The 288,358-nt window shown below is 40.0% G+C and overlaps 3 protein-coding genes and 1 long non-coding RNA gene across 9 annotated transcripts in view; 1 reads left to right on the top strand and 3 right to left on the bottom strand.

Annotated features, from left to right (window-relative positions):
• The window catches only part of LOC133638605 (synaptotagmin-7-like), a 452,289-nt gene extending 390,688 nt beyond the window's left edge, over positions 1 to 61,601 (bottom strand). For all 4 annotated transcript variants that reach the window (XM_062031397.1, XM_062031416.1, XM_062031405.1 and 1 more), the window contains exon 1: positions 61,079 to 61,601. In XM_062031397.1, the coding sequence (XP_061887381.1) occupies positions 61,079 to 61,112 (34 nt within the window). In that variant the 5' untranslated portion in view covers positions 61,113 to 61,601. The remainder of the gene's footprint in view (positions 1 to 61,078) is intronic.
• A 14,882-nt stretch (positions 61,602 to 76,483) lies between these two features.
• Positions 76,484 to 249,208, top strand: LOC133638567 (amyloid-beta A4 precursor protein-binding family A member 2-like). Of its 3 annotated transcripts, none has more exons than XM_062031328.1 (15): positions 76,484 to 76,599; positions 104,663 to 104,719; positions 174,682 to 175,175; positions 193,672 to 194,711; positions 200,778 to 200,858; positions 202,983 to 203,022; positions 204,739 to 204,884; positions 219,686 to 219,721; positions 222,491 to 222,577; positions 226,895 to 227,080; positions 234,951 to 235,130; positions 238,511 to 238,723; positions 238,793 to 238,912; positions 243,294 to 243,434; positions 247,043 to 249,208. In XM_062031328.1, the coding sequence occupies exons 3-15, from the start codon at positions 174,701 to 174,703 to the stop codon at positions 247,112 to 247,114; spliced, it is 2,817 nt and encodes a 938-aa protein (XP_061887312.1). In that variant the 5' UTR covers positions 76,484 to 76,599; positions 104,663 to 104,719; positions 174,682 to 174,700; the 3' UTR covers positions 247,115 to 249,208. The 3 variants fall into 3 exon arrangements, with proteins under 3 accessions (XP_061887312.1, XP_061887319.1, XP_061887328.1); XM_062031335.1 differs by having other exon boundaries at positions 104,663 to 104,723; XM_062031344.1 differs by lacking the exons at positions 76,484 to 76,599; positions 104,663 to 104,719 and adding an exon at positions 170,578 to 170,675.
• Positions 238,276 to 243,709, bottom strand: LOC133638580 (uncharacterized). Its single transcript, XR_009823656.1, has 3 exons — positions 243,566 to 243,709; positions 243,274 to 243,442; positions 238,276 to 238,704 (listed from the first exon to the last, which is right to left on the bottom strand). It is a non-coding gene; the product is annotated as an uncharacterized LOC133638580 (long non-coding RNA).
• A 14,031-nt stretch (positions 249,209 to 263,239) lies between the features above and the next one.
• Positions 263,240 to 287,515, bottom strand: LOC133664364 (sorbitol dehydrogenase-like). The gene is made up of 9 exons (XM_062068911.1): positions 287,195 to 287,515; positions 287,068 to 287,101; positions 285,730 to 285,894; positions 285,494 to 285,653; positions 285,278 to 285,396; positions 267,258 to 267,323; positions 266,989 to 267,167; positions 265,160 to 265,281; positions 263,240 to 265,005 (listed from the first exon to the last, which is right to left on the bottom strand). The coding sequence occupies exons 1-9, from the start codon at positions 287,402 to 287,404 to the stop codon at positions 264,840 to 264,842; spliced, it is 1,221 nt and encodes a 406-aa protein (XP_061924895.1). The 5' UTR covers positions 287,405 to 287,515; the 3' UTR covers positions 263,240 to 264,839.
• Between the last annotated feature and the right edge of the window lie 843 nt (positions 287,516 to 288,358).

Genomic DNA, 288,358 nt, shown 5'->3' with positions numbered 1-288,358 from the left:
AAGTCGCTCCGGAGTATAAATCGCACCCACGGCCAAACTATGAAAAAAACTGTGACTTATAGTCAGAAAAATACGGTAGTGCTGTTTTAAATCAATTACTGTCGTCACACACTTCAGATCTGTCATGATCCGTGGTCCGGATCATGTTTTTGTTATGTTCTGTTAGTTTTGGACTCCCTTAGTTCCTGTTTTTGTGCGCCCTTTGTAAGTTGCCATGGTTACGTATTGTTTCCACCTGCCTCTGATTGGTGTTCGGCACGTTCACCTGCTGCCGAGCACTAGTCAGAGAGCTATTTATTCACGTTGCTCGCCACACTCGGTCTGGCTTCATTGTTTGCGGTATGCAACAGTCACGCAGGTTGATTTCTTGTTTCTTGGCTTCTAGTTCATGATTCCAGTGCTAAGTTTTGGTTCTTTAGCTTCTCGTGAAAACGGCACGCTTTCCTTTTGCTTGTTTCCTGTTTTTGGTTTAAAGGCCTACTGAAATGATTTTTTTTTTATTTAAACGGGGATAGCAGATCCATTCTATGTGTCATACTTGATCATTTCGCGATATTGCCATATTTTTGCTGAAAGGATTTAGTAGAGAACATCGACGATAAAGTTCGCAACTTTTGGTCGCTGATAAAAAAAAGCCTTGCCTGTACCGGAAGTAGCGTGACGTCACAGGTTGAAAGGCTCCTCACATTTCCCCATTGTTTACAATGCAGCGAGAGCGATTCGGACCGAGAAATCGACGATTACCCCATTCATTTGAGCCAGGATGAAAGATTTGTGGATGAGGAACGTGAGAGTGAAGGACTAGAGTGCAGTGCAGGACGTATCTTTTTTCGCTCTGACCGTAACTTAGGTACAAGGGTTCATTGAATTCCACACTTTCTCCTTTTTCTATTGTGGATCACGGATTTGTATTTTAAACCACCTCGGATACTATATCCTCTTGAAAATGAGAGTCGAGAACGCGAAATGGACATTCACAGTGACTTTTATCTCCACGACAATACATCGGCGAAGCTCTTTAGCTACGGAGCTAACGTGATAGCACATCGGGCTTAAATGCAGATAGAAACAAAAGAAATAAACCCCTGACTGGAAGGATAGACAGAAAATCAAAAATACTATTAAACCATGGACCTGTAACTACACGGTTAATGTTTTCCAGGCTGGCGAAGTTTAACAATGCTGTTGCTAACGACGCCATTGAAGCTAACTTAGCAACGGGACCTCACAGAGCTATGCTAAAAACATTAGCTATCCACGTACGCCAGCCCTCATCTGCTCATCAACACCCGTGCTCACCTGCGTCCCAGCGATCGACGGAGCGACGATCATAGATGTGGTCGGCGGCCCGGAGACGGAGGAAGTCAAGATGAGGTCGCCGGCTAGCGCGTCTGCTATCCATCTCAAAGTCCTCCTGGTTGTGTTGCTGTAGTCCGCCGCTAATACACCGATCCCACCTACAACTTTCTTCTTTGCAGTCTTCATTGTTCATTAAACAAATTGCAAAAGATTCACCAACACAGATGTCCAGAATACTGTGGAATTTTAAAATGAAAACAGAGCTTTTTGTATTGGATTCAATGGGGTCCGAATACTTCCGTTTCAACGATTGACGTCACGCGCATACGTCATCATACATAGACGTTTTCAGCCGGAAGTTTAGCGAGAAATTTAAAATTGCACTTTATAAGTTAACCCGGCCGTATTGGCATGTGTTGCAACGTTAAGATTTCATCATTGATATATAAACTATCAGACTGCGTGGTCGGTAGTAGTGGGTTTCAGTAGGCCTTTAAGCTATGATTTATGACCATAAATCATACTCCTACTTTCCCGCTTTGTCCGCAGTTGTCCGTTCTGCATCCCGGGAGAACGACCCCGCAGTGAGCTGCGACCCTCCACGTGACAAGATCGGAATTTTCACCCACTTTTTAATGGTGAATTGTAACCACGCGACAAAGCATTTCAATCGCTTGATAAATAATCATTTTCACTAATTGATTTGGGGACAGCGTGGCGCAGTTGGGAGCGTGGCCGTGCCAGCAACCTGAGGGTTCCTGGTACGATCCCCAGCTTCTACCAACCTAGTCACATCTGTTGTGTCCTTGAGCAAAACACTTCACCCTTGCTCCTGATGGGTCGTGGTTAGCGCCTTGCATGGCAGCTCCCGCCATCAGTGTGTAAATGTGTGTGTGAAGGTGTGTGTGAATGGGTGAATGTGGAAATAGTGTCAAAGCGCTTTGAGTACCTTGAAGGTAGAAAAGCCCTATACAAGTGTATATATAATTTTAAAATAATTACATATAATTGTGTTCATACTTTTTCTTGCTTGTACCCCCTGCTTGGAATGTGGCAGAGATTACACTGTCACTTTTTATTTGGCAGTTCCTCCTTTCTACTACGGCACATAGCCAAGATGGCGACTATTCAGGGTGATAGGTGTCCACCACTACGCACTTACTTTGCCTTTTTGACCTTTTTTGATACAACGTCCTGCATTCTACCATGCTTGTCAGTGTAAAACGCACTTACAGAATGCACTCAAAAGATGCAAATTGAGACACAGCCAATGTCTACCATGCTGACATATTTGTGCTGTGACATATTCCTCCAGACCTCTTTTTACTCCGCTATGCACCAGCAATCCAATTGCCTGTTAGCAATGACAATGACAGAAATGTCTGGCACAACTGAAATAAATGCAAAGTGAGAAGATGGAGGCTGAGGAGTTTTTCCAAACTAATTAAATGTTTCTGCAACAGCTTGTCCAAGTTACTGCTTGGTGGGGTTGAGCTATGAGATTTGTTTCTTCCTGACGTCCCCCGGAAGAAGACTTTGAATTACACAATTACCAAGGGCTGAAGGCAGTGTCATTTGGGCAGGCTTTCATTCAACCTAAGCCTTACTTCTAAACCAAAATGACCAAAAACTGAGGTTGCCTTGGATGAAGGACAAAGTGGCTGCAGAATGGTTGTTGATAATGGTAATGGTCTTATTTGTTTCGGTCATACTGCAATATCACATGCATAATTCATCATGTTTGTTTATTTATCTACCTCGCAGTCGAATTGTTGGACGTTAAACTCCCTCCTGCCTCTATAGGGGAGAGAGGATACAGCCGGTGTGTTGGGAAGATAGGATGTTACTAGATGAGGAACGCGGAACTTGTCTGGACGCGCCGCCAACATTAACAGAGCTCGCCGTGCCACCTTGCGCCAATGGCAGGCAAAAGCCTGGGACTCGCCTGAAGTGCTTTTCGTGTCTTTCTCGCCAGTTCCAGGTCCTAAATGGCTGTCATAGTGTCCCAAATTCTCGGAACATATCCTCAGCCATCTACTTTTCAGGTGAGAGGCATGATTTATGATCTACAATAAACTTACAGGGAGCAGGGAAGCAAGGAAACAGCAGACCAATCGCTGATGTAAACATAGGGACACAGAAGTGATCACGTCGCCGCTATAAATAGTTTGTCTACTTTACCGATTATGATAACAATATCACCAATGCTTGGTTAATATTCAAGTCACAAAATGTGAATGGAGTATTTTTGCCGCTTTTGGAATGGTTGTTCACCAGATTGTATGGCCGCAATAGTGGAGCTGCCATTGGCTCCGCTGTAAGCAGACTTTTATTTACGTTTATTTAAGTGATCACAATCGTGTGTGCCTATGTTTACATCATCGAGTGGTCTGCTGCGTTCTCATTTCCTTTCTCCCTGTAAGTTTATTGTAGATCATAAATCATGCATCTCACCTGCACAGAAGACCCCTGAGTAGGTATTCCGAAAAGTTGGTACATTTTGACAGCCATTTAGGACCCGGAACTGGCGAGGACGACACAAAGAGACACTTGTTCCCCCCGTGACCCCACCCCGTTTCTTTGTAAGGTTTATGAGTCATTCTTCACAAAAATGGCAATATACGAACATCCCAGCAGTCTGCATCCTAATGACAGCAGACATTGTACTGTAAGTGATGTTTTATTATATTTGTTGGCTCTTTAAGTTGACTTTGGGTAAGCTTGTCATATATATCCGCATAGCTTGTCTCCAAGTTCCAGATTTATACCCGCAAGTCACGCCAACCTCACTCTCTTGGCTTCCGTCTTTTCCAACATTTCACCTTCTCTTTGTGTTCGCTTCTATAAGCAGTAGTTCATCCTCGGTATATTCAGGTTCAAAAAGATAAGGTTGTGAATCCTCATTTGTCCAAAAATAGTAGTCTTTCTTGTTTATTACCAAGTGTGCAATGATTACATCACACTTGCATTAGTTTCTGAAAGTAGGAAGATATTTGAAAGATATGGAAACGAAATTAAATGTGTCGAGGAAAGAAGTTCTGGTAATGCATAAAATGACCAAAATACGGTAAATATTGTACATATTACATATTGTTATGAATGTGTCTGTTACTACATTATATATAGACTTCCAGTATGTATATAAAACGTTGCTGGAGGGTTTTGCAGTTGTTTTAGAGGGCTTTAAAGGTTACAACGATGGCACCCATTAGCCGCATTTTCCATCCCTTTTTTTTTATTATCTTCACGATCATAAAAAAAAAATACACACGTGTTCTTGTCTCTCATAATGGTTGTAAACGATAGGCAAAATTACAAATAAAAAGAGCAGTTTGATGTTCTCAGAGCTGACGACCTCATTAAACCATACAATCTCTACCATGTTTATTTGTGGTTCTAGGTGTTTTTGCTTCGAGGTGGAAATATTTTTAAATGAGATTTGTGTTTTGCTCTCTTCAATTTAATGCCTGTATTCATTTTTATATAATAACTTTGTAAGTACTGTTGTGGCTTTTTTTCTACATCTGAGTGATGTTGCTGATAGCACTATATACTATCTGTGTATTTCTCTCTTTAATAAAAAAACAATGCCATGGATTTGAGCGCTGATTTGAGTGTAAAAATCATTATCCGAAAACAGCCAGAAAACAGAATGTTGTGATACAGAGAAAGGGTGAGATTGAATAATCATTGTTTTTTCCTACTCCTTCTCGGACATGTTGATTTAAGCAAATGTGAACATGAGATATGATCTAGTTATGGTTGTGCAATATGGATGCTATAAATAATATAATTTTGACTTACGACAGGGCTTTTAATTGCTTGGATTTACATGATGTTACAGCCGGCTCATTAAATATGTGTGCTGGTCAAGCCAGCGTCTGTTCTGAAAAGTGTTGTTCATCTTACTTTGAAAAAGTAATTAGTTACAGTTACAAATTACTTCTCCCAAAAAGTAATAGAGTTACTAACTCAGTTACCTCCTTGTAAGAGTAATTAGTTACTCAGCAAAGTAACTGTGACATAATTTTTTTTTCCGTTATTTTTTACTCTACAACGTTTGATAACATCTTTAACATTAAAGATGTTAACTGATTGAAGAATAAAAACACCATAAACAGTATTTTAGAAGATTTGACATTTATCTGAACTCAATAGATTGCAGTGTATCATTGATATGCATATAAATAAATAAATAAATAAATAAATACAAATATTCCTTAAAGTAACAACATTAAATCAATCAATCAATGATTATTTATACAGCCCAAAATCACAAGTGTCTCAAAGGGCTGCACGAGCCACAACAACATCCTCGGTTCAGATCCCACATCAGGGCAAGGAAAAACTCAACCCAGGGGAATGACAATGAGAAACCTTGGAGAGGACCGCAGATGTAAAAAGACACAAGAAAACATTTGGCTTTTAAGTATTGCAATTATCTGTACCTGTATTCAGAAATACAGCCTGAAAAACCTTAAGATGTAACTGTTAGCAAATTTGGTGCAAATAAATGACATGCATTCAAGTAAAACGTTTAAAAATTAAATTATATTTTTGTACAAATATTGGAATCTTTTCTTAAGCAAATTTTAAATACGCAATCAAGCAATCCTGTGTGATTAATCATGATTAATCCAAATTCCACAATGTGCTGAATCTGATTTAAAGAATAGGCTGCATTTGGGGCTGGTGTTGGGTTAGCAGCGGCAACAAGTGTCATGTTTGCATGTGTTGTTGTAAGGTGTGATTCAAATTGCTTGAGGCAGACGTAGATAAACACGTTTTTCTTGGACATAGCGTGCATGTTACATAAACATATGTGCCTTTTTTGCAATGAGCGAAAAGTCGTGCCGGTACTTGCAGTTTGAGAACGCTACTTTTGAATCGCCCCGCTTCCCTTCTCTCTGCATGTAGCTGATGTGTGGCCGAAACCTGACATCTTGTGCTTTATTTAACCAAACTGTCGTAACGTAAAGTTCTCAGTAACGGTAACGGCGTTGCAACGATGGCAACAGTAATTTATTAGATTACTCACCATGAACAAATTAACGCCGTTAGTAACGCCATTATACTCTACCGCAGTTATCACCAACACTGGTTGTCACTTGCCACGTGTACATGCACAACATTTATTCAATCCGATCATCATTCGGACTATAATGTTACTGTGTTACTTTGTTTTTGCTAGTCTTGTCTTAAAGCAAAAAAACTCAACAGCATATAATGCTACTTCTGTACATGCAGTATGGGGGAGACAGCAGCAAGACAATCACTTATTTCTAAGACTATCAAATTTAGTCCCCGCTCCACCACCAAAGTATAGCTGACATCAAAGACATGCACAGTAAGGATAATTCTAACCCAAATTGCTAAACATTCTACTCTACACGCCGTAGGCCATAGGCCATAAGCTACAGGAGGATACAAAAAAAGCCATGCTAAGTGCTAAGATAGAGTTCTTGAATGTAAACAGGGTTGGGGGCGATCGATACAAGTATGGGCAGTAACTATACCAAATATAGAATCAGTAAATGGTTGATAGATTCATATTTTTTACTATAACAAAATCATTTTTGCAGAAATTAAGCTCCAAAAGTAGTTTTTGCTTTTGCTTAATTATTTTACACATTTAACTTTATTATTATTTTTCCATGCAATAAAAGGGAATAGAGAAATACTTCAAATATTATTTGATATTGTCGGATTACAGTTGCGATCAAACATTTTATCATTTAATGATCCTGAAAATGTTAAGTATCAGTTTCTACATTGGTATGGCCAATACTGCCCCGTAATCAATGCCCAAATTTGTAGTAGCGCCCAAAACTAATGCCAAGTATCCAAACAACAGGAGAATAAGTGCTAGTACATTTTAACAGAAGTGTGTGTATATTTAACAAGTACATTAATAATAATTTTGAGAAAAGAATACAACTTGAACTGACACAATATTTTACTGCATAGGGGAGGAGTGGAAGAGTTCAAGTACCTCGGAGTCTTGTTCACGAGTGAGGGAAGAGTGGATCATGAGATCGACAGACGGATAGGTGCGGCATCTTCAGTAATGCGGACACTGTATCGATCCGTTGTGGTGAAGAAGGAGCTGAGCCGGAAGGCAAAGCTCTCAATTTACCGGTCGATCTACGTTCCCATCCTCACCTATGGTCACGAGCTTTGGGTTATGGCCGAAAGGACAAGATCACGGGTACAAGCGGCCGAAATGAGTTTCCTCTGCCGGGTGGCGGGGCTCTCCCTTAGAGATAGGGTGGAAAGCTCCGTCATCCGAGGGGAGCTGCTCCTCCACATCGAGAGGAGCCAGATGAGGTGGTTCGGGCATTTGGTCAGGAACGCCCTAGGGAGGTGTTTCGGTAGGAGGCCACGGACCCAGGACACGTTGGGAAGACTATGTCTCCCGGCTGGCCTGGGAACGCCTCGGGATCCCCCGGGAGGAGCTGGATGAAGTGGCTGGGGAGAGGGAAGTCTGGGCTTCTCTGCTTAGGCTGCTGCCCCCACAACTCGACCTCGGATAAGCGGAAGAAGATGGATGGATGGATGGATGTTACTGCATATTTTAGAAGCCATTTAGAGCCTTTGCAACCTATTTTGAATTGTTTTTATTGTCATGTATATGCCAAATAATATAATTATGAAGCCTCTAATATGTATTGCAATATAGATTTTAGGCCACATCGCCCATCCCCAGATCCAGTGTAACCTGATATGCATGTTCAAAATAAACTGTAATTCAGTTTGCATGTGTAATCAGGTTTGTTTTTTTCAGGTATTCCTCCGACATCCCAAAAACATGCATGTTAAGTTAATTACAGACTCTAATTTGTCCATCAGTGAGAATGTGAGTGTGAATGGCTGTGTGTTCATATACAGCATGTCCACAGTCAGCTGGGATTGTCTCCTAATGAAGACAAGTGGTATAGAAAATGGATGAATGGAGGGATGGCTTTTTTAAATCTTCAACGGAGACATTTATTTGCAGGCTGTGCCTACAATGTTGTGGACTTGAGATTTGGGGAGGATTGCTGTCATAAAACATCAGCTATAAAGTTCACGGTAAAGTCATTGAAACACAACTTTGCATCTTTGTAGTACTTAACTAGAGGGCGAGAGGCAGAGATGTCAAAGGCAGCTAATGAGAATTTTTTTTTTGGAAAATATCGACTCTCGGTAACCTCAAACTGCTCAACTAATCAAAGCATGTTCCTGCGAGACCTATATCTCACCCCAGATTACTCAGAAAATAACTTCCATATTGGAAAGTTGACCTGTTATGACTGCAGAAGCAAATATCTTTCACAGCCCAGTAAACATTATATCAATCCATTCAAGCATGTTAATGTGGCTTTTCATTTAAAGAAGAATGCTCGTCAATCATTCCTTGTCACTCTACCTGAAAAACTGCCATTTTCCAAAGCAACTGTTTACTCAGTCACAGGAGAGAGTGCAGTCACAGGAGAGAGTGAATGAAGGTTGGCAGGGGAACATGGAGGTTTGTCTGGTGCCAGTTCGGGCCGGTAGGATGATGGGTGCTTGTCCATCAAGGTAGGAGGCAGCAGCTGCACACGCGAGGGCTCTCTGTAAGGTTGGCGTCTCCTGACTGTGACAAGGCCCCCCAGGTAACCTGTGACTCCTAATAATAGTAATGTGCATCAGACTAAAGTTAATTAACTATGAAGTAAACATTTGTGCTACGTTTAATAGTCCCTAAGAGCTTCTTATTTGATTGCCTCCCTATCACCTGTAATGAATAATTTACCTGTCAGGAATGAATGTGCTTGCTGGGAAAAGGACCGCCTTCAAATCAAGAATCAAATCAAAGGGAAGTATACTGAGCAGTTTTTTTTGTTGTCATCATTCAGAAGCAAGCAAAGACAAAATCATCCATCAAGTCAAAAACATTGCACTTTATAAAGGCAAGTCAGCAAAACAGTCAATGAAATAATGTTTCTCCTGCAAACTGATGAGTGATAACCAGGCCGAGCTGGTACTATTGCCCTGGCTGCAGCATGAGTCCTTGATACAGCTTGTTAAGTCGAATATAAAAATAACGTTATTTAGTTTACAACTAATTTTCATTCAGAAACACACGACTCGCTTTAGAATTACCGTATTTTCCTGACTATAGAACTACAACCACTACATTTTTGCTGATGTCAGGTGGGGGTCGCAGCTTGCTGCGGGGTTGTTCTTCCAACGCAAAAACGGCTACGGACGACAGCGTGAAGGTAGGCTTGGATTTATTTAACATAAATAACTCACTACCATAACCACAAAAATACAACTAAAAAAGGCAAGCGTGCCTAAAACACAAATGAAGCTGCTGGTTAGCAGAAGCTATGGCATGGACTATGAAACTTACTTGGTCAGAAAGAGACATGAACCGGTGTGACATAAAGACAATGCAGGCAGAACGAGTGATGAACAAAGGTGGGCTTATATAACAGTGACATGATTGGTGACAGGTGTGTGTGAGTCTAAACGTGAAACAGGTGCGTGACATGGCAGGTGAAAACTAATGGGTGACCATGGAAACCAAAACAAAACAAGGAAGTGAAACCAGGAACTAAAAAAAGAGTCCAAAATCCAAGCAAAACATGGCCAAACAAAAACATGATTAACACAGACATGACAGCTGAAAAAATATTGTTCCATCTATCAGCCGCATCGGACTATAAGCCACAGATATTTTGTGAAATAAGTTATTAACACAAAAAGATTTTGCAAATGTTTATTTACATACCTTGGCGTGAATCCCTTAGGGGTGATGGACGGCTGGGCAGCGCCTGAAGAGCTGCAGCCTGCCACCGTAGCCCCCACTCCCTCCCCTCTGTTGCAAGTCTCAAGATGTATGTTGTAATATGTATATGTGCTTTGCTATGGAGGTTTTTTCCCACTCCAGACTGGGCCCCCTTAGGAGCCTAGCCTATTTGTATTTTTTTACTCATCCTCCCCCAGCGTTTACCTTTTTCCCATCTTTTACGGGGCGCCTTGTGGCGACCCATCAGCATTCCTGTTCTGTAACCCTGTACACTGTTTGTCAAATCTTGAACGGGTTTGCGCTGAAAACAAAGTTTTGTTGTACTTGTGCAATGACAATAAAGACCTACCTAACTACCTACTTTAATTGTTTCCAAACGGTGCCTGTGACATGGCAGTCAAACAAAACAGAAGTCATCATCATGGACCCATTAGCTGTGGAGGCTAGCTCTCCAATCAGCTAAACAGACTCAATAACTCCACGGTGACGTTTTGGTGAATTTACTGAGGAATTTGTAAAACTGAAACAATACAAAAAGAATGCCATTGTAAGTAAATAATACTAACACTGACGCTTGTAAATGTGTTAGCATATTAGCTAATGCTAACGACGCCAGCTTGATTACATTAAGATACTCGTACAAGTATGCATGAAAAAACTACTATCATCAAACATGTGACGGTTTAGTACCTGTAAGTACAAACCCCGTTTCCATATGAGTTGGCAAATTGTGTTAGATGTAAATATAAACGGAATACAATGATTTGCAAATCATTTTCAACCCATATTCAGTTGAATATGCTACAAAGACAACATATTTGATGTTCAAACTGATAAACTTTTTTTTTTGCAAATAATCATTAACTTTTGAATTTGATGCCAGCAACACGTGACAAAGAAGTTGGGAAAGGTGGCAATAAATACTGATAAAGTTGAGGAATGCTCATCAAACACTTATTTGGAACATCCCACAGGTGAACAGGCAAATTGGGAACAGGTGGGTGCCATGATTGGGTATAAAAGTAGATTCCATGAAATGCTCAGTCATTCACAAACAAGGATGGGGCGAGGGTCACCACTTTGTCAACAAATGCGTGAGCAAATTGTTGAACAGTTTAAGAAAAACCTTTCTCAACCAGCTATTGCAAGGAATTTAGGGATTTCACCATCTACGGTCCGTGATATCATCAAAGGGTTCAGAGAATCTGGAGAAATCACTGCACGTAAGCAGCTAAGCCTGTGACCTTCGATCCCTCAGGCTGTATTGCATCAACAAGCGACATCAGTGTGTAAAGGATATCACCACATGGGCTCAGGAACACTTCAGAAACCCACTGTCAGTAACTACAGTCGGTCGCTACATCTGTAAGTGCAAGTTAAAACTCTCCTATGCAAGGCGAAAACCATTTATCAACAACACCCAGAAACGCAGTCGGCTTCGCTGGGCCTGAGCTCATCTAAGATGGACTGATACAAAGTGGAAAAGTGCTCTGTGGTCTGACGAGTCCACATTTCAAATTGTTTTTGGAAACTGTGGACGTCATGTCCTCCGGACCAAAGAGGAAAAGAACCATCCGGATTGTTATAGGCGCAAAGTTGAAAAGCCAGCATCTGTGATGGTATGGGGGTGTATTAGTGCCCAAGACATGGGTAACTTACACATCTGTGAAGGCGCCATTAATGCTGAAAGGTACATACAGGTTTTGGAGCAACATATGTTGCCATCCAAGCAACGTTACCATGGACGCCCCTGCTTATTTCAGCAAGACAATGCCAAGCCACGTGTTACATCAACGTGGCTTCATAGTAAAAGAGTGCGGGTACTAGACTGGCCTGCCTGTAGTCCAGACCTGTCTCCCATTGAAAATGTGTGGCGCATTATGAAGCCTAAAATACCACAACGGAGACCCCCGGACTGTTGAACAACTTAAGCTGTACATCAAGCAAGAATGGGAAAGAATTCCACCTGAGAAGCTTAAAAAATGTGTCTCCTCAGTTCCCAAACGTTTACTGAGTGTTGTTAAAAGGAAAGGCCATGTAACACAGTGGTGAACATGCCCTTTCCTAACTACTTTGGCACGTGTTGCAGCCATGAAATTCTAAGTTAATTATTATTTGCCAAAAAAAATAAAGTTTATGTGTTTGAACTTTAAGTAGATAGATAGATAGATAGATAGATAGATAGATAGATAGATAGATAGATAGATAGATAGATAGATAGATAGATAGTACTTTATCTTGTCTTTGTAGTGCATTCAATTGAATATGGGTTGAAAAGGATTTGAAAATCATTGTATTCCGTTTATATTTACATCTAACACAATTTCCCAACTCATATGGAAACGGGGTTTGTACGAATCGTTTTAGTTATCGTGTAAAACTTACAAACATTGCTTGAAATGATGAATGAAGAAACCATACGAGTAGAAACACTATCATTATAATTGAAACGGGCCCAACTGTGGATAAAGGTGATGAAGGTTGATCTCAATTTTTTTTTATTACAAATTAATTTAAGTATTATATGGGTTTGCTAGCTCCGGTTGACTTAATTGACTTGATTGTTGATTTAGGCATGAGTTCCGATTCAAACTACTTACTCGACATGCAACAAGTCTTAGGAACGCAACCTGTTCGTAACCCAAGGACCATCTGTTAGTGTGACTCTTCGATTTTTTTTTTTTTTGCACAGTCCGACCTAGGAGAGAAGCAACAAGGAGAAATATAATAAAAAATGTGACAAGAAATGAAAGATCAGGTGATGGCGACAGCAATGCAATCTCTTGAAATCCCTCATCATGACTATAACAAGTCCAGGGCTGCTATTGAATGCGTCTGTCACGTCTGTCTGGCTCCCCTGTATTGGCAGGAGGATCATGTCTGTGCATAACTCCATCTCACCATCTGTTCCTGGCCAGACTGCTAACATCTATTCTAACAGCATCTTGGTCACTTCTCTTAGTCTGATCTTGGGTGCCTCCATTTATATACGAACCAATTTTACCCTTTGTCACCCTGCCAACCAAACAACAGTGGGCCACTTAACAAGCTGCACTTGAAAAGTAATTCCTGTAACCTGTTCAATAGGATTATCAAAGCTCAGTTGGTCTCTTTGAAAGTGACACTGCATGCAGCTTCTCCTATCCTCCACCCGGGCTTAATAAGAAGCCACAAGTAGCCTCATCATGAGAACTATTCTCTCTAAACACAACAAACATCTGTCTCATTAATTGTTTATTTCTCTCTATTCTACAAGTTCGAAATGGGTAATTGAATAAAGTGCATTTTATGATTAAATGTATGCTAAATATGTAAATATTATCTTGACTATATGACCCCTGGTTAAAAAAGAGGAGAGGATGCTCATTCAGTTGTTTAATTTTTCGAGACAAAAAGCAGATAACATACCTGCCACCAAACTACAGACATTTTAAATGGCAACTTTCTGGCTTTAAGAAACACTAAAATAAATCAAGAAAATAAATTGCGGTAGTCAGTAACAGTTTAATTTTTAGATCAAGAAGAGTGAAATAATGATGGACCCCAGGCTATGTCTACACTAAGCCGGATAACCGCATAATTATTTAGCCTAAGCCTCATTTCAGCCACACTAAATCAGGGTTTAATGTCCCCCTCCTCGAAAAAATGTTTACACAGGTAAGTGCGCCGTGTATTTCTTGAATCTCCGGCTCTTACCTTTGTATGGACTCATTGATCGTTTACAAACTGAGTTCGGAGAGGAAGTGACACTAGAAAGACCGCGCCCCACACAGGAAGTGACGTCAGAAAGATGGAGGCAAGTCATCCAGACATGCCCGTGTGGAAATCACACATCAATCCGGGGTGGACCGCTAGCCTGTTCATCGGATGGGGACATCTCTACGCTGCTGACCCGTCTCCGCTCGGGATGGTTCCTGCTGGCCCCACCATGGACTGGACTTTCGCTGATGTGTTGGACTTTCACAATATTATGTCAGACCCACTCGACATCCATTGCTTTCGGTCTCCCCTAGAGGGGGGGGGTTACCCACATATGCGGTCCTCTCCAAGGTTTCTCATAGTCATTCACATTGACGTCCCACTGGGGTGAGTTTTCCTGGCCCGTATGTGGGCTCTGTACCGAGGATGTCGTTGTGGCTTGTACAGCCCTTTGAGACACTTGTGATTTAGGGCTATATAAATAAACATTGATTGATTGATTGATTGATCAATACCTTAAGAGAAGGAAACGGGCGATTGCAGCTATTTGGGATACAACACATCTCAAACGGCAACATAGACGGTTGAACGTCGGTTTTGGATAAGGCCTGGAAGAACGGCAGCCTGGTGGGATATGTTTGTCAACGAGTGTGTTGTGCCGGCTGAGCGGCAAGAGAACTTTCGAATGTCCAGGTCAGCTGTGATTCTACTTAGTGAAAAACTTTGTCCATTTGTCGAAGGGGAGACAACGACAGACTACAAAAAACAGCGAATGCATTTGGACTGGCAAAGCAGACTATCATTTATTGTCCGCGATGTATGTCGAGCGATTACTCAACGTCTAGTTGCGTATTCCATAACTATTGTGAAGCCATAAAGTGGTTGCGGCCGTCAAGTACGACCGCCAATTTCAGCCTACAAGCACAGTGTCCTGTTGTTGGTTGTTTTAAAATGTTCTTTATCACATTGTTTACTTTCACACATCCATTAAAGATATGATCCATGTATGATGGCTCAGGTGTGATTCACTACAATAGTCTAACAGCTACTGATGGTGAGGCAAGCAAGGTGTACCGTTAAAAGAAATGTGGCAATAGACTACATTGAAACACAGGGTAAGGATACACTTCTAGGTCAGAGGTAACTATTACGTGCACATTTTTTTTCCCGCGCATGCATACTAGGTCGCGTTGTGGCGGCGGACGGAGGGGGGAGGGGATCTTAAACGGTGGCCTTGTGGGGTGTGTGGACAAGGATAAGGTTAGGTGGGATATAGCCTGGATAACCTTAGACTTCTACTAGTATAGAAGGGGCCTAAGACATGGACTGAACGAGTGCCAAACTACTCTTAATCAATCTTACTCCAACTTTCTCTGATTGCTGTTGTCAACACAGCCTTGCAGGTTGGAGACTTTTCAGGGACTGTTTTCTTTGGTTTCAACCACAGATTTTCAATTAGATTGAGATCCAAATTATTTGCAGGCCATGCCATTGACCTTATGTATCTATCTTCAAGGAGTTTTGCAGTTTTTACTCTATGCAAAATGCATTATTGTCTTGAAAAATGATGTCCTCATCCCCAAACTTCCTTTCAATTGATGGAATGTATAATGACAGCCATCTCCCCAGCGCAATTAGCTGAAATGCAGCCGCATATCATCGATGATTGTTGAAATTTGCATGTTTTTTTCAGGCAATCGTCTTCATAAATCTCATTGGAACGGCACCAAACACAAGTGTCAGCAATATCACCTTACCCAATGCAGAGTCGCAATTCATCACTGAATATGACTTTTATCCAGTCATCCATAGTCCATTTGCCATTGAAAATGACTATAGTCTTGTGTCTTGTCTGTTATCTACTTTGTTTCGACAAAATTAAACAACTGAAGGAACATCCTCTAAGTCTGGCGATTTCAAATTTTTTTCCAGGGGTTGTATGATGAGTGATCTACTGTGTCTCTGAAGTCCTCTGTCAATGACACGGTCATATTCAGCAGAATAATGCTGACACAGGAGTTTGGCAGACACACACACACTTACACAGCATTTCACAATTGAGTATCTACTTTGTATTAAGTAGAGCATGCAAAGAGCACTCTGCATTAATATAGCCTACAAATTAGAACGAAATAATAACTACATAATTACTATCCCCTTGTTTACCACGTTGTCATTGAGTTGTAAACATTATGCCAAAGACATGGTCTAAACCAACTACCAAGGCTGCATGGTTTCCTCAGCAGTCATTGTGACAATGAGGAGCTACCGTAAATTAAAATCATAAGTGATGTATTATTATTCCATACATTATTTTCCTTTCAGATGTATATTAGCATTTCGCATTTTCCTGTTTGTATCAGACTCATATTAGTTATACTACAGCAAAGCCACCAGTGCTATTTGAAGCTTCATATTTGTGAGTCTGCCATGCTCTCTATTACTGTCGAACGCAGGGTTGTAGTTTGTGGAGAACACAGGCATGGGAAAGGTCATTTGCTGACATGCAACAACTGCACTTACTCAGCTTTTCTCAATTATGTGAACGTAAAAGATTGAGGTCATGTCCGCAGGTACAATGATATTTTCAAAAAGCCATATTTTCCCCGCTCCGTCATTAAAACATTTTCGAGGGCTGTCTTTGACGAGAGATAGTCGAATCTGATTCAATAGATTCTGCCCATCGTCGTCGATCTAGGTAAATAAACAGACTGGTCACTCACTAGGTGTCGTTAACGTCACATGGATGTGCATTAGCACAGGGGTTTTCAAACTAAAGCAGCCTGCCGAGGTGTTTTAATTTAGCCCGCGAGAGGGCACAAGTTCAAAAAGCACTTAATTCGGGGGTGGTGTTTTCATAATACCTGTTGTGATGCCATTGTGAGTAACTAAAGTTGGTGGCCATTCATTACAGAACTCCAGCACAGCTATTAATTATATCTCATAATCCAAGCAACCTTCCCTAGTCATGGTGCAGGGAAAAAAAATCAACATGGTCACAGATGACACAACCTGCTCACTGAACTTTGTGTATAATATAAAAAACGTCCTATCACCTTAAAAAATTTAACAAAATTACACTCGTTTAAATCTATTACAAGGGATGATGGGGAAAATGCAAAACACTCTCAACACTTATCAATGTTTGGCACATTTTAGCTGCTTGATATTTTTTAATGATTTAGGAAGGTTGTCACGCAAGTAAACAAGGTAGGAGTTGAATGTTCACATAGTATTAATAACCAATTATATAAATATGTAAATATATATATATATATATATATATATATATATATATATATATATATATATATATATATATATATATATATATACATATATATATATACATATAAATATGTAAATATATATATATATATATATATATATATATATATATATATATATATATATATATATATATATATATGTATATATATATATACTGTATATATATATATATATATATATATATATATATATATATATATATATATATATATATACATACATATATATATATATATACTGTATATATATATATATATATATATATATATATATATATATATATATATATATATATATATACATATATATATATATATATATATATATATATATATATATATATATATATATATATGTATGTATATATATATATATATATATATATATATATATATATATATATATATATATATATATATATATATATATATATATATATATATATATATATATATATATATACTACTGTTCAAAAGTTTGGGGTCACATTGAAATGTCCTTATTTTTTAAGGAAAAGCACTGTACTTTTCAATGAAGATAACTTTAAACTAGTCTTAACTTTAAAGACATACACTCTATACATTGCTAATGTGGTAAATGACTATTCTAGCTGCAAATGTCTGGTTTTTAGTGCAATATCTACATAGGTGTATAGAGGCCCATTTCCAGCAACTATCACTCCAGTGTTCTAATGGTACAATGTGTTTGCTCATTGACTCAGAAGGCTAATTGATGATTAGAAAACCCTTGTGCAATCATGTTCACACATCTGAAAACAGTTTAGCTCGTTACAGAAGCTACAAAACTGACCTTCCTTTGAGCAGATTGAGTTTCTGGAGCATCACATTTGTGGGGTCAATTAAACGCTCAAAATGGCCAAAAAAAGAGAACTTTCATCTGAAACTCGACAGTCTATTCTTGTTCTTAGAAATGAAGGCTATTCCACAAAATTGTTTGGGTGACCCCAAACTTTTGAACGGTAGTGTATATATATATATTCTACACATATATAATTTGTTATTTATACATATATATATAAATATAAGAACTAAATTAAGATCTTCCTCTCGGAAGCAACACTTCTGTCTTGAATAAAATACTTTTGCTAACAAAAAAGTAGCAATGCACATTTGCTTGGGGGAGCCCAGGCAAGGATGATTTTGACATCTGGGAAAAATAACGTTGATTAACTTAAAAGATGAAAGTTAACCATGTGTGGGTAAATAGCACAAAGACAGACAATGTAGGGATTTATTTACAGTCATCCATGTCCATTTGTTTGGACCAAACAGGTCCTAAATTAAGTCTAATTTATGTCTAATACACATTACAGTACAGTATTTGTCTTTTTTTCTATTATCATCAATCAATTAATCAATGTTTATTTATATAGCCCTAAATCACAAGTGTCTCAAAGGGCTGCACAAGCCACAACGACATCCACGGTACAGAGCCCACATAAGGGCAAGGAAAAACTCACCCCAGTGGGACGTCCCCCTAGGGGAAACCGAAAGCAATGGATGTCGAGTGGGTCTGATTATTACCAAATTCAAATTATTACTTTGTGTTGATCAAAATAAATAGTCAGCAAGCAAGACTTCTGTCAACAACAGGTCAACAATAACTTCCTGGTCATGGAGATGAGGCCATTTATTGCTTTCATGTTTCATGTCAGCTGAGAGTACTGCTCTTTTTTTCTTTTTAACATGTCCTGTCTAAATAATTGTTTTGTACAATTCTATGGTTGTGTAGACTAATCTGTGTCATGATCCCACCGCAAATGCCGTGCCTTTGCGCTGCAAAACCAGGTGAGTGAATGATAGCCACTCTATTTTAAAGTTAAAGTCCCAACGATAGTCACTCACACACACACTAGATGGTGGTGAAATGATTCTCTGCATTTGACCCATCCCCATGTTCACACCCTGGGAGGTGAGGGGAGCAGTGAGCAGTGAGCAGCAGCGGTAGCCGAGCTCGGGAATCATTTGGTGATTTAACCCCCAATTCCAACTATTGATGCTGAGTGCCAAGCAGGGAGGTAATCGGTCCCATTTTTATAGTCTTTGGTATGACTCGGCCGGGGTTTGAACTCACAACCTTCCAGTCTCAGGGCGGACACTCTAACCACAAGGCCACTGAGCTATCTCTGATTTTTACAGGACAATAAAAGCAACATTGCCTTCGGTATGCCATAGATAGCCATACCCATTAGGCAGGGGTGTCCAAACTTTTTTCACTGAGGGCCGCACACTGAAAAATCAAAGCAAGCAGGGGCCATTTTGATATTTTTTATTTAAAAAACCAATACAATATATGTATAAAAAATATACATTTAGGCCTCCACTCAGGCTTGATCCCGGGTACCCCAAAGGGTTTTGGTCAAAAAAATATAAAAAATGTGTCATTATTCAGTATTATTATTTGTATTATTATTCAAGTTTTAAATCTCTAGATAAATATTAGGTCTATCTGTCAATATAACGTTTTTAAAGATTTAAGTTGTATGCTCTTTTTGTCAAAGAAAACCCATTTTTTTATGGAAAAAACACAAAATATGCAATATTTTCACCCAATAAAATTTGTAAGTGGAATATTTGACATTATATAATAATTGGAGCCTTAAAAAGGTCAATAACTCATAACACCATTGATTTTAATTCATTATTATTTTTTGAGCAATGACACTTAAAAACAAAATCACACTAACATTATTGGGGATCCAAAAGGGTCCTACTCATTAAAGTGTTAAAAAATAAAAATAATAACATTTTACTGTTTACTTTTAACACAATAATCTCAATAATCTCAATTTCAGATCCAGCCTCCAATTATACATTCTATTGTTGTTTATGTTTTTTGTTTGTTCGTTTGACGCCCTTCTTTAAAAAAAAAAACAGCTCAGTTTTTTATATGGCAAATACAAAATATGCAACAGACACTTGTGATTTAGGGCTATATAAATAAACATTGATTGATTGATTGATTGATTGATTGATTGATTGATTGATTGATTGATTGATTTGCCCCAAAAAATATCTCAAAGTGTAATATTTAATGTGACGTAATTGGAGCCTTGAATAGGTCAATAATTCATAATGACATTGATTTTGATTCATTATTATTTTGTAAAGAAAGAAACTTTGTGTTATTAGAGTAAACATTGCAACATTTTCTTGTTACATTTCACCTGTTTGCTCTTTTATACCATTTTTTATGTTTTTCATTTTTTCCTATCGTATTTTTAATATGTGCCGTGGGGCCGTTAAAAAATGACCTGCGGGCCGCAAATGGCCCCCGGGCCGCTCTTTGTACACACCTGCCATTAGGTATTTGTGGGTACCCAACCTGTTGCAGGCCTCAATACTGAATTCAAGAACATTAGGTGGGCTAAGTGGAAACCCTGTGGACTGCCAGTTGACGTTGACTGATGTAAACTTCCACAAACTCCTCTTGTTTTTAAACACTAAGTGTTAGAAATAAAGGGCAGCCGGCTTGTACTTGTCCACTTTTTTCTACGTCTCATCTTTGTGCATTCTCTGGAGACCCAAGTTGCTTCAATTAAATTAAAAAAGCAGAGTGTGTCTCCTTCTCCCTTTTGCCTCCTCTTCAAAAGAACTGCATTTTGGGAAACAGAACAAAAGTTTTTTTTTCCTCAAAATCTACACTCTTCTCTCTTCTTCTGTACCGCCTCAGTCTCCAGCTTTCTATTTTGGTCCCTGTATTTGTCAGTAATGCTTTCATCCCACACTCTTAGTGTGTAGGCTACTTCCTTGATGCAACCTCATCCCGATTGCAGAACGTTCTCATCCCCTTGCTTGTTACCATTTATCGGTAATTGAAAAGCAGACATGCTGGCAAATGGGGTCAAGTGAGAGGAGGCAAAACAAAGGTAAAATAATGAGGACTGAATTTAGTGTGGTCATACTTGTACTGATGTAATGGAGTTATGTAAGAGCACGGGCTGTTTCAAACCATCATATCTACACCGAAAATAGCATTTGAAATCTTCAGTAAAGTTTAAACCTAATCAATATTTTATGTTCCGATTACAATTATGGGCCAGCATTATTATACCTCATTTATATAACAGGGACATGCTTGCAATGCTATTTTTTTAACATCATATCTTATTCTGCCGTGACTAATTCTAGACAAACCCACGTTATATCATTGGATAGGTGGAGGAAGGTGTGCTCTTTACATTTGGTTACATTCGGTGTAACCACGTCCATGTCAATTCATACTAGAGATGTAACAATACATGGTATTATTGATAATTGCGGTTAGGATGACCATTTTCAATTAAAATTTTCAAAAAAAACGTAACTGATAGCCGCATTTTGATTAACTCACAGACCGACTAGAGAAGGGCTCTCTAACTCATTTTAGCTCAGGGCCACATGGAGGAACATCTATTCCCGAGCGGTCCGGACTGGTAAAATCATGGCATTTTAACTTAAAAATAAAGATAACTTCAGATTGTTTTTTTGTTTAATATTAGACCAATCACATTGTGAAAATGTACAAATCATAATGGTTTTTTTACACTTACATGTTGCAGTTAATTGTATTCTATCTTCATTAGTTGTTATTTATACTTTCTGAATAAATGATGTGATAATGTTCATTGGTCAAATAGGTGGAATTGAGTCTGGCAGTGTTTTAAAGTGCTCCCATTGGTGTTATATTTGTAATCTATCAAAAGATGACATTTATAAATGGTTGATTTATATGGACTAGTAAGGTAAAGTTTTTTTACCTGACAAGTTTCGGCTACCTTGCTTCTGCAGCCTTCATCAAAAGGCTGCATAAGTTTAAAAAGTTTTGTACCTTGTCAGGTACAAAACTTTACCTTACTAGCCTATATAGATCAACCATTTATAAATACACATCAGTAGGCTAAATGAACCTCTACAACATAAAAGATGAAATTAATGTAATTTACTAATTTTCCTCAACTGATGTACTAACATCATGCGGTTTATTCTGTACATATGTACAAACGTAGCATCGTCCACAACAAAACTTGTGAATTTGGACTCATTTCATTTATCACACGTGACGTAAGAAGGGGATTCATATTATTTCAGAATATTTATGTGCGCCCAGAAAATGTGTCTCCAGTCATAAGTACAACACGAAATGCAGAGATTGTCAATTTGTATACTATCACTAATAAGCAGCGTACTCAGTGGCCTAGTGGTTAGAGTGTCCGCACTGAGATCAGTAGGTCGTGAGTTCAAACCCCGGCCGAGTCATACCAAAGACTATAAAAATGGGACCCATTACCTCCCTGCTTGACACTCAGCATCAAGGGTTAGAATTGGGGGTTAAATCACCAAAATGATTCCCGGGCGCGGCCACCGCTGCTGCTCACTGCTCTCCTCACCTCCCAGGGGGTGAACAAGGGTGAATGCAGAGAATAATTTCGCCACACCTAGTGTGTGTGTGACAATCATGGGTACTTTAACTTTAACTTAAGTAAGTAGGTAGTGTCCAAACACAGAAGTGTTGCCTCTATCCTAACATAGCTCTGACCCCTCTGAAGTCATGCGTGTGGTAGGGGACACGAATAATTGCTCTCCGGAAAGTAAATGTAACGGAGTTAATGTAGCGTGTAACTTAAATGTTATTTTATCTATTTAATTATTTTAATTCAATGTGTTTCGTGTTATAATTATTGGCTGTCTGGAGCAGATTAATTGCATTTATCAAATCAAACTTTATTAATAAAGCACTTTTCATACACAGGCAAGTGGCAAACACAAAGTGCTGTACAACACAAAACAAAACAAACAAACAAAAAAAACTTGCACACACGCATTCAGATACACACACACACAAACACATATGCACACACACACACGCACACACATACACAGGACTATTGACAATAACAAAAGCAAAAACAAAACATGGCATGGCACTGATGATTTGAGGAAAAACACCAACTTTGAGGTGTCTACACCAGAGAATAACTAAAATTAACGCCATTCAAAAATAATTAATAGTATAAAACATATGATAAAATATATGTACAAATTAAAATATAAAGAATATACATATTACATTAATAAGTCAATAAAAGATAACATTGAGAGCATAATAGTAAAAATACTAATGATTGAGATAGAAAACAACACAACACAACTTTACAAAAATACTCAAGTAAAAGTAAAAAGTAGGTTGCTTAAAACTACTCGTTGAGACTTTATTTTATTAGTAGGTTGCACAGTGAAGTACATATTCCGTACAATTGACCACTAAATGGTAACACCCGAATAAGTTTTTCAACTTGTTTAAGTCGGGGTCCACTTAAATTGATTCATGATACAGATATATACTATCATATACAGGGTTTCCCACACATTCATTTATTTGTAGCGGCCCGCCACGAAAGAATTACGTCCGCCACAAATAAAAATTAAAATTAAAATTAAATAAAAAAATTAAATTAAAAAAAAAAGATTTTTTTTTTTTTTTTTTTTTGTCCTCTCCAGCTTCTCAGTCAAATCATATAGTTGATGTAGATGCCCACATCGGCTGTTCAGATTTACTTTACAAAAGAGAAGTGTAGGATACTTCTCTTGTTGCCTTATTTGTATTTGACTTTATTAAATGTATTTATATTAGAAACACAACATGTGTATATAACAAAGGGTGCAGAGTCTGCAGGCAGTAGGAAACACATGGTTAAGGGTAGGGAGTAAAACTGATGGCAGTCTAAAGTTCAAGATTTTTGGAGCTCTTTGTTCAGTGGATCAGATGATGTTTGATGAAGCTCTGTGTCTATCTACCACCACTACTGTTTTCTGTTTATTTGTTACTGACTGTGGCAGGACACCTCTGCCTCTGTTTCACTTTATGTTGCTGGTAAATAATATGGTTGTAGTAGTAGGCCAAAGTTAAATTATTTAGTATGCACTAATTAAAGGGCAGAGCTTTGAGACATTTTAGCTTTTATATTTTATAAGATATATTTTTTGTAAGAACCACAATTAATAAATATATTTCAGTGAATAACTTATTGTTCAAATGTGTATATAAATATGTACATAAAGTGTTGTAATTATATTGTAAAATGGATGGATGGACGTTTAAAACAAAACTGTTATTATTAATTAGTAAGTATACATTTTTTGAGCCTTTTTAGAGAAAATCAAATAATTGTAGTAAATTATGCAAATTACTTGATGATGTCACAGTGACCACGCCCATAGATACACCCATAGTCACGCCCCCACCGCCACAGGTATCTTGGCAGTTTATGGGAAACACTGATATATACTATCATCATAATACAGTCATCACACAAGATAATCACATTGAATTATTTACATTATTTACAATCAGGGGTGTGGAGGGGTAGGATATGGACAGCAAGTAGTGGACATAGAGAGAGAGTGAGAGAGAGAAGCTAACGTGATAGCATCGTGCTTAACTGCGGATAGAAACAGAAGAAACATGCCCCTGACTGGAAGGATAGACCGAAGATCAACAATACTACTATTACTTCTACTCTCAGGAGACACTGAACTAAACCCTGGACCTGTAACCACACGGTTAATGCTGTCCCGCCTGGCGAAGCCTAGCAGCTGTTGCTAACGACACCATTGAAGCTAACTTAGCTACGGGACCTCGACAGAGCTATGCTAAAAACATTAGCTCTCCACCTACGCCAGCCCTCATCTGCTCATCACCACCCATGCTCACCTGCGTTCCAGCGATCGACGGCGCGACGCAGGACTTCACCACGATCATCGGTGCGGTCGGCGGCCCGGAGACGGAGGAAGTCAACCCATTGGTCATTAAGTCTTCATTGTTCATTAAACAAATTGCAAAAGATTCACCAACACAGATGTCCAGAATACTGTGGAATTTTGCGATCAAAACAGTCAACTTAAGCTGGCCACCGTGCTGTTCCAAAATGTGTGCTACAATCCATGACGTCACGCGCAAACGTCATCATACCGAGATGTTTTCAGCCGGATATTTCCCGGGAAATTTAAAATTGCACTTTATAAGTTAACTTGGCCGTATTGGCATGTGTTGCAATGTTAAGATTTCATCATTGATATATAAACTATCAGACTGCGCGGTCGGTAGTAGTGGGTTTCAGTAGGCCTTTAAATGTTATTTTATTAATTTAATTATTTTAATTCAATGTGTTTTGTGTTGTAATTTTTGGCTGTCTGCAGCAGATTAATAGCATTTATCAAATCAAACTTTATTTATAAAGCACTTTTCATACACAGGCAAGTGGCAAACACAAAGTGCTATACAAAACAAAACAAATCAAATTTAAAAAAATAATAGAAGAAGAGAAGAAAACATGCACGCACACACACACACATACACTCACACACACACACACACACACACACACACACGCACATTATGGTATGTGTTACCTTCTTGAGACCTCCGAAAAATGCCTACCTCTTTAGGACCACCCTTTCTAGATATACACAGATTTGTATTTACAACATCAATAATATATACATACTATGCAAATATAAAAAAGCTTGTTGTGAAAAATTTGTTGGAATTTCACAAGAAAAATGTCACACTTTTACAAGAGAAGCGTGGAATTTTGGCAGTATTATAATAAAAGTCGTCATTTTACTCAATGCAAGTCAACATTTTAAAAGAAAAACTGAACATTTGTGTAATATTATAATACAAGTTTGAATTTTACTCAATAACAGTCGCAATTTTACAAGAAAAGCTTAAAATCTTGGCAATTTTATGAAAAGGGTCGTAATTTTACTTGACAAAAGTCGCAATTTTATAAGAAAACTTTAAAATGTTGGCAATATTATAATAATAATCGGAATTTTGCTCGGCAAATTTAAAACAAAAGTCACCTTTTTACTCAAAAAATGTCATTATTTTACAAGAACAACACAATCAAATGGAAATATTGTGATACAAGTCAGAATTTTATATGACAAATGTCACCATTTTGCATTAAAAAGTAACAATTTTACATAAAAAAGTAATAATTTTACGAGAATATCTTGCAATATTACAGAAACAGAAAGAATATGAGATATTGCTCCCAATTTTAAAAGAAAAAAGTCGACACATTGTGAGAAAAAGACTGCTTTTAGTTCTTTTTTTTTTTTGCCCCCCAATTTTGATAGATTTCACCACCAGGGGTGCAAATGAGACATTCTCTATTACAGTGGTTCTCAACCTTTTTTCAGTGATGTACCCCCTGTGAACATTTTTTTAATTTAAGTACCCCCTAATCAGAGCAAAGCATTTTTGGTTGAAAAAAGAGATAAAGAAGTAAAATACTATGTCATCAGTTTCTGATTTATTAAATTGTATAACAGTGCACAATATTGATCATTTGTTGTGGTCTTTTTTGAACTATTTGGAAAAAAAGATGTAAAAATAACTAAAAAATAAAAAAATAAACAAGTGATTCAATTATAAATAAAGATTTCTACACATAGAAGTAATCATCAACTTAAAGTGCCCTCTTTAGGGATTGTAATAGAGATCCATCTGGATTCATGAACGTAATTTTAAACATTTCTTCACAAAAAAAGAAATCTTTAACATCAATATTTATGGAACATGTCCACAAAAAATCTAGCTGTCACTACTGAATATTGCATTGTTGCATTTCTTTTCACAGTTCAATCAATCAATCAATCAATGTTTATTTATATAGCCCTAAATCACAAGTGTCTCAAAGGGCTGTACAAGCCACAACGACATCCTCGGTACAGAGCCCACATACGGGCAAGGAAAAACTCACCCCAGTGGGACGTCGGTGAATGACTATGAGAAACCTTGGAGAGGACCGCATATGTGGGTAACCCCCCCCCTCTAGGGGAGACCGAAAGCAACGGATGTCGAGTGGGTCTGACATAACATTGTGAAAGTCCAGTCCACAGTGGATCCAACACATCAGCGGGAGTCCAGTCCACAGCGGGGCCAACAGGAAACCATCCCGAGCGGAGACGGGTCAGCAGCGCAGAGATGTCCCCAACCGATGCACAGGCTAGTGGTCCACCCGGGGTCCCGGCTCTGGACAGCCAGCACTTCATCCATGGCCACCGGACCTATGCGACTCCCCCTCGCAAGGGACAGGGGAGAAGAGGAGAGAAGAAAAGAAACGGCAGATCAACTGGTCTAAAAAAAAGGGGGGGTCTATTTAAAGGCTAGATTATACAAATGAGTTTTAAGATGGGACTTAAATGCTTCTACTGAGGTAGCATCTCTAACTGTTACCGGGAGGGCATTCCAGAGTACTGGAGCCCGAATAGAAAACGCTCTATAGCCCGCAGACTTTTTTTTGGCTCTGGGAATCACTAATAAGCCGGAGTTCTTTGAACGCAGATTTCTTGTCGGGACATATGGTACAATACAATCGGCGAGATAGGCTGGAGCTAAACCGTGTAATATTTTATACGTAAGTAGTAAAACCTTAAAGTCGCATCTTAAGTGCACAGGAAGCCAGTGCAAGTGAGCCAGTATAGGCGTAATATGATCAAACTTTCTTGTTTTTGTCAAAAGCCTTGCAGCCGCATTTTGTACCAACTGTAATCTTTTAATGCTAGACATAGGGAGGCCCGAAAATAATACGTTACAGTAATCGAGACGAGACGTAACGAACGCATGAATAATGATCTCAGCGTCGCTAGTGGACAAGATGGAACGAATTTTAGCGATATTACGGAGATGAAAGAAGGCCGTTTTAGTAACACTCTTAATGTGTGACTCAAACGAGAGAGTTGGGTCGAAGATAATACCCAGATTCTTTACCGAGTCTCCTTGTTTAATTGTTTGGTTGTCAAATGTTAAGGTGGTATTATTAAATAGATGTTGGTGTCTAGCAGGACCGATAATCAGCATTTCCGTTTTCTTAGCGTTGAGTTGCAAAAAGTTAGCGGACATCCATTGTTTAATTTCATTAAGACACGCCTCCAGCTGACTACAGTCCGGCGTGTTGGTCAGCTTTAGGGGCATGTAGAGTTGAGTGTCATCAGCATAACAGTGAAAGCTAACACCGTACTTGCGTATGATGTCACCCAGCGGCAGCATGTAAATACTAAAGAGTGCAGGGCCAAGAACCGAACCCTGGGGAACTCCGCACGTTACCTTGACATAGTCCGAGGTCACATTGTTATGGGAGACGCACTGCATCCTGTCAGTAAGATAAGAGTTAAACCAAGACAAGGCTAAGTCTGACATACCAATACGTGTTTTGATACGCTCTAATAAAATATTATGATCGACGGTATCGAAAGCGGCGCTAAGATCAAGAAGCAGCAACATAGATGACGCATCAGAATCCATCGTTAGCAATAGATCATTAGTCATTTTTGCGAGGGCTGTCTCCGTAGAGTGATTTGCCCTGAAACCGGATTGAAAAGGTTCACAGAGATTGTTAGTCACTAAGTGTTCATTTAGCTGCTGTGCAACAGTTTTTTCGAGAATTTTGGAAATAAACGGAAGGTGGGAGACCGGTCGGTAGTTTACCATGAGGTCAGGATCGAGGTTAGGTCTTTTGAGCAGAGGATGAATAACCGCTTTTTTGAATGCTAGGGGAACAGTGCCGGAGGAAAGTGATAAGTTTATAATATTTAACACTGATGGACCTAATAATACAAACAGTTCCTTGATAAGTTTCCCAGGAAGTGGGTCAAGTAAACATGTTGTTTGTTTTATCCCACTTACACGCTATAATAATTCCTCTAATGTTATTTCATCAAAAATAGAGAGACTATTTTGGAGGGCAGTGTCCGTCGTATATACAGTCGTATTTGTGTTAATAGAGCCCAGTTGTAGCTGGGATGCGTTGTCTTTAATCTCCTTTCTAATGAGTTCAATTTTCTTATTAAAGAAATTCATAAAATCATCTGCCGAGTGGGTGGAGCTACTGGGAGGAGTCCCTTGTTGGGTTAGCGATGCTACTGTACTAAACAGAAATTTAGGATCGTTTTTGTTGAGGCGGATGAGATTTGAGTAGTATTTAGCTTTAGCTAAGGTAAGCATGCGTTTATAAGTTATTAAACTATCACTCCATGCTTGATGGAAAACCTCAAGTTTAGTCGCGCGCCATTTGCGTTCCAGTTTTCTACATGATAATTTATGAGCTCTAATTTCTTCTGTAAACCATGGGGTGCGCCTTTTAGGGGCCCTTTTTTGCTTTAGCGGTGCTATACTATCAATAATTTCGCGCAAGGCATCGTCAAAGTTGTTAGTGAGTTTATCAATAGAGCCGACATAATTTGGGAATGGTGCTATTACCGAAGGCAGTAGGTCAGCAAGAGTCATCGTTGTGGCAGCATTAATGTTGCGGCCGCTATAGCAGTTATTATTATTATTAGCTTGTTGACAAAGAGTCAAAACTTCAAATTTTATAAGGTAATGATCGGACATTACTTTAGTATATGGAAGTATCATAACTTTGGAGGTGGTGACACCCCTGACAAGCACTAGATCTATTGTATTACCGTTGCGATGCGTGGGTTCATGTATTATTTGTGTAAGACCACAGCTATCAATTATGGTTTGGAGCGCCACGCACTGAGGGTCCGATGGGGTATTCATATGGATATTAAAGTCCCCCATTATGATTATATTGTCGGCGTGCGTCACTAGATCAGCAACGAACTCTGAGAATTCACTGATAAAGTCCGAATAGGGCCCAGGGGGGCGGTAGATAACAGCCAGGTCGAGAGGTAGCGGTGTGACGGACCTCATAGTAAGCACCTCAAACGATTTATATTTATTATTTAGGTTAGGGGTAAGGTTGAAATTTTCATTGTATATTAGTGCGACACCCCCTCCCCTTTTAAGAGGGCGGGCAACATGCGCATTCGTATAGTTAGGAGGAGATGCCTCATTGAGCGCAAAAAATTCGTCCGGTTTGAGCCAGGTTTCGCTAAGACCAATGACGTTAAGATTGTTGTCTCTAATGACCTCATTAACCAATAACGCCTTGGGAGACAATGATCTTATGTTTAAAAAGCCCATATTATAGGTATTGGGCTGTTTTGACGAGTTTTTGTTAAGATTATCCGTAGTGGCAATATTAACAATGTTGCGTTTATTATGCGTAGTGCACTTTAAATAGTTTCGACCATATCTAGGAATTGATATGACGGGAATTTTCCGATTGTTTGCTTGGTGCTGCAATAGACTGGACATATCATAATTTGCCACCTCAGTAGAATGCATGTCCACCTCTGACACAGACACAACAGAAAAAACATTATGTGAATTGTGTATTATTCTAAGAGAATTGCTATGCGTACATGGATTATCCAGCCTGGCGCTGGCTAGTTCTAGCTTAACTGACTCCTCACCCGGACTAACAGACATTGTAATTGCCTGTGACCGGGCTTGCTCTAGTGTAGTCAGTCAAGTGAGACTTAAATAGTAGTCTATGTTTCTAGACAGGATGATGGCGCCTTCCTGGTTAGGGTGAAGGCCGTCTCTCATCAGCAAGCCTGGTTTGCCCCAGAAAGAGGGCCAGTTATCAATAAACGTTAGTCCCTGCGTCCTACAGTAGCTAGCCAACCACTTGTTAAGCGAGACTAATCTGCTATATCTCTCATCATTGCCTCTCGCAGGCAGGGGGCCAGAGACAATTACTCGATGCCTGGACATCTTTCTGGCGAGATCACAAGTCCTGGCTATGTTTCTCTTTGTAATCTCTGACTGTCTCATTCTAGTGTCATTGGAGCCAACGTGTACAACTATATTCGCATAATTAGTGGTGCGATTAGCCTGTCGTACGTGTTTACTAGGCCTGTTGCGAGTTAGCTCCCTAAGATTAGCTTCAATGTCAGGTGCTCTGGCCCCGGGGATACACTTTATTGTGGCTGGTTTGCTAAGCTTTATGTTTCGGGTGATGGAGTCCCCTATAACTAAGGTGTGGTGCCCGGTAGACTGGGGTGTAGGACTAGCTAAAGAGCTAAATCTATTATGCGTCTCAACCGGTACACCGTAGCTTGTAGGCCGCTTAGGACTGCTACAAGCTGGGCTAGTTAGCTCGCTACAGCTAACGCTAGCAGATGTGTCCGCAACATCTAAAGTTACGACATTACTCTGCTCTAACTGGCGGACACGGCCCTCTAGCAGAGCCAACCTCTCCGTGAGTATGGTGCAAGACGCGCAGGAAGCCATTACTCACAGTGTTTTCTGTCACCGAGTGAAGTTCCTGCTGTCCTCAGGGAAGTGGTCGCGGTCTGTAGGAGTAGCTTCTTACTGACCGGCGCTGCCTTTCTCCGCGCTAGCTTAGCAGCTGGCTAGCTGAGGAAAGGGTGGTGGGACAGAGATCGGGTGATTTGCAAGTTAAATAGTACCACTAAAAATGTTTGAGAAGTGATAAAGAAAGCTGTAGAACAATTAAAAGCACACAGATAGAGCGCTACTTAGCTTTTTCGCAACAGCGAACAGACGGCGAGCAGTCACGCACGGTGAACCGGAACCGGAAGTGTTCTTTTTGACAGACATTTAAAAAAAAATCTCACATACCCCTTGGCATACCTTCATGTACCCCCAGGGGTACGCGTACCCCCATTTGAGAACCACTGCTCTATTAGCTGCAATGGTATTCCTTATTGGGACCATGATTTCGGTCCTAACTTGTTCACCGGTCCTCATATGGAAGGTACTTTTCTTTGTTGGTGTCGCAAGAAGGGTAGAAATACAAGAACACACACACACACACACACACACACACACTTACACAACATTATTGACTATAACAAAACAAAAACAAAACATGGCATGGCACTGAGGACTTAAAGAAAAACACCAACTTTGAGGCGTCTCCACCAGAGAATAACTAAAATTAACGCCATTAAAAAAGAATTAATAGTATAAAACATATGATAAAATATATGTACACATTGTAATATAAATATTACATTAATAAGTCAATAAAACATAACTTTGAGAGCATAATAGTATAAATACTAATGATTAAGATAGAAAACAACACAATAAAATAATATAAAACAGATGATTATTAAAAAGCCTGATTAAAAAGGGTGTGTCTTTTGCACGTATTTACATTCTGCCTTATGGGAAATATTCCACTTGATTTGGTTCTCCTCAATTTTTTTAGAAGAGATTACTAAACAAAACCAAGGTACCACAGTATTGGCTCTGTATGTGCTTAAATTCACACCAACATGTTCAGCCCGAGTGACCAGTCCAAGATGTTTGCGTCTGCAGGCTGCAGGGTTTCACCGCGCTGCACAGGATGAGTAGATTAGATAACAAGTGCTGGCTTTTTAACCAATAAGCCTCAACATGTAAAGTTGCAGCATCCATCTATCTTTTCTAAGCAACACTGGCGGGCCAAGCTGTGCAGTTTATGACTGTAAATATAAGGTGCGCTGTTGTATTGTTTTCAAGTCCTTGTTGCTGTTTGCAGTATACTACTACTTACACTGCTATACTACCCACGGAGCTCAATGAGGTCTACTGTGGGTTTATATGGCTTTTTTATGTTGATGGCCTTTTGATGATGCTACAAGAAGATCAGAACAGCACTGGCATACATGCACAGTGCTTATCTCAGATTGTGTGGGTTATTGTATTCTCACTGTATGCACTCATTAGCCACACAGCAGACTAATGGCTCAGTGCACCCAAGGGGTATGGTGAAGTATTTTCACGGCATTATTGCGATGCAAATATGAATAAGAAATGTTCTTAATAACGTTCCCTGCCGTGTTTTTATATAATTCATATGATGATAATAAATACAGCTATTTCATGCTGATAAAGTCTGAAAGGGCGCACGTAGATATTGATATTTTCCACAAATAGACTGACAAATCTGAGAATACATTAGGATGTGACTGCGCGTACACCTCAGGGTCCCTTTGTGTCTTTTTATTGGCTCCATCTTTTCTGACTTGTCTTCGCTGCCATCATGTCGAGGGCATCTTTTATCATATTGAGCTTTGGTTGTAAATGTACGCCTCGCAAAGTAGAACAAGGCAGTATTTTACTTTGCAGAGCTGCACTGCTTTTGTTCCTTTTGTCAGTAAATCTACTGTGTGAGTCCAGCCCACTAATATTGTGGTTCAGCGTTATGGATTCTGTTAATTATAGCTCAGTCTTCCCTCAAACCTTTTTGTAACTTTTAATGATTTTCTTGTACCAGTAACATATTAATATACCCTACATTTTGGAAAAATACTGCCTTAGGTTTTTTTCTTTTTTAATTACACTATACAGTTTATCTTATTACAACTGTAAAGAACAAAACTATAAACGCAACACTTTTGTTTTCGCTCCCATTTTTCATGAGTTGAACTCAAAGATTTTGCTCTCCAAGTAAAAATAAGCAATCCTGTCCACTCGGCAATACTCAGGGTGCACAAAGTTGCATGTTGGGTAATCCAATCAAATCAACAACCCGAGCGAGATGGACGGACAGGAAGACGACAGATTTGGCTCTCCATGTAAAAATAAGCAATCGCTTTAAACTTTGTTTAAATATCTTGACAAATAGGAGATTTATTGTCTTTACCGAAAGAAAAGAAGGCAGCTCAGACAGCCTCACGTTTTCTGCAAAATCGAGGAAGAAACAACGGAAGCTTCCGTATAACAGAGTTATATAACATACACAGCTTTTCCACTTTAGTCATAATTTTTGCGCTTAAGAAACCTCCAGACTTCTTCTGTTTGTTTGATATTGTCATTACTGTGGTGGAAAAGTGTATTACCACTATTTCCTCTAGGGGGCGCTCAAAGTACTTCAGTAGGAGTAAGTATCCAGTGAAAAAATAACTCAAGTACTGAGTAACTGGCAGAGGTGTGGACTCGAGTCACATGACTTGGACTCGAGTCAGACTCGAGTCATGAATTTGATGACTTTAGACTCGACTTGACAAAATGTAAAGAGACTTGCAACTCGACTTCGACTTTAACATCAATGACTTGTGACTTCACTTGGACTTGAGGCTTTTGACTTGACATGACTTGCTACTTTCCCCAAAACCCAAACCTTAAAAAGTTATTTGGGAGCGCTCCGTATCTTTCATTTTATACGTCTGTGTCTATAAGCGTGTGTGCTGCTTGTCAGCGTGTGTGCTGTCAGTACAACAGCCAATCAAATTAGATCTACGTTGTTTTCATCCCACAGCTCTCATCCAATCAAATTGCAGGACAACCACCGAACATGAGTTGTCAAACAATGCGCCAGTGAGAAACAATTATGTCAAAGTTGGTTTCGTTCGGGTATAACAACTACGACTTGGTCAACAAAAAACGAATTGCGTATGCAAATCACGCAGTTCGAATATTACAGACGGAGACGCAACAACTTCCAACTTCGTTCGACATTTGAAGTTGCACAAAGAAGGGTAAGTTTTGAATGTAAAATAACGTTTATTGGCTAAGTAACATGACTTTTATTTGCTGTGTAGTTAAACCAGTGAGGCTGTAAACTCACTGCTAACGTTATAACCATAGACATCTTATAAGGGTACGCAGCATTGAGCGCTACTGCCTACTGGCGCAGACGAGACGCGGAGCCGCCATCTTGGAGTGGTGATCCGCTCCACTCAGTGCAATTCATTTGGCAGGAGCAATGAACTGTCAGCAAATTTAATTCATCTTACCTCACTGAATACCACTGATTTTCACGCGTTTTTTTTGTCATACGTGTAGCTATGATAACGGACACATGTTTTGGCGTTTTTATTATTCATAGTTTGCTTAACAGTAATATAATATTCTTATACGCTATAAATGACCAGTCGTCCGAGATCAAAACTGGGAATATAATCCCAGAGAAGGGGGAAAAAAACGGTCAGCTATTTTTAAATTGAAGAAACAATATGATTAGATTATATATACATGCGTATATCCTACATAAACAATGTATGAATACATTAGATATCTATATATTTTAGGGACCTATAGACTGTAACTCTGTTGCTGCAGCAGCAGAGAGTTTATTCTGTCGTGACACTTTGTATTGATATTTTGTATTACATTCTTCCCTTAAATGATAATGTTTACAGTGATTGTTTTATATCTATTTTTTATGTATGTCGCTTTGGATAAAAGCGTCTGCCAAATACTTAAACATATATAAACACCTGAAAGTCTTTATATCAGCTAAAACCACCAATCTGTTTCACTGGATTCAGAATAAAACCAAATGCTGTCTTACCCAACAATGTTAGTATTTGAATATTGTTACTTGAAGACTTATTCCTGGTTACAATTATACTGTTAAGAAAGTATTGTCTTATACTTTGCCTAAAATGAGAATGCATCATAATCACTAGCGGCTGGTGAATTTTGTTTTAGGTGGGGCTGAAAGTTTGTAAACCAAACCCCTGTAGGGGCGTCATCCTCCCCCAGAAGATTTATTTGTGATTCTCACATACAAATATTGAAGATCTTTGCTCCTTCTCAACTTTGTGGTAATGTTATTTTCATAAAATACAACCAATAGTATGTTAATGTTTGTTTTTGCAAATGTGTTTATTCTGTAAAGGAATGAGTTAAATGTTTAAAATTGTTTAAACTATTAAAATGACTGGTTAATAGTGCTATTATGAATTGCAATGTCAGCACCATTTTTTTTCCTGCAATTTCAAATGCACTTGTTTTAATAAATAAATACAGCGTTTTAAAAGCATACACAATCTGTGTAAAAATATTAGTCTGTGGTTAAAAGGACTTGAAAGGACTCGAAACTCAAAATGCAGGACTTGGGACTTGACTTGAGACTTTCTAGTCTTGACTTTGGACTTGACTCGGGACTTGCCTGTCTTGACTCGGGACTTGACTCGAGACTTGAGGGCAAAGACTTGAGACTTACTTGTGACTTGCAAAGCAATGACTTGGTCCCACCTCTGGTAACTGGTAAATAACTTCTAATTTATTCATTTTTCATGAGTTGAACTCAAAGATCTAAAACTTTTACTGCATACACAAAAGACCTATTCCTCTCAAATATCATTCACAAATCTGTCTAAATCTGTGTTAGTGAGCACTTCTTCTTTGCCAAAATGGGACGGCGTGGCGAAGTTGGTAGAGTGGCCGTGCCAGCAATCGGAGAGTTGCTGGTTACTGGGGTTCAATCCCCACCTTCTACCATCCTAGTCACGTCTGTTGTGTCCTTGGGCAAGACACTTCACCCTTGCTCCTGATGGCTGCAGGTTAGCGCCTTGCATGGCAGCTCCCGCCATCAGTGTGTGAATGTGTGTGTGAATGGGTGAATGTGGAAATACTGTCAAAGCGCTTTGAGTACCTTGAAGGTAGAAAAGCGCTATACAAGTATAACCCATTTATCATTTATTTATTATTTAAAATAATCCATCCCACCTCACAGGTGTGGCATATCAGGATGCTGTTGAACAGGGTGATTATTGCACAGGTGTGCCTTAGGCTGACCACAATAAAAGGTCACTCTGAAATGTGCAGTTTTGCTTTATTGGGGTTCTGGGGGGGGGTCAGAAAAGCAGATTTGCCTCACACAGTGCAACACATTTCCTTCGCATAGAGTTGATCAGGTTGTTGATTGTGGCCTGTGGAATGTTGCTGCATATTGGCGGAAACTGGAACACGCCGATCCACAGCACCCCAAACATGCTCAGTGGGTGTCCTGCCCTGTGAGTATGCTGGCCATGAAACAACTGGGATATTTTCAGCTTCCAGGAATTGTGTACAGATCCTTGCAACATGGGGCTGTGCATTGTCATGATGCAACATGAGCTGATGGTCTCGGGTGAGTGGCACAACAATGGGCCTCAGGATCTCGTCGCATGCCATTAATAAAATGCACTTGCGTTCGTTGTCCATAACATACGCCTGCCCATACCATAATCTCACCCCCACCATGGGCCACTCGGTTCACAAAGTTGACATCAGCAAACTGCTCTCCCACACGACGCCACACACGCTGTCTGCCATCTGACCTGAACAGTGAAAACCGGGATTCATCAGGGAAGAGAACGTCTCTCCAATGTGCCAGATGCCATCGAAGGTTAGCATTTGCCTACTCAAGTCGGTTATGATGACGAACTGTCAGATTGAGACCCCGATGAGGACGATGTGCAGAAATTATTATTATATGGATGTGGAGGTCCTGGGCTGGTGTGGTAAGGTTTTGAGGCCGGTTAGATGTACTGCCAAATTCTCTGAAACTCCTTTGAAGACGGCTTATGGTAAAGAAATGAACATTCAATTCACGGCCAACAGCTCTTTTGGACATTCCTGCAGTCAGCATGCCAAATGCACACTACCTCAAAGCTTGCGTCATCTGTGGCATTGTGCTGTGTGATAAAACTGCACATTTCAGCATGGCCTTTTATTGTTTGCAGCCTAAGGCACACCTGTGCAATAAGTATGCCGTTTAATTAACATCTTGATATGCCACAACTGTGGGAGGGATGGATTGTCTTCGCACAGAAGAAATACTTACTATATGTAAATGTGTTATACTTGTGTAGTGTTTTTCTACCTTTTTTTAAGGAACTCAAAGCACTTTGACACTATTTCCACATTCACCCATTCACACACACATTCACACACTGATGGCGGGAGCTGCCATGCAAGGCGCTAACCAGGCCCATCAGGAGCAAGGGTGAAGTGTCTTGCTCAAGGACACAACGGACGTGACTAGGATGGTAGAAGGTGGGGATTGAACCAGTAACCCTCAGATTGCTGGCACGGCCACTCTCCCAACTTCGCCACAGATTTAGACAGATTTGTGAGCAATATTTGAGAGAAATATCTCTTTTGTGTGTATAGTAAAAGTTTTAGATCTTTTGAGTTCAACTCATGAAAAATGGAAGCAAAAACAGAAGTGTTGCATGTTTTTGTTCAGTATTTTTAATGATTGACATTTAATACATGATTTTGTATAAAATGTAATGGTACACAAACATTTCGGTTCGGTACATACCTCGGTACAGTAGATCGCGGTTCAGAGATCACGGTTCGGTTCATTTTCGGTACAGTAAGAAAACAACAAAACTTGTAAACAATGGCTTAATCCTTTTAACATTGGGAACACTATAATAATTCTGCCCACGTTAATCAACATTAAACTGCCTCAAGTTGTTGCTCAGATTAAATAAAATGATAAAACTTTTCTTCTACATATAAAAAATGCAACATTAAACAGTTTCAAGTCAACTCATCATGCTTAATTTATTACAGCATTTGGGAAGCCTGTAGTTGATTTTTATCACACACACAACACACACATGCACACACACACCGCACGATGAGCTATCACACACACACACACACCGCAAAATGAGCTAACGCTACGCTAAAAGCTAATTAGCCTTCAACTCAAGCCAGGACTGCGAGCGAGCTGAGCTGCAGTTTGTTTCTAGAACGTCAACGGGCTCATAGTGATGTTACTAGTAGTTGACTGGGAGGTGTTTATTTTAATTTGGGGAGAGTCCGCTGCCTGATGCTCATCTGCTAACTCCACCGCAGAAGCACTGAATCCATGCGCTCTGAATACGCACTGCTGATTGGCTGTTACCGCTATAGTTCTAACCAATCAGATGGTTGTGTGGGTGGGACAATGCTGGGTGCTGTGTAGAGGACTGACAGAGAAGAGGCAGAAGGAAGCGGAGCAGCTTGTTAAGACTTTAGCTTAGGCGGCTACTTCATATGTTCGTGTGGAAACTCGTTCGGTACACCTCCGAACCGAACCGGAACCCCCGTACCGAAACGGTTCAATACAAAACACGTACCGTTACACCCCTTGTAAAAACATTTTCAAAACAAGTTAGAGGTTACAAAAACTGCTCTTGGCTGCTGAAGTATGACGTATTGGTGCAGTAAGTAATCACGGAAATCTTTTTCTATTCTATTTTAATTTTATTTTGATATATTTTTTGACAATAGTGAATCGATTTAGAATCAAAATAAATAAGAATTTCGATTTGGATACGAACCAATTTTTTCCCGCACCCCTAATTATTTACATCTGTATTGTGTAGATTAAACAGTCCCTCCAGGATTTGGCAAAGCGTCAACTCATGCAAACTCAACTAATCTCTGTGTATTATGCACGGACTCGCAATTTTGTCCAATGCCCGCAACTTCCAATTAACACTTGATTGTTGTGCAGACTTGTGTCTCTTGTGCTGTTTAATGTTGGAACAGCATTTACATGACACAGATGTTGATGTGTGATGATAATCTCTCATCATCTCTCACTTGCCAACATAAATTACCACTATAGATTGCTCTCAACAGTTCACAAATACTCTTAATGTGTGGGGTTAAATTTGTTGGAACATATATTAATGTTTAAAATGGGACAAAAACTTTTTGAGTGCAAAACAAATGGAGAGTGTCTAAAGTTGTCTAAATCCACAAGTTGAAATTTATTTCTGTAATTATAAATGATTATTACTATTATTCATTTGTTATTAAAACAGTACAGTAATTTGCTGATGGATATATGGTTTTACTGCTACTTAGTGTCTACTTTATAAGACTGTGTTGTATAAAATGAGTAAAACATCAACACAGTATTTGTTTTCCAATTGTTGTCCCAATCCTGTGCTTTATATAGTTGGGGTTAAATGGAATACTTAAAACATTGATCATAAAATCACAAGCTGATTCAATGTTTTAGGGGGGAAAAAAAGCATTTTGCGGCAACTTGAAAAAATAAAAAAAACAGCTGCCATAACAAAACATTCCCTGAAAATCCTCGAGAGACTGATTGTATACAATTTTTTTTTAAGTAGAATTGATAGAGCAAGTGTTAAGTATTTGGACGCTTTAAACTGGACTGCTCTAGTTGAGTTAGTCGTACAAAAGTAGGGCAATACTGTTGCACTGTCCAAAAATGCTGAAGGTGTTTACATTTTCTTTAAACTTATTCATGCTTTTTCTTTTTTTTCTAATTTAAAATCTGCCCCGCAAGCAGAACAACTGTCCCCAGCCTGGGAGTGGTTCCAACAGAGATTAGAACCCTTGATCTCCTGAGAGGTTAGACTTCATTATCAGTTTCCTTAGTATCTGTGTTATTTGCTGTCCAGCGCTCTTATTTTTGTTTCCACTTCCTTTTTGCCTCCCCAACTCTTGTCTGAGCCCTGCCTTCCTCACCTGATTGACAATCAGGACACACCTGTCCCTGGTTGCCAATAATGATTCTCTTTTTTAACCAATAAGACTCAATTGGCTGCTGCACAGCTTTCCCTATGCTTCCTGTGCACTTCCCTGCTGCACTTGTTCAGTTTTGTAAAATACAAGGGTTTTTACTTGCACTTTGACTGCTGTCTCTGCATCCTAGGGTCCAGACTAACAACACCGTGCAAATTACTAAGTCACTGCGCTGACCTTCCATTTAAGTGACAAGGTTTTCCATGAATGAATTTTGCATGGCACAACTACATTTGGACTGCCACAAATATATTTGCCATTACCTGTTCACCCTTGCTCGTTTGCTCGTAAACACTTTATAATGGGACTGTCTGTGGATGGGCAGCACGGTGAAACAGGGGTGAGTGCGCGTGCCTCACAATTTAAATGGGTCCTGGGTTTAATCCCCGGACTCTGGGTCTTTCTGTGTGGAGTTTGCATGTTCTCTCTGTGACTGCGTGGGTTCCCTCCGGGTAATCCGGCTTCCTCCCACCTCCAAAGACATGCACCTGGGGATAGGCTGATTGGCAATACTAAATTGGCCCTAATGTGTGAATATGTTGTATGCCTATCTGTGTTGGCCCTGCGGTGATGTGGCGACTCGTCCAGGATGTACCCCGCTTTCCGCCCAAATGCAGCTGTGATTGTTGATAATAAAGGTAAAGTATTGGTATTGTTCATTATCAATAGCGCTATTTCTATTGGTATTTGTATTGCTCCATTTTTAGTGTAATAATGCTCATTGTCATTTCTGTATTATTTTTTATTTTCGCTAACTGCTTATTTACTATTACTTTTACCATCATATTTGTACATGTCGTATTTGCTGATGTTGCTCTATTGTTGTTGTTGTTGTTGTTGTGTTTGCTGTTGTTGTTTTTGTCTCTCTGTCTAATCCCCCTCTTGTCCCCACAATTCCCCCCTCTGTCTTCCTTTTTTTCTCTTTCTATCCCTTCCTGCTCCGGCCCGGCTGCACCAAATGATAATATAAATACATTTAATAAAGTCAAATACAAATAAGGCAACAAGAGAAGTATCCTACAATTCTCTTTTGTAAAGTTAATCTGAACAGCCGATATGGGCATCTACATCAACTATATGATTTGCCTGAGAAGCTGGACAGGACAAAAAAAACAACAACAAAAAAACAAATGCAGCTGGGCTAGGCTCCAGCACCCCTGCAACCCTGAGAGGGACAAGCAGTAAAAAATGGATGGATGGATGTCTGTAGATGTAGCTTAACTTCGTACAGTAATGGCATCAAAACTGCCAGAGAGTAAGAAGACGTAGCAGTAGGGATCAGTGTTGCCAACTTAGCGACTTTGTCGCTCTGCATAGTGAATATCTAGACCCCTGGTGACTAACGACAAATCTAGAACCTTTTTTGGTCGTACCGAACAACTTTGGAGACCAACATTAAAGCGCATATTGCTCTTCTCAATGAGCAGCAGGTCCTGCTGTGCTTCTACTCCCAACTAAACACATTAACCGACAAAATAAAAGCTACCGTAAATTATGAGCCGCTACTTTTTTTCCTACACTTTGAACCCTACGGCTTATAAGAGGGAGCAGTTGTGGATTTTTCTTTGCTGGCGGCTATTATAAAATAATTTTACAAAAAAAAACAAGCAAAAACACTGAAAGGGTGTTTTTAATGGTTTGCTGCTGTGTCCTTCCATTTACCCGTAATGCTTTTTTTTAACCGAAGTGTGGTTCGGTCTTCTAGCCATCCATAGCGTTCCCACTCATATGGATTCTTCATTCATTACTCCAAGCAACGTTTGTAAGTTTTACAGTATAAACAGCACTGTGTATACCTACTAAACGGTCCCATGTGTGATGTCTGTAGGAGTGTTTTCATGCATATTTGTACGTGCTATCATAATGAAATGACGCTAGCGTCGTTAGCATTAGCTAATATGCTAACACGTTTACAGGTGTCTGTGCTAGTATTATTAACTTACAATGGCATTCTTTTTGTATTGTTTCGGACTATAAGCCGCTGCTTTTTTCTTATGCTTTGAACCGTGTGGCTTATAAAACAATGCGGCTAATTGATGGATTTTTTCGGCCATAATGTTTTGTATTCAACAAATAGTTTTCATAAAACACCCACTGAAAAGGTGTGCTATTGTTTATGCCGTGGTGCCATCTTTTTGATGAATTGGCCCACTGCAGGTGATGCGAATTGAACGTCTAGTTAAAGTTCAAGTTAAAGTACCAATGATTGTCACACACACACTAGGTGTGGTGAAATTTGTCCTCTGCATTTGACCCATTCCCTTGTTCACCCCCTGAGAGGTGAGGGGAGCAGTGAGCAGCAGCAGTGGCCGGGCTCAGGAATCATTTTTGGTGATTTAAACCCCTATCTCAACCCTTGATGCTGAGTGCCAAGCAGGGAGGTAATGGGTCCCATTTTTATAGTCTTTGGTATGACTCGGCCAGGGTTTGAACTCATAACCTACCGATCTCAGGGCGGACACTCTAACCACTAGGCCACTGAGTAGGTGTCTACAGCAGGGATTTATCTTAATTTATTTTACCCGTTTTTAAATCCTTACGTGGTCTTGGCCCACCGTACCTCTCTGAGATGCTCCACCTCTAGGCCCCCACCCGGTCCCTCAGGTCAGCTGATCAGCTGATCCTGGAGGTACCCAAAACAAAGCGCAAGCTCAAAGGGGACAGAGCCTTCTCTGTTGCGGGTCCCAAACTCTGGAACGATCTCCCTCTCCATGTGAGACAGGCCTCTTCTTTGGCTATTTTTAAGACCCTTCTTAAAACCCATTTTTATTCACTGGCTTTTAACCCAGCATGAGACTTTAAATTGTTTTTAGCTTTTAACTTTTTTAACTGTTTTTAACTTTTTAAACTGCTTTTTATCTAACAAATTGTTCTTAGGGTCATTTTGCATTTGCTTTTTCAATGTGTATTTTTATTTCTGTTTTAAATGTTATTTTTTAGTCTGTCCTTTGCCTCTATTTCTTTGTGGTGTACAGCCCTTTGTTCTTCAACTGTGCTTGTTTTTAAAGGGCTTCATAAATAAATTTGGTATGGTATGGATGTCAAACATGGGGCCCGAACGGGTTCAATTCGGCCCGCAAGATGAGTTTGCTAAGTGCCAAGTGAGCTGCATTTTTAAATGAAAGAAACTGCTGGATGTCTCCATAGCAATTCTGTTAGGCAAGCAAATACTTTATACCGGGGCGAGCAAGTATACCAAGCATGAGTTACAAGGTAAAGCGGGGCTGCGACTCCTCCCCCTCAACCCAACGTAAAACAAACAGGAGTACAATAAACAATTGGTAGCCACACTTAAAATGCTGCATGAGACACTGCACATTGATATAGTTCTGTAAACAATATTGTCTTCTGTGCAAACCTAAAGAAAGTGAACAGTGGAAATGACAAATGAAGTAATTGATACATAGAAGCATTTTTATTTATGCTTTATTTTGTTTTTTGTTCAATTATAGATGGGCTGTGACTTAAAGTTTAAAAGCCTACTGAAACCCACTACTACTGACCACGCAGTCTGATAGTTTATATATCAATGATGAAATCTTAACATTGCAACACATGCCAATACGGCCGGGTTAACTTATAAAGTGCAATTTGAAATTTCCCGGGAAACTTCCGGCTGAAAACGTCTTGGTATGATGACGTTTGCGCGTGACGTCACGGGTTGAAGCAGACATTTTGGAATAGCACGGTGGCCAGCTTAATGTCGTCTGTTTTCACCACATAATTCCACAGTATTCTGGACATCTGTGTTGGTGAATCTTTTGCAATTTGTTCAATTAACAATGGAGACTGCAAAGAAGAAAGCTGTAGGTGGGATCGGTGTATTAGCGGCTGGCTGCAGCAACACAACCAGGAGGACTTTGAGTTGGATAGCAGACGCGCTACAGTGAGTACAGCTTTGGCTTCCAAACATTTGATCGCTTGTCCGTACGTGCGTGCCGCTATGTGCATGTCATGTACGTAACTTTGGGGAAATATATGTTTGTTGCCGACTGATGGCGGCCGGGGTGTCGTCGAAAGCTACAACGCCGTCCGCCGCCGCGCCGCTGTCCTCAACTGTCTGGGTTGACTTCCTCCATCTCCGGGCCGCCGACCGCACCGATCATCGTGGTGAAGTCCTTCGTCGCGCCGTCGATCGCTGGAACGCAGGTGAGCATGGGTGTTGATGAGCAGATGAGGGCTGGCGTAGGTGGAGAGCTAATGTTTTTAGCATAGCTCTGTCGAGGTCCCGTAGCTAAGTTAGCTTCAATGGCGTCGTTAGCAACAGCATTGCTAAGCTTCGCCAGTCGGCACAGCATTAACCGTGTGGTTACAGGTCCGGGGTTTGGTAGTATTGTTGATCTTCGGTCTATCCTTCCAATCAGGGGCTTGTTTCTTCTGTTTCTGTCTGCAGTTAAGCACGATGCTATCACATTAGCTCCGTAGCTAAAGTGCTTCGCCGATGTATTGTCGTGGAGATAAAAGTCACTGTGAATGTCCATTTTGCGTTCTCGACTCTCATTTTCAAGAGGATATAGTATCCGAGGTGGTTTAAAATACAAATCCGTGATCCACAATAGAAAAAGGAGAGAGTGTGGAATCTAATGAGCCAGCTTGTACCTAAGTTACGGTCAGAGCGAAAAAAGATACGTCCTGCACTGCACTCTAATCCTTCACTCTCACTTTACTCATCCACGAATCTTTCATCCTGGTTAAAATTTTTGGGGTAATCGTCGCTTTCTCGGTCCGAATCGCTCTCGCTGCTGGTGTAAACAATGTGCAAATATGAGGAGCCCTTCAACCTGTGATGTCACGCCACTTCCGGTACAGGCAAGGCTTTTTTATCAGCGATCAAAAGTTGCGAACTTTATCGTCGATGTTCTCTACTAAATCCTTTCAGCAAAAATATGGCAATATCGCGAAATGATCAAGTATGACACATAGAATGGATCTGCTATCCCCGTTTGAATAAGAAAATTTCATTTCAGTAGGCCTTTAATTGCTTTGTAGATACACTGAGATTTAGTCAAAGTTCATTGTGTAATTCATGGTGTTTTTAAACTGCACCAATTTTTTCCTCAACATTTTCAACTAACTTGAAGTGTTTTGTCAAGAGGTTTATTTGTGATATGTACATTTTCAATGTGCTCGTTGTATTTCGAGCCGAAGTAAAAAATAAAACAAAAGTATTCGTAGTTGTATTTTTAAGTTATTATGTCATGATAGTAACCGTCCGATTTTCCTCCATGCGGCCCCTGAGCTAAAATGAGTTTGAGGACCCCTGGTCTACAGTATTACATTATGTTTAGTGCAGTGAACCGGAAGTACAAATGCCGTTACGTCTTTTAGTCGTCCATTGTGTTTCTACTCGTATAGTTTCTTCATTCATCGCTCCAAGCAAGGTTTGTAAGTTATATAGTATAACTAAAACGATTCATACTTACGGATACTAAACCGTCACATGTTTGATAGTAGTGTTTTCATGCATATACGTGCTATCGTAATGTAATAAACCTAGCATCATTAGCGTTAGCTAATATGCTAACACATTTACAAGTGTCTGTGTCAGTAATATTAACTTACAATGGCGTTATTTTTGTATTATTTCAGCTTCACAAATTTGTCAGTAAATTCACCAAAACCTCACCGTGGAGTTATTGAGTCTGTTTAGCTGATTGGAGAGATAGCTTCCGCAGCTAGTGGGTCCATGACGAAGACTTCTGTTTTGTTTGATCAGTGTTGCAGGCACCATTTGGAAACAATTAAGGTATGTAAATAAACCTTTAACGAATCTTATTGTGTTTTCGCAACAGATATATTTGCGGCGTATAGCCTGGTGCAGCTAATGTAAGAAAAAAAAAAATTTTCTTCTAAAATTTAGCGGGTGTTGCTTATATCACGGTGCGCTCTATAGTCCGGAAAACACGGTAATTTTTTTTTTACTTCATCTTTTTTTTTCTATTTTTGTCCCTGACAGTGTCCATAACATTTTACTTGCACATGCGTCACAGCCAATTATGCAAATTAGACCATGACATCAACACGTCGCCCACATGCAGTCCGAGTCTACAAGGTACATTCAGGTACTTCAGTGGCCACCTTAAAAGGTGATGTTGAACAAAGGGGCCCTGCTCACAATTCCTGTTAAAGTGAATCATGAAGGTGTTGAGGTCAGGGCTGTCAAGTTCTTCCACACTGAATTCATCCAACCTTGTCTTCATGGATTTTGCCTTGTATGACAACTGATAACAGCAAACGGCCCTCCAGCAAGTCATTAGAAATGCAATCTGCAATTTAAAGAAATACATCCAGAGGAAACTGGATATTAACTGTGTATAAAGGGGGGATTCAAAAAGTTTATACTTCTTTCCATTACCCTTTTGAGATACGTTTAATTTAATTTAATTTAATTTTCTTAATACAATTTTATTTTATTTTTTGTGAAATAACAATATTGCCATTGAGCACAAGACTGTTCAATGGAGATATGAATGTACAGTCGTCGTCAAAAGTTTACATACACTTGTAAAGAACATAATGTCATGGCGTGTCTTGAGTTTCCAATAATTTCTACAACTCTTATTTTTTTGTGATAGAGTGATTGGAGCACATACTTGTTGGTCACAAAAAACATTCATGAAGTTTGGTTCTTTTATGAATTTATTACGGGTCTACTGAAAATGTGACCAAATCTGCTGGGTCAAAAGTATACATACAGCAATGTTAATATTTGCTTACATGTCCCTTGGAAAGTTTCACTGCAATAAGGCGCTTTTGGTAGCCATCCACAAGCTTCTGGCAAGCTTCTGGTTGAATTTTTGACGACTCCTCCTGACAAAATTGGTGCAGTTCAGCTACATTTGTTGGTTTTCTGACATGGGCTTGTTTCTTTAGCATGGTCCACACTTTTAAGTCAGGACTTTGGGAAGGCCATTCTAAAACCTTAATTCTAGCCTGATTTAGTCATTCCTTTACCACTTTTGACATGTGTTTGGGGTCATTGTCCTGTTGAAACACCCAACTGCGCCCAAGACCCAACCTCCGGGCTGATAATTTTAGGTTGTCCTGAAGAATTTGGAGGTAATCCTCCTTTTTCATTGTCCCATTTAAAGCATCAGTTCCATTGGCAGCATAAGGTGTTCAGGTGTTCCTGTTATTGGAAACTCAAGACAGCATGACATTATGTTCTTTACAAGTGTATGTCAACTTTTGATCGCGACTGTATATTATGTACTACATGTATGATGTGGAGCTGACTATGACATACTCAATAAACAACGTACAACGTAAAAAATATAAACATACTTAGCACTGACCTCATAATGTGATGTTTATAACCATAACGATAGCTCGATACTACTAAAGAAGCACAAGAAATGTGATCTGATGATAGCCCACATATGACCTTATTTAGCACTACTTGGCCACCTGTATCATGAATTTAACAGTTGGAATGGTTGGATGACTTTTTTGTGCTTTTTTCTGTTCAAGTGATGCTTTTTTTTTTAAACCGTAACTTTTTAGCAATCACCACTTTAGAGAAGAAACAAGTCCCCGGAGAACCCTTATAAATCCATATGCTTTAATGAGTCACTTCAGACTACTGATCCGGGGAATATGCCTCAATCATCACAGCTGGCAATGTTCTTTTTTTTTGTCAGCTGCTAAATAAAAAAAGCTATAATATCCATACACTTGGGTGTTAACAATGCTTCTTCAGGGCAGGCCCAGGCAAGGCTGCACTTTACACACAGGCTACTTAACGCACTTTGCTGGACTCCAGTATTGCAGAGCTCAAGTAGCCATCGCATATAATAGCTCAATCCCTGACTCTCTCATCTGAGATGCAGTATATATGAACCTCATATTGCAATGCAATATAATTGTAACTTTGAGATATTCCACATGTAACTAATGTCGTATAATATGTCAAGTGCGTTTAATTGCTAGTATTTAGTCGCATGTATTCTATTATACTTAGTCTTTTAAAATCAAGGACTGCCTTTTGTCGTGCAGTTGAACACTTCCTTTCTGTCTTACAACCGGGACTCTATCATTATCCACATTTGGTGACTCATCTTTAGTCCTACTGTGGCCATATTTATAGAGTATAAGACGAGGCACTAAGGAGTGGGCTCGCCGCAGGGGAAAGTTCTCAGCATTTTTTTGCAGCATCAAAAACCAAGATATCAGCTGCCTCTAAAGCTTGCGGTTTCACACAAGAATTAAAGAAAATTAAACAATAATCCCTTGCTGAAGTCATAATAACCTAATGAGACAGCTGTTGAGACAGAGGTTTTTAGACCCTGACATTAATAGTTTAGTTCTACTATACCAGGGGTCGGCAACCCAAAATGTTGAAAGAGCCATATTGGACCAAAAATACAAAAACAAATCTGTCTGGAGCCGCAAAAAATTAAAAGCCATATTACATACAGATAGTGTGTCAAGAGATATACATTTAAAGGACTTAAAGGAAACTAAATGACCTCAAATATACCTACAAATGAGGCATAATGATGCAATATGTACATATAGCTAGCCTAAATAGCATGTTAGCATCGATTAGCTAGCATTAATGCAGTAACCAAATATGTCTGATTAGCACTCCACACAAGTCAATAACATCAACAAAACTCACCTTTGTGCCTTCACGCACCACGTTAACAGTTGGGTGGACAAAATGAGACAGAAAAAGAAGTGGCATAAAACACGTCCTAGAAAGTCGGAGAAAGTTATACATGGAAACAAACTAAGATGAGTTCAAGGACCGCCAAAATTAGTAGGACAAAACGGCGCTCGCCAAATACTCGAATCAGTGAAGCATGTTTAATATAAACACTGTGTTATAACACTTAGTGTCATGTTTGTCCTCCTACAGAAACCATATTAAAACAAAAAATATATTTTTTCCCCTCATCTTTTTCCATTTTTCATACATTTTTGAAAAAGCTCCAGAGAGCCACTAGGGCGGCGCTAAAGAGCCGCATGCGGCTCTAGAGCCGCGGGTTGCCGACCCCTGTACTATACACTACGAGTTCCGTTTATAGTTGGCCACAAGTCCACACTTTCCAGGTATCTGTTTTATTTACTCTACATGAAGGCTGTATTTTCCTGACTATAGAGCGCACCGGTATAAATGCCGCACCCATTTAAGTTTAGAAGAAAAAAAATAGATGGATATATAGATATAACTCATGTGAAATTAGTTATTTAAACAAAAATATTATGTAAATGTCTATTTACATACCTTAATTGATTCTAAACAGCGCATGTAACATGGCAGTAAAACGGTTGATCTTATAAAACAGAAGTCATTGTTATGGACCCACTAGCTGTGGATGATAGCTCACCAATCAGCTAGACAGACTCAATAACTCCACGGTGAAGGTGAATTGGTGAACCCAAAACGAATGCCATTTTAAAGGCCTACTGAAACCCTCTACCACGCAGTCTGATAACATTGCAACACATGCCAATACGGCCAGGTTAACTTATAAAGTGCAATTTTAAATTTCCTGCAAAACTTCCGGTTGAAAACGTCTATGTATGATGACGTATGCGCGTGATGTCAATCGTTGAAACGGAAGTATTCGGGTTGGGCTGGCTGGCGTAGGTGGATAGCTAATGTTTTTAGCATAACTCTGTGAGGTCCCGTAGCTAAGTTAGCTTCAATGGCGTCGTTAGCAACAGCATTGTTAAGCTTCGCCAGGCTGGAAGGCATTAACTGTGTAGTTACAGGTCCATGGTTTAATAGTATTGTTGATTTTCTGTCTATCCTTCCAGTGAGGGGTTTATTTCTTTTGTTTCTATCTGCATTTAAGCCCGAGGCTATCACGTTAGCTCTGTAGCTAAAGTGCTTCGCCGATGTATTGTCGTGGAGATAAAAGTCACTGTGAATGTCCATTTCGCGTTCTCGACTCTCATTTTCAAGAGGATATAGTATCCGAGGTGGTTTAAAATACAAATCCGTGATCCACAATAGAAAAAGGAGAAAGTGTGGAATCTAATGAGCCCTTGTACCTAAGTTACGGTCAGAGCGAAAAAAGATACGTCCTGCACTGCACTCTATTCCTTCACTCTCACGTTCCTCATCCACAAATCTTTCAAAGTTTGACTGACCTATCTGACTGTTTTTTTGACATTCCATTGAGAGTGGTATGAGTCTACCACTGTAAAAGTGCACTGTATTTTGCTGTACTTCTTTGTACGAACACATTTATAGTACCGTAATATTGATACTGTTGTTGATAATATTAATTTTTGTTTGACTACTTTTGGTTTGTTCTGTGTCGTGTTTGTGTCTCCTCTCAATTGCTCTGTTTATTGCAGTTTTGAGTGTTGCTGGGTCGGGTTTGGTTTTGGAATTGGATTGCATTGTTATGGTATTGCTGTATATTGTTTTGTTGGATTGCTTAATTAAAAAAATAAATAAATAAATACATTTAAAAAAAATTTGAATCGATTCTGAATCGCACAACGTGAGAATCGCGATTCGAATTCAAATCGATTTTTTCCCACACCCCTACTGTATATATATATATATATATATATATATATATATATATATATATATATATATATATATATATATATATATATATATATATATATACACATATATCTTTTTGATGATCACTAATTTTAAGTCTAATTTCTTTATTGCATGGCTGGCGATCGACTGACACCCTCTGCAATCGACCAGTAGCTCGCAATTGACCTAATGGGCACCCCTGCTGTAGACATTTACCCCACAGCACCTGCAGTCCGCAAACACGTCCAAAAGATGGCACCATAGCACAAACAATAGCACACGTTTTCAGTGTCTCTGCTTGTGTTCTATAAAAAACAGTTGTTGAATACAATACATTATGACCGTTAGCGAAGAAAAGCCATGAATTAGCCTCACCGTTTTATAAGCCGCAGGGTTCAGAAAATAGGAAAAAGTAGCGGCTTATAGTCCGGAAAATCCGGTAGTGCGTTGTAAACCAACACCCTTGTCTTTTCCTGCTGTTAGCTGATTGGCCATGAGCTCAAAAGGTTGTCTTGTACAGTTCCAAGAATGTATCCTGTGAGCTCAAAAGGTTGCCCAGGGTTCGGCAACCCAAAATGTTGAAAGAGCCATATTGGACTAAAAATACCCCAAAAAATCTGTCTGGAGCCGCAAAAAATTAAAAGCCTTATATAAGTGATATCATTAAGTCAACACATGATGTAAGTGGGGCAGCACGGTGGCAGAGGGGTTAGTGCGTCTGCCTCACAATACAAAGGTCCTGAGTAGTCGTGAGTTCAATCCCGGCCTCGGGATCTTTCTGTGTGGAGTTTGCATGTTCTCCCCGTGACTGCGTGGGTTCCCTCCGGGTACTCCGGCTTCCTCCCACCTCCAAAGACATGCACCTGGGGATAGGTTGATTGGCAACACTAAATTGGCCCTAGTGTAATGTGAGTGTGAATGTTGTCTGTCTATCTGTGTTGGCCCTGCGATGAGGTGGCGACTTGTCCAGGGTGTACCCCGCCTTTCGCCCGATTGTAGCTGAGATAGGCTCCAGCGCCCCCGAAGGGAATAAGCGGTAGAAAATGGATGGATGGATGGATGATGTAAGTGTCTATATTAGCTATATTAGCCTACTATCAAAATTACTACGTGTCGCAGGCTGAAGCAAATCGTTGTTGACAGAAAAAAATATATTTATTCTACACATTTTTACAAACATTTAAAACGGAGGCTTCTCAGAGGTTGAGATAACTCCTGGAAATTACTGGCTTTGAATGGCCAAAGGTATAGATGTGTGTGTTCAAGTTAAAGGAAATGGCAGGCTGTCTTCTTCTAATGCAGTGGTCCCCAACCTTTTTGTAGCTGCTTGCAAATGTGTCCCACGGACCGGTGGGGGGGAGGGGGGGTGTATTTAAAAAATATATATATATTTATTTATTTTTTTCCATAAAGAAATACAATCATTTGTGCTTACGGACTGTATACCTGCAGACTGTATTGATCTATATTGATATATAATGTATATATTGTGTTTTTTATGTTGATTTAATAAATAAAATAAAATATATATATATATATATTTATTTTTTTTTATTTATTTTTTTATTTCTTGTGCGGCCCGGTACCAATCGGTCCGATGGTTGGGGACCACTGTTCTAATGGATTTATTACAATCTATGCAAGCTGGGTAACGTTTGCTGCGGTCTGGAACAACGTGTCAAACAAACAACTATCAGACATGCAGCCAATATTACATACAGATAATATGTAATGAGAAATGCTGATATAAATTAAATACACAGAGGATATAGGAAAATAAATTAGCTCAAATATACCTACAGGTGAGCCATACTGATGCAAGATGTACATACAGCTAGCCTAAATAGCATGTTAGCATCGATTAGCTTGCAGTAACCAAATATGTCTGATTAGCACACCAACAAGTCAATAACATCAACAAAGTTCACCTTTGTACATTCACGCACAGTATACAACGTTTGGTGGACAAAATGAGACAAATAAGGAGTGGCATAAGATATGTCTTTCTTTGGCATCGTCGAAGAAATGTATACATGTAAACAAACTACGGTGAGTTCAAGGACCACCAAAATTAGGAGGACAAAACGGCGCTCGCCAAATACTGTCATCAGAGAATCATGTTTAATATAAACAGTGGGATTTCTAACAATTAGGAAGGTTTGTGTTATGTTGTCCTCCTACAGAAACCATATTTAAACAAAAATAGATTTTTTTGGCCGCAGGTTGCAGACCCCCGATATAGCCATACTATATTCTGCTCGTCATTCTGATCGTAGGGCAGAGGATGGCAATATGAAATAATTCATGTCATAGAGATTATATTACACAATTTACTCCAGCTCTGTGTGTTGAACAAATAAAACAGCATGGGGGTGTTAAATCACAAGTGTGCGTCTGAGTCATAAAGATGCAGACATCGCTTGTAAATGGATGGACGTTTGTTTTTACAGGGGATAAGTAAGTTAAGGTGGTTCCCAGTTGGATTGCTGATCACACCGTTGAGCAAGGTATAAACCCAGAATGACATGGGGCATAATCAATCGTACGCTTTCCTATTGTACAGGATCACAAGTGTGCATGTATCTAGCTGTGTATGCATTAGGGATGCAACGATATGAACATTTTGTATCACGTTTATCGTGACCAAAATTATCACTTTATTATTGCAATATGGTATATTATTTTTTAAATAACTAAGATAAATAGACCCACTGTTGGAAAGTTCACTACTTTGCATGTTTTGAGTTCCTTATGCTTCACTGATAAGAGTGGTCTGGCAGGCCTTGTGGCGTCCCACTTTTTGTAGCAGTACTTAAACACATCGTAAAGACACACTGTCATATTCTTTTGAGTATAGCTCGATCAGTCTGCATAGTAGCAATGTGCACAATACTGCAAGGGCATCTACGATGATCATACGCCATGTGCCTCCCGTACACTGGGGGGTAGTTATTTCATTTTAGTACAAATAACTGAATTACCTTTACGGTTGACCTATGACGCCACACTCAGTGTCGTAACTAGGATTTGACAAATACCGATGTCAAAAATTGGCTGTCCAAGAGGAACTTTGAAAGGCTGAAATCATGAGCGTCCCAGCACCATATGCATTATATTACCTTATAAATAAATAAATAATAACCTTGAGCAAGACAATTCATTTCCAGAATAACAAAAGCTGTAATTGACCTATATCAGGGGTGTCAAACTCATTTTAGCTCAAGGGCAGCATGGAGGAAATTCTGTGCACACATGGCATTAAAACTAAAAAATAAAGACAACTTCATATTGTTTTCTTGGTCTTACATTGGCCAAAAATAGAACAAACACATACTGAAAATATTACATTCAAAATATAGAAAAAAAAATACTGTCAGCGGTAAAGTTTAGATACATGAAGGAAAGAAGAAAGTGAATGAATGTTTATAACTGAATACATTTATACATGCATAAAAAGTGGGGGTTTTTTGTATTACTTTTTTTAATGAATTAAGTACTGTTTATGACAACCTTTTTCCAAAACACAATATAGAATGTGAGATATAACAGGATAATGCATACATTTATCATTTGTTTTCAAAACGCTTACAAAAAAGTGGGACCCCAAAAATGTACTGTGAGACCCCATTTTAATGACTTGATGGGGTCCCTGCAAAACAGCTGCAGGCGGCTGTGGCCTGCGGGCCGGTTCTAATACTAACCAAATATCATCCCGGGGGCCATAGATAATTCATTCACGGGCCGGATCTGGCCCGCGGGCCTTGACTTTGACACCACTGAACTAAAACTATCTATCACTCATCTAACATATTTGATAATCGGCATGATTTTATAACAGTCAACTTTTTAATTAATATCCTGAAGTTTAGCATATTAAATAATTTTAACATCATCCATCCAGCCATCCTTTTTTTTACCACTTGCCCCTTTCGGGGTAGCAGGGGGTGCTGGAGCCTATCTCAGCTGCACTCAGGCGGTGGGCAGGTTACACCCTGGACAAGTCGCCACACACTAGGGCCAATGTGTTTTGTTAGTGTTCTCCAGGGTTTAGTGCTTGTTCCTGTCCTGCGCTCTTATTTTGGTGGCACTTCCTGTTGTGTTGGTGTTTTTTTTCATAACCGCTTTAAGCATGCCTTAAAACACTTTTCCCGTCACCTGTTTTCTGTTTGTGATCAAGACTATTAATTTGATCTTTTTGCTACATTTGTTGTCGGGACATTATTCTCTGTTTAGTGGTGACTATTGGCGATCCTCTTGTACGCACGTACTTTGTGGACGCCGTCTGCTCCACAATTCCTGTGAGTGTTTTGCTGGGTTTCAGCAGTTTTGTTTTGTTTTCTTTCATAGTCTGCATGGGCAGAGCACTTTCCTGTTGCTCTCGATTTTTGTTTGTTTATTAATAAATACCCGTTTTTTAACCGCCTGCTGCTACCTCGTTTGTCTGCATCCTAAAACCACTACAAACTCTGGCGTCTTCCACGACGCACCGTTTGTCAACGCTTGACAATTTACTGCACATTCATATTATCATGCTCCTGCCTGTGGCATTTTACTATGTTTTAAAACATTCAGCAGACGTGTACCGCATTTTCTGGGCATTTCAGAAGCAAATACTGTGGTGCATCTACAATGGAACACACTTTTTTAGCGTGCTAATGATGCTGAAGATGCTGGCACTAACTGCGTTCATGTAGTTTATTTTCATACAGGAGATATGTTATCATATATTCTACATGGACAAAACGAATCCCATCAATTTTATATGTTTTAATCGGCCTCTTAAGTCATCAAACAGCTATACAATTATAAAATTGTATTGCTGAATAAACAAAATGTCTAGTATTTTAATTTTTGACAGTCTGTATTTATTGACAAGCATACGTAGGACCTCATCGCAGGGCCAACACAGATAGACAGACAACATTCACACTCACATTCACACACTAGGTCCAATGAAGTGTTGCCAATCAACCTATCCCCAGGTGCATGTCTTTGGAGGTGGGAGGAAGCCGGAGTACCCGGAGGGAACCCACGCAGTCACGGGGAGAACATTCAAACTCCACACAGCATTAAAACATACATTTAAAAAACACAAACTTTTCAACCACGACCAGAATTTGAACACCCATGATCTTCTGCTTTGCAATGCAAGTATTAATGACGTCACCGGAATTTCAGGAGGACCTTTTTTCTCATATTCTAATCAGTGACAGAGCATGACGTGGCCAGGGTAAAATATTGTATGTCATTCAATAATTTACATTTTAATGTGCTTCTTCATGCAAAATGCCCTCCCCCAGCTTTACCCTGATCGCAGAGCCCCACGAAGAGTGTGTTCTGCATTTAGGGCGGGGCGGCACCTGACTGACACGACAACGTTAATTATATCGACAGCGTTTCACATCAATTTCATTCAGGTGAAAGCAACATTAGTTACTTCAGTATGAATTAATTTTAACGTTATGTTGACAGCACATTTTGGCTCGGATTAAGATTAAAGTAAAAGTGCACTTCATTGCGTTACGTTGTTGGAGTTGTAGCAGGCTGTGCATGAGCAAAGATCGCATATTGAGAGAAGATGATCTACGTGGTGATGTACAGCGCAGGGTTGTACGGTATACCAGTATTGGTATAGTACCGCGATACTAAAGAATTATATTCGGTACTATATTAAACTATGTCATGGGTGGATCTACACTTGACATCTACTGTGATGATACGTATCTAGTCGATACTACTCTTGTGCAGCCTTTTGAGACACTCGTGATTTAGGGCTATATAAGTAAACATTGATTGATTGATTGATTGATGATCACGTTGATATTTTTTAGCATCACAAAATCTATTTTCTTTTTTTTTTTTTAAATGTAAATGATGTTTATAAACTCAGTAAATATGTCCCTGGACACATGAGGACTTTGATTTTGACCAATGTATGATCCTGTAACGACTTGGTATCGGATTGATACCTAAATTTGTGGTATCATCCAAAACTAATGTAAAGCATCCAAACAACAGAAGAATAAGTGATTATTAAATTTTAACCTAAGTGTAGATAGAACATGTTAAAAGAGAAAGTAAGCAGATATTAACAGTAAATGAACAAGTACATTAATAATCAATTTTCTACCACTTGTCTTTAATAATTTTGACAAAATAAAAAATGATAAATGACACAATATGTTACTGCATACGTCAGCAGACTAAATAAGAAGCCTCAGTTTGTTTACTTACTACTAAAAGACAAGTTCTTTTGAATGTTCACTTTTTTATTTAAGGACAAACTTGCAATAAGAAACATATGTTTAATGTACCGTAAGAAAAAATACAGAAGACATGACTTCGGTGGCCTCAATTGTACTTACGGCCATGGTCACACTAGGATTTGCGGCTCCTTAGAACTTGTTTTAAGTGATGTCCTCTGTAATATTGGCACAGATTACAAATATTGCATCTCTAATGGCTATGCTGATGGTAAATAGTAGACAGCATCAAAATAATTATCTTGGATTGCTCTACGAACATGACGCCAATACCAAAAATGTATCGGGTCAGATGCAAAGAAAGCCAGCGGAAGAGTTTTTTTCAAAGGAATTTTCGGGTGAAAATCAGTTGAAACAAAACTTTTGAGTGTCTCAAAGTTATTAATTCAAGAGGCTCTGCGGAAAGAGTTTTAAATCCGAAATATTTACATTTTTGACAGTCCGTATTTATTGACAAGCATACGTAGGACAAAGCTGCAGCACGATCGCCTGCGTCCTCACAGCCATATCTGCGCAACCGCCAGTTTGCACTTTCTTTCCAGAACTACTAAATAAAGTCGCAAAACAGCGGCTGCAACACAATTTCAGTCTTGATAGGTCACACTGCGTGTGTTAAATAATTATAATTGCATTTCCTCCTCCCGGTATTGTGGGCGTTTTGATGATCAGCATATATTCGCCATATTCATGAAGACAGAGACGCTAAATGGCTTACGCTCCTTATTTTGCTCATTTAAAGGGGCCCTATTATGCAAAACCAACTTGTCTTACCTATTGGTACCTGCTGTTGTGTATTTGGAATCTGCATAAGTCCCAAAAATGTTTAATTGAACCGTAGAGGCATTGCGTAAATATTTATAAAACAATCTTGCCTTGCGTCATTTTTCCACTAAACGAGCTGTTTGGAATTTTCTCTGTCCTGTGACGTTTTCTGACCTGTGACATCAGCGGATTATCCATATATGGTATAAATTAACCCAAATGCTTTGTGCGCGTCCGCCATTGCAGTCCTACTGTGACGATCTGTCACATTTACATCTGGTTATAATTCCTTTGTTTGTTTATTTCCTGTGTAGCGCTCTTATGTTTGGTTCCTTTTCCCGCACGTCTCCCTGAGCGCTTGTTTCCTCACCTGTCCCTGATTAGCAGCCTGGCACACCTGGTTGCAGTTGCCAATCAGGTTGCCATTTATTCCTGCTTCGCCCTCCAGTCAGGGCTCGAGGATTGTAAATGTCACTGACTTTCAGCTGCGTGCTGTGTGCATTGACTGCTCCTCCCTTGGTTGAATATAATTAAAGACGTGTCTTACCTGCACGTCATCCTCCTGTCTCCTGCATCTTGGGGTCACAACTACTACAGCAAAGCGAGTCTGTGACAGTCAAGAAGGTTATTCCTCTTCGCTATACACTTGTTGTGGGGCAAACTGGCCTGTACATGCACATGCATTCTTCACTGTTGCCATTTTCAATACAAAGTAGTGCATAATTCGAACTGAATCTGTCAGTAGACTCGCAAAGGAAGTGCTAAAAACTACAACAAAAATGACGGGGATAATACGGTGTCAAAGGTGGGAGCAGTCTGATGGCCACCAGAGTACCATTCCAATCTTGTAACATTGCAAACTTTTTTACGTATGCAATACCAATGGGGTGTATGGCTATTGAATGGTATCATCTGATGGCTACTGCACTGTATGTGGACTTTGATAAAAACTGCAGCACTTTATATACTTCTGCACTTTAAATGAAGCTGCTAAAATACTGTAACTTGAACCCCCACTGATTTGTAATTCACATACCCTCTATGTATAGTATTTGTGTTTTAAATTGTTTATTATTATGTATATTCAATATTGTTGTGTATTTTCAATCCTGTGTAATTTAATTGTGGATGTTAGATGCACCATACAAGGATTACAGATGGAAATTAGCATGGTGCTAAATCTGGTGCAGCCATCTTCTTAACGTAACTGCACATTGCCATCCATCCATTTTCTGGCGCTTGTCCCTTTCGGGGTCTCGAGGGGTGCTGGAGACTACCTCAGCTGCATTCGGGCGGTAGGCGGGGTACACCCTGGACAAGTCGTAACTGCACATTGTCCTTCAAATAAACATACAAATACAAATACAAGTGGAGCGACGTAAAAAGGACCCTCCACAAAACGGAGCGTCCTGAAGAGACGGTCAGAAAGCGGCTTGAAATCGGTCTGTAAAACATGATCTGTGCAAATTGTGACAACCAACCACCATTACATCTTATGTAGACCACTAAGAAGTGTTTTAAATGTAGAAAAATAATCATAATATTGTATTTATTAAATCACAATTATTGAAACTCAAAGACTTGGTGTTTCTGCAAACAGCTAAAAGTATGTATAAAGCAAACTATAACCTGCTACCCAAGAATGTACAACAATTCTTCTCAACAAAAGAGGAGAAATATAACCTTAGACGAAATCCTAATTTAAAACATGTGTATGCTCGTGCAACACTTAAAACCTTTAGCATATCTGTATGTGGAATTAAATTATGGAATGGATTAACCAAAGAAATCAAACAAAGCACCAATATGATTCAGTTCAAACTACAAGTGTTCACAAAGTACACAGAACAAGAATTATGATGAACATCTTGAACCTTTTTTTTTCTTTTTTTTTTTATTGAGACAAATATTATTTATGTATTTAATATGTGTTCGCTTACAATAGTATATTATTTATGTATTATGGATATGTTCACTGTTCTATTGCAGATAACAAGGAAATTGGATAACATTGCTATGGTATGAAAAGGGGTGGGATTAAATAAGCTCTGCTTCTTCCTACTCCTTTTCGGACGTGCTGTAAAGAAACAACTGGAATTGTGTGATGCATTACAATGCATCGTATGCATGTTCCAAATAAACTGAACTGAACTAATATGATCCCTCTCTAAGAGAGATCTGCGCGCACGTTTAGTAGATGCAAGTGTTTTAACACAGGCAAACTTCTAGTAGAAATTCATATCATTTGACTGTTCCGTCATGGGTCACATCTTTTGTTTTGGTAATGTTTCGATATGGTTTTAGAATAGAATAGAATAGAATAGAATACAATGCCTTTCATTGTCACTGTGCACAGGTACAATGAGATTAAAAGCAACTCCAGTATCAGTGCGAGAGTCTACAAATATGCAAAACGTAAGAAGAAAAGAAAGAAAAATAGTGCAAAAGGAGGTAAGGTGCACAGTCCAGTCCTAAGAACGAATGTTCAAAATGTGTTGTTTACAGGAATAAATAGTATACTATATACATATATACATAAGCATTCAGATTGTGGGTGGAAAGTAAAAATTGCACACAGAGAGGTGCTAAACTATAAAATCAGTGCCTATGAGAGTTCTTTAGGGAAAAAACTGTTCTTGAGTCTATTTGTCTTAGACCTAGGGGTTTTTAAGTCATTCTGCTCTGTAGATAGATTATTTGCATTCATGTATTAAATCATATTAATAATGGTAGCTTAACCCACATTAACCTGTATATTGTGACAGCCCTAGTTTAATGATTTTAAAAAAACTACTGAACTCAACGTGCTTGGCTTTTCTTCCTAAAACCACAATCAGCAGCAGGTGTTATGTGACCTTAACCTGGCGTGACACACAAAACACACATTCTATATAGTACTTGTTTCTCATGTGCACAAAAATGAACCCTCAGACAACAACAACATGGCACAACACACAGCGGAGAGAGATGCACACAGACATGCTGACTGCTCATTAATATGACCGGAGCCTGCATGACCTTGTGGTGTGTGCTTAGGCCACCACATTAGACACAACAAGTGCCTGGCTGACTTGGCACCTCGGGGTGTGTGCAGCATCCCATCTCACTGGTCGTGAGTGTGTGCGTGTGTGTGTGTGTGTTGGTTTTCTTTAGGGGAGTGGGCAAAGAGGCAGACTAGCAAAATATGACATGGCAGTTGGCAGCTTGTTGCAATGACCCCCCCCCCCCAGCATCCCCTGCTTGACATGACACACTCAAGGGCATCTGCCAACCAACGCGAGATCTGTGAACTATGAAAGAAAGCATGAGGAAAAAAATGTCACCCACCTTTGCTGCTCTCTTCCTCCCTGTTGAGATGCATGTCTCCTCTTTTTTTTTTTTTTTTTTTTTTTTTTTTTCAGACTGTTCTCTTCGCCAAAGAGTAAACTCTCATTCTTAGCTTCTCGATGTCCTTTAATTGTCTTGTCTCGGTTTGGAACGCATGAACGCGCTTTCCCGGCACTTGCGCGCGTCCCTGCAAGCCGTTGCCGAGCTGGAGCAGGTAGTCTAGGTGATGCGTGTATAGATGGGTGTCTGCGTGTATTTTTGGCTCGCTCACTTCGCACCCTCCGTCCCTTGTTTTCCCAGCCCGGAGTGGCTCTCAGGAATGATTGTGAGGGGTTTGAGGGAGGATCCGGCAGGCAGGCAGGCAGGCACAGACGGGCGGGGTGACGCCAAGAAAGTCGGGAGGAGGTCGATGGGCGCTCGTTTCATCACTCATCCTAATACATGCACCAACAAAAAGTCGTTTTTAATGCGTCCAATTGTTGCACGAACTGTTCTTTCAACGTCTGCAAAAGGAGGATGCTTGGATTCGTGGCTTAATCGCACAGTTCACGTCGTCTGTAGCTACTCATAATTCATTGAGGTGTATTCTTATTGTTTTTATTTTGCATTTGTTCTGTTGTTATTTAACCTTCACTGCTCACGTAAGTGTCAGTTTCATGAGGACCTCCATGTGCTGCCATTACGATCATCCTGTCGTTACAGCCAATAGGTCTGTCCTGTCGATACTACAGCACATTAACTCACCGTTCACGTTCTCTAGTGGCACGTCTGACGCAGCTCGCTGGTGACCTCTAGTGTCCAATTTGAGTCAGTGCCCCCTTAGTACAATTACAGATAGAACTCACATTCCGCCTTTACGAGAGAGATCCAATATTTTAGCAATATTTTTTTTTTTTATGCAGACGTCATACCGGTTTGTATTAATTTAAATGTGGATTTGACGTGGATTTTTTTGGGTGTGGTAATTTATTTATGAAAAAAATGAAAACCTATTTGGACATGTATTTGTTTGTAATGCAAAATCTTGTCCGCTAGGTGTCAGTGTTGACGGGTGAATCAAATATATTGTATTATTGAGTTTGAGTTTGAGTTTATTTCGAACATGCAAGCATACAACATGATACATCACAATTTCCAGTTTCTCTTTTCAACCTGTTCGAAAAGGAGTAGGAAGAAGCAGAGCTTATTTAATCCTACGCCTTTTCTTTTACATAACAGTTGCTAAAACTTTTGTTCACTTCCTGTTCTCAATTTATTCACAATATACTCCATAAGTAATCACAATAAAAAATAAATACATAAATAATACTCGGGGAAGTAAGTTACATTCCATAAGGTGAGATGAGTAAGATTATTTTGAAAAAATGAACGGATGAATATGGATATATGACTTTAATGTTTTACACACGCACGCTCTATACACTTTATTGCCAAAAGTATTTGGCCACCGGCCTTGACTCACATATGAACTTGAAGTGCCATCCCATTCCTAACCCATAGGGTTCATTAGGATGTCGGTTCACCTTTTGCAGCTATTACAGCTTCAACTCTTCTGGGAAGGCTGTCCACAAGGTTGCGGGGTGTGTTTATAGGAATTTTCCACCATTCTTCCAAAAGCGCTTTGGTGAGGTCACACACTGATGTTGGTCGAGAAGGCCTGGCTCTCAGTCTCCGTTCTAATTCATCCCAAATGTGTTCTATGGGGTTCAGGTCAGGACTCTGTGCAGGCCAGTCAAGTTCATCCACACCAGACTCTGCCATCCATGTCTTTATGGACCTTGTTTGGTGCAGTGGTGCACAGTCATGTTGGAAGAGGAAGGGGCCCGCTTCAAACTGTTCCCACAAGGTTGGGGGCATTGAATTGTCCAAAATGTTCCGGTATCCTGGAGCATTCAAAGTTCCTTTCACTGGAACTAAGGGGCCAAGCCCAACTCCTGAAAAACAACCCCACAGCATAATTCCTCCTCCACCAAATTTCACACGTGGCACAATGCAGTCCGAAATGTACCGTTCTCCTGGCAACCTCCAAACCCAGCTCTGTAGCAACTGACTGTGCAGAAGGTTGGCAACCTCCTTGCACTATGCGCTTCAGCATCCGCTGACCCCTCTCTGTCCGTTTATGTGGCCTACCACTTGGTGGCTGAGTTGCTGTTGTTTCCAAACTCTTCCATTTTCTTATAATAAAGTCAACAGTTGACTTTGGAATATTTAGGAGCGAGGAAATTTCACGACTGGATTTGTTGCACAGGTGGGATCTTATGACAGTTCCACGCTGGAAATCACTGAACTACTGAGAGTGGCCCATTCTTTCACAAATGTTTGTAGAAACAGTCTCCATGCCTAAGTGCTTGATTTTATACACCTGTGGCTGGGCCAAGTGATTAGGACACCTGATTCTCATCATTTGGATGGGTGGCCAAATAATATATATATAGTGTATGTATATGCGTGTGTGCGTGTGTGTGTGATTATAATTATGTATTTATGATTATAATTAGGTATTTATATTTTTATTTATTCAGGACAATGGGCATTGATGAACAATCTCATATACAGAATGTAAATGAGCCAGATTAGCTTTTATTTGCTCATTTACGTCTCTAGTCCCATAACACAAAAATAGTGGGACATTCTCCCATATTTATGACTTTGTTGGACTGTTTGTTCAAAGGTTGTTTTTCCTGCGGTGGATGTAAAGGTGTCCCTTGGAGGATATTCTGGTGACAAAACAGCCCTTCTTAAATGCAGGTGGAAAGTGGGGGTGGAGCTAGTCCATGAAGAACTTTATAAATCAAACAGATATTTTGAAAATCTAACATTTTAGAATGTACCAAAACGTTAAATATAAATAATTGTTATTGTTTTGCCTGGACATTAGGGACATTTCAAAGTTGCAGGGTAAATAAATACAAAGAATAAAAGCTTAACAAAAACACTTTAAAAAAAAAAAAATGTAGATTTTACATTAAAAAAAACAAACTTGACAGCTCAGTTGCAAAAATGTTACCATACAATTTGAAGTGGTTCTTACATCATATAAATGGAAAAGAAAAAACAATACCACTGTTTTTACAGTAAAATCTACGGTTGTAAAAAAGCAAAACAAAACAAAAAACATTCCACAGTTTTGTGTTTTTTACGGTAACACCCCGCGACCCCAAAAGGGATAAACGGTAGAAAATGGATGGATGGGATGGATTTTGGTGACCAAGCTACCAGTTTCTTACCGTATTATTTTATTTCAACAACAACAAAATGTTTGGAATGCATGATAATATATATATATATATATATGTGTTACAATATTAAATACAAAGATATGTAATTGCATGCAGTACGTGTATTTTTTTTCTGTCAAAATGGAAAGTTTAATACATTTAGTACAGAAAGACGGGTGTCAAATCCAGGTTTTTGCAGAGCCATTGGAGCTGTCCAGTGCTGATCCTCAGCCTGCACAATGGGAAGGTTGACATCTCAGGATGCGCATCCAGTGTAAAAATTGAGCCAAATCAAAACATGCTTCGACTCACTGTGATGAACCCTGATGGGACAAAGCTGAAAGAACACAAATATTTTATATTATTGAACAATTTTATATTGTTTGGTGTGTATTTGGCAAAAAGACAGATGTTTTAATGCAAATCCTTGATAGTTTTTGTGATGGTATTTTTATCTATGGGCACAGAAGATGACATTTGTGCCGTTGGATCAATAACGACTTGATATATGTACACATGTTGTTGTTCCTGTTTTGTCACTCGAGAAGCAAACATGTGCTTTGATAAGACCAGGCGTGTCAAATGTTCGGCCCAAGGGCCGGATCAGGCCCGCAAACAGGTTTTATCCGGCCTGCGGGATAAGTTTGCTAAGTATTGAAATGTAACCTGAAATTTTTGAATGAAAGAAACAGCTGTTCTAAATGTGTCCACTGGATGTCGCAATAGCAAGTCTTTGTATCTTTGCTACATATGTACAGCATAAACCACATAATGTTAGTACATCAGTCGAGGAAAATGATCAAACTACATAAATGACATACTGTAACTTAATTTTGATATAAAAAAATGTATCTTGATGGATTGAAAATTAACACCAATGAGTTGACTGATAAACCATCCATCCATCCATCCATCTTCTTCCGCTTATCCGAGGTCGGGTCGCGGGGACAGCAGCCTAAGCAGGGAAACCCAGACTTCCCTCTCCCCAGCCACTTCGTCCAGCTCGGGGGATCCCGAGACGTTCCCAGGCCAGCCGGGAGACATAGTCTTCCCAACGTGTCCTGGAACTTCCCCGTGGCCTCCTACCGGTTGGACGTGCCCGAAACACTTCCCTAGGGAGGCGTTCGGGTGGCATCCTGACCAGATGCCCGAACCACCTCATCTGGCTCCTCTCCATGTGGAGGAGCAGCGGCTTTACTTTGAGCTCCTCCCGGATAGCAGAGCTTCTCACCCTATCTCTAAGGGAGAGACCCTCCACCCGGCGGAGGAAACTCATTTCGGCCGCTTGTACCCGTGATCTTGTCCTTTCGGTCATAACCCAAAGCTCATGACCATAGGTGAGGATGGGAACGTAGATCGACCGGTAAATTGAGAGCTTTGCCTTCCGGCTCAGCTCCTTCTTCACCACAACGGATCGATACAGCGTCCGCATTACTGAAGACGCCGCACCGATCCGCCTGTCGATCTCACGATCCACTCTTCCCTCACTCGTGAACAAGACTCCGAGGTACTTGAACTCCTCCACTTGGGGCAAGATCTCCTCCCCAACCCAGAGATGGCACTCCACCCTTTTCCGGGCGAGAACCATGGACTCTGACTTGGAGGTGCTGATTCTCATCCCAGTCGCTTCACACTCAGCTGCGAACCGATCCAGTGAGAGCTGAAGATCCTGGCCAGATGAAGCCATCAGGACCACATCATCTGCAAAAAGCAGAGACCTAATCCTGCAGCCACCAAACCAGATCCCCTCAACGCCTTGACTGCGCCTAGAAATTCTGTCCATAAAAGTTATGAACAGAATCGGTGACAAAGGGCAGCCTTGGCGGAGTCCAACCCTCACTGGAAACGTGTCCGACTTACTGCCGGCAATGCGGACCAAACTCTGGCACTGATCATACAGGGAGCGGACCGCCACAATCAGACAGTCCGATACCCCATACTCTCTGAGCACTCCCCACAGGACTTCCCGAGGAACACGGTCGAATGCCTTCTCCAAGTCCACAAAACACATGTAGACTGGTTGGGCAAACTCCCATGCACCCTCGAGGACCCTGCTGAGAGTATAGAGCTGGTCCACAGTTCCACGACCAGGACGAAAACCACACTGTTCCTCCTGAATCCGAGGTTCGACTATCCGGCATAGCCTCCTCTCCAGCACACCTGAATAGACCTTACCGGGAAGGCTGAGGAGTGTGATCCCACGATAGTTAGAACACACCCTCCGGTTACCCTTCTTAAAGAGAGGAACCACCACCCCGGTCTGCCAATCCAGATGTACCGCCCCCGATGTCCACGCAATGCTGCAGAGTCTTGTCAACCAAGACAGCCCCACAGCATCCAGAGCCTTAAGGAACTCCAGGCGGATCTCGAGTGGCAAGTGACAAGTGACAAGCTCCTCGGTGGCCTTGCCACCGAGGAGCTTTTTAACTACCTCAGCAACCTCAGCCCCAGAAATAGGAGAGCCCACCACAGATTCCCCAGGCACTGCTTCCTCATAGGAAGACGTGTTGGTGGGATTGAGGAGGTCTTCGAAGTATTCCCTCCACCGATCCACAACATCCGCAGTCGAGGTCAGCAGAACACCATCCTCACCATACACGGTGTTGATAGTGCACTGCTTCCCCTTCCTGAGGCGGCGGATGGTGGTCCAGAATCGCCTCGAAGCCGTCCGGAAGTCGTTTTCCATGGCTTCCCCGAACTCCTCCCATGTCCGAGTTTTTGCCTCCGCGACCGCCGAAGCCGCACACCGCTTGGCCTGTCGGTACCTCAGGAGTCCTATTAGCCAAAAGAACCCGATAGGACTCCTTCTTCAGCTTGACGGCATCCCTCACCGCCGGTGTCCACCAACGGGTTATAGGATTACCGCCACGACAGGCACCAACTACCTTGCGGCCACAGCTCCAATCAGCCGCCTCGACAATAGAGGCGCGGAACATGGTCCATTCGGACTCAATGTCCAGCACCTCCCTTGTGACATGTTTAAAGTTCTTCCGGAGGTGGGAATTGAAACTCTCTCTGACAGGAGACTCTGCCAGACGTTCCCAGAAAACCCTCACAATGCGTTTGCCAGGTCTGTCCGGCATCCTCCCTCACCATCGCAGCCAACTCACCACCAGGTGATGATCGGTAGAAAGCTCCGCCCCTCTCTTCACCCGAGTGTCCAAAACATGAGGCCGCAAATTCGACGACACAACTACAACGTCGATCATTGAACTGTGGCCTAGGGTGTCCTGGTGCCAAGTGCACATATGGACACCCTTATGTTTGAACATGGTGTTCGTTATGGACAATCTATGACGGGCACAAAAGTCCAATAACAAAACACCGCTCGGGTTCAGATCCGGGCAGCCATTCTTCCCAATCACGCCTCTCCAGGTTTCACTGTCGCTGCCAACATGAGCGTTGAAGTCCCCCAGTAGAACGAGGGAATCACCCGGGGGAGCACTCTTAAGTACTCCCTCGAGTGAATCCAAAAAGGCTGGGTACTCTGAGCTGCGGTTTGGCGCGTAAGCGCAAACCACAGTCAGGACTCGTTCCCCCACCCGAAGACGGAGGGAAGCTACCCTCTCGTCCACCGGGTTGAACTCCAACATGCAGGCTCTGAGCCGGGGGGCAACAAGAATTGCCACCCCAGCCCGTCGCCTCTCACTGCCGGCAACGCCAGAGTGGAAGAGAGTCCATCCCCTCTCGAGAGAACTGGTTCCAGAGCCCTTGCTGTGCGTCGAAGTGAGTCCGACTATGTCTAGCCGGAACTTCTCCACCTCGCGCACTAGCTCAGGCTCCTTCCCCCCAGCGAGGTGACATTCCACGTCCCAAGAGCTAGCTTCTGTAGCCGAGGATCAGACAGCCAAGTGCCCTGCCTTCGGCTGCCGCCCAGCTCACATCGCACCCGACCTCTATGACCCCTGCTATGGGTGGTGAGCCCATTGGAGGGGGGACCCACGTTGCCTCTTCGGGCTGTGCCCGGCCGGGCCCCATGGGGAAAGGCCCGGCCACCAGGCGCTCGCCATCGTGCCCCACCTCCGGGCCTGGCTCCAGAGGGGGCCCCGGTGACCCGCGTCCGGGCGAGGGAAATCTGGGTCCATAGTTTTTATTTTTCATTGAGGTCTTCGAGCTGCTCTTTGTCTGATCCCTCACCTAGGACCAGTTTGTCTTGGGAGACCCTACCAGGCGGCATAAAGCCCCCGGACAACATAGCTCCTAGGATCATTGGGACACGCAAACTCCTCTACCACGGTAAGGTGGCAGCTCAGAGAGGAGACTGATGAACATTACCACATAATTTATTCAGAAAATATAAATAACGACAAATAAAGATAGAATACTATTAACAGCAACATGTAATAAAAAAAAATAAAAAAAATAAAAAAATATGATTTGTACTATTTCAGAATGTGCTTGTTCTATTTTTAAACAAAGAAACCAATCTGAAGTTGTCTTTATTTTTAAGTTACCGTGCAGTGATTTTACCAGTCCGGCCCACTTGGGAGTAGATTTTTCTCCATGTGGCCCCCGATCTAAAAGGAATTTGACACCCCTGGCATCCTCCCACCTCCAAAAACATGCACCTGGGGATTAGTTGATTGGCAACACTAAATTGGCCCTAGTGTGTGAATGTGAGTGTGAATGTTGTCTGTCTATCTGTGTTGGCCCTGCGACGAGGTGGCGATTTGTCCAGGGTGTACCCCGCCTTCCGCCCGAATGCAGCTGAGATAGGCTCCAGCAGGGCCGGCCCGTGGCAGAGGCCATATAGGCAAATGCTAAGGGCGCCGTCCATCAGGGGGCGCCACGCCAGTGCCACAAATGTTGAAGGGAAAAAAAAAAAAGAAAAAAAAAAGTTGGTACTATTATTTCTAAATACATAAAATAATCCCACGTTAATTAAAATGCAAAGTAAAGCCTATTTAATAGAAATATTATTTGTTACAACATTACGCCCCCCCCCCCCCCCCCCCTCCCCCGGCACGGTGCGCCCCTCCCTTCCCGTATCATGACTCTTTTTGGACGTCACCACATAAAAAAAATCAACACAAGATGTCAAAACGGCCAAAACTGTCAGGTGCCCAGGGGAGAAAAGAAGGGGAGAAACGAGAAAAAGACAGAGGTAGCAGTTAGCCTACATGAAATTATTTGTCTGTTACAGAATGTGATAGTATACTGTCTTTTTAGCATTAAGCTAATGTTACATGATTCGGCAATTGCTAATCAATAAATAGCTAGTTCTGTTTTAACGTCGGGTTAATATTGTGGAGGGGGCTAAATTGTTATGGAAAATAATAATGTAACGTTAGGTAATTACAGTACTCCCTGGTGTACAGTCATTTGTAAGTCATTCTAGTTCAGGGGTCACCAACCTTTTTGAAACCAAGGGCTACTTCTTGGGTACTGATTAATGCGAAGGGCTACCAGTTAAAAACACACTTAAATAGATTGCCAGAAATAGCCAATTTGCTCAATTTACCTTTAACTCTGTTATTATTAATAATTAATGATATTTATCTTTGTGGAAACACTGATCATCTTAATGATTTCTCACAATAAATATATATATAGAAACAGATAAATATCAATATGCAACACTTTATTTTTATATTTTCTCTAAGTGCACATTTTTCAAATTGAACATTTTCAAATGATCACTTCTAAGACAGTCTTGTGAAATCACAATATCCCATTTTAACTAGCTAGCCACTAACATTTTTTAACAAATCATGAATTACTTTGCACCATGTTTGTACAAATAATAACTCATGTAAAATACAAAAGTAAACTCTCAAATTTTTAAATCATGTCACACTTTGAACTGGACACCAAATATGTTTTCTGTTTCTTTGTCAGTTAGTGGGAAGCCTGGCATTGCATGCTGTTAATTAGTGTGTTGTACTCTGGTGTGTAACTTGACACTGCCACTCTGAGTGAGTCTTGCAGATGTGCATCAGTGAGGCGTGTTCTGTGTTTGTTCTTGATGAAGTTCATGTCAGAAAAGGCTGATTCACAAAGATAAGATTTTTCCTCATTGTTTGTGGAACCTTCTTAATCTTTTGGACATATTTTCACAGCAATCTGGCCTTAAGCTTAATTATGATAAATGTAAAATGTTAAGGATCGGAAATCTAAAGGGAACGTCCTTTCGAATGGAATGCAAAGTGCTGGTGTTGTTGGTGTTGTTGTCCCAGAAAATCTGGAAGATCTAGGCTCAGTAAATTATGATAATCGACTAAGAAAGCTGGACAAAATTATGCAATTATGGAAAGGGAAATCCCTAACCTTGTATGGTAAAATGTCCATTGCCAACTCGTTAATTATTCCTCAATTTATTTATTAGTTTTTGTCATTACCAGCTCCATCACAAAACTTTTTTAAGATTTATGAGCGGAGGGTCTTCGATTTTGTCTGGAACGGCAAACCAGAAAAGATTAAAAGAAAGGTTTTGTACAAAGAGTATGAATATGGGGGCCTGAAACTTCTCAACCTTGAAGCTATGTGTCTGTCTTTAAAAGCATCAATTGTTCCAAAGATGTATTTAAACACTGAGTGGTACACAAATGTCCTGTTGGACAAAAAACATGTACTGTATCAAAAGAAATTGTATCCTTTTTTACAAGTGATCCCCTCCCAGAGAGTCTGCTGGGAAACATAAAGGAAACAATCCACTCATAGTGGTGTTTTCAATTTTATGTGCCAGAAAAAAGAGACGATATTTTGCAGCAGTTAATATGGATGAACTCTAATATTGTAATAGATGGAAAGCCTTTCTTTTGGAAAAATATGTTTGAAAGAGGAATCATTTTTGTCAATGATATTATCAATGAGAATGGTAAAATTATGAAGTATGATGAATTTAGAGCTATGTATGGTGATGCTTGCTCAAGCTTTTCATTTTATCAACTAACTGGAGTAATTGGGAAAAGATGGAAACAAATAATTAATTATGGAACTACTAAATTATTAGTTTGTAAACCTCTAATAAGAAATTCTAGTTGGCAAAAAGGAACTAAAATAAATAGAAAAATATATAATTTTTATTTAATAAATAAATCTTTGAAGGCTGCCTCATACAACCCAAATGGAAAATGGGAGGACTTTTTTGACTGCCCGTTGCCATGGGATGCCATATTCAAACTAATCTATAAAACCACTATCGATGTGCAAAATCGTTATTTTCAAATTAAAATTATTTATAACTTCTTACCCACAGGGAAAATGTTAAAATTATGGAATATGACAGAGTCAGATGATTGCCGATTTTGTTGTCAGGAACCTGAATCCACCCTGCATTTGTTTTGGTATTGTCATATTGTGTCTTTGTTTTGGGTGGAAGTTGAAAAAATGTGTTTAAGGATTGGTTTGTTTATGAAGCTTAATGTGGTTTCTGTTATTTTAGGAGAGTTCATTGACAATCATGATTTAGTCAATTTAATTATAGTACTCGGTAAAATGTTTATTTTTAAGGCCAAAAACAGATATTCACTTAGTATTACTTTCTTTAAAACATTTATTCAGTATTTTCTAACTTTAGAAAGTTACATGGTTGAAAACGATAATGATGCCAAAAAACATTAAAAAAAAGATGAGAAGTCCTCAAAGGCTTATTTTGAAAGTATAATTATGTTTATAGATTATATGATATCTGTTGTTGTGTTCCCTAATTTGAGTGACCTGGACATAATCTGGACTGTACATAAATGCTTATTTTGAAAATGTAATTTTGTTTATAAATTATATGCAATCTGTTGTGTTCCCTAATTTTTTTCTGTGTACATGAATGAAGGTGTGTGTTGCTGAGTCCGACTTGGACATTATCTGGACTGGGCCTGGTTTAAAAAACCCTTTAAACAAATCTAATTTCATTGACAACCTGGGGCCGTACTTATCAAGCTTCTTAGAGTGCCATTTTACACTAAGTCCTGAGAATTTGCGAAATTTAGTCCTACTCTCAAACTTAAGAATAAAAGCTTTTTATCAACGTTCTTAAGTCTAAGAATCACTCCTACTCTCCACGATATTTAAGAGACCTTCAGAGGTGTCTTAAGTGGTTAGGAGTTGCCAGCAGGGGATGGCACTGAGGCGAGAGAGACGTGCGCGAACGTTCAGGGAACGGAACAATGTTTTTTGTTTTTTTTGATGACGAGCAGCTGATCAAACGGTATCGTTTAGACAGAGCGGATATTATTTTTGTCACAGATTTAATACTTTTCGATTCTTTGTTGATTTCTGCATGTGGCTGCAGTGGGCTAGTATATATAGAGCCACCCACACCAGTTTCAAATTAGTTGCCTAATTAATGAATTGGAAAGAAAATGTTATGACAGTAGCGTATGTGTGTGGCCGTGAGGTGAGTGACGTCAGTGAGTGTGTGGGCGATAGAAGAGAGGGAGCGGTAGCGCGAGTCCCGGCGGGGACTAGTTTGTTTTGTATTATTTTGTAGTTTATTGTCAAAATATACACTCCCATTGTCCACTTAAAGATTTCCAAGATATTTCTTTATTCTTAGACAACGGATTCCCTTCCGTGATTGGTCATTTCTGTGGATACAGAAATGACGTCACCTAAAATTCCGTTTACGGCACATAGTAATGTCGTAATTCAGCTCTGAGTGTGACACTTAAGATTCAGTCTTACACTTCACTGAAAGTGTGAGTAAGACGCTTGATAACTAACTTTTAAGTGCAGCTTTCAGCGAATAATTTATTTACTCTTAAGTCAACTCTTAGCAGACTTCTTAGGAGTAATTCTAAGAAGCTTGATAAGTACGGCCCCTGGTCTGTTGAAGATAAGGCCCTTTTTAAAAAAAATAAAATAAAATAAGATAAATAAATAAAAAACATTTTCTTGGATACAAAAGAAAGTAAAACAATATAAAAATAATTACATAAAAAATAGTAATTAATGAAAATGTTAGTGGACCAGCAGCCTATACAATCATGTGTGCTTCAGGGACTGTGTCCCTTGCAGATGTGTTGTCTATGTTGTGGGAACCAGAATATTGGTAGCAGAAAGAAATAACCCCTTTTGTGTGAGTGGGTGTGGATGAGTGTGCATGGGGGAGGTTGTTTGGGTTTATGCACTGATTGAAAGTGTATCTTGTGTTTTTTTCTATGTAGATTTCATTCTAAAAAAAAAAAAAAAAAAATTTTTTTTTCAATTTTTTTTTTTCAATTTTTTTCAATTTTTTTTTTTTTTTTTTTAGAACAGGCCCGCGGGCGACTCATCTGGTCCTTACGGGCGACCTGGTGCCCGCGGGCACCGCGTTGGTGACCCCTGTTCTAGTTAATGCAATATTAAAAAGCACAAATAGAGAACTCTGTAGGATCCCCTTTTTTTGTAATATAGTTGTTAAAGTCATACTGGTTTGATATCTTGTTTTGTGCAGTGCCTTATTTATATTGTATTTTTAATTTATTTTATGCAACTTGTTGACACGTTTTATTTTGTGTTTATGTATGTAAAAAATATTGTATTTCATATATTCATTTTTTATTTTTTGTATTCATTTATTTATCCATATTTTTTTTTATCTTGTTAGCTATTCTGATTGTTAATTTGCTTTCTTTAAGTAAAAAAAAAGGTCAAAGACAAAGCTATTCGGTTTCTTGTGAGTATATACACTTCACTGCCGATGTGGGGGGGCGCCACCTAAAATCTTGCCTAGGGCGCCAGATTGGTTAGGGCCGGGCCTGGGCTCCAGCACCCCCCGCAACCCTGAACGGGACAAGCGGTAGAAAATGGAAGGATGGATGGATGGATTAGACCAGAGGTGTCCAAACATTTTCCAGCGAGGGCCACATAGAGAAAAATTGAAGGATGCGAGGGCCACTTTTATACATTTTTTATATGAAAAATACTCAAACCAAAACAACGTAGGCGAACATATGCTAACATTTGAAAAACACTTCTACATTTGAGCTTTGTGTTATAGATAACAAAGCAATAAAATCATTCATGATTATTTTAATAATGATTTTATTTGTATTTATGTTAACTGTTCTCTAAAGTAAGCTTGTATTTACTAATATTGCTATTATACCGTCAACTGAAGCACTCTTGAGTTTGTACACTTTTTCATCATGACAGGACACACGGAAATCATCAAATACCTCATACAGTAAGACGCTCAGGTTGTCAGCCATTTTGGTTTTCAGGTACCATTTTTGGGGGATTTGGTCCCCTTGAATTTTTCATAGTTTTTTGTTCTAATTTGATTGATTGAACTTTTTGTTCTAATTTGGGACCTGTTTAGTTTGTCTATAGAATGTGTCGCGGGCCAATAAAAATCATGCTGCGGGCCGCAAATGGCCCCCGGGCCGCACCAGTGTTGTTTTCGTCAACGATGACGATGACGAAATCATTTCGTTGACGCCACTTTTTTTCATGATGATAACGAGACGGTGACGAGATAAACATGTCTCGCTGATGACGAAAACATGACGAGACGTGTGTGAGTTTTCGTTGACGAGACGAGAACGGACGAAAATGTTAGTGGGTAATCTGTCAGACGTTTAAAATGCATGACATTTCTGTTTATTGTGTGTGTCAATTAAAACCTACAAAGTATCTGCTGCTGCATTCTATTCTTGTTTGGTCACGCCCACCAACTGGCGTGCAGCGCACAACGTGCTCAACACGTCAGACTGTTGTTACTCATCAGGCAATGGATCGTGATGGCGGCGGCAGTTTCAACACGACATATGGGTGTATTTTAAATATAACCCAGCAGATAATAAAACAAGAGTGTATTGTGAAGGAAGACGGTGACAAATGTGGCCACAAAATATGCGGAAAAAATACGACCAACCTTAAGCGGCACCTTAAGGCTCGCCAAAAGGATATTTTTTCGAAGGTAAGTTACAAATGCTGTTAACATAATCGATAAATGTCGTAGTACGCTAATACATTAGTACGTTTTCCACATACTCCTGGCGCAAATGGGCTGCTAACTTCAGGCTAAAGTTAGCTTTTGTTACGCTAACGTCAATTCATTATGTGTGTGTTACTTTAGCAGCATGTTTAGCCATGTTTACATTCAGTGACGGTGTGGTTATCTCTTTGTGAGTACGTTCTGTCAGCACGTAACTTGATATGTTAAACAGGTCGAGTTACTGTTATACGTAGAGTCTGCTAGCTTTAGCCTAAAAGCCACAAGTGACGTTGTGCAGCCCCATTAAGGAATCAGGAATTCATTGATTATTTTATTACATGGTTTGCACAAATTAAAGAGAGTGGGGTTGTATATCTGTTGTAATTGCACTGGCAGACAGGGCCAAGTTGAGCATATGTGTTCCTCATCCATCACTCATATTTTGGGCATGTTTATGTTCATTGTACTTTAACAAATTCTGAGAAATAAAGCCACAATTGCTGAAGTAGAATGTTTTTGTTTTTTGGCTTTTTTGGAGTAATGAACTTTGATTCCGCTGTTACCACTTTATCTGTGTGTAATACACAATCCTTGGATCAGAAATTTGCTGTTGGGTGGAAACCTTATATGTCTAAAACCATTCCTTTATTGTTATTATTTGTGAAAATAGCAGATCTGCAAGCTTACAATGGGTTGAACTTATAGATCTGCTGCTATTTTCACAACTTATGTGTGACACTGCCCAACAGCAATCTCCGATACTTATTGACCTAAATTAATTTGTTAAAAGACTATACTTATATACTTATATTGTACTTTTTATTCTTTTTTTTTGGACTAAAACCTTTTTGACTTTTCATCGACTAAAACTAGACTAAAACCCTTTTGAGTTTTCGTCGACTAAAACTGGACTAAAACTGGACTAAAACTATCACATATCAAGGTGACTAAAATGTGACTAAAACTAATAAGCATTTTAGTCCAAAAGACTAAGACTAAATGTAAGATGGTTGTCAAAAACAACATTGGGCTGCACTTTGGACACCCCTGGATAAGACTGTTGACGCGCGCGTTTGAGATTGGCAAAAATGACATTAAAACCCCCCAAAAAACATTGTATGTAATAAAATGAAACACCGGCCTCGTTTTATTGTTTTAAAAACAAAATTAAAAAAATATATACAGGTATATTGGTGTCAGTATCGGTAGCGACAAAACTGGCCCTGTATCGACTTGCTACTAGATCGATACCAAAACCTGCAGTATCGTCCAACCCGCTCTGGCAGCCAGACAGCCGCAGTGAGCTGCTATAATGCTATGCTGGTTCCGGGGCGGCACTACAGTCGGCTCCGGTACGCTTTCTGTCGCCGCGACGAGAGACACTTTGAGCCCGCCTGCCAGCACCACCCCGCACCCTTCTCGAATGAATCGCTCCTTTCTCCCAGGTAAGACTTTTGAGGTTTTTAATCCCACATTATGACAGTGGAGTTATTCATCCGTAAACGTCGACCAGGGGGGGCGTCAGTGTAGCGTAACCTCCTCCAGGGCATCCCGGGGAGCAATGGATGCTGATCCGCTCACTCAGTCAGCGCTAACAATGGAGCGCGAACAGATGATGTGTGTCTGTTATCATAACACGCAGCCAGAGCTACCATGCCAACCAGAATCACCTTGTTTAGGTCCACAGTGGCTCTTAAGATTCATTTTCATATTGATGACTCCTTTATTTATTCTTAATCAATGCATCAGTGCTTGGGCTCCAGAGCTCATTGACTTGTCCAGCACACCCCCACACACACTTGTAAGATAGATGGATGCATAGTTGTCAGTGTCACATCGTGTCAGCCTCCACACACTAAGTCAGTCTTGTATCAAAGGTGCTTATACTGTCCTGCAGTGTTGTTTCCCCCCCTCTCTCATTGTCACTAGTACACCATTTTCGATGCAATTAGTTGTCATTTAGGTCCCATGTGAGCTGGAGTCTATCCCAGCTGACTTTGTGTGAGAGGTGTGTCATCCCAATCGATTGTGTTTTAGTGCAGTTGTAGTCAACAAAATTACATTACGTTTTAGCAATAGATGATATCTGTCTATGACCTGTGAAGTGAATTATATTTATGTAGCGCTTTTCTCTAGTGACTCAAAGTCCTTTTACATAGTGAAACCCAATATCTAAGTTACATTTAAGCCAGTGTGGGCGGCACTGGGAGCAGGTGGGTAAAGTGTCTTGCCCAAGGACACAACGGCAGTGACTAGGATGGTGGAAGCAGGGATCGAACCTGGAACCCTCGAGTTGCTGGCATGGCCACTCTACCAACGGAGCTATACCGCCCCCTGTACCTGACCGCTTGTTAGCTACCTCTCTTTGTTTATATTTTATATTTTCTGCTGGATCTACTCTGTATTTTCTGCTGCCCTTTTTTTTGCTACAACTGTTACATATACTGTAATATTGTACATTGTAGTTGGTAGTGATGTCCGATAATGGCTTTTTTGCCGATATCCGATATTCCGATATTGTTCAACTCTTAATTGCCGATACCGATATCAACTGATACCGACATATACAGTCGTGGAATTAACACATTATTATGCCTAATTTTGTTGTGATGCCCCGCTGCATGCATTAAACAATGTAACAAGGTTGTGTTTATGTAGCGTTACGGTGCGGATGTTCTCCCAAAATGTGTTTGTCATTGTTGTTTGGTGTGGGTTCACAGTGTGGCGCATATTTGTAACAGTGTTAAAGTTGTTTATACGGCTACCCTCAGTGTGACCTGTATGGCTGTTGATCAAGTATGCCTTGCATCCACTTGTGTGTGTGAAAAGCCGTAGATATTATGTGACTGGGCAGGCACGCAAAGGCAGTGCTTTTAAGGTTAATTGGCGCTCTGTACTTCCCCTACCTCCGTGTACACAGCGGCAAACCGAAACCGATAATTTCCGATATTACATTTAAAAATAATTTATCTCTAGTAATTGGGATTTGTTATATATTGTATATGTTATATAATCAATCAATCAATCAATCAATCATGTTTATTTATATAGCTGCACAAGCCACAACGACATCCTTGGTGGTTCAAATCCCACATTAGGGCAAGGAAAAACTCAACCCAATGGGACAATGAGAAACCTTGGAGAGGACCGCAGATGTGGGAACCCCCCCCCCCCCCCCCCCCCACCCCCCACCCCTCCCTCTAGAGCGACCGGTGCAATGGACGTCGAGTGGATCTAGCATAATATTGTGACAGTCCAATCCCTAGTGGATCTAACATAATAGTGAGAGTCCAGTCCATAGTGGGGCCAGCAGGAGACCATCCTGAGCGGAGACAGGCAGCAACGCAGAGATATCCCCAACCGATGCACAGACGAGCGGTCCACCCCGGGTCCTGACTTTGGACAGCCAGCACTTCATCCGTGGCCAGCGAACCTGTGCCCCACCTCCACAAGGGAGAGGGGGGCAGAGCAGAAAAGAAAAGAAACGGCAGATCAACTAGTCTAAAAGGGGGATCTATTTAAAGGCTAGAGTATACAAATGAGTTTTAAGATGGGACTTAAATGCTTCTACTGAGGAAGCATCTCTAACTGTTACCGGGAGGGCATTCCAGAGTACTGGAGCCCGAATAGAAAACGCTCTATAGCCCGCAGACTTTTTTTGGGCTCTTGGAATCACTAATAAGCCAGAGTTCTTTGAACGCAGATTTCTTGCCGGGACAAATGGTATAATACAATCAGCAAGATAGGATGGAGCTAGACCGTGTAGTATTTTATATGTAAGTAGTAAAACCTTAAAGTCACATCTTAAAGGCCTACTGAAACCCACTACTACCGACCACGCAGTCTGATAGTTTATATATCAATGATGAAATCTTAACATTGCAACACATGCCAATACGGCCGGGTTAACTTATAAAGTGACATTTTAAATTTCCCGGGAAATATCCGGCTGAAACGTCGCGGTATGATGACGTATGCGCGTGACGTAGTCAGTTAAATGGAAGTTATGGTACCCCATAGAATCCTATACAAAAAGCTCTGTTTTCATTTCATAAATCCACAGTATTCTGGACATCTTTTGCAATTTGTTTAATGAACAATGAAGGCTGCAAAGAAGACAGTTGTAGGTGGGATCGGTGTATTAGCAGCGGACTACAGCAACACAACCAGGAGGACTTTGTTGGAGAGCAGACGCGCTAGGCGCCGACCTCACCTTGACTTCCTACGTCTCCGGGCCGCCAAACGCATCGGGTGAAGTCCTTCGTCCTTCCGTCGATCGCTGGAACGCAGGTGAGCACGGGTGTTGATGAGCAGATGAAGGCTGGCTGGCATAGGTGGAGAGCTAATGTTTTTAGCATAGCTCTGTGAGGTCCGGTTGCTAAGTAGGCTTCAATGGCGTCGTTAGCACAGCATTGTTAACCTTCGCCAGCCTGGAAAGCATTAAAGGCCTACTGAAACCCACTAGTACCGACCACGCAGTCTGATAGTTTATATATCAATGATGAAATCTTAACATTGCAACACATGCCAATACGGCCGGGTTAACTTATAAAGTGACATTTAACATTTCCCGGGAAATATCCGGCTGAAACGTCGCGGTATGATGACGTATGCGTGTGACGAAGTCAGTTTAACGGAAGTTATGGTACCCCGTAGAATCCTATACAAAAAGCTCTGTTTTCATTTCATAATTAATGAGCACGGGTGTTGATGAGCAGATGAGGGCTGGCTGGCGTAGGTGGAGAGCTAATGTTTTTAGCATAGCTCTGTGCGGTCCGGTTGCTAAGTTGCTAAGTTAGCTTCAATGGCGTCGTTAGCACAGCATTGTTAACCTTCGCCGATGCTATCACGTTAGCCTCGTAGCTAAAGCATTTCGCCGATGTATTGTCGTGGAGATAAAAGGCACTGAATGTCCATTTCGCGTTCCCGACTCTCATTTTCAAGAGGATATAGTATCCGAGGTGGTTTAAAATACAAATCCGTGATCCACAATAGAAAAAGAAGAGTGTGGAATCCAATGAGCCAGCTTGTGCCTAAGTTACGGTCAGAGCGAAAAAAGATACGTCCATCACTGCCTCTCAAGTCCTTCACTGTAACGTTCTCCATCTACGAATCTTTCATCCTCGCTCAAATTAATGGGGTAATCGTCACTTTCTTGCTCCTAATATCTCTCGCTCCATTGTAAACAACGGGGAATTGTGAGCAGCACTACCGCTTGTGACGTCACGCTACTTACGGTAGGGGCAAGGTTTTTTTGATCAGCGAGCAAAAGTTGCGAACTTTATCGTCGATTTTCTCTACTAAATCCTTTCAGCAAAAATATGGCAATATCGCGAAATGATCAAGTATGACACATAGAATGGATCTGCTATTCCCGTTTAAATAAAAAAAAATCATTTCAGTAGGCCTTTAACCGTGTATTTACATGTCCACGGTTTAATAGTATTGTGGATTTTCTATCTATCCTTCCAATCAGGGGTTTAATTTTTTTGTTTCTATATGCAGTTAAAGCACGATGCTATCACGTTAGCTCGTAGCTAAAGCGTTTCGCCGATGTATTGTCGTGGAGATAAAAGGCACTGAATGTACATTTCGCGTTCTCGACTCTCATTTTCAAGAGGATATAGTATCCGAGGTCGTTTAAAATACAAATCCGTGATCCACAATAGAAAAAGGAGAGTGTGTGGAATCCAATTAGCCAGCTTGTACCTAAGTTACGGTCAGAGCGAAAAAAAATATGTATTTCACTGCATTCTAGTCCGTCACTCTAACGTTCCTCGTCCACAAATCTTTCATCCTCGCTCAAATTAATGGGGTAATGGTCCGAATAGCTCTAGCTGCGTTGAAAACAATAGGAAAATATGAGGGAGTGAACAACTGACAACGTCACGCTACTTCCGGTAGGGGCAAGGTTTTTTTTTATCAGAGACCAAAAGTTGCGAACTTTATCGACGTTGTTCTATACTAAATCCTTTCAGCAAAAATATGGCAATATCGCAAAATTATCAAGTATGACACATAGAATGGATCTGCTATTCCCGTTTGAATAAAAAAAAATCATTTCAGTAGGCCTTTAAGTGCACAGGAAGCCAGTGCAGGTGAGCCAGCATAGGCGTAATATGATCAAACTTTCTTCTTCTTGTCAAAAGTCTAGCAGCCGCATTTTGTACCAACTGTAATGTTTTAATGCTAGACATAGGGAGACCCGAAAATAATATGTTACAGTAATCTAGACGAGACGTAACGAACGCATGAATAATGATCTCAGCGTCGCTGGTGGACAAAATGGAACAAATTTTAGCGATATTACGCAGATGAAATTAATAGTAAATACAAATATAATATAATAATATAATATATCAGTATATATTAGGGGTGTAACGGTACGTGTATTTGTATTGAACCGTTTTGGTACGGGGGTTTCGGTTCGGTTCGGTGGTGTACTGAACGAGTTTCCATACGAACATATTAAGCTAAGCTAAAGTCTTAACAAGCTGCTCCGCTTCCTTCTGCCTGTCTCTGTCAGTACACAGCACCCAGCATTGTCCCACCCACACAACCATCTGATTGGTTACATACAGAGCGGTAACAGCCAATCAGCAGTGCATATTCAGAGGGGTAACAGCCAATCAGCAGTGCGTATTCAGAGCGCATGTAGTCAGTGCTTAACGTTTAGCAGGTAAGCATCAGGCGGCGGACTCTCCCCAAATTATAATAAACACCTCCCAGTCAACTACTAGTAACGTCACTATGAGCCCGTTGACCTTCTAGAAATATAAACTGCAGCTAAGCTCGCTCGCAGTCCTGGCTTGAGGTGAAGGCTAATTCGCTTTTAGCGTAACATTAGCTCATTTTGCGGTGTGTGCGTGTGTGCGTGTGTGTGTGTGTGTGCGTGTGTGTGTGAGTGTGTGTGTGTGTTACGGACAGCAAAGCCCTGTCTGTCTGTTATTTCACTTTACCTTTTTCTGTGTTGATTGAGCTGTGTTGAAGCAGCAAAAAAGGACATTATGTTAAATGAAGAGTTTCTGTCTCTGATAGTTGATGTAATAATGTAACTGCATCATTAAGCCTACATGAACTCCATGGTGTTAAGTATGAATAGTCTCTCCTATTGCTATTGTACTATTTTTTCAGCTATAGTTACATTAATCATTAGTAATGGAGCAGCCTAGTTTTGAATGGCAGGGTCCCTGCTATCACATGTTGATAAAAATATAACATTTACATAATAAAAATCAACTACAGGCTTCTCAAATGCTGTAATAAATTAAGCATGATGAGTTGACTTGAAACTGTTTAATGTTGCAGTTTTTATATGTAGAAGAAAAGTTTTGTCATTGTATTTAATCTGAGCAACAATTTGAGGCAGTTTAATGTGGATTAACGTGGGCAGAATTATTATAGTGTTCCCAATGTTAAAAGGATAAAGCCATTGTTTACAAATTTGGTAAATACATAACCAAAACATTTATATTTTTTTGTTTTCTTACTGTACTGAAAATGAACCGAACCGTGACTTCTAAACCGAGGTACGTACCGAAGCAAAAATGTTGTGTACCGTTACACCCCTAGTATATATACTGTATATATAATATGTAAATATTACATATATGTTGTATTTTATATTGCTACTACAGTACATTTGTAGTCTACTTTATAACTGCACTATCCTTTCCATCCTTACCCTTACAATCCTTTGAAACTGAGCTAATGTGTTGAACAATTTCCCTTGTGGATCAATAAAGTCTGTCTAAGTCTAAGTCTAAGTAAATTTAGGGCCTGATTTACTAAGAGCCAAATACCACCCACTAAACAGTGTGTGTAAACTATAAGATTGTGTGTACTACTAGTGAGCGTGTTGCATGTGATCTACTAACACTGCAGGTGCAATTGAAAAGTGGAGCAGACTGCCCTATCTAAATGAGGGTTTTGCGTGTACTATACGGGGGCATCACCACGGAGACACTCTAATTTACTGCACATTAGTATTGTCCCGATACCAGTATTTTAGTACCGGTAACAAAATTATTTCAATACTTTTCGGTACTTTTATAAATAAAGGGGACCATAAAAAATGGCATTACTGGCTTTATTTTAACAAAACATCTTAGGGTACATTAAACATATGCTTCTTATTGCAAGTTTGTCCTTAAATAAAATAGTGAACATACTAGACAACTTGTCTTTTAGTAGTAAGTAAGCAAACAAAGGTTCCTAATTTAGCTGCTGACATATGCAGTAACATATTGTGTCCTTTTCCCTTCAATTGTTTTGTCTAAATTATTAAGGACAAGTAGTAGAAAATGGATTATTAGTCTACTTGTTCATTTACTGTTAATATATGCTTACCTTCTTTTTTAACATGTTCTATCTACACTTCTATTAAAATGTAATAATCACTTATTATTTTGTTGTTTAATACTTTACATTAGTTTTGGATGATACCACAAATTTGGGTATCAATCCGATACCAAGTCATTACAGGATCATACATTGGTCATATTCAAAGTCCTCATGAGTCCAGGGACATATTTCCTGAGTTTATAAACATAATATGAATAAAAAAAAACTAAAGAAGATGTTGTGATGCCAAAAAATATCGACGTAATCATAGTAGTATCGACTAGATACGCTACTGTACTTGGTATCATTACAGTGGATGTTAGGAGTAGATCCACCAATGGCGTTTGTTTACATTTTGACACCGGTGAGCTACGGTGTGTAGTGAAACATGTTTAGCTACTCCTAGTCCCGCAGAGATGATACTTGTAAGAAACATACTTTATTTGTCACCATGGTGGAGGACCGGTACTTTTCAGAGGCAGTATAGTACCGAATATGATTCATTAGTATCGCGGTACTATACTAATACTGGTATACCGTACAACCCTACTGCACATTAATGTTATCATGCTCCTACCTTTCAAACATGCAGGAGACATCCACCACTTTTATGGGCATTTTAGAAGCAGACGTTTAGTGCACAATTAAACCACTTTTAATTAATCTATTTTTACCGCCAAGGGTGCGCTCATTGGGAAAAGGCTGCACTTGCTCGACTCAAGATGCAAAAAAAAATCCATATTTAAATAATTTTTTTTTCATTTAAGAAATATTCTAAGAATATATATTCTATGTGAAAAAAATGAACGTCATTAAATAAATCCTAAATGAAGCCCAAAACGTATCAATTGTATTTGTTTTAGACAGCCCCTTAAGTCCTCTAGCAGCTATAAAATTATAAAATGATCTTGCTGTATAGACCATATTTCTAATATTTTTGTATTTCTGATTCTCGTCTGTCCATTGTCTGTCTGTGCAGCGCGAGCACCGATCCTGCAGCCGTGTGTGGAACTGTCACTTTGCACGTCCTTCTGACACCTGCTAAATAAAACGCAAACTAGTGCTCGCAAAACAGTGATGAGTGTTGATAAATCACACTTTGCATGCTAATTAATTATATTTGCATCGTCTCCTGCCAGTATTGTGCATTTTAATGAACAATAGTCTGCATATTGACTAAGACAGACACGCAAAATGGTTTGCACAATTCTGCTCTCTTAACAGACGCAATACACTTTGCACACTAGAGTTAGGGGAAATCATCGATTTTTAAACGCATCGCAATTTCCGAAATGGACAATTTTAAAATCGATTAGTAAGCATCGATAATCGATATAAAAAAAGTAATGCAGACAGTTCTGAAATTTGGCTGACTACAGCGAACCACCTCATCGAGAGATCCGACCAGCTCCTTTATTTTAGGGCATTTATGTTACAGTTTTGCACACATTTCCATAATTTTTTTAATGTGATAGAAATGCACCTGGGATAGGTTGATTGGCAACACTGAATTGGCCCTAGTGTGTGAATGTGAGTGTGAATGTTGTCTGTCTATCTGTGTTGGCCCTGCGATGATGTGGCGACTTGTCCAGGGTGTACCCCGCCTTGCGCCCGATTGTAGCTGAGATAGGCTCCAGCGCCCCCCGCGACCCCGAAGGGAATAAGCGGTAGAAAATGGATGGATGGATGGATGGTGATAGAAATTAATTTAACTGTTTCTTATTACAAATGCACTGTTTTTAAGAGTTGCAAATAATAAACGCTTACTTAGTAAAATGAAAAAAAAAAAGTTGATTATTGATGTACACATCAATAATCAATCAATAATAAATAATAAATTTTTAATCGGATCGTAGCTCCTGAATCGTAATCGAATCATGAGGTGTCCAAAGATTCCCACCTCTACAATGCATGTGTTGAGTAGATCAGCTTTGCGTGTGCTATTAGGTTTGCAAGTGTTTTAGTATGTGCAAAGCTGTAGTAAATCAGGCCCTTTAACTTACAGTTGTGTAGATGTCACAATGACAAGCCTGCTGATGGCATCACATAGCGTTGGGAAAAAAAGTGTCCTCTTCATTTTCTCCCAGGTGTGCACATATTACGATGTGGTACACGTTAAATACACAGTTTTGTTTTGGCAGTGAGAAATCCAACTTTCTTATCTCACAAAAAAGCATCTTTGTTACTAACTTCTGGCCCCTCTTTCATATGTACGCTGTTACAGAGCTGCATGATTGGATATATTTCTAACTTGTCCCCCTTATCTATAAGACATAATTAAATATGATTGGATTTCTCATTTTTATTTATTGACTAAAATGTCAGTTAATTTTGTTGTCGTCTTAGTCAATGTGCATTTGTTTTGATTCGCTATCGTCTTATTTTCGTGAGGGGAAAATTGATAACTAAGATGGAAATTATTAGTCAACAAAAATAACGCTGGTGTCGGCAAACAATCACACTTGTGGACAGTTTTTAGATGCTTTGGTTTTGGCCTGTTTACAAAAAACAGTAAAATAAAAATATCAGAATGGTACACATGGGAAAAAAAGTGGTACAAAAAAAAGTTATTCATGGATGGCTGAAAAATTAGCCTGGTGCTTTAATCAAATTTTTAGTAGTTTAATGTTGATGAAAAATGTTACTTGGAAACAAAATACTGTCTTTAGCAAGATGATGACATCGCTAAGTATTTTGAGTAAAAATTTGTGATTTTATGAATCATTCTTGTATGTTCTCCTTTGTCATTACGGATGTAACGATATGAATATTTCATGTCATGGTTATTAATACCAAAATTACCATGGTTATCATTATTATCATGGTATTGTTAAATCAAGCTCAAAAAGTACTTATACACACATATTTTGGTTGATTTTATTAAATAACTAAAATAAATTGTACCACAGTTAGAAACCCCACTATTTTGCATGTTTTGTATTTTTATGTCTCACTGATAAGAGTGTTCTGGCGGGCTTTGTGGTATCCTATTCTGTTCAGCAGTCCTTGAACGCACCGTTAAAACACCTCTGTCTCTTTCCCCCTCGAGTATAGAATGATGTAACGGTAAACAGTATAATGATAAACTGCGATAAAATTCCAGACGGTTAGTAATACCGTTTAAATGTTTAATTAACGAAAAAACGTCATTTATTAATGCGTTTTAGGCAACACTGCTTACTTCCTGAAAACTGAAGCGCAGCAGCGCTTGCGCATGCGGACTTACGCATGCAGACTTGCGCATGCAGACTTACGTCGTTAGGCTCGAGAAAACATGGCGGCGGAGATTACACGGACTTTGCATTGAAAATGTTTCCTCTGAGTTAACGGAGCCGATCGCTTCGTTTCACTTCATTTCACTTCATTTCACTTCATTTCACTTCATTTCAATCGCTTCTACTTCCGTGGAGTCTCAGTGTGCATTTAAGAGTGCAATGCTGTTGGAGGAGAAACATATTTGATGTTGCGGTTTCATTTTGAAAGGGTTGCGTTAAAGCGAGCGCCAGTCTGTCCGTGAGTTTGTCAAAATGCAGTTATTAATCATGGTTTTTTTATACATTTAATTGAAAACGATAATACTAACAGTCAGGAGTTTCACAGCTGTTATCATTTATATTGTTTATCGTTACAACCCTATTTGACATTAAGGTTGCACCTATCGATTATTTTAGTAATTGAGTAATCTATTAGTTTGTTTGATTAACCGGATACAACTTACTTTATAGCCTTAATTTTATTTTAAGGAAAAAAAAAATTATATATTTTTTTTCTATTATTATTATTAGTATTATATTATTATTATTTTCTATTATATTAATGGATCTAATTGAATAACTGTTGAAGACCTAGTCGTGTTTTAAAATAGAATATTGCCTTCTGAGTTGAATGACTAATGTATTTATGCGAATAGTGGGCAGATATCAAAAGCTTATACTTTTATTTGCTCATTTTCAATCATTATTTATTTAAATTTTGTATACATTATTTTTACAGGGAACTTAGACAGCCATATTACAATATGTTTGTGAGTAAAGCCTTTTTAGTGGATTTATTAATATAAACAATGACTGCTAGTAGTGCATTTCAAGAAGATATTTAGTATAACATTGGGACAAGGTGGATAAAGACAGTGAAGAGCGAGGGGGTAAAGTGAGGAAGAAATTGATAGCCAAGACCAATAGAAAGTGAAGGGCCCACACTCATATACGTCAAAACCCACAAGGCTGCAGGGAACGTACACAACATGCTGACATGCTGAGAGTGGGTTGCCAGGTTGTATTCTCCACATTGTTCCCATTGGGACTCCTGTACATTAAGATTAATGACCAAATGATTGTCACACACACACTAGATGTGGTGAAATTTGTCCTCTGCATTTGACCCATCCCCTTGGGGAGCAGTGGGCAGCAGCGGCGCCGCGCCCGGGAATCATTTTGGTGATTTAACCCCCAACTCCAACCCTTGATGCTGAGTGCCAAGCAGGGAGGTAATGGGTCCCATTTTTATAGTCTTTGGTATGACTCGGCTGGCTTCCCACCTTTTCACTGCCATCTCTTCCTCTACATCATCCCTTTGTGAATGTCTCGCCCTCCTACTAAGTGGATGGTATACGGCACCTGCACTCAAGGACAAACACCTTCTCTGTAGGCTGCAGGAATTTTATTCATGCTGCGGCTGTAGGATACGAAATTGGACTCCAGGCGAGAAGGCAAAATAGTCTTAACATCCTCCAAACTCTGCCGTACAATTGAGACGTTGTGGACTATTTGTAAACACAATCAATAACCTTAACAGAACGCTGCTTAAACTGTACTCATTACCGGTGTGATAATGCAAATGTCTGCCACAGCCACAGGGAACCTATTTAGTCATTATGTATTAGGATGTGTGATGCATTCTTATAAGCTTAAGTGCTGAATTTTATATGGCACTGATTTTGTTTTCACTCTGCTTATAATGTTTTGTGGGTGTTGTATACACACCTTCCCTTTTTTCTGAATAGTCGGAAAACATTCCAGTATGGAAATCATAGTACCGTAAATTCTGGACTAGAAGGTGCTACTTTTTTCCTATACTTTGAACCCTGCGGCTTATGAACCGGTGCGGCTAATTTATGGATTTTGTTTCGCTTGTTGCCATAATGTTTTGAGTTCAAAAGTTTATTTTAAACCCAAGCAGAGGACTGAAATGGTTTGTTATTGTTTGTGCTTTGGCGCTATCTTTTGCCTCAAACCGAAAGTAAAATCGTCCATAGCGTTTCTGCTCGAAAGGATTCTTCATTCATCAATCCAAGCAACGTTTGTAAGTCTCACGATTTCACTAAAACAATTCCTACTTACTAATTTGTTCAATGTGTGATGTCTGTAGGAGTGTTTTCATGTATATTTGTCCGTGCTATTTCAATGTAATGTAGCTAGCGTCATTGGCATTAGCTAATATGCCAACACATCTATGAGTGTATGTGTTAGTATTATTAATTTACAATGGCATTCTTTTTGTATTTTTCAGTTTCACAAATTCCTCAGTAAATTCACCAAAATGTCACCGTGGAGTTATTGAGTCTCTTTAGCTGATTGATAAGCTAGTTTACGCAGCTAGTGGGTCCATGATGATGACTTCTATTCTGTTTGATCAGCCGTTTTACTGCTGTGTTACACACATCGTTTGGAAACAATTAAGGTATGCAAATGAACATTTACGAAATATTTCTGCATAAACAACATATTTCACAGCGTATATATCTGCGGCTTATATCTGCGGCTCGGTGCGGCTAATACATATAAAAATATGTTTTTTCTTCAAAAATTTAGTGGGTGCGGCTTATATCTCGATGCGTTCCATAGTCCGGAAAATACGGTATATTGAAATACTGCAATATTTAAAAAAATCCTTCTTTTGTATTGAATATTTGGGTTTGTCTATAGAGCAGACAAAATATAGAGCACAGGTGTCAAACTCAAGACCTGGGGGAAAATCTAGACCGCCACATGATTTAATGTGGCCCGCCGCATCATTTTACATGGTCCTGCCTAAATATTTTACATTGCTCGCGCATCATTTAAAGTGGCCCACCATATCATTTTATGTGGCCAGCTGCATCATTTTTTGTGATATGTCACCTTTATTTATGTGGCCCCGCCACTTCATTTTATGCAATATGTCGCATTAGTTTGTGTCCCGTCATGTCATTTGTGGCCTGCAAAAAAAGGCGGGACATAATAAAGCACTTTCTGACAAAATGTTAAATTTTGACAAAAAAAACAACTGCCTCCAATCTTATAGATTTATATATTGTATCATCTGATCCTGCAACAAGCAAGGCAAGTTATCCATCAATCTGTTACTAAAAATGTAAGTAATCAAAAAGTGTTCCATTGCAAATTGTGTAACGAGGCTATTATACACTTACGGTATTTTCCGGACCAAAGGGTGCACCGGATTATAAGGCGCACTGCCGATGAATGGTCTATTTTCGATCTTTTTTCCTATATGAAGCGCAACAGATTATATTTTACAGATCACCTTCAAGCCGCTTTCTGACAGTCGCTTCCGGATGCACTGTTTTGTATGCGGTCTTATTTACGTGGCTCACCTTCGGCAGCGTCTCCTCCCCGTCATCTTTGTTGTAGCGGTGTAGCGTGCAAGAATGGGAGTGGAAGAAGTGTCAAAAGATGGAGCTAACTGTCTTAATTTAAAGTTAAATGACATTCAGACGTTACTTAAATTAATAACGGAGCAGCATCTCCTCATCCGGAAACAACAACAACGCCGGAAATGTGTCGCGTGAAAAACCTCTCTAGTGACTAAAGTTCTTTGGATGAATAATGTAAACTCACCACACCGGTATGTTTTAGCGCTTTCATGGCAAGTTTACGGACAGATATAAGTAAGAATTTTACACTACTTTATATTAGAAATGGCAACAGCAGAGGATGAATGTCCCATAACAAGAAGATAGAGAAAAAGAAGAAGCTTATCGACTGCTGTGTTGGCATGGACTACAAAGGCGGTCACAAGCAATTTTTCAGGATTTATGCAGATCCTAAATACAGATCAGCAGGTACCAGAAGGTAAGAACATTTGCTTATGCATAATATTGCAAAACAAAACGCCAGATAATAATAATATGTCTTACCATAATAATACACGTATGTTGAAGCACAATAAAAGTCCATCAAGCGGTGCGGCTTCATAGCTTACCAAAGTCGTACTAAATCATTTTGATAGATTTTTGAGCAATGTGTGTAATGTTCTATATTTTCAATGGAACAGATAACATGTTGGTGTTGTTTACTTGAGTCATATTGCCATCATATTGCAGTCTACACATATCTCTTATGTTTGACTGCCATCTACTGGTCACACTTATCATTGCACCATGTACAAATAAAATTGCTTCCAGGTCAGCAAGCAAAACCAGAATTATTCCGTACATTAGGCGCACCGAGTTTTGAGAAAAAAAAAAGATTCTAAGTGTGCCTTATAGTCCAGAAAATATGGTATATTTATATGTGTTCACTGTTACATGTGGCCCTTTGAGGGCAGCCATAATTGTAATGTAGGCCTCAAAAAACGAGTTTGACACACCTGATCGAGAGTTTCAATCATTATTTATGCCTTGTTTATGCGTCTGTGTGGTCAGGGACGAAATTTGGATTTTACAAGTGGGGGGACACAACTGGCTTGAGTACAGGGGTTTGGAGTTTGGTTTGAAGGGAATTGCAAACACTTCAGCTGTAATTTGCCTTCTTATTCTTTGTGCAAGCCTTAGTCAGCAACTGAACTACCAACTCCTCATGTTTAAATGTTTTATTTAATCTTATTTGTTTGTGATTCATATTGCCGTGTGGAGTTCAACAGGCTTCTATGTAGCATCTGACCACCGCGTGCTGTCAATCAGTATCGCGTTGGCAAGAAGTCAACACCCCCAGAAAGCCAATGAATGAGTTTTGAGGCGGTCTAAACGACAAGCTTCAGCCTGAGCGACTGTTTTCCGTCTGGCGCCAATGTTTGATTTGTCTTCACTCAACATCATAACATTATTTAAAAGTGCAGGGGACATGTCGCCACTGTCTGTCCTATTTCATCCATGTGTGGGGTAACTTGGGCCTCCTTTGTCGTTGGTAACCAACGTAGTCAACAGTGACAATCAAAGGTTGGTGGAGAGTGGAACGATCTGGAATGTTCTGCAACTCACAACCGTCACTTTTATTGCAAAGTCGATTCAAAATCTGACTTTGTGAACAAGTCTATGCTTTGGACACATACCAATTTGAATATTGGTGCCTGTCTTATGTTCTGAGTAGACTACTAATAAAGAATATGCTAAAAAATCAGTCCAGACTATATTAATCAGTCAGGTACAAGGAAACATTTCTTTACCACCCTGTACCAACTAACTCTTGTGGGCTCTAAACTGTGAAACAGTGATGCTGTTGTTTTTTTCTCCTGAAATGTCTGTGACAGATAAGATACTGAAGCTATTGTTGTGCAAGTCAAAAAGACAGCAAGCCAAAGTACACACCCTGCATTATCTGCACATTGAAGTTGTTTGGTAAATGCAACTGATTTTGAAACAATAAGATACTTTTCCGCATTAAACAAAGGCAAACAGAGTGGAAGTTCTGTAATGTGACTCAGAAGGAGCCCTGGGCTGTTGCTAAAAAGATGCTTTGAAAATGTGCAGCTGTGAATTTGCATTTTTCAACTGAACTAAAAAATGCAGTCAATATTTGCACTTCATTATTAATAACATTTTCCAGTGTTGCCCTGGTCGTGCAGAAAATCAATGACAGTCAGAGAAGTCTCTCTAAAATGCTTCTATTGTATGTTAACAATGATACATTCCTGTTAATTAATAGCAAAGCTTTGCAGAGGTGTGTAGCATGCTGCAGGATAACATCTACCGTATTTTGCCGGACTATAAGGCGCACTTAAAATCCAATAAAAATCTGTCAAAATGTTTTAGTGCTACTTTGGTAAGCTACGAAGCCGCACCGCTTGATTGAACGTGAAACATTATGGCTACCGTAGTCAGACCTGCTGTGCTTTATCCATCCATCCATTTTCTACGGCTTGTCCCTCTTGGGTTCGCGGGTGGTACTGAAGCCTATCCCAGCTGCACTCGGGCAAAAGGCGGGCTACACCCTGGACAAAACATACAGTTATTATTATAGTGTGTGTGTGTATAAGGACCCCAAAATGGTACCTATTAGGAGATATGTTACCTGTATTTAGTTTCGCACTATTATGGTAAACAAAACTTTTTTGTCTGGCGTTTTGATTTGCAATATTGTGCAAAACCAACTTTTATCTATTGATACCTGCTGATGTGTATTTGGGATCTGCATAAGTCCCGAAAATGTGCGCGTGTCCCCCATTGTACAGTAATCCGCGCCAATGCCGCAGTCATTAACGTCTTTCTGTTTCTCTATCCTCTTGTTGTGGGGTATAATAATAATAATAATAATAATGAATTGCATTTGTTACGCACTTTACATTTGTTAAAATCTCAAAGTGCTACAAAGTATTAAAAAAAGAAATAGAAAGTAAGAATATATAATAAAATAACTAAAATAGAAATGAATCATGACACACACTAGATAAAACAGAAACATAGATAACGTAGAAATAAGAGCCTGAAAGCACTGGATAAAAAACAGATAAGCAAGCAGTGCATTTAAAAACAAGAAGGCAGAGAGATTAGATAAAAGCTGTGCTAAAAAGGTGGGTTTTTAGTCCCTTCTTAAAACGGTCGACCGACTGTGGTGCTCTAAGATGGTCGGGGAGAGCGTTCCAAAGTTCGGGAGCGGTCGAGCAGAAAGCCCGGCGGCCCATTGATTGTAGCTTTGTCCTGATGGGTTTGAGGAGGTTAGTGTTTGAGGAGCGGAGGCTGCGGGTAGGGGGTTGAGGGGAAACTATGTCCTTGAGGTAGGAGGGGGCGTTGCCGTAGATGCATTGGTGAGTGAGCAGGTTGATCTTAAATTGGGTCCGGGATGCAATAGGGAGCCAGTGGAGTGATTTGAGGATAGGTGTGATATGATCACGCTTGCGCACTCTCGTCAGGATCCTCGCTGCCCTGACGAGAAGTGCGTTGCAGTAATCAAGCCTGGAGGAGATGAAGGCATGGACGAGTCTTTCAGTGTCGGCTGGGGTGAGTGAGGGCGGAGTCTTGAGATGTTGCGGAGGTGAAAGAAAGAGGTTTTTCGCAGATAGTGGATGTGGGCTTCAAAGTTCAGGTGGGGGTCCATTTTCACTCCCAGGTTGGTGACAACTGGGGAGAGTGGCAGGTCCTGTCCAGAGAAGGTGATGCTGGTTATGGGGCATGTGTTGATCTGGTGTGGGGTGCCTATTTTCATAACCACTGTTTTTGAGCTATTGAGCTGCAGGAAGTTGATGCTCATCCATGCCTTTATCTCCTCCAGGCAGGTGGTGAGAATGGAGAGGGGCGTTGGAAATGAGGGTGAGGTTTGCATTGTTTGCAGGTAGAGCTGTGTATCATCAGCATAGCAATGGAAGGAAATTCCATGCCTGCTGATGATACGGCCAAGGGGTAGCAGATACAAGGTGAACAGGGTGGGGCCGAGGACAGATCCCTGGGGTACACCGCAGGTGACAGGCAGGGTGCGCGAATGTGAACCTCCCAGGGAGACATATTCTGACCGACCGGAGATGTAGGACTTGAACCACTGTAGTGCTGTTTTGTTGAGACCGATGGTGGATTGAAGGCGACTGATTAGGATGTTGTGGTCGACAGCGTCAAATGCGGCTGTAAGGTCCAATAGGATTAACAGAGAGGGGGAGCCGGCATCCGCCACCATCAGGAAGTCGTTAGTGACCCTGACCAGGGCGGTTTCTGTACTGTGGGCAGAACGGAAACCAGATTTAAATTTTTCGCTAATGTTGTTGAGTTTGAGATGAGTTTGAAGCTGTGAGGAGACTACTTTCTCCAGTATTTTAGAGAGGAATGGTAGGTTTGAGATGGGCCTGTAGTTGGAGAGGGTGTCTGGGTCGAGGGAGGGTTTTTTAAGAAGAGGGGTGAGGATGGCGGTCTTAAGAGTTAGTGGAATGTATCCGGTCTGAAAGGAGAGGTTGATGATGTTGGTGATCAGGGGGCTTATTGTACAGATGTTGGTTTTGACTAGGGTGGTGGGAAGAGGGTCCAGAGCACAGGTAGAGGGCTTCATTCCTCTGACAATGTCCTCAATCTCATGCTGTGTAGTGCTGGTGAAAGATGAGAGGGGGTTAGGGATCAGAGGCAGTGGGACGATGGTTGGGACAATTTGAGTGACGGGGCCAGAAAGGAGGGAGCGGATGTTGTCTACCTTAGTTCTGAAGAACTCAAGGTAAGTGTTGCATTGATCAGCTGTTGTGTTATGGTGTTTGGAGGACTGTGGTTGCAGAAAGTGGTTGACGGTGGAGAAGAGTGTTTTAGAGTTGCCAGGGTTTTTGTTGATTATGTTGGAGTAAAATTGTAACTGTGCCTCCCTGAGAGATCTTGCAAAGGCCTTTTGGTGTTCCCTAAAGGCCTGTCTGTGGACAGTTAGCCCAGTGGAGTTTCGCCGCCGCTCCAGAGCCCGCCCGGCCGTCTTCATTTTCCTCAGCTCGGGTGTGAACCAGGGGGCTGAGTGTGAGAAGGTGACTGTACGGGTTTTAACAGAGGTCGAGGAGGTTTTTCAGGTATTCATTCTCCGCTATTGCCATTGTCAATACAAAATAGTGTACAGTTCTAACTTATATCTGTCAGTAGACTTGCTATGGACGCACTAACAACTACCGGTACAACAAATATGATGGAGAGAAGACACTGTCGAAGTGGAGGCACGTAAATTAGACTGCCCACAAAACGGCGCATCCTGAAGAGACGGTCAAAAAGCAGCTTGAAGATGGTCTGTAAAACATAATATGTGCAATATTGGTGCAAATAACCACCATTACATGTTATGCAGACCACAAGGATTTGTTTTAAATGTGGAAAAAAATCATAATATGAGCCCTTTAATGCACCTTATAATTCGGTGCGCCTTTTGTATAAAAATAGACCTGAATAGACCCTCTCCTCTGCAGTGCGCCTCATAATCCTGTGCGCTCTATGGTCAGAAAAATACTTAATTGCTGCCAACCAAACAATGTGAGCCAACCTGTGTAAATGAAGACGCCTGTTTTAGTACTAAAGTAACCCAAGTTTCACTTTGACCAGATGCTTTTTGGCTGTATTTTTGACCACTCGTCTTCGCAATATTGGTTCGTTAAAAAGTTTGCTTTTCTGGCACGGACATGGTCTACAAATGTTTTATTAGGTTTGGAGCTTTGGGAAGAATATTCAAGCATATGAAATTTGTCAAAATATCACTTATGTTTTTTTTTAATGAAATATCCATAAAAATGCGACCTTAAAATAAGTTGTTGAATCATGGCCTCAACCGCAGGTCCTCGCTGTTCCTCTTGCCTACACGCCACACTGAGTTAGAGGACGAGGAGACGATCAGGAGCACCGAAACAAGCTCACTCAATTCTAGCTAACTACGTCTATTATTTTTCTGAACCACAGCGTGGATGGCTGTCCACTTTGTTGCTAATCATGTTTGGATGATTACAATCCGAACACTGTTAGTTCCGAACCAGTTGTAGTTCTAGAGTATTTATTAGTAGCCAGGGATATGTTTTTGACGTGAGTGATTGTATTTTACCCAAGGGGGCGTTGCTACAGGATGGAGTTGCCAAATGGGAAACACTTTCTAAGTTCTTTGCTCGCATGTTATAGAACTTTACATTACATTTTCAATTATAATATTGTTAGTAAATCATCTACTAAAAAAAGTATTCCTTTTTTCCTCTCAATTTTCCCCTTTTCTTCTCTCAAAGAATGCTCACATCCCTGGACATTTCAGAAGCTTAATTATTGCCTGCATTATCCATTCCAAACCCAGTTTTTATGTGTCTTTAGTAGAGCTGGGCGATATGGCTCAAAATTGTATGACAATAGTTAAAATAATGATATTTTTTTATAATCTATCAAAAATAAGGACCAGAAGAAAAGTATATTAGATGTAAATATTTTCATTTGAAATGTAACCTTCCTCTGATTATAATCCCCTCAGCGATCAAGGCAGAAAGCAAAGGAAATGTCAACACAACCATGGAAAAAACGTAATCAATGTAAACAAAATTCTAAAATCACATTGAACACTTAATAATAATCTCTTTTAAAAAGCTGCAAAAATAAGAAACACATAAGAAATGCTTAATAAAATGTAACAAAATAGTGCAAAGTGTAAAAATGTAAACAAAGAGAAACTTGAGAAGAACTATTTCTGGTATTACCGATATTGATGGGGACAAGAGCCTTGCATAATTAACAGACCACATTGGTCTGACTACGGTCCGCTTTCAAAAAATCCAAAAAACTGACACTGTCGTGGTGAATTTTCCTGTTTGATTGACAATTTTTCGCTCTCTGCAGCACTCATTTTTAGTTTCTCTTCTCACTTCTATGCAAAGAATCAACTACGAGACAACAAGTTAATACTGTTACCTGACTGGCTGTTAAAATGTCAGTCCCACTGATCAGAGATCACTTCCTGCATTGTTAAATTACCAGAGAGCGAGTGCTTTTGTTCATGCAACCAACCTTGCTTCACAAACTACGTTTTTTTCCGACAAAGAAAAAAACAAATATAACGCATTATTGAACACATTTTTCATTGATATCAAATATGTGTCTATCGCTATGATTTGAGGTGAAATTGGGGAATTTGGAGGTAATCTAGTGTCTACCACCATGCTTAATAATTGGTACAATGTTTTTAGATTTTAAATGTTTACCTCATGAGTACGTAGAAGAGGTGTTTTACATTTCAGTCCATGGCAGGTAAAACTGGCTTCACTGTGGACAGTAACATGGGTGATCCAGTAGTTTCCAGTTTATGGCAGGCTTGTGGTTCCTTGGTTGTTCTAGAACACTCGAACCAATGTCCTTTCATCTAAAGGGTGACAGTATGGGTCTTCTTGGCAGTTGAAGTGGCACACATCCACATAGGTTGGACTTAATTCTTTGAACTGATGTTCTTAGAAACTGCAGTTGTTAATAGATGGGTCCAATCGGAAACTAACTTTTACATTGTTGATTTTAAAATCCCCTTGGGTAGTGGTATTCCTTAGTAATGTAATATGTGCACATCCTTTTCGTTGCTTTAATTGCATTTTCATGTAAATGAGTGAGTCTAAATCAGTTTCACGCTGACAAATCACATTGGGAGTAGAGCGAACATACCTAAATGAAAGAAAGACCAAAGAGTTCCCTTGTGCAACAGAGCCTCGAGGAACACATTCATACCTGCATTAATTATGGACAACATTCAAGAAGAGAGGCATTGAAAAATAACCCTGTTTAAAATTAATCAATTTGTTTGATTTGGGTTAATGCAGAACATTTTGACCATTAAGTAAATTTTGAAGCAGGGGTGCACAATAATTATAACATCAGACAGATAAGTCCAAATAATAATAATTTTAAAAATGCTGCAATGAGGAAAGATAACCCCTTTTTGCGTGCTATTTGCACCGAATGTTCTGCAAACATTCCGCAAGGACGGGAAAACATTGAGCTTCAGCATATCAAACCTTCACATAAACTTGAAACATCAGCAGGGATACTACAGGGTTTTTAAAGCCTGGGAATATGCTTGCGCTGCTAAAAAATCTGCCCCAACGCCGGCTGCAAAAAAAGTTCCTTTTGCCGCAGCTGTCAAGAAAGAATATATTGTATCTGCTTTTTAAGCATTGTCTAAAAATCTTTTGCAATATTGAATATTTATAAAGTGCACTTCCATGCATTCCTGTACAGTTAACAATCTATAACTATGTGCACATGGACACATTTAATCGGATTGAAAGCCTAACCTAAATAAAATTGCTTCATGTAAACACGCCATTTGGAATGGTCTGACCCGATCAAAATCGGATCAAAATTTTATTCCGATCGAGACGGGTGGTTTATGCCGAAATTCCTTCGGATTGTAGAGCATGAAAACACAATTCGGGTTAGAATTATCCTTAATGCGCATGTCTTTGATGTTAGCTATGGTGGAGGGGGTGACCACATTTGATAGTCTCGGAATAAAGAGATTGGCTTGCTGCTGTCTCCCACATTCAACATGTACAGACATAGCGTTATATACTATTGAGTATGTTGATAGGTTGATTGGCAACACTAAATTGGCCCTAGTGTGTGAATATGAGTGTGAATGTTGTCTGTCTATCTGTGTTGGCCCTGCGATGAGGTGGCGACTTGTCCAGGGTGTACCCCGCCTTCCGCCCGATTGTAGCTGAGATAGGCTCCAGCGCCCCCCGCGACCCCGAAGGGAATAAGCGGTAGAAAATGGATGGATGGATGTTGCTTTAAAACGAGAGAGGCAAAAACAAAAGTATGGTATGGAGTGTCATGTGTCGATGTAACAATAAAAGAAGGTAGCCAGTTGTTGTCTTAACGAGCTGTTTTATTCACAACATTACAGCTACTCCAAGTGCTAATTGCTAGCCTCAAACACATACACAGAATGTTGAAACATGAAGACAGGCCGCAACCCGTACATAATCACAACATACAAAGCACAGAACAGCTACATTTCAAAAAGAGAGGTAAGACAAAAGTAGTGAACAGAAGGAAAAAATGATAAATAAATACTGTGACGTCAGACAAGCTGAATTGCACAAAGCCATGTTTGATAACAGTGGAAGTCACTGCTTCTTCAGCACCTGCAGTGAGCAAACATCTCCAAAAGATGGCGCCATAGCACAAATAATAACACACCTTTCCGTTTATCTTAGGTTCTGCGCATATCAAAGTAAAACATTCCGATCCATGGTGTGATGCATGAAAATGCACGTCCTAATCAGATACTTTTTTGCAGGCTCCATGTACACAGTAACATTCTAATCCAATTGATGATCAGAGTAAATAAATGTTGTCCATGTACACGTGGCTTCGGACTGGTATGTGTCTGAAGTTTTCTTGATGTTTGTTTAGGTCAGGGGTGTCCAAAGTGTGGCCTGCGGGCCATTTGCGGCTCACGGCTAATTTGTTTAACGTGGGCCGCACTGGCTACCTTCTTTTATTAATCTGCACATTCTAAAAATACTATTAATAAAGAGAGAAAAAAACATAAAAGAGCAAACAGGTGAAATGTAGCAAGAAAAAGTTTCAATTTTAACCTTTATAACACAAAGCTACCTTGCAGACTGTTTTTTAAGTCGTCATTTGTCAAAAAATAATAATGAATCAAAATCGATGTTTACAATAATTGAGCTATTCAAGGGTCCAATTACTTCAGGTCTAAAATTTGACTTTGAAATATTTTTTGGAGAACATGTTACATATTTTGTGTGTTTGTCGTATAAAAAACAATGTTTTCTTTGGCAAAAAGGGCATAAAACAAACAAACCAAAAAACATGAAACGTATAATTGGTGTACTGTTGCGCAACGGTACACCATGGCAAAAAAAGAACAATTCAACATTCGACGTCACTATGGGCAGTTTTGACGGAGCAGAAACGTGCAAACTTGTTGGGAGTTTCCTCCTCTCCCAGCTCGCTAGCCTCAACCTGAACCTTGGTATTTACCGTGATGACGGACTGGCAGTGTGTCGCGCCTCGCCAAGGAGCAGCGAGAATACCAAGAAGCGTATATGCCAAATCTTCAAAGAGAGCGGTCTACGGATCACGATTGAAGCCAACAAGCAAACCGTCAACTTCCTCGACGTCACTTTCAACCTGAGGAATAACAGCTACCAACCATTCACGAAACCCAACACAACACTTCAATACGTGCACCATAACAGCAACCACCCACCCACCACCACGAAAAGAATACCTACCGGAATTAATAAAAGACTATCGATGCTGTCATCTAGCAAAGCTGAATTCGACAAAGCAACCTCCCCGTACCAAAAAGCACTTGATGAATGCGGATACAACTTCACCCTCACCTACGAACCCACGCCAGGAAACCAACCAAAAAGGAGCAGAAAACGAAACAACATTATCTGGTACAACCGCCCATACAGCAAAAACGTCTCAACTAATATTGGCCACAAATTCCTCACCCTGATCGACAAACACTTCCCCAAAGGCAACACCCTAAGAAAAGTATTTAACAAGAACATCATTAAATTGAGCTACAGCTGCATGAACAACATGCGACAAATCATTTCAAACCACAATAAAGCAATTGAAAAGGAGCCGCCCACCACCAGGCAGAACGACTCCAAAACCGACAAAGACTGTAACTGCCGCAAGAAACCTGATTGCCCTCTCAACGGGGGGTGCTTACAATCATCAGTCGTTTACCAAGCAAAGGTAATACGCAAGGACATGAACACATCCGACACATACGTAGGATTAACTGAGGGAGAATTCAAAACCAGATGGAACAATCACAAGGCTTCTTTCAGATGCAAAAGACTCCGGAACACTACAGAACTCAGCAAACACATTTGGAATCTCAAAGACAATAATGTTGAATACTCAATAACATGGCAAATTCTTGCATCCAGCACACCTTACAACAGTGGTAACAAAAGATGCAACCTATGCTTAAAAGAGAAACTGTTTATCATATACCGTCCAGACTTGTCATCCCTCAACAAGCGCAGCGAAATTGTATCAGCATGCCGTCACAGAAGGAAACACCTCCTAGGTAACACATGAGTCAATCACCACGCCCCCACGCCTGCCTGTACCCACCCACTCTGTGCCCTACATAAACCATGGTATGTGAACGCTTCCATTAAAATCTCCTGAGGATTGAGGTAAACCCCTCATGAAACAGGCCTGTAGAGATGAAACAGTCTTGTGATTATATATATATATATATATATATATATATATATATATATATATATATATATATATATATATATATATATATATATATATATATATATATATATATATATATATATATATATATATATATATATGTATTTAAATTACTTTTTGAATAGCTTGATTTCAACATTTTTATTACTGAGACCCTTCCGACTCCCCGGGACCAAACTTGAGGGGAGCCTTAAATGTTTATAAAAAAAACCATATATTGTTTTGGTTTTGAAAGTATCAGAATGGCCCCCACATACTTTGATTTTTTTTAGTGTGCGGCCCTCCGTTGAAAAAGTTTGAACATCCCTGGCTTACAGTAGGAATGTTTGCCTCTTCCATTTGCAATTGACATTAGTTTGAAAAGTCATTTAGCTAGAGCAAACCAGACAAACTGGACAACAGCTGTGACAATACAATGATACCTCCGTGGTGATTCCTTCCTCTCTTGGTACTGTAAGTCATCCTTGTTGTTGATATTCAGCAATGCAGTCGATTAGTGTCTGCAGTTGTTTTGAAAGCAGGAAACATTAGCATTTAGATGTGCAGAGAAACTCACCTGCTGCTTTCATTGGTAGGCTGTGCAGGGAAATTGCCATTAAGTAAATGTCCCCTTTGGGGTGACACATTGTACTATACAGTATTGTCAATAGATGCATTAAGTAAATGTTTTTCCATTGATGGTTATTGTTCAAGCATGTCAAATGAGAAGTGGGCGGAATGCACAAGTGCTTTCCAGTACCTGTCTCTCAATCTATTGTATGCACAGCAAGGCATGTTTGTTGACTAACAACATAGATTATGAGTCATTATTTGTGTGATGTCAGGCGAGCATAATACAAGACTTGCTCAGTTACCGTGTAGAATATAAGATCAAGATGCTTTTTTTGGCTGTAAATGTCATGACAGATTTGGTTTAATTAAAATAAACAATGACGATGTTATGTTTTTATGTTATCTTATGTATTCAAATGAACATATTGGGGATGCATGGTGGTTTAGTGGTGAGCATATCAACCTCACTGTTAGGAGATTATGGGTTAAAAACTCATTTGGAGCATCTCTGTGTGGCGTTTGCAAGCTTGGGGGTTTTTCTCTAGATACTCCGGGCCCAACTTTTCCTGTACACACTAATATTAACACTGAATTTGTAATCTTATACCTTTGCTGTTTATCGTATTCAACAATTATATCTAACTTGATTACGGTTTAACAGGTCTAAACCATGTCAAATGATATAAAACCTTGATTATTATTTATTGAACACATAAACCTGTACAAACAACAACATTAATAGACCAGAATAAACTGCTTGTCATGCATCATTCATTCAGTGCTTTTCATATATAAGGCGCACCGGATAATAAGGCGCATTAAAGGGGTCATATTATGATTTATTATCTACATTTAAAACACTTCCTTGTGGTCTACATAACATGTAATGGTGGTTCTTTGGTCAACATTTTGCATAGATTAGGTTTTACAGACCGTTTTTAAGCCACTTTCTGACCGTCTCGTCAGCATGCGCCTTTTGGTGGGCGGTCTTGTTCATGTGTCTTCTACCCGTCAGCCATGTTGCAGTTTTTAGCGCTTCCATAGCGAGACTGCTGACAGATTAAGTTTGAACTATAAACTACTCTGTATTACTGGAGACATGTCATTAAGGAAGAATGAATGCCCCACAACAAGACGATAGAATAAAAAGGAGCTTATTGAATACGGCGTGGACTACACTGGCGAATGCGCGTAAATTCTTGGGACTTAAACAAATCCCAAATGCACAACAACCGGTACCAATAGGTAAAAAAAATTGGTTTTGCATCATAGGGCGAAACTAAACGCCAGATGATATGTCTCCTAATTTTGAGATAAGCATTTTGGGGTTATTATACACACCATAATAATGCCCATATGTTGAAGCACAGTACATCTGACTACGGTAGCCGTAATACTTGTGAAGCAGTGCGGCTTTGTACCTTACCAAAGTCATACTAAAACATTTTGACAGATTTTTGTGCGCTGTGTGTAATGTTCTATATTGTCAATGAAACATCAATGTTTTTCTCTTGCTTGCTAGTGTAATTTATTGAACAAGCGTCAATCTGCAGTCCACAAGTATCTCTTGTGTGACTGCAGTCTACTGGTCACACTTATCATTACACTATATACCACATAAAATTGATTTGAGGTCAGTAAACACAACCAGACTTAATACAAACGTAGGGTGCACCAGATTATAAGGCACACTGTTGAATTTTGAGAAAATTAAATAATTTTAAGTTAAATACAGTATATGTTTAGTTTCTCCAATTTGGCCATGTTTTAGAAAAAAATTAATTGAGTTTTTAACCCCATTGAAAAACTCCATCTACCGTAATTTCCGGACTAGACTACAAGCCACTACTATTTTCCCAAGCTTTCAACCCTGCGCTTAAACTATGTTACTGCTAATTTTTGGATTTTTCCTGGTTCACATGCCGCCAATACATTAATCTCGTCACATCCGACCAATGAAATTTCCGAACGGGTCACAGCTGGTAGTGTCTCATTGACTGCATGAAAAGATTAGTTTGACAGCATTTGTTGGATCGACCAACTTTTCAAATCATTGGAAAAGTCACAAGGAACTCAATGAATCTCTAAGAAAGAGCATTGTAGACTTGCATAAATTGGTCAATTGTAAACAACTGCTGATTTCAAGCAAACAATAGCGCGTTCGTATCCATAAATGATTTGAATATGACACAATTTTGCCAAGGTCTTGAAGAAAATTCAAGAGCGACGGTATGGATTTACACATAGCAGAGTCATAGAATGGGTTTAATGCATCTGCTCCTTGCTAGATATGTATGATTACCTTTATCTTTTATATTAAAACAAATATATCAATTAAGGTTCCATACAGATTCACTAAGACCAAGCCCCCTTCCAGTATAATGGTAAAGGTTAAGGTGAAAGAAGACCCTGTCCCGAAATTGACACAATGTTGGACATGCCAGATGCCTTCTGAGAAAACCTTTTATGTTCAGACGAAACACAAATTGAGTTGTTTGTCCACAATAACAAGAAGTAGCTTCTTATCTTTGTTTTTTGATTTGGTGATCCAAAACTCTGATGTACTCTGAAGCATTTTCTAAAGACCTAAAAGCATGAAAGGATAAATCCTCTAATTTAGGTTTATATTTGATGACCTACAAAAGGAATACAGGATACAAATGCATTCTTTGTTCTGTAGTGATCGTCTTTTTTGTTTGATGCTCACCTTAATTCTCTCTGGTTGTCTGTTTTAGGTCATTGCCTGGAGTGAAAAGTACAGCAGTTCCTCCCATCCAACCTGCAGATATACAGTATGTGAGTTCAGTACTCTCAGCTGACTGACTTTTACAGTGTTATTTTCAAGAATGTGATGTTTCCTGCAGCGAGGTGGTCTAAGGTGTGATATCGAGGACCAGCGTCCTCTGCAGTGGACGTTTGTGTTTTTCTGAAATTTGTAACTCCAACAAAACAGAACAAAAAGGGAGAGGATATGATACAGTGGAACCCATTTAGGTCGACCTCGTTAATGTTGACAACCCAGCTAAGTCAATACCTACTGTGCCCTAAAGCAGTGTTTCTTAACCATTGGGCTGTGGCCCATCGTGGTCCCTATGGGCCGCAGCTGTACTCAGTTGTAATAGACATTTCCACCACTTGTGGCAGTAATGACAATGTCAAACAAACAAGCAAAAAAAGTTTCCTTAGCGCAAAAATTATGACTAAAGTGGTGAAGCTGTATTTACATCTGCACTTAAATTTTAATGACAGTTTAAGAAACATATATATTATTATTTATTATTCATTTAGTTAGAATGTATTTATTTTAGTTTTTATGAGTCCCTTCTGGGGTGGTATATTTGATTAGTATTTATTTTGTAATCAGTCTGACCAAAGCCTTGATAATAATCTTTGGTTAAAGGCCTACTGAAATGATTTTTTTTTATTTAAACGGGAATAGCAGATCCATTCTATGTGTCATACTTGATCATTTCGCGATATTGCCATATTTTTGCTGAAAGGATTTAGTAGAGAAAATCGACGATAAAGTTCGCAACTTTTGCTCGCTGATAAAAAAAAAGCCTTGCCTGTACCGGAAGTAGCGTGACGTCACAGGAGCTAGTATTCCTCACAATTCCCCGTTGTTTACAATGGAGCGAGAGAGATTCGGACTGAGAAAGTGACGATTACCCCATTAATTTGAGCGAGGATGAAAGATTCGTAGATGAGGAACGTTACAGTGAACGACTTGAGAGGCAGTGATGGACGTATCTTTTTTCGCTCTGACCGTAACTTAGGTACAAGCTGGCTCATTGGATTCCACACTCTCCTTTTTATATTGTGGATCACGGATTTGTATTTTAAACCACCTCGGATACTATATCCTCTTCAAAATGAGAGTCGAGAACGCGAAATGGACATTCAGTGCCTTTTATCTCCACGACAATACATCGGCGAAATGCTTTAACTACAAGCTAACGTGAGAGCATCGTGCTTTAACTGCATATAGAAACAAAAAAAATAAACCCCTGACTGGAAGGATAGATAGAAAATCAACAATACTATTAAACCGTGGACATGTAAATACACGGTTAATGCTTTCCAGGCTGGCGAAGGTTAACAATGCTGTGCTAACGACGCCATTGAAGCTAACTTAGCAACTTAGCAACCAGACCTCACAGAACTATGTACTCTCTCCTTTTTCTATTGTGAATCACGGATTTGTATTTTAAACCACCTCGGATACTATATCCTCTTGAAAATGAGAGTCGAGCACGCGAAATGGACATTTAAAGTGACTTATCTCCAAGACAATACATCGGTGACACACTTAGCTACTGAGCTAGCGCGATAGCATCGTTCTCAAATGAAGATAGAAACAAAATAAATAAACCCCTGACTGGAAGGATAGATAGAAAATCAACAATACTATTAAACCGTGGACATGTAAATACACGGTTAATGCTTTCCAGGCTGGCGAAGGTTAACAATGCTGTGCTAACGACGCCATTGAAGCTAACTTAGCAACCAGACCTCACAGAACTATGTACTCTCTCCTTTTTCTATTGTGAATCACGGATTTGTATTTTAAACCACCTCGGATACTATATCCTCTTGAAAATGAGAGTCGAGCACGAGAAATGGACATTTAAAGTGACTTTTATCTCCAAGACAATACATCGGTGACACACTTAGCTACTGAGCTAGCGCGATAGCATCGTTCTCAAATGAAGATAGAAACAAAATAAATAAACCCCTGACTGGAAGGATAGATAGAAAATCAACAATACTATTAAACCGTGGACATATAAATACACGGTTAATGATTTCCAGGCTGGCGAAGGTTAACAATGCTGTGCTAACGACGCCATTGAAGCTAACTTAGCAACCAGACCTCACACAACTATGCACTCTCTCCTTTTTCTATTGTGAATCACGGATTTGTATTTTAAACCACCTCGGATACTATATCCTCTTGAAAATGAGAGTCGAGCATGCGAAATGGACATTTAAAGTGACTTATCTCCAAGACAATACATCGGTGACACACTTAGCTACTGAGCTGGCGCGTAGCATCGTTCTCAAATGAAGATAGAAACCCATCAACAGCCGTGCTCACCTGCATTCCAGCGATCAACGGAACGACGAAGGACTTCATCCGTGGGTTTGGCGGCAAGCATCGGCTAGGCGTAGTAAGTAGTCCTTGTTGTGTTGCTGTAAGTATTGTAATGCCCCGCAGTGGAGAAGGAGTCACACAGACGAGGAAGCGCTGCTCAATCGCTTTATTAAAAAGCGGTAACTGGTTGTAGTTCAAAAAGTAACGCACACACATACACGAGCTGCTGTTAGCCAAAACTCACGCTCACACACACAAGTTCTCCGCCAACTCACTCGCGCATGCGCGTTCCCCAAACCCTTAAAGACAGTACACTAATGCAAATATCACAGATATTACAGTATTGTACTTAGCTGCTAAGACACCGATCGATCCCACCTACAACGTTCTTCTTTGCAGTCTCCATTGTTCATTAAACAAATTGCAAAAGATTCACCAACACAGATGTCCAGAATAATGTGGAATTTTGTCGAAGAAAACAAGAGGCTTTTCTATCGGGTCCGATGGGGTCCAACCACTTCCGTTGCTTTTGTGACGTCACGCGCATAAATCATATCCAAAGGAGTTTTTCAACCGGAAGTGTGGCGAGAATTTTAAAATTGCACTTTATAAGTTAACCCGGCCGTATTGGCATGTGTTGCAATGTTAAGATTTCATCATTGATATATAAACTATCAGACTGCGTGGTTGGTAGTAGTGGGTTTCAGTAGGCCTTTAAGAACCCCTGCCCTAAAGTGCCTGCTTAAAGGGGCCCTATTATGCAAAACCAACTAATTTTACCTATTGGTACCTGATGTTGTGTATTTGGTTTAAATAGGCGGACATAGTTTCTGCATGGCTACACCAATAGAGTGCATATGACAGCGGTAAGTTGTGGGTACTGTGATCTGCGTGGCGGCGAACACAAGGTTATTTGATTAATGCACTACGGATGTAACGATATGAACATTTTATATCACGGTCATTGTGACCAAAATGATCATGGCTATCATTGTTATTGCGGTATTGTTAAAGACATGCACCTGGGGATAGGTTGATTGGCAACACTAAATGGTCCCTAGTGTGTGAATGTGAGTGTGAATGTTGTCTGTCTATCTGTGTTGGCCCTGCGATGAGGTGGCGACTTGTCCAGGGTGTACCACGCCTTCCGCCCGATTGTAGCTCAGAATCAGAATAGTTTTAGTTTTATTGCCATTGTTTGAGAACGGGTTCACAAACAAGGAATTTTTCTTGGTGCAAACGTGCGACATAAAACACATATAACACATATTTGATATAAAAAGAGCTGTGACTGAGCTATCAGATAGACTTAGAAGGGATTCAAGGAATTCAAGGAGCTGCTGTTAGGAGTTCTTGTTCATTTGCCTGATGGCCGAGGGGAAAAAACTGTTCAGGTGGCGGGAGGTGTGGGTCTGGATGGAGCGTAGTCTCCTGCCTGAGGGGAGAGGGGAGAATAGTGTGTGTCCAGGGTGAGAAGAGTCAGCTGTGATCCGACCCACACGCCTCCTGGTCCTGGAGGAGAACAAGTCCTGGAGGGATGGGAGCTTGCAGCCAATCACCTTCTCCGCAGCACGTACGATGCGTTGCAGTCTATTCTTATCCTGGACTGTGGCGCCGGGGAACCACACTGTGATGGAGGAGGTCAGGATGGACTCTATGATGGCTGAGTAAAACTGCACCAGCATCTCGGTCGGCACCTTAAGTTTCCTCAGCTGGGCCTTCTTGATGAGGGAGCTGATGGTCAGCTCCCACTTGAGGTCCTGGGTGATGGTGGTGCCCAAGAAACGGAAGGAGTCCACAATGGGGACGGGGGTGGGAGAGTCAATCAGGGTGAGGGGGGATGGTGGGGCTGTGACTTTCCTGAAGTCCATGATCATCTCCACTGTTTTCTGGGCGTTCAGCTCCAGGTTGTTGAGGCTGCACCAGGACGTCAGCCGGTCCACCTCTCTCCTGTAGGCGGACTCATCGCCATTCGAGATGAGCCCGATGAGGGTGGTGTCATCCGCAAACTTGAGCAGTTGAGATAGGCTCCAGCGCCCCTCGCGACCCCAAAGGGAATAAGCGTTAGAAAATGGATGGATGGATGTTAAATGTGCTCAAAAGGTACTTATACACACACTGGAATCTTTTGACCAAGCTATTAAAAAATAATAAAATAAATAGACACACTGTTAGAAAACCCACTATTTTGCATGTTTTTGGTTTTCTTATGCTTTCCTGATAATGTTTTAGTTTTAGTATTTTATCTGTTTTAATGACTAAGGTTTTAATATTTTATATATTGGTTTGTACTGTAGCATTTTAAGATGTATTTAAATGAAAAGTGTGTAACAAATAAAACATTTTTTATTTTTTTATTTCTGGCGTTGTGTCCTACTCTTTTCAGCGGTCCTTAAACGCACCATAAAAAACATCTCCGTCTCTTTTTTTCTGTATACCAGACAGATCACTCTGTTCTAAAAGAGCACAGCTTGTCGGTTCAATGTGCATAATTGAATCGTTTAGTTACTCAGACATCCATCCATTTTCTACCGCTTATTCACTACAGCAATGTGTTTAAATACATTTAGATTGGAGTATCTTGTTTGTTAATGTAACGTAGGGTAATGTAACACTAATGTCTCTTGTTTTCATGTTAGCATTTAAACTCGCGATCTGGCGCCAGTCAGTCCGTAAATTTATAAAAGTGCAAATAATCTTGGTTTTTCGAGAATTTTGTTGTTTTATCCAATTACTCGGATAAACTATTTCAGGGAAAATAGTAGATTTTTCTGCTTGACATAATATTCATTCTTTTTTCTAATAAAAGCACACCATTAACATTGAAATTACACTTTTAACATGATAAAAGGTAATAATGATAATTGTGGTAAAACTTCCGAAGGTTAGTATTACCAATTTAAATGATCCAAAAACCGAAATTGTGTGCATTATTAAAAACAAAAAAATACAACAAAACTCTTTGCTGTTTGCTGCCAAACAGATCAAGGCACCACAACACTCTTTTATGCGCTCTATATCTGCATGTTTAAAGTTCCAAGCACTACTTGTGATCCAACAAATGACTATTCGAAGCAACAGAATATAGATTTTTTTCTTGATTAAAACAATTGTTTTAATCGATATATCATTGCACTAATCTCAACAAACTACCCCAAATTCAAATTCTTTGTTTTGTTGTATTTTCTTATTCTCATTATTTCTATGGCGAAAGTCACATATAAATGGGCACGCACTGGCTATTTTTAGTTACGTCGACAACTTCTTACTTCGACAACCGCTTATGTCCATGTGCGTCAGCCAAACAGAGGAGTGTCCATTTCAACGTGTTCCAATGCACTATGGGAGGTAGTCCCTCGTGAAAGTATCTTTAAAGGGGGGGCTCTCTAAACCTATATTTAAAGGTGCCATGTGTAATAATGTGGCCAGAAATGGTACTGCAATCACGGTAAAAATTCTGTAGTCCCGTCCCACTCTCCATGACTGAGGTTGCCAGATACGCAGCCGAATCCGAATCCTTCTTCAAGGAACTACAAATGGCAATAGACGAGTCCTACGCTGTAGGTTTCTCTTGTTTATGCTCTAACTCTTCTTGCAAGATGGTTTATTATGCCACATTTTACTGATGTCGATTAGCCAAATGTATTTGTAAAGTTACGCAGCAATATTTACGTCGGCAGTCGGGACCGATTGTTGGCATTACCCTGCTAAAATGTGTAGTTTGACCGCACGGACCACCATCGAAATAATTATATATAATAATATATTATATATCGCAAAGGCCTCCTTTGATGGCAAGCCAAGGCCAACAGTAAAATTACCGGCACATTTTGTTCAGCATAACTCCAGGTTTCAACCAACCTGACGCACTGCATTGTCTTCCATGTACGCACATCACCATCTTTCAGTGTAGAGTGCAATTCTATGAGCCAACCCACATTACGCATAAACCACATTCGCATGAATCATATAGCCTACTCCCATGTCATTACACAAAGTAGAAAATAGTTACATGCAATGCATTATATTGTGCCAAGCAAATACCACCCCATATGTGTCTGATGCACATACAGTACCAGAAACTGCAATTAGCCGTGCTAATGTTGGAACGCATTTCCTCAGCGTATCAGCATATTGAGAACGAAATAGGCACTGACACTATATTTTGCCCTGTCAGTTGGATGACATACTGACATACAGGCTAACGGGCGTATATTTCCCCAGTTAGCCTATATGTCGATGTCGATGCTAGCATGCTAAGCTACACTAGTGTGATGGTGCTTCGCCCCTAAGCATTCATTGCACGAACATACTAGCTTTGTTAGACAAGGTCAGAGACGATACAAATCATTGTTTTGTTCCTGGCTCTGTCATTAATAAGTTGAGAATCGTAACGATGCCTTTTAGATTTACTAAGGTCTGATATGTTTAGTGACTTTACCAGTGGCAGTAGCTCGACGAAGGTGGCGGTGCGTAACTGGCATATTGAATGTGACACACTCACAGACATTCTAATTGGTCAAACGGTGGAGGGCAGGGCATTGAAATGAAAACAATAACAACATTTTGGGGCTGTAAATCTAATTTTGAAATGAGCATATCCCGGCTGAACTACTGTTATCAGTTATAAATGTATTAAACAAAAAATGATTTATTAATGTCTTTTGACATATCAGGGCCATTTAATGATGGCTTGACATGACATTATAACATTTGGCACCTTTAAAGGCCTACTGAAACCCACTACTACCGACCACGCAGTCTGATAGTATATATATCAATGATGAAATCTTAACATTGCAACACGTGCCAATACGGCCGGGTTAACTTATAAAGTGCAATTTTAAATTTCCCGTTAAACTTCCGGTTGAAAACGCCTTTGGAGGATGACGTATGCGCGTGACGTAGCCAGTAAAACAGAGGTATGGCTCCCCATTGAAGCCAATACAAAATAGCTCTGTTTTCATCTCATTATTCCACAGTATTCTGGACATCTGTGTTGGTGAATCTGTTGCAATTTCTTCATTGCATTATGGAGAAAGAAGCTGAGCAAGCAAGTTGTCGGTGCGAAGCGGAGTATTTTGTGAGGGAAGTCAGCAACACAACACAGCCGGTGTTTCATTGTTTACATTCCCGAAAGATGCAGTCAAGATCGAAGAACTCGAACAACAGAGACTCTTACCAGGAGGACTTTGATTTGGATACACAGACGCAGACGCGATACCGTGAGTACGCAGCTGCACTTCCAAACATTTGATCATTTGCTCGTACGTGCGTGTCACGTACGTAACTTTGGTTATATATATAAGCTTTATGAACCTTGGGTTAGGTGAACGGTCCTTTGGGCTGAGTGAGTGTGTGTGTTGTGCAGGTGTTTGAATTGTATTTGTGGGTTGTATGGACGGGATCCCGTCCATATAACCCGCTCGAGCTATAACTAGCTCGAGCTAGTAGCTAGGAGCTAGGAGCTAGCATAACAAACACCTAGGTGTTTTTATGCGGGATTAATTTGTGGCATATTAAATATAAGCCTGGTTGTGTTGTGGCTAATAGAGTATATATATGTCTTGTGTTTATTTACTGTTGTAGTCATTCCCAGCTGAATATCAGGTCACCCCCGGCTCTCACAGCATATTCCCTATCTGAATCGCTTCCACTCCCCACTAGTCCTTCACTTGCACTTTCCTCATCCACAAATTTTTCATCCTCGCTCAAATTAATGGGGAAATTGTCGCTTTCTCGGTCCGAATCGCTCTCACTTCTGGCGGCCATCATTGTAAACAATAGGGAACTTTGCGGAAATGTTCAATTGACTACGTCACGCTCCTTCCGGTAGGGGCAAGCCTTTTTTTTATCAGATACCAAAAGTTGCGATCTTTATCGTCGTTGTTCTATACTAAATCCTTTCAGCAAAAATATGGCAATATCGCGAAATGGTCAAGTATGACACATAGAATAGATCTGCTATCCCCGTTTAAATAAAAAAAAAAAATTTCAGTAGGCCTCTAATTATATACAGTATGCCTGTAAAAACAAGGGTTATTATTTATTTGCAAAATATGTGAAAGAAAATTGTTAAGACTTTATATCGCAATACATTATCATAGCCTATTGTGGCTCTGACAACGTCTGAAAGAAAGCTCGCTGTCAGGCTGTGTGCTGCTCGTTAAATTGAGTCCTGAGATCCTGAGGCAATAGAGGTGAGGTAGGCAGTTTTTATTGCAAACCTGTTCAGCCGTACAAAGCACGTGGCAAACTAAAGTAACGGTGCAACAAAAGGACAACAAAGGAAGCACCGAGCAAAAACAGTCCATACTAAAATGTAAAGGTAAAGGTAAAAATAAACAGTCAAAATTGGCTCGGCGGAGTTACGGTTCGTGCAGGCAGACAAAAAGGCACAGAAAATGGCCAGAGTTGGAGAAGCAAAAATACAAATGGGATAGAGGCTAACAAAGGGCAGCATGTCGTGAAGTATTCCAGGAAAATCAATAACCCGATGCAGGCCAGTAGAAACTGGGGAGGTTAAATTGACAAAGACTGATGAGGGACAGCTGCAACATGCTAAATTACTCCGCCCACAACAGGAAGGCTTGTATCTAGGTAACACAAAATGGATGTAGTAAACAAAATTAGAGGGACTAACAAGAACAAAGTAAAATGACCAAAGTAAATCTCGACAGTAACCAGTGAGGCGTGACATTAGCACTTGCATCTGTACACAATTTACCTTATTTACCTAGGTACTAAATTCATATGCTATACAAAATTAATCCTATTGGTATTGGGTAGATTAGAAAACGAGTGTGGGCAGATGAAGTCAGGAACAAAAAATACAGTATGTAGATTAGAGCGTGTGGAAAGTAACATCTTAGGTCCGACTCTGGATTGACAAGAAGTACATCTAGGGATGAGGCAAAACAACAGTAGAGCTTTTCAGAAGCACTGGGAGCGTCTCAACACTTCCTGCGCTCATCTTTTATTAATTCACAGGAACATTCTTCCTTCTTCTGAGGGAGAAATTAATACAGCTCTCTATCATCCTGACAATGCTATGCATTGTCAGGATGTCATCAACCGGCTTTTTTTGTCCAAGAAAAAAAAGTGAGGTATAATCGTGTTTTATTTGATCATTCAACATTTGATTAGAATACTTCACTATTCTGTCTTGCTCGTCTTGTTTAATTTCTTTTAGACCAGTGGTTCTAAACCTTTTAGCGCAGGGGTCGGCAAAACAAAATGTTGAAAGAGCCATATTGGACCAAAAATACCAAAAAAAAAATCTGTGTGGAGCAGCAAAAAATTAAAAGCCTTATATTAGTGTTATAATGAAGTCAACACATGATGTAAGTGTCTATATTGGCTATATTACCCTACTATCAAAGGCTGACACAAATCTTCGTTGACAGAAATGTTGTATTTAAATTTTTAATCTACCCATTTTTGAATCTTTGGAAATCATTAGTAAAATGGAGGCTTCTCACAGGACGAGATAACTCCTGGACATTACTGGCTTATAATGACCAAAGGTATAGATGTGTGTGTCCAAGTTTAAGGAAACAGCAGGCTGTCGTCTTCTAATATATTTATTACAATCTTTGCAAGCTGGGTAACGTTTGCTGTGGTCTGGAACAACATGGCACACAAACAACTATGATAAACGCAGCCAATATTACATACATATAATGAAACATCCATCCATCCATATTCTACCACATATCCCTTTCGGGGTCGCGGGGGATGCTGGAGCCTATTTCAGCTGCATTCGGGTGCAAGGCAGCGTGCATCCTGGACAAGTCGCCACCTCTTCGCTTAGCCAACACAGATAGACAGAAAAAATTCATGCACATATAAATTAAATACACAGAGGACATAAGTAAAGTAAATTAAATGAGCTCAAATATACCTACAAACGAGGCATAATGATGTACATACAACTAGCTTGCTGTTATGCACTGACCAAATATGCCAGATTAACACGCCAACAAGTCAATAAAATCAACAAAGCTCACCTTTGTGCATTCACGCACAACATAACACGTTTGGTGGACAAAATAAGACAAAGAAGGAGTGGCATAAAACACGCAGCATCGGAGAAAGTTGTACATATAAACAAACTACGATGAGTTCAAGGATCGCTGAAATTAGTAGGACAAAACGGTGCTTGCCAAATACTCGCATCAGTGAAGCATGTATAACATAAACAGTCGGATTTCCAACAATTAGGAAGGTTTTTGTCATGTTTGTTCTACGACAGAAAATATATTAAAATTAAAAATATATGTTTTTCTTCATCTTTTTCCATTTTCACACATCTCTGAAAGAGGTCCAGGGAGCCACTAGGGCGGCGTTAAAAAGCTGCATGCAGCTTAAGAGCCGCGGGTTGCTGACCCCCGTTTTAGGGTAAATACGAGATGTGTCAGCTCATGTAAAGCTGCTGGGGTTGAACAAAATTGGGCTGATATTGCGGATTTTAGGTGGTTAAAATAACAATTAAAAGGTAATAAACACATTTGTTTTTTCTTGTTGCACTCTAAGAAGGAATTACAATTGTATATATTACATATAGTCTTCCATGATTTAGGATTACAGTAGGTTAGAATAGAACAAAAAGCTTCATTGACGTTGTAATAAATGCTTCATTAATTATTGTTGCCACTCTTGGTCTGTGCTATGAGACGAATAACGTATTTTTCTAACTAGACGGCACACTTAAAATCCTTTAAATTTCTCAAAAATCGACACTGCGCCTTATAATGTGGTGCACCTAATGTACGGAATAATTTCTGGTTGTGCTTACCGACCTCAAAGCTATTTTATTTGGTACATAGTGTATAAGTGTGACCAGTAGATGACAGTCACACATAACAGATACATGTAGACTGCAGTATGACACCAGTAAACAACAGCAAAACTTTAAATGTTCCATTGAGAATATAAAACATTACACACAGCGCTCAAAAATCTGTCAAAATGGTTTAGTACAACTTTGGTAAGCTACGAAGCCGCACTGCTTGATGGAGTGTCAGAGCATAACAGCTACCGTAGTCAGATGTACTGTGCATCAACATATGGGTATTATTATGGTGTGTGTATAAGGACTGCAAAATGGCACCCGTTAGCAGACATATTACCTGGCGATTTGTTTCGCAATATTATGCAAAACCAACTTTTCTTACCTTCTGGTATCTGCTGATGTGTATTTGGGATCTGCACAGGTCCTGAAAATTTGCACGCGTCCGCCTTTGTAGTCCGCGCCGACCACGTAGTCGATAAGCTTCTTCTTTTTCTCTATGTTCTTGTTATGGGGCATTCATCCTCCACTGTTGCCATTTCTAATATAAAGTAGCGTAAAGTTTTAACTTATATCTGTCAGTAGACTCACTATGAAAGCGTTAAAAACTACCGGTGTAGTGGGTTTACATAATTCAGCCACTAAACTTTAGTTATTAGAGAGTTCCGGTCGGATGGTTTTTCACAGGACACATTTCCGGTGTTGTTGTTGCACTAGTGAGCCACGGACGAGGAGGTGCTGTTCTGTTATTGATTTAAGTAAAGTCTGAATGTTATTAAAACGCATGGTCAAGTGAGTGTGCTGGACTAGTGTAGTTTGTGTGGACTTTGCCTACACAAGGCTACTACTTTTTACAACAAGCTACCGAGCTGCTAAACTTTTGCTACAAACACTGCTAACGTGTTCCCTCGGGTGGCTTGTCTCTAAGCCAGTGTCCGAGTGGTAATCAACATGGGAACCAAGAAGAACAAGGAGGACATCGACGAAATTAGAAAGTCGCTTGACTTTCTGACGGAGAAGATGTCTGTTGTGAGTAAACAGCAGAAAACGATCATGGAGCTGGTTGCGGAAGTGAAGACGCTGCGGACCCAGAACGCCGAGAAGGACAAACGACTCGACTTTTTGGAGAGCAGGGTCCAAGCTTTGGAGCAATACAGCAGGATAAATGATGTGATTGTATCGGGTCTCCACATAAAACCCCGGTCATACGCGCGGGCGGTGACCGCCGGTAACAACGCGGGGGCGAGCGGGGGCGAGCGGTGTCGCCGACGGTGAGCTGGATATCTCAATGGAGCAACAAGTGGCTACCTTTCTACAGTCCAAAGGAATCACACTGGGCTGTAACACCATCGAGGCTTGCCATACCCTGCCCAGGAGAAACAACGACAGCAATGACAAACCAGCTGTCATCCTAAGGTTTGTAAACCGAAAGCACAAGACCGCACTACTGAGCCAGGGGAGAAAGTTAAAGGGCTCAAACATCTTTCTGAACGAGCACTTAACGAAGCACAACGCAGACATTGCAAAAAAGGCACGCCACCTCAGGAAGCAGGGGAAAATACAGAATACTTGGACCACAAGTTGCAAGATCTTTGTGAAGTTGAATGGAATGAATGCAAAAGTGGTACTCATCAGAAGCATGGAGGAGTTAGACAAGTACCAGTAGGGAAGAGCCAAAGGGACTGGCATTCTGGTCTAACTGAACTAAGGTAACAACACACCATGTCACACAACAATATGACTTTCGCTACAATGGGTGACGACAGTCATCTAAATCAGCGGATAATGGACTATGAACAATTTACTGAATTTAACACATTGGATCACTATGAGCACAACACACTGGACTTGGAACTGGACATTGACCCAGATATACATTTCTTTTCCAACATTAATAACTCTTGTAAATACTACACTACTGAACAGTATAATCACAACATCAAAGCAGATGGGAAGTTATCTATTATTCACATTAATAGTAGAAGTCTATATACAAACTTTAAATCCATTAAGAACTATTTGTACTCATTCTCACAACCATTCAATATCATAGCAATATCTGAAACTTGGTTCAACAAGGAAAGGGGAATGGACTTTGAGATGGATGGCTATGAACTTACTTATAAAAACAGAATTAACAAGGGTGGAGGAGGAGTAGCAATTTATGTGGATACAAATTTCAATTTCAAGATTGTAGAGGCTATGTCACAGGTGGTTGATAACCTTCTCGAATGCATTACAATTGAGATCTGCATGGAAAACAAAAAAAATATGCTAATCAGTTGTGTATACAGGGCGCCCGATTCAAGTATTGATACTTTTAAGGACTGGATGGGAGGCATGTTCTCAGGAATAGGTAATAAAAATATATTTATATGTGGAGATACTAACATATATATATTGAAACATAGCAATCATAAAAGCACAGAGGATTTTATAAATACAATACACAGTATGTGCCTACTTCCTTCAATCACTAGACCAAGTAGAATTACATCTCACAGTGCCACTCTCATAGACAACATATTTACCAATGTAATTGATAACAAAATAAGTGGGTTATTAGTCTGCGATATTACCGACCACCTGCCGGTATTTACGGTAATTGATTATGTTTATAAGAATAGGACAGGTAAACAAAAAATATTTAGGCGAATAAAGACAGACAAATCAATTAATATGTTAATACAGGATGTAGTATCACTGAACTGGGATATGATTTATAATGAAAAAGATGGGGACAGTGCTTATAATATATTTTTGGAAATATTTAAGTCAAAGTATGATAAACATTGTCCAATCAAAGAATACAACAAAACAAGAGCATATGATAACTGTCCATGGTTAACAAAAGGTTTGCAAAATGCTTGTAAAAAGAAAAATGCATTATACAGGAATTTTATTATACAGAGAACCAAAGAAGCTGAGGATAAATATAAAAAATATAAAAATAAGTTAATCAGTATTATAAGGATAAGTAAGAAAGAATACTACAAGAATAAACTAGAGCGTAATAAAGATAATATAAAAGGGATATGGAACATATTAAACAGTATAATAAGAGATGGTGTCAAACAAAACAGCTTACCTAAATATTTCAAAGAAGATGATATTGAAAATTACAATATGGAGGAGGTGGCAGATCGCTTCAATCACTTTTTTGTTAAAGTAGGCCCTGATCTAGAGAGTAAAATTAGGGATCGAGGGGTGGAAGGAGAGCATATGGGGGATCTGGTGAAGAGAAATCCATGCTCAATGTTACTGGAGAGAGTCGAAGAGAAGGAAATATTGGACATAGTAAAAAACTGTAAAAACAAACAATCAACAGATTTTAATGATATTGAAATGACATTGGTCAAACTGGTCATTGAGGGGATTTCTAAGCCACTTACTCACATTTGCAATTTATCGTTTCAAACCGGTTCATTTCCAAATCAAATGAAAATAGCAAAGGTCATTCCACTGTATAAAAATGGGAGCAAACACCTCTTCACAAACTACAGACCTGTCTCACTACTGCCTCAATTTTCAAAAATATTGGAGAAACTATTTAATAGCAGATTAGATTCATTCCTGGAAAAATATAATGTACTCTCAGAGAGTCAATATGGTTTTAGAACTAAAAGATCAACTTCTCAGGCATTGATGGAATCCATTGAAAGAATCACAGACACAATTGATAATCATCAATATGCAATTGGCATCTTCATTGACCTCAGAAAAGCTTTTGACATTATCAATCACAATATATTAATTAAAAAACTGGAGAAAATTGGTATAAGAGGTATGGCAATAGACTGGATAAAAAGCTATTTGGACAGACGGAAACAGTTTGTGAAGCTGGGAAACCATAGCTCAAATTGCTTGGACATTGCTTGTGGAGTCCCCCAGGGGTCAGTATTGGGACCAAAACTTTTTATACTGTACATAAATGATATTTGCCAAGTATCCAAGTTGCTGTCTATGGTACTTTTCACAGATGACACTAATGTATTTTGCTCTGGTGATGATCTAGATACATTACAAAAGAACATTAATGAAGAGTTGTATAAACTGAAATTATGGTTTGACTGGAACAAATTATCTTTGAATGTGAGCAAGACCAAGTTTATGTTCTTTGGCAGGTTCAGGTTAAACACACAGTTGAAGATAGAAATTGATGGGGTGGCTATTGAGCAAGTGCACAAAATCAAATTCCTTGGTGTAACAATTGACGACAAGCTCAGCTGGAAAGCACATATTACACATGTCAAATACAAAGTAGCAAGAAGTATAGCAGTCATAAACAAAGCAAAGCAGGTTCTGGATCATAAGTCACTCCACACTCTCTACTGTTCTTTAGTCTTGCCATACTTAAACTACTGTACTGAAGTCTGGGGTAACAATTACAAAAGTTCGTTACAGTCACTAATCATTTTACAAAAAAGAGCAGTAAGGACCATTCACAAGGCCGGCTATCTGGAACACACCAATGCACTATTTCTACAGTCTAAATTATTAAAATTCACCGACATTGTCTCATATCAAACAGCAATAACTATGTACAGGGCTAGGAACCATTTGTTACCACTGAACATTCAAAACATGTTTAGTGAACGTGAGGGGGGGCATAGTTTGAGGAGAGAACGTGGGCAGTGCCGGTTTGGACTCCGCTAATAATTGGCAAAAAGCCAAGCATCTGTGTGCATGTCTACATATCTGTATGTGCACAGCAGGGGAGCTAGTTAACTACAATATTACCTGTCACTCTTTATAACTCCTTGTGCAGATTTGAATGCTTGTTATTTAAATGTTTAAATGTTTGAAGCAAAGGTGGTAATACTAATCGCCACCTTTGGCAAGGCATGATTTAAAGCCGCACTTGCAGCGCAGCGCTTCCGTGTTTAAAACGGTACCTTCATCAATAGTTTTAGAGCCCGAATACCACCATATATATTCACGCACTCTTTATTAACTACCGTAGTAGAATCGCAGTTTTTTGTCATTCCTTCTCTGCATTGTGTTTCTGCTTATATGTGCTTTGTGTGTGCTTTTTGACACACTCAACAACATGCGCCTCGTCACTGCTGCACAGCAGCATACGGATGAAAAAAAAATTCCAGTATTTTTAAAGGGCAGTATAGTATCGTTTTTAATTCATTAATACCGCTGTACTTTATTAATATTGGTAAACCATACAGCGCTAGTAGGGATGCAACGGTACTCTTGCACAGAACAATCCGCCTTTATTGACCGTTGTCCTGTGTAAGTCTGTGAATGTGTGTGTGTGTTTGTGTACTTATGCATGTGTTTTTGTTCGTGTGTGTATGTTTATGTCAATATGTTTGTATCTGTGTCTGTGCATGATCATCCCTGTCATCCGTGGCAAAAGTCAGGCTCCTCACGACGTAATTAATGTTTAATCAACGTTGTGCCTTTTCCCCCTCACACAGCTGGAAGTGCAGCCCAAAGGAATAAAGTAAATAAATATGGCTAACACCAGCATAGTTGTTGAAACACAACACTAGCTGCATTTCCATTCTTTGCTAGATTTTTGCAAAATAAAAGCGATATTTCAATAATTTCGATAAAGTATATTTGAGACTTGTAGCGGTTTCCATTAAAGGGTGTTTTGAGTCATGAGCCGTAATTCTCGTAAAATCTCGTCCTGCGAGACTGCACTTTGAGGAAGATATTGCAGCCACCGCTGTCCTTACAGCCCCCTTGACATTGTTCGGGCATTTGGGTCTCTCCGAGCCTCTATTACGGAGAAGGAATCCGCGAAACGGCCCGGTGCAGCCAACAGATCGGAAGCGAGACCAAGACCAAGTCTGCCCTAGTTGTCCTGCGTTGGCGCCTCGCCGGTTTGGTGTTTAAATGATCTCTAAATGCGAAAAAATTGTTTACATCATGCTTTTGCAAAACACTTGAATATCCAAACGTCTCAAAACCCACCCCATGAGATCGCAAAAATGTTCCAGAGATATTTGAGAGGTTTTTTTCAAAATATGAGTGCTTCCATTACCACTTTATTATTGCAATATTTAGGTTTTGCACATTTTTAGGGTTAAGGGAAACACAGCTACTAAGAAGGAGCAGCGACTTCAGTGACAGACTTTAGTCTCTCTAGCCACGTGTTCATGGGCAAAATGTATTTAACATGATCTTTATTTGGATTAGAATGTTATTGTGTACATGGACCCTGAAAAAAATTATCCAACTATGACGTATGTTTTTATGCATCACACCACATCGGAATACTTTATTTTGACATGTGCAACACATACCGTAAACAGAAGTAGAAGAAGAAGCAGTGACTTCCGCAAACATAGCTCTGTGCATTTTTGCTTGTCCGACGTTGTCACGTTATTTATTTATCAATGTTCCTTCTGTTCGCTACTTTTGTTTTACCGCTCTTTTTGAAACAGTGCTGTTCTGTGCCTTCCATGTTTAAATATGTACAGGTTGCCGTAGTTTCTGTAGTCGCAGATGTGACGTCATTAGGGTGCGTCTTCATGTCACAATATTCTGTGAACGTGTGAGAGGCTAGCAGTTAGCACTTGGAGTAACTGTAAGGCCGTGAATAAACCAGTTTGTTGTGAATTGGATCCTTTTATTGTTACATTGACACATTGACTATTACATTTAGTCCCCCTTCCACCACCAAAGTATAGCTAACGTCACAGACATGCGCAGTAAAGATATTTTCGACCCAAACTTTGGAAGAAGTGTGTAAATGCACTACAATCTGAATGACTATTGGCATAAACCACCCATCTCGATCGGAAGGAAATTTTGATCTGAATGTGTGTGATCGGATCAGAATATTTTGATTGCCGTGTTTACATGACGCGTTTATATTCCGGTTAGGCTTTTATTCTAATTGATTGTGTCCATGTGCACACAGCTACTGACTGCTGCAGTTCACAGAATCGCAGGCAGGCACAGAATGTATTTATGACTGAACTACTGTATATATTTTTATATCTGAATATTTTTTAATTAGATTTTTTGTTTGTGTTTTCTCTGATTCAACTCTCTCAGATATAACATGTACTAAAACACCTTGCAGACACTTTTTGTTCAAATAATTTTTGTGTTTGTGGATAAAAAACATTTTGCTCCTGAAAAAATCATTAAACATGTTTTATGTCTTGGTACACATTATTTTACAGTACTTTCATTAAATCTAAGATACAGTGTTAGAGTTTTTTAAAAAGTCCACAATCTGGGTCGCCACTTGCCGTTTGCCAAACCACTGGTGAGGAGCACTGATTTATACATGTAATCAAAGAATCCAAATATCAATTTCCCATTTGAAATTGTTGTTTAGTAAAGTTACTTATCTTGAAAAAAGTCTTAAAGTATTCAGTATACCACTGATACTTTGTTTACTGCAGAATGAAGTTTGTGATGACAAGCAAAAAAGCAAAAGCATTTTGAGAGGAAAAAAAGTTGTTCTCTTTACCCCCAAAACGTTTTAAAAAAAGAAGCCAAACCATGGCCCTAAAACCGAGGTACGGACCATAGCGTGGGTTACCTGTACCTTTGCAACTCGAGTAAACACAATCGTAGATATGAACAAAATGACAATTGTCTACTGTGATGCTGTCGATCAAACATGGTGGTGGTGGTGGTATGTTACTAGATACTGCAGTAGTAAATAGTAGGGATGCAACAGTACTCAGTATAATCCTGCACGCGACAATCCGCTTTTAATAAAAACATTTAAATTGTGATATTATTCAAAATCGGATGATATGGAAAAATGGATCATGATAATTTTTTGGCCATATCGCCCAGCCCTACTTTCAAGTTATTCATCTTATAAGTATGTATATATCCTCTGTACTTAAAAAACATCTCCAATTGTCATTTTTCACAATGGCCTGGCAACACCCAGAAATAGTTTTGCCATGGGAAGGATCCATACCTTTAGGTGGAGAAAGGCTGTTTTAGACAAACTAATGTGGTTATTAGTGCGCTTTATTCCACTTCAGTTGTTCATTATTGACATTATGGATTCTCCCTGGTCTAAGATCCTCATTTTATTTGGGGTTTTATGCAATTTAACAACCAAACTGTGCACACCAAGCTGAGCCGTTACTACAAGAGATGAATTATGCAAAGGTCCATGGTGTGGCTTTAGAGCAGAGAGACAGGGATGTGATGTAAGGGGATTCCAATGACAGATGCAATAACCCAGATTTCTGTCATCATGGGATTGGTGCTGTTGTTGGCTCAGTTTGGTGTGACAGACCTCATGAGGCCTTTCATACCCTTATCCTCTGTCCTTTCTATCCGTCACGACCTCTAGCTCCATCCTTGGGGATTTTAAAATTAGTACTCAGCACACCATGATGACTGCGTATCTGCCAGCTCACATCTTTGTCTTTGATTTATTTCTCCTCACATCTGACCTTTGACAAAACAAATAAGGCACAACGTTTTTCTCGGTGGGCAATTTATTGGCAATTTACTAATGGAAGATGCGACACATTACTGAAAAAATTATGTCTACTTTTGGAACAAAAACTAACTTGATATGTAAACTGCAAACAATTTGGGACTGTTTTATGTACATTTAAAGTAGGGATGGAACTAGGGATGAGTACCTTTCACATTTGAACTGATAAGGTACCGAGAATCAGTACCAGGGAATCGATACTAGTACTCAGCTATATCAATTTTAGGTACTTTTCTGTGTGTTCATGTGTTAATATGTGTAAAGTTTAATTATATTTATACAGCCCTTCTAGTGACTCAAAGCACATTACATTGAGAAACCGAGTTATCTATATTTAAGCTACATTTGCACCAGGTGGGTGGCACTTGGCGCAAGGTGGGTGAAGTGTCTTGCTCAAGAACGCAAAGGCAAGATGGCAAAAGCTGTATTCAAACAGGGAACCCTCAAGTTTCTGGTCGACATCTGAGCCAAGGTGCCCCACAATACGTTGTTTATTTATAAAATCTCCTTATTTTAATTTAACACTTACCACTGAACTGATAATGATAACTATACTGTCCAAGTAGAAGAACCATGACGAACATTCTCAATTTATTTCATCAATCCATTCATTCATTCTTAAAGTAATCTTACTTATCTCATCATATGATATATGACTTACTTCACCAATTATTAGTATTAAATTGTTACTATTAATTATTTATTTATTTTTATTGTGATTACTTATGGAGTTTATTGTGAATAAATTGTGAACAGGAAGTGAACAAAACGTTTTAGCAACTGTTATGTAAAGAAAAAGGGTAGGATTAAATAAGCTCTGCTTCTTCCTACTCCTTTTCGAACATGTTGAAAAGAGGAACTGGAAATTGTGATGTATCATGTTGTATGCTTGCATGTTCGAAATAAACTCAAACTCAACTCAACTCCAGTTGTTATAATGAAGTCCAACTAGAAAGTGTTATGTAGTAGACTTTGCATGCAGTTAGATGGCAATAGTGTATAGGCAATGTTGTGTTGTCCAATCAGGAAATAGTATTTCTAATCTTTTGCTGAGCCTACAAAGTGTTTATACTGTAAGTATTGTACACACCAGCTGTGTGTTTTTAAAGGGAATTTTAGTTGTAGTTTACATTTCTTAATTTGAAGGAAATTGCCATGTAACATTTCTAATGCTAATCAGTAGCTCGTAGCTATTCAACTACATAATGAAGAGGGCTGCACTTTAAGGGGCCGGACATCAAAATGTGGATGATTCACCAGAAAGTGCCTTCGTAGGTTATATTTTTCTGAGACTGCGTTTACTTACATTGGCTTTCACACTGCACTGTCAATAAATTAATTGCTCTGCCTTCGCTAATCGTTTCCAGGGTGTGCAACTAGTTAAAAGCATGAGGAAACCGAAGCTCCAGTTTTTGTTGAGGATTGCTGTTCCTTCTTTTGAATTATTTTTCTTCCTTAGTTTATTACTTTAAACTTCTTCCTTCATTTAGTTTTGTAAGACTGAAAATATAAACATAAAATAAACATAACACAAGTATAACATACATTGTGTATTTTAAATAAAGAATGTCCATTGTGTAAAAAAGCAGGTTTAGTGTTAATGCAGTTAAACAATAAACTACAAATGTTTACACAACATTCACACACCAAACATTGCACACACAGTATGTGGCTTATCACAATTAAACCGTTGTCGCCCTCTGCTGGTCAAATTTAGTGCTACATATAGTAAATGAGCTCTGATCGCCCAGAGTTACTCTTAGACAAAAACATCACAGCTATGAATACAAAAGACAACACAAAGTCAGCAATTTCAATACAAAACAAACTAAATATCTTTATGCACGGTATCGACTTACAAATGTTTGACCAAGTTTCGTGATGAAGCCTACGCGCTGGGATTTCTACCATTGTTGCTGCCTGTCTAGATCAATGTGTCCGTCGCTTAAAATATCCGCCAGAAAACAATGACTCTAGCACTTGCTCGGGGAGAACATTTAATCTTTGGTGTTCAGTCTTTAAAAGTGTGATTTTTGCAATTTATTTAGATTTTTTTTTCCAGGGTTGAATTAGTAGTCTTCTTCTACTCACCCCACTGCTGCTTCCTCGTGACACATATGCCTTGCTGTTGCCCCATGCGGGGTTGCGGGAGTACTGCATACATGAGCAACCCAAGTTTTAATGGTTTCCATCCATCCATCCATTTTCTACCGCTTGTCCTTTTTGGGTTGCGGGGGGCGCTGGAGCCTATCATCAAGCCTATTTGGGCGATGTTTGGCGGACCAAATGGAAAGATTTGGTGGGCCGTATGTGGCCCGCGGGTTGCCAGTTTATTGGGCCTGCAGTAGCGTGTGTATATGGCGCAGCCAATATAAATTAGCATCAAGCTCGCTCATTTTTAAGAGTGGAGCCTTATTGTGTATCCGAGCATTTTCTATCAGGGATATTTTATTTTTTGGCATGGAAAATTGCAATATTACCGAGAGGCAGTCTGATTATTTGAGTGCACGTTTCTCAGCCAAGTGGTTGAGCAGAGTCTGCACCCGGATGTGACGTCACATGCAACAAAGGTATCGAAATATGATACCGTTTGATTTTATGTGAATCGATACCCAGTACTACCGATGGAATTCGGTAGAGATCCCTAGGTGAAATGGTTTGTGAAAAAAATCTGAACCGTTTGGTTGACCTGCCACGGTTTGTGTTGTTCGGATCATGTTTTTTCTTTTATATTTGTGTTACTAATAATTTTGGAAGGCCCCGTGCTGGGTGGTCCTGTGGCGGCTGACTTGGGTGGGGTGGCCGGGGGCTGGCCTCGCTGCGCTCTCCGGGGGTGGGGGGTGGGCTCATGGGGGCTCCGGGCCCCTCGGGCGGGGCGTCCCGCCTTTCTGCCCGTGTGGGGTGTGGTCTCTCGCTGGCTTGGGGTCTGGCTGTCCCCTGCTTTTCTCGTGCCTTGTCCTCTGCCGGGTTTGTCTGTCTGCGGCCTGCTGCTGGCCCTCGTGGGCAGCGCGGTGGGCCGGGCTCTGGGGTTCCTGTTGCTGTCCGGCTTGGCTGCGTGGGGGCGGTGGTCCCTGGTTCCCTGGGTACCACACCTACTGTTTGTGGGTTGGGCTCTCGGGGAGGCTGGGGCCGTACTCTGGCTCCCACACACACTGGGAGTCAAATGTATTGTACATGCAAATTCACATATACTCACATACATACATACACACATACATAGGTACCTACGCTCCCACGTACATATACAAATACAGTACATATTTACACACTCAAAGTTCGTACATCCACACGCACACTCATTATACAAACATACACATACACATACTGTACATATACATTCACTGTACAAACATACATGTTATGCCCCACAATGTTATTTTCTAAGACACCTAGTGGTGGAAATCAGTTTTGCAGTTTGTGTTCTATTTTGACCCTCCTGTTTTGCCGTAGTCAGCTTAGTGAGGGTGTGTTTCAGAGAGCAGTAGAGAACAGTTGAGAGCAGATGTCAAACAGGACGTACTGCAGGCTTTAAGCTTTCTTTTCGACGTTGAAGACTTTGAAGGTCTAAACCTGTAAGTTTATATGAATGTAACATGCATATGTATATTGTGACACATTATTTGTGCATTTTCAGTTTAAGACTGCTTTATAAGATATTTGTGCCCATTGTTGAAAGCTAATTACTGGCAGCATTTTGTTGGTTTGGATGCTACGTAAACATGTATGTTGTATATAGACGTATGCTGAATGTAAAATGTTTGTTTTTGTGTTTTTGTTCATAGTTTTACAAAATATACGATTGATCCTTCACTAAAAAGACCTAAACTACTCTAGACGCTTGGGACTCTTTTTTTCATCAAGGATTATATCATGTTTGCTATCTGCTAAGCTAACCAGCAAAAAGCAAGAGCAGAATAGTAAAAAGGTTTAACATTCAGTCTGCTTACAAAGGAAAGTGAGCCATTACAACTGCAGACCAGAAAGACATTCAACAACATATCATGGATGATCAAAACCCTAAACCTGAAGATCGAGGTGCACCTTCTGAACGCTCCAGTCGTACTAATCACTCTGGCAGCTCTAGTTATGGATCACACGGTTTGGCTGTCAGAGCAAGAGCCAGAGCCGAAGCTGCAAGAATCATGGCTACATTTGCGCAAAAACAAGCAAACATGCAAATCGAGCAGGCACGGATCGACGCTGAACAAACAAAGAAAAAAGCGGAGATTGAAGCGGAACAGCAATGTAGAGCAGCTGAAGTACAAGCTAGACTTGACGCGCTGGACTCATAAAGGACTCAAAAGACTCCAATGACTTCACAGGACTCCAAAAACATCATAAGACTGTAAAGACCCTCTCCATCAAAGAAGAGGATGTACGCCGGCAGTTCTTGAAGCTGAATACGCGGAAGGCCCCCGGGCCGGATGGTGTCTCCCCCTCCACTCTCAGACACTGTGCGGACCAGTTGGCTCCTGTCTTCACTGACATTTTTAACACCTCTCTGGAGCTATGCCGTGTGCCGTCCTGCTTTAAGACCTCTACCATTGTCCCTGTCCCCAAGAAAGCACGGATCACAGGACTAAATGACTACAGGCCGGTCGCGCTGACGTCTGTGGTCATGAAGTCCTTTGAGCGCTTGGTCCTGCCCCACCTCAAGGACATCACCGCCCCCCTCCTGGACCCACTGCAGTTCGCCTACAGAGCCAACAGGTCTGTGGATGATGCAGTGAACCTGGCCCTCCACATCATCCTGGAGCATCTGTACTCCCCAGGAACCTACGCTAGGATCCTGTTTGTGGACTTCAGCTCTGCCTTCAACACCATCCTCCCTGGACTGCTACGTGACAAGCTCTACCAGCTCAGCGTGCCCGACTCCCTCTGCAGTTGGATTAATGACTTCCTGACAGACCGAAGACAGCACGTACGGCTGGGGAAGATTGTCTCGGACAGTCGAACCACAAACACTGGTACTCCTCAGGGCTGTGTACTCTCCCCGTGGCTCTTCTCCCTGTATACAAACTGCTGCACCTCCAGTCACCAATCCGTAAAACTGCTCAAGTTTGCGGATGACACCACCCTCATCGGGCTCATCTCGAATGGCGATGAGTCCGCCTACTGGAGAGAGGTGGGCCGGCTGACGTCCTGGTGCAGCCTAAACAACCTGGAGCTGAACGCCCAGAAAACAGTGGAGATGATCATGGACTTCAGGAAAGTCACAGCCCCACCATCCCCCCGCACTCTGATTGACTCTCCCACCCCGTCCCAATTGTGGACTCCTTCCGTTTCTTGGGCACCATCATCACCCAGGACCTCAAGTGGGAGCTGACCATCAGCTCCCTCATCAAGAAGGCCCAGCAGAGGATGTACTTCCTGTGGCAGCTGAGGAAACTTAAGGTGCCGACCGAGATGCTGGTGCAGTTTTACTCAGCCATCATAGAGTCCATCCTGACCCCCTCCATCACAGTGTGGTTCCCCGGCGCCACAGTCCAGGATAAGAATAGACTGCAGTGCATCGTACGTGCTGCTGAGAAGGTGATTGGCTGCAAGCTCCCATCCCTCCAGGACTTGTTCTCCTCCAGGACCAGGAGGCGTGTGGGTCGTATCACAGCTGACTATTCTCACCCTGGACACACGCTATTCTCCCCTCTCCCCTCAGGCAGGAGACTACGCTCCATCCAGACCCACACCTCCCGCCACCTGAACAGTTTTTTCCCCTCGGCCATCAGGCAAATGAACAATAACTCCTAACAGCAGCTCCTTGAATTCCTTGAATTCCTTCTAAGTCTATCTGATAGCTCAGTTACAGCTCTTTTTATTACCAAATATGTGTTGTATGTTTTTTGTCGCACGTTTGCACCAACAAAAATTCCTAGTTGGCAATAAACAATGGCAATAAAACTATTCTGATTCTGATTCTGATTCTGAAGGTACGGACTGTTGCTGCAGCAGCATGCGCTGAGGCTGAAGTCTTGGAAGCCTATGAGGATGAAGTTGGAGAGCCTTCAAGGCAAAGTGTAACAGGTCTGGCTCCCTATTCCTCACAGCAACGCACTAGGGAATATGTGCAACAACATTCTGTGGATCATGGTCAGCAACAACTCCGGCGGCATCCAATACAAAAAGCCCTTCATTCACCAGAGCGCCAGCAGTACATGGACCACGGTGATTACGTCTTATCGCCAAAGTGCCAGCAATACATGGACAACGGTGATATGGAAATACACGGTATGGATGTAAGCAGTTGTTCAGAAAAAAGCAACTCTTTTCATTTTTTGCACAAATGGCAAGAGGAACGCCAGAGCAGACCCACCACCCACAGCCGACAACGCCGTGGAAGTCCTGTGAAATTCCCTCAAGAAAGATATTTCACACACCAACTTCACTTCGCACGCCACCGAGACCAGCAGCCTAGCCACCAAGGTGCATTTAACTACATGCCCCCATGTGATCAATCAAACTTAGAACAATACCTCATTCGCAAAGAAATAATTAGCACGGGTCTCCTGATGTTTGATGATAGACCTGAGAACTACTGGGCATGGAAGGCTTCCTTTATCAATGCCACTGGCAGCTTGAACCTCACCTACAGCCAGGAGTTAGATTTAATGTCCAAGTGGCTGGGACCAAAGTCTGCAGAGTTGGCCAAACAAATCTGTTCAGCCCACATCCATGAAGCTAAAGAAGGACTCTTTATGTTGTGGAAGAGGCTGGCGGAATGCTATGGGTCAGCTGAAATCATTGAAGATGCTATGTTGAAGAGGTTAGAGGAATTTCCAAGGATTGCAAATAAGGTCAACCAAAAATTACAGGAACTAGGAGATCTATTGCTAGAGCTGGAAGCAGCAAGAAGAGATGGATTCCTACCTGGACTTTCTTACCTCAACATTCCCCGGGGAGTCACTCCTATAGCGCAGAAGCTCCCGATATACCTTCAGGAGAAGTGGATCTCAGTTGGCTCGAAATATAAGGAAGACTTTCAAGTTCAATATCCTCCTTTTCACGTCTTTGTACAGTTTATTCAAGACCAAGCAAAGATACGAAATGACCCCAGCTTTTCTGAGCTTGGTGGTGGTTCAAACAGGACAGATAAACTACAGAAAGAAATCAAACAATCTGTGTTCACCAGGAAAACTGATGTGTCCAAAGCAGATGCAGGCAAGCAAAACAAGGAGGAGAAAAGGGTTGAAGATCCAGACAGAGTGTGTCCTTTACATAATAAGCCCCATCCCCTAAGAAAATGTTATGGCTTCCGCAACAAGAGTTTAGAGGAGCGGATAGCCTACCTCAAAGAGAAACACATCTGTTTCAAGTGTTGCGCCTCAACAAGACACTTTGCCAAGGACTGTGATAAAACTGTGCAGTGCAAAGAGTGTGACAGTAGTAGGCAGAGGTGGGACCAAGTCATTGTTTTGCAAGTCACAAGTAAGTCTCAAGTCTTTGCCCTCAAGTCTCGCGTCAAGTCCCGAGTCAAGACAGGCAAGTCCCAAGTCAAGTCCAAAGTCAAGACTGGAAAGTCTCAAGTCAAGTCCCAAGTCCAGCATTTTAAGTTTCGAGTCCTTTCAAGTCCTTTTAACCACAGACTAATATATTTACACAGATTGTGTATGCTTTTAAAACGCTGTATTTATTTATTAAAACAAGTGCATTTAAAATTGCAGGGACTGTATATCACTTGCAGACTGTATTGATATATATTGATATATAATGTAGGAACCAAAAATATTAATAACAGAAAGAAACAACCCCATTTGTGCGAATGAGTGTGAATGAGTGTAAATGGGGGAGGGCAGTTTTTTGGGTTGGTGCACTAATTGTAAGTGTATCTTGTGTTTTTTATGTTGATTTAATTTTTAAAAAAAATAGTAATAATAATTTTTTGTATTTTTTTATTTCTTGTGCGGCCCGGTACCAATCGATCCACGGACCGGTACCGGACCGCGGCCCGGTGGTTGGGGACCACTGTGTTAAAGTATTTGGCAGAGGCTTTTATCCAAAGCGACATACATAAAAAATACATATAAAACAATCACTGTAAACATGATCATTTAAGGGAAGAATGTAATACAAAATATCAATACAAAGTGTCAAGACAGAATAAACTCTCTGCTGCTGCAGCAACAGAGATACAGTCTATAGGTCCCTAAGATATATAGATATCTATACATTGTTTATGTAGAATATACGCATGTTTATATAACCTAATCATATTGTTTCTTGAATTTAAAAATAGATGACCGTTTTTCCCGCATCTCTGGGATTATACTCCCAGTTTTGATCTCGGACGTCTGGTCATTTATAGCATATAAGAATATTTTATTACTGTTAAACAAACTATTAATAATAAAACACCCCAAAACATGTGTCCTTTATCATAGCTACACGTATGACAAAAAAGCGCGTGAAAATGACTGGTATTCAGTGAGGTAAAATGAATTAAATGCGCTGACAGTTCATTGCTCCTGCCAAATGAATTGCACTGAGTGGAGCGGATCACCACTTCCAAGATGGTGGCCCGCGTCTCGTCTGCGCCAGTAGGCAGTAGCGCTCCATGCTGCCTCTACTTATAAGATGTCTATGGTTATAGTGTTAGCAGTGAGTTTACAGCCTCACTGATTTAACAACACAGCAAATAAAAGTCACGTTACTTAGCCAATAAACGTTAGCTTACATTCAAAACTTACCGTTCTGTTTGCAACTTCAAATGTCGAACGAAGTTGGAAGTTGTTGCAATTCGTTTTTTGTTGACCAAGTCGTAGTTTTAATACAAGAACGAAACTATCTTTGACGTAATTTTTCCTCACTGGCGCGTTGTTTGAGAGCTATTCTTCGTTGGTTGTTCTGCAATTTGATTGGATGAATGCCGTGGGATGAAAACAATGTGGATCTAATTTGATTGGCTGTTGTACTGACAGACACACACGCTGAGAGAGCGCACACTCCCTGACAGACACACACACCGACACACGTACACTTTGGAAAATACGGAGCGCTCCCGAATAACTTTTTAATCGTTGGGTTTTGGGGAAAGTAGCAAGTCATGTCAAGTCAAAAGGCTCAAGTCCAAGTGAAGTCACAAGTCATTGATGTTAAAGTCCAAGTCGAGTTGCAAGTCTCTTTACATTTTGTCAAGTCGAGTCTAAAGTCATCAAATTCATGACTCGAGTCTGACTCGAGTCCAAGTCATGTGACTCGAGTCCACACCTCTGGTAGTAGGCACCCAACTGCTTTACACCCTGGCCCAGCAGTAAGAAAACCAGAGAGCTCTGCTGTCATCAAAGATCAAGGCGGGGAGCGAGAAGAGAAAGAGCCTCCAGAGGTCAAGTCAAAATGCACGGAGGTGTGCGGGAAGGCAGTTGGCGCCCGATCATGCTCCAAAATATGCTTGGTCCGTGTATACCCTGCAAGTCAACGAGAGAAAGTTGTTAAAGCATATGCTGTCCTCGATGAGCAGAGTAACAGGTCGCTGGCCAAGAGTGAGCTATTTGACCTGTTTGGCATTGGATCAGGTGCCACTCCTTACACCCTTAAAACATGTGCAGGGGTTATGGAAACATCAGGAAGACGCGCAAATAATCTTATTGTAGAGTCAATAGATGGCAGTGTACAGACCCCACTGCCAACATTAATTGAGTGTGATATGATGCCCGATGACCGTGCAGAGATCCCGTCAGCAGAAATAGCACATCATTATCCGCACCTCAAGCCAGTGGTAGATAAAATACCAGCTATTGATCCTGACGCAGATATTGTCATGCTTCTCGGCAGAGACATCCTACGTGTACACAAAGTACGTAGACAGTACAATGGACCCAACAATGCACCATATGCTCAGAAATTGGACCTCGGCTGGGTCATTGTCGGAGACGTATGTCTAAAGGGAGTCCACAAGCCAAGCAGCATTAATGTCTATAGGACCAATGTCCTACCTAATGGACGGACGTCGTTCCTGAGTCCATGTACAAGTGTTATTCATGTGAAAGAAAAGTTTGACAAGAACACACCAAGGTCACGTAAAGAGACAGGTCTCCTGGAAGATGACACTGATGAACTTGGAAGCAACATATTTGAGAGGACAAAGGAGGATGAAAAAATAGCATGGTCTATTGATGACAAAGCCTTCCTTGAGATCATGGACAACAATGTCTACATGAATGATGCTAACACCTGGGTAGCACCCTTACCATTCCGTTTCCCAAGACAACGTCTGCCGAACAATAGAGAGCAAGCGGAAAAACGACTGTCATCTCTATGTCGCACACTGGTAAGAAAGCCAGTTATGAAAGAACAATACACAAGAGTTCATGCAGAAAATCTTTGAGTCAGGACAAGCAGAGCTAGCTCCACCATTGAAGGAGAAGCAAGAGTGCTGGTACTTACCAACCTTTGGTGTCTATCACCCTCAAAAGCTGGATCAAATACGCGTGGTGTTTGATTCTAGTGCTAAACACGGAGGCATTTCCCTCAACGATGTCCTCTTGAAAGGACCAGACCTGAATAATACCCTTCTTGGAGTCCTTATTCGCTTCCGCAGAGAGCCGGTTGCAGTGTCCACCGACATACAGCAGATGTTTTACTGTTTCACAGTCTGGAAAGAACACAGTGACTTTCTAAGATTCTTGTGGTTCGAAGACAACGACTTCACAAAACCAGTGACTGAATACCGAATGACGGTGCATGTGTTCGGTAACAGCCCTTCGCCAGCTGTGGCCATTTATGGCTTGAGAAGGGCAGCTGAAGAGGGAGAGAGAGAACATAGTACAGATGCCAAGCAGTTCATAATGAGGAACCTCTATGTAGATGATGGGCTTGCATCATTCTCCAATGCTGAGGAAACCATCACCGTACTGTCAAATGCAAGGGAGATGTTGGCAGAGTCAAGCATCAGGCTACATAAGATAGCATCTAACAGCAACACTGTTTTGGATGCTTTCCCCCCAGAAGACCTTGCCAAAGGCCTTAAGGATCTCAACCTGACATCTGATCCACTACCACTCCAACGCAGTTTAGGCCTCAGATGGGACCTTCAAACAGACAGTTTCTCCTTCTGTGTGTCTGACAAAGAAAAGCAATTTACAAGAAGGGGAATCCTTTCAGTGGTCAACAGTCTCTATGATCCCTTGGGGTTCGTGGCACCTGTCACAGTTCAGGGCAAGGCTCTCGTGAGAGATGTCTCCACAGAAGAGTATGATTGGGACACTCCGCTACCAGAAGACAAAGCAACCCAGTGGAATGACTGGAAAGATTCCCTGAAGGAACTTATGCAGCTCCAGATCCAGAGAACCTACATCTCTGTTTCTCTGCTCGCCACAGTATACAGAGAGATTTGTGTGTTCTCAGATGCATCAACTATGGCTATATCAGCTGTAGCATACCTCAGGGCAATCGATACAGAAGGACACAGCCATGTCGGGTTTATCATGGGGAAATCCAAGCTGGCTCCACGTCCTGCTCACACTGTCCCTCGTTTGGAATTGTGTGCAGACGTCTTGGCAGTGGAAATTGCAGAGACGATTATGAATGACATCGATGTAGAGATTCACAAAGTCAAGTTCTACAGACAGCAAGATCGTACTGGACTACATACATAATGCGTCCATAAACTTCTGTGTCTACGTGGCAAACAGAGTGACAAGAATAAGAAGGTCCTCTACCCCAGAGCAATGGCACTACATCAACACCAAACTTAATCCTGCAGATCACGGATCTAGGTCTGTCTCAGCGGCTCTCCTACCAGATACCAACTGGCTGACAGGTGCAGCTTTTCTAAGAAATCCAGAAGTAGATGAAGTTCCACAGCCAGAGGCATTTAACCTTCTGCATCCTGAGACTGATGTAGAAGTTCGCCCTCAAGTTTCAACCTATGCTACGAAAGCCACAAGTGGACTTATTGGCTCTCACCGGTTTGAAAGATTCTCCAGCTGGAAATCTCTTACTCGAGCAATAGCCAAGCTTGTCCAAAAGGCTAGAGTCTTCTGGAAAACTTCAGACGGTACCCAGAGAAAAGATGAACTCCGTCAAGCACGACTGGTCATATTGAAAACAACACAACAAGATGTGTACAAAGAGGAAATTAAAAGCCTAGCAAAGGGTGAAGAGTTGTCTCGACACAGTCCGCTCAAGAGTTTGGATCCCATCTTTGACGATGAAGGATTGCTGAGAGTCGGAGGTCGGAATTCAGCAGCAGACTTGACCTGGGAAGAAAAGCATCCGATCATTCTTCCAAAAGACCATCACATATCTACCTTGTTGGTACGATACTACCACGAACAAGTGGCCCATCAAGGCAGACACTTCACTGAAGGCGCAGTTCGGACAGCTGGACTGTGGATAACAGGAAGTAAGAGACTTGTGTCAAGTGTGATAAACAAATGTGTCACCTGCAAAAGAATGAGAGGAAAGCTCGAAGAACAGAAAATGTCTAACTTACCTGCGGATAGACTTACCTTGAATCCTCCTTTCACGAACGTAGGACTGGACGTCTTTGGGCCTTGGACCATCTCAGCGCGCAAGACAAGAGGTGGATATGCAGAGAATAAACGCTGGGCAGTCATGTTCACCTGTCTAAATACACGAGCAGTACACATCGAGCTCATAGAGACAATGTCAACCTCCAGTTTCATTAATGCCTTAAGGAGATTCACCACCATCAGAGGGCCTGTGAGACTCCTGCGTTCCGATCAAGGCACAAACTTTATTGGAGATTGCAGAGAACTGCAAATAAACTCTGAAGACCCGGAGTTGAAAGCTCACTTGCAGGACAAAGGCTGTACCTAGATATTCAATCCGCCACATTCCTCTCATTTGGGAGGTGTGTGGGAAAGGATGATCGGCATTGCACGCCGCATTTTGGATGCTATGTTGCTTAAGGACAACTGTCGCCTCTCCCACGAGGTACTTGTGACACTCATGAGTGAAATCATGGCAATCATGAATGCAAGGCCTCTAGTTCCAGTATCGTCTGATCCTAACATGCCAGCAGTTCTCACGCCCGCAATGTTGCTTACTCAAAAGACTGATCCAGTATCTGCTCCTCTAGGGAACATGGATCTGAAAGATCTCTATAACAAGCAATGAAGGCAAGTTCAAAGTCTAGCCGAAACTTTCTGGAAACGTTGGAGACAAGAGTACTTGGCGACCCTTCAGCCACGCAGGAAGTGGAAGTCAGAAAGACCAAACTTGCAAGTAGGCGATGTGGTACTCCTCAAAGACACTCAAGTAAAGAGGAATGAGTGGCCCACCGGCATCATTGAGGAAACCTTCCCCAGCCGTGACGGAATGATTCGAAAAGGGAATGTGAAGATCATCAAACAGGGTACCCCTAAGGTTTATTCCAGACCCGTTTCAGAGGTCGTACTGCTCCTCAGTAAAAAGACATAGTGGTATCTTAAAATACCAGACGGGGAGTGTTATGCCCCACAATGTTATTTTCTAAGACACCTAGTGGTGGAAATCAGTTTTGCAGTTTGTGTTCTATTTTGACCCTCCTTTTTTTCCGTAGTCAGCTTAGTGAGGGTGTGTTTCAGAGAGCAGTAGAGAACAGTTGAGAGCAGATGTCAAACAAACAGGACGTACTGCAGGCTTTAAGCTTTCTTTTCGACTTTGAAGACTTTGAAGGTCTAAACCTGTAAGTTTATATGAATTTAACATGCATATGTATATTGTGACACATTATTTGTGCATTTTTAGTTTAAGACTGCTTTAGTAAGATATTTGTGCCCATTGTTGAAAGCTAATTACTGGCAGCATTTTGTTGGTTTGGATGCTACGTAAACATGTATGTTGTATATAGACGTATGCTGAATGTAAAATGTTTGTTTATGTGTTTTTGTTCACAGTTTTACAAAATATACGATTGATCCTTCACTAAAAAGACCTAAACTACACTGGACGCTCGGGACTCTTTTTTCATCAAGGATTATATCATGTTAGTTATCTGCTAAGCTAACCAGCAAAAAGCAAGAGCAGAATAATACATATACACATACTGTACATATACACTCACTGTACAAACACATATACACATTCTGTACATATACATTCACTGTACAAACACACATACTGTATACACATCCTGTACATATACATTCACTGTACAAACACACACATACACATACTGTACATATACATTTACTGTACAAACACACATATACACATACTGTACATATACAAGTACATATGCACACATACATTCATGCACATAATCACGTTTCATCAAACATATATTAATGTTGTTGCCCTAGAGTAAACTGGGTATAACACATGACACTCTGACAAAGCTTAACCTATTGTTACTATAACAATCTACAAGGGTAATGTAGGTTGCTTCTCTTTCTTCCCCTCCATTTTTCTGCATTCTTTCGTATCACAAGCTATCACTACGTATATGTATTGTTGCATTTGAACAACTGTACTGTTGATAATAAAGGTAAAGTATTGGTATTGTTCATTATCAATAGCACTATTTCTATTGGTATTTGTATTGCTCCATTTTTAGTGTAATAATGCTCATTGTCATTTCTGTATTATTTTTTATTTTCACTCACTGCTTTTTTGCTATTACTTTTACCATCATATTTGTACATGTCGTATTTGCTGATGTTGCTCTATTGTTGTTGTTGTTGTTGTTGTGTTTGCTGTTGTTGTTTTTGTCTCTTTGTCTAATCCCCCTCTTGTCCCCACAATTCCCCCCTCTGTCTTCCTTTTTTTCTCTTTCCATCCCCTCCTGCTCTGGCCCGTCTGCACCAAATGATAATATAGATACATTTAATAAAGTCAAATACAAATAAGGCAACATGAGAAGTATCCTACACTTCTCTTTTGTAAAGTAAATCTGAACAGCCGATATGGGCATCTACATCAACTATATGATTTGACTGAGTAGCTAGACAGGACAAAAAAAATTTAAAAAAATTTGGAAGGCCCTATGACTTCCACGTTAACGTAATGGCTGATAGAATCACGAAATCGGCCGATGAAAACGGAATATCTATTAATTGCCGAAATTCGTGGAAATGTATGTAACGTGACTGAAATGCTGTCATCGAGAGGAGAAGGAACGTTTGTCTGGAGAAATTGTGTTTACGGCGACGCACGCACACACAACCACACTCAACTTTTCACTCACTTCACCAGCCTTTTAGCCCGCCGCCCTGCCCGCTTTTCGGGCGAGCTCCCTGTCTGCCTCTGGGACTCACTCAGACCTTGGGGCAGTCATCTCGATCACAAATGTGCAAAAAAACTACCAAACTCATCTCTTACTCCGAGGAGCCGAACAGTTTCCAAATACAAACATGTCCGGTGTAGGGATGTACAAAATAAAACATTTAACATCACGGTTATTGTGACCAAAATTACCACCAATATCATTATTATCACAGTACTGTTTAATGCGGTATGTTGGATTGCCAAAAGCAACATCTTTAAATGTTTTTTTTTTAATTATACGTTTTAGATTCTGTTAAACCACTATGATTAAAGGCGATACATTCATGTTAAAAACAAGATAACGTCAAGCGTTTGCCATGCTATTTGAGCCAGGGCAAATTCATGCAGATAGATTCTTTGTGTTGTTGTTTGATGTGCGAATGTATGTTTTTCTAACACAAAAATGGAACTATTATAATATCAACGCAGTTGGCGCCTACATGGTTTCTGCTTTGCACAACTTCCACAGAGCCTTGTGGAAGATATCCCTAAAGAACTCTTAAAATAGCTTTGAATCATGCATTATTACATTGCAGACTTGCCTCCCCTGTCAAACTGCACTTGCTGCAGTGATTATTGTTTCCTTGTTTTCTCCAAGCGCACATCAGAGAGAAAAAAATCCCCAACCTTATTAACATACCTTTTGTAGTTGAAATCATGTGGCTACCATCTGGATTTTCTGTCTTTCAAAAGTAAACACAATTGGGAAAATCTTGGCATATTCCACAACACGACACAAGACTTGAATCGATGCTACGATGGGATGAGGATTTCACTGCAATAGGCAGAAGTTAAATGGAATAATAGACAGTGTTTCGCACAGCTCTACAGTGGTACTTCCACTTAGGAGTGCCCAAACTTAAGTGTGTTTTGAGATAAGAACTGTCTCTTGGCTAACTATTATGCTTTACATTGCAAGCAAAATTAGAGTTACAAGCATCAATCAATCAATCAATCAATCAAAGATTATTTATATAGCCCTAAATCACGAGTGTCTCAAAGGGCTGCACAAGCCACAACGACAAAAAACTCAACCCAATGGACCCCCCTCACCCCCCCAGGTGATCGGTGCAATGGACGTTGAGTGGATCTAGATCATAGTGTGAGAGTCCAGTCCATAGTGGGGCCAGCCGGAGATTGTCTTGGGTGCATCCCCGCCATTTGTTGGTGTAGTAAAGTGAAGTGAACCCTGTAGGATCTTCCCAAAATATCTGGTCTTACTCGCTAGCATTAGCTTACAGCTACAGATTGACAAAGCTTTGTTTTCTAATCATGTGAAAGCTAAGTTGATTTGAGATACAAGCATTTTAAGTTAAAGGGAAACTGCACTTTTTGGGGGGAATTTAGCTTATCGTTCACAATCCTTATGAGTGTCAGGCTTGTCACTGACAGTTTTGGTTATGTTTTAGTTTTCCCTCTGTTTGTGTTTTATTTCCTGTCAGCGCTCTTATTTTTGTTTACTTTCCTGCTTGCCTCCCTTAGCGCTGTTCCCCTCAGCTGCGACTGATTGGCACCTGGCCACACCTGGTGTCAATCAGTCAGTTGCTATTTATACCTGCCTTGCCCTCCAGTCAGGGCTGGAGTATTGTTTGCTGTATGCTGTGGACTGCCTGTTTCTTGAATGCTGTGAGCTATTCCCTGGATCCTGACTCCTGTCCATGTTTGCTGTTTCCTGGTTTCTGGTTTGTGTTTTCCTTGTTTTTTTAAACATTAAAACCATGTTTTCTTGTACCAAGCCTGTCGTCTCTGCATCTTGGGGTACGTCACCACCACTTCATGACAATGAGAGACAAGAACAGAACTTTTTTTTTTGCATTCTCATTTGTAATAATGTGTTTGAGGTCGCTAACAATGCTGCTAATGGGCGCAATCCATTCTGCCTGTAAATAACTTTAAAAATGCTTCAGAAAAACTGCCAACAATACTTAATTTACGTTGCGTAACCTGTATAATAACCAGGCTGTAGCGACATTGTCATTGTAAGAACAAACACTAAGGGAGTTTTTTCTTAGCGTAGTAACACATTGCCTTGCGACGGCATGCAACAGCATTCGATGTAAGCTACCTTTTGCATCAGCAGCTCAATCGATTTTGAGTTTGTGATAGGACACCAATCTGTACTGACTGAAAAAATTCCATGTGTTATTTTTACACTGCTAACTCTACAGTGCATGTACTAACAAGCATGACGTGTTGCATGTAGTATGAACAAGTATATAGTGACTCACTCGTTGGACAATTGTCCGTTTAGTCAAGCTGGCTGGTGACGTTTCCAGGTGATTTTGGGTAAGCTTACCATTTCTGTTACGGTGGGGTCGCATGGTTATGCACAGGTCGTTTCCCCAAGATGCAAATGGACATCCGGAAGCAGTGTGCAGGTAAGAAAAATTATTTATTTTAATAAATAAATCAGGCAAGAATACAAAAACAGAACAAGCGTGCTGATAGCACGGGAAGCTATGGTAAAGCTAAAGGAAAAGCTTAGCACAAGAACAGGAACAAGAAGCTAGGATTTACCAACGTAACTGTTGCATGTGGCAAACAAAACAGCCAGATCGAGTGTGGCGAGAGGCAGGAATAAATAGCTCTCTAATTAGTGACCGGGAGCAGGTGAGCGTCCCGACCACTAATCAGAGGCAGGTGAACATAATCAGCACCCATGGCAACAAGGAACACAAAACTGGGGTGCTGAAACAGAACTAAGTGAATCCTAAAATTAGAAAACATGATCCGTGCAGCGGATCATCACAATTTTTGTCAACATAGTTTGGCTGCGAGTTGCACATTTACGCCGTCATGTCATGCCGGTCCTGACTCTCTAGGCTTCTGTCTGCTCTAACGTTTTACCTTCGCTTTGTGCTCGTTCAGCTTCTAAAACCAGCAGTTCATCCTGGAATATTCCTCATTTGTCCAAAAATAGCCATCTTTGTTGTCTATCACAAAGTCTGGAATGATTAGAAAACACACGTGTTTGTTTCTGGAAGTAGGAACACAAGTTTGTTGACGGAAGAAGAAAGTGCGTTTCCACGAGCACTGAAATAAATGCGCCAAGGAAATAATTTCTGGTAATGCATAAAATGACCAAAAATACGGTAAATATTATACACATTACATATTGTTATGAGCGTGTCTGTTACTACATTATACATAGACTTGCAGTGTGTATATAAAACATTGATGGAGGGTTTTGAAGTTGTTTTATAGGGCTTTGAAGGCAACTTTGGGAACTTTTTTAAATCTTTACAATCCTTAAAAAAAACGACATATGTGTTCTTGTCTCTCATAATGATTGTGAATGACAAGCAAAATTCCAAAAAAGTGCAGTTCTCCTTTAAGAACCCCGTCACAGAACCAATTAAGCTTGTAAGTTGAGGTACTACTGTATTATAAAGCTGAATATTAATCCAAACCATGGCAGCAGATATACTTGAATATAGTATGCACTAGATATGTCCGATAATGGCTTTTTTGCCGATATCCGATATTCCGATATTGTCCAACTCTTAATTACCGATATCAACCGATACCGATATGTACAGTCGTGGAATTAACACATTATTATGCCTAATTTTGTTGTGATGCCTGATGCCCCGCTGGATGCATTAAACAATGTAACAAGGTTTTCCAAAATAAATCAACTCAAGCTATGGAAAATAATGCCAACATGGCTTTGCCATATTTATTATTTAAGTCACAAGGTGCATTATTTTTTTTAACATGCCTCAAAACATCAGCTTGGAATTTTGGACATGCATGAGGAGGTTGGGGGGAGTTGAGGTGGGGGGTAGGGAGTAGCGGGGGGTGTATATTGTAGCGTCCCGGAAGAGTTAGTGCTGCAAGGGTTCTGGGTATTTGTTCTGTTGTGTTACGGTGTGGATCTTCTCCCGAAATGTTGTTTGGTGTGGGTTCACAGTGTGGCGCATATTTGTAATAAGTGTTAAAGGTGTTTATACGGCCACCCTCAGTGTGACCTGTATGGATGTTGACCAAGTATGACTTGCATTCACTTGTGTGTGTGAAAAGCCGTATATATTATGTGACTGGGCCGGCACGCATAGGAAGTGCCTTTAAAGTTTAATGGCGCTCTGTAACTCTCCCTACTTCCGTGTACACAGAGGCGTTTTAAAAAGTCCTAAATTGTACTTTTTGAAACCGATACCAATAATTTCCGATATTACATTTTAAAGCATTTATCGGCCGATAATATCGGCAGTCCGATATTATCAGACATCCCTAGTATGCACCAATTAAACTGCCAAAAAAATGTGCAGGTTAGCCATTGCAGCTAATTCGTTTAGCTATGAGATGCTATTTACTACTTAAACACAGCAGTCTTTTTGACTGTAATGATATCAGAAAATCAATAAAACACACCTCAGAGAAGCCATTAGTGCCTCAAATATATCTCTCAAACCGTCGAAAAATGGCGATCTTAAGGTTTTAAAAAATGAGTCACTGCACAAAAGTGCATAAATATGGATATTTTTTTAACAGGGTGTGGCAAATATATTTTTGATGGTCCAGATTTATCTGTGGCATGCATCATCTGCAATATGAATTGTGTTTGTGCAAGCGGTGGTACGCGGATTTCAATCTACACTTTGTTTCCTCCGAGTTCAATAAAGCATGAACGATGCTGGGAGGTGTTGCTTAACCCGCCACTGCTGCAGGAGGATTGATGTGACACATTCACACATAACCGCTGACACATTCGCTCGCGGTTCAATCGGATGCCACAGCTAGTGAGGCTGCTAGATATTAGCACACTGTCGAGCAGGTCTGAACCTTAAAGAGACGTGCAGGCATGCACACACAGATAAGGACACGTCGACAAAACACTGGACAGGACTGATAAACAAAACCAAGCCTTTGTGTCTGTCTGCCTGTCTTTTGTTCTTGTCAAGGGTGGTGCTGCCCTGTGCTGGAGCAATCGTTGCTGTCTGCACAATTAATCCTCCAGCACGTCAGCTGGATGGTGGCGATACAGACAGTAACAAAAACAACACTTGCGTCTTGTATGCACAGTTTTTCATGTCTAGTCACATTGTTGTGATTCAAATAGGACTAAAAGATTGAACCTAATCAAAGGCAAACGTAAAAAGCTGTTTTGAATTCTCAGATAGCCGTTTTTGTTTATTTGATATCAAGACATTCCTCGAAGCTTGTATAGGATTATTCCTATCCAAGCTGGTGATTCTGGCTTCCCAGCATGCTTTGTGGCACTTGTTTAGTAGATAGTTGCTAAAGTTGTTACAGTATGTGTTGAGAGTTAAAGTACCATATTTTGCCGCGCTCACTAAATTTTAAAAGAAAAAATATTGTTCCATATATTAGCCGAACCAGGCTATAAGCTGCAGCTATGTATGTTGTGAAATTAATTATTTACACAGAAAGATTTTGTAAGTGTTTATTTACATACCTTATTGTTTTTTTACAAATGGTGCCTGTAACACGGCAGTAAAACGGAAAAATCAAACAAAACATTTACCTCATTGTAAGAGTAATTAGTTACTCAGCAATGTAACAGTGACGTTGTTTTTAATTGTGTTATTCCATACGCTATTACGTTCAATAACACCTTTAACGTCAAATATGTTTATATTAACTAATTGAAGAATAAAAACACTATGTACGGTATTTTCGAAGATTTGGCATGTATCTGAACTCAATAGATTGCAATGTGCCATATAATATGCATAGCAATACAATTTTATAGAAAATAAATATTCCATAAAGTAACAACAATTAATATTGAAAGTACAAAATGCATTATGTTACCAAAAATGTAAACTTAAGTTAAAAGACACAAAGGGATATTTGGCCTTTAAGTAGTGCAACTCTCTGCACCTGTAGAGCAAAATACAGCCTGAAATAACTTTGGATAAAACTGGTAGCAAGTTTTGGGCAAATACCTAACATGTATTCAAGTAAAACGTTTAAAAACGTTCCTGAATGAAATTCTGACAATACAGATTGATTTTGTGTATAAAGCAAAGGGTTCAAAGCACAGGAAAAAAAAGTAGTGGCTTATTGTCCAGAAGTTATGGTAGTTGTTGTTTGTTATACCCCACAATAGTAATAGTTGCCTTGTGTGTATTTACTTAATTGTTCTGTTTGTGCTATCACGTTTGTGTTTGCACTACAATTCTAGTTAGTATTATGTTTAAAGGCCTACTGAAACCCACTACTACCGACCACGCAGTCTGATAGTTTATATATCAATGATGAAATCTTAACATTGCAACACATGCCAATACGGCCGGGTTAGATTAGTAAAGTGCAATTTTAAATTTCCAGCGAAATAAACGTAAATAAAAGTAAAACGTTTAAAAACGTTCCTTAATGAAATTCTGACAATACAGATTGTATTTGTGTATAAAGCAAAGGGTTCAAAGCACAGAAAAAAAAAGTAGTGGCTTATTGTCCAGAAGTTATGGTAGTTGTTGTTTGTTATACCCCACAATAGTAATAGTTGCCTTGTGTGTATTTACTTAATTGTTCTGTTTGTGCTATCACGTTTGTGTTTGCACTACAATTCTAGTTAGTATTATGTTTAAAGGCCTACTGAAACCCACTACTACCGACCACGCAGTCTGATAGTTTATATATCAATGATGAAATCTTAACATTGCAACACATGCCAATACGGCCGGGTTAGATTAGTAAAGTGCAATTTTAAATTTCCCGCGAAATATTCTGCTGAAAACGTCTCGGTATGATGACGTTTGCGCGTGACGTCACGGATTGTGCGGACATATCGGGACACCATTGTGGCCAGCTATTAAGTCGTCTGTATTCATCGCAAAATTCCACAGTATTCTGGACATCTGTGTTGGTGAATCTTTTGCAATTTGTTTAATGAACAATGAAGACAGCAAAGAAGAAAGCTGTAGGTGGGATCGGTGTATTAGCGGCTGGCTACAGCAACACAACCAGGAGGACTTTGAGTTGTATAGCAGACCCGCTACCGTGAGTACAGCTTTGGCTTCCAAACATTTGATCGCTTGCCCGTACGTGTGTGCCGCTATGTGCATGTCACATACGTAACTTTGGGGAAATATACAGGTATGTGCTGTATGAACTTTACGGAGGTGAACGGTACTTTGGGCTGTGGGATTGAGTCTGTTGTGCGGGTGTTTGAGTTGTATTGGTGGGTTATATGCTAGGAGCTAGCATAACAAACACCTAGGTGTTTGTTATGCGGATTAATTTGTGGCATATTAAATATAAGCCTGGATGTGTTGTGGCTAATAGAGTATATATATGTCTTGTGTTTATTTACTGTTTTAGTCATTCCCAGCTGAATATCAGGTCCCACCCGCCTCTCACAGCATCTTCCCTATCTGAATCGCTTCCACTGCCCTCTAGTCCTTCACTCTCACTTTCCTCATCTACGAATCTTTCATCCTCGCTCAAATTAATGGGGTAATTGTCGCTTTCTCGGTCCGAATCACTTTCACTGCTGCTGGCCATGATTGTAAACAATGTGCAGATGTGAGGAGCTCCACAACCTGTGACGTCACGCTACTTCCGGTACAGGCAAGGCTTTTTTATCAGCGACCAAAAGTTGAGAACTTTATCGTCGATGTTCTCTACTAAATCCTTTCAGCAAAAATATGGCAATATCGCAAAATGATCAAGTATGACACATAGAATGGACCTGCTATCCCCGTTTAAATAAGAACATTTCATTTCAGTAGGCCTTTAATAACCACAACATCTCACCACTAGATAAAAAATAAAGAAAACAATTTTGATATAGAGTGCATTTTCACAATTGTCTCAAAGTGCTTTACATTGGGAAACCCATACACCCAAGCTTGGTGGTGGTAAGCTTCATTTATACCAGTGTGCAAATGCTGGAATCAAACAAGGAACCCTCACGTTTTTGGAGGGCCGCTCTACACGCAGTGTTGTCTGTTGCTTGGCTGAAAAACGAGCAACTTCTATTAAAGAAAGCTGAAGAGCCTCTGAATGTCTCTTAGCAACTAAGGATGAGTATGGCTACCATTTCCTAAATCAATTAAAAGCCATTCAATAAATAATGAAAATGTCTCAACCAGGGTTGCACAGTATACCGGGACTAATAAAGTACCGCAATACTAATTAATTACCTTTAAAAAGTACCGTTTTTCATCCGAATGCTGCTGTGCGGTGGTGACTGCAGAGCCAAGGCGCATGATGTTGAGTGTGTTAAAAGGCACACACTAAGTGCATACAAGCAATAACATCTTGGAGAGGAAGAATGTCAAAAAACGACAATTCTACTGGTTAATAAAGCGGGTGCGTGAAGCGCAATATGCAGGTATTTGGGCTTCAAATCTAACAATAAAGGTGACGCTTTAAACAGGGAGGCGCTACACTGCAAGTGTTGCTTTAAAACATGCCTCGCCAAACGTGGCGATTAGTATTACCACCTTTGCGTCAAACTTAGGTAAACATTTAAATAATGAGCATTCAAATCTGCACAATGAGTTCTAAAGAGTGACAGGTAATGTAGTTATTACACCTGTCCAGCTGTTGCTCCCATGCAGACCGTAGTCGAGGAGCACAAGGCAGACGTTCCTTCCAGGGCGGATGTTTTCGTCGGTGGTAACACCCTTCACTTTACCCGACAATGGGTCTCCTAAGCTCCGCTTTCGGGTCAGAATGACGAGGTCGCCGATTCGTGACAATCTGGTTGCTTTATTATTAGTTTTGCAGGACACAACCGGACCAATTCATTACTCTACTGCGCAGTGCAGCGCTACCTCTCTCTCTCCCTTTACTCGCCCACTCACTCACTGACGTCACTTAGCCAACACATTGCCATTTTCACAAACACACACGCTACTCTCATGAGTTAATCAGCTCCCCTGCTGTGCACATGTAGATACATAGACACGCACACGGCTGCTTGGCTTGATGCCAAATATTAGCGGAGTTAAGGCCGCCCATCTAGCGTCAACTAATGTAAGTGAAATGACTGGATTTTGTAACAAATTGCTACTATATGTGTTTTATCTTTAATAAATGTGTGTTTTACCTATTACATGGCTTATCTGTGTACATTTATCCATATAATTTATTATATTAGTTTAGTACTTACAAATAATTGTATTTTTCTTAAAGCACAGACTAGGAGTGGCAACTATAAGTCATGAAGCTTTTAATATAATGTCAATACAGCGTTTTATTATATTCTAACCTAATACTTAATTATGGCAGACTATATGTAATATGGAAAATTGTAAATTGTTCTTTGAGTGCAACAATAAAAGCTTAATGTTTTAAATGCCCTTTAATTTATATTTTAACCTTGTAAAATTGTTATTTGAGTGCAATAAGAAACATATGTTTATTGTATTGTAATATTTTCTGTTAAAATAAATTCAGTATTGACATTTATCAAAGTTCCCTTTAATCGGAAAAGTATCTCAAAGTATCGATATACATTTTGGTGCCGGTACCAAATTATTGGTATCTGTTTCTCAATAAAATGTAAGTCATAAGTCATGAAGCTTTTAATATAATGTCAATACAGCGTTTTATTATATTCTAACCTAATACTTAATTATGGCAGACTATATGTAATATGGAAAATTGTAAATTGTTCTTTGAGTGCAACAATAAAAGCTTAATGTTTTAAATGCCCTTTAATTTATATTTTAACCTTGTAAAATTGTTATTTGAGTGCAATAAGAAACATGTGTTTATTGTATTGTAATATTTTCTGTTAAAATAAATTCAGTATTGACATTTATCAAAGTTCCCTTTAATCGGAAAATTATCTCAAAGTATCGATATACATTTTGGTGCCGGTACCAAATTATTGGTATCTGTTTCTCAATAAAATTTTGTACTTTTTAAGTGAAAACTTTGAACATTTACTTTAACTATAAACAAGACAGTCTTAAGTAGCAAACGTGCAATTTTGAATCGCAAATGTACGTATACTTGTACTTTAACATTCCATCACACCAAATTTGATTCAGGTATTGTTTCTTCAAGTACTGAATAATAACAACTGCAAATATGTCAGCTATTTTTTGAGACCCTTATTTTTTTTTTTTAATTTATTTATTTTTTTTTTTTTATTTTTTTTTTATTGACATCCAGCATCAGACATTCATATCCATTACATCATATTCACATAAATCATATATCTATTGTCTGCCCTAAATGTCAAAATATTTTTGTTTATATCCCACCCATACCACACAACCCCCCCACCCCCCCAAAAAAGGAAAGAAACAACACAAAAAACAAAGTAATATCTACAAATACATCGATTGAATAAACAGAAAAAAATACAAACTTTTTTTCAACACACTCAGGCAGGATGTAACACACGGAAATTGTATTATGAAAGCCTCAAAGTGTGTTCTTGCTTTTTTGGAACACTTGACAACAGCGCTGTGTGCGTCGGGATTTGCATACAAAAGTAATTTCCGAGTTACGGCTGCCGACCTTTCTTCATAGTGAGCTTGCACCACTTCAGCACTCATCTTCCATGACTAAATATGATCAATACAAAATTCAGTCAGATGTTGACGTTGCATTATCATAACATTCAAGGAGTAGCTGGAAGCCTGCAAGTGCGGGCGTACATTTTTGCCAATCAATGTTGCGACGGCTTCTATTACTGTATAATCATAGCCTGTGAAGAATATGGTGATGATACCTGTAAGTTTATTTTGTTTTGCCCCTGACAGCTTGTTGTTGTAAGCTACCGTTAGCATCGTGTCATACTGCTTCACTTTGTACAGAACTCAGGAGGTCCTCGGTTTATGAATGAGTTTCGTTCCTATACTGCACTGTAAGTAGATTTTGAGTGTAAGACGGAGCGTGTATCTTAAATATACGTCTAATTCTCCCACATTGTACACATATGAAGTACTACAAAAAATATTACATGCAAAATAAAATGAAGTAAAGATGCAATTTATTACTGTGGATTCTATCGGAGCAGATCATTTCACATGTTTGTTACAGGTTATGATCTTCATTCTGGGTAGTTTTGCGATGTAGGGTTTTACCTGCACAGTAGAGCCTTTCCTTTTCTTTGCCGCATGTCGATCGGGGGAGTCTGGTTTGACCCTGGGAGACATTTTCGTATTATGAACCAAACCGCTTAGGACAAAACTATGTTTTTATGTAATAAACAGGGGTGTGTCGTTACTATGAAACATGATGAACCAACGACAGCCTGTATCTTTTAACAACATAAAGGAATTATTGTTTACTTTTGTCCTGCCGTAAGTGTAGCATATTTTCCAGACTGTAAGCCACTACTTTTTTCCCAAACTTTGAACCCTGCAGCTTATACAAAGGTGCGGCTATCTATCCATCCATCCATCCATCTTCTTCCGCTTATCCGAGGTCGGGTCGCGGGGGCAGCAGCCTAAGCAGGGAAGCCCAGACTTCCCTCTCCCCAGCCACTTCGTCCAGCTCTTCCCGGGGAATCCCGAGGCGTTCCCAGGTCAGCCGGGAGACAGTCTTCCCAACGTAGGTAGGAGGCCACGGGAAGGACCCAGGTGCGACTAGTCTATGGATTATTTTTCGTTAATGGCTAAATTATGGAATGGATTAAGTAAAGATATCAAACATTATACTAAAATGATCCACATTAAGAAACTGTTCAAACTCAAAGTGTTTATAAAGTACAAGGATGAAGAATCCTGATAAACATCTTGAACCTTATTGAAAAAAGAGAAAATTGTATTCGTCTCATTAAGGGTAAATAAAGGCATTAATGACTTTTATGTTTGGTTTGATAAGTGTTTCTGCTGTATTACAGGCATCGTTTGGAAACATATAAGGTATGTAAATAAACATTTATAAAATGTTTTAATGTAAATATTTAATTTCACAATGTACCGGTATACAGTATATCTACGGTGCGGCTAATATATGGAAGAAAAAAAAATTCTCCTAAAGTAGTCATTTGTATACCAGCGGGCTCTATAGTCCAGAAATACAGTAGTCATTTTAACCAACGTCAAATATTGTTACTAGCAAATTTCTTGCAACATCAACATAAAAGACAGACTATGTAGTACATGCTGGATTCGCTGTGGTCAGATATTTGAAATGACACTTGGGAGATAAAGATGATACTAAAAATGAATCTTCCCGTCATTAACCAGAGGTCACCTGGCACTGCAGTTTCAAGCTGCTGCTATTATTCTAGTTTGAAAAAACCTGCGAGTGGTGGAATGGAGTGAAGGCAGTGCAGAATCATTTGAGCTTGATGAAAAGATGGCACACGTTGTGGATTAGAGTTCAGGGGAGAGATGTTTTTAAAGGGTCCATGCACAGTGCGAGTCACTTAGGAATTACTTCATGTATATTTTGGGTTTAGGATCCGACATACATCGCTGTCCAGGAACGAAACCCAAAGACCACCTGTATTCACCTGTCCCTCCAACAAGGAGGTAATGTACAAGTGAATATGTTTATCTCTGTAAATACAGTGCATCCGGATAGTATTCACCGTGCTTCACTTTTTCCACATTTTGTTATGTTACAGCCTTTTTCCAAAATGGAATAAATACATCTTTGTTCTCAACATTCTACAGACAATACCCCATAATAATAATGTGAAATGTTTTTTAAACAATGTACAAACCCCGTTTCCATATGAGTTGGGAAATTGTGTTAGATGTAAATATAAACGGAATACAATGATTTGCAAATCCTTTTCAACCCATATTCAATTGAATGCACTACAAAGACAAGATATTTTGCAAATAATTATTAACTTAGAATTTCATGGCTGCAACACGTGCCAAAGTAGTTGGGAAAGGGCATGTTCACCACTGTGTTACATGGCCTTTCCTTTTAACAACACTCAGCAAACGTTTGAGAACTGAGGAGACAAATTTTTTAAGCTTCTCAGGTGGAATTATTTCCCATTCTTGTTTGATGTACAGCTTAAGTTGTTCAACAGTCCGGGGGTCTCCGTTGTGGTATTTTAGGCTTCATAATGCGCCACACATTTTCAATGGGAGACAGGTCTGGACTACAGGCAGGCCAGTCTAGTACCCGCACTCTTTTACTATGAAGCCACGTTGATGTAACACGTGACTTGGCATTGTCTTGCTAAAATAAGCAGGGGCGTCCATGGTAGCGTTGCTTGGATGGCAACTTATGTTGCTCCAAAACCTGTATTTACCTTTCAGCATTAATGGCGCCTTCACAGATGTGTAAGTTACCCATGTCTTGGGCACTAATACACCCCCATACCATCACAGATGCTGACTTTTCAACTTTGCGCCTATAACAATCTAGATGGTTCTCTTCCTCTTTGGTCCGGAGGACACGACGTCCACAGTTTCCAAAAACAATTTGAAATGTGGACTCTTCAGACCACAGAACACTTTTCCACTTTGTATCAGTCCATCTTAGATGAGCTTAGGCCCAGCGAAGCCGACGGCGTTTCTGGGTGTTGTTGATAAACGGTTTTCCCCTTGCATAGGAGAGTTTTAACTTGCACTTACAGATGTAGAGACCAACTGTAATTACTGACAGTGGGTTTCTGAAGTGTTCCAGAGCCCATGTGCTGATATCCTTTACACACTGATGTCGCTTGTTGATGCAGTACAACCTGAGGGATCGAAGGTCACGGGCTTAGCTGCTTGCGTGCAGTGATTTCTCCAGATTCTCTGAACCCTTTGATGATATTACGGACCGTAAATGGTGAAATCCCTAAATGCCTTGCAATAGCTGGTTGAAAAAGGTTTTTCTTAAACTGTTCAACAATTTGCTCACGCATTTGTTGACAAAGTGGTGACCCTCGCCCCATCCTTGTTTGTGAATGACTGAGCATTTCATGGAATCTACTTTTATACCCAATCATGGCACCCACCTGTTCCCAATTTGCCTGTTCACCTGTGGGATGTTCCAAATCAGTGTTTGATGAGCATTCCTCAATTTTATCAGTATTTATTGCCACCTTTCCCAACTTCTTTGTCACGTGTTGCTGGCATCAAATTTTAAAGTTAATGATTATTTGCAAAAAAAAAAAAGTTTATCAGTTTGAACATCAAATATGTTGTCTTTGTAGCATATTCAACTGAATATGGGTTGAAAATGATTTGCAAATCATTGTATTCCGTTTATATTTACATCTAACACAATTTCCCAACTCATATGGAAACGGGGTTTGTATTAAAATAAAATAAAAAATAATCACATGTATATATGTATTCACAGCCTTTGTGCAATACTTTGTTGATGCACCTCTGGCAGCAATTAAAGGCCTACTGAAATGAAATGTTTTTATTTAAACGGGGATAGCAGATCCATTCTATGTGTCATACTTGATCATTTTGCGATATTGCCATATTTTTGTTGAAAGGATTTAGTAGAGAACAACCATGATAAAGTTCGCAACTTTTGGTCGCTGATAAAAAAAAGCCTAGCCCCTACCGGAAGTAGCGTGACGTCACAAGCTGGAGTGCTGCTCACATTTCCCTATTGTTTACACCAGCAGCGAGAGAGATTCGGACCGAGAAAGCGACGATTACCCTATTAATTTGAGCGAGGATGAAAGATTCGTGGATGAGGAAAGTGAGAGTGAAGGACTATAGTGTAGTGCAGGACGTATATTTTTTCGCTCTGACCGTAACTTAGGTACAAGGGTTCATTGGATTCCACACTTTCTCCTTTTTCTATTGTGGATCACGGATTTGTATTCTAAACCACCTCGGATACTATATCCTCTTGAAAATGAGAGTCGAGAACGCGAAATGGACATTCACAGTGACTTTTATCTCCACGACAATACATCGGCGAAACACTTTAGCTACGGAGCTAACGTGATAGCATCGGGCTTAAATGCAGATATAAACAAAATAAATAAACCCCTGACTGGAAGGATAGACAGAAAATCAACAATACTATTAAACCCTGGACATGTAAATACACGGTTAATGCTTTCCAGCTTGGCGAAGATTAACAATGCTGTTGCTAACGACGCCATTGAAGCTGACTTAGCAACGGGACCTCACAGAGCTATGATACAAACATTAGCGCTCCACCTACGCCAGCCAGCCCTCATCTGCTCATCAACACCCGTGCTCACCTGCGTTCCAGCGATCGACGGAAGGACGAAGGACTTCACCCGATCATCCATGCGGTCGGCGGCTAGCGGCGGCTAGCGTCGGCTAGCGCGTCTGCTATCCAAGTAAGTCCTCCTGGTTGTGTTGCTACAGCCAGCCGCTAATACACCGATCCCACCTACAACTTTCTTCTTTGCAGTCTCCATTGTTCATTAAACAAATTGCAAAAGATTCACCAACACAGATGTCCAGAATATTGTGGAATTTTGAGATGAAAACAGAGCTTTTTTGTATTGGATTCAAAGGTGTACCAATACTTCCGTTTATCTAGTGACGTCACTCGCATACGTCATCATACAAAGACGTTTTCAACCGGAAGTTTAGCGGGAAATTTAAAATTGCACTTTATAAGTTAACCCGGCCGTATTGGCATGTGTTGCAATGTTAAGATTTCATCATTGATATATAAACTATCAGACTGCGTGGTCGGTAGTAGTGGGTTTCAGTAGGCCTTTAAAGCCTCAAATCTTTTTGAAAACGATGCAACAATCTTAGCATATCTTTGGGCAGTTTCGCCCATTCCTCTTTGCAAGACCTTTCAAGCTCCATTAGGTTGGATGAGAAGCATAGTGTTTTATCCAGGATGTCTCTATATATTACTGCATTCATCTTTCCCTCAATCTTGACTAGTCTCCCAATTCCTGCTGATGAAAACATCCCCACAGCATGATGCTGCCACCACCGTGCTTCACTGTAGGAATGGTATTGACCTGGTTTCAGCAGTGCCTGGTTTCCTCCAAACGTGATGGCATTCATGCCAAAGACTTCAATCTTTGTCACATCAGACCAAATCATTTTGTAGCTCATGGTCTGAGAGTATTTCAGGTACATTTGGCAAACGTTTTACTCAGAAATGGTTTCCGTCTTGCCACTATACCATACAGGCCTGATTGGTGGATTGCTGCAGAGATGCTTGTCCTAAAAGCCTGGGATATACTCTCGCGTCACAGAGCTTGCATCCCCACCAACGGCGTCTTGTTTGATTTATAGTTCTTCCGTGGGGGGTGATGCCAAACTTGTCATTCTTTTCCAAAACACTAAGGGTAAGTGTCTCCAGAAAGAGCAACTTTCCTCCTGTGAAGTTACGACATCGATATCTGTGTCTACACTGGAACTAATCATTCACAATCATCAGAATACTTTTAATTGGCGTTTTACTTATAAACCAGAGGAAAATCCCTTTCGTGAAAATAGACTTCTGACCAAGTTGAGGCAGAGGACGCTATTACAACGCTGTTCGGGACACGGGACTAGGGAGCTATCATGTAAAAAAAAATAAAAAATTCATAACTATTTCAAGTAAACAACATTCTGGTGGTAATGTGTATGGTCATGTTAAGAGTTCACGTTTTTCGAAATATACCGTCCCTGAAGTGCAGGACAATGACTGTTGACGGAGAATGAGAAGTGTTGTGTGTGAGAGTAAAATATCTGTGTGCATGAGAGAGAAAATGTGTCGGAATTGAAACTGTTAGCACAATATTGACAATAAAAGTTAAGAATCCCGTACTTTGTGACACCTACGCAAGCTATCTGACGCAAGAGTATACAATATGCTTAACAAAGTGACCATCAGGTTTTTGGTCCCCCTCCCTAAATAGACTAAGATGAATGCAGCAATGACAGAGACATCCTGAATGAAAACTAACGCTTTACATCCAATCTAATGGAGCTCGAGAGGTGCTGCAAAAAGGAATGGGCGAAACTGCCCCAAAATAGGTGTGCCAAGCTTGTAGCATTGTATTAAAAAAGACTTGCGGCTGTGATTGATGCCAAAGGTGCATCAACCAATTATTGAGCAACATGTGATTTATTTTTATTTTTATTTATAATAATTTAGCACATTTTTAATTATGAGATAATGTCTGTAGAATTTTGAGGACACAAATGAATATACTCCATTTTGGAATGTAACACAATGTGGAAAAAAAGCAAAGCACTGTGAATGCTGTCCGGAGGCACTGTGATGGGTAGTTAATATACAATGCTAATCAAACATTAATAATAGTCAATCTAAACTCAGTTATTTGACTTCATTGTAAATACCATTTAAATATAGTTTCTGGGAAAATTATTATGTATATTGTCAGCGAAGGTTGGTCAAACTGCTGTCTTCAAAGTAGTTTGCACACACACAGAGACTTCCCCACAGTTACAGGTACATTGCCACGGAACACAACAAATACTTCTTCAGATGAGGTTGGCGGTAGGTGTGGTGACTGGTTAATAAAACAAATTACAGAGCATTTTAGGTGGTCGCTTCTCATTGTGGACATATTTTTGTTTGGACTGCTAACACACAATGAAAACGGTGAAGTCTCGCAAGCGTCACCCGACGTTAACAACAGCAACGTAAGTTAGCAAATCTTAAACAATTCATTTGTAACAACGCAAAAATAGTTTTATACAAATCTTCTTAATGCATCCATGGTTTTAATTTACTTACACAGTACACAAAAACAGGTAAAAACAGTGGGTTTTGCATGTTGTGCAGATCTTATCTCAAATCATTATGATAATCTATTTTGATAAACAGGTGTTTTTTTCCAGACAAATACTTTTAATAAATATTATCAATTTGTCAAAATATTTCAAATCAGGGGGTTTATTAGATGTCCCAAAACTGGTCCTGTAGCTAAGCAAACATTAGACTGTGTTGTTTTTGCTGTTACTATTAAATGTGCATGCTATGTCCATGTACTACTATTGAGTATACAAGCAATAACCAACAGCTTTGCTTGGATCTGTATGTCGGCTTGCATGTAGGCACCTTTTATTTAAGACAAAAATTAAATGTTTCAATGATGATGGAGTATTTTACCAATACAAAGGGGGTAGTTTACTCTCTTGAGTAGATAAAGCAAATACCGAAACTTGCTAATGCCGTGTATTTGCAACGTGACGCTATTATTTGAATCCTTTATGTTTGTGCTCCTGAAGGGTCTATTTGATGACTGGCTTATATCAGTCAGTCTGGCACGAAAACCTGAAGTTGCTGTGGAAACAGTCAAGGGTTTTAGTTGTGTTTGTGGTGCCAAGCTGGACATTGGCAAGCAGAAGGACTGTGGAGTGAAGGCTAAGCATTGGTTTGTGGTACTCTCCTGTCTCACACAATCCTCCCTTGTTGCCATCTTGAAGTGAGTGGGAGGCTTTAATGAGTACAAATGCTGAATCTCAATGAGACAGCTGAAGATAAAACCCTTCGGGCCGGATCTACTAAAGGTTTGGGTGTACTAAAACACGTACTAACTTGATAGCACTCGCAAAGCTGATCTACTGAACTTGTGCAAAGTGGATTGCGTCTATTAAGTGAGCAGAATAAGGAGCGCAATTCATTTAGTGTCTTTGTCTTAATGAATATGCGTAATATATGCTGATCATCAGAACATCCACAATACTCGGAGAAGATGTAAAAATATTTTACATCACATGCAATGTGATTTATCAACATTGATCACTGTTTTTGCGAGCACTATTCTGCAGTTACCCTCTGTAGGGCTGTTCCAATGAGGGATTTATGATGCGGATTTCCGATACTGATCATCCAACCATGAGTAGTGTTGTCCTGATACCAATATTTTGGTACCAGTACCAGTACCAAAAATATATCGATACTTTTCGGTATTTTTTGGTACTTTTCTAAATAAAGGGGACCACAAAAAATTGAATTACTGGTTTTATTTTAACAAAAAATCTTAGGGTACATCAAACATATGTTTCTTATTGCAGGTTTGTCCTTAAATAAAATAGTGAACATTCAAGACAACTTGTCTTTTATTAGTAAGTAAGCAAACAAAGGCTCCTAATTTAGCTACTGACGAATGCAGTAACATATTGTGTCATTTTCCATTCTATTATTTTGTCAAAATTATTAAGGACAAGTGGTAGAAAATGAATTACTAATCTACTTGTTCATTTACTGTTAATATATTTTAACATGTTCAATCTACACTTCTGTTAAAATGTTATAATCACCTATTCTTCTGTTGTTTGATACTTTACATTAGTTTTGGATGATACCACAAATTTTGGATATCAATCCGATACCAAGTTGTTACAGGATCATACATTGGTCATATTGAAAGTCCTCATGTGTGCTGGGACATATTTCCTGAGTTTATAAACATAATAAAAAACGTTTTAAAACAAAAGAAGATGCCAAAAAATATCGACGTAATCATAGTAGTATCGACTAGATACGCTCCTTTACTTGGTATCATTACAGTGGTATCAGGTGTAGATCCAGCAATGGCGCTTGTTTACATTTTGACGCCGGTGAGCTACGGTGTGTAGTGAAACATGTTTAGCTATTCCTCGTCCTGCAGGGCGGACCGGTACTTTTCAGAGGCAATATAGTACCGAAAATGATTCATTAGTATTGCAGTACTATACTAATACCGGTATACCGTACAACGCTATCCATGAGTGATATTGACGGATACAATAATCGATCACATGTATTAAAGCTGGGCAATAGGGCCAAAAAAATTATCACTATTCATTTTTTTATATTATCCGACTTCGATTAATATCACACTTTCCTATTTTTTAATGAATGCGGATTGTCCCCTGCAGGACTATACCGAGTACCACTGCATCCCTACTCTTTACTATCGCAGTATCTTGTAACAGACATTTTGCGCCATGTTTGATCGAGGTAATATATGCTAACAGCTGACAACTGTCATTTTGTTTGTATTTATGATCGTGTTTACGAGAGGTACAACCTTACAGGAAACCCACGCTACAGTCAGTGCCTCGGTTTTACGGCCACGGTTTTGCTTCTTTAAACTTTCTACATACATTACTGAATTATTTGTTTTACAGTTAAAAACTTCAGGCATCTTCTTACCTACTCAACAAATAGTCACATTGACCCTGATGGTTTAAACTAGCTCAGAAACTTCCCTGTCCCGCATGAAAAATCTGAGCAGTAGCCTACGGGCTCAGCTGAGTAGATTTTATAGACATTGACTGTCTGATAAAATGCCTGACAAGACTGGCCTTGAACTGTGCATGAAATAACTCTTTTCTTCCACTATTTATGTCCATCGTCTCAAACCTGCAGAGGTAACTTTACGGTCAGGAAGCCAAAGCTCCTTTACTAGAAATGGAACATCACACTCGTACATAATATTGACTCCTTACAAAGCCTGTGCACATGAGGATACTATTAGTGTTTTGTGGTATTTGTGTTGATGTCTCCTATGCTAAGGAAGGTCTCTTGGTTATTTTGACTGATTCATTGTGACCCCAGGCTACAGCAAAACTAGTGGACTGGGAAACCACAGTAAATACACACCCACAAACTAATTGAGTATTCCTGTTGACACCACAGTCTTTTATGCTTTACTGATTGAGGTCAGGAGTTTACAAAGTCTATCACAGTCTTTCCCCCGCCACATCGTGCTTTGAAGTTTGCGGCGTCACTCGATCACAGATTTTTGGGGGGTCAAAAATATACATTTTTAAGCATATTCTAGAGTACGGAAGCGATTCCTGGGTGGATCTCGCCTGAGAGGAATGGGGTGGGGGTACGGGGTTAATAATTTTGCAATGCATATTAAGCATTTTCAAGCATGAACAATGGCTAAGTAAACTGAAAATGTCAATCCTACGGTATTATTGGCCACTCGATGAGACCAAAGCAATCCGAATGCGCTAGCCAGTAACGTGGCCACTGATTGGTTCAGCGTCAGCTAGCATTACTTTGAGTGTAAAGGTGACTATGTGGTGTCTAAAGGGCTCATATATATATATATATATATATATATATATATATATATATATATATATATATATATATATATATATATATATATATATATATATTTTTTTTTTTTTTTAAAGGGTCTTAAACATTTTTTTTATGCTCTAGCTATACAAATGTTCAATTTATAATGAATAGTTCCCTAGTTTGAGAAAAAAAATGAGCACGGTCAGACACGGAACCAATTAACTGCGATATACAAGGGATTCTGCATCACAATGGGTGCGCTGCAGACGTTTGACTATATATTAGATTTGGGCTTTGATAAAACCCGATTATTTTGATTGATATTTAAGTCAAATAATAACACAAATATTTGTCAATTTGAAAACATAAGTATTTAGTGTATCACCAAAAATCTATTTTGAATAGAATTTAAAAGAAAAAGGATATACATTAGTAATGGATAAACCACAAAAAGCAAAATATTGATAATAGTAACAATACATTTGAGTAAGAATAATAATATAAAAAACAACAACGTTCTATTTTTCCGTTTACATTTTCTTGAATTACAATTTTTTACTTTTTAGATATTTTACCACCAAAAAGTCTGTGCTTTTTTGTAATGGAAAAAAATAAAAATAAAAATGTTTGTTAAATAAATGCAATAATTCTCTCATTTATTGGTGCAACACATCTTTGGAAAATGTTGACCAGTATTTTAGGTCAAAGCATAATAATTGTGTAAATGTATCAATAAGTGCATTAAGTATATTACGATTGTGTAAGGTACTTTTTTGAAACTTTTATTTTGTTAACGCAGTCAGACCAGATGTTGTGCACCGCGCTGTTATTTTGAAGTGGGGGAAGTGTGCTGCTGTTCTGAGCCGGACGTGTACAGACGATTTAAGGCTGTTAAAAAAAAGACCAAAAAAAGAGCGAGCCTCTCAAGTTGTGACTGCTGTCCTGTTTGTACATTGATCTTAACATCGATGATGTCGTTCACAACAACACAAGCAGATGAGATGTGATGTTGGTGTATGGATTGTTCTTGTTAGCTTTAGCTTTGTAGTTTAGTAACTGTTTCAAGTGGCCGTCTTGAAATTGTTTAGTTCAACAAGGGGAAGTTAAATGTTTCGAGGATGAATGAGCAGTCCAGGACACATTATTTCCCCACCAAATGTTCTTTTTCCTCACAAAGACAGCATTTCACTCACATTTAAGTAAATTCCCCTGATATCCTGCGTTTTTATTGACCAATTATGTGATCCCATCCGCAATTACATTACCGCGGCAATCAAATACCTTACTTTTTTTGTTGAGTTAAGAGATTATTGAATCGGCATTTCAGTGCTGCGTCAAATAAAAAGTATCAACCATGGTGAGAGTCTGTCATTCGTTCCCCATCTTTCTCATCGTTACAAGCTCAGAAATGTCCATGCATGTTGCCCATTGATCTTTTTTTTTTAAATTATAACATTTTTATGATTGTTGGAAGCCATATTCGAAATCAGAATTTGATGAATTGCCCGGCCCTACTATATATACATACAGTATATACAAAAAAGGAGCTTGGCCATTCAGCGTGACAGTCATCTTTGTACTTCTGCTAATATCTAATCTTGGAAGCCGTTTCCCTGCAATCATGTATGATTGCCTGATGTTGCCTCCCTTGTCCGTAATGGTACTGAGCTAGCTAGCGATCGATGCTCCATGCCAGCAAGCTTCAATGCTTCGATTGTGATCCAACACATTCACAGTGCATACCTGCTCAGTGGCCTAGTGGTTAGAGTGTCCGCCCTGAGATCGGTAGGTCGTGAGTTCAAACCCAGGCCGAGTCAAACCAAAGACTATAAAAATGGGACTCATTATCTCCCTGCTTAGCACTCAGCATCAAGGTTTGGAATTGGGGGTTAAATCACCAAAATGATTCCCGGGCGCAGCCACCGATGCTGCTTACTGCTCCCCTCACCTCCCAGGGGGTGAGAGTGATGGGTCAAATACAGAGGATAATCTCACCACACCTAGTGTGTGTGACAATTAGAGATGTCCGATAATGAATATTTTGCCGATATCCAATATTCCGTTATTGTCCAACTCTTAATTACCGATTCCGATATCAACCGATACCGATATATACAGTCGTGGAATCAACACATTATTATGCCTAATTTTGTTGTGATGCCCGGCTGGATGCATTAAACAATGTAACAAGGTTTTCCAAAAGAAATCAACTCAAGTTATGGAAAAAAATGCCAACATGGTACTGCCATATTTATTATTGAAGTCACAAGGTGCATTATTTTTTTTAACATGCCTCAAAACAGCAGCTTGGAATTTGGGACATGCTCTACCTGAGAGAGTATGAGGAGGGTGGGATCGGGGGTGGCGGGGTTGAGGTGGGGGGGGTTAGCGGGGGGTGTATATTGTAGTGTCCCGGAAGAGTTAGTGCTGCAAGGGGTTCTGGGTATTTGTTCTGTTGTGTTTATGTTGTGTTATGGTGCGGATGTTATTCCAAAATGTGTTTGTCGTTCTTGTTTGGTGTGGGTTCACAGTGTGGCGCATATTTGTAACAGTGTTAAAGTTCTTTATACGGTCACCCTCAGTGTGACCTGTATGGCTGTTGACCAAGTATGCCTTGCATTCACTTGTGTGTGTGAAAAGTCGTAGGTATTATGTGACTGGGCCGGCATGCAACGGCAGTGCCTTTAAGGTTTATTGGCACTCTGTACTTCTCCCTACGTCCGTGACACAGCTGCGTTTTAAAAAGTCATACATTTTACTTTTTGAAACCGATACTGATCATTTTGAAACCGATACCGATAATTTCCGATATTACATTTTAAAGCATTTATCGGCCAATAATATCGGCAGTCCGATTTTATCGGACATCTCTAGTGACAGTCATTGGTACTTCTTTAACTTTATTTTCTCTCGGTCTGTAACATGTTCAGCCTCATCCTCCAGTGATAATACCACATGATTATTATACTAAAAATGCAGTTTATTTGACATAATGGAGGTGATTATTATTAGTTTAGGAGCGCTGCGTTTATGATTGACAATAAAAGGTATTAATCGGCAAATGCCATTCACAGACTTTTTCACGGAAACCGTCCGATATTGGTTGGTGGCCGATCAATTGACACATCCCTAGGCGGTTAGAAAGTAAAGAAACTAACTTTTTGAGACATTTTTTGGCACATAAAGACTCATATCAATTTACAACCATGGATGACCCCATTCCAAAGACCAAAATTTGTGCTTGTTTCCACATCTTACCTCCTCTGTCCTCATTCTTTCTTGTTGTTCTCATCCAAACCACCTCACCCACTGGCTTGAACAGAGGTCATACCTTCAATTTCAAGGCAAAGACATTAGCATTCTCATGGTCCACAATCCAACTAAGCCATCTGCCGCTCTTGCACGGTTTCTCAGTATCTCCTACTCCCTCAGCCTTGCACACACGCCACACACACGTATCTGCCAAACAAGGGGAATGTCTGAGGATAATTTAAAGCTTCATCTCACTCTAGCTGAAGCATTTTGTGGCAGACACAAATAGGTTTGTCCGAGATGATAGCTTGGCTCAAGTGTTCCCCAGCTGCTGCTCAAAGAAGACAGGCAGGCAGGCTGGTATCGGGCTATTAGTAATGACCAAGTACGTAAGTGACATCCATTTTATTTATTTTTTTACTGATTAAAAAAACATTGTGATCCACTGTCAACATTTTAGGACTCTTCTGTTGGTAAGATGTAGAAACAAATGTTTACCTTTTTCACTTACAGCTTGACGTATACCTGAGAAATAAGGATTAAAAAAATAATAATTATTAAGCAAATTGTACATTTAAACTACCTTGAACACTGCCCGTATTTCCTAAAATTTTACTTTACCATGAAATATAATAATTTCAATCTTTCAGAAATGTTATATTCTGTACATATTTGTGGTACTCCTTATGCTAACAATACTTTTAGTTTAATTTCCTTAAAAAACAATACTAACTTACATAGAATTCACACTTTAGTTGTGTCCGTATTAGTGTTGTGGTACCGGTACCAAAATTATTTCGATACTTTTCGGTACTTTTCTAAATAAAGGAGACCACAAAAAACTGCATTATTGGCTTTATTTTAACAAAAAATCTTACGGTACATTAAACATATGTTTCTTATTGCAATTGTTGACCTTAAATAAAATAGTGAACATACAAGACAAATTGTCTTTTAGTAGTAAGTAAGCAAACAAAGGCTCCTAATTTAGCTGCTGACATATGCAGTAACATATTGTGTCATTTATCATTCTATTATTTTGTCAAAATTAATAAAGAAAAGTGGTAGAAAATGAATTATTAATCTACTTGTTCATTTACTGTTAATATCTGCTTACTTACTCTTTTAACATGTTCTATCTACACTTCTGTTGAAATGTAATAATCACCTATTCTTTTGTTGTGTGATACTTTACAGTAGTTTTGGATGATACCACAAATGTAGGTATCAATCCGATACCAAGTCATTACAATATCATACATTGGTCATATTCAAAGTCCTCATGTGTCCAGGGACATATATTGTGAGTTTATAAACATAATATACATTTAAAAAAAACGAAAGAAGATGTTGTGATGCCAAAAAATATTGACGTTTTCATAGTAGTTCGAGTATATACGCTACTGTACTTGGTATCATTACAGTGGATGTCAGGTATAGATGGCGTTTGTTTACATTTTGACGCCGGTGAGCTTCTGGTGTGTAGTGAAACATGCTTAGCTATTCCTAGTCCTGCAGGGATAATACTTGTAAGAAACTTACTTTATTTGTCACCATGGAGGAGGACCGGTACTTTTCAGAGGTGGAATAGTACCGAATATGATTCATTAGTATCGCGGTACTATACTAATACTGGTATACCGTACAACCCTACTGCCCATTAATGTTATCATGCTCCTACCTTTCAAACATACAGAAAACATCCACCACTTTTATGGGCATTTTAGAAGCAGTCGTTTAGTGCACAATTAAACCACTTTTGATTAATCTATTTTTACCGCTGAGGGTGGTTGTTTAGCTATTAGCTATTCCTCGTCCTGCAGGGATGATACTTGTAAGAAACTTACTTTATTTGTCGCCATGGAGTCGAGGATTACCGGACCAGTACTTTTCAGAGCCGGTATAGTACCAAACATGATTCATTAGTATTGCGGTACTATACTAATACCGGCATACCGTTCTACCCTAGTCCGTATGTTTTTACTAGGTCCTGTGACCTTAACACAGGAAGGTCAAACTAATTTTCATCGTAGGCCACATCGCAGTTACATACGACCTCAAACGACCACTTGTAACTGCCAAACCATATACTGTAATTGTATATGATGCCAAATGATATTAGTAAATAAGTGCCCCTTTCATTTGATTATTATCATATTGTGTACCAACAAACTGGTGGAAAAATGTATTTGCAATCATACCTTTAAGGCAGGAGTGTCCAAACTTTATGACTTGGGGGGCACCTTGGTCAAAAAAAATTTGGCCGGGGGCCCGAAAGCTGACTGTATGTAAAGTGTAACTATATATACCTATACATATACATGTACATATTTGGGTTGTCCCGATACCAATATTTTGCTGCCGGTACCAAATATATTTCGATACTTTTTAAAATAAAGGAGACCACAAAAAAAATATTATTGGCTTTATTTGAACAGAAAATCTAATAATAAGTTTCTTATAGCAATCAATGGAGAATTTTGTCATAAAATAAAATAGTGAAAATTCTAGACAACTTGTCTTTTAGTAGTAAGTAGGCAAAGGGGCTGCTAACGTATGCAGTAACAAAGGGGTCCCCAACCTTTTTTGCACCAGGGACCGGTTTAATGTTGGCATTATTTTCACAGACCGGCCTTCCACGTGTGGCAAATAAATATAACAAATAAGTGCATGCAAAATGAATACATGAAAAAACTCACCATAACGTTGAATTAGTGGGAGCCCCGGGCCTTTTCCCTTTGCAAAAAAGCTCTCCATAGACGTTTGGTTTTTTTTATAATTTTTGCTAGGAGTCAGCTTTTTTTGGCTTTAGTATCTGATGGGTTATAGGTGATACATCACAAGCATGGATATATAATAAAGCTAGAAATACTTGCCGTTAGTTCCAATAGATTTATAAAAGTTATGTATTCATATTTTGTGCAATATTTCATACGTAGATACACTAATGTTAGCTTTTTTTGGTCCAATTATCCATGCGTAAATACATCTGTTATTGCTAACTACTTGTGTAATAGGACTATGTGCAATAATAGCAGAACTTTAACATACTAGGCTAAAAGAGATGTGTATTTTTTTCCTTCAGCACAATTATTATATGCAACAATTTAGCACTTCTCCATCTGCCGTATGCATTTGAACTACTATGGTCACTTGGTTCCTGATCTGCCCTGGTCTTAGATCATCAACCTGCCGCGGACTGCAGATGGAACCTAGCTATTGGCTACGATTCGGCACCTTTACATTTTATATGTTTATTAATGTGCATTGTCCCATCTAACAAAGATGTAACAAATATAGCAAATGGCGACTTCCTATCAGGAGTTTTATAATACATCTATGAACACGCATATTGGTGTGTCTGGTGGGACTGGCAAAAGTTAAGTAGGAGAAAATGCGGTCGGTTATAAATTATTTAATGTCTCCGTGCGGCCGGGTAGAAAATTTGTCACGGACCGGTGCCGGTCCCGGAACAGTGGGTGGGGACAATTGCAGTAACCTTATTGTGTCATTTCCCTTTCTATTGTTTTGTCAAAACTATGAGGGACAATCTGTAGAACATGGATCTACTTGTTCATTTACTGTTAAAATCTGCTTACATGTTCTATCTACACTTCTGTTCAAATGTAATACACACTCATTCCTTTTTTTGGATACTTTACATGAGTTTTAGGTGATACTACACAGTTTGGTATCAATCCAACACCAAGTAGTTACAGGGTCATACATTGGTCATAATTAAAGGCCTACTGAATTGATTTTTTTTTATTTAAACGGGGATAGCAGATCCATTCTATGTGTAATACTTGATCATTTCGCGATATTGCCATATTTTTGCTGAAAGGATTTAGTAGAGAACAACGACGATAAAGTTTGCAACTTTTGGTCGCTGATAAAAAAAAAGCCTTGCCTGTACCGGAAGTAGCGTGACGTCAGAGGAGGAAGGGCTGCTCACATTTCCCCATTGTTTACAATGCAGCGAGAGCAATTCGGACCGAGAAAGCGACGATTACCCCATTAATTTGAGCGAGGATGAAAGATTCGTGGATGAGGAACGTTAGAGTGAAGGATTACAGTGCAGTGCAGGACGTATCTTTTTTCGCTCTGACCATAACTTAGATACAAGAGTTCATTGGATTCCACACTTTCTCCTTTTTCTATTGTGGACCACGGATTTGTATTTTAAACCACCTCGGATACTATATCCTCTTGAAAATGAGAGTCGAGAACGCGAAATGGACATTCACAGTGAAGGATAGACAGAAGATCAACAATACTACCAAACTCTGGACATGTAACTACACGGTTAATGCTTTCCAGCTTGGCGAAGCTTAGCAATGCTGTTGCTAACGACGCCATTGAAGCTAACTTAGCTACGGAACCTCGACAGAGCTATGCTAAAAACATTAGCTCTGCACCTACGCCAGCTCTCATCTGCTCATCACGACCCGTGCTCACCTGCGTTCCAGCGATCGACGGTACGACGAAGGACTTCACCCGATCACCGATGCAGTTGGCGGACCGGAGACGGAGGAAGTCAAGGTGAGTTCGGCGGCTAGCGCGTCTGCTATCCATCTCAAAGTCTTCCTGGTTGTGTTGCTGTAGTCCGCTGCTAATACACCGATCCCACCTACAACTTTCTTCTTTGCAGTCTCCATTGTTCATTAAACAAATTGCAAAAGATTCACCAACACAGATGTCCAGAATACTGTGGAATTTTGAGATGAAAACAGAGCTTTTTGTATTGGATTCAATGGGCTCCGAATACTTCCGTTTCAACGATTGACGTCACGCGCATACGTCATCATATCGAAACGTTTTCAGCCGGAAGTTTGCCGGGAAATTTAAAATTGCACTTTATAAGTTAACGCGGCCGTATTGGCATGTGTTGCAATGTTAAGATTTCATCATTGATTTATAAACTATCAGACTGCGTGGTCGGTAGTAGTGGGTTTCAGTAGGCCTTTAAAGTTATCTTGTGTCCAGGGACATTTTTCCAGACTTTATAAACCACAAAAAAATAACAAATGATTTTGTAATAGTAAAAATATCGATGTAATCATTCTAGTATCGACTAGATACGGCTCTTGTACTTGGTATTGTTACAGTCGATGATCCACCTATTTGTTTACACTGAGGAGCGCCAGCTTTCTGTTAGTGGTGAGTTATTGTATCCTCTTACGGTGTGGGGTGATGCATGTTTAGCTATTCCTCATCCTGCAGGGATGATACTTGTAAGAAACATACTTTATTTGTCGCCATGAAGGCGAGGATTAGTGATGTCAAAGTCTCTAAAACACTGCCGACTGCGGATGGATGTTAGCCGCTAGCTAGCTATAATTTAAAGCATGTCTTGTAGAATGGTGCTTCAGTGTTTATAGCTTCACATTTATTGTTGGTTTTAAATATATATATATATATATATATATATATATATATATATATATATATATATATATATATATATATATATATATATATATATATATATATTTCTACAACTCTTATGTTTTTGTGATAGTGATTGGAGCACATACTTGTTGGTCACAAAAAACATTCATGAAGTTTTATGAATTTATTATGGGTCTACTGAAAATGTGAGCAAATCTGCTGGGTCAAAAGTATACATACAGCAATGTTAATATTTGGTTACATGTCCCTTGGCAAGTTTCACAGCAATAAGGCGCTTTTGGTAGCCATCCACAAGCTTCTGGCAAGCTTCTGGTTGAATTTTTGACCACACCTCTTGACAAAATTGGTGCAGTTCAGCTAAATTTGTTGGTTTTCTGACATGGACTTGTTTCTTCAGCATTGTCCACACATTTAAGTCAGGACTTTGGGAAGGCCATTCTAACACCTTAATTCTAGCCTGATTTAACCATTCCTTTACCACTTTTGATGTGTGTTTGGGGTCATTGTCCAGTTGGAACACCCAACTGCGCCCAAAACCCAACCTCCGGGCTGATGATTTTAGGTTGTCCTGAAGAATTCATTGTCCCATTTACTCTCTGTAAAGCACCAGTTTCATTGGCAGCAAAACAGGCCCAGAGCCTAATACGGCCACCACCATGCTTGACGGTAGGTTTGGTGTTCCTGGGATTAAAGGTCTCACCTTTTCTCCTCCTAACATATTTCTGGGTATTGTGGCCAAACAGCTCAATTTTTGTTTCATCTGACGTCACATGGACAAAGATGAGACCTTCTGGTGGAAAGTTCTGTGGTCAGATGAAACAAAAATTTAGCTGTTTGGCCACAATAGTACTTTCTTGTCGAGAGAACAACTTGCCATGGCTTTGAACCTGATATTTCCATGAGGTTGACTCTCTTTTGTCCATTTCTGCTCGCTTGTGGCTCATCAGTAGCAAGTGAACTAAAGCCAAGTTCCCCCGTTACGGCACGGCACAAGGGTAAAAAAGGACACGTTCGCGCCCGCTAAAAAGAATGTGTGCCGTTATTGAAATTTATAGTTAACACGTTATTATCGCGTTGAATTTATATATATATATATATATATATATATACACACATTATTTTATATAATTTTGAGAGCGTTAACAAGCATTTGGACTGGCTCTGATACAAGTGTTGATATATTTGCATGACAAAATACAAGTGCAAAATACAGTACTTCACTATACACATACACGATACCACGCCTCTGTTAATGGTGGTAATAGTGCAGGAAAACATGCCTCATTATTTGTACATATGTAGATTTGGTGTATATTCAAACATGTAGCAGTCCTCTTTGCATCTGGTGTAATACAAGTACGTCAAAACACATGGAAATAAAACATCAAAAAATGCATCAGCGACGCAAAACCAAGAGCAATATTGGAGTCCAATAAAGAGGAGGTCTAAGGAGATACTGTACACACCCTGAGATGCAGTTACCCGTAGTTACCGATTATTACGCTCTGCTCAGGGAGGTCCGATGAGGAGGGGTTTCAACAAGCTGGAATATAATATGGAGAAATAGGGCGGGTGGAGTCAGAGAGGTGCATGCTGTGGAGCAGCTGGTGGGGGAAGGGAGGAGCAAGGAGAGACTGAAGGGAGAGAACACTGGGACCTTGTTAAGGATAGTGCCATTGAACGCCACATCACATTTCAGGACCTCAGGTAAGAGGTTCATTCAGTTCTTGTTTTCTTGATTTGAACACGCCGTGGGCATTCAGAATCATTTGATCATTAGAAAAAGATTGCTGGTTTATTCAGGTATTTGGTCATGCAGTAATTACAGTTCTTGTTCTTAATCATAGCACTTTTGACCTACCGGTTATTTGGTTTGGTCTTTTTCTGTATTTCTCTTTTACTGGGTAGTGTTTGAGTTGATGTATTCATCGCCAATAACTCTAATCTTCAATAATGATTCATATTGTAATGATGTATATATTGAATGCTCACTGACAAAACAAATGACAGGGCTCATAAGGGTGTACCTGACAGAAAATAAAACTACAAAATTATTGCTGGCAGTGCTAGCGCTTGCTTGTGTGGACCCATGCTGGTTTACATGCATGGATTTATTTTTAATATGAATAATGTATGGTATCCTCTTGACAACTTCCACGGTCGACTTGTTTTGATTGGATATATTAGTATGAGATCTGGGTCCTCTTCTGAATGATACAGAGACATGTGGCTGCATATTTACAATGATGACATTAACACTTTTATGCAGACTAATCCAACATTATTATCAATCTGATAATTTTTTTTTTGGAGTGCAGAATGACTCAAACTATCTGGAACGCTCAAGTAGTGTTAGCGTCTTGTAGTGTTGTCCCAATACCAATATTTTGGTACCGGTACCAGTACCAAAATTATTTCAGTACTTTTCTAAATAAAGGGGACCACAAAAAATTGCATTATTGGCTTTATTTTTAACAAAAAAATCTTACGGTGCATTAAACATATGTTTCTTATTACAAGTTTGTCCTTAAATAAATTTGTGAATATACAAGACAACTTGTCTTTTATTAGTAAGTAAGCCAACAAAGGCTCCCAATTTAGCTGCTGACGTATGCAGTAATTTTACATTCTATTATTTTGTCAACATTATTAAGGACAAGTGGTAGAGAATTAATTATTAATCTACTTGTTCATTTACTGTTAGTATCTGCTTACTTTCTCTTTTAACATGTTCTATCTACACTTCTGTTAAAATGTAATAATCACTTATTCTTCTGTTGTTTGATACTTTACATTAGTTTTGGATGATACCACAAATTTGGGTATCAATCCGATACCAAGTCGTTACAGGATCATACATTGGTCATATTCAAAGTCCTCATGAGTCCAGGGACATATTTCCTGAGTTAATAAACATCATATAAATAAAAAATTAAAAAGAAGATGTGATGCCAAAAAATATTGACGTAATTATAGTAGTAGCCACTAGATACGCTACTGTACTTGGTATCATTACATTGGATGTTAGGTGTAGATCCACCCATGGCGTTTGTTTACATTTTGACGTCAGTGAGCTACGGTGTGTAGTGAAGCATGTTTAGCTATTCCTCGTCCTGCAGGGATGATACTTGTAAGAAACATACTTTATTTGTTGCCATGGAGGCGAGGACTACTTTTCAGAGGCGGCATAGTACCAAATAGGGGTGTGGGAAAAAATTGTTTGGAATTCGAATCGCGATTCTGACGTTGTGCGATTCAGAATCGATTCTCATTTTTAAAAAATTGATTTTTTTATTTATTTATTTAAAATATATATATTTTTTATTTTTTTTAAATTAATCAATCCAACAAAACAATACACAGCAATACCATAACAATGCAATCCAATTCCAAAACCAAACCCGACCCAGCAACACTCACAACTGCAATAAACAGAGCAATTAAGAGGAGACACAAACACGACACAGAACAAACCAAAAGTAGTGAAACAAAAATGAATATTATCAACAACAGTATCAATATTAGTTACAATTTCAACATAGCAGTGATTAAAAATCCCTCATTGACATTATCATTAGACATTTATAAAAATAAAAATAAATGAACAATAGTGTCACAGTGGCTTACACTTGCATCGCATCTCATAAGCTTGTCAACACACTATGTCCAATGTTTTCACAAAGATAAAATAAGTCATATTTTTGGTTCATTTAATAGTTAAAACCACCAGGGTGGAAGAGCTATTTTTTCTTAGTACTGTATATTTTTGCAACATGATTCTGTGCAGAACATCAGTTTACATTCAGACCTCTGGAAGACGTATTATTCTTTTTCCCTGCACAACTTTTAAGGTCTTCTGGAGCACTGGTTCCCAAACTTATTCTGACAACCCACTTTATAAAAGTAGGAAACCACTGAAAAATAATAGAAGTGAGTAGAGTAAATCCCAGAAGACTATATTTTTGGTTCAACCACACACACATTTTACAAACATGGACACAGTGTTGATATAACCGGAAGTAAAACTAGCCTTTGCTTTGGTTAGAGAAATACAAATAGGTGATAATATAGGATTTTTGAACAGTTTGATGACGCCTGTTTTCCTCATTTTGTGCATATTTTTTATTTAAATTAAATGTTCTCATATAATATTTTACTTAATATATTGTATACCCTTATCTACCAAAGCTGCTGTGGTGGATTTGTTGAATGTCTTCGCTAAAATATACATGCACAAATCCTTCTTTCGGTGACTAACAATCTAAAAAGAACTAATAAAAAATACATGGATGCATTTTGTTATTTGCTGTGGTAGAATCCAGGTTAATACAATCATTGCCATTTGCACTGAACAGGAGGTCACTATTTGCAGGTTTAATGCTGTAGTTACAGTCTGTTGCTTTGCGATAATGATGAAGTTTAGAACAGAAGTCGACATTAACGGACCTACGATATTTTACAAACTATAAAGTTGCACCCACTACATTTTAAAATAAAAATACATAGTTCCATATATCTGCAACTTAAGTCGCAGATACTGTACATGAGTTGTGAAATGAGATATTTACAGAAAAATATATTGTAAATGTTTATTTACATACCTTACAGTAATTGTTTCCAACCGGTGCCTGTTACACGGCAGTAAAAAAATCAGAAAAGTGATTATCGTGGACCCACTAGCTAAGGAAGCTAGCGCTCCGATCAGCCAAATAGACTCAAAAACTCCACAGTGACGTTTTGGTGATTTTACTAAGGAATTAGTGAAACTGAAACAATACAAAAAAAATGCCATTGTAAGTTAAAAATATGTTAGTATATTAGCTAATGCTAATGACGCTAGCTCGATTACATCGCAATACCTTATGAAAACACTATTATCAAACACGTGACAGTTTAGTTAATAAGAATTGTTTTAGTTATGTTATAAAACTTGCAAACGTTGCCTGTAATGATACACTAAATGAAGAAACCGTACGAGTAGAAACGCTATGGACGACTAGTACACGGAACGCAACTTTTACGAACAGAAGGAAATACTGTAGACTTTCAAACCACAGTATCTGCAGTGAGCGAACTCGTACAAATAAATGGCGCCATAGCACAAACAATAACACCTCTTTAGCGTCTATGTTGGTGTTACTACTATGCAAGCTTGTTATATACAAAACATTATGGTCATTAGCGAAGAAAAAGGCATAGATTAGCCGCGCCTTTATGTAAGCCACAGTGTGCAAAACTTGGGAAAAAAGTAGCAACGTGTAGTCCGGAAAAGACGGTATGTATCATAGAGAATACCCTATTGGAACAATACATACATTGACATTTATTTATTTCAGTCCTTTTCCAACACAGTTGTTTAAATCTGTTACAAGGGACGGCGTGGCGAAGTTGGGAGAGTGGCCGTGCCAGCAATCTGAGGGTTACTGGTTCAATCCCCACCTTCTACCATCCTAGTCACGTCCGTTGTGTCCTTGAGCAAGACACTTCACCCTTGCTCCTGATGGGCCTGGTTAGCGCCTTGCATGGCAGCTCCCGCCATCAGTGTGTGAATGTGTGTGTGAATGGGTGAATGTGGAAAATAGTGTCAAAGCGCTTTGAGTTCCTTAAAAAAGGTAGAAAAGCGCTATACAAGTACGACCCATTTACCATTTACCACAAGAAATATTCTTGATGTGGGCTCTGCTCATTCATTGTGTGTTTCTTTGTTGCCTAGGAACCAACAATAACAATGCATGGCTTGTAAACCACCGAACATGGCTCAAAGGAAGAGGCCAGGGACCAGCGGAGCACACACCATGGCTCCTCCAGTCCCCACTCCCTGTCCCACACCTCATCATACAGAGTCATGTGATGTGAAAACCCTCTCTGGTCGGCAGCGCCCGACCCGCTACCCGAAGGAATCACATGTTCCAAAGCCCCTTCCCCGCACCTGTAAGGCACAATATTCCTCTCCCAAGTGTGAGGATGTGGTTCCGAGCTGTCCGGTAGAAGACACGATTGCAGATGTTGAACTGAAGCGATACAACAGTCAAACAGATGCAGAATCAGAGAACCAGCGACCACCAACCCCATCAGCGCCTGAACTTGATCCTGAGCGAGATGACCACAACCAGGTAGACGTCCATGATGGAGCTGACAGCCTGGATGATGACTCCAGCTCGGACTACATTAACAACACTTCAGAGGATGAAGAAGACTATGATGACGGTGAGTAAATAAACCAGTCGAAATAGTGACTCGCGTTATTTTAACCCCACTAAAGAGGTTGTGTTTTTCTTCACATCTCTTGTTGGTCATCAGGATTATTGGTTTAGCCAATAATCCTGATAGGTTTTGCATAATTTGTAGGGAGGGATGTTTCAGCTCGATGAAATAAAAAAGGGTTTACCCTTCAAGAAAACAAACTCAAATGATTGGGTGCGGGCAAAACTACAGCCCATAAAGCATGCAGATGTGTTTAAAGTGTCCAGGAAGAAGTAAAACTGGAACCTTTTGAACAATCATGAATCCAGACGGTGTTAGACTTAGACTTAGACCCAGACTTCCTTTTTATTGTCATTCAAATTTGAACTTTACAGTACAGATTAGAACAACATTTCGTTGCATTTGCTCATGGAAGTGCAGGATAAAATAGCAATACGGTGCAGATATAAATGAATAGATTACTGTACAGATAAATATATTGCACTTTTGCATATGCATCCACGTTTATGGATGTATGTTATATTGTCTTTATATTCCAGCAAGTTAATCCATTTTTGGGGGGAATTGAAGGGATTATTATGATGCGTTCAAGAGTCTTATGGCTTGAGGGAAGAAGCTGTTACACAACCTGGAGGTTCTGCCACGGAGGCTGCGGAACCTCTTTACGGATTACGGATCACCCCCAAAATCTAATCACTTGTTACTTACTTTAGGGAAGGGATTTATACCATTCCAGGGTGGATCTTGCGTGAAAAGAACGTGGAGGTTAATCATTTCGCAATGCAGTCTGCGAAAATGATGGAAAACGCCACTCTACATAGCAACTGACGCTGTGGTCAAACTTGGAATTGCCACAAAACACATTTTAAGATATTCAACACTGTGGTTTGGCCGCTTAAATGGATAGTGCACCACCCAATTCGTCACGTTTCATGTGTCAGGTGGACGACGACGAATGGGGCCTATTGAATCCTCTTCCTACTGTGTCCCATTTCAAAAATGTTCTGAAAGTTTGACAAAAAATCTGACTGTAGCTTTTTGATTAATGTTGGGAACTAACTAGCAGACAAACAAACCCCCAGCGATTGCATATATATTGTGCGATCATTTTATGGGAGTCACTCTGTCCTGTATGTCTATTACGTACACAGGTGGGTACCACGAAAATATTGCACAGGGGTTGGGAATCAAATGAGGTCCTTGGTCTATGAACAAGTTCCGTTCCATTGGCTGCGATGTAAATCAAGTTTTAGTGTAAGTCGGAACTTAAAACTAAATTATACATAATGAACACTTTGGTCACCCACACTGTACACAAAACATATGGAGAACTTAAAAAATACACTAATACAGATATAAACGACACAAATTACATGAAAGAGTAATCAAATAAGACAGAACATGTCTGTATTTGTCTTCCTATGGTTGTCAATGGAAGGAAGAGACAGGCTTATTGGGAGGATGAAGTCTCAATAATGACACCACTTCACTGCTTATTTATTTATCACTTTCCCTTTTACAGTAGTAGATCATGGCACATGTTCAAAGATACCATATTTAACCTTGATAATAGTTAACTGAGTGTTCCACGACGTCCACTTGACTTTCACATTGGCTTTCTTTATCGTTGACGCAAAATGAAAGTTAAAAAGTTAACTACAAAAAATGAAATTGATAATGTTTTTTCTCATAACTTGTTTTTCTTATTCGTTTTGTACAGTACTGATAATTAATGGGGGTGTAACACAAAACGTCGTCACACAGGGACCCCCTGGGTACTGTTTAAGAAGTTCTGCACAGTAATACTTTTATTATTTTGTAGTGTGGGATGTTAGAAAGGCTTGATCGGGTTAAATTATTTAAACAGCGAACATATAGGTATTGAAATACTAACCGATTTAATATTAAGCGTCTGGAATGGACTTATACTGTCTTTAAGTTGATGTGGAGTTTGGTTAGTTTATTTCGACCATGTGTTCAGTTTCAATATAATACATCACATATTTTACAAATTCTCGTTACAAAATGCCCAAAAAGGAGTAGGAAAAAGCAAAGCGTATGTAATCCTACACCTTTACCACTTACAAGAACATACAGTTGTGGTCAAAAGTTTACATACACTTGTAAAGAACATAATGTCTTGGCTGTCCTCAGTTTCCAATCATTTCTACAACTCTTATTTTTTTGTGATAGAGTGATTGGAGCACATACTTGTTGGTCACAAAAAACATTCATGAAGTTTGGTTCTTTTATGTATTTATTATGGGTCTACTGAAAATGTGACCAAATCTGTTGGGTCAAAAGTATACATACAGCAATGTTAATATTTGCTTACATGTCCCTTGGAAAGTTTCACTGCAATAAGGCGCTTTTGGTAGCCATCCACAAGCTTCTGGCAAGGTCCTGGTTGAATATTTGACCACTGCTCGTGACAAAATTGGTGCACTTCAGCTAAATTTGTTGGTTTTCTGACATGGACTTGTTTCTGCAGCATTGTCCACACGTTTAAGTCAGGACTTTGGGAAGGCCATTCTAAAACCTTAATTCTAGCCTGATTTAGCCATTCCTTTACAACTTTTGACGTGTGTTTGGGGTCATTGTCCTGTTGGAACACCCAACTGCACCCAAGACCCAACCTCCGGGCTGATGATTTTAGGTTGTCCTGAAGAATTTGGAGGTGATCCTCCTTTTTCATTGTCCCATTTAAAGCACCAGTTCCACTGGCAGCAAAACAGGCCCAGAGCATAATACTACCACCACCATGCTTCCTGGGATTAAAAGCCTCACCTTTTCTCCTCCAAACATATTGCTGGGTATTGTGGCCAAACCGCTCAATTTTTGTTTCATCTGACCACAGAACTTCCCTCCAGAAGGTCTTATCTTTTTGTCCATGTGATGCCCCAAAACTAAAGAGGAGACATTTTACCAAGTTATGCCTATAGGCTACTGTTTCAAACGTTTCAGATTGCCATATAACTTGGTACATGTAGTCCACAATATGCAAACACAAATGAGGAATTATTTCATCATGTGATTTGGCTGTCTCCATACGTTTCACATTCCCATGACAGCCGTGCTAATGCTGGAACACATTTCCTCAGCGTATCAGCATATTGAGAACGAAATAGGCACTGACACTGCTTATATCCACATCGGTTTTATTTGTCAAAAATATATTCTGCCCTGTCAGTTCGATTACACATCGACATACAGGCTAACGGGCATATATTTCCCCCGTATGTATGCTCCCATTGACCAGGCTAACATGCTAAGCGTATCATTGCAGAAACATACTAGCTTTGTTAGACAAGATCATAGACTGTATTGTACAATATAGTTTACATACAAAATGTCCATTTCCATTTATTACAAGTAATACGAAAACATAGATGCCTTACTTATCTATCAAGGAGGAAATTAGCAAGTTAGAGGGTTAGGGTTAGGGTTAGGGTTAGGTTCAAAGGCATCCGATACAAATCCTTGTTTTATTCCTGGCTTTGTCATGAATAAGTTGAGAATTGTAACAAGGCCTTTTAGATTTACTAAGGTCTGACATGTTTAGTAACTTTACCAGTGGCAGTAGCTAGACGAAGATGGCGGTGCGTAACTGGCAACCTGAACCAATTAGAAAGTCCTCCTGGACTTTCTAATTGGTTAAAACGGTGGAGGGCGGGACATCGAAGTGAAAACAATAGCAAGATTTCGGCGCTGTAAATCTAATTTTGAAATGACCATATCCCGGCTGAACTACTATTATCAGTTATATAGGTATTCGAAAAGAACACGATTTATTAATGCCTTTTGACATATCAGGGCCATGTAATGATGACTTGACATGCAATTCTTACAATGGCTCCTTTAAAAGCCTACTGAAATGAAATGTTCTTATTCAAACGAGGATAGCAGGTCCATTCTATGTGTCATACTTGATCATTTCGCGATATTGCCATATTTTTGCTGAAAGGATTTAGTAGAGAACATCGAAGGTAAAGTTCGCAACTTTTGGTCGCTGATAAAAAAGCCTTGCCTGTACCGGAAGTAGCGTGACGTCACAGGTTGTGGAGCGCCTCACATCTGCACATTGTTTACAATCATTCCCACCAGCAGGGAGAGCGATTCGGACCGAGAAAGCGACGATTACCCCATTAATTTGAGCGAGGATGAAAGATTCGTGGATGAGGAAAGTGAGAGTGAAGGATTAGAGTGCAGTGCAGGACGCCAGGATGTATTTTTTTTTTCGCTCTGACCGTAACTTAGGTACAAGGGCTCATAGGATTCCACACTTTCTCCTTTTTCTATTGTGGATCACGGATTTGTATTTTAAACCACTTCAGATACTATATCCGCTTGAAAATGAGAGTCGAGAACGCGAAATGGACATTCCCAGTGACTTTTGTCTCCACGACAATACATCAGCGAAACACTTTAGCTACGGAGCTAACGTAATAGCATTGTGCTTAACTGCGGTTAGAAACAGAAGAAACATGCCCCTGACTGGAGGGATAGACAGAAGATCAACAATACTATTATTACTTCTACTATCAGGAAACACCGAACCAAACCCTGGACCTGTAACCACACGGTTAATGCTGTCCCGCCTGGCGAAGCCTAGCAATGCTGTTGCTAACGACGCCATTGAAGTTAACTTAGCTACGGGACCTCGACAGACCTATGCTAAAAACATTAGCTCTCCACCTACGCCAGCCCTCATCTGCTCATCACCACCCGTGCTCACCTGCGTTCCAGCGATCGACGGCGCGACGGAGGACTTCACCACGATCATCGGTGCGGTCGGCGGCTAGCGTCGGATAGCGTGTCTGCTATCCAACTCAAAGTCCTCCTGGTCGTGTTGCTGTAGCCAGCCGCTTATACACCGATCCCACCTACAGCTTTCTTCTTTGCTGTCTCCATTGTTCATTAAACAAATTGCAAAAGATTCACCAACACAGATGTCCAGAATACTGTGGAATTTTGCGATGAAAACAGACGACTTAAGCTGGCCACCGTGCTGTTCCAAAATGTCTGCTACAATCCGTGACGTCACACGCAAACGTCATCATACCGAGACGTTTTCAGCCGGATATTTCCCGGGAAATTCAAAATTGCACTTTATAAGTTAACCAGGCCGTATTGGCATGTGTTGCAATGTTAAGATTTCATCATTGATATATAAACTTTCAGACTGCGTGGTCGGTAGTAGTGGGTTTCAGTAGGCCTTTAATTCGGTCCACAAACCTTTCAATGCTTGACCTAGGTGTTCTATATATACAGGTGATTGATACAGTTTTGCTACTTTCATTACATAATTCATTAGTTATACATTCTACAATGTTATCAATAGCAAATGACATTTTGTTCACCACTTTGTAATTCAAGTCCTTCTTCACATAAATTGGTACCATTCTTGTTGATTCTGTTAATGTAATATAGTTCATATCCTTCCAGTTCAAAATATATGCATTTTTCATTACTGATCCATGGTTCTCATTTTCACTTAAAGGTTTGTTGAATTGTTCCAAAAAAGTCTTTATATCATTGTAATTGGCATACATAGTTCTGCAATTCAGATGAATGATTGACAATTTGGTATCGGGTGGTATGTTGGTGTTATACTGACCATTTGTATAATATAGACAGTTATTGTTCATGTGGGAGAAAAAAGTGTGTGTCAGTATCTCTTTCGTTATCTAATTTCAGACTTAAGATCTATGCAGCAAAAGGTTTTTAGTTCTTTGTTTGATTGAATGTTTCCTCTGTGTGTCATGTTTGGGTCGTTTTTGTTTGTTATTATTGATATTTATCCAGCTCTTTAATTTTCCCTGACAAATATCACTTTTGGTGTCTCTGGTGTTCCGTTTAATGTAATAAATATCTTGCAGTTTTTTGTCCATGTTTGGTGAATTTTGCCTTGGTTTTTTTTTAAGTTGTGTGCCTTCCAGGCCATGTCAGCATTTGTTTTTGTCAAATGTTCATTTATATACACGTCCTTTTTAACTTTCTCCCTTGCCTTAATAGTGCGGTTTTGTTTTATCGGTTAGCAAACCTTATGATTATCGCTGGTGTGGCTCCATCTGTTTTGTCTTTGGAGTGAATGGCAGGCCTTAATGTCAGTAATATAGAAAACCCACAGGCAGGCAGTCAGGCAGGGAGACCCAGCAACAGTAGTTTGTGTGGATCTATCGAATATCTCTGAAATCCTGTGTATTTTTTGTATTCAAAGTTTTACCGGTGGTTAGGAAATTTTTTATTTAACTTGAAATGTATAACTTGTAGACTAACTGGATTTTAGGACTGAAAGTGGATTAAACTCAAGCTCATGCAAGCTGGGCTTAGCCTGGGCCCTAGCATGAGCCTGCCACCACCTGACCAGCAGAGGCCTGCTAACACATAGGTCCACCAGTTAATTGCATATGCACTTGAGTGCAGCAACTGAGCCCGCAATTCTAGGTCAGCAGCCACCAGGCTAGCCAGGTACAACCAGCCCAAGGAGCAATCAAACCACAATGCCTCATGACCAGCGCTACATCAACACCAACGCCAACAAAGATATGGTCTCTATACAGCAGGTTGCTTGAACAGCAAAGAATGCACCACACAGAATTAATGCAGCAACACGAAACCTGTTATAAAAACTTCACACAAATCATCATCAATACTGCAAACCAGCCAGTGGATGAACTCATAAAGGAAGTACATGAATTAATCCAGTTCCCTAAAAAGGGGGTGGATGAAATTAAATTGTCCTGTAAAAAGCTCTCCTCTGACTGTGAGTCTACTGAAACTGTCTGAAGTTTTATTGACGACAGAGTCTAAATCAGACTATCTTGAGAGCTTACTCAGACAAAACAACATTGTGGTGGATGGCATTCCAGAGTCTCCCAATGAAAAATGGTCAGACTCTGAAGAAAAAGTGAGACAGATGATTCAAGAGAAGCTGCATCTTGACCTGAGTAGCATCTGTCTGGAGCGGGTGCATCGGACTGGGAAACCCAAGGACACCAACACCAGACCACGCCCAATTGTGGTCAAATTCCTTAGGTTTAAGGACAGCGAGGCTGTACTGCAGATGGCTAAACACCTGAAAGGAACCAACATCTATCTAAATGAGGACTTTCCAGATGCTGTGCGGAAGAAACGGAAGGAACTGCTGCCAGGGGCACATAGCCTATCTTCGCTAGGACAAACTTATCTCTCACCCACCATCTCAGCCACAAAGAAATGGAGGTAACACAGTTCAAAAATAGGAAATAATTTTATGCATAGGTTTCTTAGTCTATGGCAGTGGTTCTTAACCTGGGTTCGATCGAACCGTAGGGGTTTGGTGAGTCGGCCTCAGGGGTTCGGCGGAGCCTCCGCCGCGGAGGTCAAAACACACCCGACTTATCGTGTAAATAAAAACTTCTCCCTATCGGCGAATTATGGCTACCCCCAGTCTTTGCGAGCAATCCTTTTCGAGGGTGCTGGACATAAAAACGAAGAAAAGGAACAGACCTTGCTGTAAAAATGACATGAGAGTGGCACTTGCCAAGGTAAAGCCACGCATATCTAAACTGGTCTCTCAAAGGCAACAGCAGAAGTCACACTGATTTGCAGGTGTGTAATTTGTTCTGAGTTCATGCTCTGTCTTGGTTTTGTTCTTTGAACAAGGTGATGTTCATGCACGGTTCATTTTCTGCACCAGTAAAAAAAAACCATATACATTTGTATTGGATTTGAAAGAAAAAAAACATTTTATTTTTCACTAAAGAAGGGTTCGGTGAATGCGCATATGAAACTGGTGGGGTTCGGTACCTCCAACAAGGTTAAGAACCACTGGTCTATGGTAACTTTAGAACATGCAATGATTCACAAAGTATTTGTTAATGACATCGAGCCACTTTAATTTTCCATCAAAAGGCCTAGTAATTGCTCATGTGAACATCTGTCGTACAAGGTACAAGTTACATGAACTGAAAAGCATTGTGCTTGATAACTCCATTCTTATATTGGCTGTGTCTGAGACACACGTAGACTCATTTGTTCAGAACTCTGAGTTATTGCTTAATAGTTTCTCCAGGAATTTGCATGGTGGGGGGGTGTTGCCATTTTTGTACAAAGTCACCTTCCTGCTAAATTACGTTCTGATCTCATGTTGGATGATGTAGGTTCAGGTATACTTACCCCACCTGAAACCTATTGTGATTGACTGTTGCTACAGACCTCGTGATGCTCATGCTGGTTATCTCACTCAACCGTGTGGGATGATGGACGGAGCATCTGATTTGAACATTGAAATGCATCTGCTTGGTGACATTAACATGGACTGGCTTGCCAGTAACTGTCCCAGAAAAAAAAAATCACTCTAGTGCATGTAATGTTTCTCAAATTGTGTCCTTACCCACCAGTTTTCACTAATCAAGCTGGTCACACTTCCTCTACATGTATTGACCACATATATACCAATGTCCCTGAGCTGTGTTCTAATACATTATCTGCATCAGTAGGTTTCAGTGACCACAATATAGTTGTGTTCACAAGAAAGGCTAACATTCCTAAAGCAAGGGACAGGATTGTTTATAGAAGGTTGTATAATAGATTTGATAATTATTATTTTTCGGGGGATGTTAAAAATGTTCACTGGATTGTTGTGTACAGTAGTGATGATCCAGAGGTCTCGCTCAATACTTTTATGAATATTTTTTATGGAAATTGTTGATAGATACGCACCTATGAAAAGCTTCACTGCTAAAACTAAAAGAGCTTTATGGATTGCTTTACCTCTAAATAATTTAATGAGACAGAGAGATGATGCCAAATTGGCTGCAGTAAAATCAGGCTTATTGGAAGACAAATTAAAATGCTGTAAGATAAGAAATCAAGTAACCAAATTAAATACAAGGATGAATAAACTCTATTATCAGCAGAGAATAAATAGTGTTAAACACAATAGTAAAAAACTTGGGAATACATTGAATGAAATCATGGGAAGAAAGAAAAATGCATGTGCCTCATTTGTGGAATCCGACTGTATTTTTCTTACAAAGCCCCAGGACATTGCTTACTATTTCAACATTTGTTTTTTTTATCAATAAGGTGAACCATTTAAAACATAATCTATGTGGCACAGATTACAATCATTGTGACCTGGTAAACATATTAAATATTAATGTGCCTGTACAGACAAACTTGATAGTAAGGTGTTAAACATCGCTGCTGATTACATTTCTTCTTCATTATGTCATATATTTAATAGATGTCTGCTGCGTGAGGTATTTCCTACATTGAGGAAAGAGGGAAAAATCATTCCACTTCTTAAAGACAATAAGTTACCTGTCTGTGGTCCAAATAGTCGACCTATAAGTATTCTTCCCATACTCCGCAAAGTTATAGATAGCATTATTCATGTCCAGGTCCAGGATTATTTTAGTCATAATAGTCTGACTAGCAAATACAGAAAGGGTCACTCAACTGCTACAGCTCTTATTAAAATGACTGATGATTGGTTGGCAAGGCAAGGCAAGGCAACTTTATTTGTATAGCGCTTTTCATACACAAGGCAGACTCAAAGTGCTTCACAGACAACAAAGTGAAATGAAAGAAAATAAAAGCAAAATTAAAATGCAGACAATAAAAATAAAAACAGTGCAGACGTTAAAAGTTAAAAGATTAAAAGATTTAGCTGAAAGCTAAGGTGAACATAAAAGTCTTCAGTCTAGTTTTAAAAGTAGTGAGAGTTGGGGAGAGTCTGACATCTTCAGGAAGTTTATTCCAGCTATGTGTTGCATAGTGACTGAATGATGCTCTCCCTTGATTTGAGTTTACTCTTGGAACCGCTAACAGATTGGTCTCAGAAGATCTTAGTGATCTAGAGGGCGTATATAGTGGGAGCATATCAGTGATATACTTGGGCCCTAGACCATGTAGTGATTTATATGTGAGCAGGAGGATTTTGAAATCTATTCTCTGATGTACAGGGAGCCAATGTAAGGATTTAAGAATTGGTGTAATGTGCTCACATTTTTTGGTCTTTGTTAGAACTCTAGCAGCAGCGTTCTGAACAAGCTGTAGCTGCCTGACAGTTTTTTTGGGAAGACCTGCAAGGAGACCATTACAATAGTCTAGCCTACTGGTAATAAAGGCATGTACAAGTTTTTCTAAGTCTTGAGCTGACATGAGCCCTCTAAGTCTTTTTACATTTTTGAGGTGATAGTAGGCCGATTTTGTTACTGATTTGATGTGACTGTCGAAATGTAAATCAGAATCTAAAATAACCCCAAGATTTCTGGCTTTATTTGAGGTTTTCAGGGACAGTGATTGAAGGTGTTGGATGACTTTAAACCTTTCTTTTTTAGCACCAAAAACAATTATCTCAGTTTTATCTTCATTTAGTTGTAGGAAATTTTGGCACATCCAGTGTTTGACTTGCTCAATGCACTGGCACAGAAGATCTATGGGGCGATAGTCATTTGGTGATAGCGCTACATAGATTTGGGTGTCATCGGCATAGCAATGATGGTCAATGTTATTATTTTGCATGATTTGTCCTAGTGGGAGCATATAGATGTTAAATAAAGTCGGCCCCAAGATTGAACCTTGGGGGACTCCACACGTTACGTTGGTTGGTTCTGATACAAAGTCACCAATGGAAACAAAATAGTTCCTATCTTGTAGATATGACTTGAACCAGCTTAAAACTGTGCCTGAGATCCCCACCCAGTTTTCCAACCTGTCCAAAAGTATTGAGTGGTCGACAGTGTCAAATGCAGCACTGAGGTCCAAAAGCATTAATACTGAAGTTTTGCCAGAGTCTGTGTTTAGACGGATGTCATTTATAACTTTAAGAAGGGCCGTCTCTGTGCTATGAAGAGGTCGAAATCCTGACTGGAAGTTGTTGTGGCAGCCAGTAGAAGCCAAGAAGTGATTTAGTTGTTGGAGGACAACTTTCTCAATTATTTTACTTATGAATGGTAGATTTGAAATTGGTCTGTAGTTGTTGATAACAGAGGCATCTAGGCTCTGCTTTTTTAGAAGAGGTTTAATGACTGCAGTTTTGAAAGCCTTCGGGAAATTGCCCGATTTAATAGAATTATTAACTATTTGCAAGATGTCTGTTGATAGGCAGTCAAAAACATTCTTAAAGAAGTTGGTAGGTAAAACATCAAGGCAGCAGGTGGATGACTTTAGAGCTGTCACCGTTTCCACTAGAGTTTTAGAGTCTATGGCATTAAAGCTTGCCATCATTGCTGTGTTACTTTTGCCTAAATGGGGTGGTGATCCAACTTTTTTACTTGAGATATTGATGGTGCGTCTGATGCCTTCAATTTTATCAGTATAAAAGAATGCAAAGTCATTGCATTTCTGCGTGGAATGGAGTTCGGCTGGTATTTGTGTTGGGGGTTTAGTCAGTCTGTCAACGATTGTGAATAGGGTTTTGGCCTTATTTGTGTTGCTGTTTATGATATTGGAGAAGAATGTTTCTCTAGCACTTTTTAAGACTAAATTGTAGGCCTGGAGGCTCTCTTTATAGATGTCATGGTGAATATGAAGTTTTGTATTCCGCCAGATTCGTTCAGCCTTCCTGCACTCTCTTCTCTGGGCTGTTACAGCAGCAGATTTTCTCCAGGGTGCCTTTTGCTTGCCAGAAATCGTTTTAACTGTAACAGGTGCAATGATATCTATGATATTCACAATTTTGGAATTAAAGTTGCTTACAAGATCATCAGCATGACATGGGTTTAGAGGTGGTAGTGAGGAGATGGCGTTTTTAAAGAGGACATTAGCATGTTCATTTATGTACCGCTTTTTGACATTCTTTGATTCTGTTTGTGTGTCCGGAATTACAGAAATATTAAAGAAAACACAGAAATGATCAGACAATGAAGGATCAATCACAAGAACATCAGAAACATTGAGACCTTTTGTGATAATCAGGTCCAGGGTGTGTCCCTTATAATGTGTAGCCTCTTTCACATGTTGAGACAGTTCAAATGTGTCTAAAATAGTAAAAAGTTATTTTGCGCCCTTGTCATTTAAATCGTCAATATGAAAATTAAAATCACCAGTTATAACCAGGCAGTCAAAGTCAGTGGAGATGCTAGACAATAGTTCAGTAAAATCATCAAAAAAATTTGCAGAATATTTAGGTGGCCTGTAGATAATTAACAAGAGAATTTTGGGAGAGCATTTCAACACAGCACATAGGTATTCAAATGATGTAAACTCACCGAGTGACATCTGTTTCCCCTGAAACATGTTTTTAAATATAGCAGCAACCCCTCCACCTCTTTTCCCCGATCTACATATATCAATGAAGTTATAGTTGGGGGGTGCTGTCTCGATCAGAATGCTTGCACTATTATTTTGTTCCAGCCATGTTTCAGTTAAAAACATAAAGTCAAGTTTAGAAGTGCTAATAAAATCATTGACTAAAAATGATTTGCTATTCAGAGACCGGACATTGAGCAGACCCATCCTGATGGTGTTATTGACAGGCTTCGATGTTGGCTTTGATTTGGAGATAATAGGAATGAGATTGTTTAGGTTAGCAGGGTGGCTAAGTTTCCCAATGTTTACTCTCTTGGTAGTCACAACAGGGATGTAGAAGGTGCCATGATTTGATGTAGGCAACCTTGGGCCCAGCTGATAATGTGGTCTACTGCTGAACCCTTTTCTGTATCAGAAATATTCAGGACTGCTGTCAGGGCGAGGCGGGGTTTGCCGTAAGGGGGAGGGGGAGTGAGCAGCGTCAGAGCTGGGACGAACTACTGAAGGTGGACGTTGAGGGCGTGTAAGGGGTTGGCGTGAGAAAGGTGAAGTATGGCTGGGGGGTTGTGGAGCACGCCTTCGTGGAGGGGGTGGTGGAGGTGAGCGATGATCTAGGGGGGTAAAAATCTGAGTAGGGTGGGGCGTGAGTGGGGGTAGCTCCCGGAACTCCAAGGGGGAGAAGGGGGGAGAAAGGTCTACTTGAGGGAGGGAGAAAGATGGAGACGTGGATGGCTTGGGGGATGTGGGGGAGGGATCTTCACATGCATTCAGAATGGAGGGAGGGGCGGTAGAGGAGGATAGACACCTCTCCTCTTTGCTCTGGTGTATCTCATGGTCGACGTTCTCCTTTTGCAGTGGCGGTCCTCCTTCGACGTTCCTGATAGGCTGTGTTGTGTCTTCCTTCCTCGGTGGCTCCTCTTGTCTCTTGTCCTTGGCAGTGATGATAGATGCAAGATGCAGGAAGTGAAACATGTTGTTCATGAATAGCTTTACTCCCATCTTATTCAGGCAAAGTCCGTCTGCCTTAAAAAGATGCCTGCGGTCCCAGAAAAAGCTAAAATTGTCAATAAAATGCATTGAACGAGCAAGAAGTGCACTTGATAGCCACTCATTCAGCGAGTAAAGTCTACTGAATCTCTCAGCTCCTCTCCTGATTGGGGGTAGAGGACCACTGATAAAAACGTCAGCATTCACAGCGCTGACTGTTTCAAAGAGTTTATTGAAGTGCTCTTTCAGCTCTCTTGATTGTTGTTTTACAATGTCATTAAAACCAATGTGCAGGATGATATTTTTCACATTTGGGTGTGCAGCGACAATTTCCAGGATTCTTTTTTCCATGTCAGATACCATATCCTTCGGAAAGCAGAGTACTTTGGTGTTATTATTGCTTTTCATATCTTTTACAGAAAAGTCCCCCACAATCAGATTTTCAGGAGCTCTCGTTAGCTTTCTCTGTGGTGTAAAGTTAGCAGGTCTTACCCTTCTGCGTGGTGATGGTGGGTTATTCAGGCAATCAGAGGGGGATCCATTGTCCATCAACAGTGGGGCAAACCTGTTCTTTAGTTGGACACTTGCTTGCTGGGGAGGTTTATTGGTAGTTCTCCTCTTCTCAGCTGTCCGCTGCTGTGTCCTACGTGGCAGTGGAGTTGATGACGCAGTATGCCTGGCTGAAGATGGTAGCGCAGGCCAGCCGGTCAGATCAGAGATATCGGGGCGCTGGGTCCTGCCAGATATCCATTCTCCCTTGTCGCAGGGAGGTGGTCTTCTCTTTGGCTTTGCACCAAGTGTGTTCCAGGGAGGATTTTCACTGGTAGATTTATTACCCTCTACAGGGACCTCCCGTTTCTTCGTAGCTTCATTGTTGCTAGTTAGCTGGGTTGTAGCATGGTGCTGTCCAGTGTTTTCAGTCGACAGGAGTGCTAGAGTGGTGTTGTAGCCACATTGTCCATTCACTTCTAAATTCACTTCCAACCGATTCATTTTTATTTCCAACAGTGAAATCTTCTTTAGCAGTTTGTGGTAATCTTCCGTAGAGAAAGGAGGCATCTTATGCTGATTACCTTTAGCACTGTAGCACAGGCTCGGGCTCAGGCTTATCTTGAATGGTAGGCCTCCTCGCGTAGTGTTGAGGACGTCGTAAAAATATTGAAAAATGCCTCTGTTATCTAAAAGAAAATATAGTCCCACTGGTTTGGTAAGTATCCAAGAGCTGTTGCTCTTTGTGTAAGAAAATAGCAGCAGATAGTAGCAAAAAATGCAAGCAGAAGCGAGAGCAAGCGAGAGCAAGCAGAAAAGCGTCCATCCAGCGCAGAGGACGGACCAAGCTATTGGTTGGGGACAATTAACACCTCAAAAATTGCCGGAGCAGTCATGTTAGATTTCAGCGCCACATTTGACGTAATTGATCATGATATTGTACTTGATAAGCTTAAATGTTAGGCATTCAGCCAACCAGCGACTATCGTACTCTGATGAGGAGCTATCTTTCTTCTAAAAAATAAATGATCTTTTATGACGGTAGTTTATCTCACCATAGTATGTTGGCGTGTGCGATTTCTCAAGGAGGTTGTTTGGGTTAGTTTTCAATTTTTACTAATGACTTACTTGCTGTGAATAGTGCCGTTATAACAATGTATGCAGATTATTTGACTGTACACTATACTGCAAGTCCATGCCATACTGCGGGTTGAAAATGTTTTACGATTGGATAAAAACAAACAAAAGAGTCTCAAATATATGCAAAACTAAGATATTTGTTTTTGGGTCACAACATAAATTGGTTTCTACACCTAAACTTAAAGGGGAACTGCACTCTTTTTGGAATTTTGCCTATTGTTCCCAATCATTATGAAAGACATGACGATAGATGGATTTTTTTAATGCATATTCCACAAATAAATTCAGATATATACCCATTCAAGAAGTGCCAACAATACTCCATTTACATTTCGTGACTTGAATATTAAGCAAGTTTTCAGTGTTGGCCCTGCGATGAGGTGGCGACTTGTCCAGGCTGTACCCCGCCTTCCGCCCGATTCAGTGAGATAGGCTCCAGCAGCCCCCGCGACCCCGAAAGGGACAAGTGGTAGAAAATGGATTGATGGATAGTGATATTTTTATTATAAGTGCTATCACAGACAAACTATTTATAGCAGCGACGTGATCACTTCTGTGTGTGCCTATGTTTACATCATCGAATGGTCTGCTGCTTCCTCGCTTCCTTGCTCCCTGTAAGTTTATTGTACCCTATTTTTCGGAGTATAAGTAGCTCCGGAGTAGAAGTCGCACCGGCCGAAAATGCATAATAAAGAAGGAAAAAAAACATACATAAGTCACATTTTTTGGGGAAATTTATTTGATAAAACCCAACACCAAGAATAGACATTTGAAAGGCAATTTAAAATAAATAAAGAATAGTGAACAACAGGCTGAATAAGTGTACGTTATATGACGCATAAATAACCAACTGAGAACGTGCCTGGTATGTTAACGTAACATATTATGGTAAGAGTCATTCAAATAACTATAACATATAGAACATGCTATACGTTTACCAAACAATCTGTCACTCCTAATCGCTAAATCCGATGAAATCGTATATGTCTAGTCTCTTACGTGAATGAGCTAAATAATATTAATTGACATTTTACGGTAATGTGTTAATAATTTCACACATAAGTCGCTCCTGAGTATAAGTCGCACCCCCGGCCAAACTATGAAAAAAACTGCGACTTATAGTCCGAAAAATACGGTAGATCATAAATCATGCCTCTCACCTGAAAAGTAGATGGCTAAGAATATAATCTGACAAGTTGGAACACTTTTGACAGCCATTTAGGACCTGGAACTGGCAAGAATGACAAAAAAAGCGCAACCTATAGAGGCATTGATTTTTCGTCTAATAAAAGTTTAACCAGCCTTTAGAAAAATAATATTAAGGTATTTACTGGAATGGAAAGGACCATAGCTGAGGCAATAACATTAAACTAAATTACAATTTGTTATTTCATGTGTTATTTTGTACTAGTGTTAATTTTTAATGTTTAACGTTGCAATTGAATCCTTTTTTTAAACATAATTTATACATATACTGATAGGGATGAAATTGTATTGTAAACTAATTTCCACTCCTTTTGACTGGAAAAATGCAGCTACTTGACGCTCCATGGAGCTGACATCTTGTTGCCACCGTTCGAGCGTGCGGTCGTGGTTTGACATTGATCCCGGTCACAATAACGTTTTGGCTTCAGAATACTGTTCCAGTTCAGTTACCCTGTCGGTTAGTTCTCACACTCTTTTTCGTCGTTTTGGAGGCGTAGAAGCTTCACCTCCTCCACCTGTTGGATGGTTTGTTGTTGTTTTACCCCTGACACTTCTGCTGTCAGAAACTCTAGTGCGTTTGTTATGTCCTCGCTCTCCTCGGCTATAAGTGCCTTCTTTAGCCCCGTGTTGGTTCTGGTGACGTTTCCGTTGGTTCTGGGTTTGTTCAGTGTCGTCAGTCCAGATGGTGGGTGTTGTCTTCTACCGTTCGAGGTCGTCGTCGATCCGGGGTAGATGTCGGCTGCTTACGAGGATGTTGTCTGGTGTCGATGGTGCCTCGCCGTGTCGCTCTTCTGCTCGCTCGCGGGGAGTGGTGTTGATGATCTGCTAGGTTGTGCTAGGGGGTCTTTTAGATGTTAGCTAGCTGTATAGCTTTGCACAAGTAAACGCCAAAGGACTTATTGTATTTGAGCGCTTATATCTCAGATTTTAGATACAAGCAGACATAATCCTATACTCGTTTTTTGCTGATATCGATATCCAATATCAATATCTGACAACCCGACATGTGACAGCAGTCTTGGAATTGTGTTCTCATTTGGCTGCCAGTGTTTGCAGTTCTGCAACCCTGCAGCGGTGTCATAGTGTAGAATGTGTTTTGTCAATGGGAATGTGTTTAAAGGAATGGAATAGAACTTTATTTTCATTGCACTTATCAAACGAAATACATTTTTTAGTACAAACCCATTCAACATCATACAGGGTAGACAGAACAGGAATACAAGGGTGGCGCCCCGTAAAGGTGGGACAAAGGTAAAACATTCGGTGAGGAGGAGGAGGAGGGGAAGGAAAAAGCAAGTTCCAAACTAAACTCCTGTGTGGGCAGAGAGGGCTCAGTTTGAGACCAAGAAAAACGGGACCTATAATGATACAAATCTACATTTGATATGTATATACTTTGGTGTAAATTTTGCTCTACAGCCACATTTATTATTTTGAGTCTCTCAGCATTCCCAGATTGTGAATGGAACCACGCCCCACCCTCTCCAAATGTATCATAATGTATCTGTTGGAAATGTGCACTGTTTAAAAATATATTTTGAAACCGTCTCCGCTATTTTTTTCCCAGACACTGGTGGCCATGGTCTGATGACCTCCTGGTGCAGATGGCTCCTGTGATAGTGTTTACTCACATGTCTCCTCTGTACTCAGCCATGCAATCATGTGACCCTATAGTTGCATATGTGTGTATGGTGTATGTGTGTGTGTTTGTGTTTCGTATCTGTGTCGTGCGTACGCTATGTGATAATGGGGGATATGGGTCACCGGGGTATTGTTTTTAAATTTGTAAAGAACTTTGCGTTGAATTTCTTTTATGTATGAAAAGCACTATATAAATAAAGTTTGATTGATTGATTAAAAATAAACTTCTTAAATATTATATGAGATTCACCTGCTCACAACATTAGATTGATTGATTGATTGATTGAGACTTTTATTAGTAGATTGCACAGTACAGTACATATTCCGTACAAATGACCACTAAATGGTAACACCCGAATAAGTTTTTCAACTTGTTTAAGTCGGGGTCTGCACACTCGCTGATCCTTTCAGAGATGCATAAAAAAGCAGCATTTATTTTACTGCACGTTACATGTCGATGTTATTGGGTGCATGCCAAGATTAGATGAAAATATTACTTGATCTTTTTTGTGTTTTTGAAACAGAGGGGGAGTAGCTCCTCTTTGGCATTGTTTAACAGGTGTATCAACATTGGAACAATATTTATAAGTCAGAAAAGATAGAATTCATCATAGTACCCCTTTAAGATATAGCAAAAAATAGTGTGTTCAGGTCACTAAGGTTTTAGTTTAGAGAATAGGGTAACCTCCGCCAAGGACGTTATTCTGTAATCTCATCGTTATTATTGATTCCACTTTCTATTTGGTACAACAGATAACAAAACATCCCTGTTTGTGTTTATTACCACTCCCAGGACTTGCAGAGGAGGATGAAGGTGTTACTTACTACATCCGGTACTGCCCCGAGGATGACAGCTACATGGAAGGCATGGACTGCAGTAGCCAAGGAGATTGTAACCACGGTCATAGCCAAGAAGAACATGTGGGTGGTGTGCAGCAGAATGAAGGCCACGCCGAGAGCCAGGAAGCTGTCGAAGGATGGGCTGAGAATGGTGAGGCAGAGGGACATGTGAGAGAAGAGGAGTGGGTGAAAGATAAGGAAGAAAGTGCAGCCAGGGAAGAATGGAGGGGAGAAGAGGAAGGGGAGAGAGAGGAGTGGAGGGAAGGAGATGAGGATGGTGTAGAGGAGTGGACAGAGGAGGATCCAGGCCAGCAAGAGCAGTGGGCTAGTAGTGATAGGCACAGAGTTGAGGAGTGGGCTGAAGGCGAGGGCGAGGTACGCTGTGAGGTCGTGGAGCAAGACCCTGATGAACACATATACAATGGCCGACCAGAGCCAATATTGGACTATAACCATCACAGTCACCACCATCACCAACCTACCATGCAAGATGTCACCCAGCAGGGTGACGAAGAGGACGCAGAGAGTGAGGAGTACTGCCCAAACGAAGAGGCGTACGAGGAAGACGATGACGACAAGACTCATGGAAGGGCCTACACTGGAGACTATTACGCGCCAGAGGACAACGGCAACTCAGTATGTGCGTCTCCATTCCGAGGACGTAAGGTGTTGGTGGTAGAGGGGGAAACAGGTGAAGAGGCGGAGGAGGACATTGACCAAATCGTCGCTGAGATCAAGATGAGTATGAGCATGGGAAGTCTAAGCAGCTGTACTGACCAAAGCCCGGAGGAGCTGGCACAGGACCCGCCCACAGGTGAATACACTAATGCCAAGCCTGACGCAGCCCCTTACCCGCCAGCTCACCACCGCCATGACAGCAGACCCAAGTCTCTCAACCTACCTTCCGTGCATCATAACAACCCAGGCCTCCAGAGGGGCCTCAAGATCCAACCACATTCCCATGAAGATCGACAGAGATGGCAACAGGAGCAGGTGAGCTTCCAGCCCTTTTACCTCCTCATAAAAGTTACTTTGCTGTGGTTTTGTCAGGGTTATGCAATGAAACATGCAAGAAAAGATATAGATTGGACTTTTTACCAGGTCAATTCAACAACATTACTGCATGTAGAGACATCATAGCAGAGGGGTATGTATATGGGGATATTGTATCGGGGCCCCAAGCACAAGGGGATCCCTGGGCTTTTGGAAAGTTTACCTGACATATGAAACATGACAAATTGGGGGGTGTACTATCCACTTTATCCGCGCAATGGCAGTAGAGTGTTGAATACCTTAATATGGGTTTTGTGGCTATTCCAACTTTGACCACAGTGTCAGTTGCTATGTGGAGAGGCACTTTCCATCATTTTTAGCAGACTTCATTGTGAAATGATGAACCTCCAGCCTTCCTCTCATGTGAGATAGACCCACGGATGGGGCCAAATGAATCCCTTCCATCATAAATGTTAAGATAAAATAAATATTGCTGTGAACGTTTGATAATAAGGTTGCTTGAATCAAATTACGAATGTCTAAGACCTACGCCTGGATAGCAGCAAACCTAACTTGGGGCGGCGTGGCCCGGTTGCCGTGCCAGCAACTTAAAGGTTCCAGGTCTGATTCCCACTTCCGCCATCCTAGTGACTGTCATTGTGTCCTTGAGCAAAATACTTTACCCACCTGCTCCCAATGCCACCCTCACTGGTTTAAATGTAGCTTAAAAAAAGATCTAGATAATTAATTTCAGTGTTTTGAGTCTCTAGCAAAAAGCCCTATATACTGTAAATATAATTCACTTAACTTTGAAAACTTCACTCAACACAGATGTCATAATGTTATCTAAGCTCACCTTTAAGCATTCACACCGAGCAGCAGCTTTTTGGAACAAGAAAGGTAGATAGAAGAATGGTAAAAATATAACACATCTTTGCGTGGCAACATACAAGAAAGATATGCATATGCTTCAATTTTGCATCTAATTGCACATAACTGTGGTGCGTTCAAGGAACAGAGTCATGTGATGTGAAAGCCCTCTCTGGTCTGCAGGGCCCGACCCGCTACCCGAAGGAATCACATGTTCCAAAGCCCCTTCCCCGCACCTGTAAGGCACAAAGTCAGAAACAGAGGCATCACTAGGTTTTAAAAACACAGGGAGGCTTTACCCATATAGGAGATGCACTAATAATGCTATATTTATAATAATGTATTATTATAAATTATGTGGGGCGGTATAGCTCGGTTGGTAGAGTGGCCGGCCAGCAACTTGAGGGTTCCAGGTTCGATCCCTGCTTCCGCCATCCTAGTCACTGCCGTTGTGTCCTTGGGCAAGACACTTTACCCACCTGCTCCCAGTGCCACCCACACTGGTTTAAATGTAACTTAGATATTGGGTTTTCACTATGTAAAGCGCTTTGAGTCACTAGAGAAAAGTGCTATATAAATATAATTCACTTCACTTATGATTTGTATTATCCACTGATCATAAGTAATCCTAAACTGTACGGGAATCAGCTAATGTTTATTTTACACTCTGAAGTAAAGGGAAACTCTAAATTAATGACAGGTTATATGATTATTTTTTAAATTCAGATTCTGGCCTCTTTATATTGAATTAGTTGGCACTTTTTTGTAAAAAAACAACAACTAAATATGTTCTAGATATGCTAATCCTTTCTTTAAAAAACTCAACAACTTAAAGGGTTTTAGACAGCTGGTTTGAACCATCTTTGTTGGGTTTAGGTTGGGGTGCGGCACCCTTCAGGAGTCTTGTGTATGGGGGCCCAGAAATTGGTGCTACGCCCCTGACTGCAGGATGATTATTGAAATAAATCACCTTCTTGCCCACGACAGCAGGGAAACTGATATTCTAGGACAAGGGCTGGTAGTTATACTGACATATCTTCCTGAGAATCAGTCAGGGACATTGTTTCCTTTTGTCCGAGTTACAAATAAATGAATAAAAACAGCCCTGGTACACAAAATACTGGTCTTTGGGACGACAATCTTGATTACTTAAAAAGGATTACTTCAAGTACACATTGAAAACAAGTACTAATGGAGAATCCCGTGTAATTTCCAAGCTTTTACAACCATCTGGAAAAAAATAATTGGTATGAGTTTACCTTGGCATACTACATGCTATTAATACATTGCATAGTAATACTTCTAAGTGGTTAAATTGTCTGACCCACTTCTGGGATACAAATGAGCTCCACAAAGCTTGGCAATGCCAGCATGCATGAATACACACAGTACAGCAGGTGTGTATTAGTATGCATTGCTGACTTTATCCGTATGAGAGACACGTCTGTGTGGTATTGTGAGTATGAATATTATCAGTGCATTTATATCCATCTGTGTGTGTACGAGTCAATACACAAGGACAGGGACAGCTCAAGGTAACAAGAGCGCAGGAAAAGGATTACAGCAATTTTCCAGAGAAAGATGAGAAACATTTCCTCAGTAACTCATCCCTCGCTCCTTGTCACAAATGTCTTCCATTCAACTATGAGACAAACATCTCTACCAGAGAGCCATCAAAAAGATGGATTATGCATATATTTACCGCATTTTTCCTTCCAGCATATTTTCATTATGTTGCCCTTGTTGGTACATTGTGTTCTTCATTCTGCAGGTCTCGCACAATACAAGTACTGTTCAATAATATAACAGGAATACGGGGAAGTAGTGTATTTAGATTACTCTATATTCTGTTTCACTGAGTCTACTAAAGCAATCTACTCTACTTTTTTCTGGCTCTCATCGAAGGCGGATGCTTTCCTTCTCTCTCCTATATCTGTCCTACTTTTGCTTCTTTTGTCTTGTCTTAACTTTCTGGGAGCCTCTTTTTGACCTGCTCTCTAAAATGTAAGCAATGGAAGTGATGAACTTTCCTCTCAACAAAATTATCTTTCTATAAATTACGCTTTTCGAGGAGAAACTTGGGTTTGGGGGAACCTGCCTGTCCTGATGGAACATTGTTGCTTGACACACGGTGGACTCTTGGAAGCAGCGAAGTGCTGCATGCCTTGTGATTCTTTCAGTCGAGGACATTGAAGACATCTAACTATTTGGAATCATGATAACAGGACATCTGCTAATTGAACTAAGTGTTGCCCTGGTGTATCGATATATTGAAAGATGCCAGCAGCCATTCAAGGTACCCTAAATCTGTCACAAATGATTGAAGTTTGGCCAGAGCTCTGGGCCCTCAGACGTTTGTGATTTTGGACTAAATCGCAAACTGGATAACTTCTTAGAGAAGCTGTCTGCTCTGCGCAGTAAGATGAATTTGAGGACCAGAACTATACAATTAGAGGGAAATAATTACATTTGTTGTAGCTCTCTCAAGCACAAACATTCTAATCTGGATTGTTTTCCCTGACTGAAGCCACCTGACAAGGTCATTGCTTCAGGATTCTCCATATTGACCATGCAGCAAAGATGCTACAAATTAATTCCCTGTCTTTCAAGGTCACACACCTGTTGTTTGTTGACTTTTGTTGGACTGACGAACACCGAGGTCTAGAAACAAAGTGACTCTTCAGGCTTACACACACACGCAAAATACATCCATGGAAAATACACGTACCCCACATCCAACGCCTTTGTCCGTGGTTGGATGGATAGCAGAGCAGCACTCCTGGTAGCCACATTTTCAGGCCGGATGCTCGCCCCCTTTACCCTTGTTGCAAGTCTCAAGTTTGGTGTCGTAATATGTATATTGCCTTTGCTTAAGGTTTTTTCCTGGTTTCAAACCGAGCCCCAAACAGGAGTTTAAGTTTGGGACTTGCTTTTTTTCTCCTCCTCACCCCTTGTTTTTACCTTTTTCCCACCCTTGTTGCTATGCATCAAAGTTCCTGTTTGTCTACCCTCTATAATGTTTGTCTGATCTTGAACGGATTTTTACGGACAATGTAATTTTGTTGTACTTTATAAGTGCAATGACAATGAAGTCATTCCATTCAACTCCACATATAACAAACTTTCATGATAGAAAGCCAGAGAATGACTCCAAAATAACCCCCAAAGTAAACATTTATAAATAGAGGCATGTTCTTCTGTGGATGTGATTGCTCCTCCACACCCGATACAGACAGCATGGGAGAAAAGTCTAAATGCAACCATGAAGGGACAAAAACATGGCCCTCAGGTAGAAGTTACTTATAGTCAGTAATCTGTCCCAAAAATTCCGACAAACACCGAACAGTACGAAACGCGGAGTGATTTTTCCCCTAAGAAATCATGTAAACCAATGAATCTATTCCAGACATCAAAATATTTTAACACAAAACATATTTTATTGTGGACAATCACACTTTCAAATGGAGATAATGTGCAATACATATAAATGATGAATAAAATGGTTGAATTAACTTTTAAGGCATAATCTTTACTTAAGACGCTTGTTGGCGAAGATGCCAATGAGCGAAGACGGAGTAGAGGGGAGAGCCACGAAGATGCCACCTTTATACTTTGCTACTAATTCTCTCTTGAATTCAATAGTATTTCTAATTTCCTTTATTAAAGTGCTGGTACTTACAACTTTATTTGACCCCGTGTTAGGGTATTTTTTAGTTGTACTCATTAAAAAAAAAAGTACAGACTGAGTCACCAACTCGATTACCCGAATGGTACGTAAGTAAACCAGGTCAAAACAATCAAACAATCAGAAATCACAAAAATACTTAATTTTAACAACCATATTGCTACAATGATAACAATTTCAAAAAGTAAAAGCCACTTTACTTTGTCGTCTGCGAATGATCAGCTGACTGGAGCGGGAGAAGGCAGACACGAGGGAGACAAGAGAGGGTGCCGTGTGTGTGCGGAAAGAGACAATGAGGAAGCGATCCTTTATTGGAATTATGCATATGTGTGCGAACCACACGAAGGCATCAAGGTTCCACTGAATTCGGTACCCATCCCTTCTTTCAACCTACTAAAAACAGGTCTACCACCCATTTGCATTAAGAAACTCTTACAGACATCCAGTATTGTACTTAGTTACACAACATATCGTCTTGTCAAAGGTGGAAAATCCATCCATTTGGGGTGGCGGGGTGGTGCTGGAGCCTATCCCAGCTGCACTCGGGCGGAAGTCGGGGTACACCCTGGACAAGTCGCCACCTCATCACAGGGCCAACACAGATAGACAGACAAATATTAGGCAAATTGACTTGACAGACAGCGCCCTCTGCTGGAGTCATAGTTGCGGCGTTCTTTTCCTCCTGCAGATAGTGCCATCAAACCTCTTATTTGTCTAATCATAAAACTAACTTTCTAAAGAATCAATGTACAACATAGAAAAAAGATTTTAAAAAATATCTGTCAGCACAAATGATTTGGCAGCGAGGATCTACTGTAATCCATCCATCCATTTTCTACCGCTTGTCCCTTTCGGGATCGCGGGGGGTTGCTGGAGCCTATCTCAGCTGCATTCGGGCAGAAGGCGGGGTATGCCCTGGACAAGTCGCCACCTCATCACAGGGCCAACACAGATAGACAGACAACATTCACACTCACATTCACACACTAGGGCCAATTTAGTGTTGCCAATCAACTAATCCCCGGGGAGAACATGCAAACTCCAGACAGCAAGATCCCAAGCGCAGGATCGAACCCTTCGTATTTAGAGGCAGACGCACTAACCCCTGTCCCACCGTGCTGCCGGATCTACTGTAATACCAGGCAAAAGTGTATCATATCACTTCTGAAAGTTTGATCACTGCTGGGTTGTAATGCACACATTTTAAGTATGTTAAACTTAAAGTACCACACTAGGTGTGGTGAAATAACCCTCTGCATTTGACCCATCCCCTTGTTCCACCCCCTGGGAGGTGAGGAGAGCAGTGAGCAGCAGCGGTGGCCGCGCTCGGGAATCATTTTGTTGATTTAACCCCAATTCCAACCCTTGATGCCGAGTGCCAAGCAGGGAGGTAAAGGGTCCCATTTTTATAGTCTTTGGTATGACTCGGCCGGGGTTTGAACTCACTACCTACCGATCTCATCCCCAAAAGCTCACAGGATGTTTTTCTTGTTGTCTCTGTTACCTGACAGGTGAGCAACAGTGCAGAGCAGCCAAGAAAACAGCAGCGCTCCGATCTGAATATTCCACTGGAGAACAACAACGTACCAGACGTAAGCACATCACTACTGTACAAATATTGCTGTTAAGATGTACCAAGGAATGTTTGCGTGTGAGACAATATCCTTTTCTTGCAGCCCGATGGCTGCCTTGTGTTAGGTTTTTGTGAAAGTCCTATTTCAGTGAGGCGTGTGATGGTTGTTCTGTGAACACGCACCACCCAGCTGCTTCTGTCCCTGATTGATGTAAATATTTTAAAGTGAGGTGGCAGAAAAAATTAGTTATTCTCTATCAATATACAGTGATGCCTCTGTTTTCTTATTAATCCTTATACAGTGGGTCCGTTGACAACAGAATTGTATGAAAACCGAAACAAGATTTCCCATTAGAATAATGTAAGACCAATCATTTCACATACATAAAAGTTAACCCAATACACTTTTCATACACAATAGTTGTAGTTTCACGCGCAAAAAGCATTGCAAAATACATATAAATGCCAAATGAAATGTATAAATGAACATTTCACATCACTTTTACCTTTACAGTTTCAACTGCGCTAATAGTATAGATAACAAGGGAAGCAGCTGTGTGTGCATCTACATATATGTGTGTGCACAGCAGGGGTGCTAGTTAACTACATTATCTCTTGCTCTTTAAACTGAGCATGTTTTAAAGCAGCTGCGTTTGACCTTTATCCGGAGTTTTGAAGCCAAAATGCCTCCATATTACGCATCACACAACCTCTCTATTAACCAGTGGAATTGTTGCCATTTTTCTCTCCACAATGTTATTGCTTGTATGCGCTTTGTGTGTGCATTTTAACACACTCAACATCATCAAAAAAAAATGTACCCAAATGTTTAAAGGCAGTATAGTATCGTTTTTAATTCATTAGTACAGCTGTACTTGATTATTATCGGCATACCGTACAACCCTAGAATGAATGTGACAGCACGCACGAGTCATAATGACGTTTGTCAGCTGGATAAAAAAGTAGAGCCGTAAAGTATAGCTGTATCATTAGTCCAGAATAGGGTTGTACGGTATACCAGTATTAGTATAGTGCCGCGATACTAATGAATCATATTCGGTACTATACCGCCTCTGAAAAGTGGTGGTATAGTACATTACATTGTGACGCCCCACCGTAGCTCACCAGCGTCACAATGTAAACAAACGCCATTGGTGGATCTACACCTAACATCCACTGTAATGATACCAAGTACAGTAGCGTATCTGGTCAATACTACTATGATTATGTCGATATTTTTTGGCATCACAACATCTTCTTTCGGTTTTTTTAAATGTATATTATGTTTATAAACTCAAGAAATATGTCCCTGGACACATGGGGACTTTGAATATGACCAATGTATGATCCTGTAACTACATGGTATTGGATTGATAGCCAAATTTGTGGCATCATCCAAAACTAATGTAAAGTATCAAACAACAGATGAATACGTGATTATTACATTTTAACAGAAGTGTAGATAGAACATGTTAAAGAGAAAGTAAGCAGATATTAACAATAAATGAACAACTAGATTAATAATTCATTTTCTACCACTTGTCCTTAATAATTTTGACAAAATAATTGAATGGAAAATGACACAATACGTCACTGCATACGTCAGCAGACTAAGTTAGGAGCCTTTGTTTGCTTACTTACTAATACAAGACAAGTTGTCTTGTATGTTCACTATTTTATATAAGGACAAACTTGCAATAAGAAACATATGTTTAATGTACCGTAAGATTTTTTGTTAAAATGAAGCCAATAATGCACTTTTTTGTGGTCCCCTTTATTTAGAAAAGTATCGAAAAGTATCGAAATCATTTTGGTACTGGTAAAGGTACCAAAATATTGGTATCAGGACAACAATAGTCCAGAATTTTGACGGTATTGGACCCATTTAGGAACCGGTACTAAAAAAAAAAAAATGGTACTCGGTATCCATCCCTAGGTACCACTGTATTATTGTTCACAGAAATGTGAATATGAGGGCACGGATAATTCTCTGCATTCTCTTTACACCAGTTAATCTTAGGACGGACAACCACTCAATTTGTAGAATGGTTTAATTTTTACTGACATAAGTGAATATCTACAGTTTGCGTATGTCTAACAGTCTTGTACAAATTAAATACTAATGTTGTGTTTTGTTCTCTAGACTACCAAAAAGGTGGCATCCTTCCCCAGCTTTGTTGATGGTAAGTTCTTCTGCTTGTACACCTATTGAGTATTGGTCATGGTACCGTGCTTGGGCCCACATAGCAAACTTGTATGCATTTTTAGTACTTGGCACGTATTTTGACCCTTGTGTGCTACAGCATGCTGCTTTCCTGGTACAAATATAAAATGGAAATAGCAAAAATCGTACCGATTTATAAGACTGTAGACAAACACCAGTTTACAAACTACAGACCTGTTTCTTTACTTTCACAATTTTCTAAAATCATTGAAAAACTGTTTAACAACAGATTAGACAAATTCATGAATAAAAACGAAACACTCACAGATAACCAATACGGATACAGAGCCAACATCTCAACATCCAAATCGCTGCCGTTGTGTCCTTGGGCAGGACACTTCACCTTTGCCCCCGGTGCTGCTCACACTGGTGAATGAATGATAAGTGGTGGTCGGCAGCCTCGCTTCCGTTAGTCTACCCCAGGGCAGCTGTGGCTACAATTGTAGCTTACCACCACCAGGTGTGAATGAATGATGGGTTCCCACTACTCTGTGAGCGCTTTGAGTATCTAATAATAGAAAAGCGCGATATAAAATCTAATCCATTATTATTATTATTATTATTATTATTATCAATGGCATTAATCGAAATAACAAGGAAATTGGATAACATTGCTACGGTATGAAAAGGGGTAGGATTAAATAAGCTCTGCTTCTTCCTACTCCTTTTCGGACGTGCTGTAATGAAACAACTGGAAATGTGTGATGCATTACATTGTGAAGTGAAGTGAATTATATTTATATAGCGCTTTTTCTCTAGTGACTCAAAGCGCTTTACATAGTGAAACCCAATATCTAAGTTACATTTAAACCAGTGTGGCTGGCACTGGGAGCAGGTGGGTAAAGTGTCTTGCCCAAGGACACAACGACAGTGACTAGGTTGGCGGAAGCGGGGATCAAACCTGGAACCCTCAAATTGCTGGCATGACCACGCTACCAACCGAACTATACCACCCCCAGATTGTATCGTATGCATATTCGAAATAAACTGAAACTGAACTGAACAGTTTAATGTATTTTGACAGTTTGTATTATGGGTTTAGTCTCTACAACCTGGATTAATAACATTAGTGGCTCGCTCCTCCCCCTGCAAACCCTCTCGCGTGGTAAAGTGCACCTCCAAAACAAATCTAACCTCAGGCTGTGGTGATTACCTGGCGTATGGACTATTATTTCCTGTATGCATACGACTTGTTCAGAGGGTGCAGCCCACCTCTGCTAACACCTTCTCTGAAGAATCTGGGTCAACATAACAGTAACAGCAGTTTGCCATCGATGGTACAGGCAATCAGGCCAAAGAGAGAGAAGGGGCTTTTAATTGGCCTTTGGTGAGTACAGACTAGGAAAATTGCATGGAGGAGCACTAAGGCGGGTTTCCAGTCTATCCCACCACCGTCCTGGTTGAGCTACTTTTGAGTAATTATCGTGCCTTGGGGTAGATGTCAGGCCAAACAATGAGATTGAGAAGTGAGGGTTCCAATTTACATATCACAGACATAATAATCTCAGGTCCTCACACATCACGCCTCCATCAGCTCGCAGCCAGTCATTGTTCACACAGTCTGTTATCTATCTCCATGGTGCTTGGCTGTGTTTCATCACACACCCACACCAGACCCTGTCAGTCCCTCTCAGTCGGCTTCCTTGCTCATCAGCATCCTCTCTCCCTGGCCTAGTCCCAGGACCCTGCGAGCCAGAAGACCTGATTGATGGAATCATATTTGCCGCTAACTACCTGGGCTCGACTCAGCTGCTGTCCGAGAGGAACCCTTCCAAGAACATACGCATGATGCAGGCCCAGGAGGCAGTCAGCAGGGTTAAGGTACGCACAGATTCACTTGGAAAACAACATAGAAAATAACACTCATTGCAATTTTGCTCAATATTCATATTAGCTCTGTAATTTTTTTGTTGTTCACAGTGACAGTACATACAGTAGTGCAGTGTTTCCTACCGATTGACAATGTATTTGTGGTGGTAGGTGTGTGACTGGGGTGGTGTCAATATGATGTCATCATATGATTTGCATAATTGGCTATTATTTTTTTAAGGCCAAAACATTTTTTATACATACAGTATATTCAAAAACAAAACTTTGGTATTATTTATTAGTATCAACGAGGGTTGTACGGTATACCGGTACTAGTATAATATCGTGGTACAATGATTCAAAAACGGTACTACACTATGTTTTAAAAGTACTGGAGCATGTTCGGCAGCGCACAATCACGGAGTACTTACAAGCAGACACGGTGTGTAGAGAGAAAAGGGAGAACAGACACATTTTGGGCTAAAAACTGACAATAAAGGTGAAGCTATAACATTAAAACGTCCACATGAGGAGGTGCTTTAAAACAGTGGTCCCAAACCACCGTTTGATACCGGGCCGCACAAGAAGTAAAAAAAAAAAAAGTATTTTATTTTTCTATTAAATCAACATAAAAAACACACTATGTACATTATATATCAATATAGATCAATACAGTCTGCAGGGATACAGTCCGTAAGCACACATGTTTGTATTTCTTTATAAAAATAAAAAAAATTATAATAATCCCCCCCCCCCCCCCCCCCCCCGGTCCGTGGGACAAATTTTCAAGCGTTGACCGGTCCGCAGCTACAAAAAGGTTGGGGACCACTGCTTTAAAACATGGCTAGCTAGCTAGCGGCTAATGTCCATCCGCAGTCGGCAGTGTTTTAGCTTCTTCTAAATCACTAATCCTCGCCTCAGTGGCGACAAATAAAGTACGTTTCTTACGAGTATCATCCCTGCAGGACGAGGAATAGCTGAACATGCTTCACTACTCACCGTAGGAGGATACAACAGCTAACCGCTAACAGCAAGCTAGCACCCCTGAATTTAAACAAATGCCATGGGTGGATCTACACCTAACATCCACTGTAATGATACCAAGTACAATAGCGTATCTCGTTGATACTACTATGATTACATCTATATTTTTTATCAAAACAAAATCTATTAATTTTTTTTGTGTAATTTTATGTTTATAAACTCAGGAAATATGTCCCTGGACACATGAGGACTTTGAATATGACCAATGTATGGTCTTCTTGGTATCAGATCGATACCTAAATTTGTAGTATCACACAAAACTAATATAAAGTATCAAACAACAGAAGAATAACTGATTATTACATTTCAACAGAAGTGTAGATAGAACATGTTAAAATAAAAAGTAAGCAGAAATTAACAGTAAATAAACAAGTGGATTAATAATGTTGACAAAATAATAGAATGGAAAATGACACAATACGTCACTGCATACGTCAGCAGACTAAATTAGGAGCCTTTGTTTGCTTACTTACCAATAAAAGACAAGTTGTCTCGTATGGTCACTATTTTATTTAAGGACAAAATTGTTCTTTGATTGCAATAAGAAACAGATGTTTGATGTACCCTTAGATTTTTTTGTTAAAATAAAGCCAATAATGCCATTTTTTGTGGTCCCCTTTATTTAGAAAAGTACAGAAAAATATCAAAATACATTTTGGTACCGGCACCAGTACCAAAATATTGGTATCAAGACAACCCTAGTATCAACATAACTTTGCTGTATTACATTATATCGTTTTGCACTATTTTTCAATTGTTTTGCTTATTTTATTACTACAATGTAACACAAGCTGCACTTTGTACACTCCTGGTTATATGACATATTTTACGCTGCCTTCCTTAAATGTTGGAATTTACTTTGGAAGATAGGTAAGCAGTCTTTTAAATTAGCTTGAGTTTGTTAATTGATAGTCTCCACAATGAAGTTATTAAGTTATAAGCACACAAAGGAAAGTACATCAATGTACATAAGAAGTGCACATACATGTAGGAATCATGTTAAATCAACAATGTAGTTTGGTTTAAAAATTAAACAAGCAATGCAACCATACAGGTTGGCTCTTATGCCGCTAGCTTAATGCTAACATACAATGGACAAGCCTATTGACAGGCTAATGAAAATTATCATTGCGATCGTTTTTTAAACTTGTACAAATATTTAACAAATGTGATATTAACGGAATAAAATGTATATAAAACAGCAAATGCATTCCTACTTACTGACATGTAGTCACCAAACTCTGTGGAAACTAATAGTAATTTCTGAAAGTGTACTACAAGGCCAGTGTGCTGCTCTCACACACATGACATACATAATTTGTGTAGGTGCCATATTGGTTACGTAAATGCATTACAGTTTTGTTAACCGTGTACAGGTGTTTCGTGTGTATCGTGTGAGGCAATTTTTTGGTAAATGAAGGGTACATCAAGTGGAATATTTTCTGCAGGAGTGCTTGCCACTGCTAAAGGAACACAGATTGTTGTGTATTTTTGTGGAATTGTTGTAAAGCACTGCAACTCACAACTTAATTGGAACACGCCTCAGCCACAGACTCCTCTTACAAAGAGCAAATTAGATAGTTTTTGTTTATTGTAGAAGCAATTTGTGTTTTGGAAAGTGGGTTTGTGCAGAGACAGAAATCATTGCTGTTATGGTCTTCCTTGTCTACTGGCTTCATGGAGGTTTTTTTTATAAGTCCAAGGCGGGACTGCTACTGCAGAGATGGGAATGCTATTGACAACTCTGTAGTGCAAATAAATGAAGAATGAACGTTTATATACACTGTTCAACATCACATAAAATGTTCTTGAATGTAATCATCTTGGGTGAAAATTGTCATTGTTTTACATTTTAATGCATTGTCCTTTACAATGGACAGCAGAATCAGGCGATAACTCTTTTATGCATCTTCTTTAATATCATATACTTATAATAAACCATAAATTAGTTTAGTTTAGTCTTTATTTGGAGGGACAATGCACAGAGACACTAAGCTCAAAGACAGATATGGTCTGCACCAGATTATAGCTAAATAGCTCATTTCTATCTGCAGTCCCTGGTTACCTAAATTAAAAATATACAAAAACATGCAAAACAACTATAACAATAAAATTATACTATAGCATGTAATGAAATTAAGAAAAGTCATAAAATGCCCTGTCATTGACACATACTCATACTGTATTTTCCTGACTATAAGGCGCACTTAAAATCCTTTTTTTTCCTCAAAACTCGACAGTGCGCCTTATAACCCGGTGCGCCTAATGTTCGGAATAATTCTGATTTTGCTTACCGACCTCAAAGCTATTTTATTTGGTACATGGTGTAATGATAAGTGTGACCAGTAGATGGCAGTCAAATATAAGAGATATGTGTAGACTGCACTATGATGGCAATATGACTCAAGTAAACAACATCAACATTTTATATGTTCCATTGAAAATATAGAGCATTACACACAGCGCTCAAAAATCTATCAAAATGTTTTAGTACGACTTTGGTCAGCTATGAAGCTGCACCACTTGATGGATTGTACTGTGCTTCAACATATGAGTATTATTATGGTGTGTGTATAAGGTACGACATATTATTTTGCGTTTTGTTTCGCAATATTATGCAAAAGTAACTTTTCTTACCTTCTGGTACCCGCAGATGTGTATTTGGTATCCGCATGAATCCTGAAAAATTGTGTGCGTCCACCTTAGTAGTCAGTGCCGACACCGTAGTTATTCTTTTTCCCTATCTTCTTGTTATGGGACATTCATCCTCTGCTGTTGCCATTTCTAATATAAAGTAGTGTAAAGTTCTTATTTATATCTGTCAGTAAACTCGCCATGAAAGCGCTAAAACATACCGGTGTAGTGAGTTTACATTATTCCCCCATGGAACTTTAGTTATTGGAGTTCCGGTCGGACAGTTTTTCACGGGACACATTTCTGGCCTCGTTGTTGTTTCCGGATGAGGAAATGCTGCTCCGTTATTGATTTAAGTAAAGTCTGAATGTCATTAAAACAGTTAGCTCCATCTTTTGACACTTCTTCCACCCCCGTCCTGGCACGCTACACCGCTACAACAAAGATGACGGGGAGAAGACGCTGTCGAATGTGAGCCACGTAAATAAGACCGCCCACAAAACTTTGCATCCGGAAGCGACTGTCAGAAAGCGGCTTGAAGATGATCTGTAAAACATAATCTATGCAGCATTTTGACCAAATAACCACCACAAGGACCACAAGGAAGTGTTTCAATTTAGAAAAATAATAATAATAAAAATATGACTCTTTTTATGCGCCCTATAATCGCTATATAATAATATATATATCGTTATATAATAATATATAACCCTAGCCTTATATATGAAAACAGATCGAAAATAGACCATTCATCGGCAGTGTGCCTTATAAACCGGTGCCCCTATGGTCCGGAAAATACGGTACATTACAACCACACCTCATTTATATCATCACACATAGACAATACATGCTCTTGTTCACATCTGTCATCATTTGTAAAACCAACCATGATTTTAACAGACACACCTCACAACTTACAACAAAATGCTCTGATGCATAAATATAATACACTTTAAGTTGACATGTGGGTCAAACATAGTGCAAAATTAAAGGCCTACTGAAACCCACTACTACCGACCACGCAGTCTGATAGTTTATATATCAATGATGAAATCTTAACATTGCAACACATGCCAATACGGCCGGGTTAACTTATAAAGTGCAATTTTAAATTTCCCGCGAAACTTCCGGTAGAAAACGTCTATGTATGATGACGTATGCGCGTGACGTCAATGGTTCAAACGGAAGTATTCGGACACATTGTATCCAATACAAAAAGCTCGGTTTTCATCGCAAAATTCCACAGTATTCTGGACATCTGTGTTGGTGAATCTTTTGCAATTTGTTTAATGAACAATGAAGACTGCAAAGAAGAAAGCTGTAGGTGGGATCGGTGTATTAGCGGCTGGCTGCAGCAACACAACCAGGAGGACTTTGACTTGGATAGAAGACGCGCTATCCGACGCTAGCCGCCGACCGCATCGATGATCGGGTGAAGTCCTTTGTCGCTCCGTCGATCGCTGGAACGCAAGTGAGCACGGGTGTTGCTGAGCAGATGAGGGCTGGCTGGCGCAGGTGGATAGCTAATGTTTTTAGCATAGCTCTGTGAGGTCCCGTAGCTAAGTTAGCTTCAATGGTATCGTTAGCAACAGCATTGTTAAGCTACGCCAGGCTGGAAAGCATTAACTGTGTAGTTACAGTTCCATGGTTTAATAGTATTGTTGATTTTCTGTCTATCCTTCCAGTCAGGGGTTTATTTATTTTGTTTCTATCTGCAGTTAAGCCCGATGCTGTCACGTTAGCTCCGTAGCTAAAGTGCTTTGCCGATGTATTGTCATGGAGATAAAAGTCACTGTGAATGTCCATTTCGCGTTCTCGACTCTCATTTTCAAGAGGATATAGTATCCGAGGTGGTTTAAAATACAAATCCGTGATCCACAATAGAAAAAGGAGAAAGTGCGGAATCCAATGAGCCCTTGTACCTAAATTACGGTCAGAGCGAAAAAAGATACGTCCTGTTCACTCTCACGTTCCTCATCCACAAATCTTTCATCCTCGCTCAAATTAATGGGGTAATCGTTGCTTTCTCGGTCCGAATCGCTCTCGCTGCTGGTGTAAACAATGGGGAAATGTGAGGAGCCTTTCAACCTGCGACGTCACGCTACTTCCGGTACAGGCAAGGCTTTTTTTTATCAGCGACCAAAAGTTGCGAACTTTATCGTCGATGTTCTCTATTAAATCCTTTCAGCAAAAATATGGCAATATCGCGAAATGATCAAGTATGACACATAGAATGGATCTGCTATCCACGTTTAAATTAAAAAAAAATCATTTCAGTAGGCTTTTAAAGAAGAAGGAAAATGTTTTCTTTTTGGTTACACACATTCATTTTTTGCATGGCATCCACGGTCTTCATCCTTTTGTATGAATAAGTACTGTGGGTCCTCATGTTCACCACAGAGGGCATTGGGAAAAACTGACAGTCTATTACGATGGGCCAACCAGCAGATCACCAGAAAACCCATGTTCTCAGCACAATGATTTTAGTTAAGTTAAGTTAAAGTTAAAGTACCAATGATTGTCACACACACTAGGTGTGGTGAAATTTGTCCTCTGCATTTGACCCATCCCCTTGTTCACCCCCTGGGAGGTGAGGGGAGCAGTGGGCAGCAGCAGTGCCGCGCCCGGGAATCATTTATTCTTTTTATAGTTTTTGTGTATGAAATATTTGAAGTAAGGCTGTGAACAACTTAACCCATGCATTGCTGGGTCTACGGAAAGAAAGAGAGTGTGTTAGCCTAAAACAAGAAAATAAACAAAAATTGCAGTTTCAAACTGAGTTCATCTTTTCATACCAAAATTTGAGCATGCTCACTGGACATTGAATAAAGGAGTCTGTTTACGTATAAATTACTTAGGTTTTAGAGTGTATAAAGTGTTTTAAAAACATATAAAGTTGTTAAAGTGTGTGTCAGAAGCTGTGTGGAGAGCTTTTGAAGACTTTAAATGCATATAATATACATAAAAATAAATAGCGTTCTTACTTAGCAGAAATTCACTGAGTGATTACTATATTACATGAACATGGATGCAATTTATATGAAAAAGTGGGTAATCGCCCTAACCCAGCATAAAACCCTGATCCCTAACTCGGATCCGATGCTTTTTGTGTCAAATTTATACCAAACTCTCAGAGTGTGTTCACAGCACGCAGGAAGCTAAAAATAAAGGGTTTTTGGCACCTTGGCACATTCTGCATGCCAGCAGCTTTTTATCTGTCTCCTATAATGAGCCATAATTACTATGTAGTCTTTCTGTGGAAATATAAAAACAAAGTCATTTGAAATGTTACGTTTAGCTCCATGTTAGAGAAGAGCAAGTTGTGCAAAACGTAGTGAAACGTTAAAAAGTTGGACTTTCAAAAGTTTAAAGAATGTCAAAATAAGTTTACATGTAAAGTACAATTTAGCTTCATCCTGAAATTTCTCAAATCTGAATATTTCCAAGTTTTTGTATGTAGTATATTTCTCTGCATTGCTATACGTTTTGTCAGGAAACAATTTGGGATAAAAGGAGAGTAATGTGTAGAATAAATAAGTATAAAAAATGTGTCAAATAAATAATAATAATTGTTACAAAACTGAACGTTTCAATTATATTACTTTATTATTTTGGAGTGTGGGGATTGTCAAGTATGGCATACTGTCTCCAATGTGACAATATTATATATATTTTCTTTTCTACAATTTTTCATGGCCTTCTTTGACGTCTTCCACCTCCAGAATGAAAGGGGACGTGTAATGGACATTCCTTTCCATGCGTTTTTCTTTAACACAGTAATAGTAAACGTCAAACGGAGTAGAAAGTAGGGCGAAGGAGTGTAACCATGGTTACAGGGCATCGCCTTACACAAGTAAATTGTTGCAGGCACAGGAAGTTAGTTCTTGTTTAAATAACCTTGATGTGGCATCATATTTTTTTCTCACTCACTTGACAGTATCAAAGTCGTCCTGATGTATTGACGACATAATAACAACCAGCACATTATGTTTAAACATTGCAACCGACAAAAACGAATGCATCCAAACAACTGGTGTTTTAGACTTAGTCAAAAGAACGAAGATATGTTTAGATTATAGCAAGCCTTTGCAAGTTATTTATGCGGATCATTTTGGCATAGTGCTTTACTCTTTGATGTAATATTTATGCAGCTTCATCTCGACTCAACCTCTCCCGCTGTCTGTCTGCTCCCTGCTCAGCTTCCCCAAAGCAGAGAAATAGTGGAAAAAAACAACAGCGGAAGAAACTTGAAGTAAAAGCGAAGTCATGCGCTCTTTTGCTTATTATACTGATGCAATGGATGCAACGGTCCAATTATCACATTTTTACTCTACACTAAGGGCCTGATATACTAAAGGTTTGCGTGTACTAAAACATGTGCAAACCTGATAGCACGTGCAAAGCTGATCTACTGAACTTGTGCAATCCATTTTGCGTCTCCTGTCTTTTTTGATAAGCAAAATACAGTTTATGCTGATCATCAGCAGACCCACATACTCCAAGCAGAAAATGCAATTATGATTAATTAGCACGCGCAATGTGATCTATCAACACTCATCATCGTTTTGCGAGCACTATTTAGCGTTTTATTTAGCACATTTCAGAAGTGCAGACTGACAGTTCCACACACGATCAGACCGACGATAGACAGACGAGAATCCTCCATCCTACGTGTGTGTCGACATTTTGGGCTGTCAAAACATAAACAAATATTACACATATCTTCTATTCAGCAACATCATTGTATAATTTTATAGCTGTCAGATGATTGAACGACTTATTAAAACAAATTAAATTAATGGGTTTAGATGTCATTTAATATTATTTCAATGACATTCATTTTTTTTCACATAGTATATAGATAAATAAAATATTTCTTACATGAAAAAAACTTTTTAAGTACTGTATTTTTCGGATTATTAGTCGCAGTTTTTTTCAAAGTTTGGCCGGGGGGTGCGATTTATACTCTGGAGCGATTTATGTGTGAAATGATTAACACATCACCGTAAAATATCAAATAATATTATTTATCTCATTCACGTAAGAGACTAGGCTTATATCAGCAATCGTCACACACACACGTCAACCAATAACATTTTGGCGGGGGCGCGTCATGGCAGAAGTGCATTGTAAAAAAAAAGATGCTACCTGCTACTTCCGTATAACGTACACGTATTCAGCCTGTTGTTCACTATTCTTTGTTTATTTTAAATTGCCTTTCAAATGTCTATTCTTGGTGTTGGATTTTATCAAATAAATTTCCCCCAAAAATGTGACTTATACTCTAGTGCGATTTATGTATGTTTTTTTCCTTCTTTATTAAGCATTTTCGGCCGGTGCGATTTATACTCCGGAGCGATTTATAATCCGAAAAATACGGTATGCATGCTTTGTGTAAAAGTGTAGCCTCCCTCCAATGAGGACATCTTCCGTGGTAAAATAAAAAAAAAGTAGTGTCAATATCGGTGCACTGCAGGACTGCTTATAAAATGCCCATTAAAAGATGAGTGTCTCCTGCAAAACGAGCATGATAACATTAATGACTGTGCCTCCGTGGTGATGCCCCGTATAGCAGTGGTCCCCAACCACCGATTGGTACCGGGCCGCACAAGAAATAAAAAAAATATATATATATATTTTTTTTTAATTAAATCAACATAAACACAATATATACATTATATATCAATATAGATCAATACAGTCTGCATGAACACAGTCCGTAAGCACACATGATTGTATTTCTTTATGAAAAAAAACAAAAAACAAACCCCCCCCCCAAAGCGTTGACCGGTCCGCAGCTACAAAAAGGTTGGGGACCACTGCCGTATAGTACACGAAAAATCCTCATTTAAATAGGGCGGTCTGCACCCTTTTTCCATTGCACACGTAAATTGCACCCAACACGCACACTAATAGTACATGCTATTTTATAGATTGTACACGCTGTTTAGCACGTGGTTTTAGATCTTAATAAATCAGGCCCCTAGTCCAAATGTTCTCTAGATCATTTTTAAAAGCATTAATACTATTCTCTCTGCGTTATATTTTCTTCTCATCAATGTTTATTTAACTGTAGTTTTTGTCATAAACTGTGAAAAATGGTAGATGATAACTGATGTTGGTAATTAGCAGACCCCTTGTATAAATAGTTGGGACAGGTGTGGCACAGAACTGGTTTCTCATTGTATCCCATTGGGTTGAGTTTTTTCTCGCCCTGATCTGGGATCTGAGCCGAGGACGTCGTTGTGGCTTGTGCAACCCTTTGAGACACTTGTGATTAAGTTCATATAAATAAACTCTGATTAATTGATTGATTGAACTGTTACTCCAGTCTTGTAATTTTAGGACATGAACTCATTCTATACATTATATTATGTCTATGAAATCATCAATTGTCTTTTGCTTGTTAGGGTTCAAAAGGTCAACTTTGAAGTCCCCACATAAGAAAGTTACTTTTTTGGTGATTTATTTTTTAAAGGCCTACTGAAATTATTTGTTTTATTTAAACGGGGATAGCAGATCCATTCTATGTGTCATACTTGATCATTTCGCGATATTGCCATATTTTTGCTGAGAGCATTTAGTAGAGAACATCGACGATAAAGTTCACAACTTTTGATCGCTGATAAAAAAAAGCCTTGCCTGTACCGGAAGTAGCGTGACGTCACAGGCTGAAGGGCTCCTCACATTTCCCCATTGTTTACACCAGCAGCGAGAGCGATTCAGACCGAGAAAGCTACGATTACCCCATTAATTTGAGCCAGGATGAAAGATTCGTGGATGAGGTACGTGAGAGTGAAGGACTAGAGTGCAGTGCAGGACGTATATTTTTTCGCTCTGACCGTAACTTAGGTACAAGGGTTCATTGGATTCCACACTTTCTCCTTTTTCTATTGTGGATCACAGATTTGTATTTTAAACCACCTCGGATACTATATCCTCTTGAAAATGAGAGTCGAAAACGCGAAATGGACATTCACAGTGACTTTTATCTCCACGACAATACATCGGCGAAGCTCTTTAGCTACGGAGCTAACGTGACTTCACCCGATCACAGATGCGGTCGGTGGCCCGGAGACGGAGGAAGTCAAGGTGAGGTCGGCGGCTAGCGTGTCTGCTATCCAAGTCAAAGTCCTCCTGGTTGTGTTGCTGTAGTCCGCCGCTAATACACCAATCCCACCTACAGCTTTCTTCTTTGCAGTCTTCATTGTTCATTAAACAAATTGCAAAAGATTCACCAACACAGATGTCCAGAATACTGTGGAATTATGTGGTGAAAACAGAGCTTTTTGTATTGGATCCAATGGGGTCTGAATACTTCCGTTCACTCCGTGACGTCACGCGCAAACGTCATCATACCGAGACGTTTTCAACCGGAAGTTTCGCGGGAAATTTAAAATTGCACTTTATAAGTTAACCCGGCCGTATTGGCATGTGTTGCAATGTTAAGATTTCATCATTGATATATAAACTATCAGACTGCGTGGTCGGTAGTAGTGGGTTTCAGTAGGCCTTTAATTGTTAGATATTATCAATAGCAAAGGTCATGTTTTTCACCAATTTTTAGTTGAGTTGACGTTGAATCACCTTTAGTTTGCTACTTGTGTCCTTCATTATCCTTGTTGTCAAGACGGGGTCTGTAATATTTATACAGATCCCTGATGTGGTCCTCCATTCAGCTTAATGTCGTTTTTTTTATTTGGCCCTCCAATGTTCCTCTTTGTCCTGTAGTCAGGTGCTTCTTTTGGCGATGTCAACATTGTGTTTTGTAAGATGTTCATTCATGTACACATGTGTACCTTTTAGCTTCTTTCCCACCAATTTCTTGTTGGTGAACTTAACGATGATGGCTGGTGTAGTATTGTTGTTTCTGCCGTTTGCACAGAGATGGCAGCCTGACGCTCCATTGATGAACTCACCTCTGTAGATGTCATTTGGAGCACCGTCACAATCACATTGTTCATTCATGTATTCTGATCCATCTCATCCATGGTATTTTTCATTTCTTCAATGTTTTTTTTTTCCTTTGCATCATTATATTCTACAAATGCTGCATGCAGAGAGCAGTGTTGTCTTCTTGCAGGGCTTTAATATCTTGGTGCAGTGCTGTGTTTTCTTCCCTAAGATTCTTGATCATCACAGATCTAATTTTTCATGTTGAAATTCCGTGACTATAAACTTTCAACCTGTGTTTGTAGGCTTCCAATATCTTGCCTTATTTTCCAGCACTATCTTCCTCAGGAGGCCACTTAAATGCAATGCTTCCGGAATCAGTCTCTCTACCTCCTGTGTCTCCAGAGGCTTATTCAGTGTCTGGATTTTTTGGCTAGAAGTTAGTTGTTTTTGCTTGACGTGTCATTAAGGCTAGGGAACCGTTTTAAAATAGTGATTGACGCTGGTTAGCTTTGGTGGCACGTATAAATCGTTTTTTTCTACGGATCCATACCTCACGCCAGACAGAGTTCAAGTTAGAGGTGTCATCAAACTATCATGATGTTGTTATCCTGATGCGTGGTTAGAAAGTTTCAAGATTACTCAATTTCGGTGGTAGCAATAGCAGAGTTTTTGCTGTGTGCTTCCTTTCCGTTTGACCAGTGACAAATGGAGCGTGCTAAAGTTTCTTTGTACTGTAACCTTAACCCCAAAAGGATGTATATACATAGATAGATAGTACTTTATACATGTATAAAAATAGATATAATTTCTTTATATTCATGACTATTTAGATTGTAGATTGTCACTGAAGGCATCAAAACTATGAATGAACACAAGTAGACTTATGTACTTAACAAAAAAAGGTGAAATAACTGAAAACATGTTTTATATTCTAGTTTCTTCAAAATAGCCAACCTTTGCTCTGATTACTTTTTCGCACACTCTTGGCATTCTCAAAATGAGCTTCAAGAGGTAGTCACCTGAAATGGTTTTCACTTCACAGGTGTGCTTGAAGCTCATCGAGAGAATGCCAAGAGTGTGCAAAGCAGTAATCAGAGCAAAGGGTGGCTATTTTGAAGAAACTGGAATACAAAACATGTTTTCAGCTATTTCACCTTTTTTTGTTAAGTACATAACTCCACATGTGTTCATTCATAGTTTTGATGCCTTCAGTGTCAATCTACAATGTTCTGTCATGAAAATAAAGAAAACGCATTGACTGAGGAGAAACGTTTGGCCTGTACTATACATATATATATATATATATAATATACTGTGTATATATAATACATATATATATACATTGTTACTTCACATACAGTCGGCTTTCGTCCTACATTAATAGACGTCTTTCATTATGCATTTTCTTGCGTCTGAGTCATTCCAGACGCACGGATGTAGAGCCTTGTTTCAGGCTTTACGTGATCCTTGTCTCTCTGCGAGTGTGGTTGATTGTTCTATGTCGTGTTGTGGATAGTTGGTGTGTTGACATGGGAAGTGAAACTAGCAGCCAAAATGCATTAAGAGTCTGCTGTGGTCATTGCAACTGAAAACACCGCCTTTAATGCCTTTTCACTTGTCTGAAATCCTTGATTCATACAGTAGAACACATGAATTTCGACGCCCCTCTGTCGGGCTGGCATACATCAAGATGAACGTTTGCATATCGCCAGAGACATATTGGAGATCGCACGATAATGAAGGGAGTTTGTTGACAACATTTCCTTCATTTGTGTATACTTTTATCATGTGTTATTTTGATTTGGTTATACAGTCGTGGTCAAAGGTTTACATACACTTTGGTGTATGTAAACATCACATGGACAAAGATAAGACCTTCTGGAGGAAAGTTTTGTGGTCAGATGAAACAAAAATTGAGCTGTTTGGCCATAATACCCAGCAATATGTTAGGAAGAGGAAAAGGTGAGGCCTTTAATCCCAGGAACACCATTCCTATGCTCTGGGCCTGTTTTGCTGCCAATGGAACTAGTGCTTTACAGAGAGTAAATGGGACAATGAAAAAGGAGGATTACCTCCAAATTCTTCAGGACAACCTAAAATCATCAGCCCGTAGGTTGAGTCTTGGGCGCAGTTGGGTGTTCCAACAGGATAATGACCCCAAACACACGTCAAAAGTGGTAAAGGAATGGCTAAATCAGGCTAGAATTAAAGTTTTAGAATGGCCTTCCCAAAGTCCTGACTTAAACTTGTGGACAATGCTGAAGAAACAAGTCCATGTCAGAAAACCAACAAATTTAGCTGAACTGCACCAATTTTGTCAAAGGGAGTGGTCAAAAATTCAACCAGAAGCTTGCCAGAAGCTTGTGGATGGCTACCAAAAGCGCCTTATTGCAGTGAAACTTGCCAAGGGACATGTAAGCAAATATTAACATTGCTGTATGTATACATTTGACCCTGCAGATTTGGTCACATTTTCAGTAGACCCATAATAAATTCATAAAAGAACCAAACTTCATGAATGTTTTTTGTGACCAACAAGCATGTGCTCCAATCACTCTATCACAAAACAATAAGAGTTGTAGAAAATATTGGAAATGCAGGAAAGCCATGAAATGATGTTCTCTACAAGTGTATGTAAACTTTTGACCACGACTGTATGTCTCGACTACAATTACAATAACATTTATTTCTTTGGCTAACAATCTAAAATAAAAAATGGGAACATTTTCTTAATTGCTGTCATAGAAACCACGTTAATATTGCCACGCTTTTATTTTGAAGCTTACTTTGCGTTTTAATGCTGTTAGACAGTAATTATGCTGCTGTTGTTTCAGTGATAATGATGAATGTTGACGTAAATGGATCCCTTTTTAGCAATGTGCCCTTTAGGTCTCAAATTGTGTGATGACAAAAGCGTACATACTGTATGTCGACGTGGACTTAATTTGTGTTTGCATATTTTTTTAAATGCTGTTTCGAAATGCTCAAAGAATCGCTCTTTTAATTTATCTCCGATAACCAACATGTCTGTGCTCACACTACACACAAACACACACATACACTTGCACACACACTTTTACAACAAATTGCAATAACACAGCTGTGTTTGGTTGCGGGGCTTTGTTGTCTTACCCTTTATTTACCTCCGTTATTTCCTTTTCCTCTTCCTCCTGTTTTTTGGTCCCCCATATCTGCTGACCTTGTCTCGTCCAAACATCGCCTGGCCGCCCGCCTGCCAGAGGGTACAGAAGGCTGCCAAAATCAAGAAAAAGGCGGTGTGTAATAAACACAGCAACAACAAAAAAAACCCTTGGCTACTTCCATCCTTTCTCACCTTTCCTTTTATCTTGGGTCCGATGCTCCCTTCCATCAAATTCCTTGCATGTTTTATGTCCTCATTTTTGGTTGTACCATTATTTCTACAAGTCAAACACAGAATGCATGCATTAGAAATAAATAATATTCACTCAATGTATTTAAAAACAAAAAATACTATTTTGTTGTTGTTTTTTCTACACTGAACTAGCAAAAATTCTAATGTCTTTATAGTCAGTACAAATTATGAACATTTAGACACTTGATGTGGCTTTTACACATTAATATTTCAAAGTGGTTAGGGTGGTGGAGTAAAGCCTGTAAAAAAAGACACTTATGTCAACAACAATAACAGGCTTGAATGGTGAATAATTAATGGTTTAATTAATGATAGATTTCACAAGCACTCAAACAAGTTTCCCTCACTTTGTGGTAGTATAAAACCTAAAATATGTTGCATATAATTGTGGCAACTGTGTTCTTCTCCAAGGGGTTTTAATGTCATAAACCATGTTTATTCATCAAGTGTACTGTTTATCCTGAGCAGGGGAACATAATGTTAGAACGTATCTTTACTGACACTGTGTGCAAAAGGCTTTGGGGGCTCGCCACAAATTCACTGGTTTTCCATGACATGCATGTATTTGGTCTTGGTGACCGTCTGTGGAATCACCTAGAACAAGGGTGTCAAACACATTTTAGCTCAGGGTTTGCATGGAGGAAAATCTATTATACCAACCTGGGCCGGACTGGTAAAATCATGGCATTAAAAATTTAAAATAAAGACAACTTCAGATTGTTTTCTTTGTCCTACTTTGGACAAAAATAGAACAAACACATTCTTAGAATGTACATATTGGAAGTAATCCTTTTGGCAAAACACTTCAAGTTAGTTGAAAATTCTGAGGAAGAACCGTGAAGAACACAATGAACATAGATGTGTTTTTCAAAGCCATTAAACTTTAAGCACTTCCTGTTTCGAATTCTCATGTTGGCAGTTCAATAAAGACGTAATTGGAAAAGCAACCAAGTCTTTCCTCAAACCGCCACATTGGTGACACCCGCAGCTGCCATAACACATTCATTTATCATCAGTAAAATATTACAATTATAATATAAACAAAACAGTTATCATAATGAAACCATAGCCGAAATCAAGGTAATACAACTCCAAACTTAACCATAGTGAACATAGTAGATTTTAAGTATGAAATAAAATAGAACAAACATAACAAATGTATAAACACACATTTTTACAATGGAGTTCAGGGTGCACACATCGTGCATTCAACCAATTGCAAGCGCGGTATGGAACTCTAACTACAAAGATGATGGTTAAGTTGACTTAAGTCTTTGCATCTTACTGTTACGTTATTTTATCCGATAATTTACAATGAAAGAAGGTATTGCGTGTCGATACTGCCACCATCTGCTGCCAGCCACAATGGAAGCAGCGGATTGCGTGCACCTGTGCTGATTGGAGTAAGGGCAGCCAATCCAGGGGGCACTTAAAGTCAGCTGACACGTCATTTTTAAACGCTGTCATGTGTGACAGTATGAACCATTTGCTTGCCTGTCAGAATTGCTATTGCGACATCCAGTGGACACATTTGGAACAGCATTTTCTTTCATCAAAAAAATGCGGCTCATTTTTACATGTAGCAAACTGATCTTGCGGGCCGGATTAAACCTGTTCGCGGGCCGTACGTTTGACACCCCTGACCTAGAACCTTCTGCAGACTTTAAAACATATTGCAGTATTATGTAGTTTTCACAGCTCAAAGTGTTTTTTTTTAAGCCAAACGATGAGTGTTTTAGTCTTAAGCTCTTTGTTATCACTGTAGGGTTACATATCGCTTAGATATTATCTGAAATCAGTAGTTTTGAAATGGTAGCGGTGATTAAAAGGTGCCCAAACTGGTACTTAAGAGAAGGAAAACATACACATTTTGTGTCAAAACAATGCTAATTTTTTGTTTTGAAAGTTTGTAAAACATGCAAAATAGTCATTTAAATACTTCAATCATGAAAATTATACTTGTTTCTTAAATACTAGTATGAAAACCAACTGTTATAATTATTACAGGAAACGCAAGCAGCAATGCAGAACACACAGAATGTGCTAAAATATATATTTCACAGTACAGTAAATTTATCCCGTACAATTTGAGAAGAAATTTATTAAGATACACAAATTAGGCGACGCCAGTAAAATGCAGTTACTTACACAACATTACTTGCAGAATATCAACTTCATGCACTCGTTGCAGGTTGCTGAGTGTGTGTCATTTGAGTAGAAGTACAAACAAACTTTTGAGTGTTTCGATTTCAGCATTTTTGGCTCGATGCAAGAAATTAACAGATAAATGAGGTGGTGGTGACCATACCTTATTTTGGCTCTTTTCATTCATAGTTACTATTAATTAACAACATTGAAACGATACTGATATTTACTTAATTTTTTGGCCTGGTTACTACCGTTAATGTTATGGTACCCAGTATTTATACCGACCCTGCATTATTTTTTTAAATAGTTTATTTATACTAAACACCTTTTTTCTTTTTGCATTTCCACCCCACTTTTAACCATTTGACCAGCATTTTCCTCACCGGCTGGACCACATGCATGGTGGTTTTTAATTAGGTTTTCTAAAATGTAATGCAGGCAAATGTAATGTCTGTCTTTAACCCTTAGTTTACTATATGATGTTTGCTTGTGTCGTCTACAGAGCCCGGAGGGAGACGCTCAAACTCTGACTGAAGTCGATCTGTTCATCTCCACTCAGAGGATCAAAGTCCTCAATGCGGACTCACAGGTGAGCATGTGTGTCCTATTATTTCTATTGGGAGAAGGACTGTCGATGTAGGCAGAGCACAAAGGGTTGTGTCATAGCTTCCACTGCAGATCTCATGGCGTGACCGAGGATTAGTGCAGACTTGGTAATACCCAAAATGCTTGGCTAACATTTGTACTGCAGGGTGACTCAAACAGATGCTGCAGCAGCTCTAGTTTTAGCCCATGAATAAAACCTCTGGCAAAAAATGGAATCAGGATATTCTATCAGTTGTCGAATTTTGTAAGAAAAAAAACAGGTAACAGACCCGTAATACCAAACTATCGTCATTTCAAAAGGCTTTAAAGGCCTACTGAAACCCACTACTACCGACCACGCAGTCTGATAGTTTATATATCAATGTTGAAATCTTAACATTGCAACACATGCCAATACGGCCGGGTTAACTTATAAAGTGCAATGTTAAATTTCCCGCCACACTTCCGGTTGAAAACGTCTAGATATGATGACGTATGCGTGTGACGTCAACGGTTGATACGGAAGTATTCGGACCCATTGAATCCAATACAAAAAAGCTCTGTTTTCATCCCAAAATTCCACAGTATTCTGGACATCTGTGTTGGTGAATCTTTTGCAATTTGTTTAATGAACAATGGAGACTGCAAAGAAGAAAGCTGTAGGTGCGATCGGTGTATTAGCGGCTGGCTGCAGCAACGAAACCAGGAGGACTTTGAGGATAGCAGACGCGCTAGCCGAACGACCTCACCTTGACTTCCTCCGTTTCCGAGCCGCCAGCCGCATCGGTGATCGGGTGAAGTCTTTCGTCGTACCGTCGATCGCTGTAACGCAGGTGAGCACGGGTCGTGATGAGCAGATGAGAGCTGGCGTAGGTGCAGAGCTAATGTTTTTAGCATAGCTTTGTCGAGGTTCCGTAGCTAAGTTAGCTTCAATGGCGTCGTTAGCAACAGCATTGCTAAGCTTTGCCAAGCTGGAAAGCATTAACCGTGTATTTACATGTCCAGAGTTTTGGTAGTATTGTATCTTCTGTCTATCCTTCCAGTCAGGGACTTATTTGTTTTGTTTCTATATGCAGTAAAGCCCGATGCTATCACGTTAGCTCAGTAGGTAAAGAGCTTCACCGATGTATTGTCGTGGAGATAAAAGTCACTGTGAATGTCCATTTCGCGTTCTCGACTCTCATTTTCAAGAGGATATAGTATCCGAGGTGGTTTAAAATACAAATCCGTGATCCACAATACAAAAAGGAGAGAGTGTGGAATCCAATGAACCCTTGTACCTAAGTTACGGTCAGAGCGAAAAAAGATACGTTCTGCACTGCACGCTAGTCCTTCACTTTTACGTTCCTCTTCCACAAATCTTTCATCCTCGCTCAAATTAATGGGGTAAACGTCGCTTTCTCGGTCCGAATCTCTCTCGCTGCTGGTGTAAACAATAGGAAAATGTGAGCAGTCCTTCCTCCGGTGTCGTCACGCTACTTCCGGTAAGGGCAAGGCTTTTTTTTATCAGAGACCAGAAGTTGCGAACTTTATCGTCGTTGTTCTATACTAAATCCTTTCAACAAAAATATGGCAATATCGCGGAATAATCAAGTATGACACATAGAATAGATCTGCTATCCCCGTTTAAATAAAAAAAATTCATTTCAGTAGGCCTTTAAGAAACACTAAAATGAATTAAGAATTTAAATTGTGGGTGGTCAGTAACAATTTCAGTTTTAGATCAAGCAAAGTGAAAATATAGAATCACTCAATTCTGGGGAAGTATAAAATCGCCCTGTAAATGTTCATTTCCAAAGTTAACACTTGCATTAAAGCAGGGGTGTCAAAGTCAATGAATTATCTATGGCCCCCGGGATTAAATTATTTGACATTGTAAATTATAATTAATCCAGGGTGATATAAGGGATGATATTTGATTAGTATTAGAATCGGCCTGCAGGCAACAGCCGCCTGCTGCTGTTTTGCATGCACCAATACTCCATCAGTGTTGACGCTAGAAATTTTAAACATTTTTGGGGTCCCACTTTTTTGTAACCAATTTGAAAACAAATGATAGATGTATGCATTATTCTGTTATATCCCACATTCTATATTGTGTTTTGGAAAAAAGTTGTCATAAACGTTACTTAATTCATTAAAAAAAATAATACAAAAGAAAACACATGTTTATGCATATGTAAATGTATTCAGTTATAAACATTCATTCATTTCTTATTTCCTTCATGGATCTAAACATTACCGCTGCCGGGTATTTTTTTCTATATTTTTATTGTAATATTTTCAGAATGTGTTTGTTCTAATTTTGGCCAATGTAAGACAAAGAAAACAATCTGAAGTTGTCTTTATTTTTTAGTTTTGATGCACAGATTTTCCTCCATGTGGCCCCTGAGCTAAAATGAGTTTGACACCCCTGCATTAGAGTAAATCTGTTTATCAGTATGCAGTTAAAAGGAGTGGTCACACCTTGGAAAACTGTTGCAACAGGTGGATTGACATGAATCATGGCTCCAACACGAGAGGTGTTAATTGAAACAAAAGCGAGGATTATAAAACTTCTTCAAGAAGGATAAGAGTAATTGTTCAGAGTCAGCTGTGTCAAAAATGTGGACCAGTACAAACACCATGGGAAGGTTGTAAAAGGCTGGTAGACCAAGGAAAACATCAGAAAAAAAAAAGAAAACTTCAAGCAAAATGTCTTGAAAACAGAAAATACACAGCAAAACAAATGAAGAACAAATGAGCAGAAACTGGAGTCACTGGAGAGACTGAACTAAGAGAAACCGTCTAAAGGAAATGGGATTTAAATACAGAAAAGCTCAACCAAAGCCATCATTAACACCTAAACTAGTGGTTCGCAAAGTTTCTTCACCAAGTAAAAAACACTTATACCACCATAATGACCAACATTGAATACAGTAGCGTAGTAGGCTTAAGTATTAAATATAAAAACAACACAAGAGGTTTTATTTAACAAGTATATTTTATATTTTTGGCCACTATAACATTAAACAGTTTGAACAGTAACATTGTTTTTAAATGTAGAAAAACACTTTCATCAAGTGATTCTTTGGCGTTCCACTAGATGGAGACTGTGTACCACTAGTGGTACACATACCACAGTTTAATTCCCTTACCTAAACATAAAAACCAAGGTTCCAATGGGCTAAGGAAGAACAATTGTGGACTATATGACTAGATGAAAATCACATTCAGTGATGAATCGCGACTTTGTATTGAGCAAAGTGATGATTCTTGGAACTAATGAGATTTATAAAGATGACTGCCTGAGGAAAACATGCACATTTCCCCAGTAATTGATGATATGGGGCTGCATGTCTGGTAATGGAACTGGGGAGATAAATGCACTAGTTTTCATTTTGGAATTTTTTTTTATTCCATTAATCAAGATGATGTTTAGGGATGATTACATCAATTTTCAGGAAGATAATGCATCTTGGTGTTGAGAAAAATCTGTAGGACTTTCCTTGTCTTGGTATTGAGCAAAAACTGTGAAAACTTTCCTTGAAGAAAGATACATAAGGTCAAAGTCATGGCCTGCAAATAATCCGGATTCCAATCCAATGGAAAATATTTGGTGTAAATGAAAGAAAATGGTCCATGACAAGACTCTGACCTCCCAAGCTGATCTGGCAACAGCAATCAGAGAAAATTGGAGCAAAATTGATAAAGAGTACCATTTGCCAGATGTTAAGTCCATGCCTCAGGGACTGCAAGCTGTTATAAAAGCCAGAGGTGGTGCAACAAAGTACTAGTGCTGTGTTGTGGTGGGGTTTTTTTGCGCTTTCATAATTTTTTCACTATGTTTGATCTAAAAAACAAAACGGTTACTGACTACTACAATTGATTTTCTTGATTTCTTTTAGTGGTTCTTAAAGCCAGAAATTTGAAATGACTACAGCTTTTGGTCATGTCTGTTATCTGCTTTTTTTTCCTACAAAACTGAATGAACATCCTCCAAGTCTGGTGATTCCATCATTTTCCAGGGTTTGTATATCTTTTGGCTGATGGATCTTGTTTTATCAGGTCATCATTTCCTCCTGAGAACCATTTTGTTATTGGTATATTTCTTTTGTGAGAGTCGCACAGAGAAAACAGCCCTGTTATGCAAAACACAACTTTCCAATGCAAAAGATGCTGGTTCTCAGAAGGATATGTTTAATATCTCAGGCATTCATTAATGTATTGTGTTTTCTTATTACATTAGTGCGAATGCTGGAACATGCCAAGTCAGCATTCTATTTTTATACACAGCTTTGTATCTTTTGTTACAGTCCTTTTTTTTATGCCACGTTAATAGGAAACGATGATGGACAACGCACTACGCACCATATCCTACATCGCTGACATCGGAAACATTGTGGTACTAATGGCGAGGCGTCGCATGCCCCGCACGGCCTCCCAGGACTGCATCGAAACCACACCTGGGGCGCCTGAGGCGAAGAAGCAGTACAAGATGATATGCCACGTCTTTGAGTCGGAGGACGTAAGTGGAGTGTTTATATCACTAGCTTGTAGGGTTGTACGGTATGCCGGTACTAATAAAGTATCGCGGTACTAATCAATTGAAATCGGTGCTATACCACCTTTAAAAAGTACCGGTTCCGCTCTTTCATCTGAGTGCCGCTCTGCGGCGGTGACTACAGAGCCGAGGCGCATGATGTTGAGTGTGTCAAAATGCACACACAAAGTGCATACAAGTGATAACATACTGGAGGGGAAAAATGGCAAAAAACTACAATTCTACTGGTTAATAAAGAAGCGCAATATGGAGGTATTTGGGCTTTAAAACTAAAAGGTGACGCTTTAAACAGGGAGGTACAGTGTTGCAAGTACTGTTTTACACCTTTCCTGCTTGTCGGCTCCTAGACTGTGGTCGAGGAGAGCAGGGGAGACCTTTCACTTCACAATGGGTCCGTGAAGCTCTGCTCTTTGGTCGGAATGACGAGGTCGTCGATTACTTACAACTTGGTCACTTTATTTATAATTTCCACAGGGCACAACTGGACATCCACCGTGCTATTGACACTCCTGCACGTGCTCTCCTAACTTGCCCACTCACTTACTCACGTCACTCACCCCACATACTGCCATTCTTTAAGTAGCACACACACACACACACACGCTACTCCCACAACAGCTGCAATAAAACACGCCTCGCCAAACATAGCGATTAGTATTAGCACCTTTGCTTCAAACTTAGGTAAACATTTAAATAATGAACATTCAGATCTGCACCAGGAGTTATAAAGAGTGACAGGTAATAAAGTAATTGTTACACCTGTCCTGCTGTTCGGTCTGGTGCAGACTGTAGTCGAGGAGCACAGGGAAGACGTTCCCTTCAGGGTCGATGCCATTTCAATGCCTTTTAATCTATATTTTAACCTGGTAAAATTTTTCTTTGACTGTGAGTGTTTAATGTAGTGTAAGATTTTCTGTTAAAAGAAAATTGACATTTTTCGTAGTTCCCTTTATTTGGAAAAGTATCGATATACATTCTGGTATCGGTACTAAATTATTAGTATCGGGACAACCCTACTAGCTTGTTATACTGCGAAAAGCATCTTTATCGTTAATGTGGTGGATCTGCTTTGATTGTCTGTAAGAGTTGCTTAAAGAAATAATTAAAGAAAAATATGTTTAAACCTAAGTTATGTTACAGTCAGGTAAATTAGTTGTTAGTGTCTGTGGGGGAGTGATGACTCTTTACAAAAAAGAGTTGTATTAATTACAATTTAATATGAATGCGATGAATTAGATTAAATTATAGATAGAACTTTATTTAGTCCCTGGGGGTGTGCCTTCAGGGAGCGTGAGGTTCCAATTGCAGCAACACCAAATGTACCGTATTTTCCGCACTATAAGGCGCACCTGAAAACCTCCAATTTCCTCAAAAGCTGACAGTGAGCCTTATAATCCAGTGCGCCTTATATATGGACCAATATTGAGCCACAACAGGTCTCCCAACTACGGGATGCATAACGCATACTTGCCAACCCTCCCGTTTTTAGCGGGAGAATCCCGTTATTCAGCGCCTCTCCCGACAACCTCCCGGCAGAGATTTTCTCCCGACAAACTCCCGGTATTCAGCCGGAGCTGGAGGCCACGCCCCCTCCAGCTCAATGCGGACCTGAGACTGAGTGGGGACAGCCTACTCTCACGTCCGCTTTCCCACAATATAAATACGCTTGCAAGTTCCAAAACGAATGGAAACAAGAATTTCAGTTCATCCAGGACAGTTCGAAGGGGAAGGTGTATGTTGCCTGTAAATATGTAGAACAGACTTCTCCATTGAACACGGTGGCCGAAATGATTTCTCAGTCATGAACGGAGAAGTTAAACAGGACAATACTGCCATCTAATGGATAGATAATTCAAGTATTTCTTTTATGTAAATAAAATAAATATATATATATAGCTAGAATTCACTGAAAGTCAAGTATTTCATACATATATATATATATATACCTATATATATATATATATATATATATATATATTATATATATTAAATATATATGAAATACTCGAGTTGGTGAATTCTAGCGGTAAATAACCACGCCCCCAACCACGCCCCCCCACCTCCCGATATTGGAGGTCTCAAGATTGGCAAGTATGGCATAACGTAACCCCCGCCTCTACTGTAGCGTCTATTCTTTGCGCCTTATAATGCGGTGCGCCTTATATATGAACAAAGCTTTAAAATAGGCCAATCGTTGAAGGTGCGCCTTATAATCCGGTGCGCCTTATAGTGCGGAAAATACGGTAGTATACATGACAGTAGCAAGAGCAGCACGGCATGCATGTCACACTAAAAATATCTTACACCTTTCAATTACAGGTGAAACTCAAACATTTTTAATATTGTGCAAAGTGAATTGTAGCGCTTTTTCTCTAAATACTTTGTGAAACCCGTCATCTTTTTCTTTTTTAACTACATTTAAAGGAGTGTGGGTGGCACTGGGAGCAAGGTGGGTGAAGTGTCTTGCCAAAGGACACAACAGCAGTGACTAAGATGGCGGAAGTTAGAGTCGAACCAGAAACCCTCAAGTTTCTGGCCGGCTGCTCTACCATACGAGCCATGCCGCCACAAAGGTTGATTCATTCCAGCGATGACAGTTACAAGGTGAAACAAATAGGCGCGAAACATGCAATCCAAGATATTTCGAGGCCTCCTTTTGATGATTATGGTTTACTGCTTATGAAAATCTGAATTGAAAATCAAAAAATCTGGGGTTTGCAAAAATTGTAAGCCATCCACCCATTTTCTACCGCTTGACCCTTTGACCCTTTTGGGGTGGGGGGGGGGGGTGCTGGAGCCCATCTCAGCTGCATTCGGGCGGAAGGCGGGGTACACCCTGGACAAGTCGCCACCTCATCGCGGGGCCAACACAGATAGACAGACAACATTCACACTCACATTCACACACTAGGGCCAATTTAGAGTTTCCAATCCCCAGGTGCATGTCTTTGGAGGTGGGAGGAAGCCGGAGTACCCGGAGGGAACCCACGCAGTCACGGGGAGAACATGCAAACTCCACACAGAAATATCCCGAGCCCGGGATTGAACTCAGGACTTTCGTATTGTGAGGCACATGCACTAACCCGAAAATTATAACAAATAAAGGCTTGAGATATCACACTTTGCATGTAATGAGTTAATATAACATATTAGTTTTACATGAATGGACTTTTGCACAATATTAAACATTTTTGAGTTTCAACTATAGTCTCTTTTTCAGTGCTATATATGGAATTCTGCCTTTAAAATGTTTAATTGCGTAATGTACACGACAGCTTTATGCACTACGAGCCCGAGATGGGAGTAAATCTTAAATCTTTAATCCCAAATCCAAATCTCAAAACAAAACAGGTCGAGTCAAGTCTTAAACCTCTGATACTGGTATTTTCGAGTCCTTTCAAGTAATTGACACTGTTAAATCATTACTGGAGCGAGAATAATATGCCTCTGACTATGATACAATGTTCTTCATTTAACATATAAATCCAAAGTAATTAAATTATTTGACATTCTAAATTATAATTAATCCAGGGTGATATAAAATTCTTATTGCTCTTGCTTCAACTTGATAGTTAAAGTGAAAGTACGGACGTGAGAGTCGTTACACACAAGACTGTCCTCACTCGGACTCATTTTCTAATCCGGCTGCAAGTCGGGTTGCATAGATGCGTGGGCAATTTCCGACGCACATAGAAAACATAATTACATTAAAAACAGCCCCCAGAAGAATGGCCTGCAACTGCGAATGGGTTCTCATCATTCACTTAAAAGATCCGTTCAAAAGACTTGATTTGTTCGTGACATCTCTAATTGACATTGATTCCCTTTTGGTGAATATACAGAAATACAAATTCATTACATAGGCAATATTTTAATCGTTATATCAAAATAGATTTCGTTTAATTCAGCCAAGGACACATTTGCAGAACACTCTAGATATATGATAAATGGCTCTTTGAAAAGAGCCGGATCTTGAGGAGCCATTCCTTTCAAAGAGCCGTTCAAAAGAACAGTTTATTTTAATCAAAGAAACAATTACTGGTAGAAATTGTAAAATAAGTTGTGGATTAGAATAATTTCAATCTACACAGATGTTAGTTTATTGGTGGGAACTATTCTGAAATATTAACAATGATTTTATTTTTGTTTGTTTTCATGTTAAACATTCCATAAGGTGGTGCCATATCCGTAGGCTTTGACAGTGACGTCACTATTTAGAATTTTCACTCAACGAAAACAACTTTGTAGCATGTGTACATAAATAATGAGTGAGAATAAAACACTACTTCAGTGGCCTTGTGGTTAGAATGTCCGCCCTGAGGATTGGTAGGTCGTGAGTTCAAACCCCGGCCGAGTCATACCAAAGACTATAAAAATGGGGCCGATAACCTCCCTGCTTGGCACTCAGCATCAAGGGTTGGAATTGGGGGTTAAATCACCAAATGATTCCCGGGCGCGGCCACCGCTGCTGCTCACTGCTCCCCAACAAGGGGGTGGGTCAAATGCAGAGGGTCATTTCAATATACATCAGTGGTACTTTAACTTTAACTTCAGGATAATGAACCAGAAAAGTGAATACAAATAAAAACAAAAAATAATTAGAAAAAAGTATAATGCGAAAACTGCATTTGCATTAAAAAAAAAAAAAGGCTCCCAAACTAACAGCTTGCATCGTGAATCAGTTATCATCGTTGACTTAAAATAACTAATTAAAAGACTTGATTCGTTTTTCGATTATTACTATGAAGTTTAGTTTGAAGTCTCATTGCAAGTCTTTGATAATGTTGTCAAGTCGAGTCCAAAGTCATCACAATTGCGACTTGAATCTGACTTGGAGTGGACTGGAGTCGCATGCTATACGCACTATAGCTCATTTTTATTATTTTGCATCACTATTTGAGATTCAGTTTATTACTCGTTCTACATTAACACTGAACAAAAATGAATAACATTTAATGAGTAGGCATGCAATTGAAATTATGCAAATCAGACAGGCAGTGTTTTGTTTTTGAAACCCCAAAGCAAAAACTCGCCTGGCAGTAATAGATCGAGGAGGATTTGCCAACCTGAGTTCCAGAGTACAGCCTGCAGCTCAGCGTCTGTGCCAGTCAGTAGGAAGGCAGGGCCTCTCATTTCGCTGATGGGTTTTAAAGGTCAGCCAGAAACATTTACATTGATAACAACATTATGTTATCCAGCAACTCACACACTTCTCTCTGCTGTGTGCTGCTTTGTTTTAATTTTTACTTTTATATGCAAGTGAAAAACTTTGAGAGGGAATTGTGAAGGTTGGCTTTATGATATATAATAGTTAAACGTATGTTGTCTATTGTTGTTTGGTAGTTTCCAGTCTATTTTTAATGCATCACAGCAGTGGCATGTTTGATTTCTTTGTATGTTTAATTTGTGAAATCAGACACAAAATGTTTTAGCAATGACAATTTTGACATGTAGTCTTACGTGTACCCAAGATGTACAGTGGAAAATCGATTCACAAACTTTTGTTTGTACTTAAACAGGGTGTGTAAATATAAAAGTTTGCATATTGAAGCTAATTTCTCCATAAGAAACAATGTAAATATAAATAATTGGTTCCAGCCTCAACAAAAGTCCACATTTTAGTGGTACACTTTGAACACACTATAAAGTGCTGTACAGTACCATACCATGCCAACTTTATTCATAAAGTACTGTATATTAAACAAACATAACAAGGATCAACTTTATATTTGATAACAAGGCCAAAAAAAAAAACGACAAACTGAACTGTCCTTATTTCAGGCGCCCTGCCGACACGCACACACACTGTCACTAGCCCTGTGGTGCGCTCACAGTTGGAAATCACCAAACTCCTTACATTAACAGCCAGGTTGTGACAATAATTAAGAATAAAAAATTAAAACCACTTTACCTTGTCGGTAAACATTTTTTGGCGTGCAGCAGAAGAGAGAGGGAGTGGGGAAGTGACCGACAACGTTGTGGATACTTCCTGAATGTTTCAAACCATATATCGCTTGTTGTAATAGTTCAGTTCCTCAGTGCAGAGTTTGCAGTTCATTGAAATGAATGCTTACAATGATCAAAATACGTAAATATTACATGTTATTATAAGTGTGCCTGTTACTACATTACATGTATACTTGTATACTTACAGCATGTATATAAAACCTTAATGGAGGTGTATAGGCAGAATAGAGCAACTCCCATAGGCTCCATTGTAAGCGGACTTTTGATCACCTTTATTTACCATTTAGAATGCATACAAAAAGAAAAACACGTGTTCTTGTCTTACATAAGGATTGTCAATTATAAAAAAAAAGTGCAGTTCCCCTTTAAATACAGTGTTTTATTTTTACCATATTATAACAGAATGTTACTGTTCTGTGTGTAATATTACAAGGGCCAACAATATTAAAGGCCTACTGAAATGAAATTTTCTTATTTAAACGGGGATAGCAGGTCCATTCTATGTGTCATACTTGATCATTTCGCGATATTGCCATATTTTTGCTGAAAGGATTTAGTACAGAACATCGACTATAAAGTTCACAACTTTTGGTCGCTGATAAAAAAGCCTTGCCTATACCGGAAGTAGCAGACGATATGCGCGTGACGTCACAGGTTGTGGAGCTCCTCACATCAGCACATTGTTTACAATCATGGCCACCAGCAGCGAGAGCGATTCGGACCGAGAAAGCGACAATTTCCCCATTAATTTGAGCGAGGATGAAAGATTTGTGGATGAGGAAAGTGAGAGTGAAGGACTAAAGGGCAGTGGGAGCGATTCAGATAGGGAAGATGCTGTGAGAGGCGGGTGGGACGTGATATTCAGCTGGGAATGACTAAAACAGTAAATAAACACAAGACATATATATACTCTATTAGCCACAACACAACCAGGCTTATATTTAATATGCCACAAATTAATCCCGCATAACAAACACCTCCCCCCTCCCGTCCATATAACCCGCCAATACAACTCAAACACCTGCACAACACACTCAATCCCACAGCCCAAAGTACCGTTCACCTCCCCATAGCGGCACGCACTTACGGGCAAGCGATCAAATGTTTGGAAGCTGCAGCTGCGTACTCACGGTACCGCGTCTGTGTATCTAACTCAAAGTCCTCCTGGTAAGAGTCTCTGTTGTCCCAGTTCTCCACAGGCCAATGGTAAAGCTTGACGGCCATCTTTCGGGAATGTAAACAATGAAACACCGGCTGTGTTATCCGGCACAACAGTCAGAGGGTGTATTCTGCGGCGGGGGTGCGTTATCCGGCACAACACCTGCCACAGTACACCGCTTCCCACCTACAGGCTTTCTTCTTTGCTGTCTCCATTGTTCATTGAACAAATTGCAAAAGATTCACCAACACAGATGTCCAGAATACTGTGGAATTTTGCGATGAAAACAGACGACTTAATAGCTGGCCACCATGCTGTCCCAAAATGTCCTCTACAATCCGTGACGTCACGCGCAAACGTCATCATACCGAGACGTTTTCAACAGGATATTTCGCGCGAAATTAAAAATTGCACTTTATGTGTTGCAATGTTAAGATTTCATCATTGATGTATAAACTATCAGACTGCGTGGTCGGTAGTAGTGGGTTTCAGTAGGCCTTTAAATATACTTGTTAAATTATACCTCTGCCTTGTTTTTAATGAATACTTTGGCCTACTACGATGCTGTATTTTAATGTTGGTCTTTATGGTAGTACTTGGAGAGCCAAGTCTTTTCCAAAGTGGTTCTCGGTGAAAAAAGTTTAAGAAACCACTGTGCTACGATATTGTCATTTATATGTATTCATTTCATTGCATTTTTGTACACAGGCCCAGCTCATCGCTCAGTCCATCGGCCAGGCTTTCAGTGTCGCTTATCAGGAGTTCCTGAGAGCCAACGGCATAAACCCAGAGGATCTGAGCCAAAAGGAGTACAGTGACATCATCAACACCCAGGAGATGTACAATGATGACCTCATTCACTTCTCCAACTCTGAAAACTGCAAAGAGGTTTGTAAGAACTGGAATCCTCCAGGTGTTTCTCACATGGCAAAGCTGGCAAAGATGAATCATTTGAGAATGAGACGTAAACAATAGTAGACGTTGTCCCATGAGCGCTTGTTTACAGCAACTCTTGGTTTATTAGACGCAGATTATGCAGTCAAATCTGCTCAAACCGATTTTTTCCTCTTTGGCCCGTGATGTTCCTATAAATATTATGAGAGGATTTGGGAGGATTAGAAGCAGAGAAACACTTTCTGCTTTATGCGGAGAGGCCGCCCTGGCGCTTACTTACATACAGCTACCGTGTACGAAAAAAAAACATGTATTTTACATTTTACTCTACTTAACAATTTTCTTGTAAATAACCGCATTGGCAGTTCCTCCAGGATTGTATGATGTTGCAATCTGTCAATCAAAAAGGTATCATATCATCCAGTCATCATGAAGCTATACGTCCAGGCCAGGTCCTGAGAGACGATGAGTGTCCGATGGGCGGGACAAAACGGAGCGTTTATTAAAGTTAAAGTTAAAGTACCACTGATAGTCACACACACAATAGGTGTGGTGAAATTACCCTCTGCATTTGACCCATCCCCTTGTTCCACCCCCTGGGAGGTGAGGGGAGCAGTGAGCAGCAGCGGTGGCCGCGCTCGGGAATCATTTTGGTGATTTAACCCCCAATTCCAACCCTTGATGCTGAGTGCCAAGCAGGGAGGTAATGGGTCCCATTTTTATAGTCTTTGCTATGACTCGGCCGGGGTTTGAACTCACGACCTACCGATCTCAGGGTGGACACTCTAACCCTGAGGCCACTGAGCAGGTTCAGGTACAATGACCATCTATTTTTTCTGCGTTGATGTCAAGTTTTGACACTGTTTAATGCACTATGACGTTACGGGATTAAATGAGAATAAAGTTGCGTCGTTGACCCAGTAGCTAGTAGCTGATTGTGAACAAAAGTTTAATGCATTCGAGCACATATTTAGTCAATGAAATGTAAACCAAACAGTTCATATTCAACCACTTATTTTTTTTTACATTTTAGGGGAAGCTGAGCTTTCATGCAGTCTTAGGCTATGTCTACACTAAGCCGGATAACCCCTTAAACAAATAATTATTTAGCCTAAGCCCCAATTCAGCCACACTAAATCATCGTTTAAGATCCCCCTCCTCTGACAATTTTTTACTTGGGTAAGTGCGCCGTGTGTTTCTTGAATCTCCGGCTCTTAGCTTTGTATGGACTCACTGATCATTTACAAACTGAGTTCGGAGAGGAAGTGACACCAGAAAGGCCGCGCCTTTTTGTTAAGTTCATAACTCCACATGTGTTCATTTATAGTTTTGATGCCTTCAGTAACAATCTACAATGTAAATAGTCATGAAAATAAAGAAAACGCATTGAATGAGAAGGGATATGTGTGTATATATATATGTATAACGTGTGTGTGTTTATGTATATGTATATATATTTATATACTGTATATCGGTGGCGGGCGGTGCATTTCCCACCTAGGCCTTCAGTGATGACCGACTACAAAAATTGCCTCTCAAAATACCATCATTTATGTCCCCACATGACCATTGCTGGAGAAATACTATACAGAAACACATTTACACACTACTGGCCATTGTACAAAACAAGTTATTTTCTGGCGCATTTAAAAATCAATAAACCCACATCAGCAATTAAAACATATCTTATATGGTACTGTCAAAATAAAAATTGCAAAAAACATTTTAAAACGTGCAAAAATAAAGACATTAAATATCTGAACTCACATTTTATCGACAGCTGAGCTAGCTTACGGGGTTGGCTGACATCGTCTCACAAGATGTAGTTTCTCTTTAAATACCCTTCTTGAAAATAGCCTTGCAAATATATGTGTTGTTTTGTCTAATCATAAAAGATACAGACGAGGCGTGTTGGCTGAGTTCTTAAAGTTTACTCCACAGCGTGCTCATCAAAAACATCCAGCTGCCGGCATGAGTACGTTCAACAACCTAAACGGGACTACTGCGCATGCTCTTCACTACTGTAGCATGCTGGGTAATGGAGTTCTTATGTACCTGCCTCATAACATCACTATATATCTGCCTTAGGCCATCTAGAAGGCCTTACTGACAACGTGTGATCTGATTGGCTATCGCAACTGTATGTCCCCGTTCACTTACAGTGCACAGACGCCCGCATTGCTGAATCTGAAGGCCCCGGCAGATTTGGTACAGCATGGCAACATAAGCTAGCTGAAATCTGATTGGATAAAAACTCTATAAACTAAAAACAACAGCGCTGTAAGGAGCATAATGTGACATGAAGAGAATATAAATACTTTTAGATATTTAGGGAAAGTAAATAAAAAATTACGTTTATCTTTAATTATTAATTATCAAGTAACATGTAATATTTAGGTATTTTGGTCATTTTAAGAATCGCAATTCGTTTTTGGCTCAATGATTTCACTGAGCACAAGACAACGTTCACTATTTACTTCAAGAACAACAACTACTAATTATATTCATGAGAGCTAACAACTACTTTGGCACAAATTATGATCAAGAACCTTATATTTTTTTGCCTGAATATAAGGTCCTCCTTCTACAAGTTGTAGAAACTGGGTGACAAGCAGATCTAGCTCTAGCGAAACACTAAGCATCATAAAATAATCACTTACTGTACATTGTCTGCTCTCAGTCCCAACTGATAGGATGTTCATATCTTCCAGCAGAAGACTTGTGTTTTCCATTTAGTTGATGAATTCATCATAATACTCAATGTTGGGAGCAAACAAGCATATTGCAGCGTCTTTCTCGCGATGTCTTACAAAAAAAAATGTATTTTGAAGTTGCCAAGTTTCCAAATTTCTCGGCTTATGGAAGCAAGGTTTTCTCCCATATGAGCGAGAGACATGATTTATAACCAGCACAAACTTTCACCAACTCACAGGTGATGCAGCAGCTCAGTTTGTCAACAGCTGCAGTAGATACCTCAGTAACCGAGGCATCGTGTTACTAAAAGTAGTTCCTCTGTGTTAGTTCTTACAATACAGGTCACACAAAACATGTAAATGGAGATGTTTTTTTTCGAGGGCTTTATAAGTTAAATAGATGACTCGCATTAGCTACATTGTCAGTTCTTTTTTTAAAAGCCTTTTTTACTGCCCAGTGTTTATGTTTATGGCGACAGCCGCTTACTTCAAGCCAATCCAAGGGGAATTGATATAAATGCGTTCCACAGTATATTACACACTACTACTAATTATAGTTGCTGATGTCTAGTCTGAATGGGGCTTAGGGCTCATCAGGAGACTAATTAGTCTATCAAAAGACTAATTAGGTGTGTTGTTACAGGCAGTAAGACCTGACCTCTCCTCTGCTGTCGTCCACAGCTGCAGCTGGAGAAGAGTAAAGGCGAGATCCTGGGCGTCGTGATCGTGGAGTCAGGTTGGGGTTCCATCCTCCCCACGGTCATCTTAGCCAACATGATGAACGGCGCCCCAGCGGCACGCTCGGGCAAGTTGAGCATCGGCGATCAGATCATGTCCATCAACAACACCAGCCTCGTAGGGCTGCCGCTCGCCACCTGTCAGGGAATCATCAAGGTACAGAGAGACAATAAATGAATTAAACATGGCTTACTGCTGTTTTTGAAATGCATGTCGTGTGTACAGGGTTTAAAGAACCAGGTGCAGGTGAAAATGAACATTGTCAGCTGCCCTCCTGTTACGACCGTCCTCATTAAGAGACCTGACCTCAAGTATCAGCTGGGCTTCAGTGTGCAGAACGGAATTGTAAGTTTGTTTTACCTTACCATTTCACTCACAGGACTGTGACAAAATAACACCTAATGGGCCATGACGCATGTGCATGTCATTTTTATAGACACTGTGGGGGAAAAAAAGTGGAAAAAAAACAAGTATGTATAGAAACAAAAAAAATATGTTCCTTTTTTTGTTATTTTTTACAATTTTGCCTGTGAGTGCGTAGGCCATGTCCACACGAACACAATTATTTTAAAAAGGCAGATTATGCCATGCATTTTGGCTTGTTGTCAACACCCCAGCGTAGGTCTTTGTCCTTAAAAAAACAAATGTTGACAAAACGTAGGCCAGAGTGGAGAATAAATTGGAAACGCTGATCACTGCTTCTACGTCTTTTTATTATCTGGCAGACCAGGTGCGTACAAACTGTGTTAAAGCTACATTTACAGATAGTTCCATTATAATGCGTTTATGAGCGAGATGCGAACAGGTGGCGCTAAATCTATTCGTAGTAGACCTAATGTATTCCTATCGGACCGTCACAAATAATTGACTGAATGGCAGGGCTTCCAATTATAAAATGAAGAGGGCCACAGTTTCAAGAGCCCAAGGGCTCAGGGGCCGGCCATCGAGATGTGGATGTTTCGTCAGAAAGTGCCTCCGCAGGTTATATTCCTTAGAGACTGTGTTTACTTAATTGCAAAGTAAACACATTGGCTTTCACGCTGTACTGTCAATGAATTCATTATTCCGCCCTCGCTACTCAATTCCAGCATGCGCAGCTAGACAGATAGTTAACAGCATGAAGAAACAGAAGCTCCAGAAATGTTGATATTCCTTCTTTTGAATAAGTGTCCTTCCATTGTTTTATTTATTTGCACTTCTTCCTTCATTTAAGTTTGTAAGACTGAAAATACAAACATAACCATAACAAAAGTAAATAGTCCATTGTGTATTTTACATAATTAATGTCCATTAAAGACATGCATCTGGGTTGATTGGCAACACTGAATTGGCCCGAGTGTGAATGTTGTTTGTCTATCTTTGTTGGCCCTGTGATGAAGTGGCGACTTGTCCAGGGTGTACGCCGCCTTCCGCCCGAGTGCAGCTGGGATAGGCTCCAGCACCCCCGCCACTCCGAGAGGGACAAGCGGCAGGAAATGGATGGATGGATGTGTATTTTACATAAATAAAATAGAAGGTTTAGTGTTAATGCACTCACACAATAAACTGCAGATGTTTACGCATATAGAAATTAAACAATATCCACATCAAACATTGCACACGATGAATGTGACTCATCACAATTAAACCTAAGGTGTAGCGTTATCGCCCTCTACTGGTCAAATTTAGCGCTACATGTATAAAACGGGCTTTTCTCAGACAAAAAAAACCAGCACGACCATGAATGCGAAAGACATCACAAAGTCAGCAATTTCAATAAAAAACTAACTAAATATCTTTATGCATAATATCTACTTAGAAAGATTTAACCACGTTTCGTGATGAAGCTTACATGCTGGGATTCCTACCATTGTTGCTGCTGGCGCTTAAAAGGTCTGACAGGAAATAGTGACTCGAGCACTTGCTTGGGGCAGAACATTCATACATTTTTTGTCCAGTCTTTGTTAAAATTCTGATTTTCGCAATTTGTTTTGATTTTTTTCGGGGTTGAATGAGTAGTTTTTTTATTCTACTCTCCCCACTGCTGCTTCATTGTGACACACATGCCTCGCTATTGCCTCCTGTGGGGTGGCGCGAGTACAGCATACATGACCAGCCCTAGTTAAAATTGTTTCATCGAGCCTATTTGGGTGATTTTCGACAGGCCAAATGAAAAGATTTGGGCGAGTCGAATGTATGGGAAACACTGTACCAGTTCTAGTACAGCTATTGATGATACATGTATTTATACTGCTGAGCTTCAGCCTCAGAAACATTGTTTTACCTCAGAATATTGCTGTACAAAGATCTGTTCAGTGTGTTGCTGTAAATCAATGGTGTGAAACTTTTTCTAGCGAGGGCACCTTTACACAATAATTGTATGGAGGTCAATCAATACTGTTTATGTTATCAAACTTTAAATCTAATAATGTAATATCTGAGAATTAGAGCTGACAAAAATAACAAGTTCACTCTTGTGATTGATTACAAAAAAATGCATTAATCATGTATATACATGCAGATTAATCACTCACTATATTTTGACGGTTCATGTTCTTTTACCTTATTTTCCAGCAAATAAATGACGTGCATTTAAGTAAAACATTAAGAAAATGTTCCTGTTTGACACTCTGACGATAAAATTGTACAAAACCCAAAACCATTGAAGTTGGCACGTTGTGTAAATCGTAAATAAAAACAGAATACAATGATTTGCAATCCTTTTCAACTTATATTCAATTGAATAGACTGCAAAGACGAGGTATTTGTTGTTCGAACTGAGAAACTTAATTTTTTTTTTGCAAATAATCATAAACTTATAATTTAATGGCAGCAACACATTGCAAAAAAATTGGCACAGGGGCATTTTTACCACTGTGTTACATGGCCTTTCCTTTTAACAACACTCAGTAAACGTTTGGGAACTGAGGAGACACATTTTTGAAGCTTTTCAGGTGGAATTCTTTCCCATTCTTGCTTGATGTACAGCTTAAGTTGTTCAACAGTCCAAGGTTTCCGTTGTGGTATTTTACGTTTCATAATGCGCCACACATTTTCATGGGAGACAGGTCTGGACTACAGGCAGGCCAGTCTAGTACCCGCACTCTTTTACTATGAAGCCACGCTGTTGTAACACGTGGCTTGGCATTGTTTTGCTGAAATAAGCAGGGGCGTCCATGAAAAAGATGTTGCTTGGATGGCAACATATGTTGCTCCAAAACCTGTATGTACCTTTCAGCATTAATGGCGCCTTCACAGATGTGTAAGTTACCCATGCCCTGGGCACTAATACACCCCCATACCATCACAGATGCTGGCTTTTCAACTTTGGCTCTTTTCGTCTTTGTTCCGGAGGACACAACATCCACAGTTTCCAAAAACAATTTGAAATATGGACTCGTCAGACCACAGAACACTTTTCCACTTTGCATCAGTCCATCCTAGATGAGCTCGGGCCCAGCGGTGTTGTTGATAAATGGCTTTGGCTTTGCATATTAGAGTTTTAACTTGCACTTACAGATGTAGCGACGAACCATAGTTACTGACAGTGGTTTTCTGAAGTGTTCCTGAGCCAATGTGGTGATATCCTTTACATACTGATGTCGCTTGTTGATGCAGTACAGCCTGAGGGATCGAAGGTCACAGGTTTAGCCACTTACGTGCAGTGATTTCTCCAGATTCTCTGAACCTTTTGATGATATTACGGACCGTAGATGGTGAAATCCCTAAATTCCTTGCAATAGCTGTTTGAGAAATGTTGTTCTTAAACTGTTTAACAAATTGCTCACACATTTGTACACAAAGTGGTGATCCTCGCCCCATCCTTGTTTGTGAATGACTGAGCATTTCATGGAAGCTGCTATTATACCCAATCATGGCACCCACCTGTTCCCAATTAACCTGTTCACCTGTGGGATGTTCCAAATAAGTGTTTGATGAGCATTCCCCAACTTTCTCAGTCTTTTTTGCCACTTGTGCCAGCTTTTTTGAAACATGTTGCAGGCATCAAATTCCAAATGAGCTAATATTTGCAAAAAATAACAAAGTTTACCAGTTCGAACGTTGAATATCTTGTCTTTGCAGTCTATTCAGTTGAATATAGGTTGAAAAGGATTTGCAAATCATTGTATTCTGTTTTCTCTTACCATTTACACAACGTGCCAACTTCCTTGGTTTTGGGATTTGTATTTGTGTCCAAATATTGGGCTCTTTTTTTCAAGTTCATTTAAATCATGCAAGGGATTAATAACCTGTGATTATTCATGATTAATCCAAAAATAATAATTTGACAGCACGACTAATAATATATCTTATTAATAATGAAATAATTTTATATTTTACAATACTGTGTTCCTTCAATTAAAGCTGGGGTTACATTACCATAGTCGGTGAATTTACGTGAAGCATGGACACTATTTTATGATTTCTATAAATACTGTATGCATATATCATCTTTATAACCCCTCCACGCAGCTTCATACACACTTATAAACACTTCCAATGCTCCAAAAACACTTCATACACTCTAAAACATACATCATTTTAACATGAAACGTCAAAGCGTACTCAAATCTCATTGGTACTTGAAAATCCACGATGTACTGAGACTGTCGTAAATGAACACTCTGTGCGCCAAAAAATGCCCCCCAGGGCCGCACTTTGATCACCCCTGCTTTAAACAACACAGTTTGCCCTTATGCCTGCACACATTTAATATGCTAGATGACCTTTTTTGTGTTCCTCCCAGATATGCAGTCTTATGCGGGGGGGCATCGCTGAGCGAGGAGGGGTCCGGGTTGGCCACCGGATCATCGAGATCAACGGGCAGAGTGTGGTGGCCACAGCACATGAGAAGATTGTTCAGGCTCTCTCCAACTCTGTTGGCGAGGTGATGCACTGAACATAAACACACACACACACACACACACAACAAAGCTCCTTGCTCAACATGTTTTGCTGCCTTATAAACAACTATAGACCTGTTTTTTTTTTTTTCATTTTAAAACAGAAGTTATATACCGTTGTAGAAGTCGCTGTCTTGCGGTTCCACGAATACGCACGTCAAAGTAGCCAAGCGTACAGAGTTGTACAACAGATTTAATGTTTTTCAACACACTCATCAGTGATACGGTCTCTCCAGGACTTTTCAGTCTCTCTCCAAACTTCCTCTCCCTCCTGCACCCGGCCGCTCACTGTTAAAGACAACAGATGATTCGATTAACACGTACCACCTGTGAAATCTAATCACCTGTCAGCTGTGTCTCGCCGTCAGCACATGCCCCGCCCCTACCCGATGGAGCTCGTCCTCAGCACCATGGACAGCGGCGGTGATCTTTTCTCCTGCAAGCGTGCTGGCCCCACCGCCCCCCACAACCGTATTTTCTGGACCATAGGGTGCACCGGATTATAAGGCGCACTGCTGATGAGAGGGTCTATTCAGGTCTTTTTTCATACAAAAGGCGCACTGGATTATAAGACGCATTAAAGGGGTCATATCAAATTTTTTTCTAAATAGAAAACACTTCCTTGTGGTCTACATAACATGTAATGGTGGTTCTTTGGTCAAAATGTTGCATAGATTATGTTTTACAGATCATCTTCAAGCCGCTTTCTGACAGTCTCTTCAGGATGCGCCGTTTTGTGGGCGGTCTTATTTACGTGGCTCACCTTCGACAGAGTCTTCTCCCCGTCCTCTTTGTTGTAGCGGTGTAGCGTGCAAGGACGGGAGTGGAAGAAGTGTCAAAAGATGGCGCTAACTGTTTTAATGACATTCAGACTTTACTTAAATCAATAACGGAGCAGCATCTTCTCATCCGTGGCTCATTAGTGCAACAACAAGGCCGGAAATGTGTCCCGTGAGAAACCGTCCGACCGGAAGTCTCCAATAACTAAAGTTCTTTGGGTGAATACTGTAAACGCACTACACCTGTAGTTTTTAGCGCTTCCATAGTGAGATATAAGTTAGAACTTTACACTACTTTATATTATAAATGGCAGCAGCAGAGGGTGAATGTCCCATAACAAGTAGATAGAGTAAAAGATGAAGCTTTTCGACTACGGTATCGGCACGGACTACAGTGGCGGACCTGCGCAAATTTTCTAGATTTACGCACATCCCAAATACAGATCAGCAGCTACCAGAAAGTAAGAAAAGTTGGTTTTGCATAATATTGTGAAACAAAACACCAGATAATATGTCTGCTAATGGGTGCCGTTTTGCGGTCCTTATACACACACCATAGTAATACTTGTATCTCTGACTACGGTAGCCTTAATTGTCTGACAATCCATCAAGCGGTGCGGCTTCAAAGTCATACTGATACATTTTGACAGATTTTTGAGTGCCGTGTGTAATGTTCATTTCAAGTTTTGGTGTTGTTTACTGGCGTCATATTGCAGTCTGCACATATCTCTTATGTGTGACTGCCATCTACTGGTCACACTTATCATTACACCATGTACCAAATAAAATTGCTTCGAGGTTGGTAAGCACCACCAGAATTATTCCATACATTAGGTGCACCGGGTTATAAGGCACAATGTCGATTTTTGAGAAAATGCGCCTCATAGTCCGAAAAATGCGGTACTAATCATTGTGCTCTAACACCTGATCTGTACATACTTTTTAAGTTGGACTGGCTGCATTTTAGTCAACTACATCATCAGCAAAAATAACTCATTAAGAAGATCAATGAAACTACTCAACATTTGTCGTTAAAAGCTGACATGATAGTGATGAAGCATTCAATAATGACCATGAAATGGTATTGGTAAAGAGTGTTAGAAAAGGTGAACTTTTGAGTCTACACTCACCTTGTTCCAGAGCGGAAGTGGCAGGTTCAACATCCAAAACAATTGAAATCGAATTAAAGTGAAGTACAAACATTAGCAAAACCAGCACTGGAGAGAAGACTGAGCGCGTTCTCTCAGAATAGTCCCACTACTCACACGCTTTCGTCCATCCTGTTACCCCTCCAAAAGGGTTGCTTGGGCTTTAGTCCAACAAAACCGAAAGTGAACCTTGGCAGGGTTTCCCCTAGATTGCCAAGATCCCTGTGGCGGTGGAAGCGTTGTTAGGGGCGTGGTCAGCATGACGTCATTGTATAATTTGCTATGATGATAAAGAAAATCATCTTTAAAAAGGCTCCAAAAAATTATACTGTTAAAACAAATCTGTGTTATTAATGAGTAATAACATACATCTTATATTATATCGTTTTGCTCTATTATCAATTATTGCTGCTTATTGGACAATGTAGTTTGTTGATAATGTTTAAAATGTCTGAAGACTTTTAGTGTATTTTTCTTTATTAGAAACGACTATGAACTATGAGTGTTACCAGGTGGTGTTGAAGGTGCGTGTTGAGATCAGTGCGGAAGTCCAGAAAGGGCAAGGCAGGCTCGGAGGTCCGGGGACAGGCAGATGGTCAGGGGCTGGAGCGAGGCGTCGTGGTCCGGGGGCAGGCGTGAGGTCGAGATCCGGGAAGGCAGCAGGAAGTCCAGATTTGTGGTATGATCCAAAACTAATGTAAAGCATCCAAACAACAGAAGAATAGGTGATTATTCAATTTTAACAGAAGTGTAGATAGAACATGTTAACAGAGAAAGTAAGCAGATATTAACAGTAAATTAACAAGTAGATTAATAATTCCTTTTCTACCACTTGTCCTTACTAATGTTGACAAAATAATAGAATGATAAATGACACAATATACTGCATATGTCAGCAGACTAAATTAGGAGCCTTTGTTTGCTTACTTACTAATAAAAGACAAGTTGTCTTGTATGTTCACTATTTTATTTAAGGACAAACTTAAAATAAGAAACATATGTTTAATGTACCCTAAGATCTTTTGTTAAAATAAAGCCAATAATGCACTTTTTTGTGGTCCCCTTTATTTAGAAAAGTACCGAAAAGTATCGAAATACATTTTGGTATCGGGACAACGCTAGTTTGTATACATTTAGATTGGGGAATGTTGTTTCTTAATGGGGAAACAACGTTAATGTCTCTTGTTTTCATGTTAGCATTTAAGCTAGCACCAGTCCGTCCGTGATTTCTCTTATCCTGGTCTCAAACTGAGCCCTGCCATAGGAGTTTGGGATTTGTTTTTGTCTCTCCCTCATCCCCCCTCGTTTACCTTTTTCTTACCTTTTTTACGGGGCTTCCTGTTCTTTCCACCCTTTTCATCCTGTCTGTCTTATCCTGGCAGGTTTGTACTGAAAATGTAATTTTGTTGTACTTTTTAAGTGTGATGACAATAATGTTATCAATCACTTTTTTTTTTTTTGAAACATTTAATTTCAGATGAATATACTAACCGAGTTTTACCATCATTACATCCCGAGTGGCAGCCAAAGTCATAACGTGATTAACATCCGATTATTGTGCGGCCCGAATGGAGATACCATAACATTGGGCAAAACAACAAAATCTGTAAAAAAAAATGGACGCCTTTCATTAACTCACACTCTTAATGTTCTTTGACTTTCCAGATCCACATGAAGACGATGCCTGCAGCCATGTTCCGACTCCTCACAGGCCAAGAGACACCAATGTACATATAAAAGCCATGAACAGATTGTCGTCTAATTGTAAAAAAAAGAAGCAACCTCTTATTGTACAAACTCAAGAGGTTAATTAATTCCTCGACATCTCTACACTTTTTTGTTTTTTCCTTATCTGTTTGTCTCGTTTGTGTTTAATCAATGACATAAAAGGACTCACAGCTATTTTTTTATATTCCCGCACGTAATGCAATACACTTCTGCTATGCTTCTTGTATAGTTGCATTATTTATTTCCTGTGTGAATACTTCTATGTTGGACATTTTTACTGAAATCAGACGACTTTGCAGGGCGTCCCACATATTGCCGGTGCAATATGGACGGGTTTTATGGTTCGAAATAATGAATTTTAAAGATGGTTTGTTGATCAAATGTACACTATATTGCCAAAAGTATTTGGCCACCCATCCAAACACTCTAGAGCAGTGGAGACGCGTTCTCTGGAGTGATGAATCACGCTTTTCCATCGGGCAATCTGACGGACGAGTCTGGGTTTGGAGGTTGCCAGGAGAACGGTACATTTCGGACTGCATTGTGCCGAGTGTGAAATTTGGTGGAGGAGGAATTATGGTGTGGGGTTGTTTTTCCAGGAGTTGGGCTTGGTCCCTTAGTTCCAGTGAAATGAACTTTGAAGGCTCCATTTTGGACAATTCCATGCTCCCAACATTGTGGGAACAGTTTGGAGCGGGCCCCTTTCTCTTCCAACATGACTGTGCACCAGTGCACAAAGCAAGGTCCATAAAGACATGGATGGCAGAGTCTGGTGTGGATGAACTTGACTGGCCTGCACAGAGTCCTGACCTGAACCCGATAGAACACCTTTGGGATGAAATAGAACGGAGAATGAGAGCCAGGCCTTCTCGACCAACATCAGCGTGTGACCTCACCAATGCGCTTTTGGAAGAATGGTCGAAAATTCCTATAAACACACTCCGCAACCTTGTGGACAGCCTTCCCAGAGGAGTTGAAGCTGTATTAGCTGCAAAAGGTGGACCAACATCATATTGAACCCTATGGGTTAGGAATGGCATGGCACTTCAAGTTCATATTTGAGTCAAGGCAGGTGGCCAAATACTTTTGGCTATATAGTGCAAATGTTAATGATACTGGTGTGTGCAGCAGGGGCTCAAGGGAGAAATGCCATATTATTGTATGTTTGGTTGACTTTATTTAAATGGCAATACACACTAAAAGGCCGAGGACTTTTCTAAATATCTTGTAAAAATTTAAATGACGATAACGAGTAAGATGCGTCAATTATGCTTTTTGATATCAGTTACCTGTGTGGACAAAAATATGTGTCTGTCTGCTTTTTGCTGTGTGTGTTGATCATTGCTGTTCCGGACTGAAGTGAATGTAACCGTGTCGTGTGAGCCGTCCTATTGCCATGCCAAGTATTTGAATGTCTGTACATAATGAAAAGGAAAAAAAAAAACCTGTCAAATATTGTGCTAATCATGTCAAGAGAAAAGAGTGACTCACGATGGTTTAGTCACTGCAAACATCCTCCCACTTGTGCGTTTAGCTTTGGAGTCCTGGGAGGGAAGAACGGAACGAAGACTCACACTGTGACCGAAAAAAAAGGAAGAAAAAAAAGCCTTAGCACACAGAGTAAAGGCTTTTAATGATGCACTGTATTCCATTTAATGGCGGTAACATGACCTGTGTGCATGCCTCGTAATGTAGTATCATGTCATCCTGGCAAGGTAATAAAATTGGAGTTGAACCTGGCTGATTGTGTTGGACTGGATCACACTGGAAGAAATGACATGTTTCATGCAAGGCAGTGAAAGCGTAACCCAAGTATTGAGTAGATGAATACTTTGGTGCATTGGTTAGTAATACGCTCAGGTGAAAGCAAATTGTCTCATAGAAAATAGTGTAAATCCTAGTGATGGGTAAATGAGACCCCGACGATTGTGTGGCACGCTCAACAGCTGTATTGACACTGATACTGTAAGTCAGGGGTGTCAAACTAATTTTAGATCAGGGGCCACATGGAGCTAAATCTACTCCCAAGTGGTCCGCACTGGTAAAGTCACGGCACGATAACGTAAAAATAAAGACTATTTCAGATTGTTTTCTTTGTTTAAAAATAAAACAAGCACATGCTGAAAATGTAGAAATCATAATGTTGTTGGGTTGTTTTTTTTACACTTCCTTGTTGCGGTTAATAGTAGTCTACCTTTATTTGTCGTTATTTATATTTTCTGAATAAATGATGTGATAATGTTCATCAGTCAACTCATTGGTGTTCATTTTCAATCTATCAAGATAAAAAATATATATCAAAATTACAGGATGTTATTTATGCAGTCTGATTATTTTCCTTGACTGATGTACTAACATCATGTGGTTTATTGTGTTTACATATGTAGCATCATCCACAAAGATACAAAGAATTGCTATTGTGACATCTAGTGGACACATTTAGAACAGCAGTTTCTTTCATTCAAAAATTTCAGGTACATTTTTATACTTAGCAAACTCATCCCGCGGGCCGGATAAAACCTGCTGCTGTGAGTGATTCAAAATGGTCAGAAAAAGTCACCACATTTGACCTGCGAATACAATTAATAATACAAATGAATGAAATGAAATTCAACTCTGGCAAAAGGGTCAGCTAGTAAAAAAGGAATGGAAGAAAATGTACTTTATTTAACGCATTAGAATCAAAATAATCCAAACTTCAGAATTTTTCTTTTTTCTTAGTTCAGTTTCGCTCTATGATAAAGACGAAAAACGGCCAACTCTTCCGACTTCATTTAGTACGATCTGTCACGTGTAAGCCGAAAGAATTCCTCTCTGATTAAACAATTTGCCGCTTCGCTGTCTTAAATGACACAGCAGGTGTGTCTGTCACAAGTTAATTTTTGTTCTTTAAGTGTCACACATGGGGGATAAAGTAGCACTCCTTGTGTTTCATAAGGCATCCATGCTTTAATTTGTATGACCCATCACTGCTAAATCCAATTAAACCCTTCCAGACATCCAAAAAATATTAACACAAACCACATTTGAGAGAGATTAATTGTAGTTTTAGCTGCAAAAATCAATGTGAAAAAAATGAAACGGATAAGTAAATCTGTTGGTAAAGACAGCGAGGAACAAAAAGGGGGGGAGGGGAGAACCGTACTTTCTTAGATTAAATTGCGTTCCTTGGTTATCAAAGTGCTGACACTCGCAACTTTCTTTGGCCCCATGGTGGTTTATTTTTCAGTCATTCTCAATAACAAAAACGGTGACTAAGTGAGCAAATAGAATAGAATTCTTTGTTTGGGCACTCGATTTTGCGGCATGAACACAGGCAAACTGACTATAGATTGTTACGCACAATGTTTAGCCCGACGAAAACGGTCTACGAAAATCGAATTTGTCAAAATCCTAATCATACTTTTTTTTTTATTATTATAGGATACACAGACGCGATTGCTAGGAATGTATGAAATTTAAAAAACAGTCCAAAATATTATTACCAGACGTGTCGAACTCGCGTTCATTGAGGGACACGTCGCAGTTATGGCCGCTTGTAACAGCAAACAATGTATGAATTTACCTGTGCATCTGAATATTATATACATTTTTAAAGGCCTACTGAAATGAAATGTTTTTATTTAAACAGGGATAGCAGATCCATTCTATGTGTCATACTTGATCATTTCGCGATATTGCCATATTTCTGCTGAAAGGATTTAGTAGAGAACATCGACGATAAAGTTCGCAACTTTTGGTCGCTGATAAAAAAGCCTTGCCTGTACCGGAAGTAGCGTGACGTCGCAGGTTGAAAGGCTCCTCACATTTCCCCATTGTTTACACCAGCAGCAAGAGCGATTCGGACGGAGAAAGCGACGATTACCCCATTAATTTGAGCGAGGATGAAAGATTTGTGGATGAGGAACGTAAGAGTGAAGGACTACATTGCAGTGCAGGACGTATCTTTTTTCGCTCTGACCGTAACTTAGGTAAAAGGGCTCATTGGATTCCACACTTTCTCCTTTTTCTATTGTGGATCACGGATTTGTATTTTAAACCACCTCGGATACTATATCCTCTTGAAAATGAGAGTCGAGAACGTGAAATGGACATTCACAGTGACTTTTATCTCCACGACAATACAAGGGCGAAGCACTTTAGCTACGGAGCTAACGTGATAGCATCGGGCTTAACTGCAGATAGAAACAAAAGAAATAAGCCCCTGACTGGAAGGATAGACAGAAAATCAACAATACTATTAAACCATGGACCTGTAACTACACGGTTAATGCTTTCCAGCCTGTCGAAGCTTAACAATGCTGTTGCTAACGACGCCATTGAAGCTAACTTAGCTACGAGACCTCACAGAGCTATGCTAAAAACATTAGCTATCCACCTACGCCAGCCAGCCCTCATCTGCTCATCAACACCCGTGCTTACCTGCGTTCCAGCGATCGACGGAGCGACGAAGGACTTCACCCGATCATCGATGCGGTCGGCGGCTAGCATTGGATAGCGCATCTGCTATCCAAGTCAAAGTCCTCCTGGTTGTGTTGCTGCAGCCAGCCGCTAATACACCGATCCCACCTACAACTTTCTTCTTTGCAGTCTCTATTGTTCATTAAACAAATTGCAAAAGATTCACCAACACAGATGTCCAGAATACTGTGGAATTTTGCGATGAAAACCGAGCTTTTTGTATTGGATACAATGGTGTCCGAATACTTCCATTTCAACGATTGACGTCACGCGCATACGTCATCATACATAGACGTTTTCAACCGGAAGTTTCGCGGGAAATTTAAAATTGCACTTTATAAGTTAACCCGGCCGTATTGGCATGTGTTGCAATGTTAAGATTTCATCATTGATATATAAACTATCAGACTGCGTGTTCGGTAGTAGTGGGATTCAGTAGGCCTTTAACTGTAAAGAAAAGCTGTGGATTTTACCGTAAAACACCGGCAACTCAGTCAACAGAATTTTACTCTAAAATATAGTGTTTTTTTACAACATATTACTGTAAACGGAACAGTGGTCCTGTTTTTTTACAGGAAAAAACAGACATCTTAAGTCTTTTTTGAAATATTATTTCCAGGCGTTCCATATAAAATGATGTGGCCCCCAGGCCTTGAGTTTGACACTGGTTCCCTACGTCCAACAACATATTGTATATGGCTGATTTAGTCCGACTTAAAATAGTCAGCAGTGCTGATAACGGATATTATTGTTTACACTCAGAGCAGCCATTTTTGACGCCAACTCAGGGGTAGTGAGGACTCTCCGACTTTTGGAGTTGGAAAATCTTGTTGAAATTTCGGAAAAATCGAAGTGGAATGCACAATTTTTCATACAGAATTGCTAGACGTACCAGATTTAGCTAAGAGCTCATTTAATTTGACAAAACCTGACATACAATATAGATCGGTAGGTTGTGAGTTCAAACCCCGTCCGAGTCATACCAAAGACTATAAAAATGGGACCCATTACCTCCCTGCTTGGCACTCAGCATCAAGGGTTGGAATCGGGGGTTGAATCACCAAAAATGATTCCCGAGCGTGGCCACCGCTACTGCTCCCCTCACCTCCCAGGGGGTGGAACAAGGGGATGGGTCAAATGCAGAGGGTAATTTCACCAGACTGTGTGTGTGCGTGTGTGTGTGTGTGCGTGTGTGTGTGTGTGTGTGTGTGTGTGTGTGTGTGTGTGTGTGTGTGTGTGTGTGTGTGTGTGTGTGTGTGTGTGTGTGTGTGTGTGTGTGTGTGTGTGTGTGAGACTATCAGTGGTACTTTAACTTTAACATGGGAGGAAACATGACAACTAAAAAAAACAATAAAACGGCGGTTTATAAAACAACATGCTCAGATGGAAGACAGTATTGAGTGAGGTGTCCCAAAAGCAAGGTGCAATTGTATTTGTTTCCCTAATCTTCATAAACTTAAAAAAACAAAAAAAAGTAAGAATTTTCCCAAAACCGTTTAGGAGTTTATCCCTTTGAAGCTCCAATTTAAGAACTTTCAGTTTTGGTTGATTTTGGCGGCGCCAGTGGACAAAAGTGGTAGTGTTTTGCCAGAAGAAGACCACATTTGCCATGAAGACTAGCGCTCATCATCATCGGCGGTCACTCGAACGAGTATGACAATCCTCCTGGTAGGGGTGTATCCCTTTATGGAGGATGCCTGTGTGTGACTTTGTTTAACATGGGGAGACTGGTGCACAGACAGTCACCACACAATCCTTGACAGAATCGGGTCAGGGTCCAGTGGCATGGAGTCCAAGACGACTGGGGACCCTTTTCTGCTGCAGCCTTCTACCGCCATCCCAGCCGTTGTGGTAGTTCTTAAATTTACCGTCTTCCGCCTGCTCCGCCGTTGAGGTCTTCCCCGTATCTCTGGCTAGGGGGCAGTTAGGTACTAGGCCTTTGCCAAGGACCACATGGGGTAACAGTAGTAAAGGGGTTAACCTCCTAGTGCCCCAAGACCACATAGAGGAGCCTCCACTGCCGGATGCACTTTAACGTCATGCCCAGGACACAGACTAGCGCTAGACATACTGACATGATGTCCGCTGTAATATTGTCACAAATATTACATCTCTAATGGCTATGCTGATGTTAAAGGCCTACTGAAAGCCACTACTACCGACCACGCAGTCTGATAGTTTATATATCAATGATGACATCTTAACATTGCAACACATGCCAATACGGCCGGGTTAACTTATAAAGTGCAATTTTAAATTTCCCGGGGAACTTCCGGTTCAAAACGCCTTTGGAGGATGACGTATGCGCGTGACGTCGCGAGGTCCACGGAAGTGTTTGGACCCTTTTGGACACAATACAAACAGCTCTTTTTTCTTCGACAAAATTCCACAGTATTCTGGACATCTGTGTTGGTGAATCTTTTGCAATTTGTTTAATGAACAATGGAGACTGCAAAGAAGAACGTTGTAGGTGGGATCGGTGTATGCGGCTGGCTGTAGCAACACAACAAGGAGGACTTTGTTGGATAGAAGACGCGCTAGCGGCGAACTCACCTTGACTTCCTACGTCTCCGGGCCGCCGACCGCATCGTCGATCGCTGGAACGCAGGTGAGCACGGGTGTTGATGAGCGGAGGAGGGCTGGCTGGCGTAGGTGGAGCGCTAATGTTTTTATCATAGCTCTGACGAGGTCCCGTTGTTAAGTTAGCGTCGTTAACAACAGCATTGCTAGGCTTTGACAGGCGTCGAATACACATTAACCGTGTATTTACATGTCCAGTGTTTGGTTCGGTGTCTCCTGATAGTAGTATTGTTGATCTCCTGTCTATCCTTCCAGTCAGGGATTTATTTATTTTGTTTCTATCTGCATTTGAGACAGATGCTATCACGTTAGCTCATGCTAAGAGCTTCGTCGATGTATTGTCGTGGAGATAAAAGTCACTGTTAATGTCCATTTCGCCTTCTCGACTCTCATTTTCAAGAGGATATAGTATCCGAGGTGGTTTAAAATACAAATCCGTGATCCACAATAGAAAAAGGAGAGAGTGTGGATTCCAATGAGCCAGCTTGTACCTAAGTTACGGTCAGAGCGAAAAAAGATATCTCTTGAACTGCATTCTAGTTTGTCACTCTAACGTTCCTCATCCACAAATCTTTCATCCTCGCTCAAATTAATGGGGTAATCGTCACTTTCTCGCTCCTAATATCTCTCGCTCCATTGTAAACAATGGGGAATTGTGAGCAGCACTACCGCTTGTGACGTCACGCTACTTCCGGTAGGGGCAAGGTTTTTTTTATCAGCGAGCAAAAGTTGCGAACTTTATCGTTGATTTTCCTCTACTAAATCCTTTCAGCAAAAATATGGCAATATCGCGAAATGATCAAGTATGACACATAGAATGGATCTGCTTTTCCCGTTTAAATTTTAAAAAATCATTTCAGTAGGCCTTTAAATAGCAGACACTATCAAGAAATGATCTTGGATTCCGCTACAAACATGACACTACTACCAAGAATGTATCGGGGCAGATGCAGGTCCCAAGTAAAGAGAGACCGGCGGGAGAGTTTTTTTGAAGGAAGTAGTGTGGAACGATCACGCTGGTGGCTATTTATAGCTCCCAAGCAAATTTCTGATAGCTAACATTAGCATTAGCATTTCGATTTGAACATTGAAAGTCACTTACCGTATTTTCCGGACCATAGGGCGCACCGGATATTAAGGCGCACTGCTGACGAATGGTCTATTTTTGATCTTTTTACATATATAAGGCGCACCAGATTATAGGGCGCATTAAAGGAGTCATATTATTTTATTTTTTTCTTCCTTGTGGTCTACATAACATGTAATGGTGGTTCTTAGGTTAAAATGTTGCATAGATGATGTTTTACAGATCATCTTCAAGCCGCTTTTTGACAGTCGCTTCCGGATGCGCCGTTTTGTGGGCGGTCTTATTTACGTGGCTCACCTTCGGCAGCGTCTTCTCCCCGTCATCTTTGTTGTAGCGTGCAAAGACGGGAGTGGAAGAAGTGTCAAAAGATGGCGCTAACTGTTTTAATGACATTCAGACTTTACTTAAATCAATAACGGAGCAGCATCTCCTCGTCCGGAAACAACAACACCGGAAATGTGTCCCGTGAAAAACCGTCCGACCGGAACTCTCGAATAACTCAAGTTCCTTGGGTGATTAATATAAACTCAATACACCAGTATGTTTTAACGCTTTCATGGCGAGTTTACTGACAGATATTAACTTTACACTACTTTATATTAGAAATGGCAACAGCGGAGGATGAATGTCACATAACAAGAAGATAGAGAAAAAGAAGAAGCTTATCGACTACGGTGTCGCCACAGCCTACAAAGGCGGAGGCGCACAAGTTTTCAGGACTTATGAAGATCCCAAATACAGATCAGCAGGTACCAGGAGGTAAGAAAAGTTCCTTTTGCATAATATTGCGAAACAAAACGCCAGATAATATGTCGTACCTTATACACGCACCATAATAATGCTTGTATGTTGAAGCACATCAAATGGTGCAGCCTACACTTATCCCTTATGTTTGACTGCCATCTGCTGGTCACACTTATCATTACACCATGCACCAAATAAAATTGCTTCGAGGTGCTTCAACCAAACATATTCCTTACGTTTGGCGCACCGGGTTATAAGGCGCACTGTCAAGTTTCGAGGAAAAGAAAGGATTTTAAGTGCGCCTTATAGTCCGGAAAATACAGTACTAGTTTAGCAGGAACAGAGTCAAGACAGCATTGGCCGAAAATCCCTCCTGATCTTTGAGATCATGCCAGCGAATGAAAGCCGGGCCACTGTTGATCTTGACTGTCCGGGGAACCTCCCTTTTTCTTTTTTTTTCTCCTCAAACAAAACTTTTAGTTTCTTTGGTTGTTTTGATAGCAGTAATTGCACGCATGCGTTTTTCTTCTTCTTCCCTTAGTTTTTCTGGTGGCACGTAGGCGTTCACATCGACTTCTGTCTTTTTTAACCAATGTAGAAAGGGGGGAGTGACCTTTGCCGTAAATCGAGTCAGCACATGTGTGTTTTTTTGTGTTCCTGCCACCCGCCTCGAAGTTGCTAAGTGCCAGTGAAAGCGATACAGACCCCTCAGGCCAGACACATTCAACTAGTTGTAAGTCCATGTATCATCCCAAAAGTCATATAAAATATTTTATGAAGGTTGAAAAGTTACTTAGTGCTGCTTTAAATGACTTGAATTATTTGAAAATGTGCAAAAAATAATCAGTCTTACAAACAATGGAGTTTAGAAATGAAGCAGTGACAGTTTTATCTTCAATGGTGCCCTGTGTTTAGTCACTGTGATGATGATGATCTGTTTTTGCTCTGACATGGAAACCCTCAAAAGAGTTGGCGCTCTTTCCCAGCGTTTTGCATCGCCTTTTTATACAATTTGCAGAGTGAGCGGGCCACTTGCTGGCTAAACATTAGCACATTAGCCTTACGTGTGTGCCAACATGAAAAGGACAAATGTCTTTGAAGAGGTGCTTGAGTAAAAACACGGCACAACAGCACACAGCTCATTTGCATGGATTTGCAAAGCAGGGAGGAAACAAACAGCTGATTCTGGTAGAACATAGTAAACATACCACTATTTTTGATTAAAAATGAAATGACAAAATCAATCTAAAATAGAGTTGTGCTTGAAGTACAAATATTTTGAGATACAAGCTGTCTCTCAGCTTTAAGTTGCAAGCATAAATTTGAGTTAGGAGCCTTCCCACTGTTAGTTGGTGTAGTGATTGTGAATATGACCCTCGTCAGATCCTCTCCTAAACAACCGCTCTTACTCGCTTGCAACAGCTTATAGCTAAAGATCAATAACTTTCTTCCAACCATTGGAACGAAGAAGGTGAGCCAGAAGGCAGTGCTGAGAAGAAGAAGCAGATAATATTCATCGAATTAAAAAAATAAATCAGTGTTCGAATGTAGCATTGCTGGTCTCCACCATACTGAAGCATGAGCCATGTTTTGTGCCGGACAAATACGTCGAGATGACATCTAAACGGCGGACATTAACCTATTAAAATATGGAGAAGCTGCTGATGGTGTGTTTGGCGGAGGTCGGGTCGTGGGGGCAGCAGCCTAAGCAGGGAAGCCCAGACTTTCCTCTCCTAAGCCACTTTGTCCAGCTCTTCCCGGGGCATCCCGAGGCGTTCCCAAGCCAGCCGGGAGAGATAGTCTACCCAACGTGTCCTGGGTCTTCCCCGTGGCCTCCTACCCGTCGGACGTGCCCTAAACACCTCCCTATGGAGGCGTTCGGGTGGCATCCTGACCAGATGCCCGAACCACCTCATCTGGCTCCTCTCGATGTGGAGGAGCAGCGGCTTTACTTTGAGCTCCCCCCGGATGGCAGAGCTTCTCACCCTATCTCTAAGGGAAAGCCCAACCACACGGCGGAGGGAACTCATTTTGGCCGCTTGTACCCGTGATCTTGTCCTTTCGGTCATAACTCAAAGCTCATGACCGTAGGTGAGGATGGGAACGTAGATCGACCGGTAAATTGAGAGCTTTGCCTTCCGGCTCAGCTCCTTCTTCACCACAACGGGTCGATACAGCGTCCGCATTACTGAAGACGCCGCACCGATCTGCCTGTCGATCTTACGATCCACTCTTCCCTCACTCGTGAACAAGACTCCGAGGTACTTGAACTCTTCCACTTGGGGCAGGGTCTCCTCCCCAACCCGGAGACGGCACTCCACCCTTTTCCGGGCGAGAACCATGGACTCGGACTTGGAGGTGCTGATTTTCATCCCAGTCGCTTCACACTCGGCTGTAAACCGATCCAGTGAGAGCTGAAGATCCTGGCCAGATGAAGCCATCTAGGACCACATCATTTGCAAAAAGCAGAGACCTAATCCTGCAGCCACCAAACCAGATGCCCTCAACACCTTGACAGCACCTAGAAATTCTGTCCATAAAAGTTATGAACAGAATCAGTGACAAAGGGCAGCCTTGGCGGAGTCCAACCCTCACTGGAAACGTGTCCGACTTACTGCCGGCAATGCGGACCAAGCTCTGACTGATCGTACAGGGAGCGGACCGCCACAATCAGACAGTCCGTTACCCCATACTCTCTGAGCACTCCCCACAGGACTTTTCCGAGGGACACGGTTGAATGCCTTCTCCAAGTCCACAAAGCACATGTAGACTGGTTGGGCAAACTCCCATGCACCCTCAAGGACCCTGCCGAGGGTATAGAGCTGGTCCACAGTTCCACGACCAAGACAAAAAGCACAATGTTCCTCCTGAATCTGAGGTTCGACTATCCGGCGTAGCCTCCTCTCCAGTACACCTGAATAGACCTTACCGAGAAGGCTGAGGAGTGTGATCCCACAGTAGTTGGAAAACACCCTCCGGTTCCCCTTCTTAAAGAGAGGAACCGCCACCCCGGTCTGTCAATCCAGAGCTCTATGGAGATGAGGATTTCATTTTCCAGCATGATCCAGCAGTGCCAAAACCACCAGTAACTGGTGTACTGACCATGGCATTACTGTCCTCGATTGGCCTGCCAACTCCCCTGACCTGAACCCCATAGAGAATTTGTGGGGTATTGTGAAGAAGAAGCTGAAAGACACCAGACCCAATAATGCAAATGAGGTAAAGGCCGGTATTGAAGCACCCTGGGCATCCATAACACCTCAGCAATGCCACAGGCTGATTGCCTCCATGCCACACCGCATTGATGCAGTAATCCGTGCAAAATGATTCCCAACCAAGTACTGAGTGCATTAATTGACATTTTCAAATGTTTGATTTTGTTTTGCTGTTATAAATCTTTATTTTTTACTTGGTCTGAGGAAATATTCAAATTTTTTGAGATGGGATTTTTGAGTTTTCTTAAGCTGTATGTCATAATCAGCAATATTAAAATAATAAAAGGCTTGCAATATTTCAGTTGATGTGTAATTAAACCAGAATGTATGACATTTCCATGTTTTTAGTTGCATTACAGAAAATAAAGGACTTTATCAAAATATTCAAATTTTCTGAGACAGTCCTGTATATACAAAACCCAAAACCAGTGAAGTTGGCACATTGTGTAATTCGTAAATAAAAACAGAATACAATGATTTGCAAATCCTTTTCAACTTATATGCAATTGAATATACAGCAAAGACAACATATTTAATGTTCTAACTGAGAAACTTCATTTTGTTTTTCAAATAATCATTAACTTAGAATTTAATGGCAGCAACACATTGCAAAAAAGTTGGCACAGGAGCATTTTTACCACTGTGTTACATGGCCTTTCCTCTTAACAACACTCAGTAAACGTTTGGGAACTAAGGAGACCAATTTTTGAAGATTTTCAGGTGGAATTCTTTCCCATTCTTGATTGATGTACAGCTAAAGTTGTTCAACAGTCCGGGGGTCTCTGTTGTGGTATTTTACACATTATAATGTGCCACAAATTTTCAATGGGAGACAGGTCTGGACTACAGGCACGCCAGTCTAGTACCGCACTCTTTTACTATGAAGCCACACTGTTGTAACACGTGCAGAATGTGACTTGGCATTGTCTTGCTGAAATAAGCAGGGGCGTCCATGAAAAAGACGTTGCTTGGATGGCAACATATGTTGCTTTAAAACCTGTATGTACCTCTCGGCATTAATGGTGCCTTCACAGATGTGTAAGTTACCCATGCCTTGGGCACTAATAAACCCCCATACCATCACAGATGCTGGCTTTTGAACTTTGCGCCTATAACAGTCCGGATGGTTGTTTTTCTCTTTGATCCGGAGGACACGACGTCTACAGTTTCCAAAAACAATTTGAAATGTGGACTCATCAGACCACAGAACACTTTTCCACTTTGCATCAGTCCATCTTAGATGACCCAGCGTTTCTGGGTGTTGTTGATAAATGGCTTTCGCTTTGCATAGTAGAGTTTTAACTTGCACTTAGATGTAGCGACAAACTTTAGCTAATGACAGTGGTTTTCAAAAGTGTTCCTGAGCCCATGTGGTGATATTCTTTACACACTGTTGTCGGTTTTTGATGCAGTACCGCCTGAGGGATCAAAGGTCACGGGCATTTAATGTTGGTTTTCAGCCTTGCCACTTACGTGCAGTGATTTCTTCAGATTCTCTGAACCTTTTGATAATATTACAGACCGTAGATGGTGAAATCCCTAAATTCCTTGCAATAGCTCGTTAAGAAATGTTGTTCTTATACTGTTCAACAATTTGCTCACGCATTTGTTCACAAAGTGGTGACCCTCGCCCCATCATTGTTTGTGAATGACTGAGCATTTCATGGAAGGTGCTTTTATACCCACTCATGGCACCCACCTTTACCCAATTAGCCTGTTCACCTGTGGGATGTTACAAATAAGTGTTTGAAGAGCATTCCTCAACTTTCTCAGTCTTTTTTGCCACTTGTGTCAGCTTTTTTTAAACATATTGCAGGCCTCAAATTCCAAATGAGCTAATATTTGCAAAAAATAACAAAGTTTACCAGTTCAAACGTTAAGTATTTTGTCTTTGCGTGGCATCCCCTCTGTGCCTGCGTGAGATGTGGTCTCTCGCTGGCTTTCCCCTGCTTCTACCGTGCCTCGTCTTCTGCTGGGCGTGTCTGTCTACAGCCTGCTGCTGGCCAGCCGGGCGGGTTCCTGTTGCAGGGCGGCCTGACTGCACGGGGCCGGTGAAAAATCCACAAATAATTTCAGCTGAAATACAGGACTCTCTGAAAAATTGTGGTGTGGCTGTTTCAAGATGCACAATAAGGTGGCACTTGAAGAAAATTGGGCTGCATGGTCGAGTCGCCAGAAGAAAGCCATTTCTGCGCAAATGTCAAAGTATCCCGCTTACATTACGCCAAACAGCACAGAGACAAGCCTCAAAACTTCTGGAACAAAGTAATTTGGAGTGATGAGACCAAAGTTTTACTTTATGGCCACTCGACCACGCAGCCCATTTTTCTTCAAGTGCCTCCTTATTGTGCATTTTGAAACAACCACTGAAGTTATTTGTGGATTTTTCTTTGCATCTCGAACTATTTTCCTGGCAGTTATGGCTGAAATCTTTGCTGGTCTACCTGAATCCCTCATTTTCCACTTCTTAATCAGCGTTTGAACACTGCTGATTGGCATTCTCAATTCCTTGGATATCTTTTTATACCCCTTTCCTGTTTTATGCAGTTCAATTACCTTTTCTTGCAGATCCTTTGACAATTATTTTGCCTTCCCCATGACTCAGAATCCAGAAACATCTGTGCAGCACTGGATGAAATATGCAATGGTCAGTCAGAAGCCCAGAAACTCACTGACCTTTTATACACACACATTAATTACAAACAAACAGGTCACATGTGAGGATTGGAACCTTGATTAGCCATTCAAACCTGTTTGTGTCAACGTTTTGTGCATGTTATCAGATCAAAGTCACTGGGGTATGTAAACTTTTGATCATGGTCATTTGGGTATTTTCTTAGGTCAAACGAGTAAACAGTTGTTTGCCAATAAATAGCATCACACATCCATTAAGCATGAGTGGAAGAAAGGTTTTTGTGTTATCATTCATATTCTCTGAAGAATGGCCAAGAAATCATAAATCCTCCCAGGGTATGTAAATTTATGAGCACAACTGTACTCACATACACACAATTATTCATACATATATATTACATACATATGTACAATCATTCATACATACATACTTACCCACAATGATACATACACTTCCACACATACACAAATAACGTACATACATAAACACGCACATCCACTGTACAAACATACATATACACATCTTGTACATATACAAGCACATATGCATACATACACTCATGCATATAATCACGTTTCATCAAACATATTAACGTTGTTCCCCTAGGGTAAACTGGGTTAACACACGGCACACTGATAAAGCTTAACTTATTGTGACTATAACAATCTACAAGGTTAATATAGTTCGCTTCTCTTTCTTACCCTCCATTTATCTGCTTTCTTTTGTAATTCAAGTTATCATTACATATATGTATTGTTGCATTTGAAACAATTGTATTGTTGATAATAGAGGTAATTATTATTGTTATTCATTATCAATAGTGTTATTTGTATTGGTATTTTTATTGCTCCATTTGTAGTGCAATTGTCATTTTGTGTTATTAATATTTACTTCACAAACTGCTTCTATGCCATTACTTTTTGTATCATATTTTTACATATCATATTTGCTGAGGTTGTTCTGTTGTAGTTGCTGTCTTATCCCTCTTTGTCCCCCGCAAGTCATCCTTTTTTCCTTCTTTCTTTCCCCTTCTGCTCCGGTCCTGCTGTGTCAAACATTAATACAAATCTGTTTCATAAAGTCAAATACAAATAAAGCAACAAGAGAAGTATCCCACACAAAACAGAAGGGCATCTATGTCAACAATATGATTTGCCTGAGTGGCTGGACAGGACAAAAAAAGATGTAGTAAATATGATGGTGGCATAAAGGTTAATGCAGCAACCTGCTTTTTAAATTATTGTATAAAATATTCTAGAATGTGTTTGTCTGGATCATTTATTCCAATAACCACCACACAGTTATCTGCTCCTGCATTATTGGAATGTGGAAAAATATATTTTTGAGGTATGCAGAACATAAATATTCACAAGATGAAACATGAGTTAACCATGAAAATAATGCAATTAATCGTGATTAAAATCAATGTCAGCCCTCCTATTTGTATAAACTTGTATAATGTATCAATGGCAAACTAAGAATTCAGCAAAACCTGAGAGTATCACAAAAAAACAACAACAACTCTATGGTTACCTCTGACATGGACTCTCCTAAGCTTCACATATATATTAATTTGGAGGAATCAAACTATTCTTAAAACTACCAACAATTATTTAATTAAGATGATATTATTTTGCTTCTAAAAATGCATAGTTGATGGGATACATGGGTGGGGTTTATGATGTATAAAGAAGATACATTTTACTTAAATACTATACACAAAAAGGGTTCAAATACATTGTTACCATGTCAAGGTTGCAGGAAAATGTGTGTGTTTGTTGTTAAGGGGCCATTGTGCTCATGGCATCATAAAGGCTCCATTAATGCTTACAAGAATAAACAATTTATAAATATGCCACTACAGTAGTCTATTCAGCTCTTTAAGATACAAACCTGAATTGCATTGGAATTAAAGTAATTAAGAATATCTCATGTATACATTTTAGGCACATTTCATGCTGTATTCTACTTCACACAGTCCAAATACAATATGAATAATATTCCAATCAATTACTCCACCCTTGAGTGTGACAGCAATCAAGGCAAAAAATATTGACATGTTAAAGCAATGTGTAATAGAATAATGTTGATGGTATTATTTGGAAGAGGGGGTGTTTATATGGTTTATTGATGGGATACATGGGTGGGGTTTATGATGTATATAGAAAATAAATTTTACTTAAATACTATACACAAAAAGGGTTCAAATACATTGTTACCATGTCAAGGTTGCAGGAAAATGTGTGTGTTTGTTGTTAAGGGGCCATTGTGCTCATGGCATCATAAAGGCTCTATTAATGCTTACAAGAATAAACAATTTATAAATATGCCACTACAGTAGTCTATTCAGCTCTTTAAGATACAAACCTGAATTGCATTGGAATTAAAGTAATTAAGAATATCTCATGTATACATTTTAGGCACATTTCATGCTGTATTCTACTTCACACAGTCCAAATACAATATGAATAATATTCCAATCAATTACTCCACCCTTGAGTGTGACAGCAATCAAGGCAAAAAATATTGACATGTTAAAGCAATGTGTAATAGAATAATGTTGATGGTATTATTTGGAAGAGGGGGTGTTTATATGGTTTATTGCTGCAGGATGCTTTCATTTTGTCATCTTCACAAAGTCCATCCATCCATCTTTTGAACATATTGAACTGCTTTAACCTTTTTTACAAAATGATAAAAATGTAAATGGTTCACTGATTTGTTTGTTTTTTTCAGTAAAATAGTTGGAACGAGTCTTGACAGTTTATGTAGATTGTAATTTGATGCTCTGGTTCCCCCTTCTGGTAACAACTAAGCAATGCAAGTGGCGTCGTACCAAACTAAGTAACATATTTTAAAAAGTGTAAAATCAGTGTTTCAAGACAAAATTTAAAAAAAAAGTCAATCTCACTATTTTTTTCATGATGTAAAATTACATTCAAGGTAATTATTGGTCACATAAAATCCCCCGTTAACTGTCCCCCATAGTTTCACTGCAGTGTGTTGGTTACTTTAAGGGTTCTGGTCATTCTGGTCACACTTCAACATGACCTTTATCCCCAGGCCCTGACGTGTGGTCTCAAAAGCCTGGGCCGCCTGCTCCAGGGGGAAGCGGTGGGTGACCAGAGGCTTCACGTTCACCTTTCCTGATGCCAACATGGCGATTGCCATAGGCCAGCTACAACACAGTAAGCAAGGCATTTGATGGAATATTGGACACACACTCTTTGCCTATTAGTAGTGTGGGATTATTGGAGGCGGTAAAAAATGTTGAGAATTTACACAAGCATCTTCACGACATCATCTGTTTAGGCAGAGAAAAGTTAACGTACGTGTTGCAGTAGCGGAAGACGCCTCTGATATCAACTTCTCTGGTGGCCGCGTTGACAAGAGGAACATTAGTCATTTCGGATCCAAGGCCCACCAGCACCACCACGCCTCCTGAGCGTGTCGCCTGGTACAGCACAGAAAAGCAGTTTACTTGGCAGCCTGCAGCTTGTTTATTAGCCTATGGCACATTCTTAAAATAAAACTTAACACAAATCCAAAAAGAGCTAAAGGGCATTACAAAAAAAGGTGAAATGTTGATAATAATAATGATAAACTTTATGCACCTCACTTTGTCACTTACAACACAAAGCTGACATACCCTAGGCAGTATTTATTTACAATATATACTGTATAACTTCTTACCCTGGATTTCCACTGGATGCGCAAATCAATGTGTAACACCCCCTGTGGAGCGATGCCCTTCCGCATCCCTGTGCTAAATATACGCAGAGTTGCTATTTTTGCCGGTAGTCCGCAACATGGCGGATCAATTTAGCTAAAATCTGCTTGTGCTGGACAGGAAGTCATGAACAAACACAAAATGATTTTATTTTTAAAAACTCAGTTTTCAAGGGGGATCATATTATACACTTGTCAAAGGTTCACAGACGTAAATTCACCTCGTTCACACATTGATTCCGGAGGTTTAAAAATTAAGAATCATATTACAGGCATATCCCTGGCAGCTATATAGGGGCCTATGTCAAATACCAGCTGATATGGAGCCCAGGGAAGCAGGGGAGTGGTTAGCAAGAGTGGAATGAGATGTGTGTGTGTGTACAACGCTCGCCAGGGACGATGTTGTTGCTTGCTACAAAAAAATTAAGTTGTCGTGCAAGGCAAAATTGTCGTCTTTTCCATGAGTCTAGTCAATTGAGTGCCGTCATAGACGCCCACCTGGGAGTATTGATGGACGGCAAAGCTTGAAACGTTCTGCGGGGTAGCTGTTCAGCAGCAACAGAACAGCCATGGGGATTGCCAGACGGCGTAAAGGCAGCATGACAGCGCCGCCACAGAACGGCGCTTTTCCGCAGCCGTTACACATCCAGTGGAAATCCTGGGTCAGCCTACCTACTTTGAATTGTTTTGGAATATTACAAATTGTCGAAATGGCTCTCGGCAGGACAGGTTTGGACACCCCTGGCTTACCTAACCATGGTGATGGATGCTTTATCACTATAAAATAATTTGAATGTAGTCCTGCATCAAAGGTATTGAAGTTAGTGTGATAATAAGTGTATACACTATAGAATCAAATAGATGAAGTGTGAAATTGGTAACAGTAAATAATAATACAGTGGATTGAGTGTGGAACCCGTTTGAGTTGACGCCCCTTGGATTGACTGTCAACATAAGCTGTGGTAGATATAACCGAATACAGATATTGATTGCGGATTTACTTGTGACATTTTCACAGAGCTATAAAGGAGAATGGGTGATAAGAAATGATTTTGTACACACAGAAATCTGTCTTTTGGTCGCTAAAAATCTCAGAAATGTTGTTAGGGACTTTGTAGCGGAAACGGGGATAAAAACGACGTTTGACAAATGACTTGTGGTCCTGTGCTGAAGCTTTAAAAATAAACTTTTGAAAAAACACACAAGCAATAATGACGACGTTGACAATACTATAACGCACGTCAATGGATCCACAAATTGTATGTCGACCACTTTTATGTCGACAAAAGTGGCCGACCATATGTGTCATAAATGTCTGCTCAAGTAATAGGAACAGAGTGGACCGAAACTTGAAGAGTTGGTCAATCTAGACATGTTGTTGACATAAACTCCGGTAGTAATCTACACAAGAAGCAGTACTTGGTGTACTTACATAGATGGCAGTTTGAATACTGCTCTCAACACCACTACATTCAATGGTGATGTGCAGCTGAGCTCCCAGCATGTCCTCGACGCTCTTGGCCAACTGCTTAGGTTCATCCCCTCTCTTCACCACCAACTGGAAGTCGGCACCCAACTCCTTGGCCATGGCCAGACGCTCGGGGAACAGATCTGAGTGTGATAATGTGGCAGTTGGAGAGAAAAAAATTGCTTGGTGTAAGTGTGTTGTTGTTTTTTTGTTACAAGGATGATGGTGTTCACCTGTAATGACAACCTGTGCAGCTCCCATTGCTTTGGCCACAAGCAGACTGACTAAGCCAATTGGTCCTGTAGAATAAGAAAAAACCTAATTAGCACACGAGCACAAGTTTCTCTCTTCAGTAGGGATGTGCTAATCGATCAGCCACCGATCAGCATCGGTTGAAAAAGTATGTGATCGCCATTGCCGATAAATGTCTTTTACTGCTAAACACAAGGACTGTATTTATATGTATTTTTAGTCCCCCAGCAGCAAGCGGCTAGCAACTAATTGTGTGTCCCCATACAGTGTGAAGCCACTCTCATATGATAATAATAATCGCCTTCCTAATGGCATAGAAAACTGTATCAGAGTATCATTATAATGTAACATTATCACTGGAGCACGAGATTAAACATGTTCAGGGTTCCCTTCGTGTAACTGATCGCCATGGCAAGGTAAAATCCACCACACCTTTAAAAATGTGCGTATTTTACATGGAAACAAATTCAAGTAATACATTTTATGAATGGATATATAGCCCATTATTTACACACTATTGACTAGCGGCGCATCAAAAAATTTGGCCACCGAAAAACGTTCTACCTTTAGCAAGACGCACGCGATTCTCTGGAGCAGGGTTGTCAAACTTATATTAGCTCAGGGGCCGCATGGCCAAAAATGTATTCCTATGTAGGCGGGTAAAATCATGGCATAATAACTTAAAAATACAACTACGACAACTTCAGATTGTTTTCTTTGTTTTACTTCTGGCGCAAAATAAAACAAGCACATTCTGAAAATGCACATATCACAAATAATCCTCCAAACCAGTGGTCCCCAACCACCGGGCCCAGAAGAATTTTTGATTTTTATTATTATTATTTTTTTAATATATATATATATTTTTTTTTTTATTAAATCAACATAAAAAACACAAGATACACTTACAATTAGTGCACCAACCCAAAAAACCTGGAAATGTTTCAAACATTGGCGGGGTTTTTGCGTGAGACTGAGCCTGCGCCTTCATTCACCAAGCTGCTGCACGATCACCTGTCTGTGCTTTTAAAAGAGTTCCAGCGCTACTTCCCAACTTCAAAAGACCCACGAACTGCCAAGGAACAGATCCGCGACCCATTTGTCAACAAAGCAGATGATTTCAGCATGTCTGTTCAAGAAGAAGATCAAATGCTGGAGATCGCAAATGACGGCAGCCTTAAAAGTGTATTTCAGACAAAAACTCTGCCTGTTTTCCGGATTAAAGTCATGGCAGAATACGCCGAGATCGCCACCACAGCACTGAAAACACTGTTGCCATTTCCAACATCCTATCTGTTTCTGAAGCGGGATTTTCTGCAGTGACAGCCACCAAAACAAAACAACGTAGCAGACTGGACATAAGCAACACACTTCGGGTGTCTTTGTCTCCCATTACCCCCAGTTGGGACCGTCTCGTTGCAGAGAAACAAGCTCAGGGCTCCCATTGATTTAGCGTTACGGTGAGTTAAAAATCTCATGCGCTTTATATTCGTTTTTAATGTTGTATCTGCATCTTATTTTGAAGGAATGTAAACGTTGCCATAGCAACGAAAATCAGAGCGCGTTTGGGCAGAAGGAGGTGAGGGAGAGCGGAGAGGAGGAGCTTGTGAGTCGACTCGGGCACACAAACATGCAGGAGGCTTATCTGACGGTTCAAACTGACAACTTTATTTCAGCTGTTGAAAAATAACATTCATAATGACAGTAGTGTGGAATTGCTGGTTCTTGTCATTTATATATTTTTCCACATGATTTTTTTATTTATGTAATGGGCAGAGAGGAAGTTACCAGAGACTTTGATGTTATACTCATGTTATGTTGTTGGCGCAATGTGCTAATAAAGGTCCATATGAGTACACAGTGGATTCACGTTTATTATTTTAATTTTTTCATGACAAAAAAATTAATAAAAATAAAAATTATACTTGTTACGTTGTTGGCGTAATGTGCTAATAAAGGTCCATATGAGTATATGAGTACACAGTGGATTCACGTTTATTATTTTACTTTTTCATGAAGAAAAAGTTTGTCCCGCCGGGCCGTGGGACAAATTATCAAGCTTTGACCGGTCCGCAGCTACAAAAAGGTTGGGGCAGCTGCTCTAAACAAAACACTTCAAGTTAGTTGAAAATTCTGAGGAAAAATTGGCGCGGTTTCAAAAACACCATGAAGAACACAATGAATTTAGATTTAATCTCAGTGTATCTACAAAGCAATTAAACTTTAAGTCACAGCCCATCTAGGATTGAACCAAAAACAAAATATAGCATAAATAATAATAAATAAATTAATTAATGGATTAGATTTATATAGCGCTTTTCTAGACACTCAAAGCGCTTCACAGAAAAGTGAGAACCCATCATTCATTCACACCTGGTAGTGGCAAGCTATTTTCGTAGCCACAGCTGCCCTGGGGTAGACTGACAGAAGCGTGGCTGCCAGTTTGCGCCTACGGCCCCTCCGACCACCATCATTCATTCACCAGTGTGAGCGGCACCGGGTGCAAGGGTTAAGTGTCCTGCCCAAGGACACAATGGCAGCGATTTGGATGGTAGGATACATAAAAACTATTTTATGTATCAACTACCTCATTTGTCATTTCCACATATTAGTCCTGTGCTAAATCAACAAACCATACAAACAGAGGTAGAAACTATCATTGAGTATTTATAGAAAAATAAAAGCTGTGCAGTGTGAACAATAAAAAATAAAACATAAAAAAAAAACTTAAAAGACTGACAGTATTGCAGTAAATCACACACTGGTCACTTTCTTTAAGTTTGCAAAAAAGACAATAATTTTCACAGAACTACAGGTATATCAATGTGCAGTGTCTCGTGCAGCATTTGAAAGTGGGGTTATCAATTGATTATTTTACTCCTGTCTGTTTTATGTTGGGTCGAGGGGGAGGAGTTGCAGCCCCGCTTTACCGTGTAACTGTTGCTTGGTATACTTGCTCGCCCTGGTATAAACTATTTGCTTGCCTATCAGAATTACTGGGGATAAGGCGGTGGCTTCTCCAACGACGGCACGCATACAGCCCTGCTTTGCACTCATGCCTGATTCGCCCTGCTCTTAGAGCCAATCATTGTCCTGAAGTTATGGATCTGACTTGCCGACCTCCCTTACCCGGCTTGTTCTAACACACCAAAGGCTGTTTACCAACGAAACCTGCTGGGGATTGGAGATTGTACTCATGTTTCGTCACTAGCTAAATATTACCTTTCTTTTACTTGAAAAAACAACGGCCGCCCTGGCATACAGCCTGTGTTAAAATGTACAATAATATTAGTTATAAAAATAGAGAAAAACAATATAATATAAAAAAAACAATGTTAAAGGCCTACTGAAATGAATTTTTTATTTTTTTTTATTTCGCGATATTGCCATATTTTTGCTGAAAGGATTTAGTATAGAACAACGACGATAAAGATTGCAACTTTTGGTATCTGATAAAAAAAAGGCTTGCCCCTACCGGAAGTAGCGTGACGTAGTCAATTGAACATATACGCAAAGTTCCCTATTGTTTACAATGATGGCCACATGAAGTGAGAGAGATTCGGACCGAGAAAGCGACAATTTCCCCATTAATTTGAGCGAGGATGAAAGATTTGTGGATGAGTAAAGTGCAAGTGAAGGACTAGTGGGGAGTTGAAGCTATTCAGATAGGGAAGATGCTGTGAGAGCCGGGGGTGACCTGATATTCAGCTGGGAATGACTACAACAGTAAATAAACACAAGACATATATATACTCTATTAGCCACAACACAACCAGGCTTATATTTAATATGCCACAAATTAATCCTGCATAAAAACACCTACGTGTTTGTTATGCTAGCTCCTAGCTCCTCTGCTAGCTCCTAGCTTCATAGAACACGCCAATACAATTCAAACACCTGATCAACACACACAATCACTCAGCCCAAAAGACCGTTCACCTAACCCAAGGTTCATAAAGCTTATATATTTTTAAAAAGTTACGTACGTGACGCGCACATACGGTCAAGCTATCAAATGTTTAGCAGCCAAGGCTGCATACTCACGGTACCTGATATTCAGCTGGGAATGACTACAACAGTAAATAAACACAAGACATATATATACTCTATTAGCCACAACACAACCAGGCTTATATTTAATATGCCACAAATTAATCCTGCATAAAAACACCTACGTGTTTGTTATGCTAGCTCCTAGCTCCTATGCTAGCTCCTAGCTCCATAGAACACGCCAATACAATTCAAACACCTGATCAACACACACAATCACTCAGCCCAAAAGACCGTTCACCTAACCCAAGGTTCATAAAGCTTATATATTTTAAAAAAGTTACGTACATACGCAAAAAAAAAGTTGCGCACATACGGTCAAGCGATCAAATGTTTAGAAGCCAAAGCTGCATACTCACAGTAGCACGTCTGCGTCTTTGTCATCCAAATCAAAGTAATCCTGGTAAGAGTCTGTGTTGTCCAAGTTCTCTACAGGCGTCTGTGTATCGAAGTCAAAAGTCCTCCTGGTTAGAGTCTCTGTTATCCGAGTTATTCCATCTTGACTGCATCTTTCGGGAATGTAAACAAAGAAGCGCCGGCTGTGTACTGTTGTTGCTGACTTCGTTCGAAAAATACGTCCATTTCGCACCGACAACTTTCTTCTTTGCTTGCTCAGCTTCTTTCTCCATAATGCAATGAACATGATTGCAACAGATTCACGAACACAGATGTCCAGAATACTGTGGAATTATGAAATGAAAACAGAGCTTTTTCGTATTGGCTTCAATGTGGAAGGCATACCCGTGTTCCCCGGGCTACGTCACGCGCATACGTCATCCTCAGAGGTGTTTCGAACCGGAAGTTTAGCGGCAAATTTAAAATGTCACTTTATAAGTTAACCCGGCCGTATTGGCATGTGTTATAATGTTAAGATTTCATCATTGATATATAAACTATCAGACTGCGTGGTCGGTAGTAGTGGGTTTCAGTAGGCCTTTAATACACATTACTAATAACACAGATTTGTTTTTAAAATGCATGTACATTAATTTAGCCTTCTTTGTAGAAAATGTTTGCATCATCAACGGTTATGCAAATTAAATGATGACATCATACTGACCATGCTCCGAGCCCTGCCACCATGGCGCTACAGGTAATTGGCAAGCTGAGGGAAACCCTGATGTTACACACCGAGGGCAAACCAGGAGCAGACATGTTTATAACTAAGCTAACCGCTAAACTAGCTTAAAAAAAACACAATGTAAGTAACATAAGTAAGTAATTAGGAAAACTTATGGAAGTGTAGATGGGACCACATAGTAGCAGAAAGCAAGCAGATATTAACAGGAAATTAACAAGTAAATTAACAAGTCTAGAGAGAGGATAATATGACAACTGTTGGTGTGTCAGCATTGTCACAGTCAGTACACAATACGTAAAGGGGAGAGCGGATTGATCCATCCATCCATTTTCTACCGCTTGTCCCTTTCGGGGTCGCGGGGGGTGCTGGAGCCTATCTCAGCTGCATTCGGGCGGAAGGCGGTGTACACCCTGGACCTCATCGCAGGGCCAACACAGTTAGACAGACAACATTCACACTCACATTCACACACTAGGGCCAATTTAGTGTTGCCAATCAACCTGTCCCCAGGTGCATGTCTTTGGAGGTATCAGTATATGATTAATACAGGAGTGATTAAATCAATATCGTTATTTTCTCAAAATTATTTTTTGTTAAGGTTTACAAACTCAGGGAATAATTCTCTGGAAATAAAAGACTTTGACAGCAAAAACCAAAGGATTTTAATAAGTAATTGATAGTATTTTTGGCTTTTGTTTAGTTATTATCTACTATTAACTTTGTTTTGATCCAACAATTGTATATAATACAAGGAAATAAAGAACTAGTCTAAATATTGTGTTGATATTGTTAAACTTGTAATATCATACCACATCAATATTTTTAAAATATACAGTTAAAACATGTGATCGTATCGGCCAATCTCAAACATGGATGATTGTTATCGGAATCGGCAGCATAAAACTTGGCACATTCAATATTTAGAGCGGCTTAGCTCATGTGAGAGCACTGATGCGTGCCAAAGCAGGGCCCACTCATCCTCTTTTGGTACAACAGGCAGAGGTAGTCTGGGACCCAGCATGATTCCATGCACATAAACGAGAGGCTGACTTTCGGGACGTGGAACGTCTCTACGCTGGTGGGGAAGGAGCCTGAGCTGATGCGAGAGGTGGAGCGCTACCGGTTGGATCTGGTGGGGCTTACCTCTACACATAGCAAGGGCTCTGAAACCACACTCCTGGACAAGGGATGGACCTTGTTCACTTCTGGAGTTGCTCAGGGTGTGAGGGCCCAGGCGGGTGTGGGGATACTCACGAGTCCCCGGCTGAGTGCCTGTACGTTGGAGTTCACCCCAGTGGACAAGAGGGTCGCCTCCCTTCGCCTTAGGGTTGGAGGGGGGGAAACTCTGACTGTTGTTTGTGCGTACGCACCAAACAAGAGTTCAGAGTATTCTGCCTTCTTGGATACCTTGCATGGGGTCCTGTATGGGGCGCCGGCAAGGGATTCCATAGTCTTGCTGGGGGACTTCAACGCGCACATGGGCAATGACAGTGATACTTCGACTGGCGTGATTGGGAGGAAAGGTCTCCCTGATCTGAACCTGAGTGGTGGATTGTTATTGGACTTCTGTGCTAGTCACGGATTTGCGATAACAAACACCATGTTCAAGCATAAGGATGCTCATTGATGTACCTGGTACCAGAGCACCCTAGGCCAAAGATCAATGATCGATTTTGTAATCGTATCAGCTGATCTGAGGCCGTATGTTTTGGACACTCGGGTGAAGAGAGGGGCTGAACTGTCAACTGATCACCATCTGGTGTTGAGTTGGGTCAGATGGCGGGGGAAATCCTCTGGACAGACCTGGCAAACCCAAGCGTGTAGTGCAGGTGAACTGGGAACGTTCGGAGGAGTCCTCTGTCCGGAAGGACTTCAACTCCAACCTCCGGCGGGACTTCTCTGCCATCCCTGTGGAGGTTGGGGACATTGAACAGGAATGGGAAATGTTCAAAGCCTCTATTGCTAAAGCTGCAGCTGCGAGCTGTTGCCAGAAGGTCTTAGGTGCCTCAAGGGGCGGTAACCCTTGAACACCCTGGTGGACAGTGGTAGTCAGGGAATACGTCCGACTGAAGAAGGAGTCCTACCGGGGTATGTTATCCCAGGGGACTCCGGAGGCAGTTGCAAGGTACCGACAGGCCCGAAGGGCAGCGGCTGTGGCTGTGGACGAGGCTAAGCAGAGGGTGTGGGAGCAGTTCGGGGAATCCATGGAGAAGGACTATCGGGCGGCACCAAAGCTGTTCTGGAAGACCATACGGCACCTCAGGAGGGGGAAGCAGGGAACCATCCAAGCTGTGTACGGCAAGTAAGGCTGCAGCTAACGATTATTTTTCTATCGATTAATCTATAGATTATTTTTTTCGATTAATCGGTTAATCTATAGATTATTTTTTCGATTCATCTATAGATTATTTTTCCTTTTACCGATTATTTTTTATTTTATTTTATTTAAAATGAAGATGAAAAAATAAAAGTAGGCCAGTTTTTTCAAAAGGCATGGCTTTTATTTACAAAAAAAAAAAAGTATGGCCATTCAGTCAACATTGACAACAACATGACAAAATATTCTGTAACCATGTAAACATTTAAAACTTTTAACATTTAACAAAATTAAAAGTAGCTTATTTGCTTTTTAATGTGCAAATATAAAAGTAAACATCCAGTGCAAATCTTAAGCATTTCAAAAGTAAAAGTATTGCTTATTTTGCTTTAAAATGTGCAAAAATAAAGATAAACATCCAATACAAAAAAGTGCAAAACGAAATATTTCTGTAACAGTGTAAACATTTCAACAAAAGTGAAAGTATTGCTTATTTGCTAAAATGTGCAAAAATAAAGATAAACATCAATACAAAAAAGTGCAAAACGAAATATTCTGGAGCACTGTAAACATTAAGTATTGCTTTTAAAATGTGCAAAATAAACATCCAGTCCAACACAGTACACAATAACCAATTCTACTCATTCCAGTGAGTGACTAACAGTTGTAATGAAGAAAGGTTAGCATGTCTACTTGCTTTGCTTCTTTTCTTGTTTACAATATTCCCAGCAGCTGAAAATAGGCGCTCAGAAGGGGTCGATGTGGCTGGAACTGAGAGCTAATTAGCCTTCACCTGAAGCCAGGACTGCGAGTGAGCTGAGCTGCAGTTTAAGTTTCTAGTAGGTCAACGGGCTCATAGTGATGTTACTAGTAGTTGACTGGGAGGTGTTTATTATCATTTGGGGAGAGTCCGCTGCCTGATGCTCACCTGCTAAACACCTATCTGCTCCACGCTGAAGCGCTGACTACATGCGCTCTGAATACGCACTGCTGATTGGCTGATAATGCTTCGTGTGTACCAATCAGATGGTTGTGTGGGTGGGACAATGCTGCGTGTGTACCAATCAGATGGTTGTGTGGGTGGGACAATGCTGCGTGTGTACCAATCAGATGGTTGTATGGGTGGGACAATGCTGCGTGTGTACCAATCAGATGGTTGTGTGGGTGGGACAATGCTGCGTGCTGAGACAGAGGCAGCCGCAGAAGGAGCAAAGCAACTTGTTAAGACTTTAGCAGCTAAAGTTAGCTTTAGCTTAGAAACTCGTTCGGTACACCCCCGTACCGAACCGAAAGCCCCGTACCGAAACGGTTCAATACAAAACACATAACGTTACACCCCTAGCAGATACAAATGACACATTCATGTTTTTGTGTAATGATGACAACGTATGCTAACGCGGACGATTGACTAGTTGATGGTTGATGGTTTTCTTTTCAAATGTTCGTTCATAGCCGTTGTGCTGCTATGATAGGACATTTACGCTCGGCACTGTGCATACAACAACATTATTAGGCTGTGTATTGAAATACTCCCACACTTTTGACGACTTTTGGCGTGCGTTTTTCCCCTCGCTCGCACAGTCTGCTTTGCGCTCCGCCATGACGGTAGTGTGACGTAATTATGCGACGCGTCGACGCACAAAAACGGCGTCGACGTATTTACATAACCGATGACGTCGACTACGTCGACGCGTCGTTTCAGCCTTAACGGCAAGGATGGGACTTTGCTGACTTCAAATGAGGAAGTCGTAGGGCGTTGGAAAGAGCACTTTGAGGAACTCCTGAACCCAAATACATCAGACACACCCTCCCTGACAGGAGCAGGGCCTAAGGATGATGGGGGATCAATGTCAATCTCTCGGACTGAAGTCACTGAGGTAGTTAGACAACTCCACAGTGGCAAAGCTCCGGGGGTTGACGAGATCTGTCCAGAAATGCTGAAGGCTCTGAGTGTTGATGGGCTGTCTTGGTTGATACGCCTTTTCAACATTGCGTGGAAGTCTGGGACAGTGCAGAGGGAGTGGCAGACTGCGGTGGTAGTTCCCCTTTTCAAAAAGGGGGACCAGAGGGTGTGTGCTAATTACAGGGGTATCACACTACTCAGCCTCCCTGGGAAAGTTTACGCCAAGGTACTGGAAAGGAGGGTCCGGCCGATAGTCGAACCTCAGATTCTAGAGGAGCAATGTGGATTCCGTCCTGGTCGTGGAACAACTGACCAGCTCTTTACTCTTGCGGGAATCCTGGAGAAGGCCTGGGAGTATGCCTATCCAGTCTACATGTGCTTTGTGGATTTGGAGAAGGCGTATGACCGGGTCCCCCGGGAGATCTTGTGGGAGGTGCTGAGGGAGTACGGAGTAAGGGGAACCCTGCTGAGGGCCATCCAATCTCTGTACAACCAAAGCGAGAGTTGTGTTCGGGTGCTTGGATGTAAGTCGGATCCGTTCCAGTGGGGGTTGGTCTTCGCCAGGGCTGCGCTCTGTCACCTATCCTGTTTGTGATTTTCATGGACAGGATTTCTAGGCAGAGTCGTGGCCCTGGCAGAGAGGGTATACGTCTCGGAGGGCTAACGGTTGCGTCACTGCTGTTTGCAGATGATGTGGTCCTGATGGCACCTTCGGTTCGTGACCTTCAGCTCTCCCTGGATCGGTTCGCAGCAGAGTGTTCAGCGGCTGGAATGAGGATCAGCATCTCCAAATCTGAGGCCATGGTTCTCAGCAGGAAACCGATGGTTTGTACAGTCCAGGTAGAGGACGAGACTCTGTCCCAAGTGGAGGAGTTTAAGTATCTCGGGGTCTTGTTCACGAGTGAAGGAAAGATGGAGAAGGAAATCAGCCGGAGAATTGGAGCAGCTGGGGCAGTCTCTCTGCCGCACTGTTGTGACGAAACGAGAGCTGAGCCAGAAGACAAAGCTCTCTGTCTACCGAGTAATCTACATTCCTACTCTCACCTATGGTCATGAAGTGTGGGTCATGACCGAAAGAATAAAATTGCGGATACAAGCGGCCGAAATGAGTTTCCTCAGAAGGGTGGCTGGCATCTCCCTTAGAGATAGGGTGAGAAGTTCAGTCACCCGAGAGAGACTCGGAGTAGAGCCGCTGCTCCTTCGCTTGGAAGGAGCCAGCTTAGGTGGTTTGGGCATCTCGTGCGGATGCCTCACGAGCGTCTCCCTAGGGGTCCTCGTTGCACGTCCCATTGTGAAGTGACCCCGCGGCAGGCCAAGGACCAGATGGGGGGATTACATCTCCTCTCTGGCCTGGGAACGCTTCGGGATTCCCCAGGAGGAAGTTGCTAATGTTGCTCTGGAGAGGGAAGTCTGGGGGTCTCTGCTGGAGCTGTTGTTCCCGCGACCCGATTCCAGATAAGCGGTTGAAGATGGACGGATGAAGTGTTCCGAATGAAACAGGAACTATTACACAAAGTCGGATAAATTGCAGTAAAACAACAGAACAGAAATAATGGGACATGCAAATGGGAGGGGGCACGAATGCACAGGACTAGCAATGGCCAGGAGATGGAGGGGGAATGGTGCAAGAGTTACTCACGGCACAAATAGCCTAGTGCAGGTGTTTCAAAGTACAGTCTAAATGTGCGCCCACCTCGTACCCTACATAGTGGCAATCTTGAATCCCATGAGACAGAACACATAAACATGTACCAGGTAGGTAAACACGCACACAGGGCAACTACTACTACTAGTGGAGGATAATAAATAACTAAGTTAACTCTAATCATGTACTTTAAACAGCTACAGTAGTAATAGCTTGTGCAGCTGCAGTGTTGACATAGTTGACTTTTATTTACGTTCATTTACGAGTTAGACTGCATAAAAAAAGAAAAACATACTGGAAGTGTGCTGGCAAGCTCGGCCCCCTCAAATCAACGTTTTTATAGTTGAGAAAGTACATTTTAACATACTCACAAAATTAAAAGTTGACAAAATTATTGGCAGTAGCGGAGAAATCCGCTGAAAAAGGGACACGGTAAACTAATATCTTCTCTCATCTCTGTCCCATGGCTGTGTCAGGCTTCGCGAGTCCGCGGAAACACAGACCCCTCCCCTCAGCCCCGACGACTAAAACGATACGAAAATGTTGTCAGAAATTAAATCCAACCAGATTTAATTTTGTCTTGTAGATGGGTGGGACAAGTTCGAAATGTATCCTATTATAGTTCTTTAATAGTGTACATATATGAAAGAGTGTGTGGGTTAGCCAATTAGATGCTTTTCCTTGAGAGACGAGGAAGTTGAATTTCTCACCGGCGACGCCAAAACAAAAATGTGTGTATTGAACGTGTTCTACATCATAATATGTGTACACCTGGGAGAAAGTGAAGCGGACACATTTTATTTTTGACGCTCTATGACGCTCTCTTACAGCGGAGCCAATGGGAGCTCCACTATTCCGCCCATGAAATCGGATAAATAACCAATCAAAACGCCCTGACAATACTCAATTTACATTTTGTGACTTGAATATTAACCAAGTATTAGTGGTATTATTGTTCGAAACGATAACGCAGACAAACTATTTATAGCGGCGCCGTGATCACTTTTGTGCCTATGTTTATATCATCGAGTGATCTGCTGCTTCTTCACTTCCTTGCTCCCTCTATGTTTATTCTAGATCAGGGGTCACCAACCTTTTTCAAACCAAGAGCTACTTCTTGGGTACTGATTAATGCGAAGGGCTACCAGTTTGATACACACTTAAATAAATTGCCAGAAATAGCCAATTTGCTCAATTTACTTTTAACTCTGTTATTATTAATAATTAATGATATTTATCTTTGTGGAAACACTGATCATCTTAATGATTTCTCACAATAAATATACATAGAAACAGATAAATATCAATATGCAACACTTTTTTATATTTTCTCTAAGTGCACATTTTCAAATTGAACATTTTCAAATGATCACTTCTAAGACAGTCTTGTGAAATCACAATATCCCATTTTAACTAGCTAGCCACTAACATTTTTGAACAAATCATGAATTACTTTGCACCATGTTTGTACAAATAATAACTCATGTAAAATACAAAAGTCAACTCTCAAATGTTTAAATAAATCATGTCATACTTTGAACTGGACACCAAATCTGTTATCTGTTTCTTTGTCAGTTAGTGAAGACCAAGTCTTTAAAATATTTTCTTGGATTTTTAATTTTTTTTTGAGTTTAGTATCTCTTAGAATTAAAATGTCGAGCAAAGCGAGACCAGCTTGCTAGTAAATAAATAACATTTAAAAAAAATAGAGGTAGCTCACTGGTAAGTGCTTGTCAAGTGGTTTGCTTTTTTCATTGTGCTTATTCCACACTTGAAGGGATGTACCAATGCTGAATGTGGCTTCTGGATTTCACTCAAAAGACCAGACCGTAGTTACTTTTTTCCTTTTATTTTCCTTTAGTTTGCAAAAGTTTTTCCAACGAAGAAACAGCTTCTTTTTTCTTCTTTAGTCTTTTTAGCAGTCTTTAGCAGTGTTAGTAGACTTTAGTTTCTTAAGCGGTCATTAGCTGTCTTTAGTAGCCTTTAGCTTCTTTAGTAGGTGAAAAACCTTTAAGGACAAAACACCATAAGATTAACATACTGTAAAAAAATCAATCAATTATCAATCCCATAATTTACAATTATTAATTAGGCTATCAAACACTTAACAATTAAACAAGTGCAAGAAAATGGATTAATATTTTCCTTTTAAGTTAATTCAGATTTTAAATAAATTGTCTCAACATAAATGCACCAAGATACATATAAAATACATTTAACACCAGAAACACAATAGATAAATGCAGCAGAAAACCCAATATGCAAATACATAAATACCTAACCAATTAACCACCTATTTTAGATACATATTTAAAATCCATATCCAATATAAATATATTATTAATTTAGCAGTGAAACACTCAATCCTAAACGCTGTCTACTGGTAGAAAAATACCCCTTTTCTATGCCCTCACTAGCAGCCAATGATCCAACACAGTTAAATCCAACACTTTAAGTTGAGCGACTTCACCCTCCTGATGAAGCAAACTGCTCCAACATTTATCAAACTAAGCAAAGAATCACAACACTTCCTTACTAAACAACAGTTACACAAAACACTGTGTGTATTTAGCGTCCAGACTAAGCACGCTACATGCACACAACTCTCCCATCTCACCTGCCAACAGGTGCGCCACACCCACAAAGAGAAATAAAGTGCAATCTTACCGGCTGTCCATTCAGCTTTTGGTTTTGGTACACTTTTGGCACAACTCTGTGTTATCTGTAATGAACCAAACCTTTCTCCACTCTGCGCGGGCGTCTTTTGTACTCCTTGATTGGACACAGCTGTCTAATTACCGGGCTCGCGCACCAGCAGACGAGACGGGAGCGCGCCGCGTTATACCTGCGCGTGAATGTAAACTGAATGCCGAATTATATACATTTCCTGGGGTTGCCTAGGTGAATAGGGATGTGGAAGTGCTCTAAAATAAAATATGATTTTATTAAGTGGGGTTTGGCTGGTTGCCAAGCAGCCGCAGTTACCCGCTCGCGCATCAGCTGACGAGACAGCTGTTCGCTGCTACAGTGCTGCTATTTGAGCTATTTTTAGAACAGGCCAGCGGGCTACTCATCTGGTCCTTACGGGCTACCTGGTGCCCGCGGGCACCGCGTTGGTGACCCCTGTTCTAGATCATAAATCATACATCTCACCTGCACAGAAGAAGTGTAAGTATGTATTCCAACATGTTGGGACACTTTAACAGCCATATAGGACCTGGAACTAGTGAGAACAACACAAAAAGTGCTTGTGCAGTTACCCTTTAAAATAAATGTTGTTGAATACTTTATTTTACTTTTATTTTTTTGTTTCCCCCCTGAAGGATTTCCACTTTATTGTGGTCAAGGGGCTGCCTACCTCAGTGACTTCAAGAGCTATACCACCTGTACACCCAAATTGTACAGGTGTGAAGGTAGGGGCCTGACAAAATGCAATCCACTTTTTCAGGTTGGAGTTTGACACATAGCTAACAACCAAATCCAATGAAGAAGGCAATGTTACTACACTGTATTAGCACAGAAAAAAGTTGTCTGTGCTACTAGTAGGTGTCTACTAGTAGTAGTGCACTTCATTCACGAACCATGTTACACAAAAGATACGTTAGAATAATACATAATGTTGAATATAGAGAACATACAAACCCTATATTTATTGAATCAAAAATATTGAAGTTCCACGATTAGGTACATTTGCAAACAGCTAAAATTATGTACAAAGCAAACTAAAACCTGCTACCCAAGAATGTACAACAATTATTCTCAACAAAAGAGGAGAAATATAATCTTAGAGGAAAAACTAACTTAAAACATTTGTATGCACACTTAAGACCTTTAGCATATCAGTATGTGGAATTCAATTATGGAATGGATTAAGCAAAGAAGTTAAGCAATGTACTATTATTAGGGCTATGAATCTTTGGGTGTCCCACGATTCGATTCAATATCGATTCTTGGGGTCACGATTCGATTCAAAATCGATTTTTTTCCCGATTCAAAAGGATTCTCTATTCATTCAATACATAGGATTTCAGCAGGATCTACCCCAGTCTGCTGACATGCAAGCAGAGTAGTAGATTTTTGTAAAAAGCTTTTATAATTGTAAAGGACAATGTTTTATCAACTGATTACAATATTGTAAATTTGTTTTAACTATTAAATGAACCAAAAATATGACTTATTTTATATTTGTGAAAATATTGGACACAGTGTGTTGTCAAGCTTATGAGATGCGATGCAAGTGTAAGCCACTGTGACACTAGTTCTTTTTTTTAATATATATAAATGTCTAATGATAATGTCAATGAGGGATTTTTAATCACTGCTATGTTGAAATTGTAACTAATATTGATACTGTTGTTGATAATATTCATTTTTGTTTCACTACTTTTGGTTTGTTCTGTGTCATGTTTGTGTCTCCTCTCAATTGCTCTGTTTATTGCTGTTCTGAGTGTTGCTGGGTCAGGTTTGGTTTTGGAATTGGATTGCATTGTTATGGTATTATTACTGTGTATTGTTTTGCTGGATTGATTAATTAAAAAAATAAAAAAAATAAAAAAATAAAAAATAACATAAAATACATTTTAAAAAACAAAAAACGATTTTTTTAAAATGAGAATCGATTCGGAATCGCACAATGTGAGAATCGCGATTTGAATTTGAATCGATTTTTTCCCACACCCCTAACTATTATGATCCAGTTTAAGAGGCTGTTCAAATTAAAAGTGCTTCCAAAAAACAAGGAAGAACTGTGGGAAATACCTTCAACCTTTTTGAAAACTAGTTATTCTTCATTTCAGTAGGTTAATTATGACCGACTTAATTATCTATTGAGTGAACTGCTGTACTAATCATTCACTGATGTAATTGTGTTACAGAAAGAAGACCGTGAATGAGCATATGCATTTGTAAATGCTCTTTAGTGGGAAATAGGTAGGATTAATTAAGCTTTGCTTCTTCCTACTCCTTTTCAGGCATGATGTAAATAGAAATTATATGAAATTATGTGTGATGTATTATATTGTACAAAAAGTAGCCCTGTGTGTGTTAAGTTGCTGCGTGATGGTTATAGCGCCATTTATTGTATGATGAGTCAGACTGTTTCTGTTAACAAGTTATTTGCGAGTCTCCTTTTGGCTAATGCCTGCCCAAAGAAACTGCTACTTCCTTTAAAGGCCTACTGAAATGAATTTTTTTTATTTAAACGGGGATAGCAGATCTATTCTATGTGTCATACTTGATCATTTCGCGATATTGCCATATTTTTGCTGAAAGGATTTAGTATAGAACAACGACGATAAAGATTGCAACTTTTGGTATCTGATAAAAAAAAGGCTTGCCCCTACCGGAAGTAGCGTGACGTAGTCAGTTGAACATATACGCAAAGTTCCCTATTGTTTACAATGATGGCCGCATGAAGTGAGAGAGATTCGGACCGAGAAAGCGACAATTTCCCCATTAATTTGAGCGAGGATGAAAGATTTGTGGATGAGTAAAGTGCAAGTGAAGGACTAGTGGGGAGTTGAAGCTATTCATATAGGGAAGATGCTGTGAGAGCCGGGGGTGACCTGATATTCAGCTGGGAATGACTACAACAGTAAATAAACACAAGACATATATATACTCTATTAGCCACAACACAACCAGGCTTATATTTAATATGCCACAAATTAATCCTGCATAAAAACACCTGCGTGTTTGTTACGCTAGCTCCTAGCTCCTCTGTTAGCTCCTAGCTCCATAAAACACGCCAATACAATTCAAACACCTGATCAACACACACAATCACTCAGCCCAAAAGACCGTTCACCTAACCCAAGGTTCATAAAGCTTATATATTTTTTAAAAGTTACGTACGTGACGCGCACATACGGTCAAGCTCTCAAATGTTTAGCAGCCAAGGCTGCATACTCACGGTACCTGATATTCAGCTGGGAATGACTACAACAGTAAATAAACACAATACATATATATACTCTATTAGCCACAACACAACCAGGCTTATATTTAATATGCCACAAATTAATCCTGCATAAAAACACCTGCGTGTTTGTTATGCTAGCTCCTAGCTCCTATGCTAGCTCCTAGCTCCATAGAACACGCCAATACAATTCAAACACCTGATCAACACACACAATCACTCAGCCCAAAAGACCGTTCACCTAACCCAAGCTTCATAAAGCTTATATATTTTTAAAAAGTTACGTACATACGCAAAAAAAAGTTGCGTACATACGGTCAAGCGATCAAATGTTTAGAAGCCAAAGCTGCATACTCACAGTAGCACGTCTGCGTCTTTGTCATCCAAATCAAAGTAATCCTGGTAAGAGTCTGTGTTGTCCCAGTTCTCTACAGGCGTCTGTGTATCGAGGTCAAAAGTCCTCCTGGTTAGAGTCTCTGTTATCCGAGTTCTTCCATCTTGACTGCATCTTTCGGGAATGTAAACAAAGAAGCGCCGGCTGTGTACTGTTGTGGCTGACTACGTTCGAAAAATACGTCCATTTCGCACCGACAACTTTCTTCTTTGCTTGCTCAGCTTCCTTCTCCATAATGCAATGAACATGATTGAAACAGATTCACGAACACAGATGTCCAGAATACTGTGGAATTATGAAATGAAAACAGAGCTTTTTCGTATTGGCTTCAATGTGGAAGGCATACCCGTGTTCGCCGGTCTACGTCACGCGCATACGTCATCCTCAGAGGCGTTTCGAACCGGAAGTTTAGCGGCAAATTTAAAATGTCACTTTATAAGTTAACCCGGCCGTATTGGCATGTGTTATAATGTTAAGATTTCATCATTGATATATAAACTATCAGACTGCGTGGTCGGTAGTAGTGGGTTTCAGTAGGCCTTTAAGCATTTATTTTTTAATAACCCCCACTAAATGTCAAACTGGATTCCTTACAAGTGCTGAGATGATCCAGTCAAATTGCCCTACCCTACGCTACGGGGATGGACTATTGCCAGAAAAACTATTGAGTGACTTGTTTTGATGATTGTTGTACCTGCGCCACAGACGAGTACGGTACTGCCGAGGGTCACGCCGGCCCTGCGACATGCGTGGATGCCCACAGACAGCGGTTCGATCAGAGCACCCTCCTCAAATGTCACATTATCAGGCAACCTGAAGAGGAGAAAAAAAAGGAGGATGTGTGGAAAAGATTAAGTAATAGTGTTGCATTTAGACCACAGGAGCATTGTTAGGCCATTTTAGCGGTTACTTGTAACAGAAGTTGGCATTGTGTGTGTAGTATCTGCACAGGTTGCCATCATCGGGCGGGGTGGCACAGAAAAAGATGGTGGGAGATAAATTGTAGCGTCCATTTTTGAAAAACTCATCCGTCTCTCTGGGCACACCTGGCTCGATGGCAACTCGGTCGCCTGAAATATAATGAAGATGACAAATAGAGGTGTGTGGCGTTACACAGAATTTGCAAGAGTATTCCAGCTCACTCACCCACTTGAAGGTGTTTGACCGCCGAGCCGACTTTTATCACCCGACCTGCTGCTTCGTGTCCCAACACCATCGGCTTTGTGAGCACAAAGTCTCCGATTCTGCCGTGCTGCCAGTAGTGGACGTCTGAGCCGCAGATGCCAACAGAGTGCATCTGAAGCAAAACCTCTGAAGTCAAACCACAAAACCGCCATTGTTAGGATCGTTACAGTATACAGTATTGTGCAAGTGCAACCTCTAAATGCGAACTAATAGGTATTTAGCCAAACCTTTTACAGAAAAAATATGAATTAAATGTTGTACAAAGCGGGACGCTATTTGTGGAAATGTCCACAATCCGGTTAGGATCACTGGATTAACTTTGTTTTGCTTTTCCATTGTTTTTGTGTGGCTAATTCTTCAAAGAGAAATACAGTCATCCCTCATTTCCATCTATCCATTTTCTACCGCTTGTCCCGTTCGGGGTTGCTGTAGCCTATCTCAGCTGCATTCGGGCAGAAGGCGGGGTACACCCTGGACAAGTCACCACCTCATCGCAGGGCCAACACAGATAGACAGACAACACTCACACTCACATTCACACACTAGGGCCAATTTAGTGTTGCCAATCAACCTATCATTTATTGCTGTTAATTGGATCCAGGCATGACCACAATACATTCATTTCATCAAAGTTAAATAATTTCACAGCTAAAGAATAAAAAACTGTTTACGGTCTTTTAAATAAGGTTTTCACAATTATGAAAGCCCTCTACAAATTAAATTGCATCCATTATTCACCTTCACAGTCTTTTATTTCAATACAGTAATGCTGCTTGAGGCTGAGCCAATCAGTGGTGATGATATTGAACCGCACGCTCTGATTGGTTTGGTCTCCCCTCATGGCCATAGTACTGTTGTATTTGTATATTATTAGATTATTTAGCCTTTTGTATGATTGAAATTACTTAATTTAGACTTTAAACACATCCCCAAAAAATATGTGCTGTAATGAAGCTGCACAATTTGAAGCATGATGTGGCAAGAAACAATATACAGAATCAAGAAGCAACAGTTTGACCCTGGAACAGATCATTTAAATTCCCAGTAATTGTCAGTAATAGATGGAAAAGTGCATGCAGCTGCTTCTCCCGACTAGTTAACTCCTTTTTGGACAGGTTGACTTGTATAAATGTAACATAATGACTGACAATATTAAAAAGTATGTCTAAAACAACTAAAACATCGACCGTGAATATGTATTTCCAAATAAACATGTTGAAAGTCAGAATTTTGGTGACGTGTGAGTGGTAAACTACCGTCAGAAAGAAGGTTAATGAAAAAAATAAGTGTAATTCGTACCATTTGGCCCTGGCTTGGGGACAGGTCGCGTTTCCTGGGGACAAAAGCAAATATTTATCGATCCCCTGACTGAGTTCACATACACACCTAAATTACAATATTCGTTATTTTTAATGTGGGAGCGTACCAGTCTCAGGTCTCCCTTAGAATGTAGCACCGCGGAGAGATTGTTCAACTCCATGACAGTCGTCAAAAGCGTGGAAAGAAGCGAAGTTGAAGAGAGTGGATGTGCTGCTGTGTTACTAATGTCATGCTGCTGGGTGTCAAAGTACATCCCAGGCCTGTTTGGTGGGTTGGTACCATAACAAATACGCCATTGGTTAAACCTGCTCGGCATAGTCCACTCATTAGGGGTGCACGACTTTGTGTGTTAAAGAAAAGGCGCTTTCAAAATCACATAGACTTAAACAAGGTCACTATACACTCATATCTTATTTGCTAATAGAACATTTTCTTATATATCATGAAATCAATACCAGTTTTATCTCGATGCTGTTCGATATACTTACTAATACTCCCCCAAAAAATGGGGTTGGGTTATCGCGTCCAGTCGGACCACACCAGACTTTCGACGAGGTAGATAAACTATATATTAAAAAAATTAAAAATATATAGTATTTTTTTTTTTTTTTACACTTTATCAAATAACCAACAAATATTTTTGTCACCTGCATGAAATATTATAGAACCCAATAACGCATTACATAAATAGCAGTCCAAATGTTGTCCACACTTAGGTATTCTGATTGGCTGAAATTAGTACACGTGACGCACCTACCACTTCCGCATGATCCATGGAATCTCTCTTGAATAAACATCCCTGACTAAACCGTCAGATATTCTCATTCATTCGGGTCACTGGAGTCTCATGTTGAGATAGATCGCAACTGGACTTCAGTTCAGTTTGTCCTAAAATACGTTTTCCTCTCATCTGTGACTAGATTTTGCTATTATCTTTATGTGTATATATGGTCAACATACTATACATCCATCCATCCATTTTATACCGCTTGTGCCTCTTTGGGTTTTATCGACATATTTTTTATTGTTATTTTAAAAAAAATAGATATACAATACACAAAAAGTATAATTTCATATAGTGAAAACAAATTTGTTTTAACCCTAGGGGACTAAGGTTGAATTTGTTGTCCTTTCAGTACATTTTTGGCCATATTTTATGTTAAAAATGTATATTAGAAAGGGTTTTTTACTTAGGCTATTGAACAATACCGCAAAGCCAAACAGGAAAGGCATACATTTTTTTTATATTTAAATAGTTGTTATCTTAAAT

This window comes from Entelurus aequoreus, linkage group LG02 (assembly GCF_033978785.1).
Source record: "Entelurus aequoreus isolate RoL-2023_Sb linkage group LG02, RoL_Eaeq_v1.1, whole genome shotgun sequence".
NCBI classification, from domain to species: domain Eukaryota; kingdom Metazoa; phylum Chordata; class Actinopteri; order Syngnathiformes; family Syngnathidae; genus Entelurus; species Entelurus aequoreus.
The sequence above is the reverse complement of the archived record's forward strand: the minus strand, read 5'-3'. Positions and strand labels throughout refer to the sequence as shown.

Excerpts from the sequence above, each read along its gene's own strand:
- LOC133638567 (XM_062031328.1), top strand. The coding sequence starts at position 174,701 with ATGGCTTGTAAACCACCGAACATGGCTCAAAGGAAGAGGCCAGGGACC. Across the intron at positions 203,023-204,738 it reads CTTCCCCAGCTTTGTTGATG|TCCCAGGACCCTGCGAGCCA; the intron begins GTAAGTTCTTCT and ends TCCCTGGCCTAG. Across the intron at positions 227,081-234,950 it reads ACGTCTTTGAGTCGGAGGAC|GCCCAGCTCATCGCTCAGTC; the intron begins GTAAGTGGAGTG and ends TTTTGTACACAG.
- LOC133664364 (XM_062068911.1), bottom strand. The coding sequence starts at position 287,404 with ATGCCGAGCAGGTTTAACCAATGGCGTATTTGTTATGGTACCAACCCA. Across the intron at positions 285,397-285,493 it reads AATGCCAACTTCTGTTACAA|GTTGCCTGATAATGTGACAT; the intron begins GTAACCGCTAAA and ends TCTCCTCTTCAG. Across the intron at positions 267,168-267,257 it reads TGCACAGGTTGTCATTACAG|ATCTGTTCCCCGAGCGTCTG; the intron begins GTGAACACCATC and ends TATCACACTCAG.